At 38.1% G+C, this 288,358-nt stretch overlaps 2 annotated features.

Annotated features, from left to right (window-relative positions):
• Window positions 113,255-113,868: an enhancer, noted in NCBI's record as "VISTA enhancer hs304". NCBI's record gives its function as "enhancer in: midbrain (mesencephalon)[3/6] | forebrain[5/6]" and the evidence as "EXISTENCE:transgenic organism evidence [ECO:0001131][PMID:17130149]".
• Window positions 241,531-241,825: a silencer, noted in NCBI's record as "tiled region #3353; K562 Repressive non-DNase unmatched - State 24:Quies". NCBI's record gives its function as "represses a minimal TATA promoter and a strong SV40 promoter by Sharpr-MPRA in K562 cells {active_cell/tissue: K562}" and the evidence as "EXISTENCE:reporter gene assay evidence [ECO:0000049][PMID:27701403]".

Here is a 288,358-nt window from a genome sequence, read left to right on the forward strand (position 1 = left end):
AGAATGGCGTGATTCCCGGATGTGGAGCTTGCAGTGAGCAGAGATGGCACCACTGCACTCCAGCCTGGGGTGACAGAGCGAGACTCTGTATCAAAAAAAAAAGAATTGAGATATGCTGTAAGTGCACAATATGCATGCATTTCAAAGCTTCTATATAAAAAAGAAAAAAATATCATGAATAGTGTTTTAATATTTAGTACATGTTAAAATGATAATTTGGAGTCTATATTAGATTAAATAAAAATATTAAAATCAATTTCACTTCTTTCCTTTTACTTTTTTTAATGTGGCCAGGAGAAAATTTTAAATTTTATTCGTGGGTCACATTTCTGGCTTGCATTCTATACTGATCGGATAGTGCTGGAAAAGAGGATTGATACATTAAACAAGGGCTGTGGGTGGTGTTTCTCCTGGGAAATCCTTTACAAATCTTCACATAGTATAAATACATTTTCTGTGTAAGAGCAGAGCAACTTATAATGAGAAGGTACTTTTGGGGACCCAAAACCTGAGGATAAAGGAATTACCTGTTCAAAATACTATTGTTTAAAAACTTTATAGGTTTGACTCAACATTATCTTTGGGAAAAGCCCGTATTTGGTTTAGGAAATCTTTTTAGTGTACCTTGTGTTATACGAATAATCAAATAATAGAAGAGAGGGCTTGAATGGAGGAATCTCTTACCCTACCTGGTATTGGAAACTGAAAGTTTGCTTTTCTGAATTGATGAGATTATTGTGGTGTTGCGATTGTTCTCTTTTCTCGAGAAAGGAGCTAGGGGACAAAAACAGGAAGAGGAGGCTGAGACGCAGGGGAAGAGGTTCTGAGGACAAGGGTGGCCCAGCAGCACAGCATGGCAGTCAGATGGGAGCTGAGGAGGGAGCTAGCTCTAGGGGACCCCTTACAGTGGGACTTGAAGAGAAGTGCCAATTAATAACCAATGCTAAGCTCTTCTCCCTTTCTGCCTAATAATTCATTTTTTATATTTTCAAATCTGTAGCAAAGTCAGGCATTGGGATTGGGCTTGGCACTTCCTTGGGGAAAGAAAGAAGAACTGCATCCGCATTTTAAAGGATTGCAGCACATTCATTAAATCCTCCACTTTCTTCCAGCTCCTTTGTAATGCTATTTGTTTCAACACAAGTGTTTAAAATAAGACACACAATTTTAATACCTTTAGACTACCCACTATTGTCTTCCCTGAATCTTTTTCTATTGGCTCAAGAATGCAAAACTGTAGCAAGTCTCAAAGGGTTCATACTGTTGAAAGGTTCGCTGTAGATTAAAAATAGCACCGTAGTTTATCTTCGGCTGCTGGGGTATTGGTTTACTTTTCTCACAGAAACAGGCTTTAATTACGGAGCAAAGAATAAACTGGACTTGATTGCTCCCCGGAAAGACTGACATTTCAGTCTCTCCCACAAAATACTTATTGATGTTGATGTAAGAGGAAGAGAAGAGTCAGAATACAAAAGAGCTTTGTGTTGCCTGCAGTTGGGAGGCATCCTTTGTCTTCCCAACTTAGCAGTTTTGATATGGAAGTCAACACAAGATAAAAAATATAAAGCACAACATTGTCATTTTCACAATCTTTCTTTGTGACTGTACTTCAGAAAACACCCACAGTAAGACAATTGATGTTTTTGAGCTGCTGGAGAAAAAAGGAAAGCAAAGAAAACAGTCAACAAAACTGACCACATTTCAAATTCATACTTAGGAAAATATATTATTTACAATAATTATAGCTGCATTTTCCACAGATGTTGAAACACAGATGATGATTTAACATTCAAATGGGAGAGAAAAACCCTCATTCAAAATAATTGGTGACATGTAAACCCCTCTTCGAATGCAGTTTGGGATTAATTAAAATGTATATGCCATGGTACATATCAAAAAAAGAAAAAGTCCTGAGTATTCAGGGCTAAAGAGACAGGGATTCTTTTCCCATCCCTAATATTTCCTTAGAGAAATATTCCTTGCAAGTAGGTAAACATCTGCTATTAGCTAGATAAAGAAGGTAGACAGCAAAGGATACTGTGTAAACAGAAGGAGATCCATCTAAAAATAATTCTTATGTACACAGATAAAGGGATCATGTTAGGAGCGACCATGAGAGGGGCAATACAAACAGAGAGATTTTCATGGAGACATATACCTAGCTAGAAATATTTTCTGATTTTGGTAACAATTGCCAGCCTCTCAGCTTACTGGCTGGAGGAGATCTTACCTTCTTCTCTATTGTCATAGCAAACCCAACAATACAGAGTGTGTGTGTGTGCGAGGGGGTGGTGGGGAGGCAGTAGGGGGGTGAAGTTTTCATTAATTCCAGAGAATTCAAATGCAGAAAATTAAAAAAAATTTTGCAAAATGAAAGAAAAATGAAATCAAACATGATCTTTAAGAAAATAAAAAGGCAATGTGAAAAATCTCTAAAATCCACATTGTTTCTTAGCATTCCTCAAGAGAATGTGATGTTGGTAGGAAGATACGTGGACTCCAAAACAAGAATTCACTCCCAGTCAGCCTAAAGCTAGTTCTTGGCACCCTCAAATCTTCATCGTTCTCAAGTGTGCAGAAGGAATGCTTTAAATAACTCGTGAAAATGGCAAAGTAGAATTTCAGATTTCAAAACATTTCTGTGTGAAGCAACTCAAAGGAACAGCATCACAATCATCATTCTCTAGGAGCATTTCCCCCCAAGCTCCGTGGCAGTGCGTTAAGATACAACACAAAGCCAATGAAACCTAGGTACTCCTGTTTTTTGAGACTGCATCAACAATTACTTCCTTTTTAAACTGTGGCACTAAGTAAAGTGTCCTTTCATGAACTAGTAAAGCAAAACTCTGAAGATTAATAAAATCATTTTATAAACAAGAGGGCAATTAGTGATGTTTACAAGATATTCAATGTTGGGACCCATTTCAATGATAAATTCCTACAGGAAATTTAGTACTGCTAGAATTTATGTCCAACTAATTTATTGAATGACATTGCAGCTATTGAACATGAGCATGAGAGATATTATTTATCTAATAGTAGGCTAATGAGATAAAACATAAATTGTTGAGATAATGAGTCCATTGCTTTAGTGTAAATTGAGAAAATGGCTATAATTAAGAGTGGTATTGATTATGAAACTTTCCCAGGTCGACTGACCTCAGAATGCACGACTGCCACATTCTGTCTGTCATTGCCATAGAATTGGCTGGATCAATCTTACAAGTGGAAAATCCACCCACAAGTGGGAAATCCGCAAGGGAAAGATAGAATTGTCATTCTAGGGAGGTAATGTGGATTCCCACTTTCTGGAATAGTGCCATGGGTCTGAATTCACAGATGCTGCGGTCCCGTTATGATTACTCAACTCCTTAGGTTACAGTGGCTCAAATTCTACCACTGGCATTTTAACCTGTGTCCCAACTGTTTTATTTGTCATATTGCCACCTGCGCACTCAGACCAAAACAGAGGGTATGGCTGGAAGCCATAATATTGGTGGCTCAGGTAAAAAAAGTCATGAAGTTCCATTGGGCTGCCAGTGGGAAGGGTTTATCTTTGAACTCATCTCAACATAATAACTTTCTTTTCATTAAGAGAGTTGTGATAACGATGCCCCTAAAATAAGCACCCTCCTGCAATAAATTTGATTCTCCTGCCAGTCACTATCGTGGCCCACAGATATATGATCTCCTTTATTTTGTAAGCAGCATTAACCACCTGAGAAGGCACATAGGCTTCAATTCCTTCAACTTTGTATAATTTAAGCCCGTGACCTAAGAAATAAATTATAGATGTTTAGATGAGATGCCTGATCAGAACAAACAATATCTCTCCTCTTCAACATTAATTTGTCATCATTTCTTTATGATATGTGGCAGATAGGGGAAAATACAAAGGAATATCAGATCAGGAAGATTTTAATTTGACTTATATAATGGTCAAGAAGAGATCTCATAGCTTGAATCTTAGGTATGAGGCTTTGGAAAAGATTTAATAAGAGAAAAAATCTTAGAATCTGATCACAACATGAAAATGTTTACAGTTTCTCATATGAGACTAACTAGCAAAATCAGCTCAGTTGCAACAGATATCATAGGAATAAATTAAGTAATTGAAATGCATCCTTTATGTTATCTTAAGTGTCTATACCAAAATCCACCAACAAAGAATGTTTTAGTGGTAATAAATGTTATAACTGTTAGTTATTGAAGGTTTGTTTTTCCCCAGAAAAAAAAAGAAAGGTCTTTTTTAAATTTGCAATTTTATGATGGTTTTCTATAACTTCGGGTGGTCTTGATCAAGTTGCTTTTCCTCATTGGACCTCAATTTCCATATCTATAAAGCAAAGAAAATGGTCCAGTTGATCTCTGACATTCCTTCTAGCACTAAGAACCTGATTCCAACACATTCCCATTTGCCAGTACAGTAACATAGTACAAAGTAAATGACAAGCATAGCTAAGATATTGAAATAATACTAATGTTTTATCTCCTTGTGACTTGTCCATTATCTGTTAGTGAGCACATGACATTCTGTGTGACAGAGAGCTACTAATTGCTACTTTACATGACAGAAGTGGACTCTTGTAAGGATGTATTTGAAGAAGAATATCTATACTTGGTAAGTAGAATGGACCTTGGTAGAGGTGCATATTCTTTGTCAGAAGTAGGTATGAAATCTATATTTTGGTGAAATTAGTAGTCTATGGACTGATTCTGCATTCCTAAACTAAACCAAAAGATGCTCTTGTTTCAATGGCACTTATCCTGAATTAAAACTCAGATTACTCTGTATTTAAAATATTTATCAAATATTAACTAAATATAAAATTATGATGAGAATGTGCAAAGATTTCAGCAGACCCTAATTTCTGTTTCACTGCATGAATTCATCTTTTTGTTGAAATGTTGTGAAGGTTCTGAATTGCCTCTACCTTCTGCAGCATAGTTAGCTGTGTTCCTGGGGACAGAAATGATACCAGGCTTATCCATCTCTTGCAAAGCTAACAAATATCAAAGCCAATGAGGTCCACTAAGGTTTGAGTGGTGGAGCGACTGAGATAATCAGTTGGTGTTTGGTATAAGAAAACAAGTCTAGTCTAACCTTTTGAATGATACACTGGCTAGAATAAATAGCTAGATTTCTGGGAGTTGGAAGCAGGATTGCATTTGCAAAGCCTATACTAGAAAAGGAAATACATATATTTTTAAATTACACTTTTAATGACCATTTCTGCCCATCTTTATAACCTTACATAGCATGAACTTGAGCAAACGAGGATTGAGATTTCAACCTTAATCAAGCCCTAAATATTGGCAAAACTCTTCTTGGATTCATGGCAGGTCTTTTTGCCTGTTTCTAAAAAAAAAAGAAAAAAGCAGCCTATTAGCTGTGCTGCAGAAGAATAAATCAGGATCTGATTACATAGTTTAGTCGGCAAATTAATTCATGAATTTTCCAACATTTTTAAAAGCACTCGTGTTGAAGTGCTGAACTCCTGCCCCTGGTGAAACTTTCAGAGCCCTTTTGAGACACACAGATACAAAGAGAAAATATGTAAAATAATGAGAAGCATTTTCATGATATTTAGTGGTATTTGTTTGCTCCTCAGAATTCTATTAATTTAAGAGAATGACTTGCAACTGTTACTACATTAAGAATCTTGGCAAGCACCAGAGTATAATTATTTCTGCTATAGCACTGACACATACAAAAGAAAGGAACCGATTCATGGACTCTATATACATATTTCTGGCTATTTTTATTTATATTATTGTGATTTACAGTTTCCAGAAATTTGCCTCCATTCTTTCTCCACACTCAAGAAGGAAGTATACACAAATGGCATTGCATTTCTGACAATTGGTATTCCACTGAAAAGCTAGTCCTAAATTGGATATCTGATTCTTAAGGAAAGCTGTTAATAAATTCTTAGCATCTGCCTTATGGATATCCCAAACGGGTAGCTTTTTTGATAGTATTCATCAATGTTTGATTGATAACTAAAAAGGGTAATTCTTTATTGTATTGGATTGTCCTGAGCATTTTAGGATGCTTCTCATCCCTCACCCCCGTTCCTTTGAATCCCTAAATGCCAGTAGTCATTGTAACTACCCAACACATCCCATTTCCCAGCTTTTTCTATGGATGTCTATTTGAAGATGACTGCAAATAGATCGAGCTTCAAGAATGATATTGAGGTTATCATGGGGTATTCTGTGGGAGGGGAGCTATACTAAGCTTTCTCTTATGCTTTCTCTACTAATTATGTAGAATGTGAAAAATTCAAAATGCCTCCTCTTCCTAGGGCCTTCAGCAATATGGACTTATATTGTTAAAAATAGTTGTTCTTTGTGTGCTGGTTTGTGACTAAGTTAAAGAAAAATTAAATAATAGCACTCTCTTTACTGGCTGCCAGATGAATTACCTCACTTTCCTATCTCCAAAGGACCTTCCTAGGAGGAATCAGATAAAAGAGTTATTTCTAGAATATCTGTTCATCAAGACACAGGTATGTGTTGTCCTGAGGACCAAGGGAAGCTTCTGTGATGACTCTACTTTACAAGGTATTTTTAGAAACTGAGTCAGCAAAACAGAAAGTAACTGAAGAAGTGAGGTGTATTAATCTTTTCTTACACTGTTACTAAAAACTATCTGAAACCAGGTAATTTATGAAGAAAAGAGGTTTCATTGACTCACAGTTCCATAGGCTATACAGGAAGCATGGCTGGGGAAGCCTCAGGAAACTTACAGTCATGGCAGGAGGTGAAGGGGAAGACAGCATGTTTTCACATGGCAGCAGGAGAGAGAGTGTGTGAAGGGGGAAGTGCTACACAGTGTCAAACAACCAGATCTCATGAGAACTCATCTACTATCATGAGAACAGCAAGGGGGAAATCTGCCCCCGTGATCAAATCACCTCCCACCATGTCCCTCCCCCAACCCTGGGGATTACATTTCAACATGAGGTTTGAGTGGGGACACAGAGCCAAACCATATGATGGGGGCAGATAGAGACAGGGATCAGAGTTTAAGCTTCTATTACCTGCCTAGCTCAGTAAACTGAATTGACAATTATCAAAAGATTAGGGTTTGCAATAAAGCTGGGAATTTGCTTAATAACAATATACTAATATCAGACAATGTACAAACATACGTAGACAACAGCACTTTGGTTACATAAAACATTGCTTTCTAAAGTTACTCACACTGTCGCAACCCATTCTTTTCTCATTCTTTATTTGTCCTTTGAGACAGAGTGTTTGTTCCGTTGCCCAGCCTGGAGTGCAGTGGTACGATCGTTGCTCATTGCAGCCTTGACCTCCAGGGCTGAAGAGATCCTCTCACCTCAGCCTTCAGAGTAGCTGGGACTACAGGCACACAACACCAAGCTTGCTACCTTTTTTTTTTTTTTCAGATGGATTATCACTCTGTCATCCTGGAGTACAGTGGTGTGATCTTGGCTCACTGCAACCTCTGCTTCCTGGGTTCAAGTGATTCTCTTGCCTCAGCCTTTCAAGTAGCTGGGACTACAGGTGTGTACCACCATGCCCGGCTAATTTTTGTATTTTTAGTAGAGACAGGGTTTTGCCATGTTGCCCAGGCTGGTCTCGAACACCTGACTTCAGGTGATCCGCTGCCTTGGTCTCCTAAAGTGCTGGAATTACAGGCATTAGTCACTGTGCCTGGCCACTTGGCTACTTTTTAATTTTTTTATTTTTTAAGAGACGGAATCTCACTATGTTGTCCAGGCTGGTCTTGAACTCCAGAGATTAAGCAATCCTCCCATCTCGGCCTCCCAAAGTGCTGGGATTACAGGCATGAGCCACCATATCTGGCATCTTATTCTTTCTTCTCCCCTCCATACCTCACTCTGCAGTTTTCCTTCCCCTCTTTAGACTTCTGATTCTACTTGTTTTCCCTATGGGACTGCTTCAGTGGTCTCCAACCCAAACTCTGATTCCCTTTTGAATCATGAATTTCTTAGGACTTTTCCCACAAATCCTATAATTCTAACCCTCTCTTCTCTCTTATTTGCTTGTCTTCTTGCACTCTTTTTCTCTCTCTTCTTGTCTGTTTTTAAAATTGTCTAGGTTTTTATAATTTACAAAGCAGCTTTGCATGTACTCTGACATTTAATCTTCATTCCCAGTGAATTGGTCATAATTATCACTTCTATTTAGTAAGTGGAAAAATGGAGGTCTAGGGAGGCTAAAGTGATTTTCCCAACATCGTACATTATTAACAGCAGAGTCAGGATTTAAATTCAGAAATTTTGACTTTTAATGGTATCTCATTGCCTGGAAGTTAAATAATGAATTTTTTTGTTTCTATGTTTTCCCATGACTTTTTGAAATTTGGGAATTTTAAAAGAAAAAATGTGACTCAGTCTCTTACCTTGATATGACACACAACGTAAAGACAACTGGATTACATGGCTAAAATAGACTCAATCCTCCTGAATACTAAAGTGAAGTCAGATTCTCTCACTGAACTTAATATTCATAAAAGAGCAGAATTGGGAAGGCTGTAATCATCATCTAGTTGACTGTACATCTCAGAGATGAGGAAACCTGTGGCAGAGACAATGCTATAAATTCACTAACTTATTTATACTTTCCTTGGACATGCAAAAAGACTGATTTGCTAGCCCTCCTTGAACCTATTTGCTACTGAGTTCTATTCAATGGAGTAGGCAGAAATGGGGTACCTCACTTCCAGGCCTAACCTTAGAATGTATTGTACAATCTTCTCTCTTTCTCTCTCTGTCTCTGTCTCTGTCTCTCCCAGAAGTTTGCTAAGATAAAAGGGAAAGACTCTTTTGCCAGACAAAGTTGCCTAGAAGAGCATTGGACTTTATGGGAATGAGAAATTATTTTTTATATATATTCATTTATTTATTTAGAGACAGGAGACAGGGTCTTGCTCCTTTGCCCAGCTGGGGTGCAGTGGCATAATCTTGGCTCACTGCAGCCTCAAACTCCCAGGCTCAAGGGATCCTCCCACCTCAGCCTCCCAACTTGCTGGGACTACAGACATATACCACCTTGCCTGGCTTGAGAAGCCAGGTATTATTGTATTAAGCCTTGGAAATTCTGCAGGATTATTTGTCACCACAGCGTAGACTAGCCTATCTTGATGGATAAATAAACTGAAGTTCATAACTACTTAGTAGCTTGCTTAGATTTACTCAGGGAGTAAACTATTTGCTGCTGGTGATGATACTAGGCAGGTGCCCCCAGTCAAATCATTTTTACAAATATTCATCTGTGTTAACATAGACCCAGGCCTATAAATATTATTTTTATTGACCTAAATACAGATGAACTCACTTCAGTCTATGTTTTCAGAGATCCACTGTTACATACATATGTATTTCATTACATAGGAAAAGGCCTAGAAATCGTGGTGGGGAAAGGAAAGGGACGGAGCTGAGGGGAAGAAGTCAGGAGGAGAGGGAAATAGTGATGCTTTAACATTACCAACTGTATTATTTAAATATTTTTGCAATGAAAATGTATTCATGTACTACTATTAATATTTAAAATAGAAAGAAAAAAAGAAAAATCCTGCATCGCCATAATTACTCCTGCAACTGCTATGCTCAGTATTTCAACACCTATTGAAATCCTGTCAACCCTTTAAGGCTCACTCAAATGCTGTCCACTCCCTGGATGTTTTTCCTAAAGCTTTCCAGAAGCAATGATATTTCTTTCTTCTAAACACCTGCAGAACCCAGTGGCTGCTTATGGAGGCACTGCCTTTGTCTTTGTCTTGTATTTGAGTTATGTGGACAAACATTCTATTTCCTTATTTGATAGAACTTTTCTGAAAAGTAGAGACTATATTGCTCTTCGTCAGAAAAATTGCACTAAAGTAAAAATCAGGGGATTTCTGGAATGGCAAAGTAAATAGCTTGGCAAATCTCCTCCTCAAGGAGAGAGGATAAAACTGGAAAAGACTGTTAAAAAACAATGATTTTAGGACTCTAGGCATACAACAAATTGAGATGCATTTATTCAAGAAAAGTTACTGAACTCCAGGTAAAAACAGTGGGAGTCTGTGATGTTATAACCTGGGTTACTCCATCCCTCAATTATAGCACCTCCAGCTCCATAGCCATGGCAGTTCCACCATAACTGAGAAATCCATAAAAACCAGCAACTTCCCTGCCAAAGGAGGCTAACTTCACTTAGAGGCGAGAATGGAAAAAAATCCAGGATCCCAAAACAACCCAAGGGCCTATTGATAGATGAATAATCAACACATGGCAGTATGTCCATATAATAGAATACTACTCAGCAATAAAAAAGAATGACTTATTGCCACATGTAGTAAAAAGAATAGCCTTCAGAATAATTTCTCTAAGTGAAAAAAGCTAGACAAAAATGTATGCATACTGTACAAGTCCATTTACATGAAATTCTAGGAAATGCAAACTAATCTACAGTAACAGTGGTTCAGTGGGGATGGGGTAGTGAAGGATGAGGGAGGAACTCCAAGGACATGAGAAAACTTTGGGGGAGTAATGAATACATTCACTCTCTTGTAGTGATTGTTTTACAGATGTACACATTTGTCAAATCTTTAAAAATTATACACTTGAAATAAGTGCAACGTATTATATTTCAATTATATCTTAATAAAGATGTGTTTAAAATTCTTTGCCTTAAAAATTGTTGAGTTAAATTGATTCTCCCAGAAATCTCTCTCATGTGTAGCCTGTGGCTTTATTTCCCCTTTGGTAGAAAGCTTTACTCTCCCAGGGGTACATAAAAAGCTATCAGGAGCATGTGTTTAGAGGAAACAGAATAACTGCACTTAAAAAATGGTGATTCCATGCTTTATAAATGTAAACAAGGAATGTTAGAACTAGAATTCAATCATCTAGTCTAGACTTTCCTATTATACTCGAAACTCAGAGAAAAGTCCTGGTTGAGGTCAATTGGCAGCAAAGTGGACTTGAAAACCTGCTTTTTGTTGTAAACTACTGGAAAACGCAGAAATTGAATATTCACTTTGCTGACTTTATCATTCACTTTGGACATTTCTATTTAGAAGAAGTGCATAAGAACCACACTAAAAATACGAAGTCTTTTTAAACGCTCATTGGCTTCTGACAAATGCAAGCAATGTCAAACCTGTATTTTAAGATGTTATCTATTTAAACATTCTTTCCCCTTTTCATTCTAATTGTTTTCGTATAGTTTAAATTATTGCAGAAGTTTCACTGAATCTCTGACAGCCCAAACCAGCTGTGTTTGCTGGTAAGGGTGAAGATAGAAACAATATTTACTAGCAAAATCAAAATCAGACTTTAGAGGGAAAAAATCAATCGGCAGCAATGGAAAGAAGAACATTTGCCATTCTAGAACAGTTTCTGAACTCTAACACTGGTTTTACCCTTGGCCTAAGACATCCAGATCCAAACTACAAGAGAGGAGGGGCCACTTCTGTAAATTTCTATGGATAGCTACCAAGAGGCCCAGGGAAGAATGCCTTTCCTTGCTCTTAAATTTAAGCATCAATGATGCTCCTGTCTCCCTGGCACAGTGGGAAGAGTATAGGCACTGAAGTCAGGTAAAACTGAAATCACCTCTTGAATTCTCCACTTGTGGATAATTTTCTATCTATTCTATGGTTTCCTCATCTGTAAAATAGAGGTAATAATGTCTACTTTATTTATAGTGGAATTGTTATGAAATTTGGAAATAATATACATCGATTCCATTTTACAGAGCCAATCACATGCAAGTGACATATGGACACTCCCTAAATGATAACTGTTATTATTTATTATTTTAAGACTTAGCACATAACCGTGAAAAGAGGCATTGCTGGGTGGAGGAGGAATGTACGTCCTGCACTTGGCAATTCTATTCAATCACGCCAGGGCTCCTGATATTTGTCCCTCAGCTTCCAGCTGTTTCCTTCTGCTATACCTGATGCAGTATAAGAAAATATCTCTGCAGGTTTCTGCAGAGGCAGCCAGCACTTAGGCTGTGAATCTTTCCTTGAGTTGGGTGAGAAGTGATTTTTTTTTCCTTTCATACTTAGAAGGACACGCTGCTCTCTCTAATACAGAGTAGAATTGCACTGACTTTGAGATCTTGATGAATTCCTTTGATTTTTTCTTTCGTAAGTGAACAATGCAGTTTACACAGATGTAGTGACTCCTTCAATTTTATTTCCTTAGACCTTTGTAAATATTTTTCGCATAGTACTTATCACAACTCATTGTGGATGTTAGCTTATGCTGCTAATAGTACATTCAGAGCTAAATTTTGAGTTTCTGAAGGACAGGGCATATCTTCTTTTGTGTGTCTACAGCACATAGCACAGAGTCTGCAGGTAGATAAAATTCTATAAATATTTGTGGAGTTGACTGTCAGGAATCTCAACTATTCACGATCAAATCAGCTTATTTCTCCTTTAGAATATGAGAAGTGTCTAAAGTTTCTGTGAGCTACATGACAAGCACAGTGCTCTGGTGGCTGCCTCCAATTAACTGGAGCAGATCTAAAAGTTGGAAAGCAACTTCTTATAGAGTAGGAATTTACACTTGAAAGAGTGTATCTACCTCTTATAAGACGGATATGCAAAGATATGTTTGTATCACAGTTGGCAATGACTGAATACTATACAGTTAAATAATATGTTGGACCTGTTGGATGTGGGAGGGGATGTAAGTGGGAACAAATCCTCTGAAGTTAGTTTGAGAAAACTGATGAATTGGCAACAATGTTTAGTCTGTCACATATAAAATACACAATATTTCTAAAGAGAACCAGGCTGTGTTAATACACGACTTTATAAAGCATGCATTTGATTATTTAACGACCAATCTGAGGATCTTACAAAAATCATTCGTGTGTATTTTTATGAGGCATGTCTTATTAAGTGTACCTTTCAGCTCAGAACTTTATAAAACAAAAGAAATTTAACTAAGAAGCCCTGAATCTACCCACTGGGGTCCTCTATTTATTAATAAAAAACAGTTAACTTCAGTGTAACTAATTTAGACAGAAGTCTGAATTTGTTAGTTGCATGGGAATAAAAGGATATTATTCTACTAATAACTGCTGCTAACTGTAACCAGTCAAAGCTTTCTTTCCAGCTGATGGAAGATTCCCTTAACAATCCTCATCCAATTCTATTTCCTTTTTCATCTCTTTCAATTAGTAGAACAGTCTCATTTTGGCTCATTAAGACTCTGTCTTATTCATTTTCATATGCAGTTTAAAGACATTTTTCCTCCTCTCCCCATCTCCATCTCCTGCCTCAGTCAGCACAGGCCAAATGCATGCATCTAGAGTCTTGGTGGGTGAGTGAAGTGTTGGGCTTACCCTCACCTCTCACCTCTCCACTCACCCTCAGCTCTCTCTCCCCTGTTTACGGCAGAGCCACAGAATAAGAGAATTGAGAGATAGCCTCCTTTAACATGACTACGAATCTCAGATGCTATTGGAAAGCTCTTCCTTTACTATAAAGGTTAAAGAAACCAAAAACTACCCTGGTTCTCTTGTAGCTATGGTACCTAAGTGACCTAATTGTGGCTAATGAGAAATAAGCAAAAGCTTGTTATGTGGATTCTGAGAATACTTTTATCTTCCTGATATAAATAATACACTTTGCTGTTCTCTCCTATTCCCAGACTTCTTCCTTCCTTCAGTGTGCACCTGATGCCTGGGGTTAAGACAGCCACCAGAGGGAAAGGCTGAGAGAATTTCAAAACCATTGAGATATGGAACCATTGAGAATTTCAGAACCATTGAGATATGGAACCATTGAGAATTTCAGAACCATTGAGATATGGAATTTACTCTATAATATAGAGTAGGAATATACTCTATAATAGCAACTTCCCACAAGACATCTTGTTATATGAGAAAAATAAATCTCTATTTGTTAAGGCCACTGAAAAGTAGGCTCACTCTGTCACCCAGGCTGGAGTGCAGTGGTACAGTCTTGGCTCACTCTGCCTCCTGGGTTCAAGCGATTCTTTTGCCTCAGCCTCTCAAGTAGCTGGGACTACAGGTGCCCACCACCACGCCTAGCTAATTTTTTGTATTTTTAGTAGAGACAGGGTTTCACCGTATTAGCCAGGATGGTCTCAGTTTCCTGACCTCGTGATTGGCCCACCTCAGCCTCCCAAAGTGCTGGGATTACAGGCGTGAACGCGTGACCTACCTCACCCGGCCCCAAAAGCATTTCTAACTGATATACTGCCCCTGGATATGTATTACTTGTCTCCTTGATTGGCCATAGCCTGATCCACTTGTCATCCACAGGCTTTGTATAAGACGAGTGGCTTTGGCCAATTAATTGCTGATCAGCCCTGCAATTAATTGCCTTACTTCTAACAGTGTTCCTGGGGATTTGTAGCCCCTTGAAAAGTTAGTTTGCATCTGCTAGCTAATCCCCAGATGGCAGCATCTTGCCTGCTTCCTCTATTCTCTATGTCTCTTTGCCATTCTCTATGGCACTTCCCCATCACATGCACCTTCAGCAGCTTCCCAGACTTAGAGCCTCCAAGCATTGGTGAATCCCATCTTCTGTACCTCTGGAGCAACAGGAACTTTAGAGAGCCAACCCTGGCCATCTTCACATGTGGCCACCCACCCCATACCATCTCTTGAGTGCTGATGAAAACCTGACTATAAGCAAGTTCCAGGAGCTAAGCAGACAGGCAGACTGCTGGATAAACATCAATCTTTCCACATCTGTGGGAGTGATTATCTTGGAGCCTTCCTTACCCCTTCCGTGACCCCCTCAGCTCACCCCATTGCCTAGGGAACTTAGGAAAAGGAATATCTTTTGTTCATTAACAATGTACTCTCCTCTCCCTACCAAAAGGGAACCTCTGCACCTTTCTCTCTACTCTCTTCTTATATCTACCAGAGTCAAATGAAGGCAGGGGTGAGGGATGGTGACATAGGCAGTTCTGCTGATCTGGCATCGCCCTCGAGGCAGTCGAGGGAGGACAGCAGGGATAGCCCTATGAAAGGGAAAGTCTCCAAACTAATTTGTAATGTTCACAATTTAGTGGTTTCTGTTTTAAGTTGTGCACCTTGGTCTCCAATTCTGACAACACTTAATGCTATCCTAAGCATTCACAGCATAATATATACTTTTATGTCAATGGACCTTGGATACTTCTCTGCTTCCACCTCGAACACTACTCCATATTGCACGTCATTTTTCTCATATCAGCAATGAGAATTTAAATATTAAAATTCTCATCCTATTTGTCTTCAGTTTCTTGAAGTTCAGTTTTGAGCACATATAGAGTTCATGCTTCACATAGAGAGTATAATGATTGATCATCTGTATATCTATTGCTCTGCTCCTGCCAGCTATATCATGAACCTGCAAAATGCTGCACCATTGCAAACATGCTCTGCTAATGCCTGCTGTGAGAAGTCTTCCGTAGTGAGCCCTCTGCAGCCTCAGTACCAAGGGTGTTTATAGAGCTTGGCTTCAGGTATCCAAAGAACATATTTCAGAGTCCTCCAGGATCCACACAGCCTGGAGGACTCTTAACCTTAAGTACTTTCTCGATTTTTTTTTGTTGTTGTTGGTTTATTTTCTTTGTGGCCCCCACCCCAACCCTACCACAAACACACATTACTCCCATGGCAGCTGTAGGATAAGGGTAAAAGCGTTCCTTTTTCAGCCTTGCAGAGGTTTGCTGGGCACCAATTTCATGCCCACTTTTGTTTCTCTTACTTGTACTGGCCAATCCTTTCACTCATAAACTAGTCAGACAGCAAGCAGAAGAATTCAGACAGCAGCAAAAATCATAAAACCTTTTTCTTTTCATTAGAAAAGAGAAATATTGGTTGATTCAGTTCAGACCGAAGTTGAGTGCTTGAGCCATTCCAATAAGTTGGAAAGCACTCTTTTCCAACCTTCACCATTTTCAAACCACTTATAAAGGGTTGTCTAGGCAAAATATTGGAGGAATGTTTACTCCCCACCAGGAGATTATAATTTATTGAGTATTCAAAAAGAGTAACAATGACATTCAGAAATTCTAGTCATCTATATAAATATGTTTAATTTTCTTCAATAGAAATCTAAGGAAAGTAGCAGGAACTGCTAGTGAATTTAGAAAAGCTTTTATTTCTTCTATTATGTAAAACAAGTACTGATCATAAAATCTAAATCTTATTCAGGCCATTCAGCTGTCTGCTTAGATGATAATGATGAGTAAATGTTTGTCTCATGTTCAAGAAAGATGCTTGATTTGATACATTAGTTACAATGGGATAGTAATTTTTATTATTTTATTTTTTCTTTTAGCAGGATAAATAATTGCTTGCTAATCTTTGTTTTCTCTGTTTGATGTCTTTTTTAAAAATTATTTTCGATAGATTCCACTTATATTCTTATTTATTTTATTTTTTTTGTTTTGTTTTGTTTTTGAGATGGAGTTTAGCTGGTCGCCCAGGCTGGAGTGCAGTGGCATGATCTCAGCTCACTGCAATCTCCACCTCCCGGGTTCAAGTGATTCTCCTACCTCAGCCTCCCAAGTAGCTGGAATTACAGTAGCCTGCTATCATGCCTGACTAATTTTTTGTATTTTTAGTAGAAATGGGATTTCACCATGTTGGCCAGTCTGGTCTCGAACTCCTGACCTCAGGTGTTCCACCCACCTCAGCCTCCCAAAGTGTTAGGATTACAGGTGTGAGCCACCGCGCCTGGCCTCCACTTATATTAATTAACAGACTTTGTGGGAGTGCAAGTTTCTACCCAAGCTTTAGCTGCAAACACATGAAAAGGACAAGAGTCCTGAAGTTTGCTGACAACAAAACCAATGACAAAGCAAGAGTTTTTGGTGTCACACATACATTGTGGCTTGTAAGTCATAATGGCTTTCCAAATTTGTATTTTGGTTAATTCATTCTTAGCAGAGTGACTGTGTAACTCACTGAATTCCAGGATACTTGTTATGTGGTTCCTGTAATCTCTGCCCACCTTTTTTCTGCAGTCTGAAATCTTATCCTAATCCATTCATTTCTTCCCCTATGGACTTTTAGCCTCATTACTCTGAGAGGGGGTGATACTCTCAGTGTTTCCAGTTTTTTCTTCAGGTCATCTATGATGGTAAGAAAGAACACTACTCAAATCTTTAAAGTAGACTTCAGATGTGGGAGCCGATGCTTAATGGGAAGATTGGATCCCACCAAAGTGAGTTTTGATTTCTTCATTATTTTTCCTAAATCAGATGATGATGGGAGCAATAGACTTGTAAATGTTCTGTCTCATTTCTCTGATTTGTATACATAGAAGATAAAGAAAAAAACTTGATAAGGCAACCACAAAGCAAGTGTCAAAGAAGAAATTGCTGTTGAACATAAAAGATCAGAGGATTTAATGTTTCCTGACAACCTATAGAAGCAGAATAATTGAACCTGCCTCCTGCTTAGTTCATCCACTTTCCCTATCTGCTTTCCACAGTCTTATCTTAGCCTTGACTTGGCCAATGGCTGTTTTCTAAGGTGAATACTGAAGAATCGAGTCTACAGTACTAATTGTTCCATAAGGCCACTAATATATTCTGACACATGTATTGATTTAAAACTATGCGTATTTACAAAACCACCCAAAAAATCCAGTAGAGGTTAATGAGATAAGGGTTTTCAAGTGTGTTATATGTTATATTTCCTAGAAGAAATTACATCTGGGGAAAGCTGTTCATGTTTTACTACTTTGACTTTGCCTTCTTTCCATTTTGACTTGCTCCTACCTGATAAATATCAGCAATTCTCTACTCATGCCTTCAGTTTTAGTACTCCTTTGGGAGACCAGCAAAGCAGCTGTGTAATGGAACAAAGTCAGGGAGAAACTAATAATGTTCACCTGATAGCTTTCTTCATGTTGGGGGTACCTCCTGGCTTCCATTTATTTCCCCATCAATAATGCTTGATTAAAATAATAGGAGTCTACTTTCAATGCTTAAGTTATTCTAAGCATTGCTTTCTATTCTGAAGAAAACGCTAGTGATTTTTGACAGGGATTACAATTTAACTATTTCATAGTCCCCTTAAAATTTTGTTTTAAGAAATATTTTTTTTATTTACATTCAAGTCCAGAGAAAGTCATCTCAGACAAAAAGGCAGCAGCTGCTGGTGTTTTGTGCTTTGAGGGACATTCTGGAAGCTCATCACTGATTCACTATTCCTTCCCTACCAATCATCAAGGTGTTTGTAGTTCCACCATTACTTATTCCTTGGGTTCTTTTCTGTTTAAATGTCCTTCAAAAGTTTCCAGTTAAAATGCAACTACTCTTGGAAGGATTATACATTAAGCATTTATTACCAAGCACTTTAGCGAGGCTCTGGGGGGTTGAGAGCTAACACTGCCATATGAGGCTAGGGGTGAGCAGCAGAGAAGTGGTGGGAACTGAAGCTTGAAGGTGCCATGTTCAGGTTTTGATACTTCACAGATTTGCTGAGAGCCCATCCAGCTTCTCAGTATCTTCACACAATCTGAAATATTTGCTTGCTCAAAAATATTTCATATGTGAATTCTTTTATTTATTCACTTATTTCAATTTAATTTATTTCTACAAATGTTTGTTAGGTATAGTCATGTGCCAAACAGCATGCCAAGTTCTGGAATAAGGAAAGCAGGTGCCCTGCTCTCAGGAAAAAAAGTGACAGCAAGTTAGAAGGAGGAGAAATAATAAGCTGTTTATTCTGTTTAATGGATCAAAAACACACAGAAGTGATGGCATTTGATTTTAGCTCAATTGAGAAGTGAGTAGACAATACAAGAAAGGATGTTTCAGGCTGAGGCAACAATATGGAGGTACAGAATTGGAGGATTAAAAGTCTATGTCTCTTTTGAAAATGCTCTGCTGTCTGGTGCGGCTTCAGGTCTGGGTACACAGAAAGATGCACTGGGAAAGATCATTCAATCATGAACTGTTGGGAGTTTTCTATGTGCAAGGCATTTGACTATGAAGTGACACTGTATATAAAGGGTAAGTTGCAGAGCAACACGTGCATGTACACACACATTCACAAAACTGTCTTCTTTTCTTAAAACTTTCTATGCCACAGCAGGTATTTCTCTTCATCTTTTGAACTTCTAGAAGTAGAGAGGATAAACAAATGGGTAGGTGGCAAAGGGTGCCCTAGAGTGAAATCACATCTGGGGCCTCAGTGTGCTTCAGAGAAGCACATGAGAAATAACTTGGAAATAGCCTGGAAAACTTTTCTTCCCTCACTGAGGAGGACCTTATAGATGCTCTGTGGGAATGCACATCAAAGTAAACGTTACTATAAGTCTGAAAACTCTCATTCACTCAGTTAATAAAAATAAAGCAATGGCGTACTATATACTAGACAATAGGCTTAAAGCAGGGGATAGAGTAGTAAGTAGAGACTAGAGTCATGAGAGAAACATACACAAACCAATAACAACAGTAGTTGAGTAAGGGCAATAGTTGCAATGGAAGATACACTAGAAGCCCAAAGAATGTTTCATTCTACTTATGAAGGCCAGGAAAGACTTCCTAGAGAGTCAAGAAGCAAACTGAATTTTGAAAGATGAGTAAGGCTTTCTCATGATCAAAAGGAATGGGGAGACAGTCCACATATGCAAAGGCAGAAATTGCAGAACTTATTTGAAGAATTGCAAGTAGCTCAGGAGAACTCAACTGGATAAGAAGATAGAGTAGTAAGAAAAGAGAAATAAGGCTAAGAGATGAGTAAAAGACAAATCTTGAAGGACCTTACGTGACATGAAAAGTAATTTAAATTTTATTGTATAAAAAATGGATTTCATTGAGGGGGTTATGTATTCATGTGAGTGGAATTAACTTTCAATTGTTTTTTAATATTTTTAATTGACAAGAATTTTCTATATTGTATACAACATGATGTTTCAAAATATGTATACATTGTGAAATGGCTAACTCAACACAAGTTAACATATGTATGACCTCATATACTTACCATTTTTTTGTGGTGAAAACACTTAAAATCTACCCTTTTAGCGATTTTCCAGTATATAATACATTGTTAATAACTATACTCACTGTGTTGTACAATAGATCTCCTTTTTATTTTATTATTATTATATTTTAAGTTTTAGGGTACATGTGCACAATGTGCAGGTTAGTTACATATGTATACATGTGCCATGCTGGTGTGCTGCACCCATTAACTCGTCATTTAGCGTTAGGTATATCTCCTAATGCTATCGCTCCCCCTCCCCCCACCCCACAACAGTCCCCAGAGTGTGATGTTCCCCTTCCTGTGTCCATGTGTTCTCATTGTTCAATTCCCACCTATGAATGAGAACATGCGGTGTTTGGTTTTTTGTCCTTGCGATAGTTTACTGAGAATGATGATTTCCAATTTCATCCATGTCCCTACAAAGGACATGAACTCATCATTTTTTATGGCTGCATAGTATTCCATGGTGTATATGTGCCACATTTTCTTAATCCAGTCTATCATTGTTGGACATTTGGGTTGGTTCCAAGTCTTTGCTATTGTGAATAGTGCTGCAATAAACATACGTGTGCATGTGTCTTTATAGCAGCATGATTTATAGTCCTTTGGGTATATACCCAGTAATGGGATGGCTGGGTCAAATGGTATTTCTAGTTCTAGATCCCTGAGGAATCGCCACACTGACTTTCACAATGGTTGAACTAGTTTACGGTCCCACCAACAGTGTAAAAGTGTTCCTATTTCTCCACATCCTCTCCAGCACTTGTTGTTTCCTGACTTTTTAATGATCGCCATTCTAACTGGTGTGAGATGGTATCTCATTGTGGTTTTGATTTGCATTTCTCTGATGGCCAGTGATGGTGAGCATTTTTTCATGTGTTTTTTGGCTGCATAAATGTCTTCTTTTGAAAAGTGTCTGTTCATGTCCTTCACCCACTTTTTGATGGAGTTGTTTGTTTTTTCTTGTAAATTTATTTGAGTTCATTGTAGATTCTGGATATTAGCCCTTTGTCAGATGAGTAGGTTGCAAAAATTTTCTCCCATTTTGTAGGTTGCCTGTTCACTCTGATGGTAGTTTCTTTTGCTGTGCAGAAGCTCTTTAGTTTAATGAGATCCCATTTGTCAGTTTTGGCTTTTGTTGCCATGGCTTTTGGTGTTTTAGACATGAAGTCCTTGCCCATGCCTATGTCCTGAATGGTAATGCCTAGGTTTTCTTCTAGAGTTTTTATGGTTTTAGGTCTAACATTTAAGTCTTTAATCCATCTTGAATTAATTTTTGTATAAGGTGTAAGGAAGGGATCCAGTTTCAGCTTTCTACATATGGCTAGCCAGTTTTCCCAGCACCATTTATTGAATAGGGACTCCTTTCCCCATTGCTTGTTTTTCTCAGGTTTGTCAAAGATCAGATAGTTCTAGATAAGTGGCATTATTTCGGAGGGCTCTGTTCTGTTCCATTGATCTATATCTCTGTTTTGGTACCAGTACCATGCTGTTTTGGTTACTGTAGCCTTATAGTATAGTTTGAAGTCAGGTAGCGTGATGCCTCCAGCTTTGTTCTTTTGGCTTAGGATTGACTTGGTGATGTGGGCTATTTTTTGGTTCCATATGAACTTTAAAGTAGTTTTTTCCAATTCTGTGAAGAAAGTCATTGGTAGCTTGATGGGGATGGCATTGAATCTATAAATTACCTTGGGCAGTATGGCCATTTTCACGATATTGATTCTTCCTACCCATGAGCATGGAATGTTCTTCCATTTCTTTGTATCCTCTTTTATTTCATTGAGCAGTGGTTTGTAGTTCTCCTTGAAGAGGTCCTTCCCGCTCCTTGTAAGTTGGATTCCTAGGTATTTTATTCTCTTTGAAGCAATTGTGACTGGGAGTTCACTCATGATTTGGCTCTCTGTCTGTTGTTGGTGTAGAAGAATGCTTGTGACTTTTGCACATTGATTTTGTATCCTGAGACTTTGCTGAAGTTGCTTATCAGCTTAAGGAGATTTTTGGCTGAGACAATGGGGTTTTCTAGATATACAATCACGTCATCTGCAAACAGGGACAATTTGACTTCCTCTTTTCCTAATTGAATACCCTTTATTTCCTTCCCCTGCCTCATTGCCCTGGCCAGAATTTCCAACACTATGTTGAATAGGAGTGGTGAGAGAGGGCATCCCTGTCTTGTGCCAGTTTTCAAAGGGAATGCTTCCAGTTTTTGCCCATTCAGTATGATATTGGCTGTGGGTTTGTCATAGATCTTATTATTTTGAGATACGTCCCATCATTACCTAATTTATTGAGAGTTTTTAGCATGAAGGGTTGTTGAATTTTGTCAAAGGCCTTTTGTGCATCAATTGAGATAATCATGTGGTTTTTGTCTTTGGTTCTGTTTATATGCTGGATTACATTTATTGATTTGCATATATCATACCAGCCTTGCATCCCAGGGATGAAGCCCACTTGATCATGGTGGATAAACTTTTTGATGAGCTGCTGGATTCAGTTTGCCAGTATTTTATTGAGGATTTTTGCATCAATGTTCATCAAGGATATTGGTCTAAAATTCTCTTTTTTGGTTGTGTCTCTGCCCGGCTTTGGTATCAGGATGATGCTGGCCTCATAAAATGAGTCAGAGAGGATTCCCTCTTTTTCTATTGATTGGAATAGTTTCAGAAGGAATGGTACCAGCTCCTCCTTGTACCTCTGGTAGAATTAGGCTGTGAATCCATCTGGTCCTGGACTCTTTTTGGTTGGTAAGCTATTTATTATTGCCACAATTTCAGAGCCTGTTATTGGTCAATCCAGAGATTCAACTTCTTCCTGGTTCAGTCTTGGGAGGGTTTATGTGTCAAGGAATTTATCCATTTCTTCTAGATTTTTCTAGTTTATGTGCATAGAGGTGTTTGTAGTATTCTCTGAGGTAGTTTGTATTTCTGTGGGATCGGTGGTGATATCCCCTTTATCATTTTTTATTGCATCCATTTGATTCTTCTTTCTTTTTTTCTTTATTAGTCTTGCTAGCAGTCTATCAATTTTGTTGATCCTTTCAAAAAACCAGCTCCTGGATTCATCAATTTTTGAAGGGTTTTTTTGGTCTCTATTTCCTTCAGTTCTGCTCTGATTTTAGTTATTTCTTGCCTTCTGCTAGCTTTTGAATGTGTTTGCTCTTGCTTTTCTAGTTCCTTTAATTGTGATGTTAGGGTGTCAATTTTGGATCTTTCCTGCTTTCTCTTGTGGGCATTTAGTGCTATAAATTTCCCTCTACACACTGCTTTGAATGTGTCCCAGAGATTCTGATATGTTGTGTCTTTGTTCTCGTTGGTTTCAAAGAACATCTTTATTTCTGCCTTCATTTCGTTATGTACCCAGTAGTCATTGAGGAGCAGGTTGTTCAGTTTCCATGTAGTTGAGCAGTTTTGAGTGAATTTCTTAATCCTGAGTTCTAGTTTGGTTGCACTGTGGTCTGAGAGAAAGTTTGTTATAATTTCTGTTCTTTTACATTTGCTGAGGAGAACTTTACTTCCAACTATGTCGTCAATTTTGGAATAGGTGTGGTGTGGTGCTGAAAAAAATGTATATTCTGTTAATTTGGGGTGGAGAGTTCTGTCGATGTCTATTAGGTCCGCTTGGTGCAGAGCTGAGTTCAATTCCTGGGTATCCTTGTTAACTTTCTGTCTCGTTGATCTGTCTAATGTTGACAGTGGGGTGTTAAAGTCTCCCATTGTTATTGTGTGGGAGTCTATGTCTCTCTGTAGGTCACTCAGGACTTGCTTTTTGAATCTGGGTGCTCCTGTATTGGGTGCAAATATATTTAGGATAGTTAGTTCTTCTTGCTGAATTGATCCCTTTACCATTATGTAATGGCCTTCTTTGTCTCTTTTGATCTTGTTGGCTTAAAGTCTGTTTTATCAGAGACTGGGATTGCAAGCCCTGCTTTTTTTTTTTTTTTGCTTTCCATTTGCTTGGTAGATCTTCCTTCATCCCTTTATTTTGAGCCTGTGTGTGTCTCTGTACGTGAGATGGGTCTCCTGAATACAGCACCGTGATGGGTCTTGACTCTTTATCCAGTTTGCCAGTCTGTGTCTTTTAATTGGGGAATTCAGCCCATTTACATTTAAGGTTAATATTGTTATGGATGAATTTGATCCTGTCATTTTGATGTTAGCTGGTTATTTTGCCCATAAATTGATGGAATTTCTTCCTCGTCAATGGTCTTTACAATTTGGTATGTTTTTGCAGTGGCTGGTACCAGTTGTTCCTTTCCATGTTTAGTGCTTCCTTCAGGAGCTCTTGTAAGGCAGGCCTGGTGGTGACAAAATCTCTCAGCATTTGCTTGTCCGTAAAGTATTTTATTTCTCCTTCACTTATGAAGCTTAGTTTGGCTGCATATGAAATTCTGGGTTGAAAATTCTTTTCTTTAAGAATGTTGAATATTGGCCCCCACTCTCTTCTGGCTTGTAGGGTTTCTGCTGGGAGATCTGCTGTTAGTCTGATGGGTTCGCTTTGTGAGTAACCTGACCTTTGTCTCTGGCTGCCCTTAACATTTTTTCCTTCATTTCAACCTTGGTGAATCTGCCAATTATGTGTCTTAGGGTTGCTCTTCTTGAGGAGTATCTTTGTGGAGTTCTCTGTATTTCCTGAATTTGAATGTTGGCCTGCCTTGCTAGGTTGGGGAAGTTCTCCTCGATATTATCCTGAAGAGTGTTTTCTAACTTGGTTCCATTCTCCCCGTCATTTTCTGGTACACCAATCAAATGTAGATTTGGTCTTTTCACATAGTCCCATGTTTCTTGGAGGCGTTGTTCATTTCTTTTTACTCTTTTTTCTCTAATCTTGTCTTTTCGCTTTATTTCATTAATTTGATCTGCTTGATCTAATTGGCTATTGAAGCTTGTGCATGCATCCCGAAGTCTCGTGCCGGGGTTTTCAGCTCCATCAGGTCATTTAAGGTCTTCTCTACACTGGTTATTCGAGTTAGCCATTCATCTAACCTTTTCTAAAGATTTTTAGCTTCCTTGCGATGGTTTAGAACATGCTTCTTTAGCTCGGAGAAGTTTGTTATTATTGACCTTCTGAAGCCTACTTCTGTCAACTTGTCAAAGTGATTCTCTGTCCAGTTTTGTTCTGTTGCTGGCGAGGAGCTGTGATCTTTTGGAGGAGAAGAATCGTTCTTGTTTTTGGAATTTTCAGCTTTTCTGCTCTGGTTTCTCCCCATCTCTGTGGTTTCATCTACCTTTGGTCTTTGATGTTGGTGACCTACAGATGGGGTTTTGGTGTGGATGTCCTTTTTGTTGATGTCGATGCTATTCCTTTCTGTTTGTTAGTTTTCCTTCTAACATTCAGGCTCCCTCAGCCTCAAGTCTGTTGGAGTTTGCTAGAGGTCCACTCCAGACCCTGTTTGCCTGGGTATCACTAGCAAAGGCTGCAGAACAGCAAATATTGCAGAACAGCAAATATTGCTGTCTGATTCTTCCTCTGGAAGCTTTGTCCCAGAGGGCACCTGTCTGCATGAGGTGTCTGTCAGCCCCCACTGTGAAGTGCCTCCCAGTCAGGCTACATGGGGTCAGAGACCCACTTGAGGAAGCAGTCTGTCTGTGCTCAGAGCTCAAACGCCATGCTGGGAGAACTACTGCTGTCTTCAGAGCTGTCAGACAGGGACGTTTAAGTCTGCAAAAGTTGTCTGCTGCCTTTTGTTCAGCTATGCCCTGCCCACAGACTTGGAGCCTATAGAGGCCGTAGGCCTTGCTGAGCTGAGGTGGGCTCCACCCAGTTCGAGCTTGCAGTCCACTTTGTTTACCTACTCAAGCCTCAGCAATGGCAGATGCCCCTCCATCTGCCAGGCTGCAGCCACGCAGGTCGATCTCAGACTGCTGTGCTAGCAGTGAGCAAGGCTCTGTGGCCGTGGGACCCACCGAGCCCGGCACTGGAGGGAATATCCTGGTCTGCCAGTTGCTAAGACCATGGGCAAAGCACAGTATTTGGGCGGGAGTGTACTATTTTTCCAGGTACGGTGTGTCACGCTTCCCTTGGCTAGGAAAGGGAAATACCCTGGCCCCTTGTGCTTCTCAGGCGAGGTGATGCCCCACCCTGCTTTGCCTCACCCCCCCGTGGGCTTCACCCACTCTCCAACCAGTCCCAATGAGATAAACCAGGTACCTCAGTTGGAAATGCAGAAATCACTTGTCTTCTGCATCGATTTCGCTGGGAGCTGCTCATTATGGTTTTGATTTGCATTTCTGTAATGATTAGAGATGTTGAGAAACTTTTGTTTATTTGTTGGCCATTTTTATGTCTTCTTTTGAAAAATGTCTATTTAGGTCCTTTGCTCATTTTTTAATCCAGTTATTTGTTTTCTTGCTTTTGAGATGTTTGTGTGCTTTATATGTTTTAGATATAAATCCCTCATCAGATGTGCAATTTGCAAATATTTTCTCCTATTCCATGGGTTGTCTCATCACTCTGTGGGTTATTTTGTTTGCTGTGCAGAAACCTTTTAGTTTCATGTAATTCCATTTGTCTATTTTTGCTTTTATTGTTTATGCTTTTGGGGTTGTATCCAAAATATTATTGCCCAGACCAATGTCATGAATATTTTTCTCTATGTTTTCTTCTAGTAGTTTTATAGTTTTAGGTTTTGCATTTAAGTATGTAATCCATATTGATTTGATTTTTTATATGATGTGAGATAAGGGACCAATTTCAATCTTCTGCATGTGGATAATTTCACAGCACCATTTATTGAAGAGACTTCCCTTTCCCATTGCATGTTCTTGGCATCTTTGTAAAAAATTAGTTGACTGTAAATATATGTATTTATTTCTGGGCTCTCTATTCTTTTATATTGGTCTATGTGTCTGGTTTTATGCCAGTACCAAGCTGTTTTGGTTATTATAGCTTTGCAGTGTATTTTGAAGTCAGGTAGTGTGATGCCTCCAGCTTTGTTAATTTGGCTCAAGATTGCTTTGGATATTTGGGATATTGTCTTCTACAATGTCTTTCATCAATGTTTTACAGTTTTCAATGTAAATGAAAAAGTTTATTGGGTATGTCATTGTTAGTGCATGAAAATATTACTGATTGTTACATGCTGATTTTATATTCCACAACTTTACTGAATTTGTTTATTAGTTTTAACAGTTTTTTGCTAGAGTCTTTAGAGTTTTCTATGTAAGTGATCATTGGGTCTGCAAACAAAGACTATTTAACTTCTTCCTTTATTAATTGGATGCCTTTTATTTCTTTTTCCTGCCTAATTGCTCTGGCTGGGACTTCCAGTACTATTTTGAATAGAAGTGGCAAGAATGGGCATCCTTATCTTGTTCCCAGTCAGAACTAACTTTTAGAAAACACTCACTAGTAGCCTTGTGGAGGATAGGTTGAAGATGCCACTTTAGGGAGAGAAGTATAAGTGAGTCCACTGAATGAATGGAGTGTCAGAGCGATAGATAAAGGGAAAAATTCAAGATAAATTTGAGAGGTTTAATAGATAGAACTCACAGATTAATCAGATGGTGAGGGAATTTGGAAGAATAAAAGAAGTTTGGCATTGAGTACATATGGACACAAACAAGGGGGCAACAGACACCGGGGCCTACTTGAGGGCAGAGGGTGGAAAGAGGAGGAAAATCAAAAAGCTGTCCATCAGGTACTATGCCGGTTACCTGGGTGATGAAATAATCTGTGCACCAAACCCCCACGGTGCAATCTACCTACATAACAAATCTGCACGTGTATCCCGAACATAGAAGTGAGAAATATGTACATACATACATCCATTTTACATAAAGGTAGACATTTAAAAATACATAAAACTTTAAAAAGAGGTTTAGAATAACTCTTTTTTAACTTAAAAAATATAGAAGAATCACCTCTACATGTACCTCTGAACCTGCATGTTTCCAAAAGAACTGGTGTGTTGTTTTGGGACTTCACTTCTCTATCTCATCTTGAATCCTACCTTTTAGTTTAGCATTTCTTTACTCTGTCATAAAGAGGTAGAAAAACTGGGTACTTCTTCATGACCACACTATGCCCATTTTGGTGATGCCAGCCAGGCTAACTTTATAATAAATATACACAAACTCTGTATATATTTGTCAATTAGAGTTACTGAGGAAAACAGTCAGAAAATTCATTAGGTCAGTATTTATACAAGTTTTGGATAAGCAAACCAAACATTATGAATAGCAGTCACTGCTACCCATCAGGCTGAAAGGACAAGGGGGACGGATGTAGTCTGCCTAGTCAGAGCTAGACTATGATGAATGTATGCCTTCTGAGGACAACCACTGCCTACTGGAGCTGGCACAAAGGAAGATGGGAAACCATTGCTGATGAAGCCTAAGCAAAGAAAGAGAGGAAGAAACATCTCAGATACTCCCTTTTTCCCACCTCTCATTTCCTGCCAGGCCTCCTTCTGAAACTACTTGAAAGTTGGTTGGGGGGTGAACCTGATAAATGTTTGCAGGGATCAGCCCTCTGCAACATAGAGCTAAGAAGTAGAGGCCAAGAAGTATATCTGGGAACAAATAGATGACTGGCACACACACGTATGTGTTTATTTCCCTTAGGTAAATTAATACATTGCTTACAAAAAAAAAACAGAATTGTAGAATTATATGACCTCAGATATAGAATATTGTTGGGGTACAGAAAATGATTCCCCCAAATATGGTACTTCTGTATACTGAATGCCTTGAAAATGGAAAGATTTCAGAAATAAGCTTCAGAACCAAGGTATTTCTTTGACCTTTTCCCACCTCCCTGTCTGTCTGTATCAGGAGGGACTCATCTTGGAATCTTCTTACCTAAGAAGGCTGCTTTCCAACAACAGCAACAACAACACAATGCAATAGTCTAAGACTCCCTTCTTAGGAATCTCATCAAATAATCAAGAAATATCAACCACCAGAGAAAGCGAGAGACTGGGGGTCCTCACCATGAAGAAATTTCATTAACTCTTCTGAGGGCACCTCTGAGAGATTACCTGGGGGACTTTATCTACGTAATAAGCCAAGAGAATCATTTACTAGCCATTATCTGAACATTGGGCCTATTCATTCCCCCACGTCCCTTTCTCCTAAGAAGAAAGCATTTAAGCCTCAACCCTCCGGCCCCTCTTTGCGCTTGTATTTTGTATGATTCCCATGTACAAATGTACACATGTGCATGTAATAGTAATAAATCTGTTATGCTTTTCCTACATTAACCTGTTTTTTTTGTTATAAGGGTGTTGGCTATGACCCTTTATGATGGGGAGAAAAGGGATTACCCCCTTTTTCCCCTACAGTTCATAGTCATCTCTTCCAGATATTGTCAGATCTTGCCATGTGAGTATATTTTATTGAAATTATTTGCATTTACCTACTACACAAATTCCGAAGGCAATCGGCTTTTCAAAAGGAAAAAAACATATTTTACACAATGATTCTTATAAGTTTCATAATCTGTATTTGGGCCATCAGTTAGTAATTATCTTGTTTTTTCATAATTTAATCTGGTTTTTATTCATATAGTCTTTATAGTCTAAATTGCCACATGGACTCATTTCCTGTATTATGTAAGTGCTAAAAGATGAGTATTCTCTCTATTTACACCCCTAAGAACCCTGCTCAAAGGTCTATGCAAAGGGGTACTAAATAAATACTGTTTGATAATGAACTCATAGAAATGGAGCTTGCTAGGTGACAGTTTATTTTATTTCTTGTTTCCATTTGCTTTTCTTTCCATAGCAGTTCTCAGTAACCTTAAAATGTATTCAATGTGAAGAGTTCTAACATTAGGTTAATTTGTGGCAAGATGAATATGTTTTCCCTTCATCAAGCCACATTTACTCTGGAGTCCATAAAATAGTTTTATTCATGTTGCTGTTAATTGCAGAACTCCTGGTAATCTGCCAAGGATAATGACGTTTGCCACTTTTGATCAGTGCTGTGGTATAGAACTTGTTCAGACCCTTGCTGAGAAAAGAAAAAAACTTATTAAATGGATTACACTACATTTGTTGTATGTGGAGTACCAAACTGAGCTGATATTAGAGAGACTGATAATGTCATGATTCATCTTTGTAACTAAGGAATACAAAAGAAACACTCAAATACATCATGACTGTGAAAGTTCTTTACCTGTTTACTTTTCTCCTAACATTCTAGTATCTCATCTTAAAATGACAGTAAGTGTAGCTGAATATTTCCCGTGACTTTTATTTATGCAATTATGGATAATAGTTATACCTGGGGTCAGATTCATAAAGGCGTCAAGCATAAAACTCAGAGAAGTTAAATGGTCAGTGGCAAACAGGAGAACACAAGCCCCATCTAATGAAAGCAGCTGCTTTTCTGCATCCCTCAACAGTTTTGCAACAAATAATACCTGACATAAGGTGAGTTACCTGTAGAACATGAACCTTAAGCCATATGGATAAAAGAGGAGAACTCTCAGACAGAGAAAATAGTGAGTTCAAAGACCCTAAGGCAGTGGTTCCCAGATTTTGTGGAACATTGGAATCACCTGGGCATCTTTTTTTTTTTTTTTTTTTTTTTTTTTGAGATGAAGTCTTACTGTGTCGCCCAGGCTGGAGTGCAATGGCATGATCTCAGCTCACTGCAACCTCCGACTCCCGAGTTCAAGTGATTCTCCTGCCTCAGCCTCCCGAGTAGCTGGGATTACAGGCATGTGCCACCACGCCTGGCTAATTTTTGTATTTTTAGTAGAGATGGGGTTTCACCATGTTGGCAAGGCTGGTCTTGAACTCCTGACCTCAGGTGATCCACCCACCTTGGCCTCCCAAAGTGCTGGGATTATAGGCGTGAGCCACTGCGCCTGGCCTCTCGTAGGCATCTTTAAAAATTACCAGTGAATGGCTCTCACTCCCAGACATTCTGACTTAATTAGCTTGGGATGCAAGCTGAGCATCAGGAATTTCAAAATCTGCCGAGGTAACTGTAGTGTGCAATGGAATCTGGGAACCTCTGCCCTAAAGCGTCAACTAATTATTATCATACAGAATTGCAGGATTACAGCCTCCATTCTTCTGACCTTTTCAGGAAAAGTCAGCAATCCAGAGTTTGTTATTGTTTCGTTTTGTTTTTGAAATCTCTTAATTCATAAATATTAAGTCATCTTCTTTTCTTTTACATTTTAACAAAACTGCCTCTGGACCAGGTCTAGACTATGAGCTAGTTGTTGCTAGTTTTTTTCTGACTTAAAGGCATAAATCCATAGATTGTCCAAAAGATAAGAATATTCCTGTATGTCGAAGTGTCAAGGTGCAGTGCAAAGATATGTCAGCTTTAAAAGGCACAAGCAGGGATATAAAAGAAGTCCAAGCCTAAACTCTCCGTAGCATGAGTCAATGCTGAAGCTCTGTCCCTTGGATCTTACCTTAGGTCTGTGCCGCTGCCCTCTGTTACCTCTGTTCCATCTTCTCAAGTCAGTCTGACTAAGGTTTCAAGCCCAGTTATCTGCTTTTGAATGCCTTTTTGACTTTGATGTCACTGACAAAATTGGCTCTGTTGAAATCAGTTACATATCTTGGTAGTACCTTTGATTTACCCCTTATGTGGAAAAATCAGATTGCAAAAGGGCAATGTGCAGTAGAATCTCATTTTTAATAATATGTCTATATAGATATCCTTATAGATAGATACAAGAGTCTGGAAGGATATGCCAAATGTGGAAGTACTTACCTTGGAAAGACAGAATTATGACTGGCTGACCTTTCTTCTTCATTGCTGTCAACACTTTGTGTGATTTTTTAAAAAAATGAGCTTGTGTTATTTTTAGAATGCAGAATATTTCTCATATTGGGTATTCCTAGATGGAAAAGGATTATGTCTTAGTCATGTGTGTGTGTGTGTGTTTGTGTGTGTGTGTGTGTATATATATATATATATGCAGGACTTGAAACATTGTAAGTGCTAGGTAAATATATATAAAATGAATGAATGAATGAATGAATGGAAGAAAGAGGTGTATAAGTTTTAAATAAAAATTTCTTTGTAATTAAATGCATTATAAGCACAGACATGTGACACAGTTTCGTGAAAATCATCTTTTTAAGCTTGTGTTCAAAGCAACAACCCTCTCAGATGCTGGAATCATGGAAGCAGGTAAAGAAGGGGATGAAAGATGGAGATGGAGCAGGCTGTGGGCATTCTCAATTGTCTTTCCACATTTTTTCAAAACCTTATGTTTGTGCTAACTTCCTAAAATATCCACTGCCCTGTATGCAGGTGGATTGCTCACCACTATTTTACACTAGCCAGTTTTAAATTACAGCTCTGATAATCACGTACAAGTGAAAAATATAAATATGGTTAATTTGAGCATTGTTTCAAGATCTATTTGACATCTCTTTAAAATGTTAACTTATTATTTATATGCTTCCTACCGAAAAATCAAAATTTAAGCAGCAGATTTCTGTTTTATGATAAACACTGGCTATATAATATAGTATTGCCTCTCAGTGGGCTGCAAACTAGTTTCTCCCTCCTTAACTTTATCAGTGTCACCTGGAAAGAAAAGAAGCTATAGACAAGAGATGCAATGCTCGTTTAGTGCAAAGTCCCAGGTTGCTAGAGTCAGGAATGTCCTTAATATTTGCCTTATGCCATGATTCACAAACCTTATTTTAGTGGCAGAATTTTTTTTTCTCCCAGAAGAAATCTAACGAGCATCACTGCATCAAACATATAAATGCAGCATGGCCTAGTTAAAGTAAAGGCCTGAAACTTCTCCTTGTTTCTTGAGGTGACCTACAGGACCGCCTTGGAATTTTAGGGCTCTTCAGAGCAGTTTTAATAACTGCTGAGCTAGTCCAAGCTCCACATTCTACAGATATTGAAACTGAGCCCCAGTAAGGCTGTGACTCATATTATACTGTCAAGTTAATGTGCAGAAAAACTACCTCTTGAATGTTTCATAGTGATGATGAGTGGATTCTTAATGGCCTTATCCAGTTTGTGGATTAGTCTTGCCATCTGTTTCATTTATTCTTCTCTAAGGCTGCCTGCCCTATGGCTATTTCACACTCATTAATAGCTCCATCAGAGGTCTAGTAAAGGGAAAAGAAGATAGAAAACTCAAATCCCTTATTAGATCTTATCTGGAGGAAGAAAGATTGAAACTAATGAACATGGCAAGATTGGATGTCAGTTCTGGCTGGGCCTGGAGTGCTGTCAGCCCTGTTCCTGTTCTGTTTCAATACTTCCCTCCACAGCCAAGGGTTTCCACACATCCAGTGTTTGCTTCCTGACCAAACATGAAACTTAGGAAAGTTTCCTGCCCAAAGCAAAGACTAAGTTCAGTATTAAATTCAGTCTTACTTACACTGAGGCTTTGTAGCTGGCACCAGACTCACCGGGGTTTTGTCTCCTCTTGGTTGGAAATTTTGATGGTCTTAACCTCCCTGCTATCTAGCTGTCCCATCTGAATTTTGGCCTTTCTGTTAAAGTTCTCTTCGGAGAGTGGTTTTATACCCTTCTATCACAATTCAGTCTCTCCATCATCAGCTTCTGGGCTTAGCTCTCTGGGATTTGCACTGCTGTTTTCTTGAGGTAATGGTCTCTGGGTATGGGCAAGGCTCCTTATCCCTAGCTCATGACGACCCACTGCCCTTGCTTTGATCCTACTGAGGAACTTGGTGATGCTTCATTTTAGCAGAGTTCCTGACTCTGCTGCTACCGGATTAAGACCACTTAGGCCCTAAATTGTGGACTAGGCTTAGAAATAAAACCAGTGGCTCAACCCACCCAACATAGATTTTGTGAGTTGAAAATGGCTCAAGTGTGAGTAGGCTCTAGAAAGTACCATTGCTTTGTTTTTATCAAGACAAACTGAAAAGGGAGAAGCTTAAGAATGTTGGATATCAGCTGTGGGCAAAATATTCTGCTAGACACTTTCACACATACATATTTCTTGATTCAAGTCATTCCTTCTCTCAGTTAAATTCATATGGTTAAATAGATATATACGAATAAATGTACAATGGGCTCTCTCTATCTGGATTTCACATCCATGGATTCTACCAACGTGGATTGAAATATTTTAAAAAATTACATCTCTACTGAACATGTAAAGACTTTCTTGTCATTATTCCCTAAACAATACAGTATAACAACTATTTATATTTCATTTACATTGTATTAGGTATGACAAATGACCTAGAGATGATTTAAAGTATCCAGGAGAACATGCATAGGTTACATGCAATTAGTAGCTGTTTTATATTAGGGACTTCGGGATCCATAGAGTTTGGTATTCTGTGGGCAGCTCAGGAACCAATCCCCCATGGATACTGTATTAGTCCATTTTGGCATTGCTATAAAGAAATACCTGAGACTGAGTAATTTGTAAGGAAAACAGATTTATTTTGGCTCGTGGTTCTACAGGCTGTACAGGAAGCATGGCACTGGCATCTGCTCCTGGTGAGGCCTCAGGAAGCTTACAGTTATGGCAAAAGGCAGAGCCAGGGCCAGGCTTGGGGGGCGTGGATTGGTGTATCATGTGGCAAGAGAGGAAGCAAGACAGAGGGAGCAAGAGAGAGAAGGGGAAGGTCCCAGACTCTTAAACAACCAGATCTCACATGAACTGAGAAACAACTCACTCATCACCAAGAGGATGGTGCTAAACCATTCATGAGGGATCTGCCCCCATGATCCAATACCTCCTTCTAGGCCCCACCTCCAACACTGAGGATTACATATTAACATGAGATTTGGAAAGGACAAACATCCAAACCATATTAGATTCTGAGAGATGACTGTGTAAATACATACGTGTATATCAAGTCTATGTGATATATGCGAATTAATTTGAATATTTCTTTAACTGTTACAGCAGAGACCAAATAACAGTGACTTAAATAAGACAGCAGTTTTCCTCTTTTAAAAACTAAATTTCAAGATTATACACATTTCCTCTCCTTCCCAGTTATTAACGAGGATGCCTAGGTGGTCTTCTCTTCTGTAAGAGCCTGGAAAGTAGTGTCAGTTTACAATAAACAATGAACTCCTCGCAGTACACCATAGTCTTCTGTCCTATATTAAGAATCGTTTAGTCTGCCCTACCTCAAATAGCTCTCTCTCACTCAAGCATAGCTAATACATTTGTTCTTCTCCTTTGGCAAATCATATGCTCTTTGGAAGTGGGAATTGTGTCTTATATAATTTACTATGAAACATCTTTGGATGTGTAGATGGTGGTTATTACCTATTTCCTATTACCACAAAGGACAGAACAAGGAGAAATAGCTTCAAAGGAAAGCAGGTAATCAGATAAGTTGGTCAGATATTAGAGTCAGTTATTGAGGGAGCTCACTGAAGCTTCTTCCTTGAAAATATTTTAAATACAGTATAAAACTCTATGTCCAGGCTGGTTTTGATTGGATCTAAGTGTCAAAATTTTTTTTTATTATTATACTTTGAGTTTTAGGGTACATGTGCACAATGTGCAGGTTAGTTACATATGTATACATGTGCCATGCTGGTGTGCTGCACCCATTAACTCGTCATTTAGCATTAGGTATATCTCCTAAAGCTATCCCTCCCCCCTCCCCCCACCCCACAACAGTCCCCAGAGTGTGATGTTCCCCTTCCTGTATCCATGTGTTCTCATTGTTCAATTCCCACCTATGAGTGAGAATATGCGGTGTTTGGTTTTTTGTTCTTGCGATAGTTTACTGAGAATGATGATTTCCAATTTCATCCATGTCCCTACAAAGGACATGAACTCATCATTTTTTATGGCTGCATAGTATTCCATGGTGTATATGTGCCACATTTTCTTAATCCAGTCTATCATTGTTGGACATTTGGGTTGGTTCCAAGTCTTTGCTATTGTGAATAGTGCCGCAATAAACATACATGTGCATGTGTCTTTATAGCAGCATGATTTATAGTCCTTTGGGTATATACCCAGTAATGGGATGGCTGGGTCAAATGGTATTTCTAGTTCTAGATCCCTGAGGAATCGCCACACTGACTTCCACAAAGGCTGAACTAGTTTACATTCCCACCAACAGTGTAAAAGTGTTCCTATTTCTCCACATCCTTTCCAGCACCTGTTGTTTCCTGACTTTTTAATGATTGCCATTCTAAATGGTGTGAGATGGTATCTCATTGTGGTTTTGATTTGCATTTCTCTGATGGCCAGTGATGGTGAGCATTTTTTTTCATGTGTTTTTTGGCTGCATAAATGTCTTCTTTTGAGAAGTGTCTGTTCATGTCCTTTGCCCACTTTTTGATGGGGTTGTTTGTTTTTTTCTTGTAAATTTGTTTGAGTTCATTGTAGATTCTGGATATTAGCCCTCTGTCAGATGAGTAGGTTGCAAAAATTTTCTCCCATGTTGTAGGTTGCCTGTTCACTCTGATGGTAGTTTCTTTTGCTGTGCAGAAGCTCTTTAGTTTAATGACATCCCATTTGTCACTTTTGGCTTTTGTTGCCATTGCTTTTGGTGTTTTAGACATGAAGTCCTTGCCCATGCCTATGTCCTGAATGGTAATGCCTAGGTTTTCTTCTAGGGTTTTTATGGTTTTAGGTCTAACGTTGAAGTCTTTAATCCATCTTGAATTAATTTTTGTATAAGGTGTAAGGAAGGGATCCAGTTTCAGCTTTCTACATATGGCTAGCCAGTTTTCCCAGCACCATTTATTAAATAGGGACTCCTTTCCCCATTGCTTGTTTTTCTCAGGTTTGTCAAAGATCAGATAGTTGTAGATATGCAACGTTATTTCTGAGGGCTCTGTTCTGTTCCATTGATCTATATCTCTGTTTTGGTACCAGTACCATGCTGTTTTGGTTACTGTAACCTTGTAGTATAGTTTGAAGTCAGGTAGCGTGATGCCTCCAGCTTTGTTCTTTTGGCTTAGGATTGACTTGGCAATGCGGGTTCTTTTTTGGTTCCATATGAACTTTAAAGTAGTTTTTTCCAATTCTGTGAAGAAAGTCATTGGTAGCTTGATGGGGATGGCATTGAATCTATAAATTACCTTGGGCAGTATGGCCATTTTCATGATATTGATTCTTCCTACCCATGAGCATGGAATGTTCTTCCATTTCTTTGTATCCTCTTTTATTTCATTGAGCAGTGGTTTGTAATTCTCCTTGAAGAGGTCCCACAAGCATTCTTATACACCAATAACAGACAAACAGAGAGCCAAAACATGAGTGAACTCCCATTCACAATTGCTTCAAAGAGAATAAAATACCTAGGAATCCAACTTACAAAATTTTAAATAACTGATTTTCTATAATTTGGGTGAATTCAGCTGTGCTATTTAACCCATCATCAGCCAAGAGCACATGGAGCTGTTTATAAAATGTCATTGCCTTTAACCCGAGGTTGGCCCTCTCTATTCTGTATTGCTTTGGGATGAACTGGTAGAAGTACTGTACCACGACCCATAGATTTTACATCGTTTTTACTCATTCATTAATTCCTTCATTCATTTATTTAGTTAATATAAATATAGAAGGCTTACTATATACCAAGCACTAAGTATTGACTGTAGAAGTGTGAAGCTATAAGAATCATCCTTGAAGGTGAGACCCTAGTTACACTATGGAAATTGCTGACCTAGGCAGTTCATAAATTCGAACTTGTATTTTGATGTAATACAATAAGTCTTATTTGAAAAAGAAAATTCTCCTGGTATTTTTAGGGTATCTTTTTCCCCCTTCTGAAGGATTTTATGTTTGTATTTGTCTATGTCTGTATGGGTAACATACCAGCAATTTATTTCCTTTGTCTTTGTCCATTTTAAGCCACTGTTTTAAAGTTATTTAGAGATTGGGCGACATCTTAGTTCTTAACTCCTAATAGGTGTATTGCCCTTACCATCTCACTACACAGATGGAAACAAGACCATGATAACTGAGCTGCACAGAGTGTATGGCTGTCTTCCTGGCCAGGAGTACCCAAACTTTTCCCCAAAATGGTTCTGTTTGTCTTTTTAATTAAAACTTAAAGCATGAGCTTCTTGGCTCTGGCAAGGACTCTCCAGTGAGAAGCTGCCTCACACAGATTTGTCTCACTGCAATCTGCCTCACAGCATGCCCCTTAGGTGGCTGCCATCGGATTCTGGGATGAGAGAAATCTTGTAAGCAACCAGAGCTACAAAGAAAGGCAGTTAATGGCCAGAGGTACCTGCAGCTCCTCTCAGTTCATTAACTAAAACTAACTTGAGAATCATTACTGGAAGGAGACTAATTTGGCAGCCATCAGCATAAAGGATAGAGATCCCATGCTGACTTCAGGTCATGTGGACCCAGCATCCCACACTCATCAGCTATGCTTTCTCTCTCCCATGTCCCAAAGCTCAGTTACAGCTCATGAATAAGGTTTCTCCTTGTCTTTGCCAATTACTCAGTCATTATTACAAGGTAGAACTGTGTTCTGATCTAAAACTCCTCTAAAATAGTTAATAACATTAAAAAGCCAACCAAACTATTTACTAACAATTAGTTATTATTCCCACACTTTCCCAAAAGTTTCAAGATAGAAATAAAAGGATACTGCCCACAAAGTAGTCTGTGTGTTTTTTTCTACCAACAAATGTTTTTCAACTATGTTGTTTAGATAAGCCTGCAATAAATATATTATTATGTAGAAAGTATGAAATATATATATATGAATATATATATATATGAAATTATGTGAGGCAGATCATAAAAGATTAAACATTGTATAATGCACAGAGCAGATTAAGAGCAGTTCAAGAAAAGAAAGATTATCCAAGGGTCTTATTACTATTTTGTCCTACTTCAGATTATCCAACAAAAATTCCCTGATTAAAATGTGTAAAAGCATATGCAAAAGCATGTACAAACATTAGTGTTTATACTTTAAATATGCCCTCAATTCCTTTATCACTTATTTAATCCACATCAGTGATCTCAACTTGTCAGGAGAAGAGACTGAGAGATTCTTAGACACTATAGAACTGCAATTCCATATGCCGACCTAATATTGCCAACAGGCTGAATAAATACCTTATTATTTTTCAAATTTCAGATATGCTGATATAATTAATGAATTGCTAACCCATTAGGGAGTGTTGTTGAACCCATAGTAGTTCTTTGCCTTGTCTCTGTTTTTGTTTGTTTGTTTTTTTAATCAACGGAAATACTTTTACAACTTCCAGGCTATTAGGCATTCTTTTATAATTTTGTCAAAGCTTTGCCTCCTCAAATATAAAGTTATATTCAGAATATTTCCAGCTTGTAAATTTCAGGTGGTTAGTGCCTTGATGAGAAATATTTTCTTTCTTTAGTTATTTGGTTTATTAGGTGACTGTATGAGGCAATTTTGATAAAAAAAATTATACTCTTTTGTGAAAACCTTTGTTCTCACTGGAGATTTCCTCATTACTCAGAAAAATGCCATCATAAATTGTGATCTCTTAGTTGTTTTTATGGTTTTTAAACTTTTCATCTCATTAGAAACCATTAAGAGTCCCTAAAAAAATCAAATATCTTGTATAGATCACCTAGTACATACTATATTGTCTAATATATTATATAAGCCAATCTTTTGTCAGCCCTGTGATATAGTCACTATTTTTTTACACATTGTGGATGAGAAAACTGAGTCTCAGAGTTAATTAACTAATAATATCTGGCAAGGCAAATCTTAACACAGATATAAGTGATTCCAGAAACAATGATTTTTTTCCACTGTATCAAAAGGATAACTTGAGATTAACTTGAGCCTGCAATCTAAATTCAGTATATCTCTGTTCATATAATGATGTGTACATTTATGCAAAGGATGATAAAATGTATTAAGAGGCTATATCAGGCATGGCCCTTTCTAATATCTTTCTAAATAATACTTTGTTTCCTCCATTTGTTTTCCATGTTCACTTATGGGTTTTCTAAAAGTTTAAGGAAAATGCATATTATGAAAAAACTATGCATGGATTTCAAATTTTTTTGTACCAAGATAAACTTATACCAACTTGTTATAACACGTCTGAACAACATCTAGTTAGAGGCACTAAGAAGGATAAGACATCAGTTTGAAAAGGGCCCCTGTCAGAACAATATGGATTCTGCTAAAATTGAAGCAAGAGCAAGCACCAAATTTATGGTGAAGTTTGAGTGGAAGAATGATGAAATCATTGATAGTTTACAAAAAGTTTATGGAGACAATGCTTCAAAGAAATAAGCAGTTTACAAAGAAATAATTTAAGAAGGGATGATATGATATTGAAGATGAAGCCCACAGCAGCAGACTATCCACACCAATTTGCAAGGAAAAAATTTGCATTGTCTGTACCTTAATCAAAGAGCACCTACAATTAACAGCACAAACAATAGTTGACACTACAGACATCTCAGTTGGTTCAGCTTAAACAATTCTGACAGAAAAATTATGGTTGAACAAACTTTCCAGTCAGTGGCTACCAAAACAGTTGTGCCCAGATCAGCTGCAGACAAGAACAAAGCTTTCAATGGAAATTTTCAACAAGTGGGATCAAGATCCTGAAGTATTTCTTCAAGGAATTGTAACAGGAGATGAAACATGGCTTTACCAGTACAATCCTGAAGGCAAAGCACAATCAAAGTAACGGCTACTGAGAGGAAGAAGTGGTCCAGTCACAGCAAAAGTAGATCAGTCAAGAGCAGAGGTAATGGCAACAGATTTTTTGGATGCTTAAGAAATTTCACCTGTGGGTGTTATGGAGCACCAAAGAACAATAACTTCTGTTTATTATGAGAGTATTTTGAGACAACCAAAGCTTTAGCAATAAAATGCTCAGGAAAGCTTCCAGAGAGTCCTTCACCACGGCAATGTTCCTGCTCAGTCCTCTCATCAAACAAGGACAATTTTTATGAGAGTTTCTATGGGAAATTATTAGGGGTATGCCGTATAGTCCTGATTTGGCCCTTTCTGATTTCCTTGTATTTCCTAATCTTAAAAAGTCTGCAAAGAGCACCCGTTTTTCTTCAGTTAATAATGTAAAAAAGACCGCATTGACATTGTAAATTCCCAGGACCCTAAATTCTTTAGGGATGGACTAAATTGATGGTACCATTACAAAAGTGTCTTGAACTTGATGGAGGTTGTGTTGAGAAAAAAAGTTTATATTTTGTGTTTTTATCTTTTAATTCTATTTTTCCATGAACTTTTAGAGTATCTCTACGTGCCAGGCACTGCGACTCAAATGATAAGCAACAGGGAATTCCTGCCCTTACCCTAATGTGGCTTGGGTGTGAATGAAAGGGCAGTTCTAATAAAATGAGATATGCTCAGGACTCTGTAAATATGTAAGGAAGAATAATTTAACCTAGCTTGGGAAAGTGATGGGAATTAAGTCATTAAAAAGTGAGGAGATCCATTTAATGTTACCTTTTAGAATAGTCCTGGGAGTGGTTGAGGAAGCTGAAGTACCCAATTTAGGCTTTTCACTGAAAAAAAGTTGCACATAATCTAAGCTTTTTACTCTTTCCACCATCGTAGTAGTTTTAAATTAAAGCATACTGCATACTAGTGCATCTTTTGGGGACCTCTGATGTTGTGGATATACTTACAGGTCTCTAACCTGGAGCACACACTGCAGTTGCTGCTACATTTATGCTTCTTGTTACAATCTCCAGTCCACACACTCTTCCCTTCACACTCACTGTCAATTCTGCAGTCCAGGGCACTGAATCTCCTGCCTGAACCATGTCAAAAGCCTCTGAACTCATTTCCCTGTCATCTGCCTTTTCCCTTTCCAGTGCGCTTTCCACCCAGCTAGAGTCATTTTTCTAAAATCACATTTGATTATGTTACTTCTCTGTTTAATGGGCTTACTGTTATCCAAAATAAGTTTCTCCTAAATTCCTTATGAACATGTCCTCAAGGCCCTTTAAAACCTTGCCCCAACACACCAGTTCCAGTTTGATGTCCCAATACTTCCTTCTACATTCCCATGCTCTGACCCTTCATTGCTCCTTGATCATAGCTTCTTTCCTCTCTGCCTGACCAATGCTATTCTCCCTTCAAGACTTCTTCTCTGACTCTCCTAGAGCCATAATGGCCACATCTTTCTTTTTCACCTTGGGGCCTGGTAACATGTTTATCACAGAACTTATATCTCTTTGTTTCAACCACATGACTCCATATCTGTCTTTGCTGGCAGACTCTGTATTCTTCCAGGGAAGAGAATAAATATTTTTCATATTGAACACAATTGTACCCTAAGTGCCTAGCATGGCACAAGGCTTATAGAAGGTACCATATAAATATTTTTATTTATTCATGAAATAGTCAATATTTACTGAGCAATTACTATGAAAGTTTCTATATGATGAGTGTTTTGTATGCTTTGTTTGTCCATTTTGCACTGCTGTAAAGGAATACCTGAGAATGGGTAATTTATAAAGAAAAAAGGTTATTTGGCTTATGGTTCTGCAGGCTGTATAAGCATGGCACCAGCATCTACTCAGATTCTGGTGAGACCTCAGGAAGATTTTACTAATGACTGAAGGCAGAGGGGGAGCATGTATGTCACATAGTGAGAGAGGGAGTGAAATAGAGAGGAGGGAGGTTTCAGACTCAATTTTTTTTTTTTTTTGAGACAAGATTACACTCTGTTGCTTAGGGTGGAGTGCAGTCATGCAATCATGGTTTTCAATGCACCGCAGCCTTGGCCTCCTGGGCTCAAGTGATCCTCCCATCTCAGCCTCCTGACTATCTAGGATCATAGATATGTGGCATAATGCCTGGCTACTTTTTTAATTTTCAGAGAGATGGAGTCTTACTATGTTATCCAGGCTGGTGTTTAAATCCTTGACTTAACTAATCCTCCCACCGTGGCCTCCCAAAGTGTTGGGATTACAGGCATGCACCACTGCTCCCAGCTGACTTTTCTTAACAATTAGATTTTGTGGTAATTCATGGAGTGATAACTTACTCAATACCACTGGTAGGACATCAAGTCATTCATGAGGGATCCAGCTCCATGACTGAAACACCTCCCACCAGGCCCCATGTCCAACACTGGGGATCACACTTCAACATGAGATTTGAAGGGGACAAGAACCCAAACTATATCATATGCATTATTTCTGTTTTTCCTCATAACTTACCCCATAATTAGGCACTACTAATAGTCCCAATTTTACAGATTAGGAAATTGAGGCTTACAGTTAGTAAATGATTTGCACAAGCTTAAGCTGAAGGAAAACAGTAGATTTGAACCAGTCTCCTAATCACTACAGTATATTGTTGAATGGATGAAAAAAATGGAAAGGACAGCTTGTTGCTATTCATCAAATTTTTTGTGATACTAGAAATTGGGATAAACCTACTTTGTTTAGTTTTTTTTTAGGTCTCCTCTTATAATAAACTATTAAAGTAGTTTAGATAAGACTTTAACAGAGGTTTGTCTTATCTCTGGAAAAGTGGAATCAGTCTGGGATTTACTATTAGTTCTAGAGTAGACTAAATGACTCGCACCTTAAACATTTAAAAAAGAAAGTATCAGCATAAAGCTGTAGTCTGAGTAAGCATTAGAGAGCTCATTACAGACAAGTATTGGGCAAGACATTTAAAGAGTAGAATAACAAGCAGAATACGATTTACAGAATGGCTAGCTGAACAGATAACATTAAGTAATCATAGATAACATTTAATAAACATATGATTTGATCTCTAAGAACATCCTTTCCTTTAAAAAGGAATATTTTTAAAAAGGAAAATTTCCTTTGAAAAGGAAAGAGTGTTCTTAGAGATCAGATGGTAATACTGTAGGGTATGAACCAGGAACCGGGAACCAAAATTCCATATTCTTTTTGCTCTGTGACTTTGGTCAAATTTTTCAGTTTCTCCAGGCCACTGTTTCCTAAGATGCATTATTCAAATTCAGTGAAATTCAACAGGTCTTTATTGATTGGCAATCATGCCCATAAATGGGCTTACAGGGTCTCCAAGTCTGCTGTCACATCTCACAACCAATGACTCCGAACTTCCCTCTTCAGTTCTCAGGGGATGAGAAAGCACCTCAGAGTGAGGTGCTTTGCCAAGCTTACATGACTAATTGGTAGCAGAAAACAGGTGATTATCACAACTGCCATTTTATACTATTAATACACTGTTAGCTAAAAACCACACCACACACATTGAGGAGTGTAAAATGTATGCATTTATCATCTATCACCCTCAGCAATGTTCAGTATAATCTCTGCATCATTTAAGAAATGTGGAGTATTTGGCAAAATTTCAAAAAGACCTCTGGAAATGAGAAAATGATGCTATAATATTACCTATTAAAACAAATGAAAGACAATCTCTTCCTTCTTTCTTTTTTCTTTTTTTTTCTAAAGAGAAAGAGCCAGAACAACTGAGGTTGAATACCAGTTCTCATATAGCTGCATGGCCTTGCCATCTGTGAATATCAACTTCCTCATGTCTGAAATGAGATGAGATGCTTTGACCGTCCAATACGACAATGTATGTGAAAGTCCTCTATAAACAACTGAAGCACTACAAAAATGTTTATTGCTGTTAACTGAAGGTGCTTTGCTAAAAGAAATTCTTACGTTTTCCCATCTTCTTCCAGGACAGAGAAATTACTCTAAATAGTAAGAGAATAATTTCATCTTTAAAAAAGAATCAACTTTCTGATAGTAAAACTTGTTAGATATTGTAGGCAGGGGGCAATAAAGGTACTTTACCCTTTTAATTCATATTTTTAAATATTTTTTTAGAGACGGGGTCTTGCTATGTTGACCAGGCTGATCTTGAACTCCCGGCCTCAAGAAATTCTCCTGCCTCACCTCAGCCTCCCAAAGTGTTGGGATTACAGGCATGCACCACTGTGCCCAGCCAATAAAGATATTTTAAAGCAATATTTTATCCAAAAAATTTTAAGAAGACAAACATATGTAGTATAATTTGCTCCTTAAAGCAGGAAGAAGGAATAGGTGATCTCTGATAAGGAAGATCCAATAGTAACAAACTGCGTAACATATGAAAACTATGATTTATCTTTTTGCTTGAAATGAAAAAGAGAAAGAAACTTGGTAATATTTGTCTCAAATATCTACTTCACAATTGCCAGGAGTCCTTGTATAGTATGTGGTGGTCACATGTATTTTCGGGAGAAAATGTTTTATGTAGTCAGGAAATAATTTGATCTTTAATGCATAACTGAGTTCTCTGGGTGAAGACAAAGACCCTCAAAACAGTTCAGTGGGAATAGAAAACAACAGAGATGGCTGTGTGCATTTCAGTCCTTTTTCCTGACAGCATGCTTAGGAATTCGGAGGCAGTGTCTTTTAACTGTATCGCCTTTATTTTCTCCAAAGAGCAATTTGGGGACTGGTGAGTTGGCATTTGCAAGAGGTTAAAAGAAAAAGAAAATTGTTACCCTGCTGTGAATTTGTTTGTGTGCCTCGTTTTATGTTTCTAAATAACAGCCTGTGGCTTTATTCAGTGTAATAGTGAACTGTATTTATAAGAGGCTGAGAGAGAAAAGTTTCTTAATTTAAAAAGTACGTGAGGGACCCAAGACATGGGCAGCAATTTTTACTGCAAACTCTGCTCTTTCAGCACTTTGGTTGTTCCATTATATATAAACTGTTTCAGCAACCCGTACACAATATGTACGTTGTGTGTATGTTAATGGCATTTAGGGTAAAATGAGAGAGCAGGAGAGTTCTGTTTGGTCAACTTTTTGTAATGTAAGAGCTCTCTGAGACCACCCAGTGTTACGGAGTGTCATTCTCCAGAGAGAATGATGAGGGACTGTCTGTTTATTACAAGGAGGGATCATTTATCATCGAGTGCTCAGTAGCACCAAGGATAGCACTGGCACCTGGAAGACAGTCAATAAATTTCTCTTGAACTGAATGAACTGAATAAAATTCATAGGATTATGGCATTGGCCACCCCTATGGAAAGCTAGATGTGTCCCTTAAACAAAGTTTGGTTGATATTTCAGAAGGACCTTGATCAGTCTTCGTGGTTAAGAGCAGAAACTCTGGGTGGAATCTGCCTATGGACATACTAAGCATGTGACCTGGGTTAAGTTATCTCACTTTCAGTTTTCTCATTGATAAAATGGGAATTGTTATAGTGCTTACCTTATTCCATTGTTGTAAGGATTAAATGAGATAATCCATGCAAAGCTCTTAGAAGAATGTGTATCTGATAGCAAGTGCACAATAAATATTAGCTACAACTATTGCTCCTGGATAAAGACTTAGCGAACTAATTTCAAATGTGAATGTGAATGAATATAAACATGTATATATTCATTCTGACTGCAAAATGAATTGAGAGCTTATTATGTGGCAAGGTTCTGTTCACTACAGAGATAGAGGTGAACAAGTAAGACAAGTGATAAATAGTATATGCCATGAAGGAAAAAACAGTGATGTAGAAAGTGACTGGAGTGGGGGCTTGGGGTGTGGAATCTGTGGTCGGGATTTGGTGACATTTGCGCAGAGAAGGGTGGGTCACATCAAGAGCCAAGTGATGAGCCTTTCCTGGTTAGGGAACAGCAAGTGGAAAGGCCATGAATTTTTCAAGGAACGAAGCCACCATTGCTTGGCACGTGTACCACCATTAGTGTGGAAGTGTAAGCCTTCCAACCTTAGCACCATGGAAATTTTGGGCTGGACAGTTAATTATTTATTGGGAAGGTGGGTGCTGTCTTGCGTGCTATAGCCTGTTCATTCCTAACCTCTACCTACAAGATGCCAGTCACGTTCCTTCTCCAATTGTGACAACAAAATATGTCTCCAGGCATTGCCAGATGTCTCCTATAGGGCAAAATTATTCCCCATCTCCCCTGTTGAGAATCACTGGAGCAGTGAATAAGCAAGGAGGAGAATAGTTTTATATTGAATTAAAAATGTTGGGAGGGTTTTGGTAGGTTCTTCCTGAGCAACAATCCTAAGGCTTTATTGGCAAATCATTTCACCTCACCATTCATCTCCTGACCAGAACATAACATCTGGATTTGTAAAAACTAAAGATCCAACTTCGTAGGCTTCCAACCTCAAGTGTCAGTTACAATTCTTTTCTTAAGCCTCAAGGCCTGTGACTTTATTTCTCTACTTGGAATACAAAGCAATAATATGCCATTTTTGCTTTGCCAGGTGAAATATGTAATACTGGATTATAATTCTAACAGGATAATCAGTACTCGCAAGAAAAGTAAAACGCTATTTCCTTAAGCTCATAAAAGTGAACACTTGATGCATTTCATTAAGTAGGACTTGTTTTATCATACCTGAAAATTGAATTGAAAATAACTGTCTCTTCGGTGTCTTCAGTGATGTGAGGTTTGCATGCAAGCTGGCTAGGGATTATTTACCTAACATGTGTAGATTTAAATTAAGTTATGAAGGTGAGGAGGAGCTAGTAATGTCCATTTTAATGCTTCTAAAGTTGTTCCCAGTATATCCAAAATATTAACAAATAACTTACTCTTTAAAATGGTTGTGATTTAACATTTCCTGAGGCTACATGATTGAGAGGTGTTTTTAGCTGCTGCAAAATCAACAATTTAACAAGACATCCCTGATGCTACAATTTTTATGCAAAGAACCAGAAAGAGAACTTGCATCTGAATGGGTGTAACATTTGTCAGGATCAACTCTAAACTGATCCCAGTGGTTTGGGATCTCATTTCATCTTTAAACCATCATTTCTTCCTTGGACATCCTCTAGAAATTGGCTATCCTGGAATGTTATGCTCTGGGCAGAAAAATTCCCCAAGAATATTTTCTAGATATCGATGGGAGTAGAAAAGGATCCTAGAAGCTAGTCTTTAAGATTACTTTCAGGAAATTTGAACAGTTTTCTTGTTTTGTTCTGGAGTTGTAAGATTCTGAAATTTTCTTACTTATCTATGAAGATTTCTTAGATTAGAATTAGTGACTGCCTTTAATTTCATTGTGTGTGATAGATGCTAGAATTTGCAGCCATCCACAATATGAAAGAACTAAGTCAAGACTCTGGAGACCTCTGCTTTATGTCATGGTTAAAAACCTGTCCAGTTCACTGTCAGACTGTCCCCTCTAGGACTCGCTAACGTCTCAGATGCTATGACTTATGCTGAGTCACTTGGAAGTCCTTCAACAGATAATTTCTGCTTGGCACATGTATCAGGTATTTTAATCTTGTACCCTTCATCATTCAACTCATATGCTTCAGAATAATAACTAAAAATAATCCTTTACTAACAATGTCTCTTAGCTTTGGGAATCGATTTTTTCAGAAGCGGAAATTTCAAGAGAGGGAGGATAATTGAACTCAAGAATAGACTACCATGGGAATGTCTCCTTTCCTGGAGAACATAAAGAAGAGAGTATGTAACCATCTGCTGGATGGACTAGACACAGCCTTGTCTGGGCTGGTGATCTCTTGCTCCCTTTCGGCTCTAGGCATCTAGGATATTTTGTGGAGGTAAAAGGAAAGCCATGAATTTTTTTTAGTACTGTGAATCTGTACCTTTGTTTTGTTTTGTTTTTTAAGTGTTGGTTCTATTAAATTGCTGAGTTAGTTTTTTGTCACAAAAAAGTACAAAGTAAAATGTGAAACTCAGCCCCATACCCCAATTTTATTCCTCAAAATAAAGGTTAACAGTATGGAGGGTATCCTTCTAGGCTTATTTCTATGTGTGTATAAATGCATTTTACAAATATCATTTTTAAAGAAACTACATAAATATACATGAGTAGACATTTCTTTCCATCTACATTAGGTATGTATTTTATTATAAAAATGGGAGTTCTTTACAACTCTTCTCGAAAGTACTCCCTCTGCCCTAACGTGTGTTTTGTTCTTCACCCCATTTCCTCAACCTCCATATTCAGTGCCACTGAAACCAAAGAACCCTTCTGAAAAAATGATGATTCTAACTGAAGGACAGGGATAGGGAAGATACAGAGAAGCCATAGCAGGCATATACCATTTATAGTACGGTGAGTGTGCGTGTGTGTGTATATATATGTGTGTGTAAAATTTATGTGTCCTGATTTATGTAGGAAGTAGAAATGGGATCATTGTGGCTAAGGACATGCCATAATTTCCAATGTATCTTTCCTCAAAAGAGCTCAAGAAACTTCTGTAAGATATTTTGCTGTGAATTATTTCTACAAACATCATATAGCATCTTGCTATGCTCCAAGGAAGTTTGCCTGTCTGGACAGGGGTGAGGTGTACATGGGACTCTCCAGTGAACTTAAAATGGATGTCTCAGTTCAGGGGAGAGCAAGCCTGACAGTAAAAAGGGAAGAGGAGAAGGAAGCTCCAAATTTAATCAGTTGCAGGTACAGAAGGAGGAAATCACTTCAGGGCTAAACCAAGAGAAACGTCTTTATCCCACTTCCTGCTTACTTACCTCTTCTGTCTCATCTCCCATTGTCTACCCTTTGGTTCAAACGCCTTTTTCCCCCAGGGATTCTTTCATGATTAACCCATCTCTTCCCCTCACCTACATGTCCAATTCCTGGGCTCATACATCACACTGTGATTTTATCACATTACTTCTTTGTTAGAATGCATGTTTAAAAAAGAATCTCTGCATGAAACTAAAATTTATCAAGACAGTTTTTCACCTCTATATCCCCACCACTAAGCACAGTATGGTGTATAGTAGGTGCTCAATATATGTCAAGAAATGAATAAAAGTTCCATCACCTATTACAGTAGCATCATCAGAGCATCATATTAGTAACCTTACCTATAACCCCAAACCTTAAATGACATGGTTATATTCCATTCATTTTGATCATTTTCTGGTATCACAAACAAAAATACACCCAACAACCTCCTATTAAACTTTTTTGAAATGATTTAAAAGAAGAAAAATTAACAGAGATCATTATATGAAACCACATGACCGTCATAAATCCACAAAGTTTTTAAAATGTCTATCAAGTTATTTTTTTCTTTCTCTTTTATTCATGGTAGCTGTTTCTGTAAGATCTTCTTCTCCATGACTCGCGTGGGTGGATAACTTTCCTGCCCAGTAGGTTTACTATTTTGAAAGACAACTGTGCTTACACATTAAGATGCAAGTGGTTTTTTCCTAGAGCCTAGAAATGGTCTCTAGAAATGTTCCACTGGCATTAAGACAAGGGACAGTGCCATTACTATATTTGCATAATGATTAGATAGAGGCTATTACTGACCTTCTTCTAGGACAGCCTGAACTCCCACCTAGAGTCCTTAAAAACCAACTGAATGACAATGAATAGTGCCCTTTTCTTTTTGCGTTTTCTATTTTATATTTCTGATGCTCAAAAACACATTTTGTTTAAATAATATCTCTCAGAGTCTCAATTACATCCATAGCAATATACACATATTTTTCTTATTCAGATTACTTTGCTCTCTTTCTCTCCTCAATTTCATTTCACCTATGAACTGAAAACTCTTTTCTCTTTTCCCAAGTTGGATGCCTTCTAAGTTTTACCTGACAATTTCCAGAATGTAAAGACAAAAACACAGGATAAAAAAATCCTTATCAGTAAACAAACCAACTAGTGAGGTTGGTGTGTGTGTGTGTGTATATGTGTGTGTGTGTGTGTGTGTATGTTTGCGTGTGTGTATGTATCTCCCCAGCATGGAAAGCCTACTTCAGCCAGGAATCACCCTGAGGCATTCTCAGCTGTGCCATCAATTAGGCCCTGAAAATACATCAAATATTGTTGTAACCTCTTATCTTTGTGTGCAGTCTGTACTACCTAGCATTTGAAGTATACTGCAACAATGACTAGCTCAATACCTCAGAGTTTTCAAGAGAGTCTGGATTGACATCCCCTCCTAAGCCTCTTCCTCCCCATAAACAAACATCTCTTTCTCTATATAGAACAGAATGGGGCCACATCATCCTGAATGGTTCTTAGAATAAAATAGTCATTGCTTCAGTCCTGATGTCCTCTGTGTGTGTGTTTGCCTTACTATGTAATGGAGAACTAAAAATCTCATGCTTAATACAATGTAGAGAAAAGACTCTAGGAAGTTCATTTCACTATTTATCAAACATTCATTGTGCACTGAATACAAAGCAATTGATCCTACTTACTGCAGTCCCATTTTTAAATAGTTGGAAAATGGGAACATTGGCTCTCAAGAAGGTAGAATTTTTATGTACATGCTGATAGCTTCTATATTTTTTCAAGTTTCAACATTTGATCTCAACTGCTGATTGATTTAGAGGTGGGCTCATTAAAATCAAGATTCCAATTGTTATTTCAGGTTGCTGGTGGAGCAAGGGTGAGGTCAATGATATCTTGTTCCTTCATACCTCACAGCCCAGGAAGCAGAGAAGTCTAGGACTCCCTTCCCTGTTATTTTTCTTTCCAAATTGCCTTGATGTTTGGGGGTGTTTTTCCACTTTTCTTGAGGTCAAAATAAAGGTGAAAATAGTTGGTTTAATAAGTAAGGAGTTCTATACATGTATCTGTCAGGATCCAGTAAGGAGACAAACCACAAGTTATTTTAACAGAGAGAATTTAATATAAAAATTGTGAATTATTGGTTATTAAATAATTAAAAAGGTAAAAATGAAATAATAAGGTATCCTGAGGATGGCAGGAAGCAGCTTCCACCCCTGAAGCTGGAAGCACAAAGAGTAGATGTTGGAATAACTAAGATGTAGAAACTTGGAAAAGCAGTTCCATATAGCTGGGACTCAAACCTTCTAGAAAAGGCGCTTCTTTGCTGGTGGTAGATATTCTGAGCCTCCAGTGCTACAGAGCTGTGACTCAGGCCCCTGAGCCAATCATGTGGCTGGCTAGTGTTAATGCCTCTGAGGAGCATAATAAGACTGGCTTGTGAGTGTTAGAAACACTGCTAGAATCAACTGCTTCTAATGGAATGGAAAGAAAGCAAAAAGGAAGAAGCAAGTCCCTTCTTTCTTCCCCCACTTGGTAGTCTCCATCTACATTCTTTATCGGTAAACCATAATAGGAACCAAGCTGGCAAAGGAGAAATGTGACTTGCAGAGTCTCAGCCTGATATCACCAAAGCAGAGGAGAAAAGGGTGTGTTTGAAGCTGCGAGAAAATAGCTTAACACATGGGAAAATATTATAAATCACCACTATATAAATATATAAATTTACTGTCTCTCTTTCTTGCTTTCTAATTTTTTCTTGTCTTTATAAAAACCTATAAACCTTCTTCCCATCCTAGGCACTTCACTTCACATATGCACGCCCGCCACTCTTGCATTTTCCTTTCTTTGCAAAACTTTGTAAAGTGATTGACTATAAAAATAAAGTTTGCTTTATTCTTCTGGGTACAGAAAATAAAAGAAACAAAAGCTAGGGTGCCTGTATCACTCAGTGGTGTGCCAAGTGACCAATTATCTTATAGAAATCTAGCCTTAATGTTTATAAGTTCATAGCCTTGTTGTTCCTTCCATATTCCCCAGGTGCCAGTATACACTCTGCATTTTACTGTACCTGGACAGGGCTGCCATTAGCAATTGTATAAGTGTGTCCAGCCAAGAGAGTAAGGGGAGTGCTAGACACCACCAAGCCAAACACCCCGATGAAGAACTATAGCTACAGAGGAGAAGAACTTTTCAGTTATTCACATAGAAATGTCATGTTGGCTAGCAGCAGCCCTTCACATTCTTCCCATATCCACTTATTTAAAACCTCAGGCCAGTGTAAATGCCGCCTCTTCCATGAAGCCTCTTTATCTCTCAGACCGAAAGAAATTACTATTTCCCTCCTTAGAAATGCCAAAGCACTTTAGTTTTGCCACTTTTGTTATTTGTAAGAATTTTTCCTTCCCTTAAAGCTACTTGTATACTTTTAACTTCTCAATAAGACATAACATTTCATTATTCATATTTGAAACTTTGATAATTATTTTCTTGTATGTATCTCATGCTCTTTTACATATTATTAATAGAAGTTTAATACATATTGTTTCAAAAATAAGTAAATGACTGAATAATAGTATGCTACTGGTGATGATTATATAATACCTAATTTTGAGATTACAAACCATTTTTGCAATTGCCACTGCATAAATGTCTCAAAAATTAGTTATTGAGTCATGAAATAAAATTTTTTTAACCAACTTTAAAACAAACAAAATTGGACTTTATAAAATTTTTAAAGTTGTGTTACAAATGATTCAAAAAAGTGAAAAGATAACACACAGAATAGGAGAACTTATTTGTAAATCGTATAACTGATAAGGGACTTATATAAAAAATAGGTATATGAAACCTCTCATAAGTCAATTACAAAAAGATAAATGACCAATTGGAAAATGAGCAAAGAATTTAAATAAACATTTCTCCAAAGAAGACATACAAATGGCTAATAGCTACAGGAAAAGATGCTTGGAATTATTAATAGTTAGGTAATGCAAATCAAAACAACAATGAGATACAACTTCATATACCTAGAATATCTACAACAAAATGGCAGAGAGTAACAAGACAGGATACAGTGAAATTGCAACTTTCATATATTGCTGGTGGGAATATAAAATCCTACAACTGCTTTGGAAAACAGAAACAGTTCTGTATTAGTCCATTCTTACACTGCTATAAAGATATGCCTGAGACTGGGAAATGTATAAAGAAAAGAGATTTAATTGGCTCACAGTTCTGCAGGCTGTAGAGGCTTCTGCTTCTAGAGAGGCCTCAGGGAACCTACAATCATGGCAAAAGACGAAGGGGAAGCAGGTATATGTTCACATGGCTGGCGAGAGAGAGAGAGAGAAGAGGGAGGTGCTACATACTTTCAAATAATCAAATCTCATGAGAACTCTAACACAAGACAAAACTAGGGTATGGTGCGAAACCATGATCCAATCACCTCTCACGAGGCCCCATCTCCAACATTGGGTATTACAATTCAAATGAGATTTGGGTGGGGACACCGAGCCAAACCATATCATTCCACCCTGACCCCTCCAAAATCTCATGTCCTTCTCACACTTCAAGACACAATCTTGCCTTTCCAATAGTCCTTGAAAGTCTTAACTCATTCTAGCATTAACTCAAATGTCCAAATCCAGAGTCTCATCTGAAACAAGGCTAGTCCCTTTTGCCTATGAGCCTGTAAAATCAAATTAGTTACTTCCAAGTATAAACAAATTAGTTACTTCCAAGGTACAATGGGAGTACAGGCATTAAGTAAATGCTCCCATTCCAAAAGAGAGAAATTGGCCAAAAAAGAGGGGATACAGACCTCATGAAAATCCAAACCCAGCAGGGTGGTCATTAAATCTTAAAGCTGCAAAATAATCTCTTTTGACTCCATGTCTCACATCCAGGCCACACTGACAACAGGGGTGGGCTCCCAAGGCCTTGGGCAGCTCTGCCCCTGTGGCTTTGCAGGGCTCAGCTCCCATGGCTGCTCTCAAGTGCTGGCACTGAGTGCCTGTGGCTTTTCCAGGCACAGGGGGCAAGCTGGTCTATGCAGCCTCAGGACATGGCACCTATTGGTGGATCTACCATTCTGCAGTCTGGAGGATGGTGGCCCTCTTCTCACATCTCCACTAGGCAGTGCCCCAGTGGGGACTCTGTGTGGGGGCTCCAACCACACGTTTCCCCTCTGCATTGCCCTAGGGCAGGTTCTCCATGAGGACTCCACTCCTGCAGCAGACTTCTTCCTGGACATCCAGGCACTTCCATACATCCTCTGAAATCCTGGTGGAAGCTCTCAAGCCTTAACTGTTGCACTCTGCACACCTGAAGTCTTAATACTATGTGGTAACCACCAAGGTTTGGGGCTTGCACTCTCTGAAGCAATGGCCCAAGTTGTGCCTTGGCCTTTTTAGCCATGGCTGGAGCTGGAGTGGCTGTGATGCAGGACATGATGTCCTGAGGCTGCACAGAGGAGCAGGGCCCTGGGACTGGCCCATGAAACCATTTTTCCCTCCTAAGCCTCCAGGCCTGTGATGGGAGGGGCTGCTGTGAAGGTTTCTGAAATGCCTTGGAGGCATTTTCCCCATTGTCTTGGCTATTAACATTCAGCTCCTCTTTACTTATGTAAATTTACACCACCTGTTTGAGTTTCTCCCCCTAAAATGGGTTTTTTCCTACCACATGGCTGGGCTGCAAATTTTTCAAATTTTTTGTTCTGTTTCCCTTTCAAATATAAGTTCCAGTTTCAGTTCTTTAATTTGCTTATGCAAATGAGCATAGGCTTTTTAAAGCAGCCAGACCACATCTTGAAAGCTTTGTTGCTTAGAACTTTCTTTCCCCAGATACTCTAAATCATCTCTCTCAAGTTCAAAGTTCCACAGATCCTTAGAACAGGGGCATGATGCCACCAGTCTCTTTGCTAAAGCATATCAGGAGTGACCTTTACTCCAGTTCTCAATGAGTTCCTCTTTGCCATCTGAGACCTCCTCAGTCTGGACTTCACTGTTCATATCACTATCAGCATTTCAGTAACAACCATTCAACAAATCTCTATAAAGTTCCAGACTTTCCCTTATCTTCCTGTATTCTTCTGAGCCCTCCAAACTGTTCCAACCTCTCACCATTACCCAGTTCCAAAGTTGCTTCCACATTTTCAGGTATCTTTATCGCAATGGCCCACTCCCAGTACCAAATTTCTGTATTAGTCTGTTCTCACACTGCTATAAAGAAATACCTGAGACTAGTAGTTTATAAAGAAAAGAGGTTTAGTTGACTCATGGTTTTGCAGGCTACCCAGGGGCATGACTGGGGAGGCCCCAGGAAACTTACAATTATGGGGAAAAGTAAAGGGGAAGCAGACATATCTTCACATGGCTGGCAAGAGTGAGAGAGTGAAAGAGGAGGTGCTACAGACTTTTAAACAACCAGATCCTGTGAGAATTCTGTCACGAGACAGCAGCTAGGGGGATGGTGATAAATCATTTGAAACCACCCCCATGATCCAGTCACCTCCCACCAGACCCCACCTCCAACACTGGGAATTACAATTCAACATGAGATTTGGGTAGGGACACAGAACAAACCATATCAGCAATTCCTCAAAATGTTAAACACAGAGTTACCATTTGACCTAGCAATTCTAGGTATATTCTGAAGAGAAATTAAAATATATGTGCATGCAATATTTGTCCACAAATATTTATAGTTGCATTATTTATAATAGGAAAAAAGTGGAAACAACCAAAATATTCTTCAACTGATGAAAGGATAAACAAAATGTGATACATACACACAATGGAACATGATAAAACAATTAAAAAATGAAGTACAAATAAAAGCTAACATGTCAATTAACCTTGAAAACATTATGGTAAATGAAAGAAGCCAGTCACAAAATATTACATATTATTAAATTGTGGTTTTTGCCGTGGAAAATAATGGTAAAAACTGCAATTTCTTTTACACCAATCTAATATATGTTATTATTCATATCAAATGTCCAGAATGGGAAAATCTGTAGAGATAGAATGTAGATTGGTGGTTACTTAGAGCTTAGGGTAGAGATGGTGACAACACTGTTAATATGTCAAAAAAACTTAGAATTGTCAAACTCAAATGAATGAAGTGTAACACATGTGAATTTTATCTCAATAAAGCTGTTTAAGGAAACCAACTGTGATTACTAAAATGAATATTCAGGAAAATTTTACTCCCATATTCCTTAACTTGTGGGAACTTAATAATGGATTTGTTTGTTCTCTTAATTTTTCTAATAAATACAAGTTGATTCAAACCTTCAGTCTCTCAAATATGAGTTCATAAATTTAAAAAATGTGTAACTTACATTTAACGATTTTAAATTCTCAATTCTGTTTGGTCTTCCATTCACTTATTTTACAAATATTTATTGAGTGCTTATTATGCCCCACACACTGGTAGACATTGGAGTTACCATAATGAAACAGATAAGCCTGCTCTCTGCCTTTCATAGAATACAAATCCAGTAAGGCATAAATCTAAGTTAGCATAAATCTGCAATCAAAAGTATAATTTCAAATGGGGGAAAAGGTTAAAAGAAGTCTGGGAATGAAGTTAGAAGTCTATTGTAGTAAGCCAGGCAACAGATGATGATGGTTTGGCCAAAGTGTGTGAAGAGGGAGAGAAGTGGTTAAAGACGATGGATATTTATGATAAGATATTTGTGCACTTGGGAATAGACTTGGTGGAAGATAATGGAAAGGGAGGCACCACGCATGAATTTGATGTAGTTCAGGTTTTCAGAACTAGGTTGATGGTGATACAATTTACTAAAATATGCAATGCTGGAAAAGAGTACGAATTTGAAGGGCTTTTGAGACATCTAACTAAAGGAATCAAGCAGACATTTACATTTTGATATGTGAGAGAAGGTCAAAGCTGCGATATAAATGTAAGACTCAGCTACTTATAGTTGCTATCTAAAACTGTTGGTATGGATGAGGTAACCTAAGGAGAGAATACAAAATGAGAAGTAAAGCAAGACTGGGACTTGAAGAGCCTCAATGTTGAATGAAGAAGTCTAAGCCTATAAAGGAGACCAAAATGATGCAGTCTGAAACATATGAGTAAAACCAGCAAAGCATCATTTTATGAAGGCCAAAGGAAAAATATTATTTGAAGATTTTCCTGGAGGACAACGATTGAGCTGCTTTTGTGCTACCACAGAGAGCTAAGACATTGAAACAGATATTTTTAGGCCAGAGAGACATGAGAAGAATTAGGAAAAGTTCCAGAAGGTAGTCTAAAGAGCAATTCCATTAAGACCTAGGCATGTTCAACAAATTCACTGTAAAGGATGAAGATTTTCTTATACAGGGCCTAGCAAGAAAGCCTATAAAGTACAAAGAGTTTAGAGCTAAGTACTTCCAGAAGATTGATGGTGATACGCATTACACAAGACCAATAATAGAGCTTAAACATCTTTTAAGCATTTTATTTTTTTGTGGAAATAACACTGAGCATGAAATGTACCTTCTTAACACATTTTTTTTTCAATTTCAACTTTTATTTTAGATTCAGGGAGTGCATGTGCAGGTTTGTTACATGGGCATATTTCATGATGCTGAAGTGTGGGATATGAATGATCCTATCACTCAGGTACTAAGCATAATACCCAATGGGTAGTTTTTCAACCCATGCTCCCCTCCCCCCTTCCTCCTCTAGTAGTCCCCAATGTCTGTTGTTCTCATCTTTATGTCCATGTGTACCCAATGTTTAGCTCCCACTTAGAACATGTGGCTTTTGGTTTTCTGTTTCTGTGCTAATTTGCTTAGGATAATGGCCTCCAGCTACATCCATGTTGCTGCAAAGGACAGGATTTTTTTTTCTTTTTTCTTGGTTGTGTAGTATTCTACAGTGTATACATACCACACTTTCTTTATCCAATCCATCACTGATGGGCACCTAGGATGTGAAACTCGGCCCCCTACTTATCACCAAAAACCAAAATTAACACAAGATGGATTAAAGACCTAAATGTGAAACCTCAAACTATAAAAATGCTAGAAAAAAACCTAGGAAATACCCTTCAGGACATCAGACTGCAAAGAATTTATGCTAAGTCCTCAAAAGCAATAGTAACAAAGACAAAAATTGACAAGTGGGATCTAATTAAACTAAAAAGTTTCTGCACAGCAAAGGAAACTACCCACAGAGAAAACAGACAACCTACAGGATGAGAGAAAAATTCTGCAAACTATACATCTGACAAAGGGCTAATATCCAACATCTATAAGGAATTTGAACATGTCATCCAGCCAAAAACAAATAACTCCATTAAAAAGTGGCCAAAGGAAATGTACAGGCACTTCTCAAAAGAAAACAGATAAGTGCCCAACAAACATAGGAAAAATGTTCAATATCACTAATAACCAGAGAAATGCAAATCAAAACCACAATAAGATACTATCTCACACTGGTGAAAAGTCAGAATGGTTTTTATTAAAAAGTCAAACAATAATAGATGCTGGTGAGGTTGTGAAGGAAAGAGAATGCTTATACACTCTTGGTGGGACTGTAAATTAGTTCAGCCACTATGGAAAGCAATTTGGAGATTCCTCAAAGAACTAAAAACAGAATTACCATTCGACCCAGCAATCCCATTACTGTGTACATACCCAAAGGAAAATAAATCATTCTACCAAAAAGACATATATGTACTCATGTGTTCACTGCTGCATTATTCACAATAACAAAGCCATGGAATCTTAACATATTTTAAGTGTACAATAAATTGTTGACTATAGGTACGAAGTGCAGCAGATCTCTAGAACTTATCTTGCTTAGTAAGACTTCATGCCTATAGATTAGTAACTCATTGTACCCTATATAAGTAGAATCATGCAAAATTTGTCTTTCTGCAACTGCTCATTTCACATAACATAATGTCCTCAAAGTTTATCCATGTTGTCACATATTGCCAAATATTCTTTTTTTAAAATCAAATAGTGTTCCATTGTATGTATAGACCTCATTTTCTTTTTTTCTTTTTTTATTATACTTTAAGTTCTAGGGTACATGTGCACAATGTGCAGGTTTGTTACATAGGTATACATGTGCCATGTTGGCTTGCTGTACCCATTAACTCATCATTTACATTGGGTATTTCTCCTAATTCCATCGTCCCCCAGCCTGCCACCTCAAGGCAGGCCCTGGTGAGTGATATTCCCCACCCTGTGTCCAAGTGTTCTCATTGTTCAATTCCTACCTATGAGTGAGAACATGCGGTGTTTCATTTTCTATCCATGTGATAGTTTGCTCAGAATGATGGTTTCAGCTTCATCCATGTCCCTGCAAAGGACATGAACTCATCCTTTTTATAGCTGCATAATATTCCATGGTGTATATGTGCCACATATTTTTAATCCAGTCTATCATTGATTAACATCTGGGTTGGTTCCAAGTCTTTGCTATTGTGAATAGTGGCACAATAAACATATGTGTGCATGTGTCTTTATAGTAGCATGATTTATAATCCTTTGGGCATATACCCAGTAATGGGATCACTAGGTCAAATGGTATTTCTAGTTCTAGATCCTTGAGGAATAGCCACACTGCCTTCCACAATGGGTGAACTGATGTACACTCCTACCAACAAAGAAAAAGCATTCCTATTTCTCCTCATCCTCTCCAGCATCTGTTATTTCCTGACTTTTTAACGATCGCCTAACTGGTATGAAATGGTATCTCATTGTGGTTTTGATTTGCATTTCCCTGATGACCAGTGATGATGAGCATTTTTTCATGTGTCTGTTTGCTGCATAAATGTCTCCTTTTGAGAAGTGTCTGTTCATATACATTGCCCACTTTTTGATGGGGTTGTTTGTTTTTTTCTTGTAAATTTGTTTGAGTTCTTTGTAGATTCTGGATATTAACCCTTTGTCAGATGGGTAGATTGCAAAAATTTCTCCCATTCTGTAGGTTGCCTGTTCACTCTGATGGTAGTTACTTTTGCTGTGAAGAAGCTCTTTAGTTTAATGAGATCCCATTTGTCAATTTTGGCTTTTGTTGCCATTGCTTTTGGTGTTTTAGTCATGAAGTCCTTACCCATGACTATGTACTGAATGTTACTGCCTAGGTTTTCTTCTAGGGTTTTTATGGTTTCAGGTCTAACATTTAAGTCTTTAATCCATCTTGAATTAATTTTTGTATAAGATATAAGGAAGGGATCCAGTATAAGCTTTCTATATATGGCTAGCCAGTTTTCCCAGCACCATTTATTAAATAGGGAATCCTTTCCCCATTTATTGTTTTTGTCAGCTTTGTAAAAGATCAGGTGGCTGTAGCTGTGTGGTGTTATTTCTGAGGTCTCTGTTCTGTTCCATTGGTCTATATCTCTGTTTTGGTACCAGTACCATGCTGTTTTGGTTACTGTAGCCTTGTAGTATAGTTTGAAGTCAGGTAGCGTGATGCCTCCAGCTTTGTTCTTTTGCTTAGGATTGTCTTGGCAATGTGGGCTCTTTTTTGGTTCCATATGAACTTTAAGGTAGTTTTTTTCCAATTCTGTGAAGAAAGTCATTGGTAGCTTGATGGGGATGGCATTGAATCTATAAATTACCTTGAGCAGTATGGCCATTTTCATGATATTGATTCTTCCTATCCATGAGCATGGAATGTTCTTCCATTTGTTTGGGTCCTCTTATTTCGTTGAGCAGTGGTTTGTAGTTCTCCTTGAAGAGGTCCTTCACATCCCTTGAAAGTCAGATACCTAGGTATTTTATTCTCTTTGGAGCAATTGTGAATGGGAGTTCACTCATGATTTGACTTTCTGTTTGTCTGTTGTTGGTGTATAGGAATGCTTGTGATTTTTGCACATGGATGTTGTATCCTGAGACTGACAAAGTTGCTTATCAGCTTAAGGAGATTTTGGGCTGAGATGATGGGGTTTTGTAAATATACAATTATGTCATTTGCAAACAGGGACAATTTGACTTCCTCTTTTCCTAACTGAATACCCTTTATTTCTTTCTATTGCCTGATTGTTCTGGCCAGAACTTCCAACACTATGTTGAATAGGAGTGGTGAGAGAGGGCATCCCTGTCTTGTGCCAGTTTTCAAAGGGAATGCTTCTAGTTTTTGCCCATTCAGAATGATATTGGCTATGGGTTTGTCATAAATAGCTCTTATTAGTTTGAGATATGTTCCATCAACACCTAGTTTATTAAGGGTTTTTAGCACGAAGTGCTGTTGAGTTTTGTCGAAGGACTTTTCTGCGTCTATTGAGATAATCGTATGGGTTTTGTTGGTTCTGTTTATGTGATGGATTGCGTTTATTGATTTGCACATGTTGAACCAGCCTTGCATCCTAGCAGTGAAGCCGACTTGATCATGGTGGATAAGCTTTTTGATGTGCTTCTGGATTTGGTTTGCCAGTATTTTACTGAGGATTTTTGCATCAATGTTCATCAAGAATATTGGTCTAAAATTCTCTTTTTTTGTTGTGTCTCTGCCAGGCTTTGGTATCAGGATGATGCTGGCCTCATAAAATGAGTTAGGAAGGATTCCCTCTTTTTCTATTGATTGGAATCATTTCTGAAGGAATGGTACTAGCTCCTCTTTGTACATCTGGCAGAATTCGGCCGTGAATTTGCCTGGTCCTGGACTTTTTTTGGTGGGTAGGCTATTAATTATTGCCTCAATTTCAGAGCCTATTATTAGTCTGTTCAGAGATTCCACTTCTTCCTGGTTTAGTCTTGGGAGGGTGTATGTATCCATAAATTTATCCATGTCTTGTAGATTTTCTAGTTCATTTGTATAGAGGTGTTTATAGTATTCTCTGATGGTAGTTTGTATTTCTGTGGGATTGGTGGTGATATCCCCTTTATCATTTTTTATTGTGTCTATTTGATTCTTCTCTCTTTTCTTATTAGTCCTGATAGCTGGCCATCAATTTTGTTGATCTTTTCAAAAAACCAGCTCCTGGATTCATTGATTTTTTGAAGGGTTTTTTGTGTCTCTATGTCCTTCAGTTCCGCTCTGATCTTAGTTATTTCTTGTCTTCCGCTAGCTTTTGAATTTGCTTGCTCTTGCTTCTCTAGTTCTTTTATTTGTGATGTTAGGGTGTTGATTTTAGATCTTTCCTGCTTTGTCTTGTGGGCATTTAGTGCTATAAATTTCCATCTACACACTGCTTTGAATGTCTCCCAGAGATTCTGGTATGTTGTGTCTTTGTTCTCATTGGTTTCAAAGAACATCTTTATTTCTGCCTTCATTTCGTTATGTACCCAGTAGTCATTGAGGAGCAGGTTGTTCAGTTTCCATGTAGTTGAGCGGTTTTCAGTAAGTTTCTTAATCCTGAGTTCTAGTTTGATTGCACCGTGGTCTGAGAGACAGTTTGTTATAATTTCTGTACTTTTACATTTGCTGAGGAGTGCTTTACTTCCAACTATGTGGTCAATTTTGGAGTAGGTGTGGTGTGGTGCTGAAAAGAATGTATATTCTGTTGATTTTGGGGTGGAGAGTTCTGTAGATGTCTATTAGGTCTGCTTGGTGCAGAGCACAGTTCAATTCCTGGGTATCCTTGTTAACTTTCTGTCTCATTGATCTGTCTAATGTTGACAGTGGGGTGTTAAAGTCTCCCATTGTTATTGTGTGGGAGTCTAAGTTTCTTTATAGGTCACTAAGGACTTGCTTTATGAATCTGGGTGCTCCTGTATTGGGTGCAAATATATTTAGGATAGTTAGCTCTTCTTGTTGAATTGATCCCTTTACCATTATGTGATGGCCTTCTTTGTCTCTTTTGATCTTTGTTGGTTTAAAGTCTGTTTTATCAGAGACTAGGATTGCAACCCTTGCCTGTTTTTGTTTTCCATTTGCTTGGTAGATCTTCCTCCATCCCTTTATTTTGAGCCTATGTGTATGTGTGTCTCTGCACATGAGATGGGTTTCCTGAATACAGCACACTGATGGGTCTTGACCCTTTATCCAATTTGCCAGTCTGTGCCTTTTAATTGGCGACCAGGGCGTATTTCATCCCTTATCTACAACTGCATAAGACAGATACTCCCAGAGCGGCCATTTTAGAGACCTTCTCCTGGGAGTTCATTCATTTTCCCAGGGTTATTCCTTGCTGAGAAAAGAATTTAGTGATATTTCTCCTATTCACTTTCTGAAAGAAGAGAAATATGGATCTGTTCTGCCTGGCCCCGCAGGCAGTCAGACTTTATGGTTATCTCCCTTTTTCTCTTAAAATCGATGTTATCCTGTTCTTTTCAAGGTGCCCAGATTTCATATTGTTCAAACACACATGTTTTACAAACAATTTATGCAGATAACACAATTATCACAGGGTCCTGATGTGACATGCATCCTCATCTTAAGAAGATGACGGGATTAAGAGACTAAAGGAAAGACAGGCGTAGGAAATTATGAGTATTGATTGAGGAAGTGATAAATGTCCATGAAATCTTCACAATTTATGTTCAGAGTTGCAGTAAAGACAGGTGTAAGAAATTATAAAAGTATTAATTTGGGGAATTAATAGATGTCCATGAAATCTTCACAATTTATGTTCTTCTGCTGTGGCTTCAGCTGGTCCCTCCGTTCAGATTCCCTGACTTCCTGCAACAGATCTCGTTCTTTTTTATGACTGCGTGGTATTCCATGGTGTATATGTGCCACATTTTCTTTATCCAGTCTACCACTGATGGGCATTTAGAATGACTCCATGTCTTTGCTATTGTGATAGTGCTGAAATGAACATGCACATGCATGTGTCTTTAAGATAGAATGATTTATATTCCTTTGGGTATACTGTGTTGAATGGTACTTCTGCTTTTAGCTCTTTGAGAAATTGCCCCACTGCTTTCTGCAATTGTTGAACTAATTTATACTCTCACCAACAGTGTATAAGTGTTCCCTTTTCTTCATAATCTCACCAGTATCTATTATTTTTTGAATTTTTGTTAATAGCCATTCTGACTACTGTGAGATGATAACTCATTGTGATTTTGATTTGCATTTCTTTAATGATCAGTGATATTGAGCTTTTTTCATATGCTTGTCGGCTGCATGTATGTCTTCTTTTGAAAAGTATCTGTTCATGTCCTTTGTCCACTTTTTAATAGGCCTGTTTTTACTTATAAATTTGTTTAAGTTTCTTATAAAGCTGGGTATTATTAGACTTTTGTTAGATGCATGCTTTGCAAATATTTTGTCTCTTTCTGTAGGTTTTCCACTTATTATATTGACTCTTTTGTGGAGCAGAAGCTCTTTAGTTTAATTAGATCCCATTTGTCAATTTTTGCTTTTTTTGCAATTGCATTTGGCATCTTTGTCCTGAAATATATGTATTGCCCATTCCTATGTCCAGAATGATATTGCCTAGATTGTCTTCCAGGGTTTTTGTAGTTTTGGTTTTACATTTATGTCTTTAATCTATCTTGAGTTGATTTTTATATATAGGATCCAGTTTCAATCTTTTGCCTATGGCTAGCCAGTTGTCCTAGCACCACTGAATAGGGAGTCCTTTTCCTATTACTTGTTTTTGTGAATTTTGTCTATGATCAGATGGTTGTAAGTGTGTGGCATAATTTCTAGGCTCTCCATTCTTTTCCCCTGGTCTATGTGTCTGTTTTGTACCAGTACCATGCTGTTTTGGTTACTGTAGCCCTGTAGTCTAGTTTGAAGTCAGGTAGTGTGATTCTTCCTGCTTTGTTCTTTTTGCTTAGAATCGCTTTGGCTATCTGGGGTCTTTTTTGGTTCCATATAAATTTTATAATATTTTTTTCCAGTTATGTGAAGAATGTTATTGGTAGTTTGATAGGAATTGCATTGAATCTATACATTGCTTTGTGTGGTATGGCCATTTTAATGATATTGATTCTTTCTATCCATGACCATGGATGTTTTTCCATTTGTTTGTGTCATCTCTGATTTCTTTGAGCAGTTTTGTGTAATTTTCCTTATAGAGAAATTTCATCTTTCTGATTAGCTGTATTACTGGGTATTTCATTCTTTTTGTGGCAATTGTGAATGGGATTGTTTTCCTAATTTAGCTCTCAGCTTGGCTGTTTCCAGTGCGTAGGAATGTTAGTGGTTTTTGTATGTTCATTTTATATCCTGAAACTTTTCTGGTATCTACAAATTCAACACAATCCCCATCAAAATACCATCATCATTCTTCACAGAATTAGAAAAAATAATTCTAAAATTCATGTGGAACCAAAAAAGAGCCCATATAGCCAAAGCAAGAGTAAGCAAAAAGAACAAACCTGGGGGCATCACGATACCTGATTTTAAACTATACTATAAGGCCATAGTCACCAAAACAGCATGATACTGGTAAAAAAAAAAAAAAAAAATAGGCACGCAGACCAATGGAAGAGAATAGAGAACCCAGAAATAAACCCAAATATGTACAGCCAACTGATCTTTGACAAAGTAAAGAAAAAACATAAAGTGGGGAAAGGACAGCTTTTCCAACAAATGGTGCTGGGATAATTGGCTAGCCACACGTAGGAGAATGAAACTGGATCCTCATCTCTCACCTTATACAAAAATCAACTCAAGATGGATTAAAGACTTAAACCTAAGACCTGAAACTATAAAAATTCTAGAAGATAACATCAGAAAAACCCTTCTAGACATTGATTTAGGCAAGGATTTCATGACCAAGGACCCACAAGCAAATGCAATAGAAACAAAGATAAATAGCTAGGACTTAATTAAACTAAAGAGCTTTTGCATGGCAAAAGGAACAGTCAGCAGAGTAAATAGACAACCCACAGAATGGGAGAAAATCTTCACAATCTATAATCTGATAAAGGACTTATATCTAGAATCTACAACAAACTCAAATCAGTAAGAAAAAAACAATCCCTCAAAAAGAGGGCTAAGGACATGAATACAAAATTATCAAAAGAAGTTATACAGATGGCCAATAACATAGAAAAAAATGCTTAACATCACTAATGGCAAGGGAAATGCAAATCAAAACTACAGTGTGATACCATCTTACTCCTGCAAGAATGGCCATAATCCAAAAACAGTAGATGTTGGCATGGATGCGGTGAACAGGTAACACTTCTACAGTGCTGGCAGGAATGTAAACTCATACAGCCAGTATGGAAAACAGTGTGGAGATTTCTTAACGAACTAAAAATAGAACTACTATTTGATTCTGCAATCCCACTACTGGGTATCTACCCAGAGGAAAGGAAGTCATTATTTGAAAAAGACACTTGCACACGCATGTTTATAGCAGCAAAATTCACAATTGCAAAATCGTGGAAAAAACTCAAATGCCCATCAGTCAACAAGTGGATAAAGAAACTGTGGTATATATGTATAATGGAGTACTATGCAGCCATAAAAAAGCAATGAATTAACAGCATTCACAGTGACCTGGATGAGATTGGAGACTATTATTCTAAATGAAGTAACTCAGGAATGGAAAACCAAACATCATATGTTCTCACTGCTATGTGGGAGCTAAGCTATGGGGATTCAAAGGCATGAGAATGACACAATGGACTTAGGGGACTCATTGGGGAAGAGGGGGAGGTGAGTGAGGGATAAAAAACTACAAATATTGTGTGGTGTATACTGTTTCAGTAATAGGTGCACCAAAATCTCACAAATCGCCACTAAAGAACCTACTCATGTAATCAAATACCACCCATACCCTAATAACTTGTGGAAAAATAAATTAAAAAAAGAAACTTTTCTGAAGTTGCTTATTAGCTTAAGGAGCTTTGTGGCCAAGGCTACTGGGTTTCCTAGATATGGAATCATGTCCTTTGTTGACAGGGATGGTTTGACTTCCTCTCTTCTTATTTGGACCCTTTATTTTTTTCTCTCGCCTGATTGGTCTGGCCAGGACTTCCAATATATGTTGAATAGAAGTGGTAATAGAAGGCATTCTTGTCTTGTCCTGGTTTTCAAGGGAAATGCCTCCAGCTTTTGCCCATATGGTATAATGTTGGCTGTGGGTTTGTCATAGATGGCTCTTATTATTTTGAGGTATGCTCCTTTGATGGCTAGTTTGATGAGGATTTTTGACATGAAGTGATGTTGGATTTTATTTAAGGTCTTTTCTGTATCTATTCAGGTGATCAGGTGATTTTGGTCTTTAGTTCTGTTTATTTGATATGATTATTGATTCGAGTATGTTGAACCAGACTTGCATCCCAGGGATGAAGCCTACTTGATCATGGTGGATTAGCTTTTTGATGTGCTGCTGTATTCCCTTTGCTAGTATTTTTTTGAGGATTTTTGTATCAATGTTCATGAAGGATATTGGCCTAAAGTTTTATTTTTTGTTGTGTCTCTGTCAGGTTTTGGCATCAGGATGATGCTGGCCTCATAGAATGAGTTAGAGAGAACTCCCTCCTCCTCAGTTTTTTCAAATAGTTTCAGTAGGAATGATACTAGTTCTTCTTTGTACATCTGGTAGAATTTGGATGTGAATCCATCTGTTCCTGGGCTTTTTTTGGTTGGTAGGCTATTTATTACTGATTTAATTTTGGAACTCATTATTGGTCTCTTCAGGAAAACAATTTCTTCCTGGTTCAGTCTTGGGAGAGTGTTTGTGCCCAGGAATTTATCCATTTCTTCTGGATTTTCTAGTTTGTGTGCATAGAGGTGTTTATATTACTCTCTGATATTATCTGTATTTCTATGGGGTCAGCGGTAATATCCCCTTTGTTGTCTCTAATTGTGTTTATTTGAATCGTCTCTCTTTTCTGCTTTATTAATCTAGCTAGTGGTCTATCTTATTAATTTTTTCAAAAAAAAAAACAGTGCCTGGATTCATTGATCTTTAGAATGGATTTTTGTGTCTCACTATCCTTCAGATCAGCTCCTATTTCTGCTATTTTTTGTCTTCTGCTAGCTTTGGGGTTGATTTTCTCTTGTGTCTCTAGTTCTTTTAGTTGTAATGTTAGGTTGTTAATTTGAGGTATTTATAACTTTTTGATGTGGTGTTACATGCTATAAATTTTCCTCTTAATGCTACCTTAGCTGTTTCACAGAAATTCTGGTATGTTATATCTTTGTTCTCATTAGTTTCAAAGAACTTCTTCATTTCTGCCTAAATTTCATTATTTATTTCCAAATCATTTAGGAGCATGTTGTGTAATTTCCGTGTAATTGTATGGTTTCGAGCAACTTTCTTAGCCTTGAATTTTATTTTTATCATAATGTGGTCTGAGAGACTGGTTGGTATCATTTTGGTTTTTTGCATTTGCTGAGGAAGGGTTTATGTCCGATTATGTGGTTGATTTTAGAGTCTGTGGCATGTGGCAATAAAAATACTGTATATGCTGATGTTTTTAGTTGGACAGTTCTGTAGATGGCTATTAGGTCCATTTGGTCCAGCGTTGAGTTCAGATCCTGATTATCTTTGTTAATTTTTTGCCTTGACAATCTGTCTAATACTGTCAGTGTGGTGTTGAAGTCTGCCACTATTATTGCACAGGAGTCTAAGTCTCATTGAAGGTCTTTAAAAACTTGTTTTATGAATCTGAATACTCCTGTGTTGAGTGAATATATATTTAGGATAGTTTGGTCCTTTTGTTGAATTAAGCTCTTCACCATTATATAATGGCCTTCTTTGTCTTTTTTTGATGTTGGTTGGTTTAGTCTGTTTTATGTGATAGTCTGTTTTATCTGAAATTATAACAGCAACCCCTGCTAGTATATGTTTTGTTTTCTGTTTGCTTTGTAGATTTTTTTTCTATTTGCCTTGTAGACTTTTTTTCATCCCTTTACTTTGAGCCTATGGGTCTCATTGCATGTGAGATGGGTCTCTTAGAGACAGCATATCACTGGCACTTGCTTCTTTATCCAGCTTGCCATTCTGTGCCTTTTAATTGGGGCATTTTGCTCATTTACATTCAAAGTTAGTATTGATATGTATTGATTTCGTCCTGTCATCATGTGGTTAGCTGTTTATTATGCCAACTAGTTTGTGTGATTTCCTTATAGTGTCACTGGTCTGTGAATTTAAGTGTGTTTTGTAAATGCTTTCCTTTCCATATTTAGTGCTTCTTTCAGGAGCTCTTATAAAGCAGGCCTAGTGGAAACAAATTCTTTCCACATTTGCTTGTCTGAAAAGGATCTTACTTCTTCTTGGCATATGAAGCTTAGTTTGACTGGATATAAAATTCTTGATTGGATTTTCTTTTTTTTTAAGAGTGTTGAAAGAAAAAGAAAAAAGAAAGAAAGAAAAGAAAGAAAGAGTAGGGTAGGGTAGGGGAGGGGAAGGGAAGGAAGGAGAAGGAAGGGAAGGGAAGGGAAGAGAAGGGAGAGATTGGGCCCCCAATCTCTTCTGGCTTGCAGGGTTTCTGCTGAAAAGTCTGCTGTTAGTCTGTTGGGCTTCTCTTTTAGGTGACCTGTCCTTTCCCTCTACTGTCTTCAGCATTTTTTCTTTCATTTTGACTTTGGAGAATCTGATGATTATATTTCTTGGTGATAAAATTCTTGTAAAGTGTTTTGTGAGGGTTCTCTGCGTTTCCTGAATTTGAATGTTGTCCTGTTCCCTGAATTTAAATGTTGGCCTCTCTAGCTAGGTTGGAGAAATTATCATAGATGATATCATGAAACATGTTTTCCAAGTTGCTTCCATTATCTCCATCTCTTTCAGGGATGCTAATGAGACATAGATTCAGTCTCTTTACATAATCCCATATTTCTTGAACATTTTGTTTATTCCTTTTCATTCTTTTTTGTTGTTGTTATTGTTGTCTGACTGTTTTATTTCAGAAAGCCAGTCTTCAAGCTCTGAGATTATTTCCTCAGCTTGGCCTATTCTACTGTTAATACTTGTGATTGCATTATGAAACTCTTGTAGTGTGTTTTTCATCTCCATCAGGTCAGTTACATTATTTTCTATTCTGGATATTCTGCTATTTTGTCTGTCAGATCCTGTATTATTTTATCATGATTCTTACTTTCCTTAGATTGGGTTTTGCCATTCTCTTGAATCTCGATGATCTTCCTTCCTCTCCACATTCTGAATTCTATTTCTGTCATTTCAGATATCTCAGCTCAATTAAGAATGCTTGCTGGAGAACTTTTTTGGTCTTATGGAGGAAAAAAGATACTATGACTTTTTGAATTGTCAGAGCTACTGCACTGGTTCTTTCTCATCTTTGTGGGTTGATATTCCTTTAATCATTGAAGTTGTCCTTTAGATGAATATTTTTTCCTTTTATCCTCTTTGATGACTTGTGGGTTTGCCCTGGTACAAAGTGGGTTTGGCTGACTTGTTTTGTTTCTGGGAGACTTTAGGGGCCTAAGGCTCAGCTCAGGACTCTTGGACTGTGTGCTTTAACTCTGGAGGACTGGTATCAGGCCCCAGCTTTATTCTCTGGCTCCAAGAAGTTAGACACTAGCTGTGCTGGACGAGCTGAGGCCCCCGTGGACCACTAGTCACATTCCAATGGGTGTGCCAGCCAAAGCACTTCACAGGGTAGTGGCGGTATAATTCATCCTTGTTCATATGTGCCAGCAGCAGGGGGGTGCATGCTTGTCAAGTGGTGTATGAGTGTTCACAGCAGTGGCAGTGACAGCATAGCTTGTGAAGGAGTGGCAACTGTATGTGTTCATGCTGGTAGTGGTGTTAGCATGAGGGCAGGATGCTGGTGGATGCAGGACTGTGCATGCCCTCTGTGCATGTTTACATGGGCAGCTGTGGCTGCTCAGGGCTGGTACAAGTCCACTGTTCTCCATGCCTAGCTTTGTGCAGGTGACAGTGTTAGTGCAGGGGCGTGGTGCTTGAAGGGCAAGGCTGGCAGCTCCATGCTCACCAATACTCCAATGACAATAGTGGTGTGGCCAGAAGACAGGGGGTTGGAGTGCGCTCATACTGGCAGCAGTGGCATGGAAGGATGCACTTGCACACATATGCTGATGGATAAGGGAAGGCAAGGTCTGTCCACACACACACACACACACACACACACACACCAGCAAAGCCATGTAGGTGGTGGGCATGGGTGAGCATGCAGGCAAAGCAGCACAGAGGAGGCTATTGTCAGGGGAGGGCACGAGCAGGCTGGTGCTTTTCCATGGGGTCTGCTTTGCTGGAGCATTCTGCCGGTCAGGGGCAGTCCAGGGCAAGAGCTATGATATGCTGGGCAGGCCAGGTTGGGGCCTGAGGAGAGGCCAGCTGATAAACGGGTGCTCAGGTCAGACCAGCCTTGCTTCTTGCACAAGACCACCCTGCATATTTCGGGTCCAATAGTTCCCCTAGGGCTAAAGTACCCTATGGGAACAAGTCAAGCCTAGGGGGATGGGTGTCCCTGGTCATGCTCCATTACAGATGCTCTCACACCAGATGCTCTGGGCTCCCCACCAGCTGGAGTTCTGCCCCTACCACTTCTCTAAGCAGCTCTCCCTGCCAACTGAAGTGTGTGTGATGGTCAAGGGGTCTCCTGCCAGGATTCTGAGTGGGTTGCTCCTTGCTTGTTCAACTCATCCCTTCCACAGGAGTCACTGGGGGCCAGGAATGAGTCCCAGTGCATGGTAGCCCCAAGAAAGTTCCTGGCTTCCTCCCTCTTCAGCCCAGTATCTGTGCTGAAGGTTTTTATATCAAGGTTCTACTGGTGTCATAGAATTTGTTGGAAAATGTTCCTTTTTTGTATTTTCCTAAAGAATTCATGTAAAGTAGATGTTATTTTCTCCTCAACTGTTTCATAGAATTCACTGGGATGGGAAAGCCATCTGGAAGTTGTTTTATTCGTGGGAAGGTTTTCTTTAATATGTCGAGGGTTATTCATATATTCTTTTTACTCTTGTGCTGATTTAGTGTGCTGTGTTTTTATCTGAATTTATACATTTCATCTATATTTTCATATTTATTGGTAAAAATAATATATATGTTTAATGCTTGTGGAGTCTGTAGTGATGTTGCTCATTTCATTCTTAATATTAATAATGTGAATATTTCTTTTCCCTTCATTAGTCTAGCCAGAAGTTTTTCCATTTTATTTGTCTTTACAAAGTAACAAGTTTTCGTGTTTTAAAGTCTTTCTGTAGTTTGTTTTCTATTTTATTAATTTCTGCTCTTATATTTGTTATTTCCTTCCTTCTGTTAATTTCTATTCACTTTGTTGCTCTTTTTCTAACTTTTTGAGGGAGGAACTTAGATCATTGATTTTTAGCTTTTCTTGTTTTCTAATATACTAAATTAACAGTATAACTTTCATTTTAAACATGACTTTTGCTAACTTGTACATTTGATTTAATATGTCATATTTTAATTACCATTCAATTAAAATAGATCTTTTTATTTCCTTTGTTTTTCTTCTGTGACCCATGGATTAATTTAAAATGTATTGAATATTTTTCAGCTCTATGGGCATATTCTTATCTTTTGTTATTGATTCAGAGGTTAATTACTCTGGGGTCAGAGAATATATTTTGTATTATTTTCATCATTTGAAATGTGTTGAGAATTGTTTCATGATATAGCAAATAAAGAGCTTTTATAAAAGTTATTTTTGCTCTTGAAAAGCAAAATGCAAAATACTGCATGTGTATTTTGCAGATATTGAGTGAAGCATTCAATGTGTGTCAATTAGCTCCAGTTGATTGATATTGTTTTTCAAGTCTTCTAGATTCTTATGGATATTTTGCTGTTTATTCTTAGATATATTAAACCTTAATACTATGTGGATTTTTCCATTTCTCCTTTTTATTTCTATTTTGTTGCTTGTATTTTAAAGGTTGTATTAACCACATGCAGATTTAAAATTTTTGTGTTTTCTTTATTATACTTTTGTCATTGTAAAATTTACTTCGTTATCTCGAATAATACTTTTTTCTTAAACAGCTACTTTGATATTAAGATATTAATATTGCAATATCAACTTTCTTTGTTTTAGGATTAACATGATATATCTTTTCATCCTTTGACTTGTATTGTAAAAAGCTATAGCTTTTAATTTTTAAATTAAGTCTGGCAGTTATTATTTTTAATTGGCATAATTATTAACCTAACTATATTTTAATTATTTTTTTTAAATTTGGAGGTCCAATCTTTATTGTACTTATTTTCTATTTGTTGCTATTTGTCTTACAGAATTTGTGTTTCTTTTTGTCTTTTCAATAATTTTTTTTAATTTGTAGTTTTATTCTGAAATTCTTCACCTTGTCAGTTAATTCTCTGAATGTCTCAATCATAATTATATTAAAGTCAAATATAAGCTTTTTTCCACCTTTTTATTTGGTGTTTTCTATTTGTTCCAGTTTTTTAACTTTCTTTTTCTTCTTGCATTTTAAATTTCATTTTTCTTTTTGCTTGATTCTATCTGTTTTCCTTTGCTAAACTGAAAGATCTGCCCTCCATTTCTAATTTTTCAATCAGTTATTACTGAAATTGTACAATGCATAAAGTCTTAAAGTTAATTTCTTTATCTTCATTGTGAAAAAGCAATTCTCTTCCAACTCACATGCCAGTATTTTTCAGCATTTTCTGTTATTCTTTTTAATCCCAAAAATGACTTATTATTATTATTATTATTATATTATATAAGCAGTACTAGTCTACATTTACCTGCATACTATCTGATCTCTTTGCTCACTATTCCTTCTTTTATTGCAGACCTTCTTACTGGAATTATCTCTCTGATTGCTGAAGTACATACTTTTGAGTTTCCTTTAAAGAACATACATTGATAGTAACCTTGTCAGTTCCAGCTACTCAGACTATGAAACAACTTTAGTCCCTTCGTATCCTGGCTTACAATTGGAATCTCAGGCTCAACTCCTTTCCCTTGTTAGTCTAAGGCTTAGCTTTCTTTCTGCAGTGTCCTGCACTCAGGTATCATTGCAAGGCTGACATTTGAAGTTGCTTTTAAGATGAAGTCACTTTTTTGTACTTGCTTGAAAAAGTTCCTACTAGCTCTGTTTCATCTCACTGTTTTTTGTTACTTAGTTCTTATTTTGTCCTAGCAATTCATTAAAAATTCTACTTTACCCAAATCTAGTTGTTTACAATGGAGGGACCTCCAGAATATTTAATCTACATTACTGCCTGGGTGTGACAGCTGTTGATTGATGGGCCTCTTATGTATACTCTCATGCTATAAATGAGATTGTTTTTGAGGATGAAACAATTGGTGTATCTCTGCCATCTGGCTGTTTCTGATGAAGCATGGCTATAACATGAAGTATCTATGGTTAAAAAAAAAAGGCAGTGATTTCTATTTATCGTGATGTACTAACACAAACTCAGACTTCAAGGATTCATTAACCTTCGCTATTTTCTATTTCTCCTGAGCGTTACCTTTATCTGGTAGGCCATGAAATGTTATAGTAATTATAACATTTTATATCTGTAAAACATATTAGAAATTGAGTAACTCTATAGCTCTTCCTTTGTTTTTGGAGTACTCACATCTTACATTTCTGTGATGAATGTCAGAAGCAATAATGAAAGAATGTGACACTTTGTGTTCCTATTTGACATTTCTTCTCCTTTCCCAGCCCATGAGCTTTTTCCTCCTTCCTAAGAGCTAATTCACTGCCAACACTATCTTATCTACTTACAGGGCTCTGGAAGCCATTTTCAAACTACATGAGCTTGGCTGCCAATGATTGCATTAGGGGTGATAACCTGATCAAATCCGAGCCAATAAAATTTTTTTAGGGGAATTGGAATTGGAAGACAATAGAATTAGAGACTGAAAGTTCAATAAAGTTAAAGGAAGAGATATAGAAACAAAATCTGCAAAATGCTACTACTGTAGTCTAAAGTTGCACAGGTTCCTAACCTGAGTTAAATCAAAGGTTTGCCAGATCTGTATCACAATTCAAATTCCTCTAATGCTTCCACCTTCTTATTTCCAAGGCATTAATCGTTAAGAAATTTCTTTACATACCAAATTGCATCTCACTGTCTGCTTCTGGGGAACCCAACTTGCAACACTCAGTATATGTCCAGTAATTTTCTCTTATATTTTTAATCTAAATTGAGTTGGTTCTGTCACTTGCAACCAAGAGTATTAAGACTTTATAGTATTTACATAGTGAGTAGCATAGGTAATCAGCAGGGATGTTTAGCAGCTTTGATAATATCCTGATTGGATGTTGAAAGTATTTAAATTTTTCCCTTAGGACAGAGGGTAACATTTAGGATTACTTGAATTACTCCAATTCAGATGAAATTATATTAGCTCTTATATATAAAACCCTTTACTCTTTGGAGAACACTTTCAAAAATCATGTATATTCTGTTTATCTTTATAAACCTACAATCCAGCACAGTTACCAGAACAAGCTTGAGTATTTATTATTTCTATGTGTCCAGAACTTTTCAAGTTCTTTTAGCTATACAATTTTTTGTATATTTCAATATTTTGATATATTCAATACATTGTTGTTAACTGTAGTCACCCTACTCTTCTATTAAACATTAGAATTTATTCCTTCTATCTAACTTTACATTTATACTTATTAACCAGGCTCTTCATGCCTCCCTCTCCCTGTACACACACCCATCCTCTCCAGCACCTGTTGTTTCCTGACTTTTTTATGATCGCCATTCTAACTGGTGTGACATGGTCTCTCATTGTGGTTTTGATTTGCATTTCTCTGATGGCCAGTGATGATGAGCGTTTTTTCATGTGTCTGTTGGCTGCATAAATGTCATCTTTTGAGAAGTGTCTGTTCATATCCTTTGACCACTTTTTGATGGGGTGGTTTGATTATTTTAAAAAGGCAAAAAATAACAGATGCTGGTGAGAATGCGGAGCAAAGAGAACTTTTATATACTGTTAGTAGAAATGTAAACTAATACAGTTACTATGGAAAACAGTATGGAGATTTCTCAAAAAAAAAAAAAAGCTAAAAACAGAACAACCATATGATCCAGCAATCCCACTACTGGGTATTTACCTATAGAAAAAAACATCAGTATATCAAAGGGCTACCTGCTCCTTCATGTTTATTACTTATTCACAATAACAAAGATATGTTTTTACTGTTGAAATGATTTAGTTCCTTGTCTATTCTGGATATTAGTCCTTTGATAGATAAATAGCTTGCAAATATTTTCTGCCATTCAACAGGTTGTCTCTTCACTGTGTTAATGGTTCCCTTTGTTGTGCAGAGCTTTTTCGTTTAATATAGTCCAATTTGGTTCTGTTGCCCGTGCTTTCGAGGTCTTAGCCATAAAATCTTAGCCTAAACCAAAGTCCTGAAGTGCTTCCCTAGTGTTTTCTTCTAGTTGTTTTATAATTTCAGGTCTTATGTTCAACTCCATCTTGAGTTAATTTTTCTGTATGTTGAGAGATAGGTGTCTAGTTTCATTTTTCTGCATATGGATATCTTACTTTCCCAGCACCATTTATAGAAAACTGTTCCTTTCCAAAATGTATATTCTTGGCACCTTAGTAAAAAATCAGTGGGCTATAAGGATGTGGATTTATTTCTGGGTTCTTTTTTCTATTCTATTGGTCTCATGTGTCTGTTTTTATACCAATGCCATACTGATCTGGTTACTATATTCTTGTAATATATTTTGAAGTCAGGTAGTGTGATGCCTCCAGCTTTATTCTTTTTGCTCAGGATTATTTGGGCTATTTGGGTTCTATTTTGATTATATATAAACTTTAGGATATTTTTTCTATTTTTGCAGAAAATGCCATTAGTATTTTGATAGGAATTGCATTGAATATATAAACTGCTTTGAGTAGTATAGTCATTTTAACAATATTAATTATTCCAATCCATGAGCATGAGATGTCTTTCCATTTGTATGTGTGCTCTTCAATTTATTTCTTCAGTGTTTTTAGTTTTCCCTGTGGAGCTCTTTAACCTGTTTGGTTAAATTTATTTCTCTTTTTTTGTTTTTGTTTGTGTAGCTACTGCAAATGAGATTGCCTTCCTGATTTCTTTTTCAGCTATTTCATTATTAGTCTATAGAAACATTACTGATTTTTTAATGTTGATTGTTGAATTTGTATCTTACAACTTTACTGAATTTATTCATCCAAACTATGGGGTTTGGGGAGGAGTCTTTATGTTGTTCTAGGTGTAAGATCATTTTTTTCAGTAAAAAGTGACAATGTGACTCCCTCTTTTCCAATCTGGATGACTTTTATTTCTTTCTCTTGCCTGATTTCTCTGGTTAGAACTTCTAGTACTGTGCTGAATAGGATTGGTGAGCATGAGCATCTTCATCTTGTTCCAGTTCCTAGAAAAAAAGGCTTTCAGCTTTTCCTCATTAACTATGATGCTAGCTGTGGGTTTGTCATATATGGCCTTTATTATGTTAAATGTCTCTCTTCTATGCCTAGTTTATAGAAAGTTTTTCTCCTGAAGGGAAGTCGAATTTTATCAAATGCCTTTTCTGCATCTTTTAACACTGTAGTGGATTTTTATCTTTTATTCTCTTGATGTGATCTATCATGTTTATTGATTTGTTTATGTTGAATTATCCTTTTATCCCTGGGATAAATCTCACTTGTCTATAATGTATTATCTTTTTAATGTGCTCTTAGATTCAGTTTGCTAGTATTTTGATGAGGATATTTATGTCTATGTTCATCAAAAATATTGGTCTGTAGTTTTCTTTTTTGTTGCATCCTTGTCTGGTTGTGGTATTAGGGTAATTCTGAGCTTGTAGAATGAGTTAGTTCTTCATCATCCTGAACATTTTTTTGTTGGGAGACTTTTCAGCACTGATTCAATCTCACTACTCATTATTGGTCTGTTCAGGTTTTCAATATATTTCTGATTCAATCTTTGTAGTTTGTATTTATGCAGGAACTTACCCACTTCCTCTAGATTTTCTAGTTAGTTGGCATGTAATTGCTCATAATAGTCTGTGATGATCTTTTCCATTTCTGTAGTATCAGTCATATTGTTTGCTTTTTTATTTCTGATTTTGTTTATCTGGGTCCTCTTTCTTTTTTTTCTTGGTTAGTTAGTGGTTTATCATTTTGGTTTATCTTTTCAAATAACCATTTTTTATTTCATTGATCCTTTTTTAGTCTCATTTTGTTTAATTCTCCTCTAATCTTTATTGTTTGTTTGTTTGTTTGTTTGTTTCTAATTTGGGGCTTGGTTTGTTGTTTCTTTTCTAGATTCTTGAGATCCATCATTAGATTGTTCATGTGAAATCTTTGTTTTGTTGATATATGCACTTATTGCTATGAAATTCTCTCTTAGCACTGCTTTTGCTGTATCCCACAGGTTTTGGTATGTTGTGTTTCCATTACATTTGTTTTAAAGTATTTTTGATTTCCATCTTAATTTCTTCAATAACTTAATTCAGAAGCATGTTATTTAATTTCATGTATTTGTACAGTTCCTAAAGCTCCTTTGGTATTGGTTTCTAGTTTTATTCCTTTGTGGTCTGAGAAGATAACTTGAAATGATTTTGGTTTTTTTTTTTACTTTTTGAGAGTTGTTTTGTGTTAAACATATGGTCAATCCTGGAGAATGTTTTATGTGCTGATTAGAAGAATGTGTATTCTGTACCTGTTGGATGAAATGTTCTGTAAAAGTCTTTTAGGTCCATTTGATCTAATGTGCAGTTTAAATCCTATGTTTCCTTATTAATTTTCTGACTTGATGATCTGTCTAATGCTGAGAGGGGAGTGTTGAAGTTTCCAATTATTATTGTTTTGGAGTCTGTGAAGTCCTTTAGATCTAATAATATTTGTTTTATTCATTTGGGTGCTCCAGTATTGGGAGCATATATGTTTAGAATTGTTATATCCTCTTGCTGAATTGATCCTTTTATCATTATATAGCCACTTTCTTTCTTTCTTTTTTTTTTTTTTTTTTTGCTGTTTGTTACTTTAAGAGTCTGTTTTATTTGATCTAAGTATAGCTATTCTGTTTACATGGAATATATTTTTCCATCCCTTTATGTTCAGTCTATATGTGTCACCACATGTAAGATAAGTTTCTTATAAGCAGGATGTAGTTGGATCATGTTTTTTTAATCCAATCAGCCAGTCTATATATCTTAGGTGGACAGTTTAATCCATTTGCTTTCAAGCTTATTAGTGATATGTGAGAGCTTATTCCCATCATTTTATTTATTGATTTCTAGTTGTTTTTTATATGCTTTGTTTTTTTCTTTCTCTGTCATTATCATTGTGGTTTAGTGGTATTCTACAGTGGTAATATTTGAAGCTTTCTTTTTCTTCTTCGTATGTTTATTCTACCACTGGTTTCTATATTTCCATGTGTTTTCATGATGATAGTTATTGTTCTTTTGCCTCCAGGTGTGGGACTTCCTTAAGCATTTCTTGTAGGGCTAGTCCCCAACTTTTCCTTTTCTGGAAAGATTTTATTTCTTCTTCATTTATGGAGAATAATTTTGCTGGATATTGCATTCTTGGGTGGTAGTTTTTTTTTCAGTATTTTGAATATGTCATCTCATTCTCTCCTGGCCTATAAAGTTTCTGCTGAGAAATCACTGTTAGTCTGATGGAGTTTCCTTTATAGCTGACTTGATACTTTTGTCTTGCTGTTTTTAGAATTTTCTTGTTTTCTTTTACTTTTGATAGTTTAACTATAATGTGCCATGAAGAAAATCTTTTTGAGTTGTATTTGTTGATCTTTGAGCCTCCTATATCTGGATGTCTAAATCTCTTGCTAGACTTGGAAAATTTTCATCTATTATTGTGTTAAATAGATTTTCTAAGACTTTCACTTTTCCTTCACCTTTTGGGACACCAAAATTTTGAGTATTTGGTCACTTTATAGTGTCCCATATGTCATTAAGGCTTTGCTCATTCTTTTTTTATTTTTATTTTTTATTTTTTTTGTCTGGGCTATTTCAAAAGATCCGTCTGCAAGTTCTGATTCTTTTTTCTTCTTGAGCTAGTCTGTTATTGAAGCTCTCAAGCATATATTTTATTTTATTTTGTGAATTCTTCACTGCCAAGATTTCTGTTTAGTTCTTTTCTTATAATATCGCTTTGGTTTAGGGCACTCATAAATTTGTGGTGGCCCCAATGCTGGGGGCAGCAGGGTTGCTACCAGTGGTTGGCACATCAGCCCTGGTGCTGGCAGCCAGCAGTGGCAAAGGCTGTAAGTGGGCGAGCTTGTCCTCGGGGTGCTTGTGAATGTGTGGTGGCCTCACCGCTGAGGTGGCAGGTTTGCTGCCAGTGACTCATGCTTCAGCCTTAGCAGCATAGCCAGCAGCAGCAGTGGCTGTGGATGGAGGATGTAAACTGAGTTCTACGGATGTGGAATTGCAGGGACTGTTGGCTGCCAGGGCAAGATGTAGTCTGGTGGGTGCTGGACTCTCAAAATGGTGTTGTGCTGTAGCTGCTTAAGACTCACAGGGGTAGTGGTGTATGAGACCCAGCATGAGCTTCCTCTCAGGAGCAATGTCATTGCCCAGGCAGCTCCCTGTGTTAGTCTCAGGGCCTGTGAAGGTGGAGGGGTTTTCTTGTAGTTAGGATTGCAGGAGTTTTTGTTGGAAATGTGGACCACTAGAGGTCTTTCACTTGCCCTTTCCCCACATTAGAGAGCCTGCCAGGCTCCGAGGAAATCCTGACCAACAGGCTGCCTTGCTCCCACCTCCTTACTTGCCTTAGGTGTTTCTTGTCACTTCTCTGTTGAATTCTAGTGCTCTCTTTTAGATGATCTGTTCAATGTTTGATTATCTACTCACCATTTTGGTTCTTCTCTGTGGAAGACACCAGTACCTGAAGCCTCCAGTCTGCCATTTGGAAGTTCCTCCCTCCCATTCCTTTTCAGAGGCTCTTTGTCTCTGACCCACATGTTCACTCTTGCTCTCCTATCTTATCTTTTTCCTAACCCTCCACTCCACCACCAGAATCTTTCATGGTAAATATATCTTCCATATCCTCAGGCTTCTTTCTTAGTATTTCCTTGCCTTCATTCTCCCCTGAGTTTACAACTGCTCCTTGCAGCTTTCTCCCTATCAAAAAGAAGAAACTCCAATTTTCAGCAAATATATTCATGTGGACTGGTATCTTGTAGTAATTGTTAATCACAACAGGAGGTGTTATATCATGCTCAGAGTGACCAAGGCAAGAGACTTAGAAAGAGTCTAGTATTTGTAATTCTAGCTTTGTATCCAAGAGAGTGCCCAGCTGTGGATAAGGTATGTATCAAAATTGCAAGGGCAAGGGATCCATTCTGATAAATCAATGATGATTCCAACAGTGATATTATGTCAGGGGAGTTTGGTAAGGAAAATAGAAGCAACTCTACATATTCCAAGTTTGAATGGTTTTGACTAAGGAAATTAAGCTTATCAATCATTGGAAAGCACAAAGGAATTAAGGTCAAGGAGTACCAAAGTACACTCTGGTACTTAACCTTGAAGCAAAAGATTCTCAATAGCTCACCTAGAAGCCATTGCAAACCTTAGGAATCTCTAGGAAATTTGCACCAGCTAACCAGCTCGTCTACATGAGTAAAATGGGTGGCTTTAAAGGATTTGTTAGATATCTGCTGTGTTCCCACACACTTGCATGTAGAATATTTGACCTCCTTTTCTAATGTCTTCCAACTCTTGTTTAAGTGCCTCCTATTGGCCAACTCTAACCTGGAACAATAAAGGGAAGGAAGAAAATTCTGGGAAATGTTGCTTCCATGCAGTGATGAATTAGAAGGAGCTGGTGGTGATACAAAATTGACAAGGGACTAGTCAGACCTTTCCCACTGGGCTTCAGGAAAACTGAACATATTCATAAACCAAAGGAGGCATCAACTAGATCCAGGCCAAAATATTAATTTCTTCCTTCAGCCAGGTTATATAGCAGAAATAGATTTGGGGCCCCAGAGGAAAGAAATCCAGTTAAATTTCACATTGCCAGAATTAAGCAATTAATGTATGCAATGTGAGGCTTGGCAAATAAGCATTTTTTTTAAATTTTAAAATATTCCCATTCCTTTTTTGGAAATTTATATAGTATGTGCCACTCCTCAATCTTTCTGCTATTTCTGAATTGCATTAAAACATTAATTAAATGAATTCAGCAATCAATCCTAACAGGCTTTCCCCTTGGAATAAAGTAAAAGTTAATTTATTTCTACTTAATTACCTCATTTCAGCCTTGCCATGTTTATTAATAATGAATATCTGTTCCTTTTTAAATGGCATTGATCACTAATTTTCACTGACGCTGAGGAGATTTGACATGACAAATGTCCAGAACTAGAAGTTCAGAGTTATTGTTCAACTGGATATACTTACAGCATAATCAATTTGTAAGCAATCTATACTTACTCCATATGTACCAAACACAGCAATACAGTAGAAAAGCACAATATATTTTTTTTTCAGTATGTTTTTTGCTAAACCCTGAACTCCAAGTTAACTCTCGTGAACTTGGGAAACTAACACATTTACACTCACTGTATGGGGTTTCTCTCCCCCTTTCCCTCTCTTGGTCCTGCTTTCACACAGTGAATGTCACCAAGACTAATTGATTCATTTTTAGTTTAGGAGAAATCATTCCAATTGATGTTTTTAGCCATCTCTTTAATAATGTCAAATGATTAGAAACAGGTGAGGTGAGAGACACTTACTACTTGCAGAGAGGAGTGGTGTAAATGGTATCGATCTGCAATTAAGGGTTTACAGTAGAGAAACATTCACCACATTACTTAAAGTGTAAATACCTATCATCTGATTTATTTTTGTCCTATATCCAAACATGTGTAACACAGTTTTGCTCTTTCGTTTGGCTTCCTCCACCTCCTTTTTTTTTTTTTAATGTTTTGACACAAGCCCAATCTGTTCTATAAAGTTGTTTAGGTTTCACTTCTAAAGACTAAGGTGATAAGAAGAAAAAAGGAATTAAAAAAAAAAAGGAGAAAAAGGCAAGGGAAAGGCAAGGCTTATAGACTTAGAACCTAAATATATCAGTCAGTCATAAGGAATAAAAAAGACTCAGCCCTTCAAAGTTGATGCCCAGAAGCAAAACCAAGGAAGACGTCCCGCTCGGGCTTCCACCACCTCCACCCCATTATAAAGTGAAAGTGTCCTCTCTAATATGGCTTGTCTGGAAATCCTCAGAGAAACAGCAGACAGGTCACACAAATATAGAAGTTAATTCTCTCTGCTTGATAAAAACTTTCTCTGGTCAAGAGAAAAAATATGGGGTAGGGATCTCTCAGGATATGAGAATATGAATAAGGACTGACTAGACGGAAAAGAGGGTCAAGTTGGTAAACCCGGGAAGGCATGAAGTGGAAGAAGCATATTTTCCTTTTATTCTGTCAAATCAGTAAAAGTAAGGTAGAATCCAGTTGCTACGTTCCTATTTAGATAAACACTATAAGCACTAATATTTTTAAGAGAAAACTCTTATAACAGCATCTAATGAATTTATGAAATTAGCACCACTTTTCTAATTAAACAATTCCTCAAGTAATACAAAGGATAATTTATCTTGTTATATAAATCATAAAGAATACAGAGTGAGTATCTCCTTCCAACATCCCTTATTAGAGGTGACCCCTGTTAAACATTTCATAAGGAACCTTTTAGTTCTGTTTTAAATTTAACAAAAATTATAACATTTTACATTTCCTTGTGATTTTCTTTTTAAAAAAACTTAGGATGTCTAGGAGATGTTTTCTATAATAGTACATATATCATTCTTCTAAGGGACTGCATAATATTTATAGCATGTGTGTAAAAATTAATTTCAAGTTTCCTTTTTGATTCATATCTTTGGCTATTTTCAAGGTATTTTTACCATTAAAAATAATTATTCAATTAACATTTTGGAACAAAGATTATCACGCTATATAAGAGTATTTTTATATGAGAGATTATCAGAAGTGGAACACCTGGGCAAATGTTTCATGTATTTTAATTTTTGGTCAATGGGGCTAAATTCCTCTAAATAGACTTTAAAACTCTGTACTACCATGAAAATATATCAGAGTATTCTTCCCATGATTCTCACCAAAACAGAGTAGCATTAATTACTAAAATGTTTGCTTATCTGATGGACAAATATCTGATTGTTATTTTAATGTGCATTTTCCTCATTAATAATGAGATTTGATTTTAAAATATACTTATTAGCCAGTTATATATCTTTTACCAAGGATTTTCTGGTCATACACTTAGCACATTTTCTATTTTGTTGGATGAATTTTTTTCTCAATTAAAAAGCTATATTCTCCAAATAATTTAATAAATACTCCATCATTTCTCTACTGATTTGAAATGTTACTTTTACATTTACTACTTCTGAATTCTCATTTTTTTCTATGTATTTACTGTAAGTATTTAAAGATTCTATTGTATTTTTATGTTAACTTTGTATCCAGACACTTAAATGAATTCTCATTTTTCAATGGATTCTCTTGGATTTTCTAAAAAGAAAATCACAAACTGTTTTATTTGCAATACTTATACTTCTATTGTTTTATTCTTATCTTATTGCATAGATGAACATTTCCAGGAAAATATTCGATAATAGAAATAATAGTAACATCTGTGTCTTTTTCCTGCCTCCTGTAGACATGGTTTCTATATATGGTTATTGATAGGTAGTTTGCTGGTTTGTTTTTCTTTTCTTTTCTTTTTTTTTCTTTTTTTTTTTTTTTGAGACAGAGTCTCCCTCTGTCGCCTAGGCTGGAGGGCAGTGGCACATCTCGGCTCACTGCAAGCTCTGCCTCCTGGGTTCACAGCATTCTCCTGCCTCAGCCTCCCGAGTAGCTGGGACTACAGGCACCTGCCACCAAGCCCAGCTAATTTTTTATATTTTTTAGTAGAGATGGGGTTTCACCGTGTTAGCAAGGATGGTCTCGATCTCCTGACCTCGCGATCCGCCTGCCTCGGACTCCCAAAATGCTGGGATTACAAGCATGAGCCACCGCGCCCGGCCGGTAGTTTGCTGGTTTCTGATAGATAACACTTACTTAGGTGAAGGACCTTTCTTTCTATTCCTAGAAAAATGTTTATTTGCTTACTATCTGAAATATATATTGATTATTATTTGATGATTTTCAGCCTTTGTTGAAATAACTGCATAGATTTTCTTCTTTAAAAGATTAATGTTGTGATTTATATGGAAAAAGAAAACTTTTGTATAATGATCTATCCCTGCAATATTTCCCTTTTTTAGTTTCAGATTTTTTAATTGACAAATAATCATACGTATTCAATGGGGTATATATTGATGTTTTGATATATACAATGTATAGTGATCACATTGGGTTAATTAGCATACATATCATCTCAAACATTTATCAATTCTTCAAAGAAAAATTTTTCTTTACAAAAACAATTTCAACTTTTATTTTCGATTCAGGGGATAAAAGTTCTGGTGTGTTCCATGGGTATATTGTGTGACGCTGAGGTTTGGGGTACAGGTGATCCCGTCACCCAGGTAGTGAGCATGATACCCGATAGATAGTTTTTCAGCCCATACTTCCTTCCCTCCCTCCCCCTAGTAGTTCCCAGTGTCTATTGTTCCCATCTTTATGTCCATGTGTACGAATGTTTAGCTCCCTCTTATAAGTGAGAACATGCGGTGTTCGGTTTTATGTTTCTGCATTAATTTGCCTTGGATAATGGCCTCCAGCTGCATCCATGTTGCAGCAAAGGACATGATTTCATTCTTTTTTGTGGCTGCATATTATTCTCATGGTGTATATGTATCACACTTTTAAATCAAATTCATCATTGATGGGTACCAAGGTTGTGATTTGCATTTCTCTGATGATTAGTGATGATGAGCATTCTTTCATCTGTCTGTTGGCTGCTTGTATGTCTTCTTTTGAGAAGTGTCCAGGTCATTAGCCAAATTTTTAATGGGGTTATATGATATTTGCTTGCTGATTTGTTAAAGTTCCTTATAGATGCTAGACATTAGACCTTTGTCAGATGCATAGTTTGCAAATATTTTCTCCCGTTTTTTAGGTTGTCTGTTTCCTCTGTCGATAGTTTCTTTTGCTGTGCAGAAGCTCCTTCGTTTAATTAGGTCCCACTGGTTGATTTTTTATTTTGTTGCAATTGTTTTTGGGGACTTAGCCATAAAGCCTTTCCCAAGGCCAGTGTCCAAAATGGTGTTTCCTACATTTGCTTCCAGGATTCCTATAGTTTGAGGTCTTACATTTAAATCTTTAATCTGTCTTGAGTTAATTTTTGTATATGGTAAAAGTCAAAGTCCAATTTCATTCTTCTGCATATAGCTAGCCAGCTATCCAAGCATCATTTACTGAATAGGAGTCTCTTTCTCCATTGTTTGTTATCGTCGACTTTGTTGAAGATCATTTCTGGATTCTCTAATCTGTTCCATTGGTCTGTGTGTTTGTTTTTGTACCAATACCATGCTGTTTTGGCTACTGTAGCCTTACAGTATAGTTTGAAGTCAGGTAATGTGATGGCTCCAGCTTTGTTCTGTTTGCTTAGGATTGCTTTGACTATGTGGCCTTTTTTTTCATTCCATATAAATCTTAGAATATATTTTTTTCTAAATCTGTGAAAAATGAGATTTGTTTTGCGGGTTTTTTTGTTTTTTTGTTGTTGTGTGTTTGTTCGTTTGAGACAGGGTCTCACTCTGTTGCCCAGGTTGGAGTGCAGTGGCTTGGTAATAACTCTTTGCAGCCTCATCCTTCTGGATTGAAGCAACCCTCCCGCCTCAGCCTCCTAAGTAGCGAGAATTACAAGCATGTGCTACCATGCCCAGCTAGTTTTTGTATTTTTTGTAGGGACAGGGCCTCCCTATGTTGCTTGAGCTGGTCTCAAACTCCTGGGCTCAAGCGGCCCTCCTGCCTCAGCCTCTCAAAATGTTGGGATTACAGGTGTGAGCTTCCGTGTCCTGGGTTTTCTAAGTATAGGATCATATCATCAGTGAAGAGAGATAGCTTGACTTCTTCTTTTCCTGCATGCATATCTTCTATTTAGTTCTCTTGCCTTATTGCTCTGGGTGAATTCTAGTACTATGTTGAATAGGAGTGGTGAGAGTGGATATCCTTGTCTTTTTACAGTTCTCAAGGGCAGGATATCCTTGTCTTTTTACAGTTCTCAAGGGCAGTGTTTCCAGTTTTGGCCCATTCAGTATGATGTTGACTGTGGGTTTGTCATAAATGGCTTATTACCTTGAGGTATGCTCCTTTGATGCCTAGTCTGTTGATGGTTTTTATTATGAAGTGATGCTGGATGTTATCAAGGCTTTTTCTTCATCTATTAAGATGTTCATATGGTTTTCATTTTTAATTGTTTGTAAGGTGAATCACATTTATTGATTTGCATATGTTGAACCAAACTTGCATCCCAGGAATAAAACTTACTTGATTGTGGTGGATTATCTTTCTGATGTGCTGCTCAATTTGGTTTGCTAGTATTTTGTTTAGGATTTTACATCTATGTTCATCAGGGATATTGGCCTGAAGTTTTCATTTTTAATTGTGTCTTTGCCAGGTTTGGGTACCAGGGTGCTGCTGATTTAATAGAATGAGTGAGACAGGAGCCTGTCCTTCTCAATTTTTTGGAATAGTTTCAGTAGGGTCAGTAATATCTCATTTTTGTATGTCTGATAGAATTCAGCTGTGAATCCATTTTGTTCAGGGCATTTTTTTTTGGTTGGTAAGTTTTTTATTATATTAAATTTTGAAACTTTGTATTGGTCAGTTCAGGCTTTCATTTTCTTCCTAGTTCAATCTTAGGAGGTTGTGTGTTTCCAGGAATTTATCCATTTCCTCTAGATACTCTAATTTGTATGCACAAAGGTGTCCATAATAGTCTCTGAAGATCTTTTGTGTTTCTGTGGAATTGGTTGTAGTTTCATTTTTGTCATTTCTGATTGTGCTTATTTGGTTCTTCTCTTTTTTTCCTTTGTTAATCTAGCTTATGGTCTATCAATCTTGTTTATTCTTTTGAAGACTCATATCTGGGGTTCATTGATCTTTTGTATGGATATTTGCATCTCAGTTTTGTTCAGTTCTTCTCTGGTTTTAATTATTTCTTTTCTTTTGCTAGCTCTGGGATTGGTTTATTCTTTATGTTCTAATTCCCCCAGGTAGAATATTACATTCTTAATTTGATATCTTTTTAACTTTTTGAGGTGGGCATTTAGCACTATAAACTTCCCTCTTAGCATTCCTTTAGCTATATCCCAAAGATGGTGGTAAGTTGTTCCTCTATAGTCACTAATTTCAAAGAATTTTTAAATTTCAACCTTAATTTTATTGTTCACCAGAGAGTTATTCAGGAGCAAGTTGTTTAATTTCCACACATTTGAATAATTTTGAGATATCTTGTTGGTATCGATCTCTATTTTTATTGTACTGTAGTCCAAGAGTGTGCTTGGTATGATTTTGATTTTTTACTCCCTCAGCAGGTCCACTCTTGGGCCTTGAGGGAGCCCCCTCCTATCACTGGCACTGTGCCAGCATTTCCTTTGTTAGCTGTTCCAGATCTTGGGGCTCCTTTGGACAGACACTGCAGCTGGCAGACAGGCCACTCTCAGACTGGCCCTGCAGAAGGAGGCATGCCCGGCTACAGCATCTGTCCATGAGCCTGTGATCTCATTCCTCTGTTTTCTGAGAGTGGGGGTTCCTCCCCAACTAGAGCACTGGCTACCTCTGCTTGACACTCTGGTGCTGCACACTTTAGCCCTGGGACATTGGGACTGGACTGCAACTCCATCCTCCAGCCCCTGGGCTTTGGCACTGGCTGCTCTGGGGGATCTAAAGTGCTCCCAGACCACCAGCAAAGCACTCGCCCTGGGCAGCAGAGGCTGCGCTATGCACAGGCTCCTGCAGGAGGATCCAAAAGGGGACTTGGGAGGGGCTGTCAGGCAGGAGGGCCTGTAGAACAGACAGGGCCTATTCCCTTGGGAAAGTCGGCCCTGCTGTCTCTTGGCCCTGCAGTCAGCTGAAGTTAGAGCAACTCAGAGCAACATAGGGAGCCTTGGGGACTGAACCCCTTTTGCTGCATCCTACTGTATCTGCCCTGTGCACAAAACCCCCTGGTTTCCGCACAGCCCTGGGTTCTGTCTCCTCCTACTCTCTGGGCATATCCTCCTGTCAGTTCACACGTTTGGGGGCTGGGGGGAGGGGCTGTAATCTCTTGTGGGCAGGATCCCAGAGGTCCTTGGTAAATGTGGGCTGCCCCACTGTCCCTTCACTCACCTCCTAGGAGCCATTCGGTGTGGGCACTAGCCCTTGTATCTGGCAACACTGCACAGGGTTCCCAGCTTCCTGTCTCTTCAGCCTCAGTGTCCGCATTGCCTCTCTATTGACTCTCAGTATTTACTCTCCAAAGATCTGTTCAAAATCTATTGGTTCACTTGGTATTTTTATCTCTCTTGGTGGGAGCAGCCTTTCTCCTGGCTGCATCTCGTCTGCTATCTTGTTTCCCTGTACTGCGATTTTTTGAAGACTTCTGACTTGATCATGATTTATTATTCTTTTATTATAATGTTACATTTAATTTGCTAATATTTAAAGTTTTTGAATCTGTTTCTAATTAAGAGTTACCTATAGCTTGTTTGTGTGTGTGTGAGTGTGTGCAAATATCTTTTTATTTTTGGTATCAGGGCAGTGCTAACATCATACATGTATTTGTGAAAATGTTCATCTTGTCACATGCCTCTAATTGGTGTTTCACAAACTGGCTGATTATAACCATACTTTTTGCACTTTTTAACAATATAAATTCCCTGTCATTCTCTTGAATATTCCAATTCAGTGAATCCAAGGTAATACCCGGGAATGTGCATTTCAACAGATCTCTAAAGATTCTTATCAGTTGGCAAATTTGGAAAACATGATTTTGGAAATCTTTAAACAACTTGCATTTATATATCTTGAATTTGGGGCAGTTTATATCTGTAATTTGGCTGGAATTTATATTAAACATTGTGGATTAAAATTGATATTTAGATCTACTCTCTTCTCAAACTCTAGTAATATAACTATACTGAAAAAGGTTTAGGGTAGCAACCCATAGGACAAGGAGAAAGGAAAAGAAGACATGTTAACACAGTTTCATAGCTATAAAGCAGGATAATGTGTGAGTGATAACGGACTTATCCGTTTTAGGAAAACTAAATCCTAAAGCACCAGCAGGGAAGGCAGAGAAGCTATTGTATCACAGAAATTTCCAAAGGCTAAGAAATAAGCAACAAATTGGCTGTGAAAACAGGAGACAGATATGGCGTCAACAAAAAAGACTGATTAAAAGTCTGTTTAAGAAGTAATTATTCCTCGGGCCTCTTCCCCAGTTTTGAGCAATCAGGCAACTTCCTTCCCATCCACACAGAAGATGGAAATTTTATTCCCTGGAATAGTGAAACAAAGGTCTTTGGACAAGAAGAATCAGCAAAGTTGATGATGAGAGTGCCATACTAAAACCAGGAAGATTACATAGACTTTGCATAACAAATGTTAAGAAATATATTAAAATATGAAGCCATTTTGCATACTTGGTTCCCAGTGACTCTCCAGGATATATATTGGAAGTATCAGTTAGAGAGATCTGACTGGCCTAAATAAAATACCTAGATTATAAACTTCAGAAGTTCTCTTCCTACAAAATAGCACAGCGAGATCATCATGTGGTGAAGACCACAGTCAGTGAAACTTTTACATGCAGAAATCTTTTTAATGCGCTACTTTTAAATATGAGTCGACAGCCAACAATTACCACACAATGTTAGGAAAACTTCTTTTTTTTAAATTTTATTTTATTTTATTATTATTATACTTTAAGTTTTAGGGTACATGTGCACAACGTGCAGGTTTGTTACATATGTATATATGTGCCATGTTGGTGTGCTGCACCCATTAACTCGTCATTTAGCATTAGGTATATCTCCTAATGCTATCCCTCCCCACTCCCCCCACCCCACAACAGTCCCCGGTGTGTGATGTTCCCCTTCCTGTGTCCATGTGTTCTCATTGTTCAATTCCCACCTATGAGTGAGAACATGTGGTGTTTGGTTTTTTGTCTTTGTGATAGTTTGCTGAGAATGATGGTTTCCAGCTTCATCCATGTCCCTACAAAGGACATGAACTCATCATTTTTTGTGGCTGCATAGTATTCCATGGTGTATATGCACCACATTTTCTTAATCCAGTCTATCATTGTTGGACATTTGGGTTGACCCAGCCATCCCATTACTGGGTATATACCCAAAGGAAAACTTCTAATGTAAACAGAACAAGCCAAACAAACAAAGAGAAAAAAAATGAAAACGGAGACTATGCAGGGAGAAAAAAAATGTAGAAAAGACACAAAACAAATGAATCAATTACTAATAATCTTAAAAAGAGAAAATAATACCAACATCTGAAAAAGAATAAGTTGCAATAAAAATACCACACCCAAAAATATGAAAAGAAGTTCTTGGAAATTAAAAATACAATACATAAATGAAAATTAAAATAGAAAAGTTAGAAGTTAAAATAAGAAAATTCTCCCAGAAACTAAATTTTAACTAGAATTAAAAGACAAGAGATGGACAATTGGAAAAACTCTAGATCAAACTTCTGTATTAAGAAATTACAGGAAGAAAGAACAGAAAAGAAGAAGGGTAATAAATAAAATAAATAATTTAAGAAAATTTAATTTAAAAAAGGAATAATTTTCCATATTGGCAATTAAGGATCCATGACATAGAATAAACATATATTCATATCAAACCACAACAATATAAACTTTGACAACAATGAAGATGAAGAAAGTATCTTACAAGTTGAGAGAAAGAAGAATTAATTATTTTTTGTTTGTTTCCCCCACCAGACTATAAACTCCACATGGTCAGGGATTTTCTCTGCCTTATTTATTTCTGTATCTTCAGAAATGATGTTGTGCTAAACTGCAATAAGGGTTCAATAAATATTTGATAAGTAGATGAATGCATTAATGAATAGAGAAATTAGGCTTACAATGAGCATTTTTCTCATCTTATTATGAAGTTGAACAAAGTTTAAAGTATTTTAAAAAGGAAAATGAAGTATAAGTGGATGCTGGTTTTACCTACCCTTAAAACCTGGTTCCAGAATTTTACTGTAGAATGGCTCTATTCTTAGGCTGAGAGAACACAGATGCAGAAAATCTCTAATTGAAAGCATCACAGATCTTCTTTAGTTCAACCTCACTCCCACGGATAAAGCCCTTCTATAATGTTATTGACAAATAATCACTTGGGCCAGGTGTAACTGCTTCCAGTGACAGGAACCTCACTACTAGCTGGTTTTGCTAGAGAAGCTGTGCTCATTTCTATACCTCTCTAAAGGACCAGAGCTGTGTGTGACTCCAGTGTAAACTGACAATAAAAGAGACAAATTAGCATAACTGACTGTTTCGGTTATGAAGATTAAATAGCCTTTTATTGCGGATGTTTGCCAAGGAAAATGCTCCCCAGTGGAGGACTCTAAGCAGTTAAGATAGATTTGATGAGGGTCTTAATTGCTGTTATGCAACTGGTAATGGAAAGTTTTTATTAAATGTCATGCAAGAGTCAATCGATAGTTTAGAAGAGAAAAGCTTCTCTCTGATATAGACCTCAGGCTTTTCCAACAGTATTTTATCAGCAGGGGCAATTTCATCAGCAACCACAAATATTTATCACGTAACCAGTATGCATGTGGCGATATCATAAATGTGTCAAGGACTGATGGGAATTAGAAAAAAAAAGCCGATGCTGCAGAGGATCTATGATTTTTTTTTTTTTTTGAGGTGATGTCTCCCTTTTGTCACCCAGGCTGGAGTGCAGTGGCACCATCTCGGCTCACTACAACCTCTGCCTCCCAGGTTCAAACAATTCTCCTGTCTCAGCCTCCCGAGTAACTGGGACTACAGGCACCCGCCATCACACCTGGCTAATTTTTGTACTTTTAGTAGAGATGGGGTTTCACCATATTGGTCAGACTGGTCTCGAATTCCTGACCTCAGGTAATCCACCCACCTCAGCCTCCCAAAATACTGGTATTACAGGGGATCTGTGATTTTTAAGCGAGCAAATAACTACTGTAGAAACTAAAATAAAAATAGATGCTTACACTTATATACACATATGTGTGCATTCTACTTAAAATTCAATAGAAAACATCGAGAAGCAGAAAAAGAGATGTATTAAAATTGAACAGGTACAAAAATACCATTTTTTTCAAAATTATTTATCAAAAGGATTTTTATCTATTTACGTGTTCTTGATTTTTTGTTTGCTTTTGTTTTTAGTAGTACAATGGAAAAATATTTGGCTAGAATGCAGAATACAGGGTTCTAGTCTGCCACTTACTACGTGTACCTGGGGTACTTTCTTAATTTTCTGGGTCTCAATGTTCATCTATAAAATGGGGCTTTGGATAAAATTCTGAAGACATTTGCTAGCTTCAAGATTCATTGATTTTTATTAAGGAGTAAGCAACCACAGAGTATGCATACAATAATTCATCCTTTTTTTGTTTGTTTGTTTGAGATGGAGTTTCGATATTTTTGCCCAGGCTGGAGTGCAATGGCACGATCTCAGCTCACTGCAATTCCACCTCCCAGGTTCAAGCGATTCTCCTGCCTCAGCCTCCGCAGTAGGTGGGATTACAGGCACCTGCCACCACACCCACCCAGCTAATTTTTTCTATTTTTAGTAGAGACGAGGTTTCACCGTGTTGGCCAGGATGGTCTCGATTCTTGACCTCGTGATCCACCTGCATCGGCCTCCCAAAGTGCTGGGATTATAGGCGTGAGCCACCATGCCTGACCCAATAATTCATCTTATAAAATTATTTCATACAACTTTTAAAACTTCATTCATTGCACAAAGTACATGCATACTAATATAAGAATCAAATGTCCCATAAAATGTATGTATTTTAAAACTAGAGTAGAAACTTGCTCAGCCAATCGTATTTGGTATTCCCCAGATCCCCAAACTTGCAAAATTATCTAGAACAATTTTTGTCAAATTTAGCATACTGTCAGCTTGTCTCTCCCTATTGGTGTCACACTCCCCTAGCTGCTCCATGAGCCTATGCTAATAAGTGAAAAGCGTGTTGCTTTATAAAAACAACTGATCCCTCCTGAAATGGGTGTTTCAGGAAGAATCATTCTGTAGTTTTGTGATCTATCAAGACTGAATCAGCAACTTGTCTTCTGAAAAGTAGTGGCTGAAATTAGAGGTTGTTGGATTTGGAGTGAGAAGACCTGCGTTCAAGTCCTGACCCTACCATTCTTGAGTAGTGTGACACTGGGAAACGCCTATGTCTCTGAGTCTGTTTGCACAAATTAAAGTGCATGATTGAAATGGGTGCATTATTGGTGTTATGGAACCTGCATTATTGAAAATGAGATAATATACATATTCCCATACTGCAAGTAATCACACACTTCTAGGTTATTGCTTTTATAATTCTAAGCAGGCATTTCAGGTTTTTTTCCAGATTCAAAAGAGTATCTTTGAGTTCCTACTCCAAGCCAGGCATTATACTAGGCAATTTCACTAGAAAGCAGTATTGAATTTTGCATCCAGATTAAAAAGTGAATTAATGTAGTGAGGATTTGGAGAGAGTGAACATAATGGTTAGTGAGTTACTGCTTTTGAGGAGGGAGCTGCTGTAGCTTCCAACTTTAAGTATTTGCCCACAGACAGCAACTTTGGAAATGAAAGAGAAACATTGTGCAGGGAATGATTGGCTGCTTAATTGCTAGGAGTAAAATAAAGGGTCACTGCATTTTTAACCCATTCTCTTTAGTCCTCAATATCTGGGGTGTACCTGAAGGCCATCTACCAGCAGCTATATTTATAAAGGTTAGAGAGCAGTGTTAGAGCCATTTTCAATGAAAAGGACATTAAAATCAACAGTAAATATATAAGGTAAGTGGAGGAAAGCCTGCTGTGTGCTTCTGGACCAATAATTTAACACATGCTATTTGTTTCACCTTTTAAATTTAGGAACACGACAATTCTTGTCTGAAAGGTGAAATATAAATGAAAGGGAACTTATGGATTTGCCTACTATGTACCAGGCACTTTATCGAAAACAATGCAATTTACATAGAGTATTTCATTTTGTCTGCTCAGCAAACCTTTAAAAGTATCTTATTACTAATTCTTCATTTTACAGGTGAAGGAACTAAGGCTTAAGAGTATTAAGTCATGCAGCTAGCAATAGTGGGATTTAAATCTAACTCTCTATTTATAATCTCAAACCCAAAATTATTCCTGGGAATGCTTTCAGGTTCCCAGTGGGATGACTCTTCATCTATGAACTCACTATCATTTTGGTTCTACTTTACAAGTAAATAAGGAATTGCCTAGTTGGCCCATTGGAGGGACTCAAATGTCTTCATTTTGAGAATACTGCTGCCTGAAAGTGTACATTTAGAGTTACTGTGGAATTTGGCTTAAAACTGGTTTCCTTTGTTTAAAAAATTTTCCTGTACGAATGCTTTTACACTGTTGGTGGGAGTGCAAATTAGTTCAACCATTGTGGAAGACAGTGTGACAATTCCTCTAGGATCTAGAGCCAGAAATACCATTTGAAGCAGCAGTCCCATCACTGGGTATGTACCCAAAGGAATGTAAATAATTCTATTATAAAAAGATACATGCACATGTATGTTTATTGCAACACTATTTACAATAGCAAAGACACCGAACCAACCCAATGCCCGTCAATGATAGACTGGATAAAGAAAATGTGGTACATATACACCATGGAATACCATGCAGCCATAAAAAAGGAATGAGATTATGTCCTTTGCAGGGACATGGATGAATCTGGAAGCCATCATCCTCAGGAAACTAACACAGGAACAGAAAGCCAAACACCGTATGTTCTCACTCATAAGTGGGAGCTGAACAATGAGAATGCATGGACAGAAGGAGGGGAACAACACACACTGGGGCCTGTCAGTGGGGGCGAGGGGAGGGAGAGCATCAGGACAAATAGCGAATGCATGCCGGGCTTAATACCTAGGTGATGGGTTGATAGGTGCAGAAAACCAGCATGGCACACATTTACCTATGTAACAAACCTGCACGTTCTGCACATGTATACCAGAACTTAGAGTAATATTTTTAAAAAAAATTCCTAAGAAGGACCAAGAATCTGTTAACCTCAGGATGTGTGGTAGATTAGGTCATTGTTCCTCAATTCTTCATGCCCTCCCTGTTAGAATTATACACTTGTGTCCTTTGCCGTGTGACCTTGCAGTTCTGCCCTTTAGACACAGAGCTGCTTTCTTTGGCCAGTGGAATGAGGAAGAAGTGACAGTGGGCCACTTCTAGGCTAAGACTACTTGCCCTGTCATGCTCCTGCTGTTCACTATGAGGAAAACACGCTTGGTTGCTCTTCATTTGTTATTTTGTGGCTATAAAGAAATACCTGAGGCTGAGTAATTTATAAAGAAACGAGGTTTAATTGTCTCACGGGTTTGCAGGCTGTACAGAAAGCATCTGCTCAGTTTCTGATGAGGCCTCAGGCAATTTTTACTCAAGGAAGAAGGCAAAGCAGGAGCAGGTATGTCACGTTGCAGAAGTGGGAGCAAAGTGGTGGGGGAGGTGCCACACTCTTTTTAACAAAAAGGTCTCACGTAAACTACGAGCAAGAGCTCACTTACCACCAAGGGGATGGTGCCAACCATTCATGAGGGATCTGCCTCCATGATCCAGTGACCTCCACCAGGCTCCACCTCCAACTTTAGGAATCACATTTCAACATGAGATTTGGAGTGGGCAATCATCCAAACCATATCAGGTGCCTGCTGGTCCAAAGAGGAGAGAACGGTAAAACAGACCTGAACCCAACTTTCAGCCTAAAGCAAAGCCCAGCCCAGCCTAACCTAACCTATGTTAGTTGATCTATAGACCAAGAACAAATAATTTTTATTGGAAACCACTGAGTTTGGGGATAAAATAAAGCATTATAATTGCAATAGGTAAATATTATGGTGTGTACGAATGGGTTTTTTATTGTTATACTTTAAGTTCTAGGGTACATGTGCACAACGTGCAGATTTCCTACATAGGTATACATGTGCCATGTTGGTGTGCTGCACCCATCAACTTGTCATTTACATTCGGTATTTCTCCTAATGCTATCCCTCCCACATCCCTCCACCCCACAACAGGCCCCGGTGTGTGATGTTCCCCGTCCTGTGTCCAAGTGTTCTCATTGCTCAATTCCTACCTATGAGTGAGAACATGCGGTGTTTGGTTTTCTGTCCTGGTGATAGTTTGCTAAGAATGATAGTATGCAGCTTCATCCATGTCCCTGCAAGGACATGAACTCATCCTTTTCTATGGCTGCATAGTATTCCATGGTGTATATGTGCCACATTTTCTTAATCTAGTCTATCATTGTTGGACATTTGGGTTGGTTCCAAGTCTTTGCTATTGTGAATAGTGCCACAATAAACATATGTATGCATGTGTTTTTATAGCAGCATGACTTGTAATCCTTTGGGTATATACCCAGTAAAGGGATTGCTGGGTCAAATGGTATTGCTAGTTCTAGATCCTTGAGGAATGGCCACACTGACTTCCACCATGCTTGAACTAATTTACACTCCCACCAACAGTGTAAAAGTGTTCCTATTTCTCCACATCCTCTCTAGTGTCTGTTGTTTCCTGACTTTTTAATGATCGCCATTCTAACTGCTGTGAGATGGTAACTCATTGTGGTTTCGATTTGCATTTCTCTGATGGCCAGTGATGATGAGCATTTTTTCATGTGTCTGTTATCTGCATGAATGTCTTCTTTTGAGAAGCGTCTGTTCATATCCTTTGTCCAGTTTTTGATGGAGTTGTTTTTTTCTTGTAAATTTGTTTGAGTTCTTTGTAGATTCTGGATATTAGCCCTTTGTCAGATGAGTAGATTGCAAATATTTTCTCCCATTCTGTAGGTTCCCTATTCACTCTTATGGTAGTTTCTTTTGCCATGCAGAAGCTCTTTAGTTTAATTAGTTCCCATTTGCCTATTTTGGCTTTCGTTGCCATTGCTTTGGTGTTTTAGTCATGAAGTCCTTGCCCATGCCTATGTACTGAATGGTATTGCCTAGGTTTTATTCTAGGGTTTTTATGGTTTTAGGTCTAACATTTAAGTCTTTAATCCATCTTGAATTAATTTTTGTATAAGGTGTAAGGAAGGGATCCAGTTTCAGCTTTCTACATATGGCTAGCCTGTTTTCCCAGCACCATTTATTAAATAGGGAATGCTTTCCCCATTCCTTGTTTTTGTGAGGTTTGTCAAAGATCTGGTGGTTGTGGCTGTGTGGTGTTATTTCTGAGGTCTCTGTTCTGTTCCATTGGTCTATATCTCTGTTTTGGTACCAGTACCATGCTGTTTTGGTTACTGTAGCCTCGTAGTATAGTTCAAAGTCAGGTAATGTAATGCCTCCAGCTTTGTTCTTTTTGCTTAGGATTGCCTTGGTAATGTGGGCTCTTTTTGGTTGCATATGAACTTTAAAGTAGCTGTTCAAATTCTGTGAGGAAAGTCATTGGTAGCTTGATGGGGATGGCATTGAATTTATAAACTAAACTGGGCAGCATGGCCATATTCACAATATTGATTCTTCCTTTCCATGAGCATGAACTGTTCGTCCACTTGTTTTTGTCCTCTTTTATTTCGTTGAGCAGTGGTTTGTAGTTCTCCTTGAAGAGGTCCTTCACATCCCTTGTAAGTTGGATTCCTAGGTATTTTATTCTCTTTGAAGCAATTGTGAATGGGAGTTCACTCATGATTTGGTTCTCTGCTTGTCTTTTATTGGTGTATAGGAATGCTTGTGATTTTGCACATTGATTTTGTATCCTGAGACTTTGCTGAAGTTGCTTATTAGCTTAAGGAGATTTTGGGCTGAGACAATGGAGTTTTCTAAATATACAATCATGTCATCTGCAAACAGGGACAATTTGACTTCCTCTTTTCCTAATTGAATACCCTTTATTTCTTTCTTTTGCCTGATTGCCCTAGCCAGAACTTCCATTACTGTGCTGAATAGAAGTGGTGAGAGAAGGCATCCTTGTCTTGCGCCAGTTTTCAAAGGGAATGCTTCCAGTTTTTGCCCATTCTGTATGACATTGGCTGTGGGTTTGTCATAAATAGCTCTTATTATTTTGAGATATGTTCCATCAATACCTAGTTTATTGAGAGTTTTTAGCATGCAGGGCTGTTGAATTTTGTCAAAAGCCTTTTCTGCATCTATTGAGATAATCATGTGGTTTTTGTCATTGGGTCTGTTTATGTGATGGATCACATTTATTGATTTGTGTATGTTGAACCAGCCTTACATCCCAGGGATGAAGCCCACTGAATCATGATGGATAAGCTTTTTGATGTGCTTCTGTATTTGGTTTGCCAGTATTTTATTGAGGATTTTTGCATGAATGTTCATCTTGGATATTGGTCTAAAATTCTCTTTTTGTGTTGTGTCTCTGCAAGGCTTTGGTATCAGGATAATGCTGGCCTCATAAAATGAGTTAGGGAGGATTGCCTCTTTTTCTGTTGATTGGAATAGTTTCAGAAGGAATGGTCCAAGCTCCTCTTTGTACCTCTGGTAGAATACGGCTGTGAATCCATCTGGTTCTGGAATTTTTTTGGTTGGTAGGCTGTTAATTATTGCCTCAATTTCAGAGCCTGTTATTGGTCTATTCAGAGATTCAACTTCCTCTTGGTTTAGTCTAGGGAGGGTGTATGTGTCGAGGAATTTATCCATTTCTTCTAGATTTTCTAGTTTATTTGAATAGAGGTGTTTATAGTATTCTCTGATGGTAGTTTGTATTTCTGTGGGATCGGTGGTGATATCCCCTTTATCATTTTTTATTGCATCTCTTTGATTCTTCTCTCTTTTCTTCTTTATAAGTCTTGCTAGCACTCTATCAATTTTGTTGATCTTTTCAAAAAACGAGCTCCTGGATTCATTGATTTTTTGAAGGGTTTTTTGTGTTTCTATCTCTTTCAGTTCTGCTCGGATCTTAGTTATTTCTTGCCTTCTGCTAGCTTTTGAATTTGTTTGGTCCTGCTTCTCTAGTTCTTTTAATTGTGATGTTAGGGTATCGATTTTAGATCTTTCCTGCTTTCTCTTGTGGGCATTTAGTGCTATAAATTTCCCTCTATGCACTGCTTTAAATGTGTCCCAGAGATTCCGGTATGTTGTATCTTTGTTCTCTTTGGTTTCAAAGAACATCTTTATTTCTGTCTTCATTTTGTTATGTACCCAGTACTCATTCAGGAGCAGGTTTTCAGTTTCCATGTAGTTGTGCAGTTTTGAATGAATTTCTTAATCCTGAGTTTTAATTTGATTGCACTCTGGTCTGAGAGACAGTTTGTTGTGATTTCTGTTCTTTTACATTTGCTGAGGAGTGCTTTACTTCCAATCAGTGGTCAATTTTAGAATAAGTGTGATATGGTGCTGAGAAGAATGTATATTCTGTTGATTTGGGGTGGAGAGTTCCATAGATGTCTGTTAGGTCTTCTTGGTGCAGAGCTGAGTTCAAGTCCTGGATGTCCTTGTTAACTTTCTGTCTCATTGATCTGTCTAATATTGACAATGGGGTGTTAATGTCTCCCATTATTACTGTGTAGGAGTCTAAGTCTCTTTGTACATCTCTAAGGACTTGTTTTATGAATCTGGGTGCTCTCGTATTGGGTGCATATATATTTAGGATAGTTAGCTCTTCTTGTTGAATTGATCCCTTTGCCATTATTTAATGACCTTCTTTGTCTCTTTTGATCTTTATTGGCTTAAAGTCTGTTTTATTAGAGACTAGGAATGCAACCTTTGCTTTTTTTTTGCTTTCCATTTGCTTCATAGATCTTCCTCTGTCCCTTTATTTTGAGCCTATGTGTGTCTCTGCATGTGAGATGGGTCTCCTGAATACAGCACACTGATGGGTCTTGACTCTTTATCCAATTTGCCAGTCTGTGTCTTTTAATTGGGGCATTTAGCCTGTTTACATTTAGGGTTAACATTGTTGTATGTGAATTTGATCCTGTCATTATGATGTTAGCTGGTTATTTTGCCTGTTAATTGATGCAGTTTCTTCCTAGCATCAATGGTCTTTACAATTTGGCATGGTTTTGCAGTGGCTGTTACCGATTTTTCCTTTCCATGCTTTGTGCTTCCTTTGGGAGCTCTTGTTAGGCAGGCCTGGTGGTGACAAAATCTCTCAGCATTTGCTTGTCTGTAAAGGATTTTATTTCTCCTTCACTTATGAAGTTTAGTTTGGCTGGATATGAAATTCTGGGTTGAAAATTCTTTTCTTTAAGAATGTTGAATATTGGCCCTCACTCTCTTCTGGCTTGTAGGGTTTCTGCCAAGAGATCCCCTGTTATTCTGATGGGCTTCCCATTGTGGGTAACCCGACCTTTCCCTTTGGCTGCCCTTAACATTTTTTCCTTCATTTCAACCTTGGTGCATCTGCCAATTATGTGTCTTGGGGTTGCTCTTCTCGAGGAGTATCATTGTGGTGTTCTTTGTATTTCCTGAATTTGAATGTTGGCCTGCCTTGCTAGGCTGGGGAAGTTCTCCTGGATAATATCCTAAGAGTGTATTCCAACTTGGTTCCATTCTCCCCATCATTTTCAGGTACACCTATCAAATGTAGATTTGGTCTTTTCACATAGTCCCATATTTCTTGGAGGCTTTGTTTGTTTGTTTTTACTCTTTTTTGTCTAACCTTGTCTTCTCACTTTACTTCATTAATTTGATCTTCGAACACTGATACCTTCTTCCACTTGATTTGATTGGCTATTGAAGCTTATGCATGCATCACGAAGTTTTCACGCCATGTGTTTCAGCCCCATCAGGTCATTTAAGGTCTTCTCTACACTGTTTATTCTAGTTAGTCATTCCTCTAACCTTTTTTCAAGGCTTTTAGCTTCCTTGCAGTGGGCTAGAACATGCTTCTTTAGCGTGAAGAAATTTATTATTACTGACCTTCTGAAGCCTACTTCTGTCAACTCCTCAAAGTCATTCTCCGTCCAGCTTTATTCCATTGCTGGCAGGAAGCTGCGATCCTTCGGAAGAGAAGAGGTGCTCTGGTTTTTAGAATTTTCAGCTTTTCTTCTCTGGTTTCTCCCCATGTTTGTGGTTTTATCTACCTTTGGTCTTTGATGTTGGTGACCTACAGATGGGGTTTTGATGTAGATGTCCCTTTTGTTGATGTTGGTGCTATTCCTTTCTGTTTGTTAGTTTTCCTTCTAACAGTCAGGTCCCTTAGCTGCAGATCTGTTGGAGTTTGCTGGAGGTCCACTCCAGACCCTGTTTGCCTGGTTGTCACCAGCAGAGGCTGCAGAACTGCAAATATTGCAGAACAGCAAATATTGCTGCCTGATCCTTCTTCTGGAAGCTTTGTCCCAGAGGGGCATCTGCCTATATTAGGTGTCTGTTGGCGCCTACTGGGAGTTGTCTCCCAGTTATGCTATGTGGGGATCAGGGACCCACTTGAGGAGGCAGCCTGTCTGTGCTCAGAGTTCAAATGCCGCGCTGGGAGAACTGCTGCTGTCTTCAGAGCTGTCAGACAGAGACGTGTAAATCTGCAGAAGCTGTCTGCTGCCTTTTGTTCAGCTATGGCCTGCCCACAGAAGTGGAGTCTATAGAGGCAGTAGGCCTTGCTGAGGTGCAGTGGGCCCTGCCCAGTTCGAGCTTCCAGGCTGCTTTGTTTACCTACTCAAGCCTCAGCAATTGCAGACACCCCTCCCCGTGACAGGCTGCAGCCTTGCAGTTTGATCTCAGACTGCTGCGCCAGCAGTGAGCAAGCCTCCGTCGGGGGGGACCCACTGTATCAGGCATGGGAGAGGGTCTCCTTGTCTGCTGGTTGCTAAGACCTTGGGAAAAGCACAGTATTTGGGTGGAAGTGTCCCATTTTTCAAGGTAGAGTCTGTTATGCCTGCTCTTGGCTAGGAAAGGAAAATCCCCTGACCCCTTGTGCTTCCTGGGTGAGGCGACACCCCACGCTGCTTTGGCTCACCCTCTGTGGGCTGCACCCACTGTCCAGCCAGTCTGAATGAGATGAACCAGGTACCTCAGTTGGAAATGCAGAAATCACCCATCTTCTATGTCGATCATGCTGGGAGCTGCGGACCGGAGCTGTTCCTATTTGGCCATCTTGGAACGTATCCGAAAAGATTTATTTTTAAGGGAAAGGTTTGGTAGGCAAGAGAGTGAAGAGAGTAGGATGCTAGGCATGCTCTGGTAAGGGAAGTGGAAAAGAAGTCAGAGAATATGATTAGTATGGAAAACAGAAGAGGAGGGCCAAAGAAATGACAATATGCACATCAGCACTTTAGGGACTGGTGGATACAAGAGCAGGTGCCTATTGTGTGACTTGGTGCTTGTGTGGCTTCCTTGAGACCCTTAGTGACAAAAGAAGAACCTGCTCTGGTCTGGAAACAATTGAGAGTGCCAGAGCCCTTGAATTATACAGGCAAATGTGTTCTTGCAAACTCTGAAACTGGCAACTCACACTCCAAGTTTAAGGTCAAAAAGAATTGAATAGGCTAGAGAACCTCTGCATTCAATCTCCTGCTCTACAACTAAATGATTATGCTGTTGAGTAAAGCAGTATGTCTGAAAATTATCTGCAATGAGTTTTATGTTTAAAGAGAACATGCCAAAAATGGAGAAAATGATTTTTTTTTCTTCTGAAATGGCTTAATTTCTGCAGTGCTCTAATAAGCAGGCTCTGCATGATGGGCTGATGGCCGGCTGCATTATGTGTGTTTGTTTCTCTACTGCTCTTCAGAGCCACAATAGCACTTCAGATAATGGCTGCTGCTTAATTGCCATTACACAGATGTTATTTGGTCAGATGCCTCTCATCTTTTCCACTCCCAGACATCTGATCTCCACAGCAACACATATTGTCATTCAGGTGGGAAGAAACAGGATTTTTGAAGCTCATCTTCTTTTCCCAAACATACTTCTTAAAATGACCATGAGTACTGCCTTTTGGTGGGGGTTAGGGGGAGGTTGTTGTATATAGAAAACCCTAATATTCCATTTATAGAGAATTGGTTAAATTAATCATCCTATATCTACAAAAAGAACTGCCAGGCCACCATAAAAAACGATAATGTAGGCCAGGCATGGTGGCTCTTGCCTGTAATCCCAGCAATTTGGGAGGCTGAGGCAGGTGGATCACAAGTTCAGGAGACTGAGACTATCCTGGCCAATATGGTGAAACCCCATCTCTACTAAAAATACAAAAAAATTAGCCAGGTGTGGTGGCACATGCCTGTAGTCCCAGCTACTTGGGAGGCTGAGGCAGGAGAATCCCTTGAACCTGGGAGGCGGAGGTTGCAGTGAGCCGAGATCACGACATTGCGCTCCAGCCTGGGCAACAAGAGTGAGACTCCGTCTCTCTCTCTCTCTCTCTCTCTCTCTCTCTCTCTCTCTCTCTCTCTCTCTCTCTCTCTCTGTCTCTCTGTCTCTCTGTCTCTCTCTCTCTCTCTATATATATATATATAACAATGTAGACCCATACTTACTGAGTTGAATATATATACATAATACAATTGATTAGTAAAAAAGTTCATTGATGGCCGGGCGCAGTGGCTCGCGCCTGTAATCCCAGCACTTTGGGAGGCCGAGGCGGGCGGATCACGAGGTCAGGAGATCGAGACCATCCTGGCTAACACAGTGAAACCCCGTCTCTACTGAAAATACAAAAACATTAGCCAGACGTGGTGGTGGACGCCTGTAGTCCCACCTACTCGGGAGGCTGAGGCAGGAGAATGGCGTGAACCCAGAAGGCGGAGCGTGCAGTGAGCCGAGATCACGCCACTGCACTCCAGGCTGGGCAACAGAACGAGACGCCGTCTCAAAAAAAAAAAAAAAAAAAAAAAGTTCATCGATAAACAACACGTGTGGTATGATTCTGTTTTAATTATACAACTATGTATGTGTGTGTATGTGTAGAATAGGATATAAATTAATATATATTCAAAGTCAACAGTCTTGAAGGTGCCAAGATTTTATTAGTGGTTACAGCTGAGTGACAGGATTATATGAGATTTAGGAATTGAACAATGAGAACACTTGGACACAGGAAGGGGAACATCACACCCCAGGGCCTGTTGTGGGGTTGGGGGAGGGGGGAGGGGGGAGGGATAGCATTAGGAAATATACCTAATGTAAATGACGAGTTAACGGGTGCAGCACGCCAACATGGCACATGTATACATATGTGACAAACCTGCACGTTGTGCACGTGTACCCCAGAACTTAAAGTATAATAAAAAAATATATAAAAGAGATTTACACTTATGTCTTTGTACTTTTCATATCTTGTTTTTGTAATAAGCACTGCTTTCTCCAAACAAATATATTTTATATCCAAAAGATAAATAATGGGCATATCTTTAACTTTTAATGAATTTCATGTGTTTCATCTTATTCAAAATAATGTAAACCTGCCTATTTTCCTTCATCTATAACCAGAATAAAGGTAAATTTTCATAAATGAACTAAGGTTATTTGTAGAGCTTTGGAGAGGACATTGGACATTTGCTACCTATACATGATAGTCACTGTAAAATATGCTTTATCAGGTTAAATTTAAGTGTCTCTCAACTGAAAGGCAACAACGTAGTCATTTATTCAAAAAACAGATATTCAACATGTAGAAGAAGACACTATTCCTTGCACTAGAGTGAAAGAAGGGAACCTAAGGAAGAGTAATAACAATCTACATTTGCTTTCTAATATTTTTTTCTATGCATTATCACCATGATCTTCATGATATGAGGTGAATCAGGCCAAGGCTTCAGATGAATGAACTGAGACTCAGTCAGGTGAAATGACTCATGCACTTCTGCCCAGTATCATCTCTCTCCAGACTTAGCAACCGTATTCCTGGTCCCTCAGTGCAGTGTTCTTGGCAATCTATTCTTCATCAAAACAATGGAAGTCTGTGTATATGTGCATATGTTTGCATGTATGTATGTATGCATGTATGTATTTATCTAGCTATGGTTGCCTGGTGAAGCCAGCTTTTCTATTTAAAGGGTATTGTCTAAATAACAGTGACCAGTCACCTGGAATTGGATTAGCTCTTTAGCTAGGTTATGCTGGCAAAACTTGGCTGGTCATTAATACCATATAAATTAGTTTATAAGAGTGTCTTGAGAGTATGCTGAGAGCCTGTAGGGAAAGTGGGCAGAAATCCAGGACACTTAGGGGATATATCTGAGCAGTACTGTAGCAGCCTGTGGCTGCATGTATGCCTTGGATTCTAAAGTAATCACATTCATTGATTCTCCAGCATCTGGTCCACTGTAGAAATACTTATAAAATGGTCCAAGAAATCCCTTGCCTCTGCCTAGTAATTTGTTTAGGACTTCCTAACAGGCTGCTTCTGGTGAGTAAGAGCTAAAGGGAGCATTTTAAAAAATGTTTACTTCATCTGAAAAGGAGACACAAAGAAGAGTGTGTCCCCTTCTTCTCCTCAATGGCACTATGAAGGAAGGTCAAGCCTGGAGTGCTGCAGCCCCCTTCTGAGCATAAGGAAGCAGCCTGAGGCCAATGCTCATGGGAGGAACTTGGGTCTGTGATGACATGGAGGGGATGTCTGAATCAACAAGCCTTCAACCCTGAGTTGTTGACTTCCCACTACATGAGATAACTCATTTCTTCATAGCTGAAGCCCATTACACTGAAGGTTTTTTGAGATTTGTTGCCAGAAACTTTCAAACTGATATGGGTTCCCAGAAGAGGAAGGTAGAATCATGAAAGGAGAAAGAAAGGAGTCTCTGATAATAAATCTTTCACTTCAATTTTTCCTAGAAATAGCCCTACCTGCTAATACATTGCAATATGGAATAGTGTAGATCAGAACTTTTAAAACATGAATGTAGTCCCTCCTGGCAAGCTTGTTAAATTCAGATTCTGATTCAGTAACTAGCTCCCAACTGATGCTGATGTTGCTAGTTCTTGGGTAACAGCAAAAGTGCAGAGAGAAAGGTAGTGGATATTGAAACCATATGTATTGATTTAAGATCTAAGAACCTTCTCATCACGTGAAAGTAATACTTCATAATTTATAAACCACTCTATAAAAGCTATTAAGAATGATGATGATAATGATGGTGATAATGATGCTAATGATAACAATGACTAATGCATGTGCATGCAGGTAATATGCGTAGTAAGGTGGTTAAAAGCATGCATTTCAGAATTAGATACATGTATCTAAATCCTGGCTGTACCTCCTACTAGCTATATGTCCTCAAATTATCTAACATCTTTCTACCCCAGTTTCCTCATCCACAATATGGTTGTATTAATTGTACCAACCTGATATGGTTTAGCTTTGTGTCTCCACCCAAATGTCATCTTGAAGTGTAATCCTCAGGTGTTAAGGGAGGAACCTGGTGAGAACTGATTGGATTATGGGGTGGTTCCCCCATGCCGTTCTCGTGATATTAAGTGAGTTCTCACAAGATCTGATGGTTGTATAAGCATCTGGTATTTCCCCTGCTCACCTCTTCTCCTTCTCCTTCTGCCACGTTATGAAGAAGGTGCCTTGCTTCCCCTTCCACCGTGACTGTAAGTTTCCTGAGGCCTCCCTAGCCATGCTGAACTGTGAGTTAATTAAATTTCTTTCTTTTATAAATTACCCACTCTCGGGCAGTTCTTTTCAGTGTTAAAACGGACTAATACACGGCCTTATAGAGTTATTCTGGTGATGAAGAAATAATGCACATACAAGGTGTTTAGAGGTGCCTGGCAAATAGTAAATGTTCTAGTAGTAGTAGCAGTAGCAGCAGAAGTAGGATGAATATTTCACATAATCATGAAGTTTTCCTTTGGTTATCTCTCTTTTGTCGTGGCCAAACCCCTCTCTGCACCAAAACTTTTCCTTCAGTGTCCTCTGCTGCTTCTCCTAAAATGAAATCTGATTTTATGCCTGCAATCCTCTTCTACACGCCGATCCCTGAAAGCCAGTGACTTTTCCCCAAGCATCTTACTGTTAGCTGTAATATCATCATTTTAAGGCCACATAATTCTAGACAATACTCAAACACTTATAAATTTGGGGTTACACTAGCATATTACCACCCAGTCTGGGGGCACAGAGGGAAGGAGATTCAGATCCACCCAGAACTCTGCCTGACAACTCTACAGACAGCAGAAAAACTCTCCACCTTGAACTTTCTCTGTCATCTCTCCTTCTCCTGTTCCCACTGTTTTCCTCATCTTCTCTCTCCTTCACCAAGGTCCTTCCCTTGCTTGAGCTCATCCTCTGGAGAGCTGTAGAAAACAAAAAAATTAATTTATTTTTGTCTGGTTCTGCTTCTAGATGGGATTTGGCTGGATTCAGCATCCAATCAACAGACTTTCTCCTTCCCACCTTATTCCCTGCCTTTATATTTCATAATTTCAACTTCCAGGTTGATGCGCAAATTAGAGCGCTAACTTCTAAATTCCTAAGCTCTGTGACTTTTAGTTTCTGAGATTTGCATTTCCATTTTACTTTAGCTACCTGAAGTTGAAAAAAGTTATTACTCAAAACTGTTCTACCTTCGTGACCTACATCCCAGAGCTTCATCCCTTGAAACCAACTTCCTTTTCTGCCACTTCACACCTGTCAAGGTTTCTCCTGATTGCCCCCTCCCCAGTGCATCAGCCCCTTCTGTTTTATTGGATTCGCTGATGAACTCCAACTCAGCTCCTTCCATGCTATCGTCTCAATTGCTTTAGAACTTCCTGCTTCTTTGCTCTTCAATCATGTTCCTGTGTCAGTTCCCAAACTGGGTCACAACTATAATTTTGTTTCTCTACCTCTGGGTTCAGAGCTTCATTAGAGAAACTTAAATAACAACCCAACCAAAATACTGATTAGAATCAGTACTGAAAGAGCCCTTGTCAACTCCCTATCACATTCCCCACCGCAGCAGTTTCGAACATTTTCCCACAATTTTCAAGCCTCTGATCTCACTCCCTCATAGAGTAATGTTAAAGTACAAACACGTCTTCTGGGAACCGTGGTAAAAGGAAATTCCAATCAGTGATCCTGAAGTCATTAGTTTAGAAACCATACATCTGAGTACGAATGTCTTACAGTTAATTCCTTTATGCTTTTTCTGGAACTTGGTCAAAGAAACTATATTTTTATCTTAAATCTTTAATTTCTTTTGTTCTATCTTCTTTCCCTAAGCCCATAGGCATGCTCAGTTCTAGCAAATATAACATTTTACTAACTCCACTATTCCATAAAGTAGCATTTCTCAAAATGTGTTTCATGGAACACCAATCTTTTAAACTATAGTATTCCATGGAAAAGATAGATTCTATGGTCAAGTACATTTGAAAATGCTTCGTTAAACATAGCTCAAATTTTATTTATGAAGTTACTTCCTATGTGTTTTCCCAGGCACCAACTCTGGAGTTACTTTAGTAAATACCATTCTAGAAATATCCGAATTGTCCCTTCCTTTCAAAGCACAAGTTTTTCAAACCATAGTTCACATGGATTGCCTCAAATTCATCACCGTCTGTTGAGTCCATAAACCCTAACATTCAGATTTTTCTCACTATACAACTGCAACTGCTCCTCCAAATAAAATTAGCTATTGAACACTTTCCCTTTACCTAACCAATTTTTAAATTGTATATTTATGTATGTAACAAATACATATACAGAAAAGTAAGAATGTAAAGTTACCCATAAACCTGATATCCAAATATAACCATGGTTGACATTGTTTTTCATATCCTTCCCATCTTCTGTCTACATATATGTATATATATATGTACACACACATATATATATGCATACTCACCTACCACATACTTACATATAGTGTATGTTTATGTTTGTGTATATCATGGGTCTGTGTATGTATGTATGGGTATCAGGCCTGAATAATACATGTTATATAGCAAAGTAAACCATTTTTCTCTCAATAGCTGGTGTCATAAATTCTTTGAGGGACAAAATAATTCTTAGTTTTGAAAACTGCTGTTGTAAGTGCTTGGATTAGAAGGTGAGCTCCTGAGAGGGAGAAATCTGCCTTCTGTAATAGAGAAGAAAGTGTTCATACTTCCTTGAGACTCTGGGAAGGAGCATAGTGATAAGAGGAGAGAAGAAAATGCATGGATAGTGGAAAATTGTGTGGTACATATTGTCATTTCTTTTTGAGCCTTCAAACATTTAATAATGCTTTGAGAAGCTTCTTTTTGTAATAATTGGTGGAGGAACTGAGATTCTTGTTTAGAGTCACATGATACAGTACCCAGATAGCCAACAAGGGGATTAGAGCCCAAACACAGAGAGAAATTTGAAGACAAAATCTCCCAAGTAATACAGGTATTAGGAGAGATCTGAATATCCATATATTTTAGAGTTGGAGGTTTAAAGCCAAGAATATTCATATCCTTGGAAAAAAAGGAACAGCCAATCTTGACAAAGGAAAGATAAGATATGATTTTGAGTATTATATACTGCTTATTCTATGTTCTTTTGCAAAAAAAAAAAATGGCATCAAACGTTGCAGTCTGTTTTGTATTCTGAAAATCAGATTTTCAATTACATTGGATGGACCATCCATTGATTTTTCAGTAACAGAGTCTTAATATGTGAATGCAATTTTATCTAAGTGATTTTAATAAAGCCATTAAAAAACTGACCATATCGTATCATTAAGTTTGGATTTTGGGCTTGAGATCTCTAGTATATTATTCTCAGGCCTTACAGTGGTGCCTCAACCCTATAGTCCAACAATTTCCACCCCATTCATCTTTCCAGCTTCATTTCTTCCTGTCCGTCCCTTCCTCTCCTACCTTCTCTAAACTAAAGAGATTGTAAAACCCATGCCCCATAAACTCCAGGCATTTTCGAGTTCTTGACAATTCCAAAATGGCAAACTCTTTCAACACCTCTTGCATTCTTGACAACAAGAATTCTTGCATTCTTGTTGTCAAGAATGCCCTTCTTCCCAATATCCAATTCAGCTACTACATGATAAAGGGAGCATTTCTTCAACCCCCACTGGCAGAATGAAAGGTACCATTTCCTGAGGTTTTCCAGCACTTGATTTATATCTGTATTTCAGCAGTTATAACGTTTTCTTTTATTTATTTGTTCACATGCACTTTTCTGGTCTAAAGGTGGGACAGGAGATTATTCAATATTGTAAAACATGAACACACATCATGAATCTATGATCACTAATAATCATTATAACAAAGCTAATGGCATGATTATAATATGCTATATGTGTTGCAATAGTCCTCTGCCCCAACTACTACACCTGTACAAACATGCACGTGCTTTTCTTAGTTAATACTTACATAAGGCTCTAAGAAGATCTATTACACCACACGTTTTCCTCTCATGAAACCTCTTGCATGGTGCATCTCAAGTGTCAATGTGAATTTAGCTGGATATTTTGTTAAAATGCAGATTCTGATGTGTAGATTTAGGGTAGGTCCCAAGATTCTATATTTCTAGCAGGCTCCCAGGAGATGCCAATAGTGATTATCTGTAGGCTCTGTAAAATGTATTTACATTGCCATGAATTGAATAAGTGCTAAGGCCTAGCAGGAAATTCATACATGAATAATTTATATCTCAGATGAGGTTTGAGTTCTAAAACTAGCCAACACTGCATGTAGTTAAAATTACCTTCGAAAGCATGATAAGAAGATGCCATGGTGGAGAAAAGCACAATTTCTCTCAATTAGTTCCATATGACTTAAGGTTGAGCCTTCAGTATTTGTGTTGATTGATAAATCTTTGGTTGAGCACCAGATTGAGGAGTCAGTTAACATGTAGAGGTCATGTTGTACAAAAGTAAATAAATATTTTTTAAGTAGGTAAATAAATCTCTTTCAACACTAGAATGACAGTGTTCACATTCTGAGAAGCATATGGGAAATTAAGACTGCCATGGGAGAAACACCTCTTAACCTTGCAATCTCATGCCCATTCTTAGGCAAAGCATCACTGAGTGGAATGGCAAGCAGAACTCATCATCCTAAGTTAACTGTTATACTCCTCTATATTTCTATTTTCGACTGAATGGATATAGTTACATATGTGTAAGTTACATATATGTAGTGTTCTCATAACATCAATGCCAAAGACATGAGAGCTTTTTAGGTATTCCTGCCATCTGTAGACTGAGAGGAAAAGTTCAGGATTTCTCAAACAGATAGCCTGGAAGTCGAGGCCTGCAAAGCAGTGGAGTGTAATATGGAAAGCCTGTCATAGAATATTAAATAACATAATAAGCATACCTCTGCTGAAATCTATAAACGAGCCATTTTCAGATTCCAATTATAAGCCAATATAACAATGTTTATTTTTTTCATAATTCCTTATCCTTTTTATGGACTATTTCCTCGTAAAAGAACTAGACAGCTTTTCCATCTTTATTGCCATTTGGTTCAGGATCTCTCCTTAGGGAGATTAGCTGATCATGAATATTATATATGTTTGAAATTTTCATTTTATCTTTACAAATAACACTGAAATTGAAAAGATTTTATGCCACTCTAATAGAGCCCAGTGAACATTTTAGGCATGTGGTTAGATTGGGCAATAATCAATTTTCCTAGAATTTGTTTTTACACTTATCCCTTGTCTTCCCTACTAGCTATATCACTCTACATAAATCTATAGAATTTTTGGAAAAGAAGATACTTCTGGCCGGGTGCGGTGGCTCACGCCTGTAATCCCAGCACTTTGGGAGGCCGAGGCGGGTGGATCACGAGGTCAAGAGATCGAGACCATCCTGGCTAACACGGTGAAACCCCGTCTGTACTAAAAATACAAAAAATTAGCCGGGCGTGGTGGCGGGCACCTGTAGTCCCAGCTACTCGGGAGGCTGAGGCAGGAGAATGGCGTGAACCCGGGAGGCGGAGCTTGTAGTGAGCCGAGATCGCGCCACTGCACTCCAGCCTGGGCGACAGAGCGAGACTCCGTCTCAAAAAAAAAAAAAAAAAAAAAAGGAAGATACTTCTAACATAAAATGCATGATTAGCCTCTCTTACTTCCCAATCTCAGAATCAAACCAGACTAACAATCTGCTCTGGATGTCTTTGAACAAGCTAATCCTGCCTCCTGCCTAAGGGTACTCTGGGAGATGATTGAAATTTTAAAGATATAAAAACACACTAAAATGGTAACAAATGACTCAGCAATGTGCCTTCTAAGGTGGACAGATTCTTGGTAGGCAGCCCTAATTGCTGCAATCGTTTTTAGGTATTCTAATGCACTCAGCTGAATTATGCACCACACTGCTTCTGAATGACACAGCCATTTCTGACTCCATTAATATGGAAGATTTCAGCCAAATGCTCTTAAACGATAGCTTCTCTTTATTTGTAATTTCAGACTCTATTGATTTCCTTCTGTTCCCTTCATTATGATTTCAATTGATTACCTTGGCAACTGCAATAACAATGATTGCACTTGACACTGTCTGAGACTCTTGAGATGGTATTTGAATAGGAATGGTATAATTTGGGGGAAAGTGCCTGCAAGAACCTGTCATTAGCAGTACACTTACACTTTACTTTTATTGACCTTCCTCTCTTTCGAGTGGGCCCTTGTCACAGAGTTGGCTGTTAACAGGGCTACAGTAGTAGTTCAGATTTCTGTGCCTCTTCAAAGAGTAAAAGATTATTATTATTAAAGAGAATGGAGTGGGCTTGCATATATACACACACGTACACACATTATACAGTGTCTGTGTGTGTGTGTGCATGTACACGCGCATGTGTAGCTTTTGCCTTTTTGCCAATGTTGCCAGCTGTGATTACCATTCAGGTCAACTTACCAGCTGGGGTGGGCATCTGATGATGGTTAAACTCAGGGCATTAGAGCTCAGATGAAAGACTCCAGCCAAGATTCGATAATGAATCCTGTACAATGTCTTTATTAGGCTTTTAAGAAAGAAGAAAACAAACAAACTTGCTTTATGTCATTGTCACAGCACAGAATTTAAAATTCACAGGCTCAACTGAGAATTGCTAGCTGTGAATAGTATGTAAGCTCTTGGGTCACCACGTAGCTCCACTGGCCCTTCCTGAAAGACTGTTTTCTCCATGAGATTCATGGAGGATATTGGCTGTGCAAAACAAGGGCATCTGTGGTCACACTTTCCTAAGTTTTTTCTTCTAGTGACGTTTTAATTAAATGGCCACCCATTTATCCTTTTGATAATAGCACATGTCTTCTGGAACAGAGTGAGGTGTTTGCCATGTTGGAGGGCTTCACAGGAATTTAGCAACCCTTAAGTTTCAGCCATTTTCTGCTGAGAGGCTCATGTTCTGTTCATTCTTTGGAAAATATGTAACACTCTGTTTCCCACCAAAATGTTTGGCTTTTTTATATAAGATTTACCTAGCAGCCTTAGTACAGTGAGAAGAAACACAAATTTGAGCTCCATAGACATGCTCTCTAGGCTCATTTCTACCATGCGCTATGTGAGCTTCTGCAAGCCAGTTTTTGTCTCTAGACCTCAGTTTATTCATCTGTAAAACAAGGGGATTAGATTCAATGATGTCTAAGGCCCTTTCTACTTCTATATTTTCATAAAATATTTAGCAAAGAAACTTGATGAGCCAGCTTATTATATATAAATGTCAATGAATTTAAGTAGGAGAGAAAATTCCTCGCATAAAATGTGCTTAGTGTGTGTAAAATCTGCAAATTTGAAAACAAACAAACAAACACCAAAGAGGTTTTCTGAATTCAAGCTATTTTCTTTTTCTCTTCAAAGTCATTCATCCTTGCCCTTGCTTGTGTAGCTCCATTGCTTTTGTTGAGCTGAAAGCTAATTAGATTTCATCATCTATTTCCTGTTTGTTTGGCAGACACAAGATTCTAGTCACACCCTCAACATAATGAACTTTTAGTTTGATATTTCTTAATTGTGTCCCACTGTGGTGTGTGAATATGTGCATGATGATTGTGTGTTGCCCACTCCATATCAGAGAGTGGTAACTCTCATACCTGTGTGATGTCGTTTCAGGGTCATACAAACTACATCGGTGACTTGCGTGACACAAGTCCTCAGGAGACACTTTATTTTGTTTTTATAATTTCAACTTTTTAGATTTAAGGGTACGTTTGCAGGTTTGTTACCTGGGCATATTGCATGATGCTGAAGTTTTGGATGTGAATGATTCCATCACCCAAATAGTGAGCATAGTAGCCGAGAGTTTATTTTTCAGCACTTTCCCTGCTTTCTTCCTCCCCACATAGAAGTCACCAATGTCTATCATTGCCATTTTTATGTACCTGAGCAGCCAATGTTTAGCTCCCACTTATACATGAGAATATGTGGCATTTGGCGTTCTTTTTCTGTGTTAATGCACTTAAGATAATGGCCTTCGGCTGCATCCACGTGGCTGCAAATAACATGATTTCATTCTTTTCATGGCTGCATAGTATTCTATGGTATATACATACTACATTTTCTGTGTCCAATCCACCATTGATGGGCATCTTATTTGATTCTGTGTCTTCGCCATTGTGAATAGCAGTATTAGTGTGTTCTCATTCTGCTAGTAAAGACATGCTTGAGACTGGGTAATTTATATAGGAAAGAGGTTTAATTGACTCACAGTTCAGCATGGCTGGGGAGGCATCAGGAAACTTACAATCATGGCAGACGGGGAAGCAGGCACATCCTTCATCACATGGTGGCAGCAAGGAGAAGTACAGAGTGTAGAGAGGGAAAGCTTCTTATAAAACCATCAGATCTCATGAGAATTCACTATCATCAGAACAGCATAAAGGTAACCGCCCCATGATTCCATTACCTCCCACTGGGTCCCTCCCACAACACTTGGGGATTATGAGAACTACAATTCAAGATGAGATTAGGGTGGGGACATAGCCAAACCATATCAGTAGCACTGCAATGAACATGCGCATGCATGTGTCTTTTTGGTAGAATGATTTATTTTCTTTTGGCAATATACGCAGTAATGAGATTGCTGGGTCAAATGGTAGTTTTGTTTTAAGATCTATGAGAAATCTCCAAACTGCTTTCTGCAGTGGCTGAACTAATTTACATTCCCACCAATAGTGTGTAAGCATTCCCTTTTCTCCACAGCCTTGCCAGCATCTGTTGTTTGTTGACTTTTTGATAATAACCATTCTGACTTGTATAAAAATGGTATCTCATTGTGGCTTTGATTTGCTTTTCTCTGATGACTAGTGATGTGAAGCATTTTTTCCTATGTTTGCTGACCACTTGTCTGTCATGTTTTGGGAAATGTCTGTTCATGTCCCTTGCCCACTTTCTTTTTCTTTTTTTTTTTTTTTTATTTTTGTGGGTACATAGTAGGTGTATATAATTACGGAATACATAACATGTTTTGATACAGGCCTTCAGTGCACAATAATCACATCATGGAAAATGGGGTATCCTTCCCCTCAAGCATTCATCCTTTGTGTTACAAATAATCCATTTATACTCTTTTAATTATTTTTAATGTACAGTTGAATTATTATCGACTATAGTCACCCTGTCGTGCTACCAAATACTAGGTCTTATTCATTCTTCCTATTTTTTTGTACTCATTAACCATCCCCACTGCCCTCTTCTTCCCCCCACCCCACTGCCACCATCCCCCTAATACCCTCCAAGTCTCTGGTAACCATCTTTCTACTCTCTATCTCTGTGAGTTCAATTGTTTTGATTTTAAGATCCCACAAATAAGTGAGAACATGTGATATTTGTCTTTCTTGCCTGGCTTATTTCCTTAGCGTAATGACCTCCAGTTCCATCCATGTTGTTGCAAATGATAGGATCTCATTCATTTTATGGCTCAATAGTTCTCCTTTATGTACAAGTACGACATTTTCTTTATTCATTCATCTGTTGCTGGACACCTAGCTTGCATCCAAAATTTTGGCTATTGTGAAAACATCTGCAACAAACATCTTTGCTCACATTTTAATGGAAGTATTTGGTTTTTGCTTGTTAAATTAAGTTCCTTATATATTCTGGATATTATATCTTTGTCAGATAATGTAAACATTTTCTCGCATTCTGTAGGCTGTTGACTTTTTTGGAAGTTTCTTTTGTTTTGCAGAAGCTCTTTAGCTTAATTATGTCCCACTAGTCAATTTTTGGTTTTGTTGCAATTGCTTTTGAGGACTTAGTCAAAAATTCTTTCTCAAGGCTGATGTCTAGGGTGGTATTTCCTATATTTTCTTTCGGGATTCATATAGTTTGAGGTCTTACATTTACATCTTTAATCCATCTTGAGTTAATTTTTTGGAAGTTGGGGTTCAGTTTCAGTTTCATTCTTCTTCATGTAGCTAGCCAGCTATCTCAATACCATTTATTAAATAGGAAGTCCTTTTCCCATTGTTTGTTACTGCCAACTTTGTAAAAGATCAGATGGCTGTAGGTGTGCAGCTTTATTTCTGAATTCTCTAATTTGTTCCGTTGGCCTATGTCTGGTTTTGTACCAGTACCATGCTGTTTGGGTTACTGTAGCATTATAGCATAGTTTCAAGCACGGTAATGTGATGCCTCTGACTTTCTTTTTGTTTAGAATTGCTTTGGCTATTTGAGCTAATTTTTGTTGTTGTTTCATATGAATTTTTGAACAGTTTTTTTTTAATTATATGAAAAGTAACACTGGTAGTTTGATAGGAATAGCATTGAATCTGTAGATTGCTTTAGGCAATATGGCCATTTTAACAATATTGATTCTTCTACCCCATGAGCATAGAATGACTTTCCATTTGTGTCATCTATGATTTTTTAAGCAGTTTTTTTATTTTTATTTTTATTTATTTGTTTATTTTTTGAGACAGAGTCTTGCCCTGTCACCCAGGCTGGAGTACAGTGGCCTGATCTTGGCTCACTGCAAGCTCCACCTCCCGGGTTCACGCCATTCTCCTGCCTCAGCCTCCCAAGCAGCTGGGACTACAGGCGTCTGCTACCACACCCAGCTAATTTATTTTTTTGTATTTTTAGTAGAGGCGGGGTTTCACCATGTTAGCCAGGATGGACTCGATCTTCTGACCTCGTGATCCACCCACCTTGGCCTCCCAAAGTGCTGGAATTACAGGCGTGAGCCACCGCTCCCAGCCATTTTTCAGCAGTGTTTATAGTTTTCCTTCTACAAATCCTTTATCTCCTTGGTTAGATTAGATTTATTCCTACTATTTTTTTGTGTGTGAATACAGTAAATGGGATTGTTTTCTTGATTTGGCTACCAGCTTGAACATTATTGGTGTATAGAAATGCTATTGATTTTTGCACACCGATCTTGTATCCTGAAACTTTACTGAAGTAGTGTATCAGTTCCAGGAGCCTTTTGATGGAGCTTTTAGGGTTTTCTAGGTATAGGATCACATCATCATCCCTGAATACAGATAGTATGACTTCTTTTCTATTATGGATGCCGTTTATTTGAGAGATAGTTTGGCTCCTTTTCTTGTATAGATGCCTTTTATTTATTTCTCTTGACTTATTGCTCTGGTTAAGACTTCCAATACTATGCTAAATAGGAGTGGTGAGCAGGCATCCTTATCTTTTTCCAGTTCTCAAGGGGAATTCTTCTGGCTTTTACCCATTTTGTATGATATTGGCTGTGGGTTTGTCATAGACGGTTTTTATTATTTTGAGATATAGTCCTTTGACACCTAGTTTTTTGGGGGTTTTAATTGTGAAGGGATGTTGGATTTTATGGAAGGCTTTTTCTGCAACTACTGAGATGATCATATGGTTTTTGTTTTTAGTTATGTTTATGTGGTAAATCATATTTATTGATTTACATATGTTGAGCTGACTATGCATCCCATGGATTAAGCCTACTTGATTACAGTGAATTAACTTTTTGATTTGCTACTGGATTTAGTTTGCTAGGATTTTGTTGAGGATTTGGGGGTTTATGTTCATAAGAGATATTGGCCTATAGTTTTCTTTTTTGTTGTTGTGTCATTGTCAGGATTTGTTATCAAGGTGATGCTCGCTTTATAGAATGAGTTGGGGAGGAGTCTCTCCTCCTTTCTTTTTTGGAATAATTTCAGTAAATTGGTACCAGCTGTTCTTTGTATGTCTGGTGGAATTTATGAATCCATCTGGTCTGGGGCTGTTTTTGGTTGGTAGGTTTTTTATTACTGATTCAATTCTGGAACTTGATATCAGTTTGTTGAAGATTTCAATTTCTTCCTGATTCGATGTTGGGAGGTTGTGTATTTCCAGGAATTCATCCATTTCCTCTAGATTTACTAGTTTTTTTGCATAAAGTTGTTAATAATTGTCTCTAAAGAGCTTTTATTTTTCTGTGGGATGGATTGTAATGTCATCTTTATAGTTGCTGACTGTGCTTATTTAGATCTTCTTTTTTTTCTTTGTTAATCCAGCTAGTCTAGTGCTTTCATTTATCCTTTCAAAGAAACAGCTGTTGGTTTCGTTGATTCTTTGTATGGACTTTGGGGTCTCACTTCCATTCAGTTCTGCTCTGATTTTGTTTATTTCTTTTCTTCTGCTAGCTTGTAGTTAGTTTTTCTTGTTTTTCTAACTCCTTTAGTTGTAATATTAGATCATTCATTTGAGATCTTTCTAACTTTTTGAGTTAGTTGTTTAGCACTACAAACTTTCCTCTTAACACTGTTTTTGCTGCATCCCACAGATTTTGGTATGTTGTGTCTCTGTTTTTATTTCTTTCAAAGAATTTTTTTAATTTCTGCCTTATTTACTCAAAAGTCATTCAAGAGAAAGTTGTTTAATATCCACACAATTGTGTGGTTTTGGGGAAACTTGTTGGTATTGACTTCCATTTTTATTCTATTGTGGTCTGAGAGTATAGTTGGTATGATTTCAATTGTTTTTGAATTCACTGTGACTTGCTTTATGGCTAAGCATGTGGTTGATCTTGGATTATGTTCCATGTGCAGAGAGGAAGAATGTATATATTCTGTGGTTGATGGCTGGAGTGTTCGGTAGATGTCTTTTAGGTCCAATTAGTCAAGTGTCAAGTTTAAGTCTAGGATTTGTTAGTTTTCTGCCTCAATCATCTATCACTGTCAGTGGGGTGGTGAAATCCCCCCATATAATTTTGTGACTGTCTAAGTCTTTTCATAGGCCTAGAATTCATTGTTATATGGTGTTGGGTGTGATAGTTAAGGCTTCTCATTGAATTGAACCCTTTATCATTATGTAATACCCCTCTTTGTCCATTTTTACCATTGTTGGCTTAAAGTCTGTTTTATCTAATATAAGAATAGCAAACCCTACTTATTTTATTTTTTATTTTTTATTATACTTCAAGTTCTAGGGTACATGTGCACAACGTGCAGGTTTGTTACATATGTGTACATGTGCCATGTTGGTGTGCTGCACCCATTAACTCGTCATTTACATTAGGTATATCTCCTAATGCTTCCCCTCCCTGCTTCCCCCACCACCACAACAGGCCCTGGTGTGTGATGTTCCACTTCCTGTGTCCAAGTGTTCTCATTGTTCAATTCCCACCTATGAGTGAGAACACGCAGTGTATGGTTTTTTCTTCTTGTGATAGTTTGCTGAGAATGATGGTTTCCAACTTCAACCATGTCCCTACAAAGGACATGAACTCATCCTTTTTTATGGCTGCATAGTATTCCATGGTGTATATGTGCCACATTTTCTTAATCCAGTCTATCATTGTTGGACATTTGGGTTGGTTCCAACTCTTTGCTATTGTGAATAGTGCCGCAATAAACGTACGTGTGCATGTGCCTTTATAGCAGCATGATTTATAATCCTTTGGGTATATACCCAGTAATGGGATGGCTGGGTCAAATGGTATTTCCAGTTCTAGATCCTTGAGGAATCGCCACACCGTCTTCCACAATGGTTGAACTCGTTTACAGTCCCACCAACAGTGTAAAAGTGTTCCTATTTCTCCACATCCTCTCCAGCACCTGTTGTTTCCTGACTTTTTAATGATCGCCATTCTAACTGGTGTGAGATGGTATCTCATTGTGGTTTTGATTTGCATTTGTCTGAAGGCTATTGATGATGAACAGTTTTTCATGTGTCTGTTGTCCGCATGAATGTCTTCTTTTGAGAAGTGTCTGTTCATATCCTTTGCCCACTTGTTGATGGGGTTGTTTGTTTTTTTCTTGTAAATGTGTTTGAGTTCTTTGTAGATTCTGGATATTAGCCCTTTGTCAGATGGGTAGATTGCAAATATTTTCTCCCATTCTGTAGGTTGCCTGTTCACTCTTATGGTAGTTTCTTTTGCTGTGCAGAAGCTCCTTAGGTTAACTAGATCCCATTTGTCAGTTTTGGCTTTTGTTGCCATTGCTTTTGGTGTTTTAGATATGAAGTCCTTGCCCATGCCTATGTCCTGAACGGTATTGCCTAGGTTGTCTTCTAGGGTTTTTATGGTTTTAGGTCTAACATTTAAGTCTTTAATCCATCTTGAATTAATTTTTGTATAAGGTATAAGGAAGGGATCCAGTTTCAGCTTTCTATATATGGCTAGCCAGTTTTCCCAGCACCATTTGTTAAATAGAGAATCCTTTCCCCATTTCTTGTTTTTGTCAGGTTTGTCAAAGATCAGATGGTTGTAGATGTGTGGTATTATTTGTGAGGGCTCTGTTCTGCTCCATTGATCTATATCTCTGTTTTGGTACCAGTACCATGCTGTTTTGGTTATTGTAGCCTTATAGTATAGTTTGAAGTCTGGTAGCGTGATGCCTCCAGCTTTATTCTTTGGCTTAGGATTGTCTTGGCTATGCGGGCTCATTTTTGGTTCCATATGAACTTTAAAGTAGTTTTTTCCAATTCTGTGAAGAAAGTCATTGGTAGCTTGATGGGGATGGTACTGAATCTATAAATTACCTTAGGCAGTATGGCCATTTTCACGATATTGATTCTTCCTATCCATGAGCATGGAATGTTCTTCCATTTGTTTGGGTCCTCTTTTATTTCATTGAGCAGTGGTTTGTAGTTCTCCTTGAAGAGTTCCTTCACATCCCTTGTAAGTTGGATTCCTAGGTATTTTATTCTCTTTGAAGCAATCATGAATGGGAGTTCACTCATGATTTGGCTCTCTGTTTGTCTGTTATTGGTGTATAAGAATGTTTGTGATTTTTGCACATTGATTTTGTTTCCTGAGACTTTGCTGAAGTTGCTTATCAGCTTAAGGAGATTTTGGGCTGAGACAATGGGGTTTTGTAAATATACAATCATGTCATCTGCAAACAGGGACAATTTGACTTCCTCTTTTCCTAATTGAATGCCCTTTATTTCTTTCTCCTGCCTGACTGCCCTGGCCAGAACTTCCAACACTATGTTGAATAGGAGTGGTAAGAGAGAGCATCCCTGTGTTGTGCCAGTTTTCAAAGGGAATGCTTCCAGTTTTTGCCCATTCAGTATATTGGCTGTGGGTTTGTCATAAATAACTCTTAATATTTTGAGATACATCCCATCAATACCTAATTTATTGAGAGTTTTTAGCATTAAGAGCTGTTGAATTTTGTCAAAGGCCTTTTCTACATCTATTAAGATAATTATGTGGTTTTTGTCTTTGGTTCTGTTTATATGCTGGATTATGTTTATTGATTTGCATATGTTGAACCAGCCTTGCATCCCAGGGATGAAGCCCACTTGATCATGTTGGATAAGCTTTTTGATGTACTCCTGTATTCGGTTTGCCAGTATTTTATTGAGGATTTTTGCATCGATATTCATCAGGGATATTGGTCTAAAATTCTCTTTTTTTGTTGTGTCTCTACCAGGCTTTGGTATCAGGATGATGCTGGCCTCATAAAATGAGTTAGGGAGGATCCCTCTTTTTCTATTGATTGGAATAGTTTCAGAAGGAATGGTACCAGCTCCTCCTTGTACCTCTGGTAGAATTCGGCTGTGAATCCATCTGGTACTGGACTTTTTTTGGTTGGTAGGCTATTAATTATTGCCTCAGTTTCAGAGCCTGTTATTGGCCTATTCAGGGATTCAAGTTCTTCCTGGTTTAGTCTTGGGTGGGTGTATGTGTCGAGGAATTTATCCATTTCTTCTAGATTTTCTACTTTATTTGTGTAGAGGTGTTTATAGTATTCTCTGATGGTAGTTTGTATTTCTGTGGGATCGGTGGTGATATCCCCTTTATCATTTTTTATTGCATCTGTTTGATTCTTCTCTCTTTTCTTCTTTGTCTTGCTAGAGTTCTATCAATTTTGTTGATCTTCTCAAAAACTAGCTCCTGGATTCATTGCTTTTTTTTAAAGGGATTTTGTGCCTCTATCTCCTTCAGTTCTTCTCTGATCTTAGTTATTTCTTGCCTTCTGTTAGCTTTTGAATGTGTTTGCTCCTGCTTCTCTAGTTCTTTTAATTGTGATGTTAGGGTGTCAATTTTAGATCTTTCCTGCTTTCTCTTGTGGGCATTTAGTGCTATAAATTTCCCTCTACACACTGCTTTAAATGTGTATCAGAGATTCTGGTATGTTGTGTCTTTGTGCTTGTTGGTTTCAAAGAACATCTTTATTTCTGCCTTCATTTCATTATGTACCCAGTAGTCATTCAGGAGCAGGTTGTTCAGTTTCCATGTAGTTGAGCAGTTTTGAGTGAGTTTCTTAATCCTGAGTTCTAGTTTGATTGCACTGTGGTCTGAGACACAGTTTGTTATAATTTCTGTTCTTTTACATTTGCCGAGGAGTGCTTTACTTCCAACTATGTGCAAACCCTACTTTTTGCTTTACATTTGCATGATATATCTTTCTCAGGAGACACTTTATAAGACAGTTAGGACATTATGTGTTGATTATATGTTGTATCTTCTACTGCAGAATGTGAGACAAGAAAGGAGAGGAACAGAAAAAAGGGCAAGCTCTAGAGGAAAAGCCAAAGGAAGAGAAAAAAAAAAAGAGAAAGCAGACTTGGGGAGAAGACTGATTAAGTAAGGGTCAGTATCATTTTCCTTTCTGAAGAATCTGTCTTTTCACAGAACTGTAGATTCTTTCTCGGTTTTGACATGGCCCATCCCTCAGCACTGCCAGAAGTGAAATCAGTATCTTCTAGATGAAAAATCTTCATGTTTACCATGTTTAAGAATGCCAGTCATTCACCAGCCTCAATATTCAGACTTGCTTGTCAGTTGGTAATCATGCTGCCAGCAGTACTAAAAAAATGTCTGGAGTAAACAATGGATGGATAACAGCTAAACTACTTGATAATACTGAAGAGTCAAGGCAAGGTATAATTTTAATCACAGAAGGCAGGTGTGGAAGGAGCTTCCCCTTTTTCTTTAACAAGCCCCAGCAATATCTGATTGTCACCTAACACAGAACATACATGGGAATCTCTGTCATTTAAGAGAGGATTAGGGACAACCATTTTCTGATGAAACACTGCTAAAGAATGGGAGAAAAGAAAGACATCTGGGGCCCAAACTTCTTGACTCTCCAAAGCTCTTGGTAATTACTTGCTTTATAAACTGAAAGGCCAATTTAAAATGGAGAAAACTTATAAAACAGAAGTAACTAGACTATGTCAGCAGAGACTTGGATAGGGTTATAAGTTGTTTTACAAAGAGGCTTCCTATTTGATTTTCACAAGAACGCTGAAAAGAATACATTTTTATTGCCTTATGTTAGTGGGGGACCAGAATCACAAAATTTGGTTGGGTTTATGAAAATAGTAAGAGGGAAAAGTTAGAAATTAATAGCAAATATTAAATCAAGTTAGAATAAGCTTTCCATTATAACATAGCTTCCTCCTGGAAAACAGAGCTCTGTATTTTTTTTAAATCATATCTGCAACATCATGCCAGTGTAGACTGGGATGTGCTTGTCAAGGAGTTGAGGTGACTTTGGCCTTGGTTATGCATTCATTTTTGAACCTCAGAAGTTATGGTTGCTAACAGCAAGGATTTTCTTGGTATGACCTCAGAGACAATGATATAAATTCTGCAATCTTTTTCCTGCTTCCAGTGACTCCTTGCTGGCATAGCATACCACTCAATGGCTAACAGATCTGGGAGATTGGCACAGAAATTTGCCATGAGCAGATTTTCCTTGTGTTGGGCCCTGTGTAATGGTTGCTTGCTTCCTCTTTCCACTGCCAGGAAATGAGTCCTTTCATGAGGGCATTTGAAGGAGATGCTTTTTGTTTAGTGATTTTCTGCACCAGCAGTTTCCTCATTTAGAGATTGAAATGGATATACTTCACCTTGGGAAGTGATGTTCTAGAATCTGTTCCTTTTCTGTGAGCAGCCAGGTGGCAGGGACATTTGCAAATATGGAATGAGAGAGGACACAGCTTTGCAGAGGAGAAAGGGTCTGTGTGTGAAGAGTGTCAAGTCCAGGGAATGAATCTGGCTGTTCCTTCCGGAACTTCAATAACATAACCAAATTTGCCTGCCAGGACAATGGCAAAGAAACCCTATAGAATGTATAGAATCAAAAATGTGATTTCTACTGGGGCTTTTTAAAAATGTTTGTTAATGGGCATCTTCGATATTTGTGAAAGTAAAACTTGTATGAAAATTTAGTAGAACAACTTAACCAAGGGACCACGATGGATACATTAGTGAAGATTTTGACAATCTGGGGATTTAACCAAAGGGAAACAACCACACGTGGAGAAGCACATAAAACTGAATTGAAGTTCACTGCAACACAAAGATCATTGCATTGGATGACAGTCATTTGGCAGCACGGTGTTCATACAACAATATGCTCTCTTGAAGTACATTGTGCATTAAGAGACTGTTTTGGGGTCAAAAACAGAACTATCTCAGCTTAAGCACAAGATAGCTCTGGATTCAAATCCCAACCCTGCTACTCATAAACTACATGGCCTTGGAAGAGTCATTTAACCTTTATGAGCCACAGTTTCCTCACCTATGAAATGGAAATAATACCAATTTGTAAGTATATAAAGCACTTGATAAGGGGCAGTTAACACTGCCACTATTACTTAACTCAATAAAGACTTTATATTGGTTATCAGCATCACTTTTTGTTATTCACAGTGCATATCTTTCAGGTCACTTGTTCTGCATACAATTTTAAAAGGTTAGCACTTTGCGTTTAGATATGCTCTAAGAGGACTGGTAATACAGAAAATGATCAAGAGGTGGCCTCTCTTTATTAGGAATAGCAGTAGAGAATCTCAAAGTTATGCCAGATTTTGTAATTACTTCATTGGTGAGGTACGATTTGCACCTAAATTGATAATCCATCATTCACCAACACTGAGTTTAAGCTCCGGACTGCCATGGCACATATGACCTGGTTTATAGTACTGGGTACTTGTTCATATAGAATCTCCCATTTTTTTAGTTGTTCTGAAGAAGAAGACTTGGCCAAACATCTACACTGACTATATAACTCATTCCATTTTATGTAATTTCTTTTCAAATTGATGTTTTCTCCTAGTTCTATCTCAGACCAGTCACAGCCTTCATGAGTTATTTGCAAAAGTATAGATTATATATATATACATATATATATATGTAGTTCTTGGCATTTACTAGGCATTGTTCTAAGCACTTTAAACATATTAACTTATTCTCATTGCAGCGGCTATTCCATTATTATCTTCAATATACTGATGAAGAGTACCACTGTTAGATGAGGGCAAAAAAGGCTCCTGGTCTGAGCCTTTTCCATTTATGCCCTTTATCATGGGCAAAGAATCAATGGGGTTAGGAAGACATCCTTAGCTGAAGTCAGAGGCATGGCCAAGGGGTGGCCTCAGGTTGACTGTTTGTGGGAATTACAGACTCCCAGGTACTCATGGGTCAGGATGGTATAATCAAGTGCATTTGAAGCCCTTTGTTGGAAAGAGAGAGTGTAGGGGAGGAGAGGAATGTGTGCCACTCTCCAACTGTCCTGGTACCACCATGTTCCTGCCTGGTAGTCTGAGAATGCTAGATAAGTACTTTTTGTTTTTCTAGGATGATAGACGATATAACAGGTGCTAGCTAGATTTACGACCTTTAAATGGACATAGAGTATGTGAGCCTTCGTTTATATTCTTTCCTCAGGATGTGCCAGTGTAAGAGGTAGACTAATCAAGGCACATAGAAGTTAAATGATTTGTCCAACATCACAAAGTAAGAAAGCGGTAGAGCTGTGATTTAAAAACAGGCACTCTGGCTGCAGAGTCTGCGCCTTCACATTATGATATCTTCATAGCTGCTGAGTTTAAGCAATCTGCAGATAGGATATTGACATGACCTCTCACCCTCATTCCTCATTACCCTCAAATAATAATCTTGCAAGAAGATCTAAAATTTCTGTGCCACTGAAGGGGGCACAGCATGGGAGCCTGAGCAGCCATTGCCACACTGTGTTCAAGGAGATTCACAATTCCCTGGAGCTGACTCAGGCCAGTGAAGGAGCAAGATGGACTCAGAGTGGCAGACTCTGAATCATCCGGAGGAAAAATATTTTCAACCATCAGAGAAATCAGCATCCTGGGCAAAATTTAATAGGAGAGAAATAAGGATTCTATTACAAAAAAAGAAAATTTGGTTAAAAGGCACTCATATGGTAAAATGAACTTGGGGTTGGAGTCAGGACTGGGTTGAATCTATTGACTTGCTAAGTGACTTTGACAAGTTACTTAATCTCTGCAGGCCTTTGCTTCCTCATTTTTAAAAATGGACAGGACAAAAATCCCATGTAAAACTGTTAGCACAGTACCTGACACAGTGAAGGCACTCCATAAAGGGAGATCAGAACAATTACAGGAGCAGCAGCAATTATAGAAATAATAATAATGATAATAGTTAATGTTCATATAGTGTTTACTACATGTCAGACACTCTACATTTTCACTCTTTCATCCTGAGAAGAAAATAATGAGGGAGTTCTATTATTATTACTTCCCTTTTACAAATGAGGAAACTGAGGCAGTGGGCAGTAAGTAACTTGCCTAAAGTCACTGGAATGACAAAGTGGCAGAGGCAAGTTTGTAATCCAGGGATCAGCAAAACTTCCCTATAAAAGACAAGATAAGTGTTTTAGGCTTTGCAGGCTTTTAGGATGGTTTCTGTCACAGCTACTTCACCCAGTTCTTGTCGTGTGAAAGTATCTGTCAACAATACATAAACAAATGAACATAGCTGTATTCTAATAAAACTTTGTTTATGAACACAGGAGTTGGCATTTCATATATTTTTATGTGTCATAAAATATTTCCTCTTCTTTCAATTTTTTTTACCAATCATTAGCTTGTAGGTCATACAAAAATGGGCAATGGGCTACATTTGATCTACAGATCATAGTTTACTGTTTCTTGTTATTAAGTGGGCCACAGGGGGCCTACAAGGTAGAAAAAATTGACCTTTGAGGGGAATCAGAAGAAAACATATGACAGGAGGAAAATAACCCATTTCTGAGAGAGGAAGTCTTGGAAAGAATGAAGGGGACCTGAAGAGAGGGACAGCCAGAAACAATCACCGTTTTGAAGGAATATGGTGAGGAACTGAGGAAATCAATGCCTGACAGCCCATTTAAAGCTATTTCTAGTTTTATGATGTAGTAAGCTTTGCAGCTAAGGTAAGCAACACGACTTAGCCTAACCTTGTTTTGTGGGAGCTGAGTGGGAGAGAGAAGGGACAGTAGGTAGTTTTCAGGCCTGAGTAAGCTGTTTATCAGCAAAAAAGAACTGACAAGTAGAAAAGTCTGTGAATCCATTGCTTGTTTTTATTGATGCACTATCAACATAAACATCCTGCTTACCAACAAAGAGACATTTGTGAAGTCCTTACATCAGGCAGTGTTTTGATGGGTTTATATACTGTATGAAGAGAGATTTTGTTCTCCAGAAGCTCACAATTTTAGGGATTTTTCTACCTATTAGGTTGGTACTTCCCTTTCTTTAGGGCATACTGGAACAAATATTGAAAATCCTGTTAGTGGATTCTGTTCTTCTAAAATTAAGACCTAGACTAGGTAGAGAAGCTTGATTAATTCTATGAGCAGAATCAAGCCTGTTCTACACAGTTAAGAGTGGCTAAGCTCCTGGGCCCAGGCTCTCACCTCTTCCCACCCACTTCTTCCTTTTTCAACAGCCTGCTGGTAATTAGTAATTTTAACTATTGTTCTGTCTATGAGTGCAGTCTCTCTTTTCTTTTTAAGTTGGAAGAATGTGAGGATAACAAGAACCAAAAGAAGGAAATAGAAAAGGAATTAAGTAGTGAGATAGCATTTTAAGTCACCCCGATCCACTAAGAAGTTTCCTTTAGACATGGTATGCAAGGCTTAGGGGTAAACTTGAGACTGAGGATCTGGACATTTAAGTGTACATCTAACCTAGGATCATTTTTAATACCTTCTTCTTTCTGAGGATCTTCAATCCCCACTTCTCAATTCAGAAAAGGCACATTACATTTCATATATTGTCCTAAACATATTTTGTAGGAAAACATCATTGCTTCCTTGGAAAACTGCATTATCTAGACTACACCTTTTGGGGTTATGTGATTCTGATTCTAGAGTAGCCATGTTACAACTCTGTAGGCTGCCCACACCCTACAGAGCAATGCAAAATCATTCTTGACTGAAGATAAGCAAATTCTCTTCAGTGGAGGTTGAACTGACTTCTCTTCCCCATTGAGAAAGAGCTAGTTTTACCCTCATTTGCACATTCCATTCAAAATTCCTGATCTATAAATGATCTGGTCTTTGGATTTCCCTTTGAACTGGTGGTAATATCTGATGAGTTCTCTAATTAAGAAGTTAAGAAGAATAATTTACATATGTTCCTTTTGTATCTGTGTAAGAATCATGATTTTACCTTCTCTTGAAAATTATCCTTTAACATTTTCTTCTAGTTTGCAGATTGGGGTTCACTACTGGCAAGTAACTCTGTCACCAGTGTCACTTGCCAAGGTGTAGATAAATAAAACGTGTTTCCCTATCTTGTTTCTACAGCTTAATCTTATCCTAATAATTACATTAAGTTTTATGTTAACTTGCTTCAGAGCTATGGGGAGTGGAGAATAACAGTGTCTCTCTGGATTGGGGAAATACTTTTAAATAGCCCAGAGGCACAGTGTTCTATATAACAGCATAAAGGCAACAATTATAGCATTTCGATACCTTTCCTTCTCTATTACCTCCAGCTAATAAGCTTTGCAGAATCAAGGTTGGTTCTTCCCTAACAGTGTACAATAAAATGTTGTCTTTTTGTGGTATTCTGTTCATCCCTCTTAAAAATTGTGAGATAAATATCAAAACTGTTTTGGGTTTTTACAGACCAAAATAATTGATCAAAGAAACAAAGTTTTAAACAGTGAAAACTGTACACTTCTATGAGAACATTAGTGCAAAATGTTCTTTCTGCTTGGCTGGCTAGAATGGAGACTTATGTAGAAAGAGCATAACTCTATTACTCGATGATGGCCACTCGGTATAATACACTCTCTGGAAATAGGTTTAAGAAGCTAATAGAATCAATTGATTATAATTAGGAATGATGAGATCAGCAGATGAAGTTGGCACAATAAACCATGCTGTTGAGTTAGGCAGACTCTGCCGGATGCTTTTCTGCTCCTACATTGTGTCCATGTGAACCTTGGCCTGGGCCCCAGTCCACAGCATGGCAGCCCTTCTAAAAGTCACTTACTATGAGTGACCTGAAATATTGGATGAGTTATATGGTCTCATTTTTTAGGAAATGGGACCCCCATTCCTAGCTATTCTTGATCAATTAATGAGCATTATGTGACCAGCAATGTGCTTAAAAGTGTTGATAGGCCTACAGAAGTATACCTACCTGGCCTCACAATGCCTATAATCTTGTTGGAGAGAGAAATCTAACAAAACTATAGCAATAAGAAAACAATTTACTGTTTACATGAGATACTGATTTTGAGTACAATTATCATGCACAGAATAGTAATGAGGAATTGCCTCGCAGAGAACAAGGCATTTGAGTTAGATGTTGCATGATTTGAAAGTTGGATATTGCAGGTAGAAGATACAGGATGAGCAAAGGCAGAATGGTGAGAAAAGGATGGCACATATAAAATTTAGGGGGAGATGATACTGGTATGAAGAATGCAGTTTATGGAGTAACAGAAAGTAAGTCTGAGTTGGAAAGAGAGAGAATGGGAATCTCAGTTGACCTAGAGGTATGGAAAGAGGAGTCTTCTGGATTTGGCACAAAAGCCAATCAAGGTCATTTTGGGATTAGGAGTGGAAAATAACATAAAGTATTGATTTATGCAAGGTAGCTTGAAAGAAAAAGTCCAAGATAATAAAAAAGATGGACTGTGACCAGGTCCTCCTTTAGAGGTAGCATTACTCAAATGAAAATATGGAAAATCTAACACATATTTTAAAAGAACCAATGGTAAGATTTTAATTCAATAGAATAAACATTTATTGAATATATGTATAAAGCACTATGACAAGCATTGCAGGAAACCTTAAGATGAGCAAGGCAGTCCTCTGTTTTATGAGTTTAAAGTCTAGAAGGGGAGTTAGTACTGTACTGAGAAAGGCAAGTCCATGCACGCTTCTCGAAAACGTATTAAAGCTATGCAGAGAGGATAGGTATTTATTTTACCTAAGGTAATTAGGCAGAGTTTCATGAAGGCTAACTAAAACTATAAAAAAAGAATATTGGAAAAAGCTGGAAACATCATGGGCATAGCATTCTTCAGAAATAGAGACACAATTGGAATTTAGGGCATAAGATTTGTTCAGGGGGAAGGATGAAGGGGGCATCAATAAGATAAGGAATGTGGAAGGCACAAAATTATGGAAGGTCAAATATCAATTTAAACTATCCAGACTCCCTTTATGGGGACATCATAAAACATTGTGTAGAGAAAGTAATCATTCAAATCTCTTCATGATAATGATAGCCCTGATCATGGATCCAAGATGGACTGTGGGAAGGAATTATAGGAATGATTGGTGATGAGGAGGTCAGAATGAAGTAAGGTCGACTGGGAACAGTGAAAATAGTCACCATAGAGGAAATAATTTAAGAATCCTTGCAGAGGGAGCATGTTTAAACACTGACTATTAATTGGACATAAGAAGCAAAAAGGTGCTATCCATAAAACCAAAATTTTGTTTGTGTAGTAAGTGGGTGGTAACATCAATAACTAAATCAGGAATATGGAACTAAAGCAGATTTGGGAAGAATGATAACGAATTCTGTTGTAGACATAGTGAGTTTGAGGTACTGATAGGTCATCTTTACGGAAATGTCAAAAAGGCAAATAAAATACTTGCTTGGAACCCAGAGGAAAACTCAAGATTATAGATGTAGAATGAGTTTTGTCCACAGAGGGGTGTTAATGTCTGGCATTTAATGAAATTACTCCAGAATTAGAACACAGAAGATGTGGGCTAAGGATTGGACCCTGACCTAGGGAATAAAATCATTTAGTGGGTAAGAAAGGGGAAAAACCATTGAAGTTAGACAAAGAATTAGCAAGAGAACCATGGGTAGTGGTATCATAAAAGGCAGATGTTGAGAAGTTTTCTGGATAAAGGGGTTGGTGGGTCATATATACTGAGAAGTCAGGGTTATGACTGATAAATATCACTGGATTTGTCATCCAGGAAGACTGTGGTGACTTTAGTGGAGTGTAATTTTAAGTAAACTTGGGGGTGTGAAAGCCAAATTGTACCAGGTGACAAAAGAATAGGAAGAGATTACAAAGTACTCTTTCAAAGAGTTTAGCATTGAAAAGGAGAAAGCAGACCATTGTAGCTTGCAGCGGCCACAGAATTGGCAAGAAGAACTAGTGGCAACTTTATATGAGTAGGAAAAAAAATCAATGGAAAAAAGAAATTGAAGCTAGAGAAGAGATGTGGGAATAATTGATGAAAGAGAAATGAGTAAGGATACTATCAAAGCAAACTAAAGGTGTTAGCCTATGTGGGGAAGACACTCTTATTTTTCTCTCAGACATTGTTGGACTAAGGTCATTTAATTTTTTTGACAAGGTTTTTGGACCTTTAGATAAAGGTATATGAATTGCATATAGCAAGCCAACAGATAGTGCCTCAGCAAATGCTGCCTATGACCCACAGTTTGAACTCACTCAATCCAGTTGTGAATTTTCTGTATTGACCTCATTGTCCCAGACTTGGCTCTTCCCTCAAATACCAGTCCATTAGGCAGTCTTTTGGACTGTGTGCTTGGCTTTCAATCTTACTTTAATACCTGGGACCTACCTCTGAGATCACTTTGAATTCCACACATCAAATTGCAGATCATTCCCCCTGTCCCTCTTTGCCCAGCAAACATTACACTCTGAGCCCAGTGCATCGTGGAGGAGATTGCAAGGCCTGCATCAACACAGAAGTGAACTTCTGGAGAACTGAAGAGCTCAAGCCTAGCTGGATGACTCATGGACATAAATTCCCCCTAACTCTGAACTATTGAGGTTGAGAAAAAAGATCTGATTAAAAGAGGAAGAGTTTGTTTTCAGTTCTATTGAGATTGATGTGACCAGAGAACATGTTTAGAGAGTTAGAAATATGACCTTGGTGTCCAGATAAGAAGCCTCTAGTTCATTCTCAGTTATGAAAATGGATTCTACTACTCATCCCTAAAATAAATTCACGTATATATTCATACATACATATATGACTCAGGAATGGTCCCTGTTTCTTTTCTCCTCTCTGTCTCTCTCTCTGGGTAGGTAGATATATATTATCTTTAGTTCCATCTACATCTTCCTTAATATCTTTTTTTGTCTGTGTCCCTTTCATACATAACCAAATGAGTTTTCGCAAGAATATTTAGCAAAGAATATTGAGTGCTCAGTTAATTCCGTCTGGCAATAATGATGAGTTGCTCCAAAACAATTTTATGTGGCTCAGAATTACTTTATTTGGTTTAAATAAATAGCCCACAACTTCCTGCCATGAGCTATGGTTGACATGTACAGTCCAGGCCCAGTCTCTAGAAGGCAGGATGAGGGGGAGCAGAGCTTCCTAAAAGGTTGTGGGAAGCTCGCAGATTATCTTTCAAGGTAGCTCAAGTTTTTCATCTCCAGGGGACTACATTTTAAAATAGCCAAAACCATAAAACATCCTTGGGCTTTCTTTATTGCCTTTGTTTCCACTTATGGCTGTAAGTGTAAGTCATTAGAAAGATTCACTCCACCAAAGGACCATGGAGAGTTGACTAAAATGGAGCAAAATCATAGGGTGAACTGAAGGTTTTCTATTTGTACAAGTGTTGAATTAGTACATCTAAGAGGTCTGTGGAAGTGAGCAGATTTGATACACTCCTTTAATGGTTCCATCCAGGAAATCCTCCTAACATGGGAACTGAAGATTTAGCTCATGTTTTCCTCATAAGGAGTTAGCCTCATGTCAGCTGAATGTAATATAATAAGAATAAAATATGATCACTAGCTGTGCTAGATTCAGCAATACCACCAAAGTTCTTCCTGTAATACTGACTGGTATGAACCACTGAGTCCCAAAACAAACCTTCTTATCCTCCTCTAAGTAAACATTCTCTCCAGGCCGAGCATCTTCAGCAGCAGTGGTTCAGAGCTCAGCTTCTGTAATGAAACCACTTTTATACTGCCTGTATTCAGAACCACTCTGCCCCTCATTAGCTGTTTGACGTTGGGCAGGTAGTTTAATCTCAAAGTCTCGATTTCTTCTTCTGTAAAATTATGTGTAGGATTTCTTCTATTTCCCCCTCCAGATTCATTAACCAGCCTTGTCGTCCTCTTATCAACTCCAAAAGGCAAACAATTACAGATAGAATGGCCACTTAACTTATTGTTCAAAATGGATGCTTAGGTGTAAAAGAAGGAGACTGCTAGTATTTATGCCAGAAAAAGGGTACAAATTGGTACTGTTCCAGGCAGACCTGGATATATAGTTAACTACTAAATAGGCTAAGTCAGTGGCCTCATTTGCCCCCTGGCTTTTGAATAGCTGGCAGAAGATTGAAGAGGGAAAACATGATGCCACGGTATTGACTGCCCTGATTTCTTCTTTGCAGTATTGCCAAGGCTGACTATGCCCATCAACCTGGGTCAAAGAACTGCAGGTGGTTTCACCATGTACTTTATCCAGGTTCCGATAACTGTTTCCTTTCCTCCTGCTTTCAGGCCTCGGGTGCTACCCCAGTTACCACTACACCTCGCATTAGCAGCCCCAGGGTACTGCACTATCACTTGTAGTTTCCCTACACCATGGCCACAGCTTGGTGAATAGTTCCTTTATTAAACCCTCTCCAGATTATCTCTATTTGAGTGTACTCTTTGTTTATTGACAGGATTCTGATAGATACAAATCCAGCAGGATTGTACCTACCTTCCAGAGTTCTGCATTGAGGTAATCTGTGGAACCCGCATAATGGCAAGTAATCATTAAAAAGTAGTAATTACAGATTATAAATTGCACTTTGTAAAGGAGTTTTGGATACTCCATCCCATTTGGTCTTCAGAACATGTATGACAAGGGAGTAACATCATTGTTCCACTTAATAGTTGAGGAAATTAAAGCTAATTGAGTTAAACGACTTTTCCAAGTTTATAGAACCAAGTAACAATTTGAGATTTGAACCCAGTCCTCTTGAGTCCAAAGCCATGTTCTTCTCTTACTGAGCCACATTGTATTAAGATTTCTAACCAGTCTCATTGGACTTTCCCCCAAACTTCTCAGACATAATTGTGAAGCATCACCATCAGTCACCAGTCATATGGAGTTGCTGTTTATTTTTAACATTGAAAAAAATTACAACTTGTTGGGATACTGAAAAGGCAAGATGTAGAGCTAAGGGGAAGAAGAACTATTGTGTAGTAACTCCAAAATGGCCCCTGCTCTCACTAGCTTTTTCCCATAAGTTTAGGTAATGGTTACATTTATGCTGTGACTCTGAGCAATCAACTTTACAGCCCTCAAATGCCTGCCAAATATTTCTGGAAATCCTTAAAGGGGCACCTAAGCTAGTCCATTATCCAGAGTCATTAAAGACCCCTGCCCAGTTTCTTCTCCATTGCTCTCACTCTCTCTCCTTGATACTGCTGTCTTCAAAGTAGCTTAGAGAAGCCTTATTACAGTCTCTGCTGCTGGTGCTATGATAAACAGGCAAAAGTTTCTGCCAAGGTCACTGTATCCAACTATTCGTAATACTTTCAATCTTTTCAGAACAGAGAGAAGGACTTCCTCCTTTTTCTAAAACACACTATCCTGCGGGACTTGAGGCAATAATATTTGTGCCAACATTTTACAAGCTCTCAAGAATTCTTCCATCAGTGTCTGGTGCCCATCCCTCAAGCCACAAGGACATACACTCTGTCCAAGGGGCTGGATAAGAAGTAAACTCTATTCTTTCCTCTTCCCCAGCCCCCACTCTCAGTCAGCCATTTCTTACTCCCAGCAGCTGCCTCTCACTTACAAAGTGAAACATTGAAAACCCCATTCATAACACATGATGGATTCAGACGAAGGGCAGGTGGAGCACACTAGCAACCCCTGCATCCCAACTCAGTAAACCCCAAATGCCCTGATATAGTGGATGGTATTTCAGGTTTATTGTTTCAGAGCATGCAAAAAGCATCAACTCCTGAAACAGAAGATCTCTCCAAGCAGGCCTTGTTAGCAGAAAAAAATGTCCCAATTACTGTAAGAACGATCTGAGGGTCAACTTGACCATCTTTCTGCAAAGACCAAGTGGCATTTATGAACTAAGCAAAGTAGGAATTTAGAAACTCTGTATTCCCACCACACTTTTGCTGTTTATTGACTTGAAGTTTGCCTTTGAGCAAGTTACTTAACCTCACTATGCCTTTGGTTCCTCATCTGGAATCAAAGAAGAAATAAAAATACTTTCCTCATGGGGGAGTTGTGTGAATTAACTAATGATGGAGAATTTCCATATAAATGCTAAGTAGCCTTATTATTCTTGTAGCAGGAGACTACTGATGTGTGCTCAGAGGTGCTGTGTGTGTCCTTTGTTACTCAGTCCTCTCTGAGTGCCTCTATCTATTGGTGACCTCACCTAGATGTCCTGGCTCTCAGACTACCAGGACAGCGTTCAGTTCTTTGCAGCCTCAGGAGCAATGTTGTTGTAAACCTTAGGCCTTTGTTAACCCTTCCCAACTTATCCACTGTCAGAAAGCCAAGTGTCAGCTACACATCTGGCAAGGACTGCCACTAGAGAACAGCCCACTGGAACACCATTAACATTTGCATCCATTCCTAGACATCATTAGTCCTCTGAGATATTGTCGAGGAAATACGCTGGTTTGTTATTTTTCTCCAAATATATGATATGTGATTGACATGTATATGGTACATACACACAGATTACCCACATCTGACAATACCTGTTTGTGCATGCTGGGACCTTAGAAGTCATAGAAACAGTTGCATACACCAATGAAGAAAGCCACAGAGTTGTTAATCCAAAAGACCCAAAACTCCTAACACCATTAATATTGAGATATTGGTTGCAGTACACAATTATTTAAGTGGAGTTATGTTTAGCATAGACTACTGTTAAAATGCATTTGCCTTCTCTGAGCATATATAAGCTGTCAGGTGGCCAGCTTTCCCATGTTTGTGCCTGTGTTCAGTCTACTCCTTTTGCTTCACATACTGTACTCACTGCTTCCTCCACTCCCATCTTATTCTTTCTTAGAGATCTAGCTTCAAGTCCCATATCTTCTACAAGTCTATCTGACTCTCACAGACTTTGATATTTCCCCAATCAACATTTATTTAACACTACTTACCACTCATTTGGTTTCTAATATTTTCTACCTTACATTGCTATCTGCCATTTACAAATGTATCCCAGATGTTAGGAAGGATCTCTTGGTAGTTTTAGATATAAGTAGCATTAATTTAAAACCTAACCATTTAAACACCTAGTGAAAATTCAAAGCCCTCCCAGAAAGTTCCTCAAAGTTCTCTAGGGGCTTACATTTAATATGGTCACCTCTGACTATAGGTTTATACCCCTTTTGAAATGTTTCAGGTTGTAGATCATCTTACTGCCCGAGAGTGATATACCTGTTTTGGATACACCTAAATATAAAACTCACCCCTTCTCCATTCCCAGAGCCCCCCTCCCTCATGGGAAGCATTCACAATACAGCAGCCATTGCTGAAGAATTGAGGATACCATAGAGGGCTTCTGCTTCACAGCCACACAAACAACTTCAAATTGAGTATGGATGATCCTAGTTCCATCGCTTCTCTCACCTACAGGGTCTTTTTATTGGTTATATCATGCCTCAGCCTTATATCATTTGTTTGGTATCTTTGGTCTCCTGTCACTCTTTCTCCCATTCTTTTCAAAAAACAGAACAAACTTTCTCTTATTTTCTCATGCAGAGTACCTAAGCCATTTCTTTTGTCATTTGGCTCATAGATATTTATGCCACCAGAGTCTCACCTTACATCCCAAAGTATCAAGATTCTTTCCCCAAAAGATGGTTTCTTCTCAAGGGTAATTTCATATCAGCTGTTGAGATGGCATTCTTCCACCACTGCATGTGTGCTGTCCCTATACAATTATATTTTCAGCTTTTCGAAGCTGGATCACTTCTCATTCTTATATTCTTAATGCTCAGTACAATTTAGGGTCTATTAAGGCTGACTAATGATGGTGATGACTACTGTATGCAAAGCCCTATGCTTGGCACTGTGGGGAGCACAGAAGTCAATGTGGTATGGATTCTCACCTCAGGAAGTTCATGGTCTAATATAAGAGTTGAGAATTTAGGCATGATGATGATGATGATACTGATGGCAACTAACATTAGGGTAGAGGAGATGGGATATGAACCACGTGCTGTTAAGTTGTGAGGAATCAAAAGTTGTCTTGGCTAAATCGTCCATTACATGAATATTTATACATTGATAATTAGGAGAAAATTATACTTGGTCGTAGATATATATGAATTGTCTTGAACGTTGAAGATTTCACATAATGAACAAATGCTAAGCAATTGATTATTTTCTTCTTTAAAGTTTATCATAGAGTTTGATTAATAGGCACAAATAAACAGACAAAGAAAAAGACCTAGTGTTCTATAGATCAGTGGTGTAGCTACAGTTGACAGTAATTTAGTGTACATTTCAAAATAGCTAGAAGAGAATAATTCGAATGCTCCTAGCATAAAGAAAAGATAATTATTTAAAGTGATGGATATGCCAATTACCCTCATTTGATTTTTAGATATGAATGTATCAAAATATCACATGTACTGTAAAAATTTGTACATCTATTTTGTATCAACTGAATACCCAAGAAATTACATTTATGTCAATATTTTTATATTGACTTAATTAACATTTTTTAAATATTTGAAATTCAGAAAGACACCTAAAGAGTAATATGACCAACTCCTAAGTATCACTCTACTTAATAAATAAAACATTAATGACACATTTGAAGGGTCTTGGTGCCTTTCCCTCATCCTATTATCCTTCCTCCCTATCAGAGATAACTAATCTATAATACTTTAATTTTCTATTTGCACTTTCCCAGATCATACTCTGATAAAAACTTCTTCCACAGTCCTACTTCAAGACAGACATGTGATTACAAATTTTCAGAGCCTTTATTTAACTTCCATTACCCAGGACAAGATGAGATCCTAGTTGTCTTTCTTTTCCATTGGGCAGATTTTTTACTAGTCCACCTTTTAACTGAGGATGTAACCCTTCATGGGTTCTGGCTTTCCAATGAGTTATCAGTTCCAACTCCCGCCATATGTGGGCTGAAAGCCTGCCTTATCTCCTAGAATAGATGAGGCCATGAAAACATAAACTCCACAGTTACTCACCCTCCCCAACCTCAGCTCCCTTTCTCCCTACACAGGTAGACAGAAGCTTCTCTGTAGTTTATATTTCTGATTTCCAGTTTCCTTTCAACTTCTGGTCTCTGGAAGTTTCCTTTCTTAATTATAAATTTAAAAGTATGTATTCTATTTTTATTCAGAGTTTTTAGTCTTTCTTATTGTCAGAAATGTAAGTGTCCCTGTCGATATTTCCAGTTCAATGGTCCACCCTATGATTCCCAAGACAAACAAGCTTGTTTGGTACTCTGGCCCTATCATTCACCAAGCTGCAGCCGTTTGCCTTCTACACATTTCTCAGTTGTACCCAGCACTTTGCTGTTCTATCTGGGACACTAGTTCCCAAATACTTCCTTCTTATCATAGTTTAGGTCTCAGCTCAAATGTTTTCTCATTAGAGAGGCCCTTGCTGATCACTCTATCCAAAGTGATCTATCAGTGAGTTATCCCTAGTTGCTTCCTATTGCATCAGCTTATTTTATTGTTTTTGCAATACATTATTTGAAATTATCTTCCCAATTTTTCTGATTACTTGTTGAATATTATTTCCACCTTTCATAGTAAGGGGTCTTTGAGACCAGGAACCTTGATGATCTGATTTACTATGGTATTATATATGCCTGGAACAGTAATCAGCACAGAGCTGTCTTTCAAGACATAGTTATTATCTTTGATATACTAATTTCAATATAGGTAAGACACAAAAAACTAGCCATGAATGATTTTATATCTATTTCTGTGTTTCTTAACATCTTTCTAGAAGATGGAATTTTGGAATAATTATAAATTGACAAGTAACCAGCACCATAGCAAACAAATACAATCCAACTGAATAAATGAGTAGAATCGTCAGCTTAAGCAGGTTAAAAGGACTGCTACCTTATACTATTCCACAGTGGTTAATCTGCCTGATTCAGTCTTTCTCAAGAAATTAATTTGGAACAATTCTAGATCATCAAGTCCTGATAACCGCAAAGCAGAAAAGTTTGGAATGTTCCCAGAAAGTGAAGCTCTAAAGGGCGATGAAGTAAAAAAACTGATGAATGAGGAAGAAAACATTTCAGATTAGTTCTTGTCTAGGAGTCAAACAGGAAAGAGAATAAAAAGGATGTTAAGGGCATAAGAAAGGGTTGAGAATCTTTGAACTGCATTCAACTGCATTTTTGAGTACCTATAATATGTGCCAGCGTTGGGAATATCAACATGATCAAGACGTGCAGATGCATCTATTTCATCCACTATCCTATCCTTGAACTCATTTAGCCAAGTAGTTTTCAAATTTGATTGCACATTAGAATTACCTGGGGACTTATTTCCTCTCTTCATGCCCAGACTGAACACCAGACCAACTAAATCAGAGTCAGAATTGGGTGGGACCCATAATTAATTTTTTTTAATATTTGCCTGGATGATTTCACAGTACGGCCAAAGCAAAGAGTACCACATTTTCACCATCTCATTCTCTGAGCTGGAATATTCTCTCACTTTAAGCTCCATTAAGTAAAAAGCTGTACCTATTTATGTGTGCATTTTTATCCCCATTGTATCCCCAGACTTTAGCACAGAGCCTGAGAACTGGTATGCACTAAACTATTATTGACTGAATGGATGAAAATCTTTAATGCACTTGAAAAGCAGTACATGGAATCTTGGGGAGTACTAATCAATACAAATTATTTCCTTATCATTAGAGAAGGATTTTTTTTTTTCACTTCTGATTTCTGTGTAGCTTTCCTAAATACATACCTCGACTCTTACTGCCCCATATACTCACTCATATATGAGGAGGCAGATGGCTTCTCTGATCGATACACTTGGATGCATAAAGGGGCATGATTGGCTCAGCCCTCAATTTCTTCTCTTAGAAGTGAGAGCAGGTGACACATGAGGATATGCATCCCTCCTTCCTCTGGGAGTGCTGCTTCTGGGAGAAGGAAGCTGCCTGGGATGGGAAATCTGTCCAGTTCTGAGGGTGGCTTTCCTACTACCAGTGTACTTCCAGTCTAACTCCATCATTAGAAAGGATATGCTTTGATCTTTACCTTCCACTCTTTTGTTGTTCTTCCCCAAAACTTCAGAACTCAAGTGAGAAAGAGGATGCGATTTATTAGGGTGCTGTCAGATTCCCAAATACTTAAAACTAAATATGCCACATAAGACATTATCTCTTGTGGTATTTGTGTTACATTTGTGGCATAAAAGAAGAAAACTCCCACCTGGGAACATTGGAATATTTAATAATGGCTGTCAGGCTCTAACACTTGAGGGTGTTTTTTTCCTTTATAAAGATATATTATTCCAGATTTTTAAATTACATGTCTTGGAGTGCCTCTCAACATCTGTTCTCCACATAAGACATTTCACTCTATGTGTAATTTTCTTAAACTATGCTGCCCAGCAATGAACCCCATGGCCTCCTTTAATATACAAAATGAGAAAGATATATTAACTGGGAAAACTAAGTGTGCACATCTCCACATTTTGTGTCTTTATGTTTACATTATTATTTATTTTTTCTAAATAAAATGGAAAGGATCAATATATTGTTCCATATATAGCTGATGATTCAAAAGTGGCTTCTCCATTATAAATTGGGGATTTATGAAGCATTCAATGGAACTTGAAAAAACAAAGACATAAAAAATTTTATGACCAACATTCGCTAAAAACAAATTGAAATCAAAAATATGTTTGCAGGCTCTTGGTGCTTTTTAAAGTAGATAATGACAGAAGGATAGATAGATAGATAGATACATAGATAGACAGATAGATAGATAGATTTGGCTATATTATCTCCAATGTTATAAATGCATATCCTTCTATAAAAATTAAATGCACCTGATTAGACCTTTAAGCAAGTCCAACTATATGAGATCAGTGCATAGAAGCAAAAGAATAAAAAAAAATTCTCTGCTTAGGAAGAATGCAAAAAATTCCTAAAACAGGCAAATGCTTATGCCCTGCAGCAAAGGATCATGTAAGCAGGATGAGCTTGACTGTGTATTTCCTTCTTGAGCACTTATCACTGTGAGCCCACAGTTTTGACAGCAGTGCTTGATTAAAATGAAAAAGATCATCAGAGACAAAAATAAGAAGCTGATGCTATACTATTTATTTCATGAGTCGTAGGGAGGGGCTCAATTAGGAAATATGGTGAAGTTGCCATTAAATGCTGATGCAAACTAAATATTTCTATTCATGGGTATCCCCCTCTATACCTAAAGGTAGCTGAGACTTAGTAAAAAGAATTAGCTTGCTGAAATGCACAGCAGTTTCCCAATATTGGAATTCAACATAGCCCAACAGAGTGACGAATTGTAGGCCGGAGAGAAGCATTGCTGAGTCCAGCCATGAAATTTTACATAGAAAAGGAATTCAAATCTTAAATGACAGTAAACCAGAAAGATAGAAGACTGATTCAGGAGCCTCTGCAAATGCTATAGTTGTTAAAGTACATGAGAACCTAAAGGCATTCCCTTCTATAAATGTAGACATCAGGCTGGTAATCCATTCAGCAGGAAAACAAGCTAACAAGCCGTTTATGCCACCAGAATTGTGTTTTCTAAACTTAAAATGAAGGAGCTGAGATTGTAGTGGTGGCTCACATTAAAAGATTCAGAATCTGCTTCCATAAACATCTTTGAGTGTTATGCACCAGGACCTATGTAAGTCATTTGATATCTATTACCTTACTTTATACAATTAGAAGTAATTTTTAAAATATCTGCAAGGAAGATGGTTCTTCCTAATGATCCAGTCAGGATGGAGAACACACATGTCATAGTAAACACTAATATGAATAAAAGATTAGATGCAAAAATGATGATGGACTTCACATTAATCAAATGTGTGGTGAAAAATACTATGGAATAATGACATTATTTTGGCCTATTTAAAGTAAAAATGAAAGTCATGAGCTAAATTCCTTTTTCTCCTGCTTCTGCATTCTCTTTCTTTTCCCACTTCCTCCTTGCTAATCATTCTAGCCTCTACCAAGGGCTATTTCTCCATGGAAAGAACTTTGAGGGATAAATGTCAGCATCCTATAACAGATTAGGTTTTGAGATGGGAAATACCTCATAGATGAGGAGCCAATTCACTCCCTATAGGAATGAGTAAATCTAGCAAGGACTCACGAAGAAGCAAGGAGAAAACACAAGAGCAGGAGAAAACAAGTTTCTTGTTTGCTTTGTTCTCTTCTACATTGTTGTTTGCCTTTCTCACTGTCTTTCTCCTTTTATTTTAATTTTTTCAGCATTATTAAGGTATAATTGACAAAAATTATATACATTTATGGTATACACCATGATGCTTGACATATGCATACAATGAGAAGTGATTTAAACAAGCTAATTAATGTATCCACATCAAATGCATATCATTTTTGTGGTGAGAATATTTAAAGTCGATTTTCTTAGCACTTTTTGAGTATACAATACATTATTATTCACTATAGTTACCATGCTGTACAATAAATCTCTAGAACTTACTCATCCTAAGTAAAACTGAATCCTTTGACCAACATCTTCCTATTCCCAGCCTCACCCCTACCCTCACCCCTAGCAACCATCTTTTACTCTCTACTTGTACAAGTTCAATGTTTTAAGATTCCTCATATAAGTAAGATCATGCAGTACTTGCCTTTCAGTGCCTGGCTTATTTCACTAAGCGTAATGTCCTCCAAGTTCATCCACGTTGTTGCAAATGACAGCATTTCCTTCTTGTTTAAGGCTGAATAGCATTCCATTGCACATATATACCACATTTTCTTTATTCATTCATCTATCAATGGACTTAGGTTAGTGTCCATTGATGGATGAATGAAGAAAATGTGGAATATATGTACAATGAAATGCATATCTTGGCTAGTTTGAATAATGCTGCAATGATACTAATTTCATCTCCTTTGAATGTATACCTAGTAATGGGATTGCTAGATCATATGATAATCCTATGTTTAATTTTTTGTGGAACCTCTATGCTGTTTTCCATAATGGCTGTTTTCCCATTCCCACCAGCAGTGTACAGGGCTTTCCTTTCTCCACATCCTCACCAACACTTGTTATATCTCTTGCCTTTTTGATAACAGTCATTCTAACAGGTGTGAGATGATATCTCTTTGTGGCTGTAATTTGAATTTCCCTAATGATTAGTGATGATGAGCATAGTTTTATATACTCGTAGGCCATTTGTATATCTTCTTTTGAGAAATATTTATTCAGGTTCTGTGCCTATTTTTTGATCAGCTGTTTTCTTGATAACAAGTTGGTTGAGTTCCTATATATTTTGGAGCTTAATACCTTATCAGACATATGGCTTGCAAATATTTTATCCCATTCCATGGGTTGTCTCTTTATTTTTATTGTTTGTGTCCTTGGCTCTGTAGAATTTTGTTAGTTTGATGTTATTCTACTTACCTATTTTTGCTTTTGTTGTCTCTGCTTTTGGGATCATATCTGAAAAATTATTGCCCAGACAAATGTCAATAATTCTTTTCTATGTTTTCATCTAGAAGTTTACAACTTCATTTCCTACATTTAAGTCTTTGATCAATTTTGAGTTTATTTTTTGCATATGTTTTGAAATAAGGGTCCCATTGTGTTCTTCTGTGTAGATTCCACATCTTTGCTATTGTGAATAGTGCTATGATGAACACAGTGTGCATGCGTCTTTTTGGTGGAATTGTTTATTTTCTTTTGGGCATATACCCAAAGATATATGGTATATATATTTGGGATTGCTAGGTCAAATGATCATTCTCTTTTAAGTTCTTTTGGAAATCTCCAAACTGCTTCCCACAGTGGCTGAACTAATTTCATTCCCACCAGCAGTATACGTGTTCCCTTTTCTATGCAACCTCTGGCATCTCTTGTTTTTTGTCTTTTTAATAACAGCCATTCTGACTGGTATGAGATGGTATCTCATTGTGGTTTTGATTTGCGTTTCTCTAATAAGTGATGATGAACATTGTTTCAGATGCTTGTGGGCCACATGTATGCTTTCTTTTAAGAAGTCTCTGTTCATGTCCTTTGCCAGTTTTTAATGGGGTTATTTGCTTTTTGCTTCCTGATTTAAGTTCCTTATAGATTCCAGATATTAGAACTTTGTTACATGCATAGTTTGCAAATATTTTCCCCTATTCTGTAGGTTGTCTGGTTTATCTGTTGATAGTTTTATTTTGCTGTGCAGAAGCTCTTTAATTTAATCAGTTCCCACCTGTCGTTTTTGTTTTTGTTGCAATCTAGGTTTTCCAGTTTGTTGGTGGATAATTGTTCATAGTTTCTTTTGATTCCTTGCATTTCTGTAACATCAGTTGTAACCTTTCCTCTTTCTGATTTCTTTTTATCTCTTTCTTCTTAGTTTAGTTAAAGCTTTGTTGATTTTGTTATTTGGTCAAAAAACACAACTTTTTGTTTTATTTATCTTTTATATTGTTTTTCTATTCTCTCTTTTTTTTCTATTCTCTATTTTAGTTATTTCTGATCTGATCTTTGTAATTTCCTTTCTTCTACTAAATTTGGGCTTAATTTGTCTTTATTTTTTTTTGTCTCTTAGGGTATAATAACAGGCTCTTTATTTGAGATCATGCTCTTTTTAAAATGTGGGCATTCTCTATAAATTTCCCTCTTATAACTGCTTATGCTGCTTGTTAGATAGTTTTGATGTGTTGTTTCATTTTTGTTTATCTAAAGTTTAATCTATTAAAACATTTATATAGTACAGAGATAGAGACTAAAACACTGTGGGGGAAGTGACATAGGAAATTGGGGGGTGTAGGTTAGAGGACACAAGGCAGCAAATATAGGGGATGAACAAGTCTAGAGATCCAATATACAACATGAGGACAATAGATATTAAAATTGTACTGTACATGGGAGTCATGCTAAATGAGTAGATTTTAGCTGCTCTTGCCCAAAAACATTGTAACTATGTGAGATGATGGATTAACTTGTTTCATCATAGTAATCTTTTTACTATCTGTATGTGTCCCATGGCATCATGTTGTTAACCTTAAATATACATGGTGAAATTTATTTTAAAACATTTATATCGCTTAAAACAATTTTGGAGAGCATTTTTGCCTGTAGTCCTATGTGCTAGCCTCTGTAACTTCCTTTACTTGATACTGTACTATACAAATTAAAGTAGAAAGTGTTATTCCAAGCATGAACTGGGCAATACAAATGGAATATACAGATGTAATAACTTTTTGATATTAATACAAGTACCTCGTTATTATTTCTATGCATGTTTTACAAATGTTAAATAGCATCACTTCTTACAAATTCTGCTCTATGTTTCACACATCATGGCATTGTTTAAATGTCTCTTGGGATTATATTTATTGGTTTAAAACTGTTCTTGAATGTCATAGTCCAGCACTGTCCATTAGAAGTTTCTTTTTTTTTTCCTTTTTATATATTTAGGAAGTACAAATGCAAATTTCATACATGCATATATTGCATAGTGGTGATGTCTGGGCTTTTAGTGTACCCATAACCCAAGTAGTGAACATCGTACCCAATAGATAATTTTTCAACCCTGCCCCCTTTTGTAGTCTCCGTTATCTATTATTCCATTCAGTAATTTCTATTATTCCAAATACTACATGTTCTCAATTATAAATGGGAGCTAAACAATGGGTATATATGGACATACACGTATAAGTGAGAACATGTAGCGTTTGACTTTCTGTTTCTGAGTTATTTCGCTTAGGATAATGGTTTCCAATTCTATTCATGTTGCTGCAAAAGACATGATTTCATTCTTTATTAGGGCTGAGTAGTATTCCATGGTGCATATGGTACTGTGAATAGTGTTGTGATAAACATATGAGTGCAAGATATCTTTTTGATATAATTCTTTCTTTCCCTTTGCATAGATAATCAATAATGGACTTGCTGGATCAAATGGTAGTTCTATTTTTGGTTATTTGAGAAATCCTCATTTTTTTTCCATAAAAGTTGTACTAATTTACATTCCTACCCACAGTGTATAAGCGTTCGTTCCCCTTTCTCCACATCCTTCCTAACATCTGCTGTTTTTTGACTTTTTAGTAATAGCCATTCTGACTGGTGAAAGATGGTATCTCATTGTGGGTTTGATTTGCATTTCTTTGATTAGGAATGTTGAGAATTTTTTCATCTTTGGCCGTTTGTATTCCTCTTTTGAAAAATGTATGTTAATGTCCCTTGCCCACTTTTTAACAGGTTTTTTTTTTTCTTCTTGTTGAGGTTTTTTAGTTTCTTGTAGATACTGGATTATTAGCCGTTTGTCAGAGGAATAGTTTGCATTTGGTCGTGGGGAAGCTGAATATCATTTCTTTTTATTGTATTCCTTATGACAGAACAGAAGAGATCTGTAAAATTGTTCCCTCAGAAAAAGGCCATGATAAGTTAAGTGGCAAGGCTACTAGATGGTGAAAGATAAAAGTTTAAAGGCTAATGATTATTGGTGCTGCAAAAGCAGAAAATTCCTTAATGGCAATAGCTGAACAATAACCAGACTTTCTAATGGGCAACATATATTTATAAAATTTATAGACCACAGTCACTCTCCAAATACAAGTGCAGTGAATGTTTTGAAGATCATTGATGAACTGAAAATGCAGGTGAAAAATACAAGAAATCTCCCTTGTTAAATTAGTCAATGATGCGTGAGTTCTGCTCCTTCACACATAGCACATGTTTGCTATGCATTTAAGTTTTACATCATTTGCAATACTGAAGTAGAAATTGTATAGACCTTTAGAGAGTCCTAATTCATTTTATGCATTGTTTTCTGCAAATGTGACTCCATGAAAGTGTATTATCACAATGTTGGCTTTGTGTGCAAGCATTGTGCATGTACATAAAAATGTCTAAACTTCCTCAAAAAATGAAGAGGTGTCCTCTTTGTACATCTGAATTTGTGAAAGATAAAATTTCTCAAGATTTCAACTCTTTGGGTGGCTGCATAAGCAGTGGTGAGCCACTGTAGTTTTGGATCAATATCATCGAAAGACTTAGGTTGTCCATCACGGTATTTCAGATGACCTCAGTTATAAAGCTGGGTGCACACAATTACCAAACATAGTGATACTTATTTATAGCTTTCACTTTTTGACCTATTTCTCTTAGAATGTGACTCCTCTGCTCATGAATATTATACCCATATAACTGTCATTAGTGTACTGAATGTTTATGATTATAAAAATACATGTCATAATTACCTGTTTTGTTGTGTATAGTGGTCAATGAAATGTTCTGTCATGTTTTTATGTTTCTCAAATAATCCCTTTAAAAATTTAAATAAATATTTCTTAAAGAATTAAGGAAAAAATTTAATGCACACATTGTTTCCTTTAGAATCAGAAGAATGCATACATCTTTATCAAAGATGAATCTCTAATTCATCTTTAATATATTAACCTGGTGATCCTGGGTGTTGCACCAAATTTCTTGAATATGTGTGTATATACATATAGACATATGTCTTCTCTCTCTCTCTCTCTCTCTCTCTCTCTCTCTCTCTATATATATATATATATATATATATATACAGGATTATATGTATGTTTATATTTATGTATGTATTTGTGTGTATATATATGTGTGTCTGTGTGTAATATATATAATTTTTCCCACCAAGTGATTTAGTCTTATACAGACTAAAGTTGGAAATCAATAGACCAAAATGTACATGTGTATAGGTTGCGAAGATGACCACAGCTTGGAAAATTTATTTAAATTTATCAAATATTTCTAATGTGGCTTTTTAAAATGGAGTTAATTTATATATGTACGGTTGTTTCCAATACACTCCCTTTTTCTTTCTTACATATGTATATAAAAATAAAAGCATTTGGGTCGGGTGCGAGTGGCTCACACCTGTAATCCTAGCACTTTGGGAGGCCGAGGTGACTGGATTACTTGAGCTCAAGAGTTCAAAACCAGCCTGGCCAACATGGTGAGACCCTGTCTCTACCAAAAATACAGAAAATTAGTGGGACATGGTGGTGCACACCTGTAATCCCAGCTACTCGGGAGGCTGCAGCAGGAGAATCAGTTGAACCCAGGAGGCGGAGGTTGCAGTGAGCTGAGATTGCGCCACTGCATTCCAGCCTGGGTGACAGAACCATACTCTGTCTCAAAAAAAAAAAAAAGGCATTTGATCTATAATGTCAATTGACTGATAAAGATGCAAAGTATTTATGTTTTCTAACAAATTCTTCCTGATTATCTTTTGGATAGGATGTGTAAGATATTCACGAGAAATATTATGATGTTTTACAATGTTCATGATTTATTCATTTTTATATATTAAATGTATATTATATAGAAATATATATTTTAAATAAATATCAATATATTTGTGGAGTGTGCTTAAGGGTATTCAAGTTTGATAGACCATTGCTTTAAGAAAATAAAATACACACAAAAAAGAGAGAAAAAAATTAGCCAACTTGGTATAGTAGGCTTTAAGTAGGCATATAAATAATTTAGGAAATAAAACAAATGAATCACCTGGAAGAAAAGCTATAGCAATGCAAGACAGAGATTTTCCCAAAATAACTAAATGAAGGAAATGGCAAATTGCAATACTAATGGAACTTTCAAGATGCAGGTAGGGGAATCATTAGTTTACTGATTGACCTATTTTTCTATTTAGAGCAGTTCACAAATCCCTTACCTAAAGAAAATGGAAGTGTAAGAAAAAGGTTACAGAATTTTGTAAAAGCAAGTTATGATACACTTGGTGAATTGTTTTGCTTTGCTGTATTGACTGAGAAATCAGGATAGACAGTTCAACAATTATAAAACTCTCAGTAGGACCTTGCATACATTACGTCACCTCACAATGGTGGCTGTTTAATTGTTCCTCCCTCTTTCTAAAAGAGTCATTTCCTCTCAAAGCAGCAGATTTCATATTGTTGAGAAAAGTAGAGGAAGAAACAGCATCTTGCAACCACAACCAGGTTAAATATGAGCATTAATCTGGTCATATTAAGAGCTCAGAGACAAAAGGAAGAGGAACAGGGACAGTGTGAAGATGGCGTTAGGCATGTGGGGAGCTACCGATGGGCTTGCACCCCTACTCCCACCATCCAGAAAATAGCAAACTCAAAAGATGCAGAAAGTTTGCTTGTAAAGCATGAAGTCCTCCCGATAAAGAAAGCTGAGGCAGGCCAGATAACTGGTTAAGGACACTGCAAGGTAGAAGGGCTAATCAATTTGTTAGAAACATAGATGTAATATATTAACATCAGAAACTCAAGCAATCAGCTTTTGGAAAGCTCTCCAGTATAGCAGGGATGCCCCAAACCCACTGGCCTTCGTAAAGCTGAAAAGTCAAATTCTACACCCACACACTGGCAAGTATTTCCCTTTAAGTCAACGTTTTGAGCTTTAACAGCTGAAACCAAGTCTTTTAAAAAATACAATAAAAGCTGGAGCTATAAAGACTGTGGAAACTTACTTAACAGCATGAGCTAAAGATAACCAGGAATTTGCCACTGGGAACTATTTAATGCTTTTGATGGAGCTGCGGCATATAGGGCCTAAGGTAATTGATGTACAGAAAGAACAAGCTAATAAATACTAGTTCTAGAATTTCTATGATTTAAGGGGGATGGGAGTGTTAAGTTGATGGATAAGTCCCACAATGCTTTTCTTTTATAAGGTCTGCTAAGCCTAGTTGGCAATCATATTTCACATCCATTCATAAGGTCTCAATAGAAGAATAAAAAACAAGTGTCATGTGTCTGGACAATCACCAAAAAAAAAAAAAAAAGAATCGAGGTTGTGTATACATGCTCAGCATTTTAAAATGTGCTAAAATCTTACTTCTGGTGAAGCCATTTAGTATGGTTTTTCTGGGCTGTTTCTAACCTGCAGCTTTAACATAGCCTTTAATAAATCCTAACTGATAGAAACTGAACAATAGCAAGAAGGGCCATGGGCGGGAATAGGGAGCTAAGAATGAAAGTTACTAATCTCTTTGGAACTTGTTTTTTTCTTATTTTGTTTTCAGTTTTTTTGAATTTTGGGGTTTTTTGTTTGTTTGTTTTTTGAGACGGAGTCTTGCTGTCGCCAGGCTGGAGTGCAGTGGCGTAATCTCAGATCACTGCAACCTCCGCCTCCCAAGTTCAAGTGATTCTCCTGTCTGAGCTTCCCAAGTAGCTGGGTCTACAGGCGCCTGCCCCCATGCTTGGCTAACTTTTTATATTTTTAGTAGAGACGAGATTTCACCATGTTGGTCAGGATGGTCTTGATCTCTTGATCTCGTGATCCATCTGCCTCGGCCTCCCAAAGTGAATTCTGGTTTTTGTCTGAAGTTGTGTTTTGTTTTTCAGTGAGGAGGTTGATTAAGAGATTTGAACTTACTAGAACTCTCCAATCCAAGGCATAAACACACTAACAAAAATACCTCCAATTAGATCAGCACTGTATTGGCTAGCCCTCTGTATAACAAACCGCCCAAAACTCACTGTCTGAAAACAATAACCCTTCATTATTTCTGGTGGTTTTAGAAGCTAGAAAGGCTGTGCTGCTGAGCTGGGCTAGGCTCAGCTGATCTCTGCTGGGTTTGCTCATGTCTGCAGTCAGGTGGCAGGCCAGCCAGAGCCTGGGGGTTCTGGGAGGTCTGTCAAAGGGATGACTTCATTCAACACGATGTTTTGTCTTTCAGTGGACTGTCTCAGGCTGGATCTCATGGTGTGGCAAGTATCAGAGGGAAAGCTAGAACGGAAGGCTCAATGCCTTTTGAAGTATAGACTGAGAACTGGCCCACTATTACTTCTTCCACATTGTATTGATCAAAGCAAGTCATAAGCCTAGTCTGGTTTCCAGGAGGGATGAGGGAAAAGATTCCTCATGGGAGCAGCTGCAAAGTCTTTAATAAGGGATGTGAATATGAGGAAGTGCAGAAAATGTAGGTCAGTTTTGCAATCAGTCTACAAAAAAATGCAATAAAGACATGTAAACCCAATCTATACATTCTTACTTGTATTAGCATCTTTGTAACAAAAAGGACTGGACAATGATACTCTTTTCTAAAACATATTTTGGCGCAGTGGGCAACTGGTGATTGCAGCAGATATCCTGGACTTAGATTGATTTGAATCCTAGCTGTAAAATGTAATATCTGTGTGTCTTATTATTTAATACCTCAGTAGTCTTATCTATAAAATGGGAATGATAATAATACCTTCATTAAAGTATTGATGGGAGCATTAAATAATATATATAAAGCTTTTAGAACAGAGCCTGACACACAGTCATTTGATAAATTTATATTTTATTTTTAGCACTGATAGGAATATATCAACAAATATGCAAATTATAAGAATGTAGAAATTCAGTGGATTTCCAGCTGGACTTGTGATAAGGCTAAGCATCAATAGTTTATAGTAAAATATAGCACCAAGTACATACCTATTATGTAGCCTAGGTTTTAACTATCTCTAAATTATTTCTTTGAAATCTCGCTGAATCCTTTTAACTAGTAAATGAGCAAAGTATATAAATGTTCTGTACTTATTTCACTTTTTGAAAAAAATGGAATTCTGAATTCACTTCAGTGCATTTTAAAGAAAGCCTTTATCAAAGCAATCTATATTGCAGCAGGACTCTCCAGATCGGACCAGAGGGAAATATTCTAAATCAAGTCTTTCATGGAATTAGAAATGTTCCCATTCCTTTTTCCCCCAAACATTATTTCCAATCCTTTCACTCATTACCCAGTAAAGCCATAAAGGAATTGCATCAAAAGTTATGCAATCTCAAATTCATGTATCATAAAAAGAACATATACTACCCATGGGTAGAAAAAGGAGGAAAAGCCAGCCAACTAACCACAGGTCACAGCTGGGGATATGTATCAAGCACCTATTACTTGAAGGAAGAATGGCAGTGCTTCTATTAGAAGAGAAGAAAGGAGAAATCTGGAAAAAGAAGAGTGCCAAGTCACCAGAGAAACCAATTATGTTTCCAAGCAGCCAAAATATATGCATATGTCTGGGTACCCAGAGCTTAAAAGAAATCAGAGAGGGTTGAAAGAAAATCAGGCTTCAGATCTAAAGGAAATCATCTTCTTTGTATATCCTGCCTGAAGTTTTGATTTTTTTAAATTTCAATAGGATTTGCATGAACCGTTTCAATTCATTCTCTTTGCACAGATACAGCACATTTAACAACATGCTGACATTCTAGTGGAAGAGCTGGAATTTGATACATGCCTTTAAGTGTCCTTCATATAATGGAACTTTCTCACAAACTTTGCTTTTGAGTTTCCAGGAGGAAGAAACTAATATTTATTGATCACTTGATATGCAGCAAGAATCTGCCAACCGAAAGCATAACAGGGCTCATTGTGGTCCAGTATACTTCCTTTTCATGGGCCCTGCCTAGCACAGGGAAGTAAACCATTAATTTAAAATAGGTTATCACATATGGTCTGTCACTTAATTCTTACCATGACCCAGTAAGGCATTAACCCTATTTTACAGATGAGAAGACCAATTCAAAGGTCATCTGACTTAGCCAAGACCACAGAGCAAGCATAGTACTGGGGCAAAACCAGGTGTAGTGACTGGTAATTTACAGGAAAAGGTAAATAGCAAGCATGCAAGTCACCTCTGCCATCCCCACCACCTTCTGTCCCCCTCTATGCTACTTCCTAAAGACAACTTTGTTCTATCTCTACGGCATTCATCTCCAGCCACACTAGAGAACTGCTTCAGACAGAAAGATTGACACATTTTTTAACTCAATTACCAAAACATCTCTCTTCCCTCACCTTTCTCACACACACACACACACACACACACACACACCCCTACAATAAAATTCAGGGGTAGGAGGGAAAAGGAGTTTAAATGTTAATAACAGAGATTTGAGCATAAAGGCAACTTGGCTTGCATCTTCTTTGCTTTATCACCCTATGTTTTTCAGAGACCTATTTTAAATTAATGGTTTACTGCCCTGTGCTAGGCAGGGCCCATGAAAAGGAAGCATGCTGGACCATAATGAGCCCTATTAGTCCTTCAATTTCAGGAATAGACCAATTCCAGTGAACTGCCAACAAATAAATGTGAATAACTTGTGGAGTTAAATGGAGAGTAGCCCATGGATTTTAAATTTCCTCTAAGCCACAAGTATCTTGCCAAGTGAGTTTGATGTACTTCTGCCCTTCTAGGAAGTTCTGGTGGTTTAATTCTGATAGTCATGTCTGCACCTCCAGAAATTATGCCTTTTCAGAGAAACTGAGAATTTTACAAGATTTTCCAGTGCTTAGTTTAGTTAATGGATTATCAGATGGACAAGTGTAGGTTACAGGTGGATGCAAATGCAACCCTGTATTCACTGTTAGGGTCAAATGTGTTAATTCTCCAAGAAGTTCTGAGAAGCCTCTAAGCCTCTTGAGTAAAATCTATTCTCTAGGCATAGTACTAACTGTTCAATATAGGTTGTCTCATTTAAGTTAATCCTGTCTTTTAATGTTCATTTTCACATGAAGCTGCTGGCAAGAATGGTTAGGAAAGCAGATGTGCTGATATGTGTCCATTTTACCTTAAAAAGGGAGCTGAGATCAGGGCAAGCAGGGTGGTCCTTGTGGTGGGTTGGATAGGTATGTGCCCCTAATATCATGGCTTGAGTCCATATAAATACCTGAAAGAACAGATACCCAGTGGTCTGGTCACTTGGTGATTCTTTCTAAACATGGAAAAAGACAAGAAGCCATAAGCTACAGAAGTAGAGGTTATTGATGGAAGCAGAGTTCCACAATGACCTGGGCTGGGGCTGAAGTCAGATGAAATACTTATGGTGCAGACTTTTGATTTCTTATTGCCCTGAAAAGAGAATAAATGATACTTATATTTGTTGGTCTAAAAACTAGTTGAAATTACTTACTGAAGTCAAGACAGAATTGGGGAAAATGTTTTTAAGAAAGACACAGTTACAAGAGCCTGCTTATAGAGCAAACCTCAATCCCTTCAATCCCTTGTGAGACAAAGATGTAGGCCAGCATAGACTCCCTTTTTTTTTTTTTTTTTTTTTTTTTGACGGAATCTCATTCCATCGCCCAAGCTGGAGTGCAGTGGTGCTATCTCGGCTCACTGCAACCTCTGCCTCCCGGGTTCAAGTGATTCTTCTGCTTCAGCCTCCTGAGTAGCGCGCCACCACACCCCGCTAATTTTTGTATTTTTAGTAGAGACTGGGTTTCACCATATTGGCCAGGCTGGTCTTGAACTCCTGACCTTGTGTTCCACCCACCTCGGCCCCCCAAAGTGCTGGGATTGCAGGCGTGAGCCACCATGCCCAGACAATTTCTGATATTCGAATTCCCTAGCCACTTATTCAACACTTTTCGTGCTATCCAGAAGATCAGATCGTTATGGTACAGTTTGTTCAGCTACAACCTGTATGGGGAGGAAATTCAGATTCACTGCCAAGGTGTACCCAGGAAGACATTGCCATGAACTCATTTCACCAAGCAAAGAAAGCCATAGCTCAAATACTACAGTGATTCTTTCTGGCCTCTTCAGTGATGGATAAAAGCCTCGTGATCTAAATATTAAGCTCGTCCCAATCAGTCAACATTTGACTCACATTAGCAAAGACCTCTCAGAGCTCAATGCCATGCTTGTTGACCACGAAAAAAGTACCTGTATTTATTTAATGGCTGGTCTCTTCAGCTAGTTTTATTTCAAGAGGATTTCATTTTTATATTGCATAAACTGCAGGCAATGGCTATTTGACACATTTATTTTAAATCCTGTTCAGTGTTAGTGGAGGATATCAAATTGACAGACTCAGAGAACAAGCAGAGTTATCAGAGCAGAGTAACGTTGCAAATATTCTCTCAGTTTATAGTCCCCAGAGCTGCCAGGTGACCCTGGTGTTACAGTGGATTGAAAAATACTCAAGCAAGTTAGTTGAGCTACAGGTTGGAGGAATTTTATTTTGGAAGAGGAAATTCTTAGGGCTCTCTGGATGGCCAAAGAATCCTTAGCTTAATCACCATCCTTTGTTTTACAATAGGATGCAATTGAAGATATTTGCTGCCCCAAATGTCTTATTTTGCCTTTCCACTTCTCTAAATCCCGGTTATTTTTTAAGGCCTAGATTTTATTTCACCACCTCTGTGAAGACTTGTGCAAGCACTACAAGACAAAGCAATTGCATCCTCTTCCAAACTCCTATGGCTCTAGGAGGAAAAACATCATTGTGATTAAATCACGGCATAGGCCTGAGTTCTAGCTGCATGATGTTGGGAAGCTTACCTCTCCCCTCTGATTCTTGATTTCCTCACCTATCATTCTAGTCTAATGATACTTTACCTCACAGAGTGGTTACAAGGATTAAATCAAACGTGTCATGGGTAAGGGCCTGACCCATAAACACTCAAGCAATATATCATATCCTCTCTTACTCTGTTACTTACTGTATATTTAGTGTGTTCTTTATCCTTATGGAGATGCCAAATTCCATCAGGATTATGTGTCTTATTTACTTGTGTTCAAACCTTCTACCACCTATGTTAGTACTGATGGATCGCAGCTGCCCAGGCAATATAGACTGATGGTTTGGTGATTTAAATCAATGTAAATGGCTTTGGCAAAAAAACAGAGCTATGTTCTAGAGATAGATGCAGCCTGCAAACATATGTATTCCTTTTTTTGTTAGTAAGTGTGGCCATGACATGGCACAGACAGCTGAGAGAAGATAAACTCTGCAGCTTGAATGGCTTTTGCCAGAACTCTGGCAGAAGGGAGGTTTGTAATGTGAAGAGGCAAATACCACATATGAAAGGATTTAGTATGCCTTAAAGGAATAATTTTATATGTGTATTTTTCTCATAGAATATAAATCTGGGAATTCTGAGATCTCAGAGAGAGTAGAGACCAGTAGGTTCCCTCAGATTCAAATGATGACTGCCAGAGCCCAGGGAGGAGATAGTTCTGTTGGTTTGAAATTATAACAGTCTGTGTGGCAAGTGGTAGGTACTGCCTGGGGGTTGCAAGACCAGCAAGTTTCAAGGAGTGAGACACCTGACCCTATAACCAGGAGCTAAGGTAGGATCCCTTTGCTCTATCTGGGCATGTGACTGACAAGATCATAGGCATGTAGTTGACTGGCTAAGCATCCTGGTTTGGACACAAACTATTAACCTATGCTGAAATATGGCCAGCCCCAAATTTGAGCATCTTGAGTCACCCAGTCTTATATTTGAACTCTCTATGATTTATCTATCACACCCTATCCTCTCACACTGAGCTACTACCCCTCTCTGTTGAATCACTAATGGGGAGAGCCCTGTAGATTGGTTACATCACATTCACCCATTCCACAATGTCTGCTATGTGCATTTACTAGCAGCCAAGTATTAAATGAAATAATAGAGCACATAGATAAAAACACACAGTGCCTGCTATCAGGAAATAGGCAGGTCTTCTAGGCAAGGCAGAGAAGCAAAGAGTCTATTGCAATCAGTATAATAAATGTAATGGTAGAGTCATGCATAAAGCACTATGGGATGAGAAACACCTAATTTACACAGCTGGAGGGAAGGGAGGTCAGAGAAACCTCTTCAAACAAGTCGCTCTGAACTGAGTTTTGTAAGATGAGAAGGTGTTTGCTGGAGGAAGGCAGAAAGAAAGAGCATTCTTCATAGGGGGTGATATACGTAGCAATGCAGAAATGTGTGAGGCACACTGCAGTCTTAAATTCACTGGATATAAGAATAGCTCAGGATACAACAGAGACAAGAGGAAAGCTGAAAAGGTATGTAGGGACCAGACCCTGAATAGCCATGTGTGCTGTGCTACAGGGAATGGACTTGATGCTGATCTCAGGAATATTCAGGCAAACACATGGACAAAACTTGATTAGATGTGAAGGTAAAAGTTTGGAAAGAAGCTAAGAAGCTAAGTGATGATAATGGTGGAGAAGAGGATCTTGGAGAAAAATAAATAAATTTTTTTTGGTCATGACAAGATTGTGGTGCTTGGGAAATACCCAGATGAAGATACCTGGTGGACAGTTGAATATAATTCAGGAGCCAAAGATGCAAGCTGGGAACTTATCAGTAATTAAAACCACGGAAATTGGTTATATCACTCAAGGAGAGTATGAAGAGTAAGACGAATACAAACCAAAATTCTGGAATGATCATTAAAAACATTATTGATAGGTACTTAGAAGGGCAAGAGAGGAAGAAGAAAGTAATGAGAAATGCTTATGGAAGCCAAAGGAGCTTTCCAGGAGAAGAAAGTGATCAACAGAACAAAAGTCACTTGGCTGCAATTGACTTTCAGCTTGGCATTTTAATCCTCATCATAATTCTCTAGTAAAATACCTGCTTCCTAATTTGATTGTTGACAGTTGCCTTGCCTCACCCTGATTATAATTTCAACTGTTCCATGGCTCAATAAGCGAGGCAGAATTGCCAGAGCATAAGCAGATACTAGTGGAATTGCAGCTTCCTTCTCATATGCAAGAGGCACCAACAATAAAATTACAGGGTTAGTAATTAGAGACATGGTCCTATGTGAAATGGTCCCCAGCTTTGTGTTTATCCTGAGAGTTGACTCAGCACTTCTTACTGCTGGTGGGGAGAAATATTCATAGCATTTTTTCAGTTGCCCAGACTGCAGGTTCTTCATCTTACCATTTAACCGCCCAACAGCTGCTCACAAAATTCTGTGTCATTCACACTGTGCCCAATCCAGGAAAGTTTAAGTGACCATGGAATGGCACACTGGCAGTGTCTCAAAAGGATCAGTTCTTTTAGGAAGACTTTTACCTTGGTCTTAGAAACCTGAGGAAACTGTCCAGTTTATTCCAGAGGAATGTCAAATGTCAGGATCTAAAGTCTAAAAGAAGTAAAATAATAATGAATTATTAGTTTTCATGATTACATGGGTTGGGTTGGCATTTTGTATGTTCATTTCACCTGGACTCACTCATGTGACTACATTCAGCCGCTGGGTTGGTTGAAATGGAGAAGGCCCAGGATAGCCCCACTCACATGTCTGGCTGTTGCTTCTGGCTGGGGTAAGGGTACCTTAATTCTCCTCCACAGGGTCTCTCATCCCCTGGTAGAGTAGACCATCTTCCTTGCATGGCTATCTCAGGGCAGCATTCCAAGAATGTGGAAGGGGAATCTGCAAAGCCTCTTGCAGCCTAGTCTGGAAAGTCACACAAAATTCCTTCCACTGCATTTCATTTTCAAAGCAAGTCACAAGGCCACCTTGGATTTTGGGGTGGGGAAATAGACTGCAGCTCTTGATGAAAACACTGCATGATGGGTTTTTTTTCACTGCTGTGCATGTGGGTGTGCTTTCGTATTGTTTTTAAATAGTTGCTATCTTACTGAAGAGGTAGTATCGCATAAAAATTAAAAGCAGGTTCTCTGAAATCAGAGTACTTGAGTTCAAATCCCAGCTCCTCCCAGCTCTACAACTACTTACCTCAATGGCTTATATATTTTATAGTATCTTTTTTATAAAGTGCTTAAAACAGTACCTGGTATATTAAAAAAGACACTCAGCATTATTGACTTTCATTTTCTAGTATTTTAATGTTTTATTTTTCTACTCCACTTTATAATATAAACGTTTTCCTGTATTATTTCACAGTCTTCACATTTATAATTTAGATTTCTACCCAGGAGTAAGATGTAGCTATACCACAATTTTCTTAACCATCTCCCCTATATGACTTTTAATTTATTCCTATTATTAGTTATTATATATGGAATAACATGATCATTTTTAGGTAAAAAGTTTTGTGCTTGGGGGGCTATACTTGGGCCTATGTATATTTGACCCTATTTTGAATATTTCCATAGGATAGATGCACAGGATTGGAATTTCTTGTGATGAATTATTTAAGGCTTCTGATATATATTGCCAAATTCCTTCCAAGAAGAGCACACTGTTTACAGCCCCACCAGCAACACAGGAGAGGACCTGCCCCACTCTGCCCTCAATTGTGGTTCATTCGATGTAGCATTATCTTCAAGTAGAGCACATGGGAAATCTGCACTACGTAATTTTTCTCATCCCAGTGAAGGCAGATTAAAACTGAAAGGAAAAGCAGCCTCTAGATGCCATCCAAAAAGGCTGGGAAAATATGTGAGGGTAGAAGCAAGCATGTCTAGTGAAAATAGAAAAATACAATATTCACATTAAAAAAGTAGTTGCCATCTGTCCTTTCAACAATAAACTAAAAGATGTACACTTAAAGTAATAGTCAACATTGTTATTTTCATTTGATGGCTAGTTTGATTTTCTTTATGGTAATGTCTAAATAATGGGAAAACAGATAGAATTGCCAATATTAGAATTTCTGCCACAGCCAAAATGTCTAGTTAAGACCCTCTGCAAAGCAAAACAGGATAATAGGTGGATTTGACATTTACAGAGGATTTTAGCTTTCATCATTAGATGGATGACTCCAACACAATGACAATAAGTCCTTATCTTCCAATCATATTTTAATAGAACAAATTTGCCGTACTCATGAACATGAATAGACACTTGGCAGTGCAGGTTATTTTAATGGACGCATCATTTTAAGCTAAACCTTCTCCATCTGTTCTGCTCTCTAATTACCAATGAATAAAGTACATAATTCACAATTACGTCATAAATATAAGATCTACATTATATCAACTCATGTCAAAGCTTTTTAATCCACACTATTTGGCATCTGTTTTACAGTATTAATATTTGCTTCATTCTGACAAATCAGGGACAAACACAGTACTTCCTCAGTTAAGAAAATCTGAAATAATTACATGTTTGCAAAGGAGAAAGGAATTTTCTCATACTATTTTATTTTATAATTGTCTTATTGATCAGTATCACTTACCTTCCACTATCATTAGTCCTGTGGGGTTTAATCTCTCTCTGAGTTGGGCCTTCACAACTTTTATCAGAGTGGAGATGAGTTAAAAGTCACAAAGTGTCAAATTTTGCACGTGCTACAATAATAGTCAATTTTTAGCTCACTTTAGAAATATAAATGATACAACTGAGAATAGAAAAAATATATAAAATATGTATTTTCATTTTGAAGCTGATTGGATTGATCTGTGTTTTTATTAGAAGAAAAGCCATAAGAGGAGAGTAAAGAAAGAGAAAAGAAGAGGAAAATAGTGGATAGACCAACCCATCTACCTGCCTACCCCCAAGCTTTCTCTCACCTTAGGCCGTGGAGATTGAGTGATGTGTGGAATTCCCTGAAAATCATGTCCCCTTGCAGCTTTGCTCTGGGATCCCATTTTCTTGACCATTTCCTTTGCTTAGCTTTGTCCAGGATGCAGTTCTTCAATTTTTATAATTACCAGTATCTGTTTGTCTTTGCCTATCTGGTTTATTCAAATTTAGAGTACTTTGAGTTCCCTTTGTGTAGTGTCACCACGGTGACACACTCACATAGAGGTTTAATGGAAGATTTGTTTCTGGTGCTGATGATATAAAACACCAATACAGAATTGGAGAGTGCTAAGTGCTTCAGATGGCAGACAGGAGAACTTCCAGTTCAAGGAAGCCAGAAGACTTCCCTTTTGCTGTAGATAAGAGCAATACCACTCAAGCAAATGAGGCTAGAGAATGTTGGCTTGTGTGCTGGCTTTTACACCAGAGTAAAAATTGTTAGCATTGTTTTCATTAATTATCCTTAATTAATCACTCAGGAAAGAAGAGCATCTTAGAGATATATTGAGTATCCTGTCAATCAGACAAGCCGCAGTTTAGTTGATTCTTCATCTGTCTTCCAATATTGCCATATGTATATATATATATATATATATATATATATATATATATATATATATATATATTCTATACCATTTATTATCTCATTATGATTTTTTCACATGTCTGTTTCCAAATAGACGAGGGAGACCAATAGGTCAGAATTATGGGCTGAAACGAGTCTCCCGCCAAAATTTATATGATAAAATCCTCTCTCCAGTACCTCAGACTACATTTGAAGATACGGTCTTTAAAACAGGAAATTAAGGTTATATGAGTCATTGGGGTGGGCCTTAATCCAACGTGAGTGGTGTCTTCGTAAGAAAAGGAGGTAAGGACATAGGCATGAACAAAGAAAAGACTATGTGGAGATGCAGAGAGAAGAGGGTGATCCTCAAGCCAAGGAAAGAGGCCTCAGAAGAAACCAATCCTGCCAACTTTCTGATCTCAGACTTCTGGCCTCCAGAACTAAGAGAAAAGACATTTTTGCTGTTTAAGCCACCCAGTTTGTGGTACTTTGTGATGGCTGCCCTAGAAGACCAATAATCTGGGACTAAATTTTATTCATGTTTCCATCTCTTTCCAGAGTATATGTTGGATGAATATCTTAATTAAATTTTATTGATTAAAAATTATAAGCCTCGGTCCTTTGCCTTTCTTTGCTTCAGAAAGCTTACTACTTATATACTTCCAGGGTTTATTGTAAAAGGGAAAGCAATAATACAGAGACTCAATTAGAAGACAGAGCTCTGGAAATTTCAGCAGGGGAGCCAATAGAGGAACATAAAGAGAAATGTATCAGTCAGGATAAGCAGATTATACTGCACTGGCAGAAAACCCACAATTTCTGTAGTTTGCCATATTTTTAGATTATTTCTCATTCATTCCTCCTAGCCATTTGAGGTCACCATGGAGTCTAGACTGGTACAGCAGTCTTTTTCTGCTTTTCCAGAAGGAGAAGGATAAAGGACATGGTGAGCCATCACTCTAATCTACAGCTAAAGTAAAGTCTCCTGGCTTCTTTCAATTAGAAGTTCTCCCATCTGCCATTTGAAGCACTTAGCACCTTCCAACTCTTTGTTGGTGTTTTACATAATTGTCACCAGAAACAAGTCTTTCGTTAAACCTCTACAAGAGTGTGTCACACAAAGAGGACTCAAAGGGAATCAAGCCTATTCTCAAAGCTTTTATATTGAGGTGACATAAATCATTTCTGTCTACATTTCATTGGTCAAAGCAAGTCACATGGCCACTCTTAAATTTATCATGGATGAGATGTGTAATCTTCCCACTGTAAGGGACATCACAGGGTAGTTTGGATATGAATATCCATCACAAAGTATGATATTAAAAGGAAACTGAAAGTTAAAAGTGGTGGACAACAGTTCAAAACCCACAAACACACACTGTGTTTTTCCCTTGTACAAATAATGAATGTTAATTTACTTAAAATTAAGGCAATGAATAAAAGTATTAATTATTTAAATCTATAATTACCTCATCTTCTAGAGACAATCTCCGTTAACATGTCAGTGTAAACACATTTATCTTCTCAGTCTTTCGTTTAACAAAATAAACATTTTTACCCACATAGCTCCTTTCACAGGTCTTTTTGTCCTAAACTTTTTGAGGAATGTGGTAATGGTGATGGCCGATCCACTTCTGTACCTGCTCCCAGGATATTTCCCACATGGATTCAGTTCAGTTCCACCTGGAACTATATCTTGTCTCCATCCAAACACAAGTTGCACACATTTAGAACCCTCTGTTCAGAGTACTTTTTAGTGCCCAGGTCTGTGAAAGGCAGATAATGAATTGGTGACGAGAGGGAGAAGAGTGGCTATTGGAAACAGTTTTGAGCTTCCTCCTCTGTGGCCCTTGTTCCTCTGTAATTACCCCACTAGCTCACCCCAACCTTTCACTCAGTTTTTTGTCTGCCCTTCCTACTTCTCTTCTTCCTGCACATCTGTCTTGTCTAGCGTCTTGGAAAAGAGAAACTGACCTTGAAGGTATGCCTCCAAAGAATCTGTGTATTACGAATATAGTTTTTTTTGATTTGTTGTTCCTGCTTCCTCGTGAACTTGGGAAAGTGGAATTGGCTTTTGGGGTGGAAAAATTGCTCTGAGTGTCCAACTAAGAAAGACAAAAAAGGTGACTTGAACCAAGATAGCCAACTAGATGCAGCCAAGAAGAGCTTCTTCCACTGAGAGAGGCCAGGCCATTAAGTAAATTGGCACATTATGAACATATCTTTTGGAAAGAAGTCATTGAGAATGGACAGAGGGAGGGTGCAGAAACTTGACTGAAAGGGAAGGAAGCATGGGGTTGCCAAGGAAGGAAGCATGGGGTTGCCCAGAACCAGGGCACATTTCTGGCCCCATGCAGCCCTAACGAAGGTATAAATGAAACGGGTAAAGTGGCTCACTCTCACCGTGACCCTCTGGAATCCTAGTTGTAGGAGACCCCACGACCCACATGGATATTTGAGCTGTCAGTGAGAACTTCCCAGAAAGCAGAAAGACACAGAACTCCAGCCAGCACGAAGCCTACAGGATTTGGCATGGGAACTGCTTAAGTGGAGCACAGCCATAGGTGCCCATCCCCCAAGGACTGCCATGATCCTGTAGGAAGCTTTAGCCTTTCTTGGCTGCTATACCTGGACAGAACAGGGCCATCTTGGCCTGTGGGATGCAGCCAGTCTGATGTGAGTACCCTCCTGTCTGCCAGCCCATCTCCAGTCCCTGCCTGGTCCCACCCACTTGCAGCACAGGCTCAGCTGACCAGCCAAGGTGCTTGCCAACAGCCACCATGAGAGTTCTTTCACTGGCAAGCTCCATCTAACAATTGGAGAACTTCTGGAGATGGGCCCTGACTGGCAAGCACCCACTTACAGCCCTCTCCTGCCAGTGTGCACTCATTCAGTCTCCCATCCTGTTTTGCCAGTGCATGCGGAAACTGCCAGTCACTGCCACAGGTGCACACACACACCTGTGTGACTTAGCAGTGGTCACCTGGGGCCCTCCACCGCCTACCTCCTTCCCACGGAAGTGATTTAACCAGATTCCTCATCTGAATGTTGTTGTCAGCAGATAGGGAACACCTCAGCCCCTCAAGCACAATAGATGATTAACCTTGAGGGGCCAGAGAAAAAAGCTGCAGGTCTAGTCCTAGCCCTCCAGGGTGAGAGCACAAAGTCTAGGAGTGCTGAGCTGAGTGTTTGGCCCCCTGAAATCATCCAGAAACAAAGCCAGTTGACTAAACCGAATATTATATACCACAGTCAAATCCTCAAAGGCATCAAAGAATATAAAAGGAAAAAGCTTCATCCAAAGATAGCAACTTCAAAGATTAAAGGAACAGTAGAGCACACAGATAAACAAACAAACAAACAGAACAAGAACTCTAGTAACTCTAAAAGCCACAGTCTTCCCTTACCTCAAAGCAACCACACTAGCTTCCCAGCAATGGTTCTTAACTGGACTGAAATGGCAGACACAGAATTCAGAATCTGGATGGCCACAAGGATCATTAAGATCCAGGAAGATTTGAAACCCAAGGAATCTAAGGAATCCAATAAAACGATACAACAGCTGAAAGACCAAATAGCCCTTTTAAGAAAGAAACAAACTGGTTGAGAACTCAAAAACTCATGACAGGAATTTCATAACACAATTAGAAGTATGTTAACAGCAGAATAGAGTAAAATGAGGAAAGCATCTTAGAGCTCAAAGACCAGTTCTTCAAATCAACTCAATTAGACAAAAGTAAAGAAAAAAGAATTTTATAAAATGAAAAAACCTCTGATATATATGGGATTAGACCAAACCTACAACTCATTGGCATCCCAGAAAGAGAAGAAGAGACAGAAAGCGACTTGGAAAACATAATTTGAGGATATTGTCCACAAAAATTTCCCCAACATTGCTAGAGTAGTCAAAATGCAAATTCAGGAAATCCAGAGAACCCCAGTAAAACACTATATAAGACAACCATCTCCAAGACATACAGTCGTAAGATTTTCCAAGGTCAGTGTGAAAGAAACAATATTAAAGTCAGTTAGAGAGAAGGGCCAGGTCATGTACAAAGGGAAACTCATCAGGCTAAGAGTGAACATTTCAGCAGAAACCTTAAAAGCCAGAAGACATCAGAGACCTACATTCAGCATCCTTAGAAAAAAGAAATTCCAACCAAGAATTTCTTTTCCAGCCAAACTCAGCTTCATAACAAATGACAAATAAAATTCTTTTCAGGAAAGCAAAGGCTAAGGGAATTCATTAGCACCAGACCTGCCTTACAAGAGATCCTTAAGGGAGTGCTACACATGGAAACAAAAGAACCTTATCTGCCAGAACAAAAACATATTTTTCACACTACGTACTTAAGTACATAGCCCACTGATGCTATAAAGCAACTATACAATTAAGTCTATATAACAATCAGCTAACAAGATGACAAGATAAAATCCTGATATATCAATATTAACCTTGAATATAAATAAGCTAAATGCCCCATTTAAAAGACATAGAGTGGCAGGTTGGATAAAGAAGCAAGACTCCACTGAATGCTGTCTTTAAGAGATCCATCTCACATGCAATGACACCAATAGGCTAAACTAAAGGGATAGTGATAGATCTATCATGCAAATGGAAAGCAAAAGAGAGCAGGAGGTGCTATTCTTATTTCAGATAAAACAGACTTTAAATGAACAATGATCAAAAAGGACAAAGAAGGGCATTACATAATGATAAAGGGTTCAGTTCAACAAGAAAACTTAACTATCCTAAATATGTATATGCACACAACAGTGGAGCACTAAGATTCATAAAACAAGTTCTTAGATACTTATGAAGAGAAGTAGATAACCACATAATAATAGTGAAAGACTTCAACACCCCACTGACAGTGTCAGATCATTGAGGCAGTAAACTGACAAAAATATTTAGTAACTAAAAAACACTTGACCAAATAGACCCAATAGACAACAACAGAACACTCCACTCCATAAAAGAATGCAATTCTTCTCATCTGCACATGGCACATAATCTAAGATCAACCATATGCTCGGCCATAAAGAAATTCTCAACAAATTTAAATGTATATATGCCAACCACACTCTTGGACCACCACACAGTAAAAATAGAAATTGTTACCAAGAAGATATCTCAAAACCATACAATTACATGGAAATTAAACAACCTGCTTTTGAATGACTTTGGAGTAAAAAATGAAACTAAGTCAAAAATCAAGAAATTATTTGAAACAGATGACAACAAAGATACAACATACAAGAATCACTGGGACACAGCTAAAGAAGTGTTAAGAGGAAAGTTTATAGCCCTAAACAACTACATCAAAAAGTCAGAAAGGTCTCAAATTAACAATCTAACATCACACTTTCAGGAATTCAAAAGAAAGGAATTCAAACCAATCCCAAAGCTAGCAGAAGAAAAGAAAGAAGGAAAATCAAAGTGGAAATGAATGAAATTGAGATGTGGAAATGCATACAAAAGATCAACAAAACAAAGTTGATGATATGGTTTGGCTGTGTCACGACCCAAATCTCATCTTGAATTGTAGTTCCCATAATCCTCACATGTTATGGGGGGGGACAAGGTGGAAGGTAATTGAATCATGGGGGTGGTTATCACCATGCTGCTGTTCTTGTGAAAGAGAGTTCTCATGAGATCTGATGGTTTTATAAAGTGATTTGCCCCTTTTGCTCGGCACTTCTCTTTGCTGCCATCATGTGAAGAAGGACACGTTTGCTTCCCTTTCCACCACGATTGTAAGTTTCCTGAGGCCTCACTGCCCTGTGTGACTGTGAGTCAATTAAACCTCTTTCCTTTATAAATTGCCCAATCTCAAGTATGTCTTTATTAGATGCATGAGAATGAACTAATACAGTTGGTTGCTAAAACAATAAAGAAGACTGTTAGACTACTAGCTAGACCAATAAAGAAAAAGGAGAGAAGATCCAAATAAACACAATCAGAAATAACAAAGGAGACATTACCACAAACCCTACCGAAATGCACCAAAAAAAAAAAAAAAAAACCCTCAGAGACTGTTATGAATACCTCAATGCACACAAACTGGAAAACCCAGAAGAAATGAATAAATTCCTGGAAATGTACAATCTGCCAAAGTTGAACCAGGGAGAAATTCAATACCTGAACAGACCAATAATGATTTCCAAAATAGAATCAGTAATTCTTAAAACCTACCAACAAACTGAAACAAATGGATTCACAGACAAATTCTCCCAGGTATATAAAGACATGGTACCAATCCTACTGAAACTGTTCCAAAATATTGAAGAGGAGGAACTCTTTGCTAACTCATTATATGAGGCCAGCATTATTCTGATACCAAAACTTGGCAGAGACACACAAAAAAAGAAAACTACAGGCCAATATCCCTTATGAACATAGAAATAAAAATCCTCAACAAAATAGTAGCAAATCAAATCCAGCAGCACATCAAAAAACTAATCAAACATGGTCAAGTAGGCTTTTTTTCCAGGAATCCAAGGTTGGTTGAACATATGCAAATCAATAAATGTGATTGATCACATAAACCGAACTAAAAACAAAAGCCATATGATTATCTCAATAAATGCAGAAAAGGCTTTCAACAAAATTCAATATCCCTTCATGTTAAAAACCTTCAACAAATTATGCATCACAGCAACATACCTCAAAATAATAACGGCCATCTATGACAAACCCACAGCCAACATTATACTGAATGGGCAAATGCTGGAAGCATTGCCTTTAAGAACTGAAAAAAGACAAGGATACCCACTTTCACCACTGCTATTTAACGTAGTACTGGAAGTCCTAACCAGAGCAATCAGGCAGGAAAAATAATAAAATGCTCCAAATAGGAAAAGAAGAAGTCAAACTATCTCTCTTTGTTGGTAATATAATCATATACATAGAAAACCCCAAAGACTCTACCAACAGGCTCCTAGAACTGATAAATGACATCAGTAAAGTTTCAGGATACAAAATCAACGTACAAAACTCAGTAGCATTTCTATACACCAACAACATTCTAGCTGTGAATCAAATCAAGAACACAATCCCATTTTCAATAAACACAAAAAAAATGAAGTAATTAGGAATATAGCTAAACAAGCAGGTCTCTACAAAGATCTCTACAAGGAGAACTAAAAACTGCTGAAATAAATCAGAGATATTACAAATAAATTAAAATACATTCCATGCTTATGGATGGAAGAACCAATATTGTTAAAATGGCCATACTGCCCAAAGCAATCTACAGATTAAACACTATTCTTGTCAAACCACCAATGTCATTTTTCACAGAATTATAAATATTCTAAAATTCATATGGAACCAAAAAATAGCCTGAAGAGCAAAAGTAATCCTAAGCAAAAAGAACAAAGCTGGAGGCATCACCCTATCTGACTTCAAACTATACTACAAGGCTACAGTAACCAAAGCAGCATGGTATTGCTACAAAAAACAGTTACATAGACTAATGAAGCAGATTAGAGAACCCAGAATTAAAGCCACATACTTATAACCATCAGATCTTCAACGACATTAATGATGACAAACAATGGGAGAAGGATTCCCTATTCAATAAATAGTGCTGGGGTAACAGGAAAGCCATATGTAGAAGACTGAAATTTGACCCCAACATTTTACTATATGCAAAAATTAACTCAAAATAGATTAAGGATTTAAATAGTAGAACTCAAACAATATGAATCCTGGAAAGAAAATGTAGAAAACACCATTGTAGACACTGGACTTGGGAAAAAATTTATCACTAAATCCTAAAAAGAATTGCCACAAAAATAAAACTTGACAAGTGGGACCTAATTAAACTAAATGGCCACTGCACAGCAAAAGACACTATCAATGGAAACAACAGACAACCCGCAGAATGGAAGAAAATATTTCCAAGCTATGCGTCTGACAAAGGTCTAACATTCAGAATTTATAAGGAACTTAATAAGCAAAAAACAACCCCATTTTTAAAAATGAGCCAATAACATGAAAAGATACTTTTTCAAAGAAGACATACATACAGCCAACAAGCATTTGAAAAGATTCTCAGCATCACTAATCATTAGAGAAATGCAAAACAAAACCACAATAAGACACCATCTCATACCAGTCAGAATGGCTATTATTAAATAGTCAAGAAAATAACAGATTTTGGTGAGGCTTTGGAAAGGGAACACATACACACTTCTAGTGGAAATACAAGTTAGTTCAGCCACTGTGGAAAGCAGTTTGGAGATTTCTCAAATAACTTAAAACAGAGCTACCATTCAACCCAGCAATCCCATTACTGGGTACGTGCTCAAAGGAATACAAATCATTCTACCATAAAGACATATACATGCATATGCTCATCATAGCACTTTTCACAATAGCAAAGGTTTGGAATCAACCTCGATGCCCATCAATGGTGGACTGGATAAAGGTGGCACATATATACCATGGAATACTACGCAGCCACAAAAAAAGAATGAGATCCTGTCCTCGTCAGCAACACCGATGCAGCTGGAGGCCATTATCCTAAGCAAATTAACACAGGAGCAGAAAACCAAATACCACATGTTCTTACTTATAAGTGGGTGCTAAGCAATGAATACACATGGAGACAAAGAGGGGAACAATAGACACCAAGACATAATCGATGGTGCAGGGTGGGAGGAGAAGGAGGATTGAAAAACTACGTATTGGGTCTATGCTCACTACCTGAGTGACAAAATCATGTGTACACCAAACCCCAGTGACACACAGTTTACCCATGTAACAAGCCTGCACATGTACCCCCAAACCTAAAATAAAAGTTAGAAAAAAAAAAGGAGAACTATGCAGGAAAAACATAGAAAAGACTACTTGGCAATGTGATCCTACCATCCAGGCAAAAATGGAATTGTGCTGTGTACATTATTTCATCACTTGTTCTGTCACTTGCCCCTATGTACTTTGCCATGGTCAAGAGCATTTCCCATTCCAGTCTCCTCTATTGGAGCATGTTTAGCATCTTCACCCACTTCCTGTGAGGAAGATATTTTTCTATCAGTGATAAACAAGATGTATCATATGAAATTAGGTGCAATCAATGCTTGTTTGTTGACTTTTAATTTGGAGAAAGGATAGGCGGGCAGGCTCCCCAAAAGGAAAGATAGTCATGGCTTATTTTGGAGGTCAGTTAAGATAAAACATTCATTGTATCTACCCTTCCTTCCCAGTTATCTGCGACCTTCCTCGCCATGCTTTTGCTGCTATTATTTTAAGCACTGACCCAAGCAAAGAAAATGGAAGTAGGAATGGTTTCCTGGAACATCAGCTGATAGGAAAAATCATGTTAAAAAAATCAATATCAATGCTGTAGGTAAATTATTAGTATTTAGGAAAGAATGAGAACTGAGTCAACTGTCAACATTTCTTTATGAAGTATTAAGCTTTACAAGGTAAAGAAATTTTTTTTCTAATATTTGTTATATCAAATTCGGTTCAGTTAATTCCTATGATGTCTGTTCTGAATGCTTGAAGTGTTTCATTCTGTTTTCTAAAAAAAAGTTTTGGAAAAACAAAAAGCCTGTAATCTTTTGCATGCATTTTGCATTTAACACAATGATTGGAAAATCTGTAATTGGAGATTAGGTTTCCTAAGTCCCTTTTTGGGTCCAGTCTGCATTCCTGAGCAACTCATTACAGAGTGACTTCAGATTTTCTTCTCCCATGCCATGAAATAAGTTTTCAGAACTTTCTTTCTGAATCTCAGTTGTAGATATCAAATGTGCTGTCAACAATAATTGAGGATGTGACTGAAAGAAGTTACATTTTAAGAAGTTTCTGTTTACATATTTTATATGGATTGCAAAATGCCCTCTTATCCTCTATGGTTATGGAATGTTCACTCTTACCTTCCATAATTACTGCACACTATTTGATTTACAGGTTACACCAGAAATGACAATCTTGTTTCCAGTTACCCTAAAATAAATAAATAAATAAATAAAAATAAAAATAAAAACAGAATTTTTTAGCAGATACTATCCCAAATATGTTTGCCTGCCTATGGAAGGATTAATCCAACCTTGTATTTAAAATTTTTATTATAAGCAACAGATTTGATTCCTGGCTTGGAAACTTGCTATTCACTCTCTGTGGAAATTCAGTGTAGACTGCTTCAGCTGCCCTTCCCACTTCCACAACATGGCCACAACCAAATTTCCCCTATTACCTACTGTATTCCCAGCCTTTCTGTTTAAACAGAGCTACTTGCCATTCTTTAAGTGCATTCCAGTTTGATTTGCTTGTCTTTGCTCAAACTACTTCTTCTGAACATCTGCATCCTTTACTCCCTGCCTATGCTACTGAAATCCATCTCTTAGAATCCACCCGTCCTTCCAAGCCCTGTTCAGATATCATCTGTACTCTATGGAGTTATCAGCTAACTCCCTATGGACATAATCTCTCACTTCACTTGTTCTTCGGTGCTGTTTATAATGCAATAATTCTTTCATCCCCTCTATTATTTAGTAAGTCCCTTGACTATGGAGACAATACTATAACCATTTAAAATCTTTTGCAGCCCCCCAGCACAGGGCCTGGCACATAATATAGGTGCTAGAAAAATCTTTACTGAATAGACTGAGCTTCTTGAAGGGGAGCGTCACAGTTTGGAGTTCTTTTGCAGCCTCAGCATCTTGCATCTTGTGTTAACCCAAATTTGGTACTTAGGTAATATAGGTTGAATGAATTGAAACACAGAGCACTGACGTAGACATTCTACTTGCTCATTTTTACATATACCAGAAGAAAAGATCTGCAGATCTGTTAAAAATTGTGCGGTCTCTTTAAGAAGAATCCTCGTCTTCCCAGAAGGTTAGCAATGTCACTCAGCACAGAACACAGAGTGATCGTATCAATATTAATAAGCTCAGTGAAGTGCCACTGGCTTCAGTGCAATTTTGACACTCTGCAACCTGATTAATAAAATAAAAACTAATTCTAAAAATAATTTACCTCCTGGAGACCTTAAAATGGATTTTACTAATGAAGGGAAAAAACTAGCATGGATCTTTCCTTTGTGATAGGTGAATCAAACGTTAGGCCATAAATCTAAAATGACATATTCTAAACTGCCAATATCTTTTTTTGAAAAACATTTTGCTCACTTTTCATCCAGGTTTACAATTTGAGCCATTTTAGCAGCCAGATATTGATGGAAGGATGAGGGTGAGGAAATAGGTAACGTTAAATGAATTAGGCTTTGTTTTTATTTAGTCCATTTTGGATTCATTCATAACTTTAGCTTCAAGTTATCTTCCAATTAGCAGATTGCAGTATGGAAAATTAGAGAATAGCATGTGTATAACAAAAACACGAGATTATTAACACACAGAAAGATGCATTTTTTATACACAAATTCCTTTACATTAGAATAAAATCAGAATAACAATTGCTGAATGAACAGATTGTGAGAGAAAGGAAGATATCATTCTTTGGTCCTGTTGGTTAGCAACTGGGCCGGAAAGCAACTCAGAGGCCCTGTACTGCTTTCAATTCCTCTATTGTTTGAAGGTTGGCCCTGAGGATATTTTTGTGGTGGTTTGTATGTGTGTGCATGTTTGTGTGTGGGCACAAGTGTGTGTGTGTTCATATGTATGTGTGTGTATGTGTGTGAAAGAGAGAGACTTACAGACATGCAGAAAGAGAAGGATACCATTGGAGCTATCAAATTCATACCTATCAGTTAAGCAATCCTAGATTCACTCTTTAGTAAATAAAAAGGCATAACTGGAAACATTGAAGATGGAAACATTAATAACCCTGCATATTTTCATCATTTATCTTCCTGAAGGTATGGTGTTAGACCAGATACTTTAAAATATTTTCTTTCTGTTCTATTTTCTGAATTGAAATTATTCCTTAGCCCCCATACCTTATAATTCTTTCATCTCATGAAGTAAGTCCTATATCATGCTCTAAAAATACACCTTGTCAATGGAATTATAGAATATTGTCTCTGGAAAGCAGTTTGAACATAATAGCACTCCCTTTACCTGTTTTCCTAGCTTTTATGCTCAGGAGGGCTAAAATCCAGAGGGGTAAAATTCTCAAGGCCCCAGAATGTTAGTGAAACTCCGGAAATAAGAACATAAATCCCTATCTGCCCAGCTTATTGTTTTCTGTTTTGCTTTGCTTTATTTATTTATTTATTTATTTATTTATTTATTTATGCACCACTCTGGCTCTAAGTGAATTCATTCTCGTATACAAGAATATATTCGTTATTGCAATCAAAGGAAGAAGACTAAGTAAAAATATGAACATGCCTTGTATTTCTGGAAGACTTTCAAGAGCTTGATTCAATTATTTCATTTATTTAATAAACATTTATTGAGGACCTATTTGCTAGGTACTAGGGATAGAGGAGTGGATAAATCAGACTCCACTTTCCCCATGTAGAGTTCATTAACAAATACTTATAATTGTTTACATAAACATATATGTAATGAATATAATCTGACCTCATAGTAAGTGAAAGGCTATGGAACATTTTTGCATGCTAGAAGGTTTTAAATTGTCTCTACTATCCACACCTGACTCTTGAATGTGCATGCTGTGTCCTGGGGTGGGACTCTTAGATTAGGAAAACCACCATTCTTCCCTCCAACAAACACCAGCCCATTAGCATTAAGAAGGCTGGTACATATCATATATGTGCTTCTTCCTCGCTTTTGTACTTCTTCATTATGTCCTTTGTCTCTTTCACTATAATTGAATCTATTTCCCCACACTCCTTGCAGCTTTGTGCTGATCTGATGTCAATGCATGTAAACTGCTTTCAGCTCCTGGTTGAGGAGTTCACTAATGGAGGCGCTAATACCTGTACAGACTTTGCTTTTCAGAGCCATGAAAAGACTGCCTTCAAGTCCATGATTAATTTCCTCTGCAATGAAACCTGTTAGACTCAGTGAGTGCCCCTGCTGCTAAATTAAATTCTGACCCTTCTATGTCCTTGCTGATGACTCTTGGAATGTTTCAGATTTCTTCAATGAAATCAATAGCTTGAGAATGAAATCACATCACCATGGGCCACCTTTGAAAACTCTATTGAGGGCAGTGCACAGCTTGGACAATCCAGCCCCTGATGACTATGCCATTTGAAACCTCAGTGCTGAGCTGGCCTTGGCAGCATTCTGCCTGAGTTCTTTATTGAATATGCTTCTCCTTTGATCTGCTTCTAATTTACCCTGTTCTTTGTGCTGCCTCCTGCTCTACTGGGAATCGATGGATGTTTATTGTGCCACTGGTTGTATCACTAATTGCTTGACTATGAGCCTCTTGAATGTGGTTGGTTTATTTCTTCTCTACAAAATGCCATTTGCTTTCATATATTAATTTCTCCAGAGCCCTCAGAACTGAGTGGGGGAGCTTAAAAACCGTTGGATACCTGGGGAAATTTGAACTACAGTCAGGACAAATATTGGTGACTGGGTTCCCCACTGAAGGCTTCTGAGAGAGGCAGCTGAGCCATCCCTAGGAAAAAGAAGGAGGGTTTGTTCTAATTCTCCTGCAGACTATGAAATTTGACTCGCTTTGATGTTCCTCTGCTAGACATGCAGAAAATCATGGTCTCTTCTTGTTGTCCTTTCCTTACCAATGGCTTCTAATCACATTTGTCCCAGATTATTTCCAGAACTCTTGAAAGCTTCCTGAAACAGGTGTTTGTTTTGTAGCCCTTGTGCTATTCCTGTGTACCCAGTGATCATCTATAATAATGGATGTCAGTTCATTTATGAATTAATCACATCAGATTGAGGAATATGCTTAGATAAAATCGGATGGCTTCCACATTTCCCTGATGAAATATTCATGACATGATGGTTTCACCTTTATAAATCATGGTTACTCTATTGACTTTTTTTCTTTCACATTTTCCAAATGAGCTCATAAATTTTTTGAAATGTGGATCAGAGAAAACAACATGAATGAATAGATGAATGTACTTTTCAATTACATGCATTTCTGGTTTTATTGCTGCCTTCAGCTTAAATTAGAAGAATGAGATACCACATAGCAAGGGGATCTTCCAAACCTAGTAAATGTAGAGGCTGATTTCTTACTATAAAAATTATAAATCATGATGGTTTAATTTAAACTGAAAGATTAAATTGAAAAAAATTGGTTACTTGGGTCTTGACAATAAAAAGTATTACTTATAAATATGTATGAATTATTTTATTTATTTATTTTTTGTGTGTGTGAGATGGAGTCTCGCTCTGTTGCCAGGCTGGAGTGCAGTGGGGCGATCTCAGCTCACCGGAACCTCCGCCTCCCAGGTTCAAGCATTTCTCCTGCCTCAGCCTCCCAAGTAGCTGGGACTACAGGTGCACACCACCACAGCCAGATAATTTTTGTATGTTCAGTAGAGATGGGGTTTTACCATGTTGGCCAGAATTGTCTCAATCTCTAGACCTCGTGATCCGCCTGCCTCTGCATCCCAAAATTCTGGGATTACAGGCATGAGTCACCGTGCCCAGCCCATATGCATTCTTAATTATTGGCATGCATGTTTATTTGAATTTCTTTTTAATCCTTGGAAGTGACATATGTGAAATGAGTGGGGAAGGAAAATGTTTCAACTATATGTTGCTGCATAACAAGCCACTCCAAAACATAATGGCTAAAGCCACAAAAATTTACTATTGATTTTGTGAGTTGAATAGGTTCAGCCACGTGGTTCTTCTGCTCAACATGGGATCACCTAGAGTGACTTACTAGTATTCGTTCACAGGTATGGTCCTTGGTGCTTCTGCATCTGGTCTGTCCATGTGCTACTCACAGCAAGGTGATCTCTTACATAGTGGCCTGGACCTTTACATGGTGCCTGGCTTCCAGGAAAAAGGAAGCATGTTCTGTCAGTCTTCTTAAGGTCTGGCCTCAGGAGTCCCAAATATTACTTTTGCCACACTCTTTCAGTCACACAAGTCAGCTTTCCCATCTAGATTCAAGAGGCAGGGGAAATATTACTCTTCATAGATACAGTAAAATGCGTGAACATAGGAGTAAAAATTGCAAGCTATAAAAATGCTTTGCCAGAAAACTGTCTTCTTCCAAGAAGAGAGGACCTTGACACGTGATTGAAGTGAAATTGAGGTGTGTGGTGACCAAAGCACATTGATATCTATGTGTTTTCCCCTACAGTTGCCCAAAACTCTTGTTTGTTCCTTTTCCCCATCACGTCCCCATCAATAATCATCTTAGGAACTTGTTCTCACTACAGTGTAAATGACTGATAAGAATGAGTATGTTCTCTCCAGAATCATTTGCATTTTAACAAAAAACCAATACTTACAATGTGAATGCATTTCTTTTGTGTTTGGGTATCATTAAGCAAGTTGCAGAAGTAAACTTATGCGTTGGGGTTTATGACTTTCAGAAGATAAATCCAGTATATTTCTAGGTCATTTTGCTGTGTCTTACCACCACTGTTCTTTGTTAAGTTCTCAGAGAATGCAAAGTAATGGCATTGACATGAGAAAAATATAATTAGAAAAGCAATATTTCAGCGGGGGAAAAAAAAAGATAATTCCATCCAAAATGAAGAACTGTAGCATGTAGAGAATCTGGGCGCTATCCATTGTTTTAGAAAATCCGAGCCATGGCTCCTTATCATTAGCCCTGATATTGGAAGAAAGTAATTTTAGGTTTTTTTGACCTCCAAAGTAACTGAACTCTGCGCTACCAAACAATGCTGTTTAGAGTTTTCAGGACTTAATAATATAGTGCTTTGAAATAAATTACAAAGAAGGAGTTGCATATATTATTCCACATATTACTTATTTTTGTTTGTAGATGACATTCTTTGATATTTTGGATGAGGAAAGGAATAGAAAAAGTCAGGCATCATGAATAAATCAACAGTGAGAGATGATTGAATTGTGTGCTGTCATCTCTGTCTTTCTGGCCTTGATAAGCACAGTATGTGGCTGCTATTACCTTGTCATGGAACCGGCTAAACTAAGCACCAGTGAGTGGCAAAAGTAGAAGAATGAGATGATGGGATGATGGTCCACCCACAGTAGCCATACTGACCCTGGTTGGCAAATCAGAAAGCCCCAGACATGAATTTTGGTTCTGGGAAAATGTGCATGGATGTGAGGGAAGACTGGAAGGATCACTGACATAACAAAAGCACCAGCAGTGGTAAATATGTTGTTATTCTTGCAAGAATTTGTGATTTTTTTCTTCTTTCCTGAAAGTAAGTCTATGTCAGGCATTGTGTTAGGCAATTCACATAGATTACTTCACCTAATCTTCATGACAACTCAGTGAGGTAAATATTATTGCAATACTTATATTATAAACAATGACTCTAAAATAAGCCTGAATAAGCAAAATAATTTGCCCAAGGTACACAAATAAGAAGTAGCAAAGGTGAGATTTGACTTGAGCATAACAAATCAAATTTCAAAACCAAAAATCATTTTTAGGTATAATTTATATGCAGTAAAAGTCATCCTTTTTGGTGCACAGTTCTGAGCTTTAACACACATATACAATCATGTGACCACCACCATGCGGAAGATATAGAACAATTTCATCACCTCCCCAAATTCCCTCATGCTCCTTTGCTTGATTGTCAAAGTCTGTCTCCGTCATCAGACCTAGCAATCACTAACCTGTCCCCTTTCTTTATAATTTCGCTTTTCCAAAATTTCATATAAATGAAGTCAACAGCATTTGGCCTTTTGAGACTGGCTCCTTTCACTTAACATTCTTCACAGAGATTCATTGATGTTATTGTAGGCATCGGTAGTTCATGTCTTTTTATTGCCAAGTACTACTTTATTCTATGGATGTACTATAGCATGTTTATCCATTCATACATAGGAGGACATTTGGGTTGTTTCCAGTGTTTTTGATCCCAATATTTTAACCATGATAAAATCCTGCTATCACTCAGTCAGAAATTTTTTCTAATTAACATAGCCAGTGTTCCCAATTATATTTTGGTTTTAGTGTTCTCTTTTGGGTTCCCTGAGATCTTTTGCCTAGAGCTAGAAAGAAGCACCAAATCTTCTCTGGCTCAACATAGTTCCATAGAGTCAGGTTTTCTCTCATGAGACAATGCCATTAGATTTCTTTTTTTTCTTTTTTGAGATGGAGTCTCGCTTTGTCACCCAGGCTGGAGTGCAGTGGCCCAATCTCGGCTCACTGCAAGCTCCGCCTCCCAGGTTCACACCCTTCTCCTGCCTCAGCCTCCTGAGTAGCTGGGACTACAGGCACCTGCCACCACGCCCGGCTAATTTTTTGTATTTTTAGTAGAGACAGGGTTTCAGCGTGTTAGCCAGGATGGTCTCGATCTCCTGACCTCGTGATCCGCCCACCTCAGCCTCCCAAAGTGCTGGGATTACAGGCATGAGCCACTGCGCCTGGCCTAGATCTTTATTATAACAATCATTCGGTACCCATCACCTAGTAAGTGCTTAAAAGCGTGTGGAATGAATGAATAAAATAATGAATATTATATTTATTATCCAAATTAATCTTCCGGCACAGGAGGTAGAGAGGAAAGTAGTAAAATCAGGATTTGTAATTCAGTCTTGGATAGAAACCTATAGAGCTTAATAAATGGTACATGCTGTACTGAGAAACATTATTATCAAATTCTAGAAGTCCAGAGTTAATTTTCTTACTCTGTGCCAACACCATTATTTGAAAAGTGAAAAAAGAAAATGTGATGATTGTTGATCTGATTTCACAACTTCAAATAACTACCTTGCCTGCACCTTTTCTCAGTTTTAAACTTTTTTCTGATGTAACTAACTGGTAATTTAATTGAATTGACCAAATTAGCCATTGCTTTTTAGAATAACTGATGTTTTTCTAAAAATTTGTTTTCTTATGGTAACAAAGCTTCAGGATAGTCCTATTCAAACAAATTGAATTCAGGTTTAAAAAATCCTCTTGCTTTTAATAAGGTAATTTTCTTACTGAATTCAATCCATTGCAATAGTTATCATAATGCTTTTGATTAAATTCAACTGTGTGGTATAGTATTCTTTGCTATACAAAGGTCTCAGAGTCAGAAAAAAATGATTCCATTCTGTGTTCTGTCACTTATGAGTGGTGCGACTTTTGATTAGTTGCAGAACCTCTCTGAGCTTTGTTTCTTTATCAGTCAGATGAAGATAATAAGTTCGGTGCTCTCTGTTTTCGGATATTGTGAGGGTTAAAGGAGATCATGTATATGAACACCCTTTGCATTCTGTGCAACGAGTGTGTTACTGATGTCCAGGGCCACCCAGGTACAAGTGCTACAGTTTTCCTTGCATACAACCTCTTCCAGCCACGAAGTCCACCCACAAGCTATTATTCAGGGATTGTAAGTGTACCAGGCTATTTAAAATAAGCAAAGTTTTCTCAAAACTCAGTTGACACAGAGCTTAATAAAGTCTTGGACATGGAGGAACTTTTTCCTCATGACCTGGAAGAAGGCCCTCACCTCAGTGACCACACAAAGTGCTGCACAGGTAATGAGTGAGACTATCTGGACGGTGATAAGTTCTGCAGACATTAGAGGGGCTTACATTTTTGGGCTGAGTTTCCAGTCAGTTTTCTGCACAGGCCACACTGGGGGCTGAACCAGGTAGACCTTACTTCTCACCAAATATCTCACCCTTACCCCTATCAGGCCAGATTCCACTGAAGCTCATGCTCCATCCTCCTTATTTGCCAGCCCAGGTTACCCAGCTTTAGGCCCTAAATCCATGGGTGGGTGGTCTGTGTGTCTTTCCATAATTAGACCTTCACTTTCATTTTAAAAAATATGTTTTGAAACAACCTGGATGATATGATTTGGCTCTGTGTCCCCACCCAAATCTTATCTTGAATTGTAGTTCCTACAATCCCCACATGTCATGGGAGGGACCTGATAGGAGATAACCAAATCATGGGGGCAGTTACCCTTGTGCTGTTCTTGTGATAGTGAGTGAGTTCTCACAAGATCTGATGGTTTTATAAGGGGCTTTTCCCTCCTTTGCTGAGAACTTCTTGCTACCACCATGGGAAGAAGGATGTGTTTGCTTCCCCTTCTGCCGTGAGTGGAAGTTTCCTGAGGCCTCCCCAAACCTGAGGAGCTGCGAGTCAATTAAACCTCTTTCCTTTATAAATTACCCAGTCTCAGGTATTTTATAATGTCTTTATTAGCAGTGTGAGAACTGACTAATACACTGGATGAGGAAAAAAGTCCCATAAAATGTCTTCCTAACTGATGAGGAAAAAAGTCCTATAAAATGTCATAGAAAAAAAGAGAAGCATAAAGCTGCAGATGTCAAGACCTTATCCTTCCGGAAGGGTAAAGTTCTAGACTAATAAAAATACATCTTATTGCATATGTCTTCTCCATCTTTGAAAGCTGGGTTCCTGAAAACTCTCATGATAGGGGAATTACAGGTGATAAATTAGAGAACTTATGAGAAAAATAAGGCAAAGGGGACTGAGGTGGTAGGCGAAGCCATGGAAGCCTTTGAAAATATTTTAACCTTGATTAAATCATACATATAAAATAAAGAATCGTGCAGTAATATTTTACACATCTAAAATTAATAAAATTGAGACTCCAACTATTTTTCTGCTTTGATTTTTGTTCACTTGTAACTTTACAGGATCTTCCCTCCACAACAGGTTCTATGAGTTGCTTATAAATTTGTGTTGCTTGGTTGCAGATAGTATGCATCCTGTGGCATATGGTAGATATTGATTCATTCAACTCTGTTCTAATCCCCTTGTGATATGCCTTATTGCACGGCTGCTTTATAGCTTGGATTTTGCAAGTATTTGGTTCCTACCAAGCAGATGCATTTATTTAAGAACTGGCAGGCAAAAGTGAGATGGGAGACTTTTGCTAGTGGGCCTAGCCATGGAAGCAGTCGGCTTTTCAGCAACAGCAGAAGCAGGGGCCTAGTAACCAGTCTACTATCTTGTGGGTATTGAGAGTTTAGAGGAATATTCATTTTGTTGAGATGGCTTGTGGCTGTGGTGGTGTGTTTCTGGTGCCAGTTGTTTTAGCAGCTGCAGCTTTTTGATCCTCATATGGTGGTAGAAGGAGTGTGGTCCAGAGTCCAGAATTAAGCCAGTGGCTTCCTAGTCATCCCTCACTTTCCTTATTGTGGCTGAGGCAGCCACTTCTTTGTGGGTTAGTTCTGCAGTGTTGCTTTTAGATTTACTCTTGGAAGTTCTGCCTAGAGCTTACTCCTCCAGATCTTCCATATTGTTTAAAGCAACTAATTCCGTGAATTAAACCTTATCTGGAATTGAACTCTGATACGCACATATACTAAAATATATTGGTGTCATTTTTCTCCAGTTTTGATACCTTTCTAATTTACGATTTGAAATTGACTTTCTGCTCTGTAGTTCTGTAACCCATCCCAAGGGCACAAAGTAACTTATGCACCTAAGATGTAAAGAGATTGATGCCATCTTTATTTAATATGTTTACTTTTATTTCTCAGATGCTGTCCTCATGGACAGGGTTACTTATAGTATCTGCCCTGTTCCTTATAACTTCAAGCCAGAACACACTGAAACTTTGCTGAATTGGGCTAATTGTCCATCTACCTTTTCTTTATAAGGTCCAGTCCCCACTATAAAAGCAGGCAGCTGGAATGAGTTCTAAATGCAAAATCATTCTCAATGCTTTCATATTTTCCAAGTCTGTATTACAGAAACCTCACCTTCTACTTTGTCATGCTCTTTTCCTTCTAGTCATCCCCAAATTGAGTGGTTTGAGATTAGAAGATAAGCAAAGCTAAATTGTTACAAATCTGAGAAAGCTACAAAGTAAATTTATGTGTATACTAAAATGTGGTATGAGTAGCAATCTTGTATGGAGAAGAATTATTACCCTTATACTTAGATTTTTGATTGAAGTAATTGGAATACATTTATCTTCATTATTTTAAAATTTATTTTCAATTGGCAAGACAAATAAAAATTGTATTTATTATATAAAGCATGATGTTTTGAAATATGTATACATTGTGGAATGGACAAATCAAGCAATTTAACATCTTAATTACCTCACATACTTACTTTTTGTGGTGCACATTTGTCTTTATCATACAGAGAAAAGATCACAGAAGCACCTGTGAAAATAATTTTTTTAATTTGAATTTATCTCAAATCTCTGTATTGACTTAACTCCTAAAAATATAACATATCCATTTTATTTTATATTTTCTTAAATTTTTCCCAATTTTAGCTGGAAAAAAAATTGAAGATATATTTTCCTTCATTTTTTCCTTCAATATCTTTTCATATTATTGATAAAATAAAATCATTATAATATGTTTATGCTTTTACAAAATTCATCTGCCTATATTGTTTGATTTTAAAAAGATGCAACATGAACAAGGAAGAGGAGGGTAAGAGAGAAAAAGAAGTGGAAGTGGGAGGGGAGAAAGAAGGGAAGGAGGAGAAGGAAAGGAAGAAAGGAAGAAGAAGGAGAAGGAGAAAGAGGAGGAAAAATAGAAGTAAAAGAAGAAGAAGAACCAGAGGAGAAAGAAAACAATGACACAAAGACCTTTTTTTGGAGAGAGAGTAAATAATACTTGGAAGCAATGAAATCACAAGTTGTCAGCTAAAAACTAGTGAAAACATTACTCCCACAGTCATTGCCCCTGAGAACACACTCTGTGTCTGGTGTTTAATAGTCTGGCATTTTAAGTGGTACATTGAAGCCTATAAAATATATTTGAAAGTTTACTTTGGATTAACTTTTCGTTTTTCTATATCTGGAATTGGAAAAGAGAAAAAAGGAGAATGAGTTGGCTGGAAAAACAGTATGAGCAAAAGTTGAAACAAATACAGGCAAAGCAAAGCTTTTCCTCAGAGAAAACTTGGTCTGTCTTCAGTCACTAGTTCCTATATGCTAAGCCCATCACAAAGCATGTGTGTAAGTTGACTGCACTAGTTAGGGAGTTGTCTTCATTGTTGAAAGCCTTGTCTTGCCCTTGAGTCTCACTGATTAGTACATCAAATGACACCAAGATGCCTCAGATAACTGAGGTAAGAGTATCTTGCCCATGCCTCTTACATTCTTATCTCTTAGAAGTGCTGAGGGAATTTTAGAGAATGATATTTGCAAAGTATTTTAGGCTTTTTAGAAGAAAGTTCGAATCTCTCTAGTAATAAAAACATCACTGTAATAAATCCCAGACATGACACAGGTATAAAAGTTTCAACTTCCACCAGAATTCAGATTTCAGTGTATTTTAGATCCACCAGATAAAGAAAATACCAGCCCTAGGGGCAACAACCAAATCAACACAAATGGAAAATATAGCCAAAAATAGGATATTATTTAAAATGAGGACAAAATATTTTAAAGTTATAAGGATTAAAGAGAAAAGAAACTCTGTGTGGAAATAAAAATGTACTTTTATTTTTTAAAAACAAAGGTATTGATTAAAAGGAGAAATTGCATACCCCTGAATAGGACAACCTGATGTCAGATATTCAAATGAATCTGTAAGTTACATATAATTCCAAACAAATTAAGCTTGATATTTTTTGAGCAATCTAATAAAGTCTTCTAAATGTGTATGAAAGGGAGAACAGTTGGCAAAGGGGAAATTTGACCTATCAATTGCTGAAATATGTTATGAAATATTAGTAGTAAAAATCATTCATGCCCTAGTATAAGGACAGACAGATATCTGGAACAGAATAAGAGCTTAGTGATAAAATCACATTTATATATAGAGAAATATGACACATATTTTCATGGCATCACAAACCCATGGGGAAAGATGGACTTTTCAGAAAACTGTCTCCCCAACTCCCTCACTTATTCAGGATTAAGATCTAAATGTGAAAGATAATATAAATATTATAGAAGATAATGTAGGATGATGTTAAAAGCAAAATAAATTATTTTATGTTATTAAAATGAAAGATGTTTGTTCAATGAAGGATATTAGAGACAAAATTAACATACAAGTAACCAATTTGGAGAAGCTATTTGTAATGTCAAAAGTTTACAAGAAACTTACATATGCCATATACAAAAAACTAAAAGTTAACAAGAGAAAAATAAGAACCAAATAGACAAATGTGCAAAAGATATAAACAGGTCATTCACAAGAGAGAAAGGCTAGCAAGTAAAAGAAGGGATAATTAAATTCTTCAGTAATTAGATTTACTAAGTTTTCTATTCCAGACAATGGTAAGCATTGGTGGGGCTGCGCGAGTACGAAACCATCGTTTACTGTTGGTGGGCTACAGCCTGAGGAAGTCCTCCTGGAAACTTCTCTAGCCAAAATGAATCAAATGCCATGAAGTATGCCTTAGGAACTAACAACCTACCTCCTAGATATATATCAAAGAGGAAAAGCAGACAAATGTATACAAAGAATTTTAAATGCAGCATATTTTTAGATAGTGGGGAGTTGGAGGCAATTGAGTTATCCAGTTGGAGGACTGGATAAGTCAATATGGTAGATTCACCCTTTGGAATATTATGGAGCACTTAGAAGCAACCAACTAAATTATATACAGCGACATACATCTTAAAAATCAGTGCTGAATCAAGGAAATAAAAATAAGATTTAGAACATACTTACATTTGTGTATGCATTTAAATGCATATAGTTTATATTTTATAAGAATATATATAAATGAAAGAATACAATATCAAACATGCTAGAATGGCTGCCCGTTTGTTGATGAGGTAGGAGATGGGAGCAAGGATTTGGGAACAAGAAATGAAGGAAAGAAGGGAGGGAAGAAAACGGAGGGAGACAGGGAAAAACAGCCAGGGACCTTGCACGGACGAGGATGACCATATGCATGATTTCTTCAACTCTCTCTAGGAAAGTCCAGATCAACACAATGCAAAAAAAAAAAAAAAAAAAAAAAAAAAAAAAAAAAAAAAAAAAAAAAAAAACAGCCCTCAAGACATGCCAAGATCTTGGGTATTGGCTTTTGCTCCTTCCCTTAGGCTATTCTTAGCCATTTTCCCCTAAGTTTACTCCAATCCTCCAGAAGCTCCAACAGCTCAACCAACCTTCTAACTGATGACAGGGAGGAAGGGACCTTACATTTCACAGATGCTCTCCTTTAATCCTGCCTTTGCAAAAACGGTTCTCCGGGCCATTTCTTATCCACCCTCCTCCTTTATTTAGGGAAGGAATGAGTCAGATGGAGCAGAAGGGTGCAGCAAACTGGATGCTTTAAACTATGTGTGTTTTCCCCTGGCAAAGTGGTCATGGAGCCAGCCCTGGCTGATCCCAGAGGGAGCATGGTTCTGGGGGAGGAAAGCACTTTGATGCCCCATATTCTGCCATAATAAACACTTCACATCACCCTTTTATGTTGGCTATGATGAAAAACAGTATACCCTTGTAGAAACAAAGGGAAATGTTGCCACTTTGAGGGTCATCCAAAATGCTGTTTGGAAAGTAAACTTCACAAGCACATTCTCAGATGAGGTTTATTTACAGCTCTGGAGCTATCAATAACAAAGACAATTAAATTAGCTAGGTCAAAAGCCCATTTGAACTGAAGAACTCTACTATCAAATTAAAGTTTGTGGAGAGCGTCCCACACCAGCCATTCTCACATGAAATTGATGGAGAGGCTTTTGGGGTTTGTTAAAATTCAAAAAGGATGAATAGCTTTCATGTTGCATAATATTACTGAGAAAGAGTGCAAAGAGTTTAGAATACTTCTCCCATGTAAACGAGGATAGGTTTCATTGTTTTATTTTAGATATTGTGTTTTTTACAGAATCAATAGAAAAGTACTTGGGAGTAAGGGAGGTAACTGTACTCAGAGAAGCATATCTGACTGTTCCATGATGGTATGTAATTTGCTCCATCAAAGCCAGAACAGTCAATAAGTCAAGATGTGACTTTAGCTGCGTCTCAGAATAAACACTGGGTTTCTTCATTAACTGATCAAATACAGAGTTCAAATGGAACAGCAGTGTTCTTTTGTGTGGGGAAAAATAATGGATTGCAACAATATTTCAGGGTTTTGGAGGATACCCTAAGCACAGAGGTTAGCAAGACATTTTCTTTGTCAACCTCAGATCACACTGGCGTGATCACAATGGAGCCTGCATTTTATTAGGCTTCCTTTCTGACTCAAAAAAAAAAAAAAAAAAGAAAAAAGAAAAGAAAGAAAGAAAGAAAATGTGTCCCACGGGCGCGGTAGCCCTCAATGTAGCTTAAAAAGTGCATTCTAGCCAGGAGTTCTGCTTCTCTGAGGTTGGTGGTCTGGCACCCTTCCCACAGATTTTTTTCCTCCCCTCCTTCCCTCCCTCTCTCCCTGTCTTCCTCTCTCTTTCCCTTCCTCTCTCTCTCCCTTCCTTCCTTCCTTCCTTCCTTCCTTCCTTCCTTCCTTCATCTCTCTCAACCTCTTTTTCTTTCTTCTTTTTTTCTTTCTCTCAGTTAATATAGCTGATTTTAATCAGCATTTTCTTTTAGTCATGGTTTAAATGCCCAATAAATTAATCAAACATTTATCTCCAATCCAGATCTCTCACCTTGATGTTAAAGTAGTATTCCACATACCTCTTGGACTCTACTCAGATATCTGACATTCAACAATTCCAGTGTGGGTTGTATTCTCAGCCTCTTCAATATCCCCCTCTCTTCTATTCTCTATCATTTATTTTCTCTCCACCCACAGTCCCAATTTGCAACTGTGGGAGATCACTTGGGCCTTTCACCTTTCTTCACAATCTTTCACAAGCAGGCAGTCTCCACACTCAGAATATAAAATTAGGCAGCCTTCACCACTCTGTGACCTCTGACAAGTGACATAAAATCCCTAGCTTTGTTTTTCTCATCTGTGAAATAGCCATCAGCATGATACCTCCCTCAAGGGGTTTTAGGAATAAAGTAAGATACCCCAAGTGAGGTACATCTCACAGTGCCTTACATGTAGTAATGCTCTATGAATGTGAACTAATTTTATTTTTTTATTGTTTTTTAAATGTTGCATCCACTCTGTTTCTGTGTCCTCTCTGATGTCTGGTTTTGATAATCTCTCAGCAAAATGTGACTTCCTATCTGGCCTCTGCCCACTAGATAAATTCTCATCTTAACATTCACAGTCTGGCTGCCAATGTTATCTTTCTAAAAGTCTAATGTGGCCATACAATTCCATGGCTTTAAAACATTATTTGTATTAGCATACTTTAGACTAACGTGGACTTTTTGTAAGAGCGTATGAGACACTTCACACTAGCCCCAATTATTATCTGGCTCATCTCCCACTTCTTCCCTAATTAACTCTCAGCTCCAGGCACAGAGGATCTAGTCCCATGAACAGGTCACGCTCTTTGGTGCTTCCCTGATGTTATACCTCCTTTTCCTCTTCCTCTTCCTGAAATGCTCTCCCTCTCATTCCCATATAACAATCTTCATAATCCAGCTCCATCATCGCCTGCCTTATGAAGGCTTTTTCAGCTTGTAGCAGGGTTAGCCACATCCTTTTGCATGATCCTAAAGCACTTTGCTCTTGCCATGATAGCACTAAGCATATTGTGTTGTAATGATTTGTTTCAAAGTGGTTGTAAAAGCATGTTTGTATAAGACAGGAAAGAAGGCATTTGTTCTCTAATTTAATGATCCTTTCTTCCTGACATCGTGTCTTACATAGGCACGTTCTGCCTCTTAGGATCTTTTATGTCTGCTTTTCTCAATGGTGTTTAAAGTTTCCCCCCATTATTCCCACCAGAAATTCTAGTAGGTATGCTGGGTACGGTGATGTTCCTGCAATCATTCATCACCTGTACTCCGTGCCCCACCTTTTCACCAAACATATTATAACTAGGTAAATTCTAGCCTTTATTTGTAGCACTCAAAGTAAGACTATTCACTCACAGTCAAGGCAATTTTTAAAAGCAAATAAAGTTAAAAAACATGTAACTTAGAAATTCTTATATTAGTCTCAGAGATTGAAAGAGTTAACTATCACCCTTTAATAGGAATAGGGTTTATTATCGTATGTAACTTTAAACTTTCCAAAGCATTTCTGTACATATTTCATCTTCTCAACAATTCTCTGTGGTATACAGGGCAAATATTATTATCTCTACTTTACTGATGAAGAAATTGAGGCTTAGAGAGGTTAAATGATTTTTCAAGGTTACAGAGCTAGTGAATAGCAAATCCAAGAAACCACATTAGCTGATTCATAATGTACTATTCTTTCTGTATGTTTTTTCTCATACTTCCACTTACGTATTTCTTTTGCTGTATGTCATGCCATCATTAGGGCATTCACAAAAATTGCATGTATTAGTAAGGATTTTATTAAAAATTTCAGAGAGCCTTTTAAACAATATTTATATATTTTATCATTAGGGTTCTATTTCATGACAATAAAAATACATGCTCATTATTAAAAGTTTGGAAAACAAAAGTCCTGACAAAAATTAAAGCATAATTCAACCACCTAATAACAAAAGCTATTAATATTTTGATGAATTTCCTTCCAGTCTTATTTCCATGCTTGATTTTTGTTTGTTTATATTACATTATTATGGTTATACTTGTTGTTTTTTTTTTTTTTCTTTGAGACTGAGTCTTGCTCTGTCACCCAGGCTGGAGTGCAGTGGCACGATCTTGGCTCACTGCAAGCTCCACCTCCCGGGTTCACATATTATGGTTATACTTGTATTCAGTATATTATTCTCCTTTCTTGTATTTTATTTTGAGCACTCGTGTTTTGAGAAACACAGGATTATCAACATTATTAATGTGTTAAGAATATTCCATTTCATGACTCTATCAGAATTTATTTATTTTTGGTCATTTCCCATAATTTTTAATTATCCTTAATTACTTTATTCCTCTTAACACTGAATATCACATTCCCAGATGAAGACTGCAAATTAAATATAGTTTTATTTATTTATAATCTATGTGCCTGCATTACAGAATTCAAAGTTGCAGTCACTGGAAATGATTGGTACTCTACAGAGGTCAAAGCATTTTGAATAAGGGGTATCACATCATCCCAGACAAGGCAAGTTAAAGCGGCATTAAACCTTTACTTTGAACCATTTTGAGAAACTAGCAGTATACATCAGTAGGCCATGCTGTAACCGTGGGGTTCTGGCAGGACCTGGAAGTTATCATTCATATTTCAGTTCAGATTTCCCAGACTCAGTTTGAAAAATGGCATGTGTCCCATGTATGAATCCCTGGATCCTTCATTTTGGCTTTCTGAATATGAATCAAAGCTGTTGAAGTTAAGTGCCTTGTTTCCCTCTTCTGAGTCTTCCAAGGGTAGAGACATAGTGTCAGTATTCCAATGCCTCTAACAGTACCATGGAAGATAACAGACAACTGGTCAAAGGATATAAGACTGGAAAAGACTGTAGAGGAGGACATCCAGATCAAAGAACTAAAAGTACATGGATCTACAGTTAGACTGCTTGGGTTTGAATCTTAGGTTTTTCAGTTACCAGCTGTTTGACCTGAGACAAATTCCTTTATCTCCGGGTGCCTCAGTCTAATCTATAAAATGTTGATAATAGTAGTACCTACTCCATAGGACTGTTGTGATAATTCAATGCGGAAATCTATGTAAAGCACTTAGAATAGTGCCAGACCCATACTATGTCCTGAATAAATATTAGCTATTATTACTTTTATCATTCATTTTATGAAAGCAGGTACTGAAGCCCAGGGTTAGTAACCCAGGTTCAACCATTTTTCTATTAAACCAGACTTAAAATAAATGTATTGTCCATGCATTTTATAGACATTCTCAGCTTAGCCTGGGAGAAAATCATTCTACTATGGTTTGGCAAAGTTTTGCTTTTGATATTTTAAACCCGATATCTTCAAATTGAGCTCTTCTCTGAATCTTTAAACCCTTGTGTATTACAGAGGAAATTGAATCAATAAATTTCTGATTCACTTACCCTTAACTCATCAAACCTTCATTAGAGTTATTTGACGTCTGGGGAAGCCCTACGTGTTTGTGTGTGTGGAGGTGTGCATATCTTCTCCTTCTAAACCAATAAATCTTTTCTAGCCAGCCATAAATAGCAATCAAGTGTCCAAAAGACAGAAGAAACAACTCAAAACTCAGTATGGTTGAAAATCAAGGGAGCCTGTTTTGGGCAATCCACAGCGTTGGTCTGACTTAACAACCTTTGATTTTAATCAATAAGCATTTCCATCCCAGGATGCATGCACTTTTTCCCAAACAGTATTTATTGAGGTCTACTATGTATCAGGCACCACTCCATCAAAAAGAGAAGCATAAGCAGCTTTTTTCTGTTTTAAACTGGTTGTCTGTGGACATCATTTGAGTTGACACTGAGGTTCTTCTGGCTGGGAAATGAGCACTTGCATAGGGCATTAGAGATAGAGGAGTTTTTCCACAACCTGGTTTTGATTCCATGGTCTTTCACTGCAGTTCCTCCAGCTAATTTTTTTTTTTTTTTGCTAGTTTTGATCCTACCAATCATACATCAGTTTGGATTCCATCTTTTAGTCATCCACTAGATTTTCCATTTGGGTTTGACCCGCTTTATACCACTGGTTCTGATACCACTGGTACTCGCTTTATACCCCTGGTTCTAAACTGGTACTACTCAGGGATTTTACTTCTCAGTTCTCAAGTTCTAACACAGACTACTGCCAGCAGAGATACTCCTAGACAGAGTACCCAGACTCTGCAACAGAGGCTAGAAAGAAATAACAGCAAGCATTTTAGGCAGAGAAGCAAGAGAGAAATGAAATGGAAAGACCATCTGGTATCCCAGAGGACAATGAGCACAGGAGAACTGGTGGTTAGTGCTTCGCTTGAGTCTGAAGTGCCTGCAATTCCAAGAATATCATCAAAATTAGAGATAAATTGTTTTTCTGAGGCTGTGAGGGGACTAGTTTACCCCCAGAGTGATGTAGCCCAAGAAATAGCAATGTCTTTCATAGATATGCACCTGGGATTCTTTTATATTCATTTGAAACTTTATTTAGCTTTCTTAAGTCTCAGTTTCTTCAACTGTGAAATTAGGATCTAACTCATAGGACTTTTGTGAGAATTAAATGATTTTTGCATGTAATTCATTTAGAACTTATTAAATATTCAATTAATGTTAGCTACTAATATTATAGTTTATTTGCCTTAGAGTAATAAGATGCCTAAATGAATCCCAAACAATAAAGAAGACTCTGGGCAGGGGGGAATGCAGTCAAAAGAGTTGTCTACTGTATGTGTACAGAGAGGCATTTGTTCCTTGTGTCTTTATTTATTAAGTTGTGGAGATAGATAGACACGGCCATAGTTGACTTTTAAGCAGGGGAAAACATAAACAAACATATACATAAATAAATTAAATAAATTAAAATGCTGGACCAAACCAGGGAGCCTGATTAGTAGCAGCATCCACGCTGATGTCAGCCTTTCAACCTGCATGCTGCTAGAAACGCATCTCTGCTCGCAGTGAATTAGAACATCAAGAAACAGGAAGAACTCAAACAGGCAGTGCCTGGTGGAACTGTGCTGAAAACCTAACATAAATAAATAAGAACATCTCCCTTTAAAGACTTTGAAATAAGTAGCACAATGTGCCAAGAAAGATAGAAATTCAGTCTCTGCTCACTCTGGATGCAAATATCATCACACTGTGGCAATAAGGGCTCCTCTTTAATTTGGGAGGGGGACAGGGACTGTCATCTGGGGTTTTAGATTCTTAGGCAACTTATTTATTTTGAAAGGGTGAAAATTCTCATCAACATTTTGGTAGTATATTGGAGATAACAGACCTGCCACTGACTAAATGAATTATGGATTTTAAATAACTAGAACTCTGTTATAGGGTTGCAGCAGAGATCAAAAAAAAAGAAGAAGAAGAAGAAAAGAAAAAAGAAAAATCAAGTTGCAATTTTGGTGCAGGACATGGTGGGAGAAACACAGGCATTTGGCCTTTTTTACTGTGAAAATTTTTGGGTTCTTCTGCAAGAACATTTATTTTGTTTCTGAATATGCTGATGTATACATCATATATACATACATATTTATATTTACCCAATATATATGTGTGAATATTTACAAATAACACATGCAAAAAATTTGTTATTTATCAAAGTAATAAGACATTCATTATTAAAAGTGCAAAAAAGTGGAATAAAAATCAAATTGGAAAGAGTAGAAGCAAAAACCTTTTTTAGTCAGCATTCAGCATCAGATGATCAAAGTTCTCTAGCTAGTTTAAGCAGGAATCCATTCAACATAAGGAATTAGGTGTTCACAGAAACCTTGGAGAGCTTAAAGGAATAGGCTTAAGGCTGAATTTCCAGAATCAGCTTCCGGAATAATACTATGGAACTGGCCAACAGAATAGCAAATATCTCTGTCACCATTAAGAATCTAAAAGCTGATCCAGAAGCCAAAGAGTGAAATCCCCCACCATCTCTTGCCTCTGGGACCAGTCCACCTCTGCTATAATCTGCTACAATAAATCTCCCACAAATGCCTGAATTCTGCCTTGCGGGTCAACTCCTGGGCTATCCTGTATCCTGCTTCCTTAGAAAACCAAACATCTCCATGGCTGTACTTGCTACAGAAAGGGCAGAAGCAACAGAAGATCAGCCTTATAAGAATCGTTTTCTGACTAATAAATCTCAGCCATGTGTTTCTGATTAGCCGGTCTTGAGCCAGACAGATCCAGACCTTCACGTGCAAGGGAGTCTGGGAAATCCTCTAGACTAGCCACACAAGAAGCCACATTGGAAAAATTTTGGAACAGACATGGAGAGAAGCAATCCACTGGAAGTGCCACAGTACCATTCCAGGCAGAGAAAACAGTAAGAACAAAGACAGAAAGTCAGGAAGTTACATACCATGTTCAGTAACAAAAGAACTTCTTGGCTGGCTTGAATATCAAGTGGTTATTGGGGAACTATGGGATAAGTTACTATGTAGAGGTTTGATGAGATTATGAGAACAACTTTATGACCTACTAAGGACTTTAGATTTTATCTAGAAGGCTGACAGCTACCAAACTTCAAACATCTATATACCACTGACACAAATTTTGTCACCATTATAAACTATTATTTACGTACTTGATATTTTTTCTTAGAGTACTTTTAATTGGACTGTTTATACTTGAGCAATAACATATTGCTCATTCTCAGCAATATGTCTGTGAAATCAAAGATTTGATGTGCTAGCTATATTTTTTCCTAATATAAATTATATGCAAAACTTTTTAAATTAAAAAAAGTACACATCACCAAAATCATATTCTGCGTCACCAAAAGTTATTAGTATCATAGTTTGGGAAACACAGTTTTAAACAATGAGAACCACCAAAAGCATTATGAGCATGGATGTGGGCAAACCAGATATGTAGTTTAGAAAAATAACGGACAACGAATAGGTTGAATGAGAAACTTTACAGGCATGAGTCTAGGTAAAAGTGGAATATTGTTTGAACTGGGGCAATGTCCACAAAAATGAAATGGAAAGAACAGCTGAGATTTTAGAGCTAGTGTTCAAGGGACTTGGTGACTGACAAATCTAGAAATTCAGAATTAGGAGGAGTTTATACTGACTATAAAGTGTTAGCTTAGCTGACTGCTGACTGATGGATGCTGTTTTAGTAAGCAGAGATAGTGAACATGAAACTGTTTGATTTTTAGAATATGTATATGAGAGCTCCAGTTGGACATGTTGAGTTTTGAAGTACATTTGAGATATCAACTAGAAACAAGTTTCTTCATAGTTATAAACGTGTGTCTGGAATTCAGAAAAGCAGTCTCGGGTGGAGTTAAGTTTGTGGAGTCACTGGCCTATTTGTAGTTGATTAGTTAGAGTCATGAAGGTAGACATAGGCCTTAAGGAGAGATAAGCATAAGCATGTGGGGTTTAGGTATAGGGTAGAAGAAGAAGAATCAGCAAAAGAGACTAAAGAAGGACTTGAAGAGCAGTCCTTGTAAGCCATTGAAGAATGGGATTTCAAAGAGAGGAAACCACTGACAAAGTTAATTGTCAAAAAGGCGAGACTGAAACTAGACCACTGGATTTAGCCATTAGAATATTAGTGCTCTGTAATTAAGCAGTTTGCACAGAGTTGTCCAGAGCAGTTGTATTGCACTGAACTGAATAGCAATTGGGATGTAAACAAATGGAGACGGTGGTTCTCAACCAGGAATGGTTTTGCCCTCCGGGGAACATTTGGCAATATCTAGAGGCATTTTGGATTGTCACAACTGGGGAAGTGCTACTAACATCTAGTAGGCAGAGACTACACATGCTGCTAAACATTATACAAGACATAAGACAGCTCCCACAGCAGAACATTATCTGGCCCAAAATGTCAATAGTGCCAAGACTGAGAAATCCTACTTTAGATAAAGACAAAATCTAGCTATGAAGAGGAGAAAAGAAAGAGGATGGTGGCTTGCTATGGAGGAAAAATCTCATGGTTTTACAAAGAGGACATTTGAGCATAAGAAAAAGAGGAAGGATAAGGTAGGGAAAAAGAAAAAATAAATAAAGGATAGTTCGCCGAGTAATGTTTCATGGAGACTAAAGAGAATATTATATTCCAGAGCATAATTGAGGGATAAAACTTGGACAGCAAAAAGGATTTCCACCGCTCTCCTACCTCTTCTAAAATAGAAAGGAGGACAAACAACAAGGAAAACTATGGCTATGGATAAAAGGCATATAAAGGAGTATTAGGGGGGGTTTATGCCTGGGAAGTAAGAGGCTAATTCATCATGCAGAAGGGTGAAAATACAGAAAATGATCAATAAAACAGACCTTATGGAGGGTAGTAAAATTTAAGCAGTAAAAGGTTGGGATTGGAAAAGAGAAGTATGTAAATAATTGTTAAACATCACTAAAGAACAGGTTAAATATCAAAATTACAAATTTTGGGGGAAAATTGACTTAAATGGTAATATGATTTTATCAGGTAACACTCAGCAACCCAAGAACAGTATCAGAGAAAACAGACATTTATGATTGCCAGAATAAGGGAGTGCTTACCAGAAGATTCTGGTAAGCACATGGATTAAAATATGTTTGGAATAGTTGTCCTTGCCATAAGTCATATCTTAAAAGTAGTTATGTACTCCCAAATATCTAGACTCTTAAAAAGACTGTTGATTAATTTAAAATAACGCTGTAGGATCAGTAATAATATCTCTTGCTAATTACTTTTTATCAAGATGCTTCTATCCTTTTTTTCTTTTTGTATCTGCATAGATGCTAAATAAACCAGAGATAATTGAATGACGAAGCTGATGATCTAAACTGAATTTAGAGTTAGAAGGTCCTTTCACTCATTACTCACCTTTGGTTCTGCATTTGTTTTATTGTATTTTAGTTTTGCAAAGTCAGAGCCTCAGATTTTCTTTTTATTTCTATTCCCTCCAATGTGTTATAATTCCGTGTGCCTGATTTGCTCATTTCATTCCCAGTGCTTTGTTTGTTCTTTGTCCAGAGTCCCTAGGCTGTTTTTGGCTCTGGGATTTACACTGCACAACCTATTAATGATATCAGATCATTGTGTGGTGAGTGCTACATCCCTAAGATATTTACAAAAACAGCGAGCAAATTCTCTGTTGTAATTAGGTCAAATAATTCTAGAAAATGTCTTTTGTTGACTGATTGTATAGACTCATCATAGCCTTTATGTGCTATTTTTTTCTGGCACAAAGATAATTACTTCTATTACCATCCTCAAATAACAATGCTTTTCTTCTCCAGTCTTTGTCTGGAGCTGTCCATTAGCTCACTGACACCAGAGTTTCTAAAACGTTGTTTTTGTCCATTATTTATTTATCCCAGAAATTGCAGCTGAGTTGCAGGCATCTGGTTTTCAGCACAGGTCAGCTATTTTCTAATCCAGATCCCTTATCTTTTCAGTTAAGCATTTTGGAGGTTTGGATACATTCTAGATTGTGTGCAGAGGAGCCAATTTGCAGGCAGAAGTCCAGAAATTGGTTGGGACATCATCTTTTTTTTTTTAATTGCTGATTTATGTTGATTTAGTTACTCAATAATCTACTCCTCTTCAGTTTTCTCAAACTACAACTAGGTAGCCGCTAGTTTTATTCAAATGTTTACCCACCATATTATTACAGACCAAAGATTAGCAAATATACCCTTTGAATTTTCTTAAACCAAGGACCAGTTATTTCTACAAGCTCAATTATAGGAGAGTTATATAACAATTCCAATTCTAAAGTTCAATCAAGTAAGTCCCTTGGTCTATATAGCCAGTGTAGTCAATAATCAATGAATTTTAGCTACCATGTAGATAGACTTCCTCTAATCAGGGTTATGAAATTATTCAAGAGCTGTTGTACACAAACTAAAATGTGCATTTCCTAGTGAACTGATCTAGGATTACATTTATTCTTTGAAGTCACAGAAAATTTGACATTTAGCTGGTCTTAAAATATCTTTTGAGGTTTACTTGTCTCGGTGTCCATTTGCTCTTGTTTATCTACCGAATAAATCCTCACTCATACCTATGATAACAGTATCAATAATTATTCTTGGATATCTACCCTGTTCTACTCACCGTAAGATTTTCACATCACTCCGCTCCAGAATTTAGTCCTAATACATTTAAGTCAATCCTAACATTGCTACCACTCGCTGCAAGGTGACTGGAATGAGCAGTTAATCTAACCAGGGCAATAAAGTGCAAAGAGATATTTGCTTGGTTCTTTTGGGAAGGCTTTTTCTGCTTTATTTTTTGGTATTTAATAATAAAGAAGCTTTATCTCTGTTGTATTAAATGAGGAAGTATAGTGGTTAGGAGCAGGAACTTTGAAGACAAAAAGTACCTGCGTTTAAATCATGATTACTCTGTATGATCTTAGCAAATTATTTAATTTCTCTGGTCCTCAGTGTTATTAATATCATATGCAAAATAGGGATAATAATAATTCTTACCTGTGGCATTTGTTTGTGGTATTAATAATAATTAATACTTATTAATCACTGAAAACAGCACCTGGCACACTGTGAGGACTATTAAAAATAAATAAATATACTTCTAGGAAGCTGCTAGCAGTCATCTTAAGAGCAGACACTCTTAGGAAGGTGCACAACTTATGGAAGGGAGAGAGAAGTGAGAGAAAGTTGGGACTTCAGTGATAGCATTAACCCTTCTGAAGTCTACCTGGACGTTCCAGTTACGTGAGTCATAAGTTACAATCTTATTGGCTAAGCCAGTTTGAGTTGAACTTTGTTATTTATAGTCTAAAGATCCCTGACAAAAAAGTGAAATATCACCAACTTTAATAAACACTTTAAAACATCTATTGCCTTTAGATATAAAGATAAATAAAGCACAGACACTCTCTTAGATTCAACACATATTTATCGAATTCCTATTATATATAAGACAAAATGCAGTCGCTCAGGGCATCTCTCAGAGCCCTAGATAGGAGGCTTAGCATTTACATAAATAATTATAATGGAAGATGGAAGAGTTTAAGAGTTTAAGCTCTCTAAAACAAACATAGATGAGTTGCCCTGGAAATTTAGAGATGTCATGTGTAGATTGGGTTATTCAGTAAGTTTTGAGGGAATGCCATTTCTAAGACTCGAAACAATAGAATCTAGCCTAAACTGTTGTTTATCTATTCATCGATTCAAGAAGTATTCATTGAGTACCTATTTTGTACAAGAAACTTATACAAGAAGCTGGAGCTGAAACATTGAGGAAAATTAAACACGATTCCTGCTGTCATGGTGCATCAATGGGGGAAAAAGTTACGAATCAAAGAATCACACAATAATAGTACAAATACAACCATAAGTGCTATAAAGAAAAAACTCAAACAGCCCTGAAATTATGAGATAAAGAAATATGAAGCCTGCAAACAGATTTTCCAAATTTTTTAGATGAGGAAAGATCAAATCAAAGAGAATGACTTACTCAAGATCTCTCAACTAGTTAGAGTTGGAACTGAAATCCAGTACCCTTGAACTCTTACCTACTTCTTTCTTCAACAACAAATATCATGCTTTTAGGTGAAGTTATTCATTCTGGATTGAAATGATCCTAGGCCAATCATAGATCCTAGTAGAGATTTTATTCCCAAAAAACGCAACATCTCTCTCTCATGACCAATTAAAATAAATGCTTCAAAAATTATTTTAGTGAGAGTCTTCTTGCAGTAAGGTAGGAATGCCATTCAGCTAGAATAAGGAGGAGAAAATCTGTAATACATTTTTAGTACTAAATTAATGTCATTCCAAGTTATGCTGGCCAGATTCTTTGCCTTTCCTTGACAGACTGACAAAGAATGAAAACCAACCCAAATTATGCCTAGTAGAGGTCACTTGTGCCTTAACCGGACTCTTTGGTTGAAGTGTTGACATGTAGCAAATTTTGTAGAAACAAATGATCATTATGGAGAGCATGATAGTCAACACAAATAGCATGTAATTAGCATTTGTCATCACTGGCTTCTGGTAGAGTCATCTTAATAGACAATAAGCAATAAAGGTTGGTGTATTGAGACCAGTTCAGTTAATTAGTCCCTTGTTGTTCCTCAGAGACCACAGTAAGCTATTTTAATCTTTTATCTCTTCTTTTCAACAGATACTACTGCTCTCCATGGGCAGAGTCAGGGTCCCCTGTATTGTTTTTGGCATCTCACTTCCATGAGGCAAGCTCTAAAAATGTCTTTATAGTTTTACCACCTTCTTTGCAAAATATATTTTTTTATTGCATTTTTCATGCTCAAGGTATCCCAAAGCAATTTACTATGAGTTTCAAATCTGGATTGACGGTGGCTCAGTAAGCAATCATGTTAGCCATTATGCATTCAAGGCTAGCTTATACCCAGCCCTGAAATTAAAATCCAACTTGTCACAAGAGACAATATCTCCTGGGAAACTTATGTAATTTTCCTCTCTCTCTCTCTCTTTCTCTTTGTCTCTCTATCCCCCACCACCTCCTAACTCACCTGTCGAGCACTGACAGTTATCAGATGGATATAAAAGGATATGATATTTCTCTCTCTCACAGGGACATTTGATGATTGAAAAGTAAATTTGGAAAGTGCTTGAAGAATATTGGGAAAAATATCAATAGAAAGAACCAGATGAATGCAGCTTACAATGGGTCTGCTGTGTCAATGCCACCAATGCCTGCATTGCTGGGCTTGCTCCAAGAGGTCTACAGACTTGAAGTTGCTTCCCTCAAACACTCTATGCCCTGGGTTAATAAGCACTCTCTAAATCCCCTTTCATCACCTTTTACAATATGCATTGTATTTACCTGTTTACTTGTCTATATTTCTTATTAGATGGCAAACTCTGTAAAGGCAGCAACCTTGTCTAACTTGCTCATTACTGAACTCAGAGTAATTACAACGTTTCCTGACCTATGGTAGCTGCTAGGTGATTGTTAGTGAGAAGGAAGAAGAAGGAAAAGATGAAAGACAAAAGAAGGAGGCAAAAGTGGAAGAGAAGGAAGGAGAAGAAGCAAAGAGATACAGGTAAAATAGGATAGTTTCATGCACACATTGGAGTAAGATATGATTAGTCTGATTCAATGTAGACAATCTGGAATATTCAGGTTTTAGAGGATGACACATTTTTATGGTTTACTTTCTTAGTCTGTTTAGGCTGCTATAACCAAACACCATTGACTAGGTGGCTTATAAAGAACAGAAATGTATTTCTGACAGTTCTGAAAGCTGTTGAGTCCAAGATCAGGATGCCAGTAGACTCGGTATCTGATGAGGGCCTGCTTCCTTGTTCACAGATGGATTTTCTTCTTACTGTGATCTCACATAGGGGAAGGGGTAAGAGCGCCATCAAGGGTCTCTTTTATTCAGGGTACTAATCTCATTCATAAGGGCTCCACTCTCATTACCTAATCACCTCCCAGAAATTTCACCTCCAAATGCAGTAATATTGAGGATTAGGTTTCAACATACGAATTTAGGAAGAGGGGACATTCTGTCTGTAGTATTTACCTTCTTCCTAAGGCAGGAATGTCTTCTATCACAACGCTGATGAAAAATAATTCAGCCTTTGTCCAAAGTCCACAAACTTCCCAAAGTAGCCCTTAATATTTTTGATAATTCTTTATTATTGGAACATGTATCTCCAAAACGGCACAACCGATCTTCTGCAACTTATATGCATTTGCCTCAGTTTGTACATGTATCATTCATCAGAGTAACTTCTTTTTATGCATGAGAGCCTTTGGGTATTTGAAAGGTCTTCCTACATCTATCTTCATCACTGGCTTGGTCATTGTCTTTTGGGCATCCTCTGGTTCCTCTTGAGTATTGGCACCTGTCATTATAAAGAATACTGTATATGTACCCTCACCCTAGAGAGCATATGGCACTATCCTCTGTTCTAATCAGGCCCCTCTGCTTGTATTTGTGCAGCATCTCTTCTTCGGTTCCTTCCAAACTTGTGGTCCTCTAAAACATAAGATATTTTTTACATTAATTTTTGAAAACCCATGAATCCTATATTTTTATTTGCAACAGAGCATATTTTTGTTTTTGTTTCCGTTTTGTTTGTGTTCATTATTTTTTAAAAAGTAGAAAATTTACCTTGATACCACTTTTATTTTACGTTGCTTATTTGAGTTTATCATTTGTGATTATTGATTTTTTTTAAATGTACTGATTTGGTCTTTTGTTCATTGAGGATACCAATCAACATAAATTAGTCTTAGAAAAGGACAGGATATAGCCGGGCGCGGTGGCCCATGCCTGTAATCCCAGCTCTTTGGGAGGCCAAGGTAGGTAGATCACAAGGTCAAGAGATCGAGACCATCCTGGCCAACATGGTGAAACTCTGTCTCTACTAAAAAATGCAAAAATTAGCTGTGCCTGTAGTCCCACTTACTCAGAAGGCTGAGGCAGGAGAATCACTTGAACCTGGAAGGCAGAGGTTGCAGTGAGCCGAGATCACGCCACTGCCCTCCGGCCTGGAGACAGGGTGAGACTCCATCTCAAATAAATAAATAAATAGAAAAAGACAGGATATAAATAAAATAATCAAAATTCTGGACTTTAAAGATACAGCATTGAATAAGATAAAGTGTCTGCCATAAGAAAAAAATTATAGACTAACAGACCAAAAAAAAAACCATAAATGTAATCAAAATATGGGGCTATATGTGAGTACAAAAATAGAGACATACCCAGACACTAAGAAAGTACTGAGAAAATAAATATAAATCAACTACAGGTGGAAGAAGAGAAGACTTCCTGGAGGAAGTGAGAATTTTGAAAGACCTATAGGAGTTAACTAGAAGAAAAAAAAAGGACAAGGATATTTTAGGTCAAATATGACATAGGAAATAGCTTGGAAGCATGAGAGCAAAAGAAATATTCTCTCATCTGTTGTATTACCTGTCCCTTTCGTCTTGGTCTCTGTAGCAACTTTGAAAAACATGCACTCTGTGATAGTTCATTTTAGTTGTTAACTTGATTGGGTTAACGGATATCCAGATAGCTAGGAAACATTATTTCTGAGTATGTCTGTGTGGGTGTTTCCAGAAGAGTTTAGTATTTTAATGAGTAGACTAAAAAGATTACCCTCACCAATGTGGGAGGGCATCATCCAGTCCATCGAGAACCCAAATGGAGCAAACGGGTAGAGAAAGAGCAAATTTATTCTCTCTTCTGGAACTGTGACATCCATCTTCTCCTGCCTAGAACATCAGAATTCCAGATTCTCTGGCCCGTGGACTCCAGGACTTGCACCAGCAGTCCCTCCTCCCCCATCCTCCAGTTGTCAGGCCTTCAGTTTCAGATTGGGAGTCACACCATTGGCTCCCTTGGCTTCTCAGGCCTTCAGACTCCAGCTGAATTGCACCACCAGCTTTCCTGCTTTTCCAATTTGCAGACATTTTTGTGGGATGTTTCAGCCTCCATAATATATCAGGCAATTCCCATAATAAACCCTCTCTTATATATCCCTATATAGCCTGTAGGTTCTGTTCTCTGGAGAGCCCTGATTAATATATACTTATTATTCAAGTTATTGATGAAATATTTCATATTTGCCTATGCTGTTTTAATGCTCTTGTATGTCATGATATGGTAAGAAAATGATTCATATGGGACAAAGTGACATTCAAACATTTAATAACCTATATTTTGAGAAGCTATCATCCCAAACTTTCTAAGTCAGTATTGAAAATTTTAGCAGAACAGAAAACAGGAAATGTGTTTACTCTCCTGATATTCTTGAAGCTGGCAAAATTAAAGAAGGGTTGTCCTAGCCATTTTAACCTTCCAGACACCAGGTCTTCTATTTTTCTAGTGGGTGAGAGAAGAATTGCAGCCAGCCAGAGCTTATCACCAAGAGACCATTAAGTCTAAAACTCATAGTGCTGTCAGATTGCCTGACTCATTTTAATGGGCAAACCAATGACTTCTCAGAGCTTTGACCTGTGTTACTTAGAGTAACACCAGCTCTAATGAAAACAAAACAAAATCAAATTTCAGTGTCTCTATATAACGGAAATTTATAAACTCACATAACAATCTGATAACAGTTCCAGGTCAATGTGCAGTTCTTTACCTAGTGACTCAAATGCCCAGGTCCCATTCATATTCTGGTTCCATTCATAGTGATTATATGGTTTCCAAGTTCTTCATACTCACGTTCACCAACTGGTGGAAGCAGAAAGAAAACATGAAGAAAGAACACTCATTTCTTAACCCCTCTGTCCAGGAAGTGAAACATATTACTTCTGCTCACATCCCATTCGATAAAATTAGTCATGTGACCATGCGGTACTCCCTTATTCGTCAGCTGTTTCCCTGTTCTCTGAAAGGGAAAGCCCAAGATTTGGTGTCTTATGTCAGCTGCAAGCCTTGCCAGTGGTGCCATGAGCTACAGAGGGGTCCAGTCATTTTTATATATTTTAAGCACACTCTCTGAGAACCAATTCAAATACTTTAAAAAATTAAAGAGCTTCAACTGAAAAGTATATCAACCATCTACCCAGCACCCACTGATTTTTACCCCTTTTTGTAATTATTAACCTATTATCGTTAGTCAATTCTCACCAATACACAATGTATTATTTCAAAATAACTTGATAATATTTGTCAATATAACAAAAATGACTTCCTAAAAATCTACCTGTAAGGTATCTGTTTCTTGCCAGAAACAAAAGGTTTTATTTTTTAAAAGAAAGAAAGAAGAAACAAGAATATTCTAATATAGCCTGGAGATATATAATATACACTAAGGTTTCCTCTAATATCATGATCAAAATATTTGCTAAAACAATTTAACAATCTATACATACACTATATTTTCATGCAATTGATAATTTTCTATATCATCCCAAAGATGTCAAGGATATCTACTTTGCCAAATGTTTCTGCTGAAGGGAAGCAACTGTATATATAAACTTATCTTGATTGCTTTACTCATAGTCCAATTTTCTTTCTTTCTTTTTTTTTTTTTTTTTTTTTTTTACAAAAAAAGAAACCAAATGTGTGCCAGGCTTCTGTGGTTTAGTGAGTGGGTTTGTACCTATGCTGTTTCCTAGTGAGAATTAAGTCTTTGCCAAAGTGTTCAGAAATTATTTATTGCTTTCCAAATATGCCTATAGAAAGAAAGGAGCTTTACAAGTCTGAGAGGTCCTAGAGTCCATCAGACACACAGTTGAAGACCTTTGGGAGCCTCCTGAAACTATCTTTAAAACCCCCAGTAAATGGGAACAGCCATGGCATTCAGATTTTCCATTTCTCAGAGTTACTAAGGCATAGCGAGAGAAAAAAAGTAAGTTATAGTGAAAGGAGGAAAAAGGATTTCATACTAACTATCCTAGGGGCAAGGACGTGATAGTATAACATCATAATTCCTCAGGTTTTTGTCTACCTAGTGGCATCCTCAGAGGGTCTTGAGGAGACAACAGCTTTGCTCACCATCAGAAGAAATGTTTGATTATCTGTTTACAAAGCTCTATTATAAACAGAGTTATATCTGCCCCTTTCCTTCTGGGAAACTACCAATGGAACTAATGTGATAATAATTGAACAGGCAGTATTTCCATGGTAGTGACAAAATGGAAAAATATACAGCTCTTGAGACTTTGTCAAGGTGCTTCTGCGGTAACTTGTGTAAAGCTGGAGATGGCTTCCATTTCTTGGGCCAATAATAGGAGAATGGAAAACCTTTGGTAAAAGATTTTTTCTTTCGGCTTCTTCATTTTGATGGCTGTTCTTGTCTAGAGCTCTTTGGAGTATTTACAATTTGGATTATTGATTGATTTGGTCCAGAACTTTTTTGGCATCAGTTCTCCTCTAGAAAGCCATAGAGGCAGAACATTTTAGTTTGAGCCTTCCTGACTTTTAATGATTCTCAGTGGGACAAATGATTTAATTATTAACTTTATTGAACCTCAGATTTCTCAGCTGCAAAATAGAGATGATGCTATCAATCTACTTTACAGGGATTGTGCCAAACTTAAATAAGCTATTAGAAAGCACATGAGATGCTACCTTTAGGAATATCTCCAAAAATCCGGAAATCTTACTTTTCCACGCAAGCAGTAGGTAAGCAAAGAAACTTCTCTGTGAACATAAAGGCCAGTATTTAGTTACAGTCATGATAATCATTCTGGTTACATACCTAATTTATTTAGAAAGGATGCTTATTTATGTCTTTGTTGTTACTGCTGTTGATCCTCTAAAAACAGGAGCGAATTAGATCAGTGACTGGAGTTTGCAACCTGGTGGCATGGAGGAGCATAAATGACGCAACAGCGGGTGTCCAGCAGCTGTCATTTCTGAACTGATGCATCATTATCAGTGCTGGGGAAAATCACATGGCATCTACTGACACTGATTAAAGCTGATTTTCCCCTGAAATGCTCTCTCACATCTATTGCACGGTAATGAGTCATGCCCAATGTCAGCCTTTCAGTTTCTGACAGTTTAAGTACACATCGTTGGATAGGCTCCAGCCAGGCTGACATCTGAAATATAATGAACAATGCCATTCTAAATTGCCAATGCGCATAGAAGTAAATGTGTGAGGAGCCATATGGAAACTGCTATTGTACTGGATGCTACAATGCATTGTGGAGCATTACTTAGCAGTGGGAGAAGTATACTGTATAGGAGGGATGACATAACTCTCAGTGTGATGGCAGTTTAGGCACAAAAGGCAACTTCTGAAACAACCATCATATAAAACTGTCCACATGTACTTTCAGACTATAGTAGTAACTGTCAGTTTCTCTCATCTAGAGCCTACGTTAGATGAAAAGAGGATCATGGCTGGGTGTAGTGGCTCATGCTTGTAATCCTAGCACTTTGGAAGACCCAGGGGAGAAGATCACTTGAGGTCAGGAGTTCAGAACCAGCCTGGGCAACAAAGTGAGACCCCCATCTCAAAAAAATTTTTTTTTTTTAATTAGCTGGGCATAGTGGCACACCTCTGTAGTTTCAGCTACTTGAGAGGCTGAAGTGGGAGAATGGTTTGAGCCCAGAAGTTTGAGACTGCAGTGAACAATGATCACACCATTGCACTCTAGAGCCTGAGTGACAGAGCAGGACCCCGACTCGAAAGAAAAAAAAAAGGCATTTATTCTCCAAAATGGTGGATTAGAGGCTTTTAGTGTGTCTCTGCCACTTGGAAATAGCAAGATAGTACATAACGATTAACTCTGTGAGCTTTAATTTAAGAAGGAAAATGGAAATCCACTATAATCATGAAAGCCTCCCCAGATCCTGGGGAGGAGAATGTAAGCAAACAGCACCCATGACAGTGTCTGGATGACAAAAATGAGTGAAGCCCTAATGCATGAGAGAGGCAGAGAGCCTCCCTCTGTGACTCACCTTCCCACTGGAGATCTCAACAACCCAGGCCAAATGAAACCACTTTGTTTCTCCCAAGCCCTGGAGCTAATTTGGGAAGAGGCTTAGAGAAGCCATGAGAGAAAGACACCAGGAAAAGTTGCAGGCATTTTCCCAGACCTAGGATTGAGAACAGGATGCCATTTTTAATCTGGGCACATACAAAGTCAGTCATTCCTTGTCAACCTGGCAGCATAGCTGTGTAAGCATTTTAGTTTTGGGCCAGAGATTGGAGTACTTTCTCTGGAGTGAGAGAGGGGCCTCCACAGCCAGAATTGTGAAAAACACTTCAGCAGTAGGCACTGGAATTGTGCTTTCCTCCATCACCAGTCTGGGACAGGAGACGAGCTGGTACAGACACAGTTTTTCCTGGATGATGAAACTTGCAGCCAAGCCAGCTTGGCAACCTGGAATCGGTCTGCATATATCATTGCTGGGTGTCCCAATCTGCTCCCCTTAGATTGTGCTGCAGCAGGGTCCTTTCTGCTCCATGCCCAGGCAGAATCCCAGGCGTTCAGAGCACCCGCTCCCATGAACTAGCAACCTGAGCTGCTCCACTCCACCCTTTCTGTGCAGAGATCCGCATGCAGAGGGGCCTTCCCCACTTCAAGCTCAGGCGGATCCTCAGGCATCCAGAGCACCTGCTTACCTGCTTCAGCAGCCTGAGACATCCCACCCTTCCTGGACATAGATTGTGGTATAGCGTAGCCCTCTACACTACATGCCCAGGAAGAGCTCCCTGTATCCAAAGCAACTGCTTGTCTGGATTGTCAGCCTGAGTTGTCTCACTCTTCCTGTGCAGAGATCATGGTGGAGCAGGGTCTTCTCTGCTTCATGCCCAGGCAGATCTCTAGGCATTCAGAGCACCTGCTCACCTGGATCACCTCACCTCCCTTTTCCTGATAATAGATTCTGGTGCAGGGGACCCCTCTGCCCCTGGCTCACCTCACCCCACTCTTCCTGAGAAGAGATTCTGGTACAGGGGGGCCCACTCCACTTTATGCTCAGGCAGATCCTTAGGCATTTGGAGTACCTGCACACCTGGTTGAGCAACCTAAGCTGTCTCACCTTCCTGGGTGTAGATCATGGTACTGTGGGACCCACTCTGCTCCAACCCGTACTGATCTCCAGGCATTCAGAACACCCTGCTCACCTGAACCAGCTGCCTGAGCTGTCCCTCCCTTCCTGTGCAGAGATTGTAGTGCAGTGGGGACCTATCAGCTCCACTCCCAAGTAGATCTCCAGGCTTCTGGGGCACACACTCTCCTGCATTAGGAGCTTAGGCTGCCCCCTTCCCTGTGCAGAGAACTTGGGATTGAGGAGGTTTCCCAGCTCCATGCCTAGGCATACATCTGGGCACTTGGTGGTCACTCACTAATTCTTCCTTGGCATTGGTGCTTGTACCTGCCACTGGGGGACCTGTAAGTGGGCCTACCTCACATGGCCCTTCCCATCTTGCCCCCTCACCCAGGCTGAGCAGTGAGCTCATACCCCTCTGTACTCCATGGATCAGGCCATTGCATGCAGCAACAGAGAGCTTCTCCCAGTAAACAGTGATCAAGTGTATACCCAGTGCCGTATACTTATGAGTAGAAGGTTTTTACTCGTAAGTGTCATCTACTGGCTTGTGGGTCACATCTCACATCCCAATATAAAATATGCTGATAGAAGTGCATAGAGCTATAGAAGCAAAGCCAAAAGACCCTACCCAACATTCTCTACAGTCACACCTCCTAGGTAGGGGGTAAAGAAAAGGAGAACAAAAGAAATAATAATACAGAGAAAGAGAGAAAAAAATCCTACCTACATGAAAATAAGTACAAAAATTAGAAGGGCCAGCATCTCCAGATGAGAAGGAACAAGTCCAAGAATTCTGGCACCATGATAAATCTGAATACAGTGACACCACCAAAGAATCACACCAGCTCTCCAGAATGGTTCATAACCAAAATGAAAACTAAGAAATGACAGAAAAAGAATTGAAAGCATGGACTGTAAGAAAGCTCAATGAGATCCAAGACAAGGTTAAAATCAACACAAAGAAACTTCTAAAGCAATGTGGGGAATGAAAGACGATATAAACATCTTAAAAATAAATCAATAGGAGCTTCTCGAATTGAAAAATGTACTTAAGGAATTTCAAAATACAGTAGAAAGATTTATCAGTAGACTGGACCAAGCAAAATAAAGAATTTCAGAGCTTGAAGATGGGTCTTTCAAACTAATGTAGTCAGATAAAAATGAAAAAAAAATTCAACAAATGAACAGCCTTTAAGAAATATGGGATTATGTAGAGAAACCAAACCTACAAATTGTTGGCATTCCTGAGAGAGAAGAAGAAAATGTAAACAACATGGCAAAGACTTCTGAAGGAATAATTCAGGAAAATTTCCTTTACCTTGCTGGAGAGGTAGACATCCAGATACAAGACATCCAGATACCACCTGCCAGATACTATACAAAATACACATCACCAATGCATATGGTTACCAGACTTTCCAAAGTCAACACTAAAGAAAAAGCCTTAAAGGCAGCTAGAGAAAAAAGTCAAATCATGTACACAGGATACCTCATCAGGCTAACAGTGGATCTCACAGCAGAAACCTTGTGAGGCAGGAGAGATTAGGGGTCTATTTTCAGCATTCTGCAAGAAAATAATTTATAATCAAGACTCTCATATCCTGCCAAACTAAGCTTCAGAGGAGAAGGAGAAATGAAATCTTTTCCAGACAAGCAAGTACTAAGAGAATTTGTTACCACTTGACCAGCCTTACAAGAGATTATTAAGGAAGTTCTAAACATGAAAATGAAAGAATGATACCAGCTACCATAAAAGCATACTTCAGTACATAATAACCCGCAGACCCTATAAAGCCACCAAACAATAGAAACTATAAAGCAATGAGTTAACTTCATGATGAGATTAAAACCTCACATATCAATATTAAACTCAACTATAAATGAGCTAAATGCCACCACTTAAAAGCACAAAGTGGCAACTTAGCAAATAGAATTATTAAAAAAAAAAAGACCCATCCAATACGGGTCTTCAAGAGAACCCTCTCACACGTAGCAACCCCCATAGGCTCAAAGCAAAGGATCAGAGAAGATCACTCAAATGGAATACAAAAAAGAACTGGGGCTTCTATTCTTACATCAGATAAAACGAACTTTAAACCAACAACAGTACCAAAGGACAAAAAAGAACATTACACAACAAGAAGACTTAACTATCCTAAGTATATATACACCCAACATTGGAGAAAATTAATAAAGCAAGTACTTCCAGACCTATGAAAAGGCTGAGACAACTATACAATAATAGTGGGGGGCTTCAACCCCCTACTTATTGTGTTAGGACATTGAGGCAGAAAACTAGCAAAAAATTCTAAATTTTGACACGACCAATTGGACCAAATAGATATTTACAGAATACACCACCCATCAACCACAAAATATACATTATTCTCACCTGCGCACAGAACATACTCCAAGATCAACCTCATTCTTTGCCATAAAGCAAGTCTTAATAATTTTTTTAACAAAAGCAAAATCATAGCAATAATACTCTCAGACCATAGAAGTATAGAAATCAATACCAAGAAGTTATCCCGAAACCCACAATTACATGAATTTAAACAATTTATACCTGAATGACCTTTGGGTAAACAATGAAATTAAAGCAGAAAGCAAAGAAAAAAAATTGAAATAATTGAAAACAGGGACTCTACATAGTGAAATCTCCGGGATGCAAAAAAATCAGTGTTAAGACTAATGCTCACAGTGATAAATGTCTACCTCAAAAAGTTAGAAAGACCTCTTATGAATAATCTATTATCACACCTACAGGAACTAGAAAAAAACAGAACAAACCAGCTCCAAAGCTAGCAGAAGATAATAACTAAAATCGCAGCAGCACTAAACAAAATGAGACCCCAAAATCCATACAAAGAACTGACAAAACCAAAAGTTGATTATTTGAAATGATAAACAAGGTATATAGACTGTTAGCTAGATTAACAACAACAACAAAAAGAAGACCCAAATAACTACAATGAGAAATGTTGGAGACATTACAATTGATCCCACAGAAATACAAAAGATCCTCGGAAACTATTGTAAATGCTTCCATTGACACAAACTAGAAAATCCAAAGGGAATGGATAAATTCCTGAAAACACACCATCTCCCATGATTGAATCAGGAAGAAATTGAAGCCTTGAACAGACCAATATTGAGTTCTGAAATTGAATCAGTAACAGAAAACTGCCAGCCACAAAAAGCCCCAGTCCAGATAGATTTACAGCTGAATTTTACCAGATATACAAAAAGGAACTTGTACCAATTCTGAAACAATTTCAAAAAATGAAAGAGAGGAGCTCCTCACTAACTCATTCTACTAAGCCAGCATCACCCTGCCAATAAAACCTAGAAAAGACACACAAAAAAAGGAAAACTACAAGCCAATATCCTTGGTGAAGATAGATGCAAAAAGTCTGAACAAAACATTAGCAAACCAAACAAGCAGCAGCACATCAAAAAGTTAATCCATCACAATCAAGCAAGCTCCATTCTTGAGATCCAAGGTTGGTTCAACATACGCAAATCAATAAATGTGATTCACCACATAAACAGAATTAAGAACAAAATCATATAATTATGCCAATAGACAGAGAAAAGGGTTTCAATAAAATTCAACATCCCTTCAGAATAAAAAGCTCAACCAACTAGGCATCAGAGGAAAATTCTCTACAATATTAAAAGCTATCTATGACAAACCCACAGTTAACATCATACTGAATGGGGCAAAGCTGGAATGATTCCCCATGAGAACTGCAATAAGACAAGAATGTTCACTCTCACCACTCCTATTCAACATGGTACTGGAAGTCCTAGTCAAAGCAATTGGGGAATAAAAAGAAATAAAATACATCTAAATAAGAAAAGAAAAAGTCGAACTATCTCTCTTAACTGATGATATGATTCCATACCTAGAAAACCCATTTAGAAAATCCACCAAAATGATCCTGGAACTGATAAATGACTTTAGTAAAGTTTCAGGATATAAAATCAATATACAAAAATAACTAGTATTTCTATACACCAATAATATTCAAGATAAGAATAAAGTTTAAAATGCAGTCCCATTTACAATAGCCAAAAATGTATGTAATGTCTAGGAATACAACCAACCAAGGAGATGAAAGATCTCTACAAGGAGAGATCTGCTGGAAAAAATCATGGATGACAAAACAAATGGAAAGACATTCCATGTGTATTGATTGGATAATCAACATTGATAAAATTATCATACCACCCAAATCATTCTATAGATTCCTATCAAACTACCAATGTCATTTTTCACAGAGCTAGAAAAAACTATTCTAAAATTCATATGGAACAAAAATAGACAAATAGCCAAAGCAACCCTAAGCAAAAAGGACAAAGCTGGAAACATCACGTTACCCGACTTCAAACTATACTCTAATACTATAGTAACCAAAAGAGCATGATACTGGTACAAAAACAGACACATAGAAAAATGGAACAGAATAGAAAACTGAGAAATAAAGTCACACACCTACATCTATCTGATCTTCCACAAGTCAACAAAAATGAGCAATGGGGAAAGAACCCTCTATTCAATAAATGCTGCAGAGGAATGAAACTGGATCCTTACTCTTAACCATATACAAGAATTAACTCAAAGTAGATTAAAGATTTAAATTTAAGACTTCAAACTATAGGAATCCTAGAAGAAAACATAGGCAGGAACACAATTCTGGACACTGGTCTTAGGAAAGAATTCATAACCAAGTTCTCAAAAAAAAAACTGCAACAAAAATAAATATTGACCAGTAGGACTTAAACTAAAGAACTTCTGCACGGCAAAAGAAACTGTTAGCAAAGTAAATAGATAACCTACAGAATGGTATAAAATATTCATAAACTATGCATCAAACAAAAGTCTGATATCCAGAGTATCTAAGGAGCTTAAACAATTGAACAAGCAAAAAACAAATAATCCTATTAAAAAGTGAGCAAAAGACATGAGAAAACTCATCTCAAAAGAGGATATACAAGGGGCCAACAAACAGGAAAAAATGCTCAACATCACTAATCATCTGAGAATGCAAATCAAAACACACTGAGATACCATCTCACACCAGTCAGAAGGGCTATTATTAAAAACTCAAAAATCAACAGATGTTGGTGAGGCTGTGCAGAAAAGGGAATGCTTATGGCTGTCGATGGGAATGTAAATTAGTTCAACCACTGTGGAAAGCAGTTTGGAGATTTCTCAAAGAACTTAAAACTACCATTCAACACAGCAATCTCATTACTAGGTATATATCCAACAGAAAATAAGTTTTTCGACGAAAAAGACACATACACTTATGTCTTCACTGTAGCACTATTCACAATAGCAAAGACATGGAATCAACCTGGATGCCCATCAATGGTAGTATGCATATACCATGGAATACTATGCAGTCATAAAAAAAAACAAAATCATGTCCTCTGCAGCCACATGGAGTGGCTGGAGGCCATTATCCTAAGTGAATTAATACAGGAATAGAGAGCCAAATACTGCATATTTTTACTCAAAAATAGGAGGTAAATATTGGGCACTCATGGACATAAGAACAGCAGCAATAGACACTGGGAACCCTATTGGTGGAAGTAGGAGAAGGGGGCAAGGATTGAAAAACTATTGGATACTATGTTACTACCTGGGTGATGGGATAAATTGTACCCCAAACCCCAGTATCACGCAATATACCCATGTAGCAAACCTGCCCATGTACTCCAGAATCTAAAATAAAATTTGGAATTTAATAATAATAACAATAATAAAATATTAACCTCTCCTCCCCACCAAAAAAGAAAAGTGGATCTCTAGGTAGCTTCCCTTTGAGTCAAGTGGGTTAGAGTCACAAAATCACCAGATATCTAGGCATCAGCTTCCCTGGGCTGCAGACTAGCCCAAACACTCACAATGTAGTACCTGCCCTCATGAATCCTATTCCCTAGAGAAAAAGTCAGACTTTAAACACTTTATTACTGTAGACACAGTGCAATGGAAGTGGGAAGGAGAAAACAGCTATGTTTAGTGGAATGAGATGAGATGAGGAAGAGGAAGAGATTTACAGGGGAAGCAATAAGTAAAGTTTCTGAGCATGCAACATTCACTAGAAAGATAAGCAGAAGGCAGGATTCATGGCACAGACCACACCACAATAGAGGTAAGGTGGGATGAAGTGTGAGCCTCCATGCTTAGAAACCAAGTGACTGCAGCTTGGTAAGCAGGTGGGGAAAGAGTGACAATTGAGGCTGGACAGGAACCAGATCACAAACCATAGTACTGTGAGAGCTAAAGATAAGATATAATAAATCTAACAATTTTAAAGTGTTTCCAAAAATTATCAAGCACACAGAAATGCTAGTTAACCCACAAAAAATGTACCTTCGTTAAAATCACATCGCTGAATGAGACTTTTCTCATTCACCATTTAACTACTTAGAAAAATGGTTGTAATATCATCACACCAGTTAAAATGGCAATCATTAAAAAGTCAGGAAACTACAGATGCTGGAGAGGATGTGGAGAAATAGAAACACTTTTACATTGTTGGTGGGAGTGTAAATTAGTTCAACCATTGTACAAGACAGTGTGGTGATTCCTCAAGGATCCAGAACCAGAAATACCATTTGACCCAGTAATCCCATTACTGGGTGTATACCCAAAGGATTATAAATCATGCTACTATAAAGACACATGCAAGTGTATGTTTATTATGGCACTATTTACAATAGCAAAGACTCGGAACCAACCCAAATGTCCGTCAGCAATAGACTGGGTAAAGAAAATATGGCACATATACACCACAGAACACTATGCAGCCATAAAAATGGATGAGTTCATGTCCTTTGCAGGGACATGGATGAAGCTGGAAACCATCATTCTCAGCAAACTAACACAGGAACAGAAAACCAAACACTGCATGTTCTCACTCATAAGTGGGAGTCGAACAATGAGAACACATGGACACAGGGAGGGGAACATCACACACTGGGGCCTGTTGGGAGCTGGGGGGAAAGGGGAGGGATAGCATTAGAAGAAATACCTAATGTAGATGACAGGTTGATGGGTGCAGGAAACCACCATGGCACGTGAATACTTATGTAACAAACCTGCATGTTCTGCACATGTATCCCAGAACTTAAAGTATAACAAAAAATAAATAAAATAAAATAAATGGTTGTAATATCTATCCCTGGGACCTCCTAGTTCTCAAGGATCCAAAGATGTACCTTTGGCAAAGATATTCCAACTTTTCCTCTGACACAGAAACCCATGAAATAAATGATTCAGTAGAACTTCATCAAAGAAGAGCAGGAAAATGTCCCTTGATCAGGAGATTGATTAAATATGTTAGGGTACATTTTTAAATGTCATACTCATTGCAGTTAAAATGAATGAGAGGCTCTTTACACACTTTTGCAAAGATGATCAAAATAACTTGCTAAATGAAGAGGTAGATTGAAGAATACTAAGTGCAGTGGAAATATACCAAAATATTATTATAGCTTTCTCAAAGGAGTATGATGGAATATATATATGTGTATATATATATATAAAATATAAGCTCATTGTGAAAACAAAACAAAAATATATAAAGTGAAAAATGAAATTTCTGTCTATTTTTTTTTTTTGAGACAGAGTCTCGCTGTTGCCCAGGCTGGAGTGCAGTGGTGCATTCTTGGCTCACTGCAAGCTCCGGCTCCCAGGTTCACACCATTCTCCTGCCTCAGCCTCCCGAGTAGCTGGGACTACAGGTGCCCGCCACCATGCCCGGCTAATTTTGTTTTTTTTGTATTTTTATTAGAGACGGGGTTTCACCGTGTTAGCCAGGATGGTCTTGGTCTCCTGACCTCGTGATCTGCCCGCCTTGGCCTCCCAAAGTGCTGGGATTACAGGCGTGAGCCAGCGCACCTGGCCGAGCTTATATTATTTTGTATTTTAAGTCTCCCCCCAGGAAAACCACAACAGACAAATGGAATAGGAAGGAGAAGCAGGAAGGATCAAGGTGAGATATTCACAAAAACCTTCTGCTTGAAATTCTTTTTTTTAAAATTGCATTATTAATATACTTTAAATTTTAGGGTACATGTGCACAATGTGCAGGTTTGTTACATATGTATACATGTGCCATGTTGGTGTGCTGTACCCATTAACTCATGATTTAGCATTAGGTATATCTCCTAATGCTATCCCTCCCCCCTCCCCCCACCCCACAACAGGCCCTGGTGTGTGATGTTCCCCTTCCTGTGTCCATGTGTTCTCATTGTTCAATTCCCACCAATGAGTGAGAACATGCGGTGTTTGGTTTTTTGTCCTTGTGAGAGTTTGCTGAGAATGATGGTTTCCAGTTTCATCCATGTCCCTACAAAGGACATGAACTCATCATTTTTTGTGGCTGCATAGTATTCCATGGTGTATATGTCTATCCAGTCTATCATTGTTGGACATTTAGGTTGGTTCCAAGTCTTTGCTATTGTGAATAGTGCCGCTATAAACATACGGGTGCAAGTGTCTTTATAGCAGCATGATTTATAATCCTTTGGGTATATACCCAGTAATGGGATGGCTGGGTCAAATGGTATTTCTAGTTCTAGATCCCTGAGGAATCGCCACACTGACTTCCACAATGGTTGAACTAGTTTACAGTCCCACCAACAGTGTAAAAGTGTTCCTATTTCTCCACATCCTCTCCAGCACCTGTTGTGTCCTATTTAATGATCGCCATTCTAACTGGTATGAGATGGTATCTCATTGTGGTTTTGATTTGCATTTCTCTGATGGCTAGTGACGGTGAGCATTTTCTCATGTGTTTTTTGGCTGCATAAGTGTCTTCTTTTGAGAAGTGTCTGTTCATATCTTTTGCCCACTTGTTGATGGGGTTGTTTGTTTATTTCTTGTAAATTTGTTTGAGTTCATTGTAGATTCTGGATATTAGCCGTTTGTCAGATGAGTAGGTTGCAAACATTTTCTCCCATTTTGTAGGTTGCCTGTTCACTCTGATGGTAGTTTCTTTTGCTGTGCAGAAGCTCTTTAGTTTAATTAGATCCCATTTGTCAATTTTGGCTTTTGTTGCCATTGCTTTTCGTGTTTTAGACATGAAGTCCTTGTCCATACCTATGTCCTGAATGGTATTGCCTAGGTTTTCTTCTAGGGTTTTTATGGTTTTAGGTCTAACGTGTAAGTCTGTAATCCATCTTGAAGTAATTTTTGTATAAGGTGTAAGGCAGGGATCCAGTTTCAGCTTTCTACATATGGCTAGCCAATTTTCCCAGCACCATTTATTAAATAGGGAATCCTTTCCCCATTGCTTGTTTTTCTCAGGTTTGTCAAAGATCAGATAGTTGTAGATATGCAGCACTACTTCTGAGGGCTCTGTTCTGTTCCATTGGTCTATATCTCTGTTTTGGTACCAGTACCATGCTGTTTTGGTTACTGTCGCCTTGTAGTATAGTTTGAAGTCAGGTAGCATGATGCCTCCAGCTTTGTTCTTTTGGCTTCGGATTGACTTGGCGATGTGGGCTCTTTTTGGTTCCATATGAACTTTAAAGTAGTTTTTTCCAATTCTGTGAAGAAAGTCATTGGTAGCTTGATGGGGATGGCATTGAATCTATAAATGACCTTGGGCAGTATGGCCATTTTCACGATATTGATTTTTCCTACCCATGAGCATGGAATGTTCTTCCATTTGTTTGTATCTTCTTTTATTTCCTTGAGCAGTGGTTTGTAGTTCTCCTTGAAGAGGTCCTTCACATCCCTTGTAAGTTGGATTCCTAGGTATTTTATTCTCTTTGAGGCAATTGTGAATGGGAGTTCACTCATGATTTGTCTGTTATTGGTGTATAAGAATGCTTGTGATTTTTGTACATTGATTTTGTATCCTGAGACTTTGCTGAAGTTGCTTATCAGCTTGAGGAGATTTTGGGCTGAGACGATGGGGTTTTCTAGATATACAATCATGTCATCTGCAAACAGGGACAATTTGACTTCCTCTTTTCCTAATTGAACACCCTTTATTTCCTTCTTGTGCCTGATTGCCCTGGCCAGAACTTCCAACACTATGTTGAATAGGTGGTGAGAGAGGGCATTCCTGTCTTGTGCCAGTTTTCAAAGGGAATGCTTCCAGTTTTTGCCCATTCAGTATGATATTGGCTGTGGGTTTGTCATAGATAGCTCTTATTATTTTGAGATATGTCCCTTCAATACCTAATTTATTGAGACTTTTTAGTATGAAGGGTTGTTGAATTTTGTCAAAGGCCTTTTCTGCTTTTATTGAGATAATCATGTGGTTTTTGTCTTTGGTTCTGTTTATATGCTGGATTACACTTACTGATCTTCATATGTTGAACCAGCCTTGCATCCCAGGGATGAAGCCCACTTGATCATGGTGGATATGCTTTTTGATGTGCTGCTGGATTCGGTTGCCAGTATTTTATTGAGGATTTTTGCATCAAGGTTCATCAAGGATATTGGTCTAAAGTTCTCTTTTTTGGTTGTGTCTCTACCAGGCTTTGGTATCAGGATGATGCTGGCCTCATAAAATGAGTTAGGGAGGATTCCCTCTTTTTCTATTGATTGGAATAGTTTCACAAGGAATGGTACCAGCTCCTCTTTGTACCTCTGGTAGAATTCGGCTGTGAATCCATCTGGTCCTGGACTTTTTTTGGTTGGTAAGCTATTGATTATTGCCTCAATTTCAGAGTCTGTTATTGGTCTATTCAGAGATTCAACTTCTTCCTGGTTTAGTCTTGGGAGGATGTATGTGTTGAGTAATTTATCCATTTCTTCTAGATTTTCTAGTTTATTTGCGTAGAGGTGTTTATAATATTCTCTGATGGTAGTTTGTATTTCTGTGGGATTGGTGGTGATATTCCCCTTATCATTTTTTATCACGTCTAGTTGATTCTTCTCTCTTTTCTTCTTTATTAATCTTGCTAGCAGTCTATCAATTTTGTTGATCTTTTCAATAAACCAGCTCCTGGATTCAGTAATTTTTTGAAGGGTTTTTTGTGTCTCTATTTCCTTTAGTTCTTCTCTGATCTTAGTTATTTCCTGCCTTCTGCTAGCTTTTGAATGTGTTTGCTGTTGGTTTTCCAGTTCTTTTAATTGTGATGTTAGGGTGTCAATTTTAGATCTTTCCTGCTTTCTCTTGTGAGCATTTAGTGCTATAAATTCCCCTCTATACACTGCTTTGAATGTGTCCCAGAGATTCTGGTATGTTGTGTCTTTGTTCTCGTTGGTTTCAAAGAACATCTTTATTTCTGCCTTCATTTCATTATGTACCCAGTAGTCATTGAGGAGCAGGTTGTTCAGTTTCCATGTAGTTGAGCGGTTTTGAGTGAGTTTCTTAATCCTGAGTTCTAGTTTGATTGCACTGTGGTCTGAGAGACAGTTTGTTATAATTTCTGTTCTTTTACATTTGCTGAGGAGTGCTTTACTTCCAGGTATGTGGTCAATTTTGGAGTAGGTGTGGTGTGGTGCTGAAAAGAGTGTATATTCTGTTGATTTGGGTTGGAGAGTTCTGTAGATGTCTATTAGGTCCACTTGGTGCAGAGCTGAGTTCAATTCATGGGTATTCTTGTTAACTTTCTGTCTCGTTGATCTGTCTAATGTTGACAGTGGGGTGTTAAAGTCTCCCATTATTATTGTGTGGGAGTCTAAGTCTCTTTGTAGGTCTCTAAGGACTTGCTTTATGAATCTGGGTGCTCCTGTATTGGGTGCATATATATTTAGGATAGTTAGCTCTTCTTGTTGAATTGATCCCTTTACCATTATGTAATGGCCTTCTTTTTCTCTTTTGATCTTTGTTGGTTTAAAGTCTGTTTTATCCAAGACTAGGATTGCAACCCCTGCCTTTTTTTGTTTTCCATTTAATTGGTAGATCTTCCTCCACCCCTTAATTTTGAGCCTATGTGTGTCTCTGCACATGAGATGTGTTTCCTGAATACAGCACACTGATGGGTCTTGACTCTTTATCCAATTTGCCAGTCTGTGTCTTTTAATTGGAGCATGTAGCCCATTTACATTTAAGGTTAGTATTGTTATGTATGAATTTGATCCTGTCATTATGATGTTAGCTGGTTATTTTGCTCGTTAGTTGATGCAGTTTCTTCCTAGCCTTGATGGTCTTTACAATTTGGCATGTTTTTGCACTGGCTGGTACCGGTTTTTCCTTTCCATGTTTAGTGCTTCCTTCAGGAGCTGTTTTAGGGCAGGCCTGGTGGTGACAAAATCTCTCAGCATTTGCTTGTCTGTAAAGTATTTTATTTCTCCTTCACTTATGAAGCTTAGTTTGGCTGGATATGAAATTCTGGGTTGAAAATTCTTTTCTTTAAGAATGTTGAATATTGGTCCCCACTCTCTTCTGGCTTGTAGAGTTTCTGCCGAGAGAGCACCTGTTAGTTTGATGGGCTTCCCTTTGTGGGCAACCCGACCTTTCTCTCTGGCTGTCCTTAACATTTTTTCCTTCATTTCAACTTTGGTGAATCTGACAATTATGTATCTTGGAGTTGCTCTTCTCGAGGCGTATCTTTGTGGCGTTCTCCGTATTTCCTGAATCTGAATTTTGGCCTGCCTTACTAGATTGGGGAAGTTCTCCTGGATAATATCCTGCAGAGTGCTTTCCAACTTGGTTCCATTCTCCCTGTCACTTTCAGGTATGCCAATCAGACATAGATTTGGTCTTTTCACCTAGTCCCGTGTTTCTTGGAGGCTTTGTTCATTTCTTTTTATTCTTTTTTCTCTAAACTTCTCTTCTCGCTTCATTTCATTCATTTCGTCTTCCATCACTGACACCCTTTCTTCTAGTTGATCACATTGGCTACTGAGGCTTCTGCATTCGTCACGTAGCTCTCATGCCTTGGTTTTCAGCTCCATCAGGTCCTTTAAGGACTTCTCTGCGTTGGTTATTCTAGTTATCCATTCGTCTAATTTTTTTTCAAACCTTTTAACTTCTTTGCCATTGGTTCAAATTTCCTCCTGTAGCTCGGAGTAGTTTGATCATCTGAAGCCTTCTTCTCTCAGCTTGTCAAAGTCATTCTCCATCCAGCTTTGTTCCGTTGCTGGTGAGGAGCTGCGTTCCATTGGAGGAGGAGAGGCGCTCTGAGTTTTAGAGTTTCCAGTTTTTCTGCTCTGTTTTTTTCCCATCTTTGTGGTTTTATCTACCTTTGGTCTTTGATGATGGTGATGTACAGATGGGTTTTTGGTGTGGATGTCCTTTCTGCTTGTTAGTTTTCCTTCTAACAGACATGACCCTCAGCTGCAGGTCTGTTGGAGTTTGCTAGAGGTCCACTCCAGACCCTGTTTGCCTGGGTATCAGCAGCAGTGGCTGCAGAACAGTGGATATTGGTGAACTTCAAATGCTGCTGCCTGACTGTTCCTCTGGAAGTTTTGTCTCAGAGGAGTACCCGGCCATGTGAGGTGTCAGTCCACCCCTACTGGGGGGTGCCTCCCAATTAGGCTACTTGGGGGTCAGGGACCCACTTGAGAAGGCAGTCTGCCCTTTCTCAGATCTCAAGCTGCATGCTAGGAGAACCACTACTCTCTTCAAAGCTCAGTTGGAAATGCAGAAATCACCCATCTTCTGTGTCGCTCACGCTGGGAGCTGTAGACTGGAGCTGTTCCTATTCGGCCATCTTGGCTCCTCCTTCCCTGCTTGAAATTCTTTTGATGCCATTATCTCAATCAATCATTAGGCAAATTGCTTGGTTAATTATTTTTTATTGACTTGATGTAATGCTTGGCTAAACTGATCCAATTGCCTGGTTGTTTTGGATCCAGAGTAATAGAACCCACGTTGTTTTTTGTTTGTTTTCTTTTGCCCCCCCCCCCCACTTTATTTTCTTTTTCTAGGTTTCTCTTCATCCATTTTCCTGTCATAGGACTTCACTGATAGAAAGAAGACTGCTCAGTTTTTGAATTTATGTTTCGAAGAATTAATTGGGGTGGGTATGTGGGGATAGGTGCTGAGGTCCTGTGGATCTGTGAAGTGTTAAAGGGTAGGATGGGGAAGAACAAAGATTTCCTGAGTGTTTAGTGTGAGTTACTACGTTGGTGCAAAAGTAATTGCTGTTTGGGGCATTGAAAGTAATGTCCAATAATAAATTACTTTATAAACATTCTCCAAATTAACCTTCCTAGCACACTTTGAGGGGCATATTTTTGCTTCTGTTTTAAAAATAAAGAGGGATTAAATAACTAATATGGTACCTAGTAAATGACGGTTTTCAAGATTTTAAAATAGGTCTGTCTAGATGAAAACACATAGGCACACAATGCTACCAGTATGAAAACTGATTCTAAAGAGATTAATAATGTGTATCAGCCTAAGATGTTTCAATGGTTGAATGACTTAGGACAGGAAAGGATGTCCTTGGAAATATAGTAAAAAGGCTGCAAAAAATGTGTCCAGTCTTATCCTCCACCCAAGTCTGCCCCACCTTTACTCCATTGACTGTTTCAGGTATGACATGAAATTATGTCTCAAACTGCATTAGAATGGACTGTGTAATGCATAGATATTAATATTTTGGTCTTGGATTTTCAGTACAAGCCTCTCTACCTCCCATAAGCCTCACAGGCAACTGCAGGTTGCATCCTTAAGGACCTGCATTAGATGACCATGTCTTTGTTTCTCTGATTCTCTTGTTTCATTTGTCTCCTTTTAATATTTGCAGCCAATTTGAGTTTGAAATGGTTAGATTCACTGCAGAGGTTAAAGAACAATTTTGTTTACTCTTAATTCACATGAACCCCTTAGCAGAGTTAGTTATCTCAGGCCTCAGGCCTTGCTCCAGGAAAGAAATCAGAGATTGTTTCCAGTCTCTGAAAACCACAAAGCCACAGATATGATGATATCCCTCCACCCTTTTATTTATCCTTGTATCCAACCATCAGTAACTGAGAAAGGCTCCAAACTGTTGTCAGTGGTTAAAACTTTTCAATTAGAGTGGGGGAATTTCTTGGGAGGAAGGGATTTGAATTCACATGGAGTAAAAGAGGCTAGAAACCCTTTAGGACTCTGGGAACAGTAAGTGTGCTGCGATCATATTTGAGTTTCAAGTCTGGTAAGACCCAGTCATACCAATGTTAGTAATATCTATCAAGTTTCTAAATTTATATAATTTTTTGAAGCTGGACATAGGGAAGAATCCAGGCAGAATTCCCTTAGATGTTAAACAAGATAAAAGAAGCACACGCAACGGGATCTCCCAAGATAATCATCTGTAAATAAAATGGAAAATTATAGTGGCAGGCTGATTTCTCCTCTCTCTCTTGGAAATACAAGGTTTACTCCATTCTCTGTCACTAAAAGAAATACAAGGAGAAGAGAATTTTATTTTTTTTTCTTCTCTGTATGTAAGTCTAATCCATGTTATTCCTTTGGAGCTTTGCTAGAGATGCCCACGTCTTTTGTTTCGTTGTTCAGCTGGATAGTTAGTCTTTGACCCAGATGAGTCTTTTCCTTTTTCTAAGTTATTCTGGCCTTCTCATAAACCCAAAGCTACTGGAGAAAGTGAATAGCTTAAGTAGCTTGTAATGTATTTTTTAGAAAATATTTTATAAAACCTTGGCAGCACAGGACTTGAAATTGAAAACTATTTCAACATCCTGGCGTGTTCTATTTTCAATAGTCAGGAAGCCTTTCTCTTGCTTTGTCAGGATGCATTTGTGCCCTTTAGATGTTCGATTCAATTCATCTCCATGCTGTACTTTTGTAATTGGTATCTAAGAATTTTCTAAAACATTTTACATGTGTGTTCTTATTCTATTGAAGTTCTGTTTTGAATGGTTTTAACTGTATTCCCTAAGCAGACAGACGGGGCAGGAGTTCTTTACCAGGGAAAGAACATGATCATTTCAACCTGATGACTTTAAGTGAGTAAGAAAAAAAAATAATCATCATAAGAAGGAAATGCACCATGCACTGGTAGGCAATGCATCTAAAAACCATAACCACTTCCGCATTGCTCAATCTGTAAGTTGGTGCAGAATCTCTATACAGATCAATATTGCTGGGCTTATAACACATTGAGAATGGAGATATCCTAGCTCAGTCAGCCATGTGTTCTTTCTAAGCAGTAAAGAAAGCAGCCCTTATAGCTGCATGTCCAATGCCTTAAACATTTACTGAAATGGAATGGAAACAGCCAGGCCCAGGACATTTAGAGCAGTCAAATCAGAATGCAAAAACCTTTTGAAGTCTGAAATAATGTAGAAAGTCATCAGAATAGCAAGGTTTGAATGGAACAAGGTACATCATTATCAGAAAGAAAAAACCATAGTGCACACAACATCAATATGTATAAATTTATCTCTAAATCTTATATGTGCCCTACTAAACCAGTAAATTATGTACTATCAAATAAATTTAAAAGGATAACAAAAATACAAATATATATAAATGCCTACATTTTCTTCCCAATGGAACACTTTGAGCAACCCCCTGGATGAATGTACTTTAACTTATTGTCCCCTGGTGTAAAGGATCCCTTTTTGCTCAATTAGAGCACTTCCTCTGGGTTTCTAGACAGTTCTACCATTAACCATATCACTGAGTTAAGAGGGTATTGAAATCTATGGCTCATGTAAACATGACTCCTTGGACAGGTAAAAGGTTAAGCTATTAAACCATCTTCATGAATTTGTTTTGCCAGCTAAAAGCAGCCCCTGAAAAAGGGAGATTTATCTCAGATATCTGAATTCAAAATATCCAAAGCCAAAGAGCACAGGTTTGAGGGCCTGATTACTGTATCAGGGAACCCTGGGTGGCTTTTGTCCCTTGGCTCTCAGATAAGAGGGTATAAATGCAGAAGCATAGAAAGCCCACATGTTGAGGAAGATTATCAAACATCTGTGTCTTGCCAGAGCTCAGTCCTTCCCTGTCAGTGAAGCCACATGATTTCTCTGCATGCCTCCCTTCTAGAAAATAGCCAATATGGCTTCAAGGAAATCCTGACTTCTCACATCAAAGCCTTTAGCCCTCACCTTCCTAAAACCACCACAACAGTTCCTAATGGCTCCATGTCCCGCCTTCTGTGGAGGAGTGGAGGCGACTAAGTGACAGGGAAGGATTAGAAGATCTCATGCCTTTCACTCTTTAAGAGGATGGATGCATTTTGAGTTTCCTTCTTTCAAAAGGAACTCAGATGTTTGAGTTTGAAATCTTATAATAGATGGTGTAATTTTAGCTCACTTCTTTTTTCCATCAGGTTAAAAATAACTTTCAAATAATTTTCTTCTCATTGGATTTTCTCAGTCACAGATTACCTCAAACTCACATTTGGAACCCTTATTAGTTGATAGTGCCTTATTACTATTAATCATGTTCTTTGATATATATTAAATTTGACTTGATTTATTGGGAGATTGATACTGGTGACCTTAGAATGAACAAAAATTATTATGATATTTAATACTAAAGCCTGATCATCATGCAAGCTGCATATTAATAACCTGGTAGATTTGAGGACGCATTTGGAACTGAAATGTTAGGGATTTTTCTTTTCATTTTCCTGAACTATTACGGAAAAGCTCCATAGAGATACCTATGACAGACCACTAAAACATGTCACCAAAACATCTTAATGTTCCCTGTAGAATGCAAGAGGTCAGGGGTATAGGTTGGAAAGGCACTCTGGACATTCCTGGGAAAGTGATGCAACTTCATTTTATTGCTTGAGCAATTCCTGTTCAATGAATCAAACATTATTTGGGCGCTTAATATGTACTGAGTACTCTGTTAGGAGCTGGATACATAAATGAATAAGGTTGGTTGCTTGCCCTGGAAGAGCTCACATTCTGGCATGAGAGAGACACATACCAGATAAATTCTGAACAAGTACAGGGAGAGTGTTATGAGACCCCAAAAAGCATTGCTCAACCTAGCATGGCAAAGAGTTAGGAGTTTATCTGGGAAAAGATAGCCAGTGAGGGAACTGGGACTTACTGGAGAGTGAGGCTGAAGGAAGTATATTAAGGACACAGAACTTGAAACAATCACCACACATCTCCAAAACATAAGTTCCTTTCCTCTTGGTTCTCCTATTGGCCAGCAATGGAGAAACATAAATGGTGCAAGAGCTTACCTGGGAGTGTGAGGGGTTCCCAGATTCAGGATCAGCTTGTCAGAATAAGCATTATATTGTAGTCTCCCACTGTCACCAACAGATCAGGCCCAAGCCAGATCTAATAGTCTGGACTTAGCATTATTGAAAAGGTCCAGAGAAGAGAGTGCAATTTCCTTCCTCAAAGTTCACCCTTTACCCCCACTTCAGACAATGTACGGTCCTCACCTTAGGTACATGTGCATCCATATCCCAGCTTCAAAGGAGGCCCTGAAACATTTTAGTGCTCTTTCCTCCCTTCACTGAATCTTCTACAGGATACCTTCACACAGTACAAGCTATGCTTTTCCATTTGCCCATTCCAGTTCCTCTTTGTTTCTCTCTTTACTCCTAAGAACAGATCACTCATTTATCATCTTTATTTAAATGTTCAGGTAGTATGCACACTAGACCATATTTCTCATTCATTTTCAAATTTTACATTCTGAGATAAGAGGTTTCAAGACCAGGATGGGCCAGAACTTTATAAACATCCTGGTCTTCATTTTAAAATTTAAAATTCCAAATGATTTGGAGTCATATAACTCAGCTTTTTAAGTTAGATTTAGATACTCCTTTTTACCCTTAGGAGTGCTGAGACATTTAGTATTAATTAAAGTGTATTAAGATCCCCTCACTTTGCAGAATTTTTTGACAGTGAGAAAATTAGAGATACTCCATGGTGTTGAAAACCTGAGAATTCAACCCAACATTGCCTGATAAGTCTTAGAGTTGGGCTGGCAGATTTTGGCAGCTTCTCTATCAGCAAGATTTGTATGTCAGGGAGAACAGTGAAAGAGGTCTGGGAGCATCAGAGGAGTTGGCCTTTTTTTCACAGCATGGCATTCACCTTTAGAGCACCTCATAAGGTCACCAATGGGTTCATGCTATGATTCTCATCTAGAAGCTTGTGACTTAAAGCCTGAGGTATTTTCTCAAAGATAAACAAATATAATCCAATGGGAGAAAAGTGGAAATATCTTGTATTTATTTGTGTAATTTTTAGTATCAGCACCTTCATAAAAGCACTGTTAGACTGTGCTTCTAGAAGAAAGTTATTGGATCATTGAGATTGAGTCTACGATGTACATTCTGTCCTCAAAGATTAGTCCAAGGCAATCATGTGGCTCAGAGTCTCCTTGCCAACAATTGGTTTAGATATAAGGATATTATCTAGTCTTGGCCAGTAAGACATGAAGTCTCCACAGGAGGCTCTCAGAAACATTTTCTTGCTTCTAACTGGTAAATATGGGGAGAGATGCTCCCCTTTTCCCTCTCTGATATTGTAGTAGCTGCACATGATGGCCAGAATCACTGGAGGCCTCTTGCTGTCCCTGAGGTTGAAGCACACACAGGAAAGAAGGAAGAGCTCGGAGGATTGGAGGAGCAGAACCAAAGCTCGCTCATCTCCCTTTTGAAGCTGCTCCACCTCTGGACTTGTCATGTGAGCTGCTCATTTTCCTTTCTGTTTAAGCTGGAGTAAATGTTAAGTTTCTTGAAATTTTGAGAGCATCTTCTCTGATAAAAACAGACTCAGGATGTTGGATTTGATCCTTAATTAGTGGAAGGTAATCCTCAGTTACCATCACCTGGAAGTAACGAAGAGAGATGCAAAGAGATAAGAAAGCCATGCAGATGTATACTAGATGACCTAAGGTGCAGTGTGTGGCACATCCCTTTTGTGTAGGCAAGGAGTATGCATAAACAGCCTCCTTTCCTTTTCTCTCCACTCCAGAGGTTCTTATGTGTGTTCTCCACACCTTGGCAGTCTGATGATACCCAAAGATCACTTTTTAGATAAATAATTTTAAATTAGTAAAAGAAAACGTATATATAATTGCAAAAATTATATTGTAATAGCTATCAAAATGTTTAAAAAACTAAATTTGTGGTATATATTAAATGTGTTCTTTCTCTGTTTTACATAAAAGTCTATTCTATGTCTAAAGACCACTATTATTTTAAAGTAGTAAATGAAATTATTTTGAGATATTCACAAATATAAAATGATGTAAAATAATCTGCAGTTTCTATTGACCATAGTCAAAGATCTTGTTAATACTTCGTGGATTATTGTCCTGAATTCATAATTGAAGAAAATAGTTAATTTCAGTTATAATTGGTGAACTAATAATGTAATGGCTTTTTTATCCAATCTCATAGGCCCTCCGAACCCTATCTAAAGATCACTTGCTTAGGAAGCCCAGTTCTTACCTTTTTAAAAAGTAATATTCTAATCCACCTTGAAGGCAACCTTTTGTGTTTTACTGATTGGGCTTGCACATAGAGCATTAGAGCCACAAATGTGTATTATAGCAAATGTAAATTAGGACTGCTGCCATCTCTAATCTTGATCATTTATGTTTAGAAATCTCCTCCTAGTTACTTTGTCTTAACTAATTGTAATGTTGGCTGGGGATTTTCTAGACAGCTACTAGAAAGAACTTTTTGTTGTTATTCAGGGAGGGTAATTCCAATATTTCAAAATTATTTGCTTTTTCTCTATCATCTAGCAATTGAAAGGTTGCATGACTCCTGCTTGGAAATAAACTCTTTGGCTAGGTGGTATTACTAATCTTAGCTAGGACAGCATTAAGAAGGTGAAATTTGTTAACTGCTAGAATGCCTATCCCAACAATCTCAATTCCTATTTTCTTGGTCCAAACCTCAAATGTAATTTTCTAAAAATCACTTAAGGCTTTACTTTACACTTAATAAACAATCCAGAGAACAAGAAAACATTTTATTTTATGACTTAGTAGAGCTGTCTCACAAAACTCTATATTATGTTTAAGAAGAAGAAAACATGTTTAAGAAGATAGCTGCCGCTTGCCCTCCTCTCCAAATTCCTGTGGCCATAGTGTTTCATTTAGGACCTTTGTTTTGACTCATTCCAATGAATTTTGCAAAATATTTATATCTTCTCATTTCAAATAGGATTTGATATACAAAAAAATAGTGGCCTCTATTTATTGAATAGCACCAGGTAAATGAATAGAATTGTGGAAAAGGTTATGAGCTACAAGTGTATATAGAAAATATATATATATATGTTAATATATGTGTGTGTGTGTGTATGTGTATATATATATATATATATATATATATATATATAGAGAGAGAGAGAGAGAGAGAGAGAGAGAGAGAGAGATGGATTACCCAATTGACCTTGGGCAATCTTGTCGATACAGCAACTTTCTCAGCCCCCATTCTTTACATAAGTGGATATATTTTTAGTAACAGGGTTTATTTAAAATGAGCTGTCTGATGGTTTAATGATATCCACAGGTGTAACTTTTCCAGTAATTGAATTCTCATTGTTAGTGGAGACTGTTACAAACTACTGGAAGATAGTCTCCTTGGGGTTTCCATTTGATCAGGTTTTTATCATTTCCTGAAATGGCTAAGCCTCATTAATGGCTACTACTTCTACTTTCTAAAGAAACTGCCCTGGGTCTTCACCTGGACCTTATCAGGCTTCAATAATGAAAGATGTGAAAGAAACTGCTAGGCATTAGCATTAGAGCAGTCATTAGAGACAGGAATTATATCATTAAAAGTTACTGCAGCTATAATGAACATCAGGATAACAGACAAAAGAGGTAGCAGGGTTGATTAGAAGGAATCATACAAAATTGGGTAAAATGGAAGGCTTCAAGTTTTCAATTTACTTTCTTGAGAATCCGAATTCAACTGATTTCTTTTTGGGGGTTCAGGGTGGTATCAGATCTGCTTTGATAATAAAGCCATGAAGTCCAATTTATTCATCAAATATTTATTCATTTGCATGCTTATTGTTTAAGTAATTTTGCTTACTAAAACAACATGTGCTAGAAATTTCTCAACGTAATAAAGGACATCTATTAAAAATCCACAGCAGCCAAGATCACGCTTAATGGTAAAAGATCGAATGCTTTCCTCCTAAGAACAGGAACAAGACACTCTTGTTGCTGTTTCTATTAAACATTATTCTACAGGTTCTAGCCAAAAAAAAAAAGGCATGAAAATGCTATAAAAGGCATCCAGATAAGAAATGAAAAGGTAAACCTAACTCTATTTGTAGATAACATGATCTTGTATATAGATAATCTTAAATAATCCACTAAAGTACTATTAGAACTTATAAGCAAATTCAGCAAGATTTTAGGATACAAATATTAAAAAGTCATTTATGTTTGTATACACTAGAAATAATCTGAATGTCAAATTAAGAAAACAATTCCATTTACAATCATATGAAAAAGAATAAAATACTTAGATATGAATTTAACAGAAGACATATAAAACTGGAATTCTGAAAACTACAAAACATTTTTGAAACGAGTGCAAACAATTGGAAAGACAACCCATGTTTGTGAATTAGCAGAAATAATATTAAGATAGGAATACTACCCAATGTCATCTGCAAATTCAATGCAATTCTTTTCAAAATTTCAGCTGGGCATTTTGTAGAAATTAACAAGCTGATCTAAAATTCATATGGAAATGTAAGGGACCAAGAAAAGACAAACAATTTTGAAAAAGAAGAACAAAGTAGGAAGACACACTTCTCAATTTCAAGACTTACTCTAAAGCTAAAGCAATCAGCTAAGTGAAGCAGTTCAAAACATTTGCCTTGGCAGACTTGTCATTGTGATGCCTTAAAATTACCCATCAGCACTGAGGCTTGTGCTCTGTTCAGACAATATGGGGGGAAATCATTTCAAGAGTGTGGGTTCTGTTTCAAGGTCACTCATGATGTCGGGCCCTGCTGAGGTTATAGAATTTTCTATCTAAGAATGATAGGCTTGAATTTTGCATGGTGATTAAGCAACTTTATCCAGGAAAGGTGCTGCCTGTAATATCTGCTTCATACGCTTTCCATTCTCAGGTTGATGAGGCTCAGTGCATTGCTTTTTAGGAAGCCCAGTGGCTTTACTATTTACCTTCATGTTTTGTCTAGGAATAAAGGAAGTTGTATTTTCTTTTTTTAATGCTTTAAGAAAAACTGGAAAGGTGTCATTTATAGATGATACTCATATTTTTGGATTTGTCTGGAGACTAGTACTACTTGCTTGAGAAAGGCGTATGTGTGTGTGGGTGGGGAGGGAGTCATAATTGGAGATCTAATACTCTTTTTTCTTCCTACCTGAGCCCCAAAATAAAACTGACAAGTTGAACTAACAGAAATACTTTTGCTTTTGATTTATTTTCTATAGCATAGAGAAGACTATTGGTACTCTTTTAAAGCAAAGTTTCAGGCCAGGCCCAGTGGCTCACACCTGTAATCTCAGCACTTTGGGAAGCTGAGGCATGTGGATCACTTGAGGTCAGGAGTTCAAGACCAGCCTGGCCAACATGGTGAAACCCTGTCTCTACTAAACATATAAAAATTAGCCCCGTGTGGTGACAGGTACCTGTAGTCCAAGCTACTCAGGAGGCAGAGGCAGGAGAATCGCTTGAACCTGGGAGGCGGAGTTTCCAGTGAGCCGAGATTGCACCACTGCACTCCAGCCCGGGTGACAGAGTGAGACTCCATATAAATAAATAAATAGGTAGATAGATAAATAAATAAAGTTTCAGGCTGGATTCTGTAGTGTAGTAATCACATTCTCCTCACAAAGTTTCATTAAAGCTATTTTCCTTATCCTATCCTTATTACATCTAAAGTTTTATATTGTTTGGTGCATGCCATTGTATTTATTCCTGTTAAGAAGACTGTTGACCAGAGTCTTCTTAATAGGATGCAGGGTCCATGAAAAATCATATCTGTGCCCATTTCACTTTCTAGACACACTTTTATACAAGGGAAACATGGCTGGGAAGAACTTCCAAAACAACCTTGCTCATGGTACCAAAAGGATGAATATTCGGAAAATTAGTAGATGGAACTCCACAGTAAAGGAAAAGATACATTCATAGTAAGAGATTTCTGGGGGAATGCATATTAATGGGTGAGGGCGTTCTTTGGTGCTGGATGGTTGTGAAGCATGGTGACTATGAATGTGGGCTCTGGAGCCATATTGTGTAAACCATGTCTCAGCTTATCACCTGTGTTACGATACCTGTGCTATTGTAAGCAGGTGACTTGACCTTTCCGTGCTCCAGTTTCCTCCTGCAAAGGAGAATTAAAAATCATATCTGCCACAGAGAGTCATGATTAAATGTCTTAAAATGTGTAAAGAGCTCAGAATAGTACCTGGCATGTAGTAAACACTCAATAAATGTTAGCTCTTGTGGTTGTTAAAAAAAAAAAAAAAAAGACGTTATGGCACCAGAATGAGGTGCCACAATGGAACAAACTTGAGAGTCCAGATATAACACTATTTGTGGTAAATTGATTTCAACAAGGCTGCCAACGTTATTCCATGAAGAAAAAAGATAGTCTTTTCAACAAATGGCTTTAGGACAACTGATATCTACATATAAAATAATAATGTTGGACCACACCATACACAAAAATTAACTTAAAATGGATTATAAATATAAATGTAAGAGCTAAAACTATAAAAGTCTTAGAAGACAACATAAGAGTAAATTATGATGAACCTGGGCTAGGCATAGTCTTTTTAGACACAACACCAAAAGCACAAAAGAAAAAATAGAAAAAAAAGATAAATTGGAGTTTTTTAAAATTAAAATATTTGTGATTCAAATGATACCATCAAGAAAGCAAAAAACCCACAACATGAGAGAAAATATTTACAAATCATGTATCTGCTAAGGGACTTATATCCATCATATATAAAGAACTCTTGAAACTCAACAATAAAAAGACAACCAATTTGAAAAGTAGTCAAAGGATCTGAATAGACATTTTTCCAAAGAAGATATACAAATGGTCAACAAGCCCATAAATAGATGCTCATTGTTAGTCATTACTGAAATGCAGATCAAAACTACAGTGAGATACCAATTCATATCCACTAGAATAGCTATAGTAAAAAAAAATTGGAAACAACAAATGGCAAGAATGTAGAAAAAGTAGAATCTTCAAATGATGCTGGTGGGAATGGAAGTTGGTGCTGCTGCTTTGGAAAATAGTCTGGCAGCTACTCAAAAGTTGAAACATAGGGTGGGGTGTGATGGCTCATACATGTAGTCCCAGCACTTTAGGAGGCCAAGGTGGGAGGATTGCTTAACACCAGGAGCTTGTGAAAAGTTTAAATGTAGAGTTACCATATGACCTAGCAATTCTACTCTTGGGAATGAAAATTTAGATTAAAACATACACGTGAATATTCATAACAGCATTGTTTACAACAGCCAAGAAGTAGAAAAAACTCAAACACCAATAATTGATAATAACTAAATAAAATGTGGCACATTCATTCAATAGAATATTATTGGGTAAATGAATAAGTTACTGATACATTCTACAACATGTGAACTTTGAAAACATTATGCTTATTCTTTTTTAAGGATAAATAGTATTCCATTGTGTATGCACACCACGTTTTCTTTATTCTTTCATCTGTCAATAAACACGTAGGTTGTTTCCATATCTTGACTAGTAAAAATAATGCTGCAAAAAATGTGGGAGTGCAGATATCTCTTCAATATACTGATTTCATTTTCTCTAGATATGTACCCAGTAGTGGAATTACTGGATCATATGGTAGTTCTATTTATAATTTTCTGAGGAACCTCCATACTGGTTTTGATCATGTTCATGCTAATTTATATTCCCACCAACGGCTTACAAGGGTTTCTTTTTCTTCAAATCCTCACTAAGACTTGTTATCTCTTGTGTTTTTGATAATAGCAATTCTAACAGATCTGACATAATGTCTCTTTCTGGTATTAATTTGCTCTCATCTGGTGATTAGTGATGTTGAGTGTATTTTCATAGAACTCTTGGCCATTTTTGTGTCTTCATTTGAGGAATGTCCACTCAGGTCATCTGCTCCTTTTTTAATTGGGTTGTTTTCTTGCTATTGAGTTGAGTTCCTTATATATTTTAAATATTAACCCCTTATTGGATGTATGGCTTGCAAATATTTTCTTCCATTCCATGACTTGTCTCTTTACTCTGTTGATTGTTTGCTTTGCTCTGTAGAAGCTTTTTAGTTTGATGTAATCCCACTTGTCTATTTTTGCTTTTGTCGCCTGTGCTTTGGGGACCATACTTTTTAAAAATTATTTCCCAGACCAATGTCATGGAGCATTTTTACTTTGTTTTCTTCTACTACTTATACAGTTTCACATCTTATGCTTAAGTATTTACTCCATTTTGAGTTGATTTTTGCATATGGTGTGAGGTAAGGGTCTCATTTCGTCCTTGTGCATGTAAACATACAGTTTTTCCACCTTTTATTGAAGAAACTGTCCTTTTTCCAACGTGTGTTCTCGACATCCTTGTCAAAAATCAGTTGACTGTAAATGTGCGAATTTATTTCTGGGCTCTCCATTCTGTACCATTGGTCTATGTGTTTTTATGCCAGTGTTGTGCTGTTTTAATTATTATAGCTTTGTAGTAGACTTGAAGTCACATAATGTGGTGCCTCAGGCTTTGCTCTTTTTGCTCAAGATTGCTTTGGCCATTTGGGGCCCTTTATAGTTTCACACAAATAAGATTTTAGAGGTTAGAGAAAGACATTGTTGCTCCCATTTTCAAATGGAAAAGCTGAGGTTTAAATGGTCAAATGCCCAAGATTTCTTAGTGAATAATTAAATTCAGAAACTTGTCTTTATCTTATTCTAGATAGTTTTTAAGCAGAAATTTCTATTAATCTCCCTGAAAAATATCAAGACACATTAAACAAGGTCCTTATGTTAATTCTCATCTCCATCCCAGCCTATATTGCTGCTAGGTGACTCTTCCCAAAATAAGTGCTAATTACATCACTTCTTTGTATCCAAGGTTTTTTTTTTTTTAATGATTCTTTTTTGTCTCCTTAGTTCTTAATCTGCTGTTCAAATTCCCCAGCAACCTGCCTGTAATTTACTTTCTCAAAAGCTTAATCTAAGCTTATATACTTCTAGACACATTTTCTAAGGCCAAAATCAAAAACAAAACAAAGGAACTACTACTATTTACTATTCTTTACACATTTTCCTCACTTTCTTCATTTTATGCCTTTGACCATGTTCTGTTAGCTTGAAGTGCCTTTCCCACCTTTGACTCTATATAGCTAAAACTTGGCTACACCTCAGGTTCGTCTTAAATTCTACTTCTGTCAGGAAACATTCACAGAGAGTGGGGTTTGGGGTTGGCGGTTGAGGGGTGATCTTTCTCATCTTTGAACTTCCCCATACTTTATTGCAATAAAGTATTTGCCACTTTGTATTATAGTTCTTTGTAGTCTGTTTTATCCCATTTATGACTCCTCATTTCCAAAAATTGAAATATTAGCTAAGGGACTTTATTTTGGCCAAAATTAGCCTGTTGCTTCTAATGTTCTTTTATTGACAGTTCATTTATGTTTAGTCTGTGAAGGGCTATCTTGTGTGATTTCATGTATTTATTCATATTTTCTGTCAGTTGTTCTGCTATACCTTTTATTAATTATTCAGTAGTATGTAAATTAGTCTCATGTTTTAACCTATAAAAAGCAACAGTGGGTGAGCCAGTTAAATTTTCTTTGCGAAGCTGCTATTTTTGTCTTGAGGAATCCTGTTGAGGTTTTCTTGAGGTGAATGATGGAATATCAAAGAGGGACGTAGGACTAGGAGGGAAAAACAGTTCCCCTTGAAGACTAGAATGAGGAATCACAAGCGTGGTTTTCATTTGCTGCCTTCTGAACTGAGGAATGAGTTTAAAGTATTTGCATATATTAGATAGAAGCAGGAGAATTCCAGCTTCTAACAACGCTTCTTCCCAACTAAAATGAATTTATAGAAAATCAGGCTGTCTAGTGGTGACATTTGCATTTCCGATTAACCATCAGGCCTACAGAAACTCCTTCAGCTGGTCATTATTACTGACAGCTTAGTATATCAATACATTGTCAAAGAGGACTTTTTGTAATTAAACTCCCACCCCATTGCACCTAGATTCGTGGTCATGTTCTGGATTTATAAGTGCAGCTTTTGAATAACATGGCTTCAAATAAAATGTCTAGGTAACTTTAGAAAAATTTTTATTTCTGTCCATTTTACAGTAATATAAACTTTTCATCCAGCCCCTTAAAACTAAATCCTTATACTGTTTTGCCAATCCATAGTTCAGAAAACTTTAGTTTTAAGGATTGGAAATGTATTGAGTAAGTTTCCCTGACACTGCAATTGGCTGTTTACATGCTCATTAGGTTTACTTCTCAAATGTGCTGTGAGTTCAAAATTACTTGTACCTTATAAATATAATCAGCAAATGCTACTGGGGGATGAAAGAGTTTAGGACAACAAAAACTAGCATGCTGTAGGCTAAAGAATTCTGTCTTGCATTTGTCTTTCCTCCCAGTGGAGAATAAACTCCCAGTTAAAAAAGACTAGCATGAGAGTTTTGTCTTATTTCCTCATAGGATTCTTAAATCCATTAGATGTATTTAATCATGGCAATTGTTCCTGGAACATCTCTGAGTATAATCAAATGAACCAGTGTTCCAGCTTCTAAAGTTATTCTGAAAAAAAGGCAAACGTTCACAAGATAGATATAATCAAAGATTTCACTTTTTCTTCATGAATCTAACTAACCTAGGGATTCTTTGTAGCACTGAATTCAAGGTTTAGTATGTGGCCATGGGGAAAGAAATGGAAGTTCCACATCAACAATGTTCAACCTCCAAGCCAAAGCAACCCATTTGGCCACTTTATTCAAATACTTTGTTAGCCTAGTAAAAACATATAGGATGTCCAAGTTACTTGCTCAGTGGTTTCCAGGTGAGGCTGACCATCAGAATGCCCTGGCAAAGTTTCTTTAAAACACTGAGATTCCTAAGGTCCATCCCAGCCTTAGAGAATCAGAATCTCCAGGGATGGGGCCAGTGAATTTCATCCTCAAAAGATTCTGATTTGCAGCTAGGTCTAAAGACCAGTGGAGTAAACCACCATTCCCCAGCTACTGGTCCAAGGACACTGAGGAGTTACTTCAATGTCTTTTTTTGTATTTCCTTAAATTTTGATTACTTAATTCCTTTTATGAGCCTGCACAAGAAATAGAGTATGGCAAGTAATAAATTGCCTACCTCAATAAATTAACTCCTGTTCCCTACTCCTTAATAATCAACAATATCACCATTATTTTCTGATATCTCAAACCTACACATTTCATCTGCTAATAGTGACATATTTGAACATAATTAAAATATTGAAACCCTTCTCTTCCCTGTTGGTGAGTTGCTCAAGATTGGATTATTTTATGCTCCTGGAGCATATTTTATAGTTGAAGAATATACATTCTATTGAAAAAAAAGTTTTTAAAAAGTGATGCAATTTTATGTAATAATAAGTTCAATAATAACAATAAGTTTTTAAAAACAAGATAAGGGAAAAAAAGTAAGAAAGATAAATGATGACAAGTTTCAGGAAAGGCCTTTCTGAGGAGGAGACATTTTATATGACAATTCCAGTGCTGAAGATACTGTCTGCTATATTTTTTGAACCTGAGTAAATATTAGTTGAATGAATGAATGAATGACAAGAGTAAGGCCTCATAAGAATCTATGGGCTGAGCCTATACAATAATACAATCTTGGGATGTTCTAGGAATAGCACTGTCTAGGAACAGCATCGACTAGGAGAGATGGGCGGGGGCCCAACAAAGTGGGGCCTGGAGGTCTTGATAAAGAGTTGAGACTTTATTCTATGTACAGATGGGGATTTAGAGAGTTTCAGTCAGATAAGTGATATGTTTATGATATGTTTATGTTCTATGATATGATATGTTTATGTTCTATATGTTTATGTTCATATGATATGATATGTTTATGTTCTATAATGATTACTCAGGTTGCTGCGAGGAAAATGGAAAGCAGAGAGATGAGACAAGAGGACATTGCCAGGCTTTAGAACAGGGTGGAGGTTGTAGACTTGGAGAAAATGGCTCAGATTCTGGAAATAGTCAAAGGTGAAACAATGAGTCTTGCTAATGGAGTGGCTCTAGGAAGTAAGAGAAAGAGAAGAGTCAATGATTAACACATACATTTGGTTGGAGACCCTGGGTTGATGGTACAACCTACCTAACGAGGTCAGGAAGACTAAGGAGAAGCAGGGTGGGGGAGGGTAGAAAATCAAGAGTTCTGTCCTGGAATGGAAAGCCTATCAGACTTCAAGTACAGATGCTGACTGAGGAGTTGGATTTACAAGTCTGAAGCTCAGGGCTCTGGCTGGACAAAGGGATGTGGGAGTGATCAGCATAACATACACTTGGACTGGCCTTGCGGCTCCAGCTTGCCTTTTCCGCTTCCTTTCCTCTCCTCTTCATAACTACTCCCACCTTCCCTCTTCTACTTCCTCCCAACTCTCTTCCTTTGCCCCCTCCTCTGCTATATTAGATGCTCTTTTAGAATCCATTGCCCTCTTTTTTTTATCCTATATTTTTTCACCACGGGATGTGTTATTTCTGGCTTAGAAATATACAGTCACAAGAGAAGATTTGAATTCTACTGTATAACTCATTAAGTCACTTGCTGCTCTCTGGGCCTCAATTTTCTCATGTGTGAAACATGCAGTCAGGTTATATCAGTGGATGAGATGACAGCAGGATGCCCAGACACTAATCCTGCTTCAAGCCTTGTAGATCCGATTTTGTTGATACCATCGTTGTTGTTGTTAACAATGATGTTTAGATAAAATCCTACTGAACAAAAGTGTCCGTGAGCAGAAATGGAAGTTTGGAAACCACTGGCTTAAAATGATAAATGATCTTTAAGTTACTCTCTGTCACTGAATTCAATTTTCCATGTGACTAATGTGGGCTGAGAAAATGTAAGCAGAAGTGATTGGGGTTTAGGGTCTAAAATTAAGACTCAGTATTATGCACTGTCCTGACATCTGGTAAAATCAGTAGGGCTTCAAAAGGCTTAATCCCCAGCTCCTCTCCCCTCTCTGCTCCCACAGATAAGGTGCTCAAACCAAACAACACTTCTTATCAAAGGGAACACAGACAGACCTGTGTTTCCCTGAATAACAGGTTTCATTGCTTGCTACCCTGTGAAATTATTCAAACAAGTCAATCACTTCCTCCTGTGTGAATGAAGGGGCACCTCATCCTCTGGACACTACACTATCTGCCTCTCCCTGCCTTTGCTTATCCACTCCATTCCCAAGTACAACCCCCAGGTGGCCCTCCATCATGTGCAGTGTCCTCTACTCCAGGCTGTGAGTATAACCAACAAACTGCTGTCAATCTCATCTGTCCAGTGTCAGGTGTTGTGTATCCTGCCATCTCCATGACCCTAGGGAGGGAAGATGAAAATGAGGTGGGCTGGGCATGGTGGCTCACACCTGTAATCCCAGCACTTTGGGAGGCCCAGGTAAGTGGATCACCTGAGATCGAGAATTTGAGACCAGCCTGGCCAACATGGTGAAACCCCATCTCAACTAAAAATATAAAAATTAGCCGGTTGTGGTGGTGGGGGCCTGTAATCCCAGCTATTTGGGAGGCTTATTTGGAGGCTTAGGCAGGATAAAACCTTGAACCCGGGAGGAGGAGGTTGCAGTGAGCCGAAATCACCCATTGCACTCCAGCCTGGGTGACAAGGGCAAAACTGCAAGCAAGCAAGAAAGAAAGAAGAGAGAGAGAGAGAGAGAGAGAAAGGGAGGAGGGGAGGAAAGGAAAGGAGAAAGAAAAAAAGAGAAAAAGAAAGAAGGAAAGAAAGAAGAAAAGAAAAAAGGAAGGAAGGAAGGAGAGAGAAAGAGAGAGAAAGAAAGAGAAAGAAAGAAAAAATGAGGTGAATAGGAAGCCATGAAAACAGTAATGCAGGACACTTTTTTTTTTGAGATGGAATCTTGCACTGTCACCCAGGCTGGAGTACAGTGGTGCCAACTCCACTCAATGCAAGCTCTGCCTCCCGGGTTCACGCCATTCTCCTGTCTCAGCCTCCCGAGTAGCTGGGACTACAGGCACCCGCCACCACACCCGGCTAATTTTTTTGTATGTTTTTAGTAGAGACGGGGTTTCACCATGTTAGCCAGGATGGTCTCGATCTCCTGATCTCATGATCCACCCACCTCGGCCTCCCAAAGTGCTGGGATTACAGGCATGAACCACCGAGCCTGGCCTTTTTTTTTTTTTTTTTTTTTTTTTTTTTGAGACAGAGTCTCACTCTGTTGCCCAGACTGGAGTGCAGTTGTGTGATCTTGGCTCACTGCAACCTCTGCCTCCCAGTCCAAGCGATTCTCCTGCCTCAGCCTCCTGAGAAGCTGGAATTACAGGCATGCACTGCCACGCCCAGCTAATTTTTGTGTTTTTTTTTTTTTTTTTGGTAGAGACAGGGTTTCACCATGTTGGCCAGGCTGGTCTCGAACTCTGGACCTCAAGTGATCCACCCACCTCAGCCTCCCACAGTGCTGGGATTACAGGTGTGAGACACCACAGGACACATTTGTGTAAAAGTTTTAAAAACCGGCATGTAGTTTTGCCCCTCTCTTTTTTCATCTGACATCACAATGTCCCAGACAAAGGGTACTGTTTTAGCCTGAGCCTGATTGAAGAGCTGGAGCCAACCCTGAGAGGCAGTCACAGAAGTGAGAAACCAACATTGGTTGGTACAAGCCCCTGAGATTTGGGGTTTTGTTTTTTGTTACCTTGGAATAATTTAGAATAACTTAACATAACTTAGCCTAAACTGAGTTGAAAACAGATTTGTACTGGGGAGCAGAGGGCAAGTGCAAGTAGAGAGCATGTAGACACTAGGATACCAGGAGAAGAGGAAGGGGGAAGGGGACAGGAATTATCTTAGTACTGTACCTAGTACAGATATTTTGTACTCATTTCTTTTTACTTTATCTTTATGACAATCCTATAACTAGGATCAATACTTAGCTCTTCTCTTAGAAGAGACAAAGAAACTAGTATCAACCAGCAAGATGGGATTTCCCAACTTCAGCAGTCCTGACCTTCTGAGACAGATAATTCTTTGTTGCAAGGGGAGAAGGGCTGTCCTGTGCATTGCAGGAGGTTTAATGCTCTTTGGCCTCCTCCCAGTAGCACCTCCCAGATCATAACAATCACACATGTCTCTAGACAATGCCAAATGTTTCCTGGGGGACCAAAAGACCCTAGTCGGGAACCACTGCAGTAGAGTCCTGAAATCAGACAGAAGTCCACCTTGCTTAAATGTCTATGCCATTTCCATGAGGCCCTCCAGACAGCACTGAAGGTATGCAAAGAAGGAGGACTTGGCCCCCTCTTGACCTAGCCTGGGCCCTACCTGGCCTGTTTAGTGGATCAGGATGGAAGACAGATTCTCACTTGCCTCACTGACTTACCTGAGCTGTCATCTGGCCCTAAACAGCACAGCGCACACTGTGCATATGCTCCATATCCTGTTACCAAATAGCTGAGCTGTTCTTCCCCACAGAGGATGTTCCTAATAAATTATAGGTCTGAGCGAGTGATGAGCCTGAGGAAGGGTCATGATGAGTCTCTCTTTACTGCTATTAAGAAAAAATAAAACCGTGGTTAACCACATGGACCATATGGGGAATAAATCAAGGAAACTTAAATATGTACTAGGAGGAATTTCTGAGGCCAGGAAATGCAGCTCTAGCTTGCTCTCCTGCCAACCTGTGAAAAGACTCATGCTTGATGCATGGTGAACTGTGTCCTGTGGCTGTCAGCCAGGAGACTTCTGGTGAGGCCACGGGCATGAACAAAACATATGTCCATGGGGCCTCCTCCTGCCTCCCAATTAAGGGGCAGAAATAACACTCCACCTCATTGGGCCTTGGGAAGGCAGGCTAAGACTCCAAACATTAATTACCACAATGTCAAATGGTTACATCTTTCTCACTCTCTGAGAAGGAAAAGCAATAGGAAGCCACCAGTCCTTGGAGCCCCAAAGTGGTGTCCTGTTCTGTTCTATACTTAAAAGGACAGACTCGGCCAGGCACAGTGGCTCACACCTGTAATCCCAGCACTTTGGGAGGCCAAGGCGGGAGGATCACGAGGTCAGGAGATCAACAGCATCCTGGCTAACATGGTGAAACTCTGTCTCTACTAAAAATACAAAAAATTAGCCAGGCGTAGTGGCACACACCTGTAGTCCCAGCTACTTGGGAGGCTGAGGCAGGAGAATCGCTTGAACCCGGGAGGCAGAGGTTGCAGTGAGCCAAAATCACGACACTGTACTCCAGCCTGGGTGACAGGCTCAAAAAAAAAAAAAAAAAAGGACAGATTCCCCTCCCTTTTTCTGTAGCTATTTGGTGCCAGTTTGCCCTTCTCTTTCTTGAAAATGATGTCAGAGCTAAAGCGCATGCTCCCATCAGGGCAAATGCTTACAAGAAATGAAAACTCCACAGTCCATGAGGCCTGAGAGAAAAGATGCTGCTTTGTCCCATACCAAGTCCCTGCTTCTATCTAGCCCCTCCAAATGTCCTAGCTCCCATTCCATCTTCCTCCTTCAGCAAACCAAGGGTCCTCAAGCAAAACACCACGGGCACATAGACTACAATGGCCACCCGTGCTCAACACCTCAACGATGCAGTCATTTAAACTTAGACCTTTTTAAGATTAGCTAGAATTACCCTAGCTATGATGATTAACCCACAGATTAAGAAAATGGGTTAGAACCCAGTACCCTTCCCCACCTACTGTTACTCATTTCATTGTAATTCATATAGTTGTAAAGTTGGTGATACAAACCTTGCATACAGAGGGACTTGTTTGATTATATATTTTGAAGAATAATTCAAACTCATTATGATATATATGTGGGGAGGGGCATCTCAAGAATGTAAGTCTAACCTATAATCATGCATCATTATTGTGTATTTCCAAAAGAAAACAGCTAGCACTCTCCTGGGGAATTGCTACTGCCTGGTGAAGGACTTAGGAGAAGCAGAGTCAAGACAGGGTGGCATGTAATATAAGGTTCCCACTGCAGCATTGTAGCTGACAGTGAAATCCCTAGGTTGCTCAGTGATGTGTTTCTGATAGTTTGCATTTTGGTTAACTGTCATTGCTTAAATGTGTGCATGCAAATGTACAGAATTTCAGCTGTCTTAAGTTTTCTAGTTTGAGGATATGTTTAATCCTCTTTAAGGATAAGTAATTTTTATTATTTTAGAGTCAGTCTTCTACAGTGTAACAGCTTCCATTCATTTACGACGCATTTGCTATGGGTGGGCAGCATGAGCTCCAGGCCATTCTTGGTTAGAAGGGGGTTTTTGAAGAGGGTCTTATTGCTTAAGCAGGTTACTTCCTTAAATAAAATAAGTGAAACATTCTCAGGCCTTGGAAATTTATCTATGTTTGATGCAATTGCACCAAACATATGGGTCTTTAAAGGATGCCTAAGGATCTAATGTGTTTATCGGAATGTTGAATATGGATGTGGTATGTTTCTGTGAGCCCTAGATTTTAGAAGGTTCATAGTGTATCTTTTTCCAATAGCTATGAAACTTGATTCTTTTACTTTCGTTTGTTTGTTTTTTGTTCTTTGCTTTTGTGTGACTTTCTCTCCTACCCTTAAATGAATGTCATTTCTTTGAATTTCCTGCTGCAATAACTGCTTTGATAACAAATGAAAAAGCAAAGAGGACCTTGGGTTTACTCTCCCGGGTTGGACTCAGTTCCAGTAAATTGCAGCACTTAAATCTACTGATTTATTGTACACTTTTCCATGTCTACATGGCAAAAGTCCCTTATAAAGAGAAGCTAATCCACTGTTTATTGTTCTGGTTTTTTGTTCATATTTTAGCAATCTTAATGTTAATCTCAGATTGTCTATGTCAATAACAAATCAATCACCTGAAAATCAATCATTAAAATAACTTGTAAAAAAGTTTTGCATATAAAATGACCTGATTCTTCAATAAATCCCCATTTATTTTATTCAAGATAATTGTTATTATATTAAATGGTTGAAATATATATATATATATATTTATCCAAATAAGATAAATTATTCTTTTTTGCTTCTAATTTTGTTGAGTCTTTTCATCAGACAAATCTTCCTTCCAGACAGTTCTGAATGACATGTGATGGCTCTCTACTGAAATGCATGCAATAGCATTCAAATCCAGAGCTTAGAAAAGCATCCGGCTTTTCTAAGTAGGTGCTCAATAAATATTTGTTGAATTAATGAGATGTAGTTAACAAAATTATAAAGCTTCTCCAACCACAAGAACAAAACTGAATTTTTGAAACACCCTTAGATGCACTTCAAAGTATAGAAATGAAGGGGTTTGAGGAAGGATGAACAGCTCAGAAGCCAATCTTTTAATAATCACCTTTTAACATCACCACCTTTCCTCTACTCCTTTCATCATTCCTCATTTCAATTTTAACATCAAAATCATCTCAGAAAGCCATCTTAGGATCAAGGACAGGTAGAAATTCATAGTACATTAGCCATTAATTTTCATTTAAATTATATGAAATGTCACCACTATCTTCTCAATTTAACATATTCACTATTCACTTTAGTTGCATATGCTAGTATGTACAGGGGGGAAAATCCTATAAATTGCTTTCAGAGGCTTACTATGACTACATCCCCCTTACCTTATTTTCCCTTTAAGATCTTAAATTGTACCATGCTAAATCTTTATATCACAAGCAGGTTACAGAAGCAAACACTAATGATATTGGCATATGATTTGGTGTAGAATTGTAGATTTAGTGATTTGCCAGTTGTCAAAATGCAAATGAAAAATCCTCACCAAAAATATTCCAAGATTATGATTTCCGCTACCTGAAAAATGTCACAAAATCACCACCAAACTGAGCAGTTGTTCTAGTGCACAAAAACAGACTAAATTACCAAGTAGAATTCTTTTTTTCCTAATTCTAAGTTCAGGCAACCACAATAGGCAGCCTGTGACATAGTACGCCCTTGAATGATTCTTTGAGCTAATATTGATTGCAATAATGATTTTCCTAACGAGTCAAAATTGACTTCACAATACAAGTATAGTTATGCATGTTTTTCCGGAGTAGGACTTGGAACAAAGGTTCACAATGTCATGCTATGTATTGAACACTATTAGTATGAGTTAACTAACAGGTAATTGTATCCATTGGAACCGATTAGAAGGGTCTATTTTTTTAAGAGTCAGAGAATACTTTTTTAAATAACATAGCCTCTGACTAGTAGGTGCAGAAATTTATTCAACAAATATTGAGTGTCTACTTTGTGCTGCTGACTTTCCTATGCACTGCAGATATAGCAGGTAACATAACAGCAAAGTGCCTATTGTCATGGTTGTGCAGGGTTTTGTAAGTCACCATAGGGACTTTTACCAGGGAGGAGGTAGACAGCCATTGGAGAGTTTGAGAGAGGAGTAACATAATTTGATTTATGTTTTCAAAAGAATACTCTGCTGTGTCAGAAATAAATATAATGAGGTGAAGAAGCAAAAAGGGAGACCAGTTAGGAGGCCATTGCACTAATCCAGCCAAACAGGATAGTGAATTAGACTAGAAGGTGTACAGTGGACATGGGGCAATGTGGTTGAATTCTGCATAAACAGAATTTTGAAGATAGAGCCAAGTGGCTTTACTGATGAAATGAAGTTGTAGTGTGAGAAAAAGAGCGAGGAGTCAAAGATCACGCAAAGAATTTGGGGCTAAGAAGCAGGAAAACTAAGTTTTCCTCCATTTATCAGAATGGAGAAGACTACAGGACAAAAGAGTTTGGAAGGACTGAGACCTCAGTTTTGGATTTGTTATGCTTAGGATGCTTGTTAGTCAGCAAATGTTATGCGCAGCAAGACTTTTCTAGTTTATTCATTTATTAAATATTGGTTGAGCACATACTATGGGCTAGACATGGAGCATACAGTGGAAAGCAAAAATAGACATGCACTCTACCACACTTTGAGCTAAGGGCTAGTCAGAAGTCTACAATTAAATGAAGTCAAACAAATAAAAGGAAAGTTACAACTGTGAAAGGTGATATAAAAGAAAGATACATTATACAGATAATGGGGCTTTGACCTAAATCAGGAAGTTAGTAAGGGCTTATCTGAAAATGTGAGGGCTGAGATGAGACATTAAGAACAACAGTCAATACATACCATGATCTAAACCAGGGTGTCCAATCTTTTAGCTTTCCTGGGCCACATTGGAAGAATTGTCTTGGGCCACACATAAAATATACTAACACTAACAATAGCTGATGAGCTTAAAAAAAAAGAAATTACGCACAAAATTCTCATAATGTTTTAAGAAAGCTTATAAACATATGTTGGGCCACATTCAAAGCTGTCCTGGGCTACATGAGGTCCTTGGGCCATAGGTTGGACAAGCTTGTTCTAATCAAAAACATATTTGTGTGATGAACGACCAACACTTAATTAAAGCCAGCGTCCAAGATGTGGTGAAAATTCAGGAATTTAAACGTTAGGACAATAAAAGTTCCTAGCAAAGAAAATGAAAACAAATGGGGAAAGGAATGGTATGAAAGAAGAACCCATAGAATGAGAAATCTGAGAAAGAGATACTGCAAAGTGAAATTTCAGTCTTTTCTTCATTTCCATTTTGCTGAAGAGAAATGGTTGCCCTTAATATAGTACAACAGAAAGAACTAATTAGACCATCCACCAACAACTGAACACAGAGTGTTGATGTGAGCGGAACTGTAACATCACTAAGTTGTAAATTTTCCTCACCATATTTATGACAATTTGTCTTAAATTTCTTCCCCTGTCACCTTTTATTATACAAGATCACATTAACATTTTATTTGAGCCCCACAAATGTGAACCTCTTCACAGGAATTTGTTATTTTTATGCCAAAATCAGCTTGTTTTGTGATTATTATTTTATTGCAACCACATTTTGCTGTCATTTATTGTCTTTGCAAAATCAAATTCTGATAAAAACTGAGAAGGGGAGACTTGGAGGGGGAATACCTTTCCTATCTGTAAATGTAAGTATCTTGTAATGAGGACAGTAATTGATCTTGAAGAACTACAGGCTGAGTCAGAAATTCTTTCAGCCTCTCTATCCTTTTTGGATTTCAATAAAACATTTAAAAAAGATTAACACAGTATTGGATTGAGTGAAGGCATTTACAGTGTTCTCATTATTTCTTATCAACTACCAACACTAATTTCAGATAACTCTAGTGTGTAAGGAAGATATAAGTGATTCTGCAGTCACTGATTATCACTGTGAATTTTGAACATTAAGATGCTATTGATATCCTGAAGCCTTCCCTTGTATACTTAAGCAGTGGTTTGGATGTTGGCTGAAGGAGAAATGAACCCCATGCTGACAATTAGAATCTTCTGCTGTCCTAGAACTGTTTACCACAATTCTGTTTCTTGCCCTTCACCTATTAAAATAATTGAAAGTAATGGCAAAAACCGCAATTACTTTTGCACCAACCTAATCCTTTACTTTGTACCACTGAGAGATTGACTACTGCCTGTCACAGGGGAGAGGGATCTCAAGGCTTCCCAGGCCTGCAACTTTTTATAGGATATGATCACTCTACAGGTACCTCTGCCTCCCTCCTTCCTCCAAACTCTTAAATCAAATTTAAATAATAAGATATACTAAAATGTGTACAAGCAACATCAAATGCAAGCTAGGCTTAGGCAATTGTTCTGCACTTTTTCTGCTTTATTTTGTTGGTACAGAAAACTTTTAAATAAGTCACGGGCCATCTGTTGGCCTTAACCTCAAGGCACCAGGGATAAAAGGGACACCAAGTTTACATATCTGAGTACCAGGAAAAACTCACAGTGTGCTGATTTACTAAGGCTCTTGAAAGGAATACCCTGGGAATTAATTTAGCTCAAGATGAAATTCAATTTGAAGTTTTTCTTCTTTGGCTTTGAAAATATGCAAAGAAAAAAATAGTACTGTCATGACCATTCAATTATTTGCCATCATTCCTTAATTTGCTATTTTCAAAGTACAAATCCATAATATTTACAGAGTTGAAAGTGCCTTCATACATCGCCAACCATTCCTGAAATCAAAGCTCTGATACAACTACAAAATATCTTCAGTTATTTTTCTAACCAACTGAGGACTTTGTTATGTTTTCTTTAAAAAATACATACAACTTAGAGAAATTTAGAAGGTTTCCATGGTAGCATTTTTGTAAGCTGTGTAGCCATGGCTAAAGACAATTTTGCACTGGCAAGCTTTTTCTTTCAAATTTTTTCATTCCCTTATCTACTCCATTGGTACTGTTGGTGAAGTCTTATCCTTAAAGTCTTATGTATGTTGAGCACTTTGGCTTCAGAATTGCAGATAAGTGGCTTCAGAACAGAAGACAACACGGTGGAGGGGATCTTTGTTGAACAATAGACATAGAAGACATTCAGAAAGCCACATTTCAAGGAGCAATACTTCTAGAAGTGAGTTGGTGTTTTCTCAAAGGGTTGGATACTTGTGATAGATTTGAGTTCAGACAGCCACAAAAATTCTTTTCTTCAATATCACAAGGACCTTTCGGGATAGTTTTATCAAATTTTCCTACGCTAAGAGACTCATACCTGCTGGTTGTTCGATTATCAGTGGACAGCTTAAATAATCGGTTTGATACTAAATTTTATACAGATAATTTCAATGATAAAACAAAAAATCCAGGAGTTGATACCAGAATAAAAAGATCATGTGTGGGTTGGTTCCACAGAAGAGAGTTTCATACCTTCAGTGATGAATTCTAAGCCCGAAATTAGTAGAAGTGAAAAACATCCTCTGAAAGGCTCCTTTAATGTATCAAGTGGTTGGTTTCTACAAATAGAAATACCCATCATAATAAGTGACAAGCATGAAGAAGGTCATTCCAGTTCAAAAGAGAAAAGATTCTAAAAGTTAGGTTCTGAATTTCTATGTTTCTATCCGATGTGTTTCCTGGCTATTTTTGTTTCCCCTGTAAGTTACTAAACTATCATGACTTTTCTCAATTCTCCCTCATGGCAGTCACTGGGAAAAAAAATATGAATTTAATTACCCTAAGAGTTAAGGTTTATCTGAGGTCACAGTATTTATTGCTGATACCTGAACTGGAAAGTTGAGCTGATCTCCTTATTCTGCCGTTGGGTGTAGACCATGCGTAAGATCTTATGATGTCACCTAGAGGCTAATAGAATATCAAAACCCAACATGTCAGCACTGAAAGATATCAAAAACATTAATTTACCTCCACCTTGAAAAGAAACAAATAAATAGTCTGGACTACTCCAATAAATGATGGACTTTGCTTCCTCTCCCCTGCATTGTACTTTTCTTGTGTGCCTCTCATTTAGTGCCTCCAACAACTTACCGGATATTCTTTATCTGCATTCCTCATTTTTCCAGCAACAAAATAAGTTCTCCCAAGGCCAGAGTTGTATGTTGCCCAGCTTCCCAATGTTGGGTTTTTAATAGGCTCAACTCTCGTTTTCAAAGCTTATACATTTTACCTAGGGCAAGTTACACATGTTACATCTCTGAGTTTGATTTCTGCGCAGGTAAAAAGGAGATGATAATAATAATAGCTAGCTCACTGAGTGGCTGCAGAGATTAAATAAGATAACATAAAAGGAAAAGCACTTTACAAAAAATGTACAGATGACAGTTGTTATTACTAATGAATGTTAATGAATAGTTCATTAGTCAAAAGGCTAGAACAGGATAAACAATCTCAAAGGAGGTGTTTGTGACACCAGAAGCAAAGCTTTGGGCATGAGATTGGCAATTTGGCATGTAGCATCTGTGCTGAATGCTACCCCTGCCCTTCAATTTGACCAGTATTTCAACTGTAAACCATGATGGAGTTTTCTGTTGGCAGCAATACTACTCCTGCTGCTGCAGCTGGAATGGAAAGAAGTCAATTTCCGTTACGTTCATTATTGGCATGAAGAGCTCACCCTGTGATTCCTTCTTATTCATTTTGCCAAAATGACACCAGAACTCAGTGTGGGCCACCAAACCATTAAAGGCATTTCATAATTTCCAGAGAATCTTTGGGCCTGCTTGGTGCTAGAGTGGTAAATTTATTCTATTTCTTAAGTATTAAATCATATGATTGGCCAAAGTAGCTTGAGAGATTCCCAGTCATACTGCTTTTCCATGAGTCTCCTGTGGCTAGTCCAGTCTCCCCACAGAGCTTCTCAGAGCTTGAGAGAGGCTGGGCTATTTCTACTTTTTTAGTATACGGTGACATAATGTTAATGTATGAACAATAAAACAAATGAAAAAATGTAAAACAGAACTACACAAAGTTGGAGTGTATTTTTAAAGTTCACATTTAATAAATTAATCTTTTTACCACAAGATAATATGGTGCTATACAATTGCTATTCATTGGATAATTCTGGGACTCATTTTTAACCCTTCCCAGTAATTGGTTTTAGAAAATTTATATAACGTTTTCAAGACAATGACATGGGAGAGGAAGTCAGCTGAGAGTTTATCAGACTTTTTAAAAGAAACATAAGAAAGGGACATTTCTCTCTTCTGCCTTTGAATGGTGTCTTCAACATTTAGCCACTATGAAGTGTTTAAGGAATCCAACCTAAGGAAAAAAAAAAAGGCATACATCCCGGAGGATGGCAGAGAGGAAAGACTAAAGGACATTTGTCCTTGATGATGTTACTGAATTGCTGAATTATGCAACTTAGACACTTTCTGCTGAACTCAGCCCCATTCCAGTCTCTCTCTGCTCTTCCCATTATTGGGGTAGGCTGGGGTGCAGTCTCCACTATTACACTGTAATCTTCTTGAGGACTTAGACTCTGTATTTATTCATATTTATTATTCACCATTCCTTGCACAGTGACCTGCCCAGAGCAGGGGCAATTTATTCATGGATATTTTGAAACCAAACCAGAGGCATGATGCACACTTTCCTTTCTCCACTATTTGGAAGGACTTGAGGTTTCCTTTCACATTTTCAGATTCACCAGTAGTGAAAACAAATTAGCAACTCCAATCCTGCCTAAGCCCATGTAAAGTAGATGTCAGTGAAGTCTTTTATCTGTACGTTGTTGTGCTTTTTTTTTTTTTTTTTTTTTGGACGTAAGCAATGGCGATGGCGATTTTTGAGGCAAAACTGAAAATCTATGTATAAAATTCTGAATTGCTGAACCAGGCTTAACACAATTGATGGCTCTTTAAACAATCCAGCTTTCCCTTTAATGGGTCTTCATCAAGCACTCTCCATGCTTTCCAAGTGTTCCAAATGAATGCAGTAAAACCAAACTAGCGTAGTGGCCAATTTCTTTTTGGACAGTTTCTCCATCTCCACTCTCCCCACACTCGCCAAATCCCACCATGCAGCCTGCTGTGGTAGAAACCTGCTTACCAGGGAGGTGTGGGTGATGGGTTTTAAACAGTTCTAAGTCAGCAGAGGGGAAGTGTTAATGCTTCAGAAAATCAGCCATCTGGCCTTGGAATGAGAATGCCAGGAAGATTCGGAAGGGAAATCAAGAAAGAAGAGAAGAAAGGCCCTGCTGGGGCTCTGGGGAGAAGGGCACAGGCTGAGGGAGAAGGGATTCTAATGTAATTCCAGATCTGAGATGAAGGGGAGGCAGGCACTGCTGAGTAGAAAGGCTAGGGGTGGGAGGAACACTCTCAGAGCCGGCTTTATGCTAAGCTGCTTAAGGAGGATGTTAGTGAGGATTTGGACTCTGGGAAGGAACCTCTGCAGGGCAGCTTGAGCTTTACAAGTGCCTTCCGTTGCTACCTGAGAACTGGAGGGATTCAAATAAAAGTCTAAATGAAATGTTTGTATTTTTCAACTTAATTGTGAAATGAATGCTTGTTAGAGGAAATGCGAGAAATGCAGAAAATTAGAAAGATGCGAACACTAGTCTCACCATGTAACCCTCCTTCATCCTACCTCCTAAACATGGCCACTACCAACGATAAGGTGCATGTCTTCTATTGCTTTTCTATGCCAGGGTTTGCATTACAAAATGGTGATGATGCTATTTGTATATTGCAATTTTGTGGCTTTAACCTAATGCTATTTTGTAAGCATTTCCTCCATTATTTCTGTGATTTGTATTACTAAAATTATGAATAATACATCAAATATATACAATTCCTAACACATCTATTTACCTATAGTTTTGCTGTTTCCAATGTTTCACTATTATAAATAATGGTACTATGAACATCTAAATGTAAAGCTTTTTGGGTGTTTCAGATTAGGACAGATTCATACTAGTAGACTGATGGAGTAAATACACATGCATACTTTAGTCTATTGACACATTAAATAGATATTTAATCCTGAAAAACTTCTACATGCCATTAGAAATAAAATACTTTGTTCATTTTCATTCAAGAATACATCACCCCTCTTCCATCCTTTTCTTCCTGGCATAGTGTAGAATAACATCACTTAGGTTTACAAAGTTCTAGGTATCTTTGCCCCTGAAAAGCGAAATAGGGATATAGCTTGTAGTCTGTATCACTTGAGTATATGCCTAAAACCACTAGGTTTGTATAGTGAAAAATGACATTTCTGCCCCCAGCAGCAACAAATTATTCAATAGAAATGCAGTTCATTGTTGGGGGACTGAAGGGTTGATGTCAAATGCACAACAGGAAAGCATGTAATAGGTCAACAATAACACCAGTGCCACACCTGCAGTTAGCAGCCACTAGGTGAACAGAATGCTTTGCAGGTACCTGTAAATAAGCATTATATAGATAACAGAGAAGCAGAATAAATAGATCATATCAATGCATTATAACTTTCAAAAGTTTCTTAACCACCTAAAGATTTCTTTTTGCTTCTAAGTATAACAGTAATTTCACAAGTCAAACCACAATAAGCAACATTTTTTAAAACAAATGTAAACAGATTTCTACCTTTTACTAAATCTCAATTCCTTCACATCACTTCCCACTAGTAAGTAGTTTAATCATATCCTTCAACATCAATAGCCTGTAATGATTTGGCTTATATGTTATTAAAAAACATGAAAATTTCCTTTTTTCTCTCTTCCATTTTTGTAACTTTTAAATTCTGAGGTTCTAGCTCCTTTGTAGTGTGTTATAGAGCTGCTGAGTTTTCATATCAACAAGGCTTAATCTCTCCTTTTACATACAGGGGGATATGGCCTAGCTAAGGGAAGGAACTTAATGAATCCAGGATTAGAAATTAAAAATTTACCTTTGATTTCCCAACCCACTCTCTTCTGCTTCCCTATCCATAAAGAAACATGTTACTGATATCAACTACGTTTCTTTCTCCTTACACCATTTTTTGCCTGTTGAATGCTGTTATGGTTTGGCTGTGTCCTCACCCAAATCTCATCTCAAATTGTAGCTCCCATAATTCCCATGTGTTGTGGAAGGGACCTGGTGGAAGATAATTGAATCACGAGGGTGGCTTCCCCCATACTATTCTTGTGACAGTAAATAAGTTTCACAAGATCTGATGGTTTTATAAGGAAAGACCCCTTTCACTTGGCTCTCATTCTCTCTCGTGCCTGCTGCCATGTCAGATGTGTCTTTCGCCCTCCGCCATGTTCGTGAGGCCTCCCCAGCCACGTGGAACTGTGAGTCCATTAAACCTCTTCTTCTTTGTAATTTACCCAGTCTCAGGTATGATTTTATCAGCAGTGTGAAAATGGACTAATATAAACACTTATGAAAAAAATCATCATATTTTTCATTTTATTTTTCATAAATCATCATATTTTTTTCATAAGGAAATTACTAATCCCAGAAAGACTACCCCAAATAACTCATGTTCCTGACATTTGTAATGAAATAGTTCTAATTTATTACCACTGATAAAATATATAGGCAGAAAAGGATCACTGTGAGTCTATTAATCTTAAATTGAATGTAGCTCTAAATCGTTGGTCGCAAGTCTTACGGAGACCAGCATTATACGTATGTAAGAAACCAAAATTTGCTTGATATAAAACAATCATTTTAATCAATAAATACATTAATGATGAGATATTTTCAACCACTACAAAAATTGTAGAATAGGCCAATTCTTTCTTTAACAATAAAATAATTTTAGTTTCTGCATTGCATTTCTCTGAACAATTTCATGTGAAGAGGAGAATATCTTTGCAAAGTCTCTTATTAACCCAGTTTTAACAAGAAGTACAAAATAGAAGGCAATCAGCCTTTGTACATAGCATTATGATGATGGTAATCGAAACCATGCAATCACATGGATATTTTGCTCTCTATAACTAGCTCTGAATAATCAGTGATTTTCAATGCAAGAAAAGGGGCTATTCCAAATTGCAACACTAGCAAAGCATTGTGATGTTTACATTTAACCCAGATGTATTTTCTCTTGATGGTATTTATAAAGAACAAAATTCAATGGGAGAGAAGAGAACTAACAGTTGTTTTTAATATTTCAGATTAGTCGAGTACATGATTCAGAATTGTAAAAACACAGCAATACTTGCATGGTTTTACCAAATTACTTTTTAAAGTGCTACCTTAAGAATAAGATAACCCTCAGACATTGACTTAATTCTTTCATGTTCTCCAATATGGCTGGAAATGTTGATTCCACACACAGAATGGAAGTAGCACAAGATTTTCAATCCTTTTCAATGTAAGGTGATATAGTCTGGCCTCAGTGCAGCATTTCAGGAGTACAACATACTGATGGTATTCACATTTCTTTATAACACAATTTACATGATAATTCCCTCCCTTATTAAGCATTGTTCACTTAAGGGACCAGAGAACAAACCTTGGGGGTCTAAGAGAACGAACATTTGACATGGATGGAGAGAACAGTAGTTTTATGAAGAAAGGTTTGATAATATTCACCAAATTCTCAAAGTCATATAAAAATTTGAACTGTCCAACTTTGCTAGACTTTGCTAAGGTTTTTCTTCAGGCAAATTTCTTCTAGCTCTCTGAGTTCCACATCCAAGACTTTGGAAGTTGTGTCTCCTACCTGGGCTATTTCAAAGTCCCGTGATATATCAAAACAGGTAATAATGTTATTCCTAAAGACTATCAACTTTCTAAAGATTAAAGAAATCTTTAGTCTTTTTTACTAGAAAATTACTGAATGATCCCAGATTACATAAAGTCCATTTCTAAAATTCCCACTACCACCATCAAATTTTTTGAACGCCGTTAGCTTTTGAAAAGAGGGAAAACATAGTCCATTAATATGAGAAGACGTGCTTTAGAGGGTTTCAAATGGAATATGGAGAAGAAAGTGATAGAAACTTGGAAACTCTGAGTGATCTCAATTAAATAAGCCACAAGAAGAACAGCAATAAGAAAAGCTTCTGAAAATATATAAAGAAAAATAATTGAAAAGAAGATCAAGAAATGTTCTCCCTTTTTGTGCATTAGATATCTATCTATTCACCAGCGTAATAAAAAAGGGACCTAGAAATTGTGAAGCAGAAAACTGTTCTGGAGAATTCTCAACCCAAACAGGAGATACAGATATCCAAGGAGCCAGCAAAACAGAAGATCATACAGGGACGTTGAAGTTCAAATCAACAACAGAGGGATGGAGAATATTACTACTTGTAGGGCCAGAAAGAGGGATGTAGAGGTGGAACAAGAAACCTGGGGCCAGAAAGATGACAATGAGATCAAGTTCAAGCAGAGATTCTAAAGGATCAAGCAGATCCTAAAGACATCTAGAAGTTCTGAGATTTTTTTTTAAATCTATTTTATTTTATTTAACTTGGTGTTTCATAAACATATTTAAGAAGAAGATTTAAATGCATTTTTAAAGTAATGCTAGTTAATATTCCATAAAACTAGCATTTTGTAGAATACACTTGGAGGAATTAGCATCTTTGACTTATGATCTAGCTGAAGCAATTTAATGATTAAGAAAGCAAGCTGTGGAATCAGAATGCCTGAATACGAGCCTGTTTTCCCACTTTATTTTGATATGATCTTGATCTTCTATACTTCAGTTTTCTCTTTTATAAAACAAGGCTTATGACAGCATTTATCTCATAATGACCCTTTAAGTATTAAATGACATAAAACCTATAAAGCACATAGCAGGTAAATGTGGTAAACTCTTGATAAATGTTATTGTTATCATCATCATCATCACTATTAGTGAACCCACTCAGCTTAAAGAACTAGGGGAAGAGTAGAATATTGGTCAGGATAGGCCACAATTTTCCTATGGTAACAACTTCCCAATTTTAGTGGTTTAGGCGTGCATGCTGCAGCAGAGAAAGTCTTCTCATCTTAGTTGCTCAGGGGCCCAGGCTGATGGAGCCCCATTTTTTTTCATGTGCTCCCATAATTGCTGAGCCAGAAAAAGAGGACACAGAGAATTACACTTGATACTTAAAGTTTCTAACCAAAAGTGACATAAATTCCTTCTGTTCACATTTCATTGGTCAAAGCAAGTCACATTTTTATATTTAACTTCAATTATATCCAGACACATTACCCCTCTTTGCCTTCTTTGTAGTTATTAACAACTTAGTGCCTTAATGGCTCTTCCCTTGGCTGCTCACCATGTTTATATCATATATCACTTTTGACCAGCTTTTCTGAAATGGTAAGCTTTGATGAATACTGTCCCTCTGACTCTAAAATTAAGACCATATAATCTTTAAAGGCTTTCCAGCCCTAAAATAGTGCAATTCTAAATCTTTTCCATTGTGTGTTTTAGGCCATTAGGTAGCCGCTTGTTTATCTACAGAATGACCACTGGGGTCCACTCTTATTTTTGAATAGTGATGAGTAAGGAAGAAAGAATATTGAAAAAACAATCCTGGAGTATAAAGGTAAAGAGTTTTAAAAATCAAAACATAAAATGTTTTCTTATTGGAACAAACAACTAGGCCAGAACGACATGAATAATGCAAAAAATAAGTTTCTTGTCCCCCATCAAATAGATAAAATCATGGATTTAGAGTACTTTTTATCTTTCCACAGTATATAGCAATCTTTCTAGAAGAGTGATCCACACTGGGATGCTTGCTGAAAATGCCGATTTCTAGTCTGTACATCAGATCTGCTGAACTGGTTTCTGTGCAGAGTTAGTAAAGTGTCTGGAGCATATTAGGTGCTCAATAAATAGCAGCTATTTCTATTATTAACAGGTAGAATGATCAAACTATTTTGTATTTCTTTAATAAAAAAAAGAAGAATGCAAAGGAAACAAAGGCAAGATTTCCCTTAGTTGCCAAAGGCAATATCAAGGCCACTTTAGCAGAAACCCAGGTGTAAAGGCTCAGATGAGAATGATGATGATAGTAATGAAGAACAAAAGGGCTGGGCATGGTGGCTCACCCCTGTAATCCCAGCACTTTGGGAGGCTGAGGTGGGTAGATCACTTGAGGTCAGGAATTCAAGACCAGCCTGGCCAACATGTTGAAACCTCGACTCTACTAAAAAGGCAAAAATTAGCCAGACCTGGTGGTGGGTGCCTGTAATCCCAGCTACTTGGGAGGCCTGAGGTGGGAGAATTGCTTGAACTTGGGAGGTGGAGGCTCCAGTGAGCAGAGACTGTGCCACTGCATTCCAGCCTGGGCAACAGAGTGAGACTCTATCTAAAAACAAAACAGAAACAGAAACAGGTAGGTTGAGGCAGGAGAATGGCGTGAACTCAGGAGGCGGAGCTTGCAGTGAGCTGAGATCATGCCACAGCACTCCAGCCTGGGCGACAGAGCAAGACTCCGTCTCCCGTCTCCAAAAAAAAAAAAAAAAAAAAAAAAAGAACAACAACAACAAAAAGAAGGGCTTTGGTAATTTAAGTCAAAAGAAGGAAGAGCAAAGGAGTAATCCAAAGACAACCCCAAGTTCCCAGCCTGTATCAGCGATAAGCAGGAGGTAACTAAATTTTCAAAAGAATAGTGAAGGCAACAAATGTGAAAAAAAAAACTTCAAAGAATTAGCAGAGCCACGTGGCTGACCTAGAGCATTTGGGCCAGCTTTAGGAAAGGGATATATGGGACCCGTGTTTCATAGAAAAAACGGATGGTAATTTGTGACAGACATGATATGGGAAGGGGTGACAGAGAGTGAGGGTAAGCTAAAGGTAACTTTGAGATTTCAAGGCAGCGTGTGTGACAAAGATGGATGGTGTTTAATGTGCAGCCAAAAAAAAAAAAAAAAAAAAAAAAGCAAGAGTTGGCTAAGCTTTGTTTTTCTGGTGGTAGAAATGTGGCTTCGAATCCACTGTAAACTCTGGTATCTCTGGTTTATTCTGTTCTAAAGGGGCAACACAGTTTATTAGTTAAAGCCAAAGGTTTGGTATTGCACAGAAGTCTGGACACACCGCCTAGCTCAAAGTTCCGTGACGCTTCTTTTTCATCCTTCTCTGCCTCTTTGACTTAATATGCACCTCCACTCCATGATTCACTTGGGTTTTGCAACAAATCCCTCCTGACAAGCCCACAAATCCTCCCAGACTTAGTGCAAAGTCATGGAGCTGAACTAACTTCCCCAGTTCTTGTTTTGACGTTTGGGTTGTTATTTCAGGTGTGCAGAAAGAAGGCATCCTAACAACAGGATTAAAAATCTTAGAGAAAGACTCCTGGAAGGGTAGTTGGCCCTGCCACAGGACCCGGAGAGCTGTTCACACCCACGTGAATGACAACTGCAAGTTTCGGAGAGTTCCTGGAGGGAACCGCACAGCAGAAAGCTCGCAGCTTGATCCTGCAGATGCCAATTTGAGCTTGCAGCCTGATATGTGTTTTGATTTCAGGACTCAGCAAATTGGATGAGAAAGCCATAAATGGGTGATGAATATGAAACACAAATATCCTGTTTGTAATAAACTATCACCTGTCTTTTGAGAGACACATGTTTTGAGAGGTGAAACGTGGCTGAAGTTGGAAGTTTGAAATTTGCCGAAGTTTGAAATTTGCAGAAGTTTGAAAGTAATGCTATGGGGACATTACTGTTTGGGAAAAAAAATAGTCCTAAGGATGGAGGGATTCTACATCCATCTTATTCTGACTTTGATTCTTTTCTTGAGGAAACTGCTCTGGAAACGAAAACCTCACCTCTAGACAAGATTTGGGGTCATGTCAAGCAGCCAGGTGTATCCTCAAGGAAAAAAGGAACAGACAGCTGGAGCACTCTGCTTCAGAAATTCCCAGCAGCGTTAATGAGGCGGTCAGCCTCACACCTGCTGTAAGAAGGCAGGCTTCCTCCCATCAGGTGCATTGTCCATGCCGGCTAGAGAAATGTCTTTGATAGAATTCAAAAAGCCTTAAGATTTATAATAAAAAAGCCGAGCCCCAGTTGAGAAATTTTCATGAGCCTAAGCCCTGCCATGGGAGCTTATTAAAGAAACATACTCTCAGCCCCTGAGATTTTTATTCAGCTGATTTGGGAATCTGAATTTTCAATGAGCACCCAGGTGATTCTGAAAGCATGTGCTCCAAGAATTACACTTAGAGAACCACTGAATTAGCAAAAGATATAAAAAAGGGGGGAAGAACTGACCTACCTTCCTTCCCCCCACAGATATTTTCTTTTAATTTTTATTTCAATCATTTTTGGAGAACAGGTGGTTTTTGGTTACATGGAAAAGTCACTTCCACAGCTATTTATTGAACCGTTGCTATGCCCAAATACTTTGCTACATAACAGGGATACAATGGTATATTAGTTTCCTGGGGCTGATGTAACAAATTATCACAAACTGAATGGCTAGAAACAACTGAAATTCATTCTTTCAGAGTTTGGGAGGCCAGAGGTCCAAAATCAAGGTGTTGGCAGTGTCGGTTCTTTCTGGAGGCTCTAACGGAGAAACTGTTTCATGCCTCTCCCCTTGCTTCTGGTGGTCACTAGGAATCCATTGTGTTCTTTGGCTTATAGATGCACTCTACCAGGTTCTGCCTCCGTCTTTACTTCACCTTCTCTGTGTCTCTGTATGTCCTTTTCTGTATCTTATAAAGATATTCACATTGGATTTAGTGCCAACTCTTATCCAGTATGATCTCATATTAATTCTTACTTTAAATACATCTGCAAAGACTCTATTTCCAAATAACATCACATACTGAGGTTCCAGGTGGAGATGAATTTGGATGGTGGCAGGGAGATGACACTATTCAACCCACAACAAATAATGAACCTAAACTGAGCTGGTCCCTGCCCTCACGGAGCTTATAGTCCAGTTGGGGAGATAGATATTAACCAAGTAATCACACAAGAAATATAAAAGTTCAACTGGGAAAGTGCTATAAAGCAAAGGTGCATCATGCTGAGAGCAGCCATGTGTAATCCATCAATCAAGTGCTATTTAATTTGCCCTTACTCTTCATTTTTCTAACTATTATTTGTTACTAAGGGTGCCAAAGGAAAAAGAAGTATAAGGTCTAATCTCCTGACTTCAGGAGGCTGACAATACATTTAGGGTGATGGGGCAACTATAATACATATTAACCAAATATAAAATAATAGCCTATATTACCCAATGAAGCACCAAACTGCATGGTAATATAAGTGCAATAAGTATTCAAGAAGGAGCAGGTACAGGAAGATGGGTAGATAGTTTTTATTTGGGCAGAAGAGAGAAGATTTCGGTAAAGGTAAATATTTTACCTTCTCCCTGTTGTAATTCATCATCAGCCTCATGGTTTCTAAGAGAGTCATCAAGACACAACAAATGCAGTAAACCACACAAGGGTTAGGTGCTACAGCAGTCATTCTAAAAGCTTGGATGGCTGGCTTTTACTGCCACCAAATTCATGGCTTTCTAGGGCAATAATTTCCATGTCCTGCAGCTGTGCTCTTCGTAATATTCCACTTAAGTCAATTAGGGGACTTTAAATATTTGATCTAATTCAATACTAGCCCTGCTTGGTCTGTGGGTAGGTCTAAGATCATGCCTCACACATAGTAAGAGTGTAATAATAAATGCTTGCTGAATTATTTAAGTAAAACAAGTCTACTTCAGCAAAACTTCTCTGTGTGTGTCTCTCTCAATAAAAAAGATAAGAAGAAAGGGCAGGAAAAATTTGGAGAACAGGAAAAGTTCTGCTTTCAATATTCTCTATTTATGTTTTATATTCTTTTGTTCACTAATTCAAATCTACCTACCATTTATAGATGATTTAACAGGCCTTAAACACTTTACTAGTGCTTTACATCCACTATCGTACAAACATCCTGCTAAGAGATGTTATTATCCCCATTTTACAGAGAGATCATTCTGAAATTGTAAGCCAAGGCCTCCTGATCCTAAAATTTATGCTAAGCTCTCTAGGCGTCTGTATCTGGGGAGGGGGACAACTTTCAACATATTTAATGTCAGTAACTGTGTCAAATTTGGGCACAGTAATTGTGCCCGAAGAAGTCTTACAAACCTACCCACTATCACAGCTCCACTGTGAGAACCCTATTGTTATAATGAAACAGATTCCCTTTACATTTCTTAACTTGGACTTCTGGCTTATTTTTCCTTCCTTTTAGGCCTGTCTTCTAAGATTTTTAACGTAAACTTTCCTCATTTAGAAGCCTCGTTCAGTTCGGGTTTGTCAATCTTAGGATAACCCTGGTTCAATTCCCTTCTATCCTGAAGTGCGAATTTGTAATCCCCATATTCCTATATCCCTTGGAGATGAATAGTGGGCGGGTCTGAATCCCAAGCACTGAGAACCTTTAAGGAATTGTTTCTTAAGGAGATTTAGGGGCACAAGAACAGACCACATATGTTGAGAGCACTAAATAACTCGAAGACAACAAAGGTCCCATTTTGAGCACTGCTTTTAGAAATAACAGCGTCTTGGTTGCCCATGAATTGCTTTTCAGTGAGCCAGACTGACCAATGTTTTGCCTGAATGTCCCTCAGTAAGTCTGCCTATGGAGAGTTTCTAGAGAGAAATCTGCCTCTGAAACTAAACTGACGATTTCTTTCCTGGGCAGTTTAATGCAGCCTGTTATTGCTATGCTAATGTAGCCTCTGTTACTACTGAGGGGACTTTATAGAATGCTAAGATGTGTGCGAGCTGCATTCTATAAACCAATTAATAATATTTGCTGGAGTGCAAAAGCCATCAATCTACTTGGCAACTAACCCAACCTTAAGCGCACAGTGGACTAAGAAAAGATAATTAGTGTGGGAGGTAGACTTTGGGGAAAGGGAGATGGCAGCATTTGAGCATCAAGAGTTACCCACCAATCTTGTAAGGAAATAAACTCCTCTTCAAGAAAATTATACACTCAGCATGTCTCCTTAACTATCCAAAGAAGAGGAATTCTTAAACAGCTGATTCCAGAATTCTTTTTCACTCAGCAGCAGGAATATCCCAATATGGAGGATGAGTGCAAGGGCACTTTTAGACTTCATAGATCCTACACCTTCATCATTTCAAACATATCCACATTCTCATTAAATATGTACTCTGAAGGTAAACATTTTTAAAAAGAAATTTATTTATAATTTTGCTTTCAAAAATATGTGGCCACAGGTCACTCATTTAATTTGTCATTGATTATAATGTCTCAGAAATCATCCTACATTCTCTGGAGGACTTGAAAATTATTTCCAACCATAACAAAATATAATAATGAGTAAGGTTGTCATAATGTTTCATTTTGTAAACACGTAAATGTACATGTAAGAATTTTGATTTTGCAATTTTGTTTTTGTATTTGGAGACATTTTCTTTTTAGGATTTGATCATCTTAGTAAGACCTTGAGAAGGTTCTAGCCCCAGGCATTCTATCTGCTGGATGCAACAGACAGAATAGCCCTGGATGGGTGCCCTCCTTTCTCTTCGGTTGATGACTATAGCCATTATGATTTTCTACTAAACGATCTTGCTTCTATTTAATGTTTTCCAAACAACCCCCTGGTTGTAACTTGACCATTCAAAATCTTTCCTACACGAATGAAATGTGCTGAGCAATTAAATATGGTACTGTGTATAATAAATGTGTGTGCATATAAGCATTACTATCTATAAAATTTATTGAATGGTAACTATGTCAGGCACGACTTTATTATCTCCCTCTATATGTCATTGTGCTTTATAAAAATAATTGACTAAAGGGAAAAAAAAAGAAAGAGCAGAGGTAAAGATTAGAGAATGAGAAAAATAGAGATGGTGGAGTATAATGGCTTAGCATTAGATTTCTAGAGAGAGATTCCAAGGTTCCACTACCAGATCCTTCTCTATTAAATTGCAGTACAACCTGGGGCAACTTATTAAACACCACTGAACTTTGCTTTCATTATTTATAAAATAGAACTAAACATAGAATCTAGTTCAGATAATTTTTATGAAAAATAAAGTACCAGACAATAATGAATAGTTAATAAATATTAATCATTATTTTGAAATCAGCTTGAAAAATTAACCTGAAATTGGATCTCCTTGAGCCTTAATACTAAGCAACATTTTTGGGGCCAGATCTGAAGAAAGCAAAAACTTTGTCTAGGATGTTATCATACAGTACACTCAATGAAGAGGAAAATGTTGACAAGTTTAGCATTTGGGCAGTCTTTGAATTTTCCATGACTCCAATACTTCATTTTGTTTCTGTTGCTTTGAAGTTAAAACATTTTAAGGCATTTTTCTTCCCTTACTCTTTTGAAAATGCAAAACATTGAACAAAGGAAGAAAAATACCCTCCATGGCTTAGACATTCTAGAGGTCACAGAATCTTCAAAGTTTCTCAATTGTGGGCCAGCTGCTCTGCTCTTCCATCTCCCAATACAGAACAGATTTTCAGCCCAGAATTCACAATGTTCCTTTCATGTCCTTCATTAAAGGATTTTTGCATGATAGCAACTCCAGCTTCATTTCTCTTTTTTCTCTTTTGGCCAGTATCTTATCTGGCAGCTTTATCAGTTAAATATTCATTGGTCAAATTAGAATTCAGCCAAATGCCTTCCTATTTAAAATGGCTGGGTGAATATAGTGATCATTTGTCAATGTCCCCTTCTGAATTGTTAGTGAGATAGACCTGAACACATTATGTGAGACAGAAAATGAATAGTTTTTGCTGCTATGGTTACAGCTAGGGTAGGGGTAGTTGTTTACAAGTTATCTTTGTTTTCAGACCCCATACATGCACATACACGCTTGGGTATTGAAGTCCTAAATATTCTAGTAAAGTATCCATTTCAAAGATTCTATCCCAATGTCTCTATTAATCCTCATATCATTGTTAGATTATTTAACATAATTTTCTCTTCAACAGTTATAATTTCATATAACTCTCAAATGTGATATCACAGATATCATATGGCTACTCTCCTCAAGCGGTCTGTGAATTAACAGATTTTTGCTTATGTTGAAAACTCATTTCTCAATATCATAGTTTATTTCCTTTTTCTTAAACAGTATCTGTTTAAACAAAAATAACATAAGGAGAATAGTTCAGCAGTTTATCAGTTTCCTAATGAACTAGACTCAGTTTCAGTTACTGTTGCTTGCAAGTAGAACTCCAGAGCTACAGAAACCAAGTCTGGCAGATTAAGTGAAAAAAAGCTGATATTAAAATATGTACAGCTCTTCCCCCCCCCCACCCCCAGAGTCATTGGGAGGGCCAGAGAATTTACCTTAGTCCTGTTTCCAGGAATAACCTCCTTAATCACTCTACAGAAGCAGTCTGATAAAAACAAAACAAAACAAAAACCCTGCCTCCATCAAGCTCCAGATGCTACAATTTGTGTCTCTGCTTCTTGAACACCAGGAACTCAACTTTACTGCAACCACATTGTCTGCCACTCCAACGCCAAAGTTCTATACAGGGCATCAGTTTGATAAGCAAGGAAGTCACAGGTGATGCTATCCTTGCCAGGAAATGAGTTCTACCCAATATGCTAGTCACTTCTAATTTTTATTTTTTATTTATTTTTCTTTTTGAGACAGAGTCTTGCTCTGTCGGCCAGGGTGGAGTGCAGTGGCATGATCTCAGCTCACTGCAATCTCTGCCTCCCGGGCTCAAGCAATTCTCCTGCCTCAGCTTCCCGAGTAGCTGGGATTACAGGTGTGTGTCACCACACCCGGCTAATTTTTGTATTTTTAGTAGAGACGTCACTTCTAATTTTAAGTCTCATGGATGTGTGTCTGATTGGAGGAACCAAGTTACCTAACCACACCCCAGCTGGGAGAGGAGGCTGGGAAATGAGTTGTCTGGCTTTTACAAGGAGGCAACACTCAAAAAAAAAAAAAAAAAAAAAAACTTCCAAAAAAACATAGTAAATGACCATTATAAATGCAATCTGACGTGTATATAATCGTCTTTTAAAACAGTCTTTTAGTTAAAATAATTAGTTAAATCAACCAGTTAATCTATTCAAGCAAGGAACAAGTTTTCTTGCTTCTATCTAAGGCCAATTCTTCTTGTTGTCTACGATATCCAGCTTCTCTCGGTTTCTTAAAAGCTTTGCTCCAAAAGCACATCAGAAATCTTACTCATTTTACCACATTATTTTCAACAGCATACAGACATGCTGCTTTCTCTCATCTTAAAAACACACAGTCCGATACTTTCACACCTTGCCACCACTTCTCCCTCCAGGTAGTGCCCTCTCACTACTGCCCCACTCTGTTACTCTTTGCAGCAAACTCCCAGATAGAAGTGTCCATATTTGCTGTTGTCCATTCATTTATTTCATTCTATCTGTAATACACTTTTATTGCACGTTGGCCTCCACTACTCTATGGAAATTGTTCTTGTCAAGTTCATGACTGACTTTCCATAGCTAACTCCAATTGATGGTCAATTCCTAATTTTTATTATAGTTGGACTATCAGAAATGTTCACCCTCCTCCTTGAATAACATATTAATTTGGCTTTCATCTCATCATACTTTTCCATTTTGTTATGTTTTGTTTTCCATCATATGGGCCACTTTTTCTCAGTTTCCTTTGCCTTTTCTTTTCAAAACCCTAATGTCTAACCATTAGAGTTCATAGGGCTTTCTCTCTTCTCTGTCTACACATTCTCTCATCCAGGTCTGTAAGATGTATTTATGTAAATACCATGTACACACCGAAGACTCCAAATTTATAGCTCCAGAATTTTCCCCTCTGAATGCTAGGCTTATATATACAATTCCATGATATCTCTCTTAGAAGTATAATAGGTATTCAGCCAGGCGTGGTGGCTCACCCCTGTAATCCCAGCACTTTGGGACCTGAGGTGGGCAGATCACGAGGTCAGGAGTTCGAGACCAGCTTGGCCAACATGGTGAAACCCATCTCTACTAAAAATACAAAAAATTAGCTGGGCATGGTGGCACGCGCCTGTAATCCCAGCTACTCGGAGGCTGAGGCAGGAGAATTGCTTGAACCCGGGAGGCAGAGGTTTCAGTGCACCGAGATCACGCCACTGCACTCCAGCCTGGGTGATGGAGCAAGACTCCATCTCAAAAAAAAAAAAAAAAAAAAAGTGTAATAGGTATTCAAATGTACATGAACAAAACAGAACTCTTGGTTCTTACCTTCTAGACTCCCTCTTTCTACATCTTAAAAAATGTAACCAACTGCTGAGGCCAAAAATTTGGAGTCATTTCTGACTCCTCTTTTTGCAAACCCTATATCCAATCCATTAATATCTGTTGGCTCTAACAGCAACAGATATCCAGAATCCAACCTTTTCTTATCAACTCCACTGCTACCACCAAATTTAAAACACCATCACTCTTCACACTGATCAGTATAGAAGCTTCTTAACTTGCTTTTCTGCTCCCATTCCTGTATCTCTATAGTGTATTTTCCATGCATCAGTGAAAGTAATCTTTTGAAAATATAATGATTTTATTACTACTCAAAATCCTCATCACATTTAGAAAAATCACCAAAGTCCTTACTCTCAAGAGTAAGCCTGAGGTGCTGTGTAGTTTTTAGTCCTCTCAAACCTCATCTCCTAACATTTCTTCCCCCATACTCACTTTCCTTCGGTCACATTACCTTAAATTATATTTAAGGAGGGAAACATACAAAAATAAACAATTCTGTCTAAGAGTAATGACTCAAGCTTAGGATTTAATGAAAATCAAGGTGAGGGGATTCAAGAAAGTGGTCATGGAGAAGTTGACATTTGAGCCATGTTTTAGGAATGGGTATAATGTTGAAAAGCAGAGCTCGGAAGATGGAAGACATGGTTGGATGTGTTATATCAACCTAAATAAACTGAGCACCTACTATGTCCCAGAGACTATGGAGTATAAAAAACTGAGTGCAGGTAGGAGAGCCTATGTATACCTGGGGTATATATGTTCCTGGTTTTCTGGGGAATGCTGAGTATCCTTAATGCAAATAGACAGTTGTCTACAACAGTTAAGGGAGAAGAAAAAACATGATATCCAGCGAGTGCACTAGCCAATGGCAATGCATAGCTTCTCTTCTTCCACCTTCCTCCACTCTCTCATCATGTTTAGTGCTCAGTAAATCAATTCTTGAATGATTGTATTAATGCATGCACACTTAATGTGTGCCAAGTACAATCTAAGCACTGGGTACAAATAATTTTAGGGTTATTAAGAAGTAGAAATTGGCCAGGCACGGTGGCTCACCTCTGAAATCCCAGCCCTTTGGGAGGCCAAGGTGGGCAGATTACGAGTTCAAGAGATGGAGACCATCCTGGCCAACATGGTGAAACCCTGTCTCTACTAAAAATACAAAAATTAGCTGGGCATGGTGGTGCACACCTGTAGTCCCAGCTACTCAGGAGGCTGAGGCAGGAGAATCGCTTGAACCCAGGAGGCGGAGGTTGCAGTGAGCTGAGATGGTACCACTGCACTCCAGTCTGGCAACAGAGCAAGACGCCGTCTCAAAAAAAAAAAAAAAAAAAAAAAAAAAAAAAGTAGAAATTTCTCCAGTATCCTCAATGGGCTTGCTTACTTAGGGTGATAGGCTTAAAATAATTACAGAAATATAGAATGCAGAAGAGAGGGCTTGTTTTGGGTAAAAGAAAGATCCCGTAGCACTGCTCACCCTATGCAAGTACTGCTCACCCATGCTACCATCCAAATGCCTATAAAGCACAATTCTTTTGAGCTTTAATTACCTTTCTGTCTCCTCACTGTGCCACCATTGCAAGTGTTTCCTTCATGGGATCAATTAAAATACTCACCTCAAAAATGTGTTTTGGCAAAGAGGGTATTTGAAACAATGAAAATAAATTACATGGGTATGGATTGTTGGATGTCAATTATAAAACCAGGTGGTATAGAACATATCATACATTAAACACACACAAACACACACACACACACACACACACACACAGAGAGAGAGAGAGAGAGACTTTGATATGCTTTGATGTTTTCCAAAATTTCAAAAGTGTATGTTCAGTTTATAAGGGGCCAGTAAATATTATTTGCCTGTCTATTTTTAAGAGTGAAAGCCATACTTAGATATATCTTAGAAAAATATTCTAAAACACATCATATATAGAAGAGGGAAATAACTGCTTCTTTTTATTCAGTGCTTACTTTCTGCCAGACGTAGCTGAACATTTTATATGTGCAAGCCCAATTAATTTCTCAATGACACAGATTACCAAAAAAAAAAGATGCTTAAGTTATGATTTGCCACGAAGTAGTGCAAGTAGAGAGTAGACGACAAAGCAGCCCAGCATGGAGGCCAATGTAGAAAATGTGATTCTTTTGTCCTTCTAGCCCCTCAGCTACTCTCCCATGTCAGGCCTTCACTAGACAAGCTCAGAGAGAATCACTAGACAACAGTGGTCAGGAGGCCTTTACACCTGTGTGCAGAGTGGGGAGTGGATTAGAAACTGGGAGATGACCTGGGGAGAACTGTGGGAAGTCCTGCTGTCCAGACCATCTGGGAGAGGAGGTGGAGAGCCACCCCAAAGCCAGTCCCATCCCCCAGCATTTTCTGTGGCAGACTGGGTGAGAGGCATGGGGAGAGTGTGGAGAGGCTGGAGCCCAGCTGAGAACATAATAACCTCTTTCCTTTTTATGGATCTGTAGGAAAATATATTAAGGGGTCAAAAAGATCCATCCTACACTATTTAAGGGAAAAAACTCCTTGCTAGAGATGATCCTTACCAAATAAATTCTTAGAAATTCTTTCAGAATTTCATATTCCTTTTCTGATTGGTGAGGAGCAGGGACAGGGATAATCTTCAGTTTATTCTGTCACATTCTAAAATGTCTGTTACTCAGTGCTCCATGTAGAAGGGATGTGGTTGCCTATTTGCCCTGACTGGGAAATAACAAATTTAACATGAGATTGACAGTTTAACTCTCCTAGACTTCAAAAAAGCTTTTCTATGCAAAGATATGGGAAATAAGAAAAAGTATCACCTCCAGTTTTACCAGCAGATATATTATTGTAAATATAGGAGTAGAATTAGAATAATCCCTCTTTAAATTAAAATCCTGGTTCTCTCTTCTTGCCATCCCTATTATATATTTGTAGCCTCATTTGTTTCTGGGCCAGGAAATTGTAGCAAATACCAGGTGGGAGAGAAGTACACTTTTCTACTGTGCCCATAGCGAGCGTAATGATGGCCGTCCTCTTTGTCCCCAGTGGAAGTCCCTTGATAAATATCAATGAAGTGATGTTTTCCTTCCCAGGGAGGAGGTGATATTGTGAACTTGCCACTGTGATCATTAATACTTAACAAGACCTTCTCTTCCTTTACCAAAGACAGCCCTGGGGACCATTCACAATGCTTTGTAGTGAAGAATGACATTAACCTTTTGTAGAGGAGCTCACAGGTCTATTAGAGAATTCATTATGCAGGGACTGGCTAGAGAAGGGGTCTGTATATAATCTCTTAGGCAAACAAAGTGACTTAATTCAATATTTGAGGTGTTAATAGATCTTCTCACAATTGTAGTTTAATTGAACCTGCCCCTGTCCCAAGTGACACGTGGACAGGAATAACAGAGGGTCTACAAACTGGTCACAATACAATATGGATTGGCCAGTCTCAACTGACAAGCCACATTCAGGGACACCGACTGAGTACTTCAGTAAAGCATTAGGTGCTTTGGGGAATGCACTGATGAACAATGGCTGGCAGGAGTACCCTCGATCTCCTATGACAGGCCTCATGATAAATACCAATACTGTGAAAGAACTGTTCCTTCTCGGACACTAAAATATATAGACCATGCATTCCCATGGAAATATCTAATAATCTGGAAAGAAGTGTACATTTCCCTCAAATACTATAGACTTGCATAAGCTTAAGTCCTGTCACTTGTGTAGCAAATAAATTCCTTTCTGATTCACGAATTCAACTGTGACTCCAATCAGTTTTAGGGAAGAAGGAAGGCAGGAATAAAAGTTAGCAGACATCAAATATCTACCTTATCCTGGGATCACACAGAGATATCTAATTTAATAAATGCTGGAATCCAGTGTGGTTCATATTCTCATCTCCATTTCACAAATAAAGAAATTGAAAGCATTCAGGGAGGTTAAAGTGGCTTGTTAAAGCTCACACCTTAGAAAACTAGAGGTGTAAAGTCAGAGATTCACAGCCTTGTGTTTCCGTTGTTCTTCAACTTGATTTTCGAAAGTATGGAAGAAAACTTCAACGATATCTAATGTAAACAGATGTTCTTATTTCTTTAGAAAAGAAGGGTTCACAAGAAGTTGGGTGTTAACAGCAGGACTGGAAATTTGGCTTGGTGTACCTAGAAATTAATCCTACCCTAACAAGCAAACCTAACATCTCTTCTTAGGCTTTTCACTTTTAAAACAACAATGATACGTGTAAGAAATGAATGCATGGCCGGGCACAGTGGCTTACGCCTGTAATCCCAGCACTTTGGGAGGCCGAGGAGGGCAGATCATAAGGTCAGGAGTCTGTCCAATATGGCGAAACGCCATCTCTACTAAAAATACAAAACTTAGCTGGGCATGGTGGCATGTGCCTGTAGTCCCAACTAGTCAGGAGGCTGAGGCAGGAGAATCACTTGAACCCGGGAGGCAGAGGTTGCAGTGAGCTGAGATTGCGCCACTGCACTCCAGCCTAGGTGACACAGCAAGAGTCCGTCCTAAAAACAAAAAAAGAAAGAAAAGCATTAGGTCATCCCTAGTTGTTGTTTGTTTGTTTGTTTAATTTGTGTTTTTTATCAAAGGAATGCATGTACCAAGTTTAATGTCAAGTAATGCTTAAAAAAAAAAAGCTTCCCCTCTTCCAAACTTCACTTCTGCTCTCCATAGGAAGCACTTCTACCTCTTTTAGATTTTCTGCTACTCACTGTAATATTGCTACATAGCATGGTTTACTGCTCTATTTTTGATTTATTTTATTTTAGAACATTATTTATTGAGAAGATTGTGAATAAAAATTTAGGTTGCCAACACCACACATACATGCACACGCTTTATCTACCTCTATATTTAAATATTAATTCATTAAGATAAATTTTTGAGACGTATCATATACTCAGCACTACCATAGGCAATTTGGGAATACAGTGGTGGCCATAATAGACCAAGTTCTTATCCTCATGAAGCTTATATTTTAATGAGAGAGACAGACAAAAACAAACAAACGTATACTATCAGACAGATAACAGCTAGGGTGAAAAAGGCAGGGTAAGGGGATACAGAATGGCAGACAGAAAGTGATGGTTTCGGTAGGATAATTTTTGTTTAAATCAAATTTCAATGTTTAAATTATTTTGACTGTAGATTTATTTTACACTGAGCCATATGCATGATGACTACATTTCTTGTACAATTTTTGTTTTCTTTGGAATTAATCCTTGCCTTGGCAAGAGAGTTGGGTGGGGCGTTGGTTTGCCTCTCTTTCTATTACTGAATCATCAGCAGAGTCTCTTCCAGGGTATAAAAACACTTCTCACAAGGACCCAGCAAGCAAGAAACCTACCAGTTCCACATGTTGCCTCCTGCTCGCCCAGATTGTCATTTTGCCGCTTTCCTCCATCATCATCTTGAGAAATCTTTTTGCCTCTCTCATGTGCCAGATCCCCTCTTTCTTTATCTCATCTTCCTCTCTTAGTTTAGTCCCTCCCTTTGATGGGACACATCTCCTCCAGCAGTTTCCTAAGAAAAGGTGCATGGGTGGCAATTTTATTCTGCATATTTTGCTTGAAAACATCTTTATTCTACCTTCACACTTGAGCGTTAATTTCTGTGGGTGAAGTATCTTAAATTGAAAAATATTCTTCTTTAGAATTTTGGAGACATTGCTCTGTTATCTTCTAGCTTCTAATGTTGCGCTTGAGAAGTCAAATGCCATTTTGAATTTTTAATCTTTTCCGTGCAGACTTTTTTTTTTTTTCTTCACTAAGACTTTTAAGATGGTTTCCTTATCACTGGTTCTGCAATGTTGGAACAGGGTGCCTGGATGTAAATACGTCATCACCAGGTCCTAGGTACTCAAAATCTGAAATTCAGGTCCAATTCTGCAACATTTCCCTTGTATGATGTTTCCCCTCTTCTGTTTTGTTTTGTTTTGTCTCTCTTTCTAGAATGCTTATTTGTCAGCCATTGGTTCTCCTGAGTTGATTCCTCAAATTCATTGTCTCTCTCTTTCTTCCTTCTTTGTTCTCTTTTTGGGAAATTTTCTCAACTTTATATTTCACCTTTTATATTGAATTTTCCCCATATTTTTAATTTTTTAGGAAAGTTGTAAGATTTGTATAGTAAACACGCTCTTACTTTTGAATTTTAAATGTTCCCTTATTAATTTTTAATTTTCAATATATTTTTATAGTTCTCTGGGTATTTCTACATATAGCATCCTGGTATTCCTTCATGGATGAAACATTTTCTCTTATCTCTGAGGAATTTTTTTCCAGCTTTCTTCTACTCTTTGTCTCTGCTTCTTCAAGGCTGCTTATGTTTTTCTCCTTGGTTTTCAACTCTTTAGTGTTAGGCACTTTCTTCAAAGGTCTGCTGATCCTTGGCTATTTGTTCACATTAACAGTAAAGAATGGCTGCAGAGATATAGTATTTTCCCATGCTTCTGGAAATCATCCAAAAATAACAAAAAGAACAGGAAATATTGAAAACAACAAATTTCAAAATATTGAAATTTTTTGTAAAATTAGGCAGCAGACTCCAAAATATTTTCAAAGGCAGCCAAAATAGCTGACTTTGCACTAAAACCTCCTAAAGATAAGTAGAAACAAGCAGAGGAGAAATTTCAGTGGAAAGCAAATCCACCAAAATAGGTCCTAAGAACTGGCCACAGAAAATATTATCTCCTGATGGTAAGCAGAACATGCTGAGGGGCCAAAACTATATTCCTTGATTTCCAGAGGGTCTGGAAGTTGGGATGAGCAAGATAAGAACAGGATCCTCCCTCCTCAGCCCTTTTTTTTTTTTTTTTTTTTTTTTTTTTGAGACGGAGTCTCGCTCTGTTGCCCAGGCCGAGTGCAGTGGCGCAATCTCGGCTCACTGCAAGCTCTGCCTCCCGGGTTCACGCCACTCTCCTGCCTCAGCCTCTCGAGTAGCTGGGACTACAGGCGCCCGCCACCGCGCCCGGCTAATTTTTTGTATTTTTATTAGAGATGGGGTTTCACCATGTTGGCCAAGATGTTCTCGATCTCCTGACCTCGTGATCTGCCCACCTCGGCCTCCCAAAGTGCTGGGATTACAGGCGTGAGCCACCACGCCCGGCCAGACCTCAGCCCATTTTTTAAAGAGAGGCAGGGGAGGCAGGACTATCTGAAGTGTCACAGAAAAATCCTATTTTGAAGGAATCAAACTATCTCGCTGATAACTGAGAATGTGAGAGCCTTTTGTTAGAAAAACCTACTAGCCTGGAAAGCTGCAAAGCTGCCGTGGTTCTTCCACATTCCTGCAAATTACTGGTCTGGGAAAGCAAACTCATTCAAAGACAAATACATATGTATATACATCTCTCCAAACTAAATATGTATGTGTGTATATATATATACACACACACATATATATATAAACACACAGAGAAAATATTATATCAAAAAATTAGAAAAAGAAAAGCAAAATTTATTAACATTTAAAAATTCCCCCCAAAAAATGGTGCCATGGAGAAGCTGAGAATTCTAAACATCCTAACCCAGTTTGAGACAGTAATCTTGGCTTCATCTGCTTTTTGGAATCAAACTTTCCTACAGGTGAGCTGTCCCTAGGACTTGACCGGGAGCCAAAGAATTGGGCAAGGAATAGTAAGAAGCTCTTTTGGTCACAGATTTAAAGCTGTGATCTCCAATCAGCTTATCCAAACTGAAAACTGACATTCTGATGCCCACTTATCATTTTCGTATGCCTTATTTCTCAGTTAATTTGGATGCAGGAAAATAAAGTTGGCTATTTGTTGTATGTAACTAAATAAGAAAGCTTAATGTGTAATGTAATAATATTGGAGGGCTGCCCCAATAAGGAATAGTCTTTCTTGCTCCTTATGACATGAGTAAGACTGAACCCTGTTTAAGTCCTGCCACTGCTCTGGTCTGTATCCTGTTTGACAGAATGAGATGCTGAGACCCTAGCTGGCCCTTAGCTGCCCCCCTCCACCTTTGATATGCAATGTAATGGCTTAGAACAGGACACTGATGACAACCTCAGCCACCTCTGCTGAGACAGAATGGCCCAGTAGACTCTTCTGCTGTCAAAGGTAGGGGGTTGAGGAGACAGGGGCACTGTGTACTATTTCTTCTCTCTTTGTCCATTGGACCCAAATACATATGTTTGTTTCATTTTTAAAAGTCTAATGCTAAGACTGGTCAATCCCATTGATTCCTGCATGTGAGTATAGAAGGACTGAGATGAGAAGCGTTTACTACTACGTTCCCAGTATTGCCCAGTAGTATTCCTTAATGATCAGTCCTGGCACCAGTATTATAGGAGCAACAAGAAAAAGATTTTTGAAAATAACTTGATATTTACAGAAAAAAGTATTAATATCTTCTTTGTAGGAAAAGTAAGACATTTGTTTTATTTTGAAAGACTTATGAGTAGAATATCATACTCATTTTAGTGAGTATGGCCTGAAAAGATCACAATCAAAGTAGCCTATATTTCCCCTTGTCTGTAATTCCTCTAGCTAAACCAGGGAGCCAATTTTAACAGCTTGATAGTTCTGCTTCTGATAACAAATGGGGGAGGAAATGGCACTGTGATTTATATATTCCAGCCCTATGTAAGTGAATTAGTGTGAGTTAGCCTTCTTAAGTCAAGAAGCACTTTCTGAGTGGATGTCTGAAGGCAGACCCTACCTAGACAATTGGTGGTATCACCAAAGCAAAGGCTCCCGAAGACCCTCCAATCTTGATGCCTAGTTTCCACTCAAACAGGACCTCTTATTGTACAATGGCAGGGAGAACCATTTCATGATTCTCTGTGTAAAAGGGACTTTGAATACTTACCTTGTAACTGGTGCCCCGTGAAGTTACCACAAATGGGTGTTAACAGTTGTAATCCTTTTGTTTTAGGAAGGTGGAAGTGATAATTTAGGTCCTGAAAGATTTTGATTTTAGCTAAAAGAATACTGGGCTGTGTATGGGAGAACAGTTTTTAACAAACTGTGCAACCGTGATTAAATAACTTTTCTTGGCTGCAGTGATCGCCTTTACAGAATGAGAAAACTATTAGAGGATCATGAACTCTAGGAGTTAGCGCTAAGCTTTATATTCTTTACTATACATTTTACAGGTCATTGCTCATGATCCCACTATTTGTCATTTTATTAATTCCAGGGAGGAGCCTCTTCCTGGTTCCTGATGAGAAGCTTCTACCTTCTCTCTGCAGGGCTTCTACCATTTATGTGGTTCCATGGCAAAAAAACAAAAACAAAAAACAAAAAACAAAAACAAAAAAAACAGGCCTAGAGGTAGTTAGACCCTGGGGCTAAGGTAGGAACTGAGGCAAGGAGGTGTTCCGAGAACAGATGCCAGAGGACTAACACCAAACACCTCCTTGGGAAGGAAAGGGCTAATTCAATAATTAGTCAATGGAAGGCATGTGAGAGCATTGCAGAAAAACAATGATCAGTGTACTGGGAGAGAAATGGGAACTAGGCTAGGAGAGAGTACAGAAAGGAGCAGGAGAACACAGTTGGTACCAATGGAGAGGCTTGCAGCAGGCATTAGGCCTTCCCAGCACGCAGCCTGCTAACAGCTGCGTTCACTTAAAGGGGCAAGGATGGAGATGCTACATTGCATGGCTCTGTTTCCTTAGGACAGTCCCAGAGGGATAGGATATAAAGAAAATGTCCCAGAGGCTGGGAACAGACAGAACACCCAGACAAGCAGGCATGGGGGAAGCGCTGGCCCACATTCCTCCCAGCTCAGCTGGGTGCTCTGCCTTTTCACTGCCCTATGATCAGTGTGAGGAATGTTGACTGTCCTGTGACACTGTGCGGGAGAGAGGTCTCTACCTCCATGGGTCCCACCCTGATGCAGGCCTTTAAAACAGGGTCTGGCAGAATGCATATTCCCTCCATCCTTCTCATCCTCAATACTTTGGCTCAGTGGCCCCAAACCAAGTTTCTGCCCCTGGCTCCCCTTCTTCGAGTTACACCTCACCTGAACTGCCCACCTTGCTCCCACTGGCACAATCTCTCGGGTCAGCTCCTATCAGATCAAATGGATGTGTTTATTTTTATATGTATCATCTCTCCACCAACCAGATTAAAAATTCCTTGACTGCAGGAAAACTTGTCTTGTTTACCGTAGGATTTCTAGCACCCAGCACATATTAGGGAGAAAGCAATGATTTGTGGCATATGGAAAGGCATCAGCCTTCATGCTTTGTGACTCCCCTCTTCTTCCTTGCTCACCAGAATCCGAGACCCCCCAGTATCACTCCAGCTCCTCAGTTCCCTTTGCCTGGAAAAATGACCAGCATCTTTCCCATTTTTCTAGTGGAAACTTAGTTAAATAAAATTATTCCAGTATATTAAGGAACTTGCACACTGGAAGGGCATCTCATCATTTGGTTAACCTTCCACAGATAAAGGTATCGGCTTTGTCAGACCATTGACCTTGGGGGTCAGGTTACAAATCCTCTGGAAAAACCCCAAAGGGTAAGTAAGAAAGTTTTTACAACTTTACAGCTGGCTGGGCTCCATTTCCAGAGATCTTTAATTAATTGATTTGAGGAAAGGCCATAGTGTTTCCATTAGTTCCCTGGATTCTAATTAGAGCCATGGTTAAGACCCTCAAGACTTAGCAGACCTCGGTCTCTGCTGCGGTGTCTGAGCCACGGGGCAATGGAAGAAGCACAATGGGTCTCAGGTGAGTCTCCTCAGCCTTCACCATACACTCAGACCCCATGAGCGAGCACACGCCGGAGTAACCTCGGCGCAGCCAAGAAAAGGTACGGACTCTCTGAGATCCAAGATCCTTAACCTGAGGTGTGGCTTCAACTCCACTAAAACATATTCTGATCCAGCAATCTCTACAACTTCATCACAACCCTGAGGGGTGAAAATGGAGGCTTCGTCATTTTATTTGTTCAAATTTATTCTACTAAGTGATACAACTGGAACCACCAACCAGGTATGTCTGACCCTAAAGGCTGTGCTTAGTCTTTTATTAAAGACTGAGCTATATACAAGCTAAACCTTCCTAATATCTTTTTAGAAAACTAACTGGTAACCAATAGGATCTTCTGAGTCACAGCTGGGCCTTCAAGCATGCATGCCAGGGCCACTGCCTCTGAAACTCAAAGTCAAGTCAGATCTCTCACAAAGAAATCCACATACCTGGAATTTTCCTTGTGGGCCAGCTCTCCCTGTCTTCAAGCACGGCCCAGAAGGACCTGCCTTGTGATTAAGCCTGGAAGTGCTGGGCTTGAAGGGACTTGGCAACCATTTGTTTCCTTAATGCCCAGCTATAAGCAACAGAGTTTATAGTTGCAGATGAATTTTTTCTCTTATTGCAAATGGCTTTGATTTAATAATAACATTTTCCAAGCCATTGGCCCATAATGAGGATTATTGCCTGTGGGTATTTAATACAGGGGAAAAGAAATGGGCTCACTTCACTATGCAAATGGCTGCCACAAACCCTGCAGCAGGAGGGCTCATGTAACCTTTTTACTACAACACTGTCTGGGGCTGTGGAAAGATGCAGGCAGTTAACGTCTCTTTTCATTGAGCCAGAGTTCAACCAAGTCTCGATGGATAACTTTACTGGGAACTGGCTTTCAAAAGCCAAAGTCCACTTTATTCTGGTGCCCTATGCAGGGTCTGAAAAGAGTTGTTGAGTTTGCAAGCTAACTCAGAAGAGATGGAGCCAAGGCAAGGATGGGTGGTGAAGGGGGCTAGGATGGGCAGGGAGGTGGAGGGGGCTGTGCTGAATTTTGAAGATGAGGAAATGATAAAACAATGCCAGATGCAGAACTAGGGCTTTCTCTAATGTGATCTCACTTAATCCTTTTATCAGCTCTGTGTGGTAGATATGCCTATTTGATGAGGAAACTAATGCTTTTGAGATGCAGAGGAACTTTTCTCAGTGCAAAAATAAAAAGCAGAGCATGAATTCCAACGCAGGTTTGTCTGGCGTGGAAACCTATGATCTTACTGCTGTGCGGTGTGGCCTGTGTGCATCTGGCTGTCTGCTTATGGCAAGGCAGCCTCAGGCACTCATTGGAAGCTTTCTGCTGTTCTACATAAGCATCTCCTCTTTCTGAACCCTGAAGTTCTCAGCACTCAGGGCCAGTTGCTCAGCTGTCCTGTCTCATGCTCCTACTTGGAATGGGCTTCCTAGCAGGCCTATGTTCCCTAATAGGAGTTTGCTGGGGGTTTCTGTCACCTGAAGGTACTGACCGGTTAGGCGTTGTCTAATTCTGTGTGAGGAGAGGCAGCTCCCCACTGTACTGGACAGAATGGCAGAGAGGAGTTTGAGGAAATAAGACACATTTCTAAGTTTCTAAGGGAGAGCTGCCAGCTGGTTAAACCTGTCTCCGGTAACTAGCTTTCTCTGTGGAGGCAGTGGGGTGGTAGTAGTAATTAGGAGTAGAGAGGAGGGAGTTAGGAAGCAAGAAAGAGGAAATGGAAGGCTTGAGGCCTGGGGACACTTCCTCTTTATCTAGCCATCACTGAAGGGTCTCTGCCTCGGCCTCCAACTTCCACCCCTTGTGTGTTTACCGGTTCACATTTACTTTGTGGGCCAAGAAGTGTGTCAAGCATGTTATGTACATTAACTCACCTGCTCCTATGTTAATCCTGGGAGGCTGCCCTTATTATTATACCCAGTTTGCAGATGAGGACATTGAGATAGAGGCTGAGTCACTTGCCCCAGGTCATGCAGCTGATCAGTGGCAGAGTCAGGACCCTAGACAGGGGGCCTGACTCTCAGTCAAGCTATCCCCAGGCTCGCAGCACTGCCTGTTGTGATGGCTGGGTTTTCTGAGGCCAAGAAATCCTGCCAATATCCCCTCAGTGTTCTACCCAGACCACGTCCGCCTCCCTTCTCTGTCAGCGTCACGCACAGCATCTTTGTCTCAGATTGCTTTTGTCACTGGATCTCAGCATTCTGTAGAGTTCTAACCTATTTTGTGGTTCCTGAAGTGGTTTTGAAGCGATATTTAAAATGCAAAAAGAGAAATTCAAAAGCCCCCAAGTGCTGTCTTAAAAAAGATTACAAAAACATCTTCTGAGCTTGGTCACAAGAAACTGATGGTAGAGTCTGTGTAATCTGTTGACAACATGGTAGAGCTTTTATTTTTTAAAATTCTTCCCCTATGTTGTGATTCAATTTTATGAATGTTTTCAGATAGTGTCCTTTTTATTTATAGTGGTAATACCACCCTTCCAAGTGCAAAGTTTTTCCATCTGTCCAGTTATCTAATACCCTCCGGGGCCCTAACTGACTTTGAGCCCTAGCAGGAGTGCTGGCAAGGTGGTCCATGCTGAGGTTTGGAAAGGATATTTGTCCGGTGGCCAGAAGTGTAAGGAGCCAGAGGGAAAATGTCAAATATGTCCTGTGAGTGTTGAGGACTCATAGCCTAGTAGCCAAAGCAGTCATTGAGTCCAAGAGAGCAAAGGAAAGTGGTAGAAGAAGAAGGTATCTAGAACAGGAGATGAAGGCAAAGAAACTGCTAGATATTGGAACAGAACAGTATATGCAGAATGCAGGCAAGGAGACCCCACAGCCATTGCCCTGTGTGGAGCATAGAACGCTCTCTCATTTGTGCAAGTCACATGGTGTATGCATGTGTGCTTATGTGTGACTTAAGTCCAGCTTCAAACAACAAAAAATGTGACAAAGTCAAGCTGTTCAGAACTGTGTCAGCAACTGGATAGGGAATGCTGTCTGCTGCTCACAGCTGAACCAGGAAGAGGGCAGACTGTGGGCCAGAAGCAGCACCTCTTCTACAGCCATGCTGAGGAATTTTCCAGTTATCCCTCCCCAGGGTGTTTACTGCCCGGGAAGAATGAAGGTCTGACAAGTTACAGTTGCTGCAAAGCCCTTCCTAGGCAAGTTTGATCAGAAGAGTCAGGAAGTGTTCCTTTCACTTTGGAGGAAGGTTGAATAAAACTGCCCAGGAGGTGTCAGTATCTAAGGCTCACACGAACAAAGAGAGGGAGCCCGACTTTGCAATCAAATTGGGAAGGGGTTTGGCACACAATTACTCAAATGTCCCAAAGGCCAGAGAGGTCTGGAGAAACAAGGGATGCATGTCAAAATCTTACTTCTGACCTTCAAATCCCCTCCCAAATTTTATTATCTTCTATTTCTGAAGCTCCTTTTTATCTGTCACATAGTAGTATTACATTAAATTGTCTGTATTGCTGTATTACATTAAATTATCTGTATTGCTGGCCGATGATTGCAATTTGCCCTATTTTCTCTCAGTCTACCTCAGTGGCGTCTTCTTCATGCCCGTTAATCTTTTTTTATGTAAAAAAGATTTACATGTCAGCTGGGGCCCTTTCCCCCTAGATTTCTAGACCTCCTTGATTCCATCCCATTATGTAACAGAATCCAAAGTCCTCCCATGGGTGTCTAGTGAGTCCTGAGGGCAAGTGCCCCCACTGAAGAGCATTCATGGTAAAAATAATAATAATAATAATAAAATAAACATCTCTTCTTGCCAGGCCATAAAATAATTAGTTGGCTCTTAAAGGTGTGAGAAAATGTTTCAGATCTCTAACGTACAGACTTGATCAAAGGAGTTTTTCCAACAGCGTTTCTCTTATTTTTCACTCAAGAGAATATCAAGTAATAAGATATTTCCTATCCTGATTTGTCAAGCCTCTGCTAGGGAGGCTTCTGTCTTTGCTTTAGAAATTCAAACAGTGGAGGCTTATCTCTCCTGTATCAGGAGGGTGCAGTATTAACAGGAGCATGAAGAAGAGGCCATTGCGGTAGAATAAGAGAAAATACAGCAAATTGCAATCACTGGCCAGCAATACAGACAAAAAGGAGTTAGTCGACATCAAAGCCGACAGTGCAATATACAGTCAAAGCTTTAGACAAAATGGTCTGCTTCCAAGGTGAGCAGACTCCATTTTTTAAGAGTCAAGATGATTAACAGGAGTGACATCCAATTATAATCTTTCCTTGCTATCTGTGTCTCTGAAATGTTGACTTCATATTTTTTAACAGAAATATTACAAAATAATCAACACAAATAATACTCCAGGACAAAGGAAAAGATTTTTTAAAATAAACTCATGGAATATCTTGTGTTTTTCTTCTTTTCCTTTGTTGTAAGCTACATAAGTTACTGTACTGTTCTAAGCTTCAAAAACACTAGCAATGATTTATGAAGTCCGTCATATTTTTTCAGATTAAGAAAGGGTTTTTATATAGCTGAGGTTCATGGCTATGGACTTTGAGGCAAGGTTTCTTCAGGCCCTTGGCTTCTCTGTCTTTGGTTTTGGTATCTGTCCATGTTATCTCTAATTCTTTCATTTTCAACCTGGGGTAAGAAATGTAGATCATTCATAAATTTCCATAAGAAATTTTTTCACATAACAGGAAACATAATCTTCCACCACCTGCTAACTCCCTTCATCTCTTTTTCTCTATATGAATTGCTGTCTTGGAATTCTTATTTTTTTCCTCTCTATTCAGTTATTGGAGGTTTGCCTTGTTCCTGCACCAAGCTTTAGTACCCACTCCCTCAAGACCCACAGAAGCAGCAAGAGTCCTGTCCTTAATGTAACCCTTCTCCTAGAGGGCAGTCAAGATTATAACAGCAACATTTGTGTATTGCAGTAAGTTTGCTCCTGCATCTTTCAACTTCTTGCTCTTTTATTTCTGCTTTAAATGCAAGTCCTCTTATTGATCTTCAAGACCTAGAACCTGCCAGGATGGAGAACTGCACACCATCTTGGGTCTTTAATTGAAAAGTCATAGCAAGGGTGAGATTACCTGGAATAGGAATCTGCCAGAGGGATTTAGTTGCTATGCCAGCAAGCTATACTGTGTCATTTTTGTCATGCTGTTACTGCATCCTGGGTAGACCGAAAAGCCTCTCAGTTGTCTTTGGAGCTAAACTTTTCTTAATTGAGGGGAAAAAAAGGTTTCTCAATGCTTATCTGACACAGCTGGATGCAAGAGGGTGCTAATGGACCAGCAACTGCCTCAAATACATTTTAATTAAGTGATTTCCAAGAAGCCATGTGCAACTGAGATAAGACTATGAAAGAAGTCCAGAAGCTGGAAGGAGGTTAGAGAGACAACAAAAAAGGGTCAATGTGTAGGTCTTATGGGGAGTAATGAAGTCAGGCCTTGAAGGGCCGGTGTCTTTCAAAAAATTCTACCCAGGGCTTGCTTTTTCTTTTCTATCCTACAGGCTTGGTAGAAGTGAAAATTGCTACTCATTTATGCAAGCAGTAGAGAGTAGCTGCGTGCTATGAACCAGGATAATTCATTTATTACAAACCAACATATATTGAGCTATTCTATGGACAAGTCCTATGTTGGACACTGTTACATGTGCAAGGATGAGTAAGCCCACCCCTAACCTGTAGGAGCTTCCAGTCCAGCAGATAGACAGATGACCAACTAACTATAGTACAAGACATAAATTGAAGTAGATAGGAAAATAGATACAGTAATACAGAGCAGGGAATAACCAAATATTTCATTATTACCAAGAAAATCAGGGAAACTTAAAAGAAGTGATTTTTTTTTCAATTCAGCTTTAAGGAGTAAATACATTTCAAAATGCTCAGAGGGGTGAGAAGGTAATTCAAGAGAGAGCTGTAAAAGTATGAAAGAAAATACCTTTTGGGGGAGGGCTAAGGCGTTAAATATACAGAAACACAGGTTGTGCAGAAGGACCCTAGGAGATAAATTTGAAAAGATATTTTGGAACTTGATGAAGGTCTTAGGAGTTTAGACTTTTTCCTCTGAGCAATGGAAGAGCCATCCAAGGTGTTAAGGCTGAACTTGATAAGAACTGTATTACAATAAATCACACTGGTAGCAGCATGGATGGAATGGGATTGTATCAGAGGCAGAGAGGCTAGCATAGTGTAGAGGCTCTCATTCTGCAAGTAAAAAATAAATCATCTAAGAATTAATGAGGATCTGAGCTGAAATTGTGATTGTGGGGATGAAGAGGAAGAGAGCAATTGAAAGTATATTTTTGGAATAAATTGGCAGGGCTCAGGAATGTGGTAGAATGAAGAAGATAAGAGAATTCTTGCACTCTCTGGAAAAGCTTTCAGCACAAGGAGAATGGAGTTTAGCTTTCCCTATACTGGATGACCCTCAGTAATAATTAAGGTATTTGAATGTTCTGTCCTTAACACCTGAGCTTGATAAAGAACCTACTTTCAGTTCTTTGATCTGTGTGTAACCCAGCAATGCCTCTCATCCCTAGTGTTCAACCGAGTTTATAGTCTTTGCCAGAGAAAAGAAAGCATCATTAGAGAAACAGGCCACCAGTTTCTTCTCCTGACACTTGGATACTTCACAATGTGAGTTAAATGATTACTTACATGCAGTGATTTTACGTGGTACAAAATTAATTTTACATAGCTCACATAAAAATGGGTGGTGGGCATACAGAATAGGGAAAGCAGAGATGGGAAGGCGGAGGGGAACATGCTCTCTTGTTTAATGGATAGTTCTGGTAGGCAGAGGAAGTATCCAATTTGGACCATCAGCCAAGCCTAAAATATCCTCCTGCCCAGCACCTGGCCTCTTTGGCTCTTTTCAACTGTTTTTGGAAATTTTGGAAACATAATTTGGCTGGTATGTTTGTTGTAGAGCTCTGCCTAGGGTCAGGTCCCAGCCATCATCACTGGCTGAAACAGAATGTGAAAGGATAATACCCACAGTGAAAAATATCATCAGGGACTTTCATGACAGGTTTTAGCTTTTTTTTTTTCTTTGAGAATAAGTAAAAGCAAGAAATAATAACTTTATGGACTCAGCCCACACAGCACATAATCAGCTAGAGAAAGGCCATCCTTGGAAATGCATAGATGTTATTTAATTTTTGTGTTTAATTTAGAGGGATCTCAAGGAAAACGAAGGTATGTCAGGATGGAGAACAGCACACCATCTTGGGTCTTTGATTGAAAAGTCATAGCAAGGGTGAGATTACCTGGAGTAGGAATCTGCTAAGGAGGACATTCTATCAAAGGATCAGTTTACCTGAAAAATCTCCTTACTGATTAAAATTCTTCTTATTCCCTACTTTCTATGTCCTTCTCTAAGCATCACATCTCTAGATGAGTGCCATTTTTCAAATTCAGTGTGCATAAGTGTCATCTGCAGAACTCAATATAAACCTCAAAGATTCTGACTCAGTTGATGTAGAGTTGGGTCCAGGAACTTGAATTTTTAACAAGCACACTAAGTGAATCTGCTCCTTCTTTGCAGTTCCTTGCCCTCTATTTGGAAGCTCATGGTGTTTACATTATAAATTCCTCTTTTCTGGCATCTGACTTTCCCTGTGATGGAGAACAGGGAGTCTGAATAGGAAAGCACAGCCTGCCATGAGTACATTTTCAGGCTCGTTAAGTCTCATATTCATTTGCCGCAAGGAATGAGAAAAGAAGAGAGAGCAACTAAAGACTGCATGTTTCAAACATGGGTGATCATCATTTCTCCTGGGGTAACAGGCTCCCCTTGGAGAAAGAAATTACAAATTACTAATAGATCATATGGCAGAAAATTGCAAATTCCAAGCAAAATAAATATATTCTTCCATTTCTAGAGTTTTAAATTGGCTATAAGGTAGGAGGGTGCAGTATTAATAGGCAGCTATCAAATAGAACAGTGGTGTTAAATTACATAATCAATTTAATGTTCTGGGTCAGTTGACAAAGAAATCTGTTCTCTCACTGCCACTAATTTAGAGCTTTCAATATCCCATTCACAAGTCTTTTTAAAAAACTTTTGGGAAAGATTTTGGTATATCAAATTCTTCCATAAACATCTGTAACAGCTGTGTCAGGGATCCCAGACTAGCTGACCTTTCTCCTTTTGCAGTCTGAGGGTGGAAATGAGAACATAATCGCCCATGATGAGCTGGCTGAGCAAAGTTGGGCCAAGCCATCAAATGCAGCTGTTGACTTCCCACAGGATTGATCTCTCTTGCCTCACAGTTCACTTCAGGAGGAAGGTGTGTAGAATATGAGGCCACATGTCCTGTGTGAGTGTGCATGTGTGTGTGAATACAAGCACACATGTTCATATCCACATGCATCCAGGGTGAGGGGGATGACAGGGATACAGAAATTTAAAGTACACATTATTTAACTTTGGAGCTAAAGTTTTTTTTATTGGAAAGCCTTCTGGCTCTTTTGCTCTAGACAGTGGTGAAAATGTGAAGTTCCTTCTCAAGTAGCTCTAGCAAGTAAGCTTTATCTCACGTGCCAACTGATTGGTAAGTGGTTCTCTGAAGCCCTGTTTTGAGAAGGATTCTGAGAAGGAATCAGGCTTAGCCAGAAGGATTGATTGTTGGTGCATCCTATTATTCCAGAGTGGAACATGGAGGTGTACATTGCAACCTTGGGGAAGGTTGTACCTACATGCTTCAAGCAAATGCCATCATTTAAAGAGTAGGACTGGATAAGCACAAGTCTTTAGGACATAGTGTTCATTCTGGTGCCCATGCTCAAAATAGCTAGATGTTACTCAGCACATCCATTATTCAACTATTTATTTAGTGTATATTAACTACCAGGCACTGTGCTATCCCCTGGAACTACAGAGGAAAACAGGAGAGCCAAAACTGAGAGCTGAGCCACAGCCAAAAGCTGAGTAAGCCAACAACCAGTGAGGTCACATCAGGTCTCTGATGGGTTTAATGTAGTAAAATCCACCCCCTGAGTAAGCATATAGACAGAAAAATCATTGATTATTAAATACATCTTTGTTTAATGAAAGTCTGCATGTATGTTTGTTAATATACACGAATGAATTAAAATACCTGCAATGGAATCAAAAGTGGGCATGGCTGTGATGTCCTCAGATATCCTGTCCAGTTTGGGCTCAGGTCCAATAATGTGAACTAAAAAGATCTTAACCATTGCAATTCATCATTCTGAAAGGCTTAGGGGCAGAAAATTCCATTTGCTGCTTTGATCATATTTTCAATTCCAAAAGTTTCCCAAGTGAAACAAGGCATAGTTGGTTCAACAAGGAGAATGGTATAATGATATTGCAGTTAGCAGTTAGGTTTAGGAGAAAAAAAAAATCAAAAGTTTTTGTAAGGTTAAAGACTTTTGGGGAAAAATTCACTCCTACAATATGCTTGTTTGTTCAGTATCTAATTCTTCACAGTCCTGTTGGCAGGGCATCAAAGGAGTGGCCCTATGGTCTTCTCAGGCATTCTGATGGTGCAGGCAATATTGATTACTTTTCTATTTGAAAGATAGGGAAAATGTGAAAACCAAGACCACTTCCTTCTGCTCTTCACCATAAATTGGTATATACACAGACAGCAGTCATTAATTGGCTGAATCTGACAGATTTAATAATTTAATTCTGCTGCAAAAACAATTATTCAACTTTTTTCTGATTTGTTTTTTCTTTTAGTTTCCTCCTGCTTTATATTATATATACTTCAGCTCTTCTCTGCTAACACATATTTAAAAGACTATTTTATTTTGGAGGCTTAAGTGCATAACAATGGTCCCCCAGTCACATGCTTAGTTGCCATAGAAATAGCTTCTGTGTGTTGACTATCTCCATACATCAGGTACTATGGTAGGCAGGTTAGAAGAAAAGTTGTTCGCAACTTCATCAGAAACTTTTTGCATAATTTAATTCACAGTGTTCTCTGGGAGGAAAATTTTATTCCCAATAAAATGTTTAAGGAATTTTCTCATGTGCTTTAAGGGTAATCAGTTGTCTACCCAGTTGACTGTCAGCTGCCCATCAGTTAAGACTCTAGTGACTTTTTTTGAAAGATGTTATTTTTCAGAACAGTTTTAGGTTCACAGCAAAACTGAGGGAAAGATACAGAGATTTCCCATATACTCCCTGACCCTACACATGCACAGCCTCCCCCATTATCAATATCTCTGACCAGAGTGGTATGTTTGTCATAGTTGACAAAGGTACATTGACACATTATTACCCAAAGTCCATGTTTACATTAGTGTTCACTCCTGGTGTTGTACATTCTGTGGGTTGGACAAATGCATAATGACATGTATTTACCTTTGTAGTATCACACAGAATTGTTTCAGTGCCCTAAAAGTCTTCTGTGCCTGCCAAGCCATCTTTCCCTCTCCCTTAGCCCAACCATTACTAACTGTCTTCATATTTTTGCCTTTTCCAGAATTTCGTATAGTTGG

This window comes from Homo sapiens, chromosome 9 (genome assembly GCF_000001405.40).
Source record: "Homo sapiens chromosome 9, GRCh38.p14 Primary Assembly".
Taxonomy (NCBI): Eukaryota; Metazoa; Chordata; class Mammalia; order Primates; family Hominidae; genus Homo; species Homo sapiens.